This window comes from Schistocerca cancellata, chromosome 1, assembly GCF_023864275.1.
Source record: "Schistocerca cancellata isolate TAMUIC-IGC-003103 chromosome 1, iqSchCanc2.1, whole genome shotgun sequence".
Taxonomy (NCBI): Eukaryota; Metazoa; Arthropoda; class Insecta; order Orthoptera; family Acrididae; genus Schistocerca; species Schistocerca cancellata.
This window is the reverse complement of record NC_064626.1, coordinates 531,873,332-532,106,898: the sequence shown is the minus strand read 5'-3', so window position 1 is coordinate 532,106,898 and position 233,567 is coordinate 531,873,332. Positions and strand designations below refer to the sequence as shown.

Here is a 233,567-nt window from a genome sequence, read left to right as displayed (position 1 = left end):
CTCTACCATCTGAGCTACCGAAGCACGACTCACGCCCGGTACTCACAGCTTTACTTCTGCCAGTACCTCGTCTCCTACCTTCCAAACTTTACAGAAGCTCTCCTGCGAACCTTGCAGAACTAGCACTCCTGAAAGAAAGGATATTGCGGAGACATGGCTTAGCCACAGCCTGGGTGATGTTTCCAGAATGAGATTTTCACTCTGCAGCGGAGTGTGCGCTGATATGAAACTTCCTGGCAGATTAAAACTGTGTGCCTGACCGAGACTCGAACTCGGGACCTTTGCCTTTCGCGGGCAAGTGCTCTACCATCTGAGCTACCGAAGCACAACTCACGCCCGGTACTCACAGCTTTACTTCTGCCAGTACCTCGTCTCCTACCTTCCAAACTTTACAGAAGCTCTCCTGCGAACTTTGCAGAACTAGCACTACTGAAAGAAAGGATATTGCGGAGACATGGCTTAGCCACAGCCTGGGGGATGTTTCCAGAATGAGATTTTCACTCTGCAGCGGAGTGTGCGCTGATATGAAACTTCCTGGCAGATTAAAACTGTGTGCCCGACCGAGACTCGAACTCGGGACCTTTGCCTTTCGCGGGCAAGTGCTCTACCATCTGAGCTACCGAAGCACGACTCACGCCCGGTACTCACAGCTTTACTTCTGCCAGTACCTCGTCTCCTACCTTCCAAACTTTACAGAAGCTCTCCTGCGAACCTTGCAGAACTAGCACTCCTGAAAGAAAGGATATTGCAGAGACATGGCTTAGCCACAGCCTGGGGGATGTTTCCAGAATGAGATTTTCACTCTGCAGCGGAGTGTGCGCTGATATGAAACTTCCTGGCAGATTAAAACTGTGTGCCCGACCGAGACTCGAACTCGGGACCTTTGCCTTTCGCGGGCAAGTGCTCTACCATCTGAGCTACCGAAGCACGACTCACACCCGGTACTCACAGCTTTACTTCTGCCACACTCTGCTGCAGAATAAAAATCTCATTCTGGAAACATCCCCCAGGCTGTGGCTAAGCCATGTCTCTGCAATATCCTTTCTTTCAGGAGTGCTAGTTCTGCAAGGTTCGCAGGAGAGCTTCTGTAAAGTTTGGAAGGTAGGAGACGAGGTACTGGCAGAAGTAAAGCTGTGAGTACCGGGCGTGAGTCGTGCTTCGGTAGCTCAGATGGTAGAGCACTTGCCCGCGAAAGGCAAAGGTCCCGAGTTCGAGTCTCGGTCGGGCACACAGTTTTAATCTGCCAGGAAGTTTCATAATACAAACTAGTTGAGATTTAGTAAACTTTCAGGAACTTATGCATGTGAAACTACGAACAGTGAACAGAACTGCATATTTCACACAACAGTAGGATATAGTGACTTTAGAAAATAAACGTTTCATTTTGTTGATTGTTAACTATTTTGAACTCACTAGGGTGAGCAGGTTATGTTCTTTTTTTTCTTTCAGACTGTGTACAGGATACACTTACAACATGTAAAGTTTACGCGAGTTATGTATAGGTTTAACAAATTTTCCACCGTAAGTTAGTGCTCGGACTTGCATGAGCTATAAACCAGGTCGAACAAGATGTTGTCCATGACTGAACAGATCATTACACAGACAAACATATACAGACTTGTGTTTATCACTGCACAATTCTTTGTAAGTCCAGGAGCACCTTTTCGAGAAAATATATGACTTAGGATTTGCTTTTATATTGTAAATGACTACAATTATGTACTTCATTGATATGTACACTCATTCAGTTATTTATCATTATATAACTAGACTGTGTAAAGACATTGTTATGGGTAGCACAAGGACTTTACCTTGTCAGATTTGATAACTGTGATCAAGTGTCTACGTGGTGGAGTGAACATGTCACAGATGACCTACGAACAAAAACTTCCTGTGAACATTATCCTCTACGCGTACGAACTTTATTTCACTGGCGAAAGAGTGGAATTTAACACAAAAGTGGACGCTCAATGAGTGGGTTGTGTTACCATGATTTTTTTTTTCAAATTTTGTGCTACGAGTGTTTAGTAATGCCGAGTATTCAGAGTGTTATCGGGACCTCATGCGTGTACGTAACATTCCAGGCAAACTAAAACTCAAGAGCAAGTGTTTTTATCGATCAGTCAGCAACAGTGGTGAGTCGTAACAGTGTTGGGAACTGCTACTGACTATATCATTAAACCCGTTGCAGAACTGTGTCAATGTTGGAACGTAATTACATGAACCTTTAATTGCAGATAGTCAGTTAAGTCAGAAGGACGAATGGACTTGCATCATGATAAAGAAACTCACAAACAGTCAAAAACCTAAAAAAAAACAATTCTTCTTGTTGAGTGAAAGAGTGTGTGAAATACGATGTAATTTAGATGTTAATTTAAGGAACTGATACTGCTGTTTGAATTTCATGTGACTGTATGTTGGGATGCTGAGCACACGTGTCGGTGAGGGCAGCGTACTGCAGCGACATCATCCGTCATCCCTTGCCGCACCCTGCCACGTCATCGCAGTCCATCGCAGACTTACCTGATGGGGCGAGACATCAGTGTTGCAGTACACCAAGTTGCCAGCCGTCGTCACCAGCAGCACTGTCACGAAATTGTACCATTATTAAATGTCATACGAAGTGAATATTCGAATGTTGAAAAATTAAAAAAGGGGGTATGGAAGATGTGCTCGCTCCGCCGTGGTTTCTTTGCCGGGGTTTTTCCCATTGGCCTTTGCCCGAATGGGGGAGCGTAACTCAAAATCCATGGGACTTAAAAGTAAACAAAGCACATGCTTCCAAGTGAAAGAACACAGTGAACAGACAAGGAAAATAAGCCTGCTTGGATGTCCAGTCAAGCAAGTGTGACTGTACATCCAAAGGGGGCAATGTAGTGCTACAACGATGAAAATTAATATTACGACGATGTCAAACCTTATTTTCATGATTTAAAGAAGTATTCATGATATCAAAAATGTAATTATAATTTTATTATTTTCATTTTTGTGCTCAATGCATCAAAGACTTTCTAGTGCACGGAATAAATTAGCATTGTTTGTACTACGAAACTATATATGATTGTTAAGGGTTAAGCATGTAATAATTCGATGTAAGACATTTTGTGGAGTCTGAATTTTGTTCTCGTACTGGTCGGTAGAGAAGGAAAAGTTCTTTAATCGATGTGAAGGTATAAAGGCTGTTAAAAGGAGAGAGAGAGAAGGTAAATACAATTCATTCAAAACAAATATCTCCAAAGTGTAATGTCTTGTCATTTCCTATAACTAAAAATTGCAAGGTCTAATCTGAGCCTGTCCTGAATAACAGCGAAGAACATTTATGTTATATATTTTCTTCGTTTGATCACGGTTGTGATTCGCATGTTTCTTTTTGTTACGCGACGTGTTATGAATATTTTCATTATACGTGCAAAAATGCACACAGCTTTAATCGAACCTGAGTCTTTCGGAAACGATAACTTTTAATCAGTACAATTACGCGAATACCGTCTAAATCGCAACCGTGATCGCAAAAGTGTTTCCTGGACCAAATAATTCTTATAAAATGTGTATTCTCCAAAGCGAGCAGCATTGCACTATCGCTGACTCGCAACAATCGAAAGAGTAAAATCATTGCCATCTTTTAATAATTATTATTATCCCATTAAATAAATAAATAGCAATTCAGTGGCTATCCAATCAATAAACAGAGGGGGCAATTCATCTACCAGCACGATTGAAAACTGCTGCATGGTAGTTGGTGCATGTAGAAATGCTTCAATAAGTCTCCCCAGTGTGACCCACACATGCTGGATGGGATTTAAGTTGGGGCCAGGTAGGCCAGTCCACTTGCCGAATATCCTCTCATTCCAAGAGCTCCTCTGCCAGTGCTGTTTGATGCAGTCATGTATTGTTATCCACAAAAATGGCCAAATGCACCACTGAAAAGATGCATGTGGGGGAGGAGTACAGTGTCACAATAATGTTGACCCAAGAGATTACCGTATTCAAAGATCTGGGAGTCAGTATATCCATGAAAGATTATGCATCCCTACACCATAACACTCAGACCACCAAAATGATCATGTTCAACAATGTTCCTGGGGCCATTGTGTATTTGGTACACTCCTCATATATGTAAAACAATGCTGTGGATAATACCAAACTCCTGGGCTACACACATCACAGCTGGTCCTCCTTCCAGTTTCCCGATTAATCTTCCCCAAGGCCATGTTATAATGAAATCCACCACCATAGTACCCCGTAACTGCTCACTGATTAACACACACTGTCTTTTTTCCCCATTCCTTCAACTGACATGTGAAGCCCAACTGTGTGCATACATTACTTTATCTACCTGTCCTTAAGTTTTGTAGGGCAGTGTGATTGTAATAAAGTTGTGCAGTGCAATGTAATAACCAGCATATTAAATTAAAAAAAAAAAAGATTTGTGATTTTAAATTGAAGATCTACTGCAAAGTAGTCACTGTTGTCATTCACAAAGCAATCAAAAGCAAAATGATAAGATGAAGTACATGAGTAATTACAAGCACCATAAATGAAGAAGTTTAAGAAGAAATAATTTGGTGATAAGTAATAAAACTGAACAACAATTACTTCACAAAAGAATTTAGTGAGTGCACATGGTGTATGGTCATAGACTACAGCTTCAAAGGCTACTACTGTTTCATCTGGCCCATAAATATGATGTAACAACTAGCGGGATCAAGGTTAACGTCTCATCTACCAACAGACCACGTATAGGGGTGCGGAGGAAATGCCAAGCCCATATGCCGAACATCTGGCAAATTGTCAGTGCTTGGGCGATAAGGTGGCAGCCCCACCAAGCCAATTGGAAGCGGTGGGCCAATCACCCGCCCTTCTTAAATAACCCGATTACTGAAACCGAGATGAGAATAAAGTGGTAACCCTTTTAACTGCATGCTAATAGTAATCATAAACATGCATGAAGGCAATTACCAAGTAACTTTGCAAGAGGTTGTGGTGTGGTGTGGTGTGGAGGTTGTTCCATAGTGCTTCATATTTTCATAAATATGTACCTACCTTTTATCGGTACCATGATAACGTCTTTAAGTGGTATTTTCGTACACTAACCTAACTAAAATGCTCAAATAATGAAACTTATAAGAACAACTGAAATTCCTGGATGGAATAATACGTAAAATAAAGGAAAGACAACCACTCACACATAACTGACTGGCGTGTGGCACATAGAAACATGCAACAGAACAACTATTTATACAAGCTTTTGCAAAAGTTCAAAAGTTATTCAAAATAAAAATCCAGTACTGTGGGATGTGGATTTTTGCAATGTCACATAGATGAGGGGAAGAAGAGTAGGGATAAGAAGTACTAACAGAGACGAAGTTGCATGCTGTGCTAACAGAGCCCTAAAAAGATCATTAAGATCTATAGTGGCATGAATTGGTCACTTCAATGGATTTCTTAAACGAGAGAGAAAAAGAAACTAAGGCAATTGGGTATGGATTCATAATAAATTAGGAGTAAGTTTACCTTAAATTACCGGAGTAGAGGGGATGGAAGTGAAGTATGTGACTATAAACAGGACGAGCTATGGTTTGAGCAAGGAAAAAGAGAAAATATGTAAGAACAACAACATTGTGTGAAAGGTTATGTTACGTGTAAAATGTCCTGAGTAAGGACGTGAGATTGGTAGTTTCTACAGAGGTAGAATACTAAAATTTTGAGGGTTACTGCAAAGTTGAAAATTACAGAAACCTACCTGATCTGCAGTGGTTTGCTTGGTATATTGAAGTAGAAATTAATTTATAATGAGACAAGTGTCTTTTAGTATCCTGTCCCAAGGAAGGTTATAATTAAAAAGTAATATAGTAGGTTATAAGTTGCTTTAAAGATGTAACTACTCCTGTCTGATAACAGTAGTAGAAAGGTCATTAAAGTACCATAAAATATGTTGTGTTATAAAGAATGGATGATGATTGTGAAATATAGCCAGAGATAATAATGATTGCTTCCATCCAGAGATTTACTTCAGGAATGTGCACTGTCCAAACATGTCTTAGTATATTCGTAAGAAATTTGTATATCTAATTTACGAAATGGTAAAAATCTGATAAGGGTTTGTACAATTTTCTCATGAGGGGCAATAACAAAAATTTCTATGAGTTTTGTAAAAAGGTGTTTTATACTAGAGCGCGCATGTAATCAGTCAGACTGCGTATAATGCTTACCAATACAATGATAAACCTGTAAACAGTGATAATTTTATATGGGCCTGGCTGATTTGCTATATGCATTATGTTAATCACCCCTCATTACAACGACAAAGTAAATTTAGCAACACCCTTTTATAAAAAGACAAAATTTCGCAGAATTAACTATTTCCTACTTTCTAAGAAACTCACTATAGCGGTAGGTATTAGACTTTTGGTGCTTTATTTCCAGAGGATTTGTTACATACTACAGAACTGTATTTATTCTAGCGGTAAAGTGAATAGCATACAGCCACGGGCGAGCTGTGCTGAGAGGCAAACGTCAAAGAGCTCCTATGTTTGAACGAGTGTTTAGTTTGTTCATTGTTGAGCATGAGTTGCAGACAAGTGTTTTGTTGGGCTCATATGCAGTTTATCTCCATGATTTTTGCAATCTGTGAATGTTTTTAGTTGATGTAAATACTTTGGACTTCGCTAAAATTTGGACAATGTCCTGAACCTGGAAATAAATAAGGTTGTAGACAAAAATGGAGGTTTTCAAAGACAATGATAATGGAATGAAACAAGTAGACATGGCGAGGAAGTGTGGACTTGCACAATCAGCGTTAGTTATATTCCTTAAAAAACGAAAATAAATTGAAGAAAGTTTTGAAGGTGGCAAATTTAACCTTTCAAGAAAAAGAATGAAGATGGCTGCTGCTGCTAATATGGACAATGCTACACTGCAGTGGTTTAATGAGATGTGTGTGCAGAATGTACCAATTAATGGTCCATTGATATGACACAAACCCTTATAGATTTCCGTAAGTTGCTTGCAATTCTAATTTTAAGGCAAATAACGGTTGGTTGCAAAGTCTTAAGGACAGGCATGGGATCATTTTTAAATTGATTCCAGGAGAAGAAAAATCAGAACCTTTAGGTGATGCAGAATTTTTGAGGAAAAACACCAAGTGTAAACTGTTAGAAATATACAGTCCTGAAAACTTGTACAACACAGATGAGACGGGATTGTTTTATCAACTGATGCCAAAGAAGACGATGGCCTTTACAGGAGAAAAGTATAAGGAGGGAAGCAGTATAAAGTATGCCTGACTGTTCTCTGCAGCAATATGTCAGGGACACACAAATTGACACCACCAGTGATCAATCAGCAAACCCACAGGGCTTTAAAAATGTATGAAGCTTACCAGGCAACAGGGTACATACATTTCATTTTACCTTTCTTTAATTTATAAATTAATTCAGTACAGTATAGCTTCAGCTGTAATGTTTTGCTACAGTCATATTGTAAATGTGATTTCTTTTACTGCAGTTAATTACAAGGCAAATCGAAAAGCATGAATGATGTCTACTCTTTTTAGTGAGTAGGTGCTTTCGCTTGATAAAGAGATGTCAATGAAGAACAAGAAAATCGCATTGCTAGTGGATAATTGTAGTGCACATAATAACTTGCTAGCATTATAGAACATTGAACACTGCTGCTTCCCCCTGAACTATACTTCGATTCTTCAGCCACTAGATGTGGGGATAATTAAGAACTTTAAGACAAAATAAATAATGTTCACATTTAATTAAACACGTGATCGCAAACATTGAAAGAAAGGTGTACAATCCTTGTAGTTTCAGTGTGAAGAAGGCTAGTTCCTGGAACAGTGTACAGCCAAATGTGATTATGAATTGCTGGAAAAATGCAAGAATTTCTGAAAGTGAAGAATGTTGTGGTGGATGAAATAACGCAGGATGGTATTCAAAGTGAGCTAGAGATTTATTCAGCAGTTACTGGTAAAACCATAGATGCTTCAGTAGTTGCATACCTGTTAGTGGATGATGAGTCGTTGGTGTTTGAAGCATGTACCGTCGAATCTATCATCGAGGAGTTAAAGGGTAATTCACCTGTTGAAGATTCTGATGATGACAGTGATGCGATAAGTGTGAATCCCTTCTTGTGATGGAGCTAATAGGTTAGTTGGAAACCATGTGTGAGGTGCCGGGATGGAGAAGAGTTTGTACCTCTTTAATTCTGGCAAATTTTACATGAGAACTGGACACGCACTCGACCGCCTCCTTACCTACCACCCAATTGATTATGTGTGTAATGGTAACCAAAGGAATTGATGGTGGACCAAGCTAGTTGGTAAAATAAGGAGTGCACACTCACAATAATTTAATAAAAGTCATTATCTACTCAGTAAAGGAAAAGCTAATTTTGTCATAATAAATGACAGAAAACAGGATTCTGCATCTATCTATGAAATGATATGCGGATAAAATATTACAATGTGATTTATTATAAATTAGAACACAAAGGTATTTGATTGTCAATATGAACAGTAGGCTATAGGGTAGGTTATACAGAACTGTTATGAGAATAAGAGTTCACTTGAGAACAACAGGCTCCTACTCTCTGTGATGCAATAGATTGACGATAATGACCGGAGGTTCTAATAAATCAAATACTACTCCCCAGACTATAATGCAGTATTGCGATTAGTAGTGAGACCTCAAATGGGATCACATGGAGAAACAAGCAAGGTGGACGTGTAGCAAAGCGAGTGCGGGTGCTGCTGAGGGATGCAGTATAAAAATGATAAATCCTACAACAATGCCAAAGCCACAAAATACTGTACCAGTCCTGAAATCTGCAGCGTATCATCAGTAGGCAGCGTTCTGATGATGTAAGCGCCGACTTCTGCTGTGCAGCAACTCTGTTTCAACCCCTGGTTTTGAAGGCTGTTTGAGAATTATAAGTTCTGCCAAAAAAGTGTTACTAAGTCGCAAGACCATCCGATGAAGATCAGATCCCTAATCCACTGCGCCCGTGCAATGTAAGAGCAAAGCCAACATTGCTCAACTCCCTACCATCCTTGAAAACCGCGAATGAATATTCAGTGCTGATTCCAAAATTCCTCCACACTGTCTCAGAACATCATTCGCACTAATAGCGACCATTCCCTCCTATTTCAAGCGGGGATTTATGACCTCTACTAGCCTCAGTTTAAGTTGACCAATCATGCCTCTACTATTCAGCTGAGGGCACTGAACTTGCCGTTTGGACGGCTACGAAAACAACATGCCTAGACCACTGGCCATCTGGTGCCAGACAGTCACGCCCAGCAGGGCACGGTCCACAAGCATTCTCAGAATCATGCACACAGTGCAGTCAGTCGTCACCAGCAGTCTTTATTCCAGATGCACCAGAATGGTAAACATATACAATAGGCGAAACTCGACCAACGTCAGTTGTTCCACCAGGCGCTGAAGCCCATTGATGTATGACCCTCTCGGTATTCGCAGAAGTGCAGCCCCCCAACCGGAAACGCAGTGGCAACACAAGCCACCCAGGGAAGTAACCCAACATGCATAAGAATCAAGTGAAAAGTATTTTGAGCTCTCAGTACAAATACTCTCAATACAATAACCTTATTCGGCCTGTTACCACTGTGCAGTGACATAAAACATTAATCAAATTGATGAAAATGAGAGGCAACATGCACAAGAGGGCATGGAACCTCTCACATTCAGCAAGAAGCATCTTCAATCCCCAGTGCTTCAGTGCAGCAATTGATTGTGTTAGAGGAGATAAAGACAATGTTCACTAGAGAATCTTGAAAAAACAAAAGGAACAAAGGAAAATAAGTGAGCTTTCCTGTACACGAAAGTAAGATATTCTACAGGTACAGTATTAATATATGAAGTGAACAAAATTTGTTTCATTAGTTGTCTTTTAATGTTATTTTTTATAGAAAAGTACTACAGTAATGTACTTCTCAGCCATGAAAACATGACTCCTTGCTCCGAGCATGATAACTAAACCAGACTATAACAGTAACCCTTGTACAACTATTTAATTTTCATGATCCCACAAAATTTGTTATATCGAGGTTTGATCAGTAGTACTATACCATGCCTGTCCTTAAATCTTTGCAACCATCCATTTCTTGCCTTAAAATTAGAATCACCAAGCAACTTAGCAAAATCTATGGCTTTTTGACATATTCATGGACCATTAATTGGTACACTATGCACACACATCGCATTAAACCATCGCAGTGTAGCACTGTCTACATCGTGAGCAGCAGCCGTCTTAATTCTTTTTCTTGAAAGGTTAAATTTGCCGCCTAAAAAACTTTCTACAATTTCTTTTCGTTTTTTAAGGAATGTAGCTAACGTTGATTGTGCAAGTCCATACTTCCTGGCTGTGTATGAGCCCAACAAAACACTTCTGTCTTCTACTGAGGCTCAACAATGGACAAACTAAACACTCATTCAAACAAGGGAGTTCTTTGACGTTTGCCGCTCAGCACAGATCTCCTGTGATGTACGCTATTCTCTTTACCGCTAGAATCAATACAGCACTGTAATATGTAGCAAAGCTACTGGAAATTAAGTGCCAAAAGTCTAACAGCTAAATAAACAATACCTACCACTATAGTGATCTTCTTAGAAATAGGAAACACTAAATTCTTTGAAATTTTGTCTTTGTTATAACAGGCTGTTGCTAAATTTACTTCATCATTGTAACGAGGAGTAATTAACATAGTGCATCTAGGACATCAGCCGAGTCCATATAAAATTATCTCTGTACTTGTGTTTATTGTTGTAATGGTAATCGTTTTACAGAGGTTTGCCTGAATTTGCAATCTACCTAATGACTGAGCCATGGTGCACCTTTTCTGGCACACCAGCTCTACGGCACGGCACTATCAATTACCCAGCTGTACTAGGCTCTTTGCCCCTTGTGAGCTCGTGGGTGTTTCGCACTTGTGGCAGTTGGTGATGGACTTGCTAGGGGGTGCAAGGACGTGCTTGCGTGGACAAAAGAGGAAAACACACATGCTTGGCCACAGTGGCACAACGGGTCTACCTTGTAAGACAGTTGTGAGTGTCTGGTGGACCTGCCTGATGTCAACTCCAGGCACTGTTCATCACATTGCCTTGGTGCCTGTTTTCTCAGAGAGACCCATCCATGAAACTTCCTGGCAGATTAAAACTGTGTGCTGGACCGAGACTCAAACTCAGGACCTTTGCCTTTTGTGGGCAAGTGCTCTACCAACTGAGCTACCCAAGCATGACTCACACCCCTTACTCACAGCTTTACTTCTGCCAGTACCTCGTCTCCTACCTTCCAAACTTTACAGAAGCTCTTCTGGAAGTTTGGAAGGTAGGAGACGAGGTACTGGCAGAAGTAAAGCTATGAGTACGGGGCATGAGTCGTGCTTGGGTAGCTCAGTTGGTAGAGCACTTGCCCGCGAAAAGCAAAAGTCCCGAGTTCGAGTCTCGGTCCGGCACACAGTTTTAAGCTGCCAGGAAGTTTCATATCAGCGCACACTCCGCTACAGAGTGAAAATCTCATTCATCTCGAACAGTGCTCTCCATCAAAGGTGTAAGTGATTTTGGTGCCTTCTTTTTGTTGAACTATTTGCGTTGCGGTGAGTGTATGTGTTGCTTTGTTGCCCTAATGTATGCTTTGTGGAAGTAAGAGCAGCCAACAAAGTGTGTGACCGCATGGAGACCAGCAATTACTACTTCCTTTTAAAAATCAGCTGGTTGGATTATTATTAGGAAGCTGATTAGCATGAAGGTGTGTGTGATATATTTTGGGTTTTTGGGACAGTATTCAGAAGTTTATGTATTGTCTGTATGAGATTTTCAGCGTATTTTTATTGCCATCAAATCGACGTCCCTTGCATATTGCTGTAAAATTTGGGTCGCTTATAAACATCCATTTATTTGAAAACACTCACTCATTCTCGAACAGTCCATGGGTGTACTGTTGGTCCATAGTGTCCAACGGGCACAATATTTTGGCGATCAGACATGTCTCTATCATCAGGTGCACTGACGAACAGTTTGTCAGCTCACCTGACGATGGCGACATGTCTGATCACGGAAATATTGTGCCCATTGGATCCTATGGACCGGCAGTACACCTGTGGACTGTTCGAGCAAGAAATACGCTGGGAGAAACTGAAGAATCACACTCACTCTCTCATTTGTAAAGACTCGTGTTCTGTAAAGCTAGTCATTTATATGTAGTTCCTTTATATACACACATTTATTTAAATGCACTCACTCAGTATTAGTAAAAGAGCAACTGCTCCTTCATTTATATTGTTATTTATTGATCTCTTAACTTATATTAATTGATGTTTGGTTGGTGTTTGCTGTGTCTTCTGTGGTCTGTTTGTGTTCCAGTTTTCTGCAAGTTGGGATGTTTGGGAGTGGCGCCACGTTTCATTTCAATGCATAGGAGCCGTGTCGTGACGTCTAATGCGAAGTGACTCCCAGTTGGGCCCCGGCGTTTAGATGTTGTTTTGGACGGCTGTTCTGCTGCTTCCGGCATTTTAAATTAAGTCATCTTTTGCCCAGGGTAGCCTGGTGTCACTGCCCATTTGGTAAACATTTAATGAGTTTCTTATATATTTAAAATAAAAAAAGGTTTTTTTAGATTTGTTTGGGAATGAATTGTATTAATTTGTAACTCATTCCGCTGCTTGTGTTAGTTGGGTTCTTATGAACTGGTGTCCATTCCATTAATCACTTTCATATTGCAAATTATTGCTCTTTAAAAAAAAAGAAATTATCTGTGTCACATTTCTTTAAATCACCTCCAGATTGTAATTTATTGTTCCTTAAGTATTGAAATCTTTGTGGCTCATCTCTTTAAGCAAGTTTTGGTATTTTGGTATTGTCTTAAAGATGGCCACGTGTTGATTGTCTCTTAGCTGTTTTATAAATATTGTCTTGAATAAATTGTTAATTTATTGACTTGGTAGTTGTTGTGTTTGAGGAGTGACATTACAGGGCATTGACCTTCCATGCTAAGTGTACCCCTCATCCCGACTTCCTTTGTCACAATGATATGGTTGAATTCATACCTTTTAATAAAGGAGATTAGTACTAAAGTATTTTAACTCATATTTCAACATGATAGATGCCTGAAAAAGTTACTACTAAATAAAATGACAATAATTTCTCTTTTTATTGTAGGTAACATTAAATTCATACTATGAAATATCCAAGAACGGCATCAGGAGTATTCCACAAAATTCCTGGTCCATATCATTAATGTCGATATGCAGCAGGATTTTGAAACATTTATTGTGTTCGAACATTATGAATTACCTCAAAGAGAACGGTCTATTGACACACAGTCAACAAGGATTTAGAAACTATTGTTCTTGTGAAACATGACTAACTCTTTACTCACATAAAGTATTGAGTGTTATTGACAAGTGATTTTCAATTGATTCCATATTTCTGGACTTTCAGAAGGCCTTTGACACTGAACCTCAGAAGTGTTGTTGTTGTTGTGGTCTTCAGTCCTGAGACTGGTTTGATGCAGCTCTCCATGCTACTCTATCCTGTGCAAGCTTCTTCATCTCCCCTACATCCTTCTGAATCTGCTTAGTGTATTCATCTCTTGGTCTCCCTCTATTATTTTTACCCTCCACGCTGCCCTCCAATGCTAAATTTGTGATCCCTTGATGCTTCAGAACATGTCCTACCAACTGGTCCCTTCTTCTTGTCAAGTTGTGCCACAAACTCCTCTTCTCCCCTATTCTATTCAGTACCTCCTCATTAGTTATGTGATCTACCCATCTAATCTTCAGCATTCTTCTGTAGCACCACATTTCGAAAGCTTCTATTCTCTTCTTGTCCAAACCATTTATCATCCACGTTTCACTTCTCCAGAGACGAAACGCTTTCCTTGCGATTGCCAGTCTACATTTTATATCCTCTCTATTTCGACCATCATCAGTTATTTTGCTCCCCAAATAGCAAAACTCCTTTACTCATTTCCTAATCTAATTCCCTCAGCATCACCCGACTTAATTCGACTACATTCCATTATCCTCATTTTGCTTTTGTTGATGTTCACCTTATATACTCCTTTCAAGACACTGTCCAGTCCGTTCAACTGCTCTTCCAAGTCCTTTGCTGTCTCTGACAGAATTACAATGTCATCGGGGAACCTCAAAGTTTTTATTTATTCTCCATGGATTTTAATACCTACTCTGAATTTTTCTTTTGTTTCCTTTACTGCTTGCTCAATATACAGATTGAATAACATTGGGGAGAGGCTACAACCCTGTCTCACTCCCTTTCCAACCACTGCTTCCCTTTCATGCCCCTCGACTCTTATAACTGCCATCTGGTTTGTGTACAAATTGTAAATAGCCTTTCGCTCCCTGTATTTTACCCCTGCCACCTTCAGAATTTGAAAAAGAGTATTCCAGTCAACATTGTCAAAAGCTTTCTCTAAGTCTACAAATGCTAGAAACGTAGGTTTGCCTTTCCTTAATCTTTCTTCTAAGATAAGTCGTAAGGTCAGTATTGCCTCACGAGTTCCAGTATTTCTACGGAATCCAAACTGATCTTCCCCGAGGTCAGCTTCTACCAGTTTTTCCATTCATCTGTAAAGAATTCACGTTAGTATTTTGCAGCTGTGACTTATTAAACTGATAGTTCAGTAATTTTCACATCTGTCAACACCTGCTTTCTTTGGGATTGGAATTATTATATTCTTCTTAAAGTCTGAGGGTATTTCCTCTGTCTCATACATCTTGCTCACCAGATGGTAGAGTTTTCTCAGGACTGGCTCTCCCAAGGCCGTCAGTAGTTCTAATGGAATGTTGTCTACTCCCGGGGCCTTGTTTCGACTTAGGTCTTTCAGTGTTCTGTCAATCTCTTCACACAGTATCATATTTCCCATTTCATCTTCATCTTCATCCTCTTCCATTTCCATAATATAGTCCTCAAGCAGATCACCCTTGTATAGACCCTCTATATACTCCTTCCACCTTTCTGCTTTCCCTTCTTTGCTCAGAACTGGCTTTCCATCTGAGCTCTTGACATTCATACAAGTGGTTCTCTTTTCTCCAAATTTCTCTATAATTTTCCTAAAGGCAGTATCTATCTTACCCCTAGTGAGATAAGCCTCTACATCCTTACATTTGTCGTCTAGCCATCCCTGCTTAGCCATTTTGCATTACCTGTCGATCTCATTTTTGAGACGTTTGTATTCCTTTTTGCCTGCTTCATTTAATGCATTTTTATATTTTCTCCTTTCATCAATTAAATTCAATATTTCTTCTGTTACCCAAGGATTTCTACTAGCCCTCGTCTTTTTACCTACTTGATCCTCTGCTGCCTTCACTACTTCATCCCTCAAAGCTACCCATTCTTCTTCTGCTGTATTTCTTTCCCCCATTCCTGTCAATTGTTCCCTTATGCTCTCCCTGAAACTCTGTACAACCTCTGGTTTAGTCAATTTATCCAGGTCCCATCTCCTTAAATTCCCACCTTTTTGCAGTTTATTCAGTTTTAATCTACAGTTCATAACCAATAGATTGTGGTCAGAGTCCACATCTGCCCCAGGAAATGTCTTACAATTTAAAACCTGGTTCCTAAAACTCTGTCTTACCATTATATAATCTATCTGATGCCTTCTAGTATCTCCAGGATTCTTCCATGTATACAATCTTCTTTTATGGTTCTTGAACCAAGTGTTAGCTATGATTAAGTTATGACTTACTTTGACTTAATTCCTTTGGCCCCTATGGGGGCATAGGGCATCCAGGAGAACGCGCCATCCATCTCTGTCTTTGGCCATTTGCCTCACTTCTGCCCAGGTCTTGCCAACTCTTTTTGCTTCCCCTTCCACTGTCCTCTTCCATCTATTTATGAAGCTTTGTAACTGGGTTGTTATCTTTTTATCCATTTTCCAGCTTTCACTGGCGTACAGAAGGACAGCCTTCACATTTGTATTAAAAATACGGATTTTTGTTTTGTATGTGATATTTCTATTTTTCCATATTGGATACAATTGTATGAAGGCAGCATTTGCCTTTTTAATGCGGTTTTTCACGTCATCTCCAGCTCCACCATCTTCCGCCACTATACTACCCAGATACAGGAATGAGTTGACAGTCTCCACTCGCTGCTCACCTATTAACAGGGGCATCTCCATGTTACCTGAATTTACTCTCATTTCCTTTGTTTTGCCTGTATTTATCTTGAGGCCAGCAGTCTCTGCTTCTTCTTTCAGCAAGCTTAATTTAGCTTGCATATCAGTCAGCCTTGGAGCTAATAAAACTATGTCGTCTGCAAAATCCAAATCCTCCAGACGTTCGTGGATCCCCCACTGGATTCTTCGTCTCCTGTCTGCTGTGACTCTTCTCATAACAGAGTCTAGAATGAGTAGAAAAAGTGTTGGTGACAAAATGCAACCCTGCCGGACTCCAGTTGTTACTTTTATGGGCTCTGTCATATTTCCCTTGTGGAGTATGCAGCATTCGTAACCATCATATAGATCTTTTATGATGTTTAAGATCTTCTGTGGTATGCCATACTTCCGCAACACCTCCCAGAGCACTTTATGTTTCACGGAATTGAAGGCCTTTTGAAAATCAATGAATGCCAGGTACATGGTTGCTTGGAATTCTTTGCTTTGCTCTAAGATGATCCTAAGAGTGTTAATAAGATCAACACAGCTGTGTTGTGTCCTAAAACCGGCCTGTTCTTTACGCAGTCGCTTTTCAAGGGATTCTTTAATCCTGTTTAAAATAATTCTGGTGAGGACCTTACTGGGCACTGACAACAATGTAATACCACGCCATTTGTTACAGTCTGACAAATTTCCCTTTTTTGGGAGCTTTACCACCAAGCCATTTTTCCACTCCTTTGGAGATTTCTCTTCAAGCCAAATATGCTTCAGCAAAGGATGGAGCATTTTAACAGTACTTTCAGTATCGGCTTTTAAGAGCTCCGGTGCTATGTTGTCTAGGCCTGGGGCCTTTGTATTTTTTAGTGTTTTCAAGGCAATCCTAATTTCGTCCATTGTGGGGCACTGCAAATTTATATTTTGGTCTTCTTCGACTTCCTCTGGAACATCTCGTACTTGTTTCTCTTGGTTGTCTTCACAATTTAACAGTCCCCTGAAGTGCTCCTCCCATCTCTGTAACTGTGCCTGTTGAGTTGTAAGCATCACACCATTCTTGTTCTTAACTGGTCCTTCATGTCTGAAGTTCTTCATTGACAACCGTTTGGTAATGTTGTAGAGGTCTTTCATATTTCTTTGTCTTGCTGCCTCTTCTGCTAATTTTGCTTGCTCATCTATCCATTTCCTTTTATCTCGACGTAGCAATGTTTTCACTTTTTTGTTTGCCTCCATGTATTCTTTATGCACTTCACTCTTCTGCGCTCTTGTCTTACAAAAATTTAACTTAAGTTTTCGTTCTTTCCTGTGGCTGATTTCATTCCACGTGGCATCGGAGATCCATTCCTTCCTTTGATGTGCCTTAAATCCTAGGATTTTTTTCTCCCACATCTAAATAACAGTTCTTGATTTTTTTGCCAGCACGTTTCAATTCCCTCTTCCATAAAGTTTTCTTCAGAGAGGACCTGGAATCTGTTTTGTAGTTCAAGTGCAAATGTTTCTTTGATCTGTTGGTCTTTTAATCTTGCCACCTCTATTTTCTTGCACCTATGATTGAGCTTGGTTCTATTTGCCACTATCTTCAGTCTGAATTCCGCCAAAACTAGGTGGTGGTCACTTCCAACGTCTGCCCCTCTTCTATTTCTGACATCTAACAGAGAGTGTCGGAACTTGCGGCTTATGACTATGTGGTCTATTTGATTTTCGGTAACGTAGTCTGGAGAAACCCATGTTATCTTATGGCAGTTACGATGTGGAAACAATGTGCCTCCAATGACTAGGTCATGTTGAGCGCATGTATCTATCAACAGTTCACCATTTACATTCCTGATTCCCATGCCATGCACGCCCATGATATGTTCAAGCCCTTCATTTTCTGAACCAACTTTAGCGTTCAAGTCACCCATTAAAATTTTTATGTCCCTCGAATTTATCTGTCTAAGAACTCCGTTAAGCTCTGTATAAAATGCATCTTTTAATTCCCCTTTAGCTATTTCAGTAGGTGCATAGCATTGAATTACAGTGACATATCGCACATTTGTTTTAAAGCGTGCGGTGATTATCCATTCTGAGACTGGTTTCCACTCCAGTAAGCTCTTCTTGCTGTTTTAGATAGTAAGAGCCCTACACCATTCTTGTGCATCGCGTCCTCACCGGTCTGACCCGCATACAGCAACACTCCACCATTTTGTGTTTGGAATTCCCCAGATTCTGGCCACCTTACTTCACTTAGCCCCAATATATCTAGTCGATAGTTCTCCATCTCTTTTTCAACTTGTCTTAGCCTTCCTGCCTCTCTCAACGTCCTTACATTCCAAAAACCAATACGGGTTTTCCTTTTCAGGCCAAAGGTCATATCCTTAAGATCCATCCGGCTGTTTCTCCTTTTAGTTTCTGTGATATGTGTTTTTTGGTGGTGCGGGTTATCAGCCCACAGCCCCCGAGTGTCCTGGTGGGGCTGCCACCTCATGGCCTGGACACTTGCCAAGGTTTTATTTCAGGGCCTTACCCCTTAGATAGCTTGTCTTCACCACGACTACAGAACGCTATCCATCACTTCACAGTAAGGCCTATGTGCATCAACATTGTTCTGGTTTCCAAGGATCTTCCGCTGTATAAACTTGTACTACTGTAGTAAGCATTGGCTTCGTGTCTATCTTGGCCACAGTAATGCGTTTACTATGTTGTTTGTAGTAGCTTACCCACACTCCTATTTTTTTTATTCATTATTAAACCTACTCCTGCATTACCCCTATTTGGTTTTGTATTTATAACCCTGTATTCACCTGACCAAAAGTCGTGTTCCTCCTGCCACCGAATTTCACTAATTCCCACTATATCTAACTTTAACCTATCCATTTCCCTTTTAAAATTTTCTAACCTACCTGCTTGATTAAGGGATCTGACTTTCCATGCTCCGATCCATAGAACACCAGTTTTCTTTCTCCTGATAACGACGTCCTCCCCGCCCGGAGATCCAAATGGGGGACTATTTTACCTCCGGAATATTTTACTCAAGAGGACACTATCGTCGTTTAACCATACAGTGATGCTGCATGCCCTTGGAAAAAATTACGGCTATAGTTTCCCCTTGCTTTCAGCCATTCGCAGTACCAGCACAGCAAGGCCGTTTTGGTTAGTGTTACAAGGCCAGATCAGTCAATCATCCAGACTGTTGTACCTGCAACTACTGAAAAGGCTGCTGCCCCTCTTCATGAACCATATGTTTGTCTGGCCTCTCGACGGATACCCCTCCATTGTGGTTGCCCCTACGGCACGGCCAATTGTATTGCTGAGGCACACAAGCCTCCACACCAACGACAAGGTCCATGGTTCATGGTGGGGAGGACCTCAGAAGTAGCTTGTAATAAAATTGTGTGCTTATGGAATATCAACTCAGTCATGTGACTGGATTCACAGTTTTTAGTAATTGATGGAAAGTCATCGAGTCATAAGTGATTTCTGGAGATTCCCAAGGTCCTCTGCTGCTTCTTACTGTATAAATTATTTAGGAAACAATCTGAACAGCCATCTTAGGTTGGTTGCAGATAATGCTGTCATTTATTGGATAGTAGAGTCATCAGGAGATCAAAACAAATTGCAAAATGATTTAGAAGAGATATCTGTATGGGATGAAAATTAATGATTGATCATAAATAATGAAAAATGTGAGGACATCCACATGAGTGCTAAAAGGAATCTGTGAAACTCTGCTTACACAGTAGATCAATCAAATGTAAAGACTGTAAATTCAACTAAATACCTAGGAATTACAATTACAAACAACTCAAATTGGAAAGAATACATAGGAAATGTTGTGGGGAAGGCGAACCAAAGACTGAGGTTAATTGGCAGCATGCTTAGAAGATTTAACAGATCTACTAAAGAGACTGCCTATACTATGTTTGTCTGTCCTCTATTGGAGTACTTTTACTTGTCATGGGGGCCTTACCAGATGGGATTAATGGAGTACATCAAGAAAGGTCAAAGAAGAGCAGCACATTTTGTATAATTGAGAAATAGGGGAGAGAATGTCACAGATGTTGTACAGGATTTGGGATGGACATCATTAAAACAGACATTTCTCGTTGTGGTGGGATCTTCTCATGAAATTTCAATCACCAGCTTTCTCCTCCAAGTTCGAAAATATTTTGTTGATGCCAACCTACATAGGGCTAAACAATCAACATAATAAAACAAGAGAAATCAGAGCTTGCACAGAAAGATATAGGTGTTTTTTTTCTGTGTGCTGTTTAAGAGTGGGATAACAGAGAATTACTGTGAAAGCAGTTCAGTGAACCCTCTCCCAGGCACTTAAGTGTGATTTGCATAATATCCATGTAGATGTATATGTAGGTGCAGATTTGAAGTCATAATACTTGCCGAGCGGTTCTATGTGCTACAGTCTGGAACCACACGACCGCTACGGTCGCGGGTTCAAATCCTGCCTGGGGCATGGATGCGTGTGATGTCCTTAGTCCCATAGTGCTCAGAGCCATAATACTTAATTGACTCCTATTTGGAAGAAATGAACAATGTTTCCTTGTCCTGATTTAACTGAACAATGTAAAAATAAGCTCCCTTGTTCTGGTTTGTCCCAAGATTTTGACGAAGTAAAATATAAAATTTTGGGATAAGTTATGCACAGGTGTCGCCCCCAGTAATTCCATCTCATCAATGTTTTATGTGCATTACATTTATAAAGTTTTAGTGTGTATGTATATCCAGTTTATGATATCTCATTTTTTTTCCTGTATTAGGCTTCAGTACTAGCACACGACGCTGTGGCACATTATGCTTACTATCTGAGCCCCCATCTTACTCTGTTACTCGCTCCTGTGAACAGGAACGCGTTATGCAGATCTTGGTTCCTCTCTCATCCATCTAGAAAAGGTAATGATTTTACTATTTTATATTTCTAGTTTTTACCAAGTGTAACGAAGACGGTGTTGGCCTGATATATTTGACGATGCCCTTTGGCTACACTGACTAAAGGATTCTTCTAAGAAATACCAAATTAAGGTATTTGCTCTTTCAATAGGTGATCTGTTTATACATGCTTATAGATTATCCAAGTCTGCACAACGCAATCACGATTCTTAAATAGATGTATTTGTTCTCTGTTTTCTATGTAGATAACCTCAAGATGCCTAAATAAGGCAAAACGCATCATTGAAAAATAAAAAAACTAAAATTGCAACTAAGACTGTTATTAACCAATAATGTTAAGCACTAGTTTGCCGTATGCCACATATGGATTGGAAGAATTTCTCTTCTCTATCAATCCTGATGAGCTACTGAACAAATTCCAAGTTGATATATTGAGCCGACAAACACTATACTGCATTTATCTGTTAGTCACTAATATTAATCAACTAACGTTATTCGTATTGTTATTTCTTTATTCAACATTTTTGGAGTGACACCTTGAAAACTGATCAGTACATCTGACTTTCCAAGAATTTCATACATATTAACAAAACAAAATGCAACAGGACTGAATGAGTGAGGAGTTCCACTTTCTACATCTTACTCTCACATCCAAAGCATCAAGACTGTACAGGGTTAGTAGAAGCCTTTATTTTTTAAAAGAAAAATTGCAGTGCACATGATTTTGTATAAATGAAAATAAAAAATGTTTGTTTCTCAAATTCCAAAATGGTAACAAGATAGATTACTTGCCAGTGGTAGATGAAAGACTAACAAATGTCTACATGTGTATTAATTATTGCCTCCTATGATATGCTGTGGTGTTGGCATTAGTTTTGGTTTTAACATACAGGGTGATTATAATTAAAGTTAAGCTTTCAAAACACTGTATAAAAAACACCACTGGTCAGAATGACATCAAATTGCAATGGAATATTATCAGAGAGGGGGGAAAACGTATGGCAAAAGAAAAAAAATAGAGTGAACATTGAACAATAGATATGTCAGAATACGGAAATGAAAACACCCATCATGTGCACAATCCACTGAAGTTGGTAAAAACGCACCGGGTACACGGCTTTTCCGCCTTTTGCATCTGTGACATTTGCCAGTACGGTCTCAATGCAGGATTGTGCTCTGCTTACAGCTGTATTACAAGAATGATGACTGTGAAAAAGTCACTCTGCAGGAGTTCTGGACACTGAAGGGTTTGAAAAAAAAAAAAATGGTCCGATGACTGCCGTGGACCTGGAGAAAATTATTTGTAAAATCGAAAAAACAGGTTCTTTTGGTGTGCAATCTGGTAGAGGGAGGAAATGAATTGATTCGACGTCAGTGGAAGCATTGGCCACAGCATTGCAGGAGGAGACGAGTGGTGGTGTGCACACATGTAGTGCACGGAGAATTGCCTGAACATTGGACATACCCGTAAGAAAGGTGCATAAAATCCTACAAAACATCCTTCGTTGCTATCCATTCAAAATTACACATGTGCATGAGTTGCTTCCTGTTGACCTGACAGCAAGAGAGACATTTGCTTTAGAATTCTTTGCTCGTACGGAAGTGGACAATGATTGGCTGTGGACAGACAAAGCCCACTTCCATCTGACAGGATGTGTCAATACACAGAATTGTCAAAAATGGGCAATGGAAAATCCACACACAAATCAATCAGTACCACTTCATCCTAAAAAGGTCACTGTTTGGTGCAGATTTCCTGTTACCTATAACGTTACTGGTAAGCGCTGTGAGTGTCTTTTGTGCAACCACATCATTTCAGCTCTCCAACAACGTGGATGTGTGGATGGAATCATTTTTATGCAAGTTGGCACACCTCTGCACATTGCAAATCCAGTTAAGCAGCTGCAAAGTGCCATTTCGGAAATGCTAGAATTACCAGCCAACATTTTCCTACAGCCTGACCATCCAGGTCATCTGATCTTCATCCGTGTGACTTCCGGCTGTGGGGCTATCTGAAAGATGTTGTGTTTGGTGTTCTGATTGCAAACTTAGATGCATTGAATGCACGCATTGTGCAACATTCTGAATGTGACCCTGGAAACATTTCGATCAGTTGTGGAACATGCTGTATCTCGATTTCAACTTGTTGCAGAAAATGATGGACAGCATATTGAACATGTTTTGTGACAGTCAGATGGAAATTAATAATCTAATTTGATTTTGATTGATGCTTTTTATGCAGTTTTTGGCCTCAGGAGAATTAAAAACTGATGTGACTGAGACTTTTTTATGCAGTTTTTGGCCTCAGGACAATTAAAAACCAATGTGATTGATGCTTTAATGTGGGTTTTTCCCATCCAATGTGATATGACCTTGCTGTGGCGGTTGGGCTTACATAACTAACAGTATCGCACCTGTACACCCATGCACAATGAGTAGTACAGTATGTTTAGTGTCAAATTTACACCTTAGTCATTGTTGTATGATTCATTTGTCATTTGTAGCGCCAGAGCGCTTGAGAGCGTAGTGAGACAAAATGGTGACAGGAGCCGAGAAAGCGTATGTTGTGCTTGAAATGCACTCACATCAGTCAGTCATAACAGTGCAATGACACTTCAGGACGAAGTTCAACAAAGATCCACCAACTGCTAACTCCATTTGGCGATGGTATGCACAATTTAAAGCTTCTGGATGCCTCTGTAAGGGGAAATCAACAGGTCGGCCTGCAGTGAGCGAAGAAACGGTTGAACGCGTGCGGGCAATTTTCACGCGTAGCCCGCGGAAGTCGACGAATAAAGCAAGCAGGGAGCTAAACGTACCACAGCCGACGGTTTGGAAAATCTTAAGGAAAAGGCTAAAGCAGAAGCCTTACCGTTTACAATTGCTACAAGCCCTGACACCCAATGACAAAGTCAAATGCTTTGAATTTTCGGCGCGGTTGCAACAGCTCATGGAAGAGGATGCGTTCAGTGCAAAACTTGTTTTCAGTGATGAAGCAACATTTTTTCTTAATGGTGAAGTGAACAGACACAATGTGCGAATCTGGGCAGTAGAGAATCCTCACGCATTCGTGCAGCAAATTTGCAATTCACCAAAAGTTAACGTGTTTTGTGCAATCTCACGGTTTAAAGTTTACGGCCCCTTTTTCTTTTGCGAAAAAAACGTTACAGGACACGTGTATCTGGACATGCTGGAAAATTGGCTAATGCCACAACTGGAGACCGACAGCGCCGACTTCATCTTTCAACAGGATGGTGCTCCACCGCACTTCCAGCATGATGTTCGGCATTTCTTAAACAGGAGATTGGAAAACCGATGGATTGGTCATGGTGGAGATCATGATCAGCAATACATGTCATGGACTCCACGCTCTCCCGACTTAACCCCATGCGATTTCTTTCTGTGGGGTTATGTGAAAGATTCAGTGTTTAAACCTCCTCTACCAAGAAACGTGCCAGAACTGCGAGCTCGCATCAACGATGCTTTCGAACTCATTGATGGGGACATGCTGCGCCAAGTGTGGGAGGAACTCGATTATTGGCTTGATGTCTGCCGAATCACTAAAGGGCCACATATCGAACATTTGTGAATGCCTAAAAAAACTTTTTGAGTTTTTGTATGTGTGTGCAAAGCATTGTGAAAATATCTCAAATAATAAAGTTATTGTAGAGCTGTGAAATCGCTTCAATCATTTGTAATAACCCTGTACTTATTCATCAGTTACCGGGTCTACCTGTCTAATCTTCAGCATTCTTCTATAGCAGCTCATTTCAAAAGCATCTACTTTCTTCTGGTCTGAACTGTCTACACAAAACATGTAAAGACATTATCGTGTAAATGTAATAGTGGGCACAAATCAAAACTAAATGACGGAGGTCATCATATGCTAACACAAATTGTGTCAAAAAAACACAAAATTGCGGTGGCTGAAGTGATTGCAGAGCTCAATAGCCATCTTCGAGACCCCGTATATATCGACACTGTCCGCTGAGAAATCTATAAAGCAAATATTCATGGACGAGCTGCTATACCGAAACCATTAGTGAGGACAATCAATGCAAAGAAGCACAAAACATGGTGTCAGGAGCATAAATCCTGGATGGCTGATCAGTGGAAACATGTCATATGATCCTTCGAGTCAATATTTTCATTATTTCCAACATTGGGCCAGATTAACATCTGGAGAACGCCAAAAGAAACCTACAATCCTGATTGCTTGGTTCCAACAGTTACGCATGGAGGTGGAAATGTGATGGTGTGGGCAGGCATATTATGGTATTCTGCTGGTACCATCATTACTCTCAAAGACCATGTTACAACCAATGATTATGTGAACATTTTAGGTGATCAGGTTCAAATGTTGTTCTCCAACAATGATGCTATATTTCTGGACAATAATGCACTTATTCACACCCAGGACAGTACAATCTTGTTCTGAGGAGCAGGCAGCTGAACTGCAGCATCTTCCCCGGCCTTCATGTTTCCCAGACTTGATCATTATCAAACCCTTGTGGGCAGTAGTGGAGTGCAGACTCTGAAGCAGATTTCCCTCCCTTATCACTAGAGGATTTAGAAGAGGTTCTGATGGAAGAGTGGCACAACATTCCACTGGAGACTATTCAATCATTATATGCCAGTATTCCAAGAAGAATGGCAGCTATATTATGGGCAAAAGGGGGCCCAACCCTCATTAATAAACCATTCTCCAGTAAGTACAGGTGTTCACATTGTTTTGCCTATCTACTGTATATATGTGTGCATGTTAACAGAAAGTGAAAAGGAACCACTTGTCAAAGAAGTAAAATTTTCATTAGAAACAAAAATGTTCGATAACATCAAAATATCTACTTTTTTCTTTTTGTATATTGCAGTAATATACTTCATTCTGTACATGCTCATACTGATTTGAAAGTTGTTTCAACCAAACTGGAGTTAACAATATCATTAAAAGCAATTGATATCTGTCTTCTGGAAGAGGACTTCTTGTTGTTATGGGGAACTAACATCTGCCCAACAAGAGGCCCCTTTTCTAAATCTTGCAGTTATGTATGCAGTGCTTCTCAAACTAGTATCTCCTAAATTTTAAGGGCATTTTATGGGTTTCAGACTAGCTTTGTATAAGAATATTTTCTGAATACAATAATGCCAAACAAGTGGTCCCGTCTTATGTGAAAGTTATAAATGCCTACAAATGTTACCAATTTGGAGTTGATAGCTCTAAAATGCCAGCAACAAAACCCTACACCTACAACATGTTTACCCCACTGCTGCTGCCAGAAATCAAAAAGGTGAAGCGCTGTAAATACATATGACTAGCTAAATTTATTGAAGCACAGTAATGCTGACAAAGTGCCTCATGTAACTAAATATTGTTAGCTACAAATGGAGTGAACGCTGATGAAAATGAATTTGTGTACCGCATCTTTCCCTATTACAAAGAGGGATAAAAAAACATTCTCAGGGTTGCCACAAGTTTCCCCAGGTGATATTCCCTGATATTTCCTTGTTTCCAGACATTTAACATTTTTCCCTAACAAATTTTGAGATCTCAATTGTAAGTTAAGATTTAAACTGACAATGTGCTTCATTAAGATCCCTGATATTTTTTTATTTCAATAAAATGAAACACATTTGGTGACAAAAATATGCACTTCCTTGGAGTCACAAGACAGATTTAAAATACCTACACTCATTTCAGAAATAACCTCTGAAAATATAAGCCTCTTGAAAGAAGTGTATCAGGCGGGCAAGAATTGTGTAAACAAAAAGTGTAGGTGACTGTCAATAACATGTTGGTTCTACTATGTTCGTTATTGTTGGTTATTACCCACTGTGTTATATATATTATTTTACAGGTATTGTGTGATTTTTCTTTCAAGAAATATATGAGTACATAGCGCACAAACCGCCAATGAATGACACATTTTATTCTTCTTATTGTCCATACTTTCTAACATATAAACAATTTTTGAAGTGCCAAAATGTAAGAGAAAAAATAGAATGTCTATGAAACGCCACACTGTACGACATGCTTGCGGTGAGACAGTTGCAATTCCTGAAATTCATCGTCTATGGTCCCTGCTTTGCTGGAGGAGCACCACAGTCCTGGATCCATGGATAAACCTTGAAAAACCGCTGCATTATGCCACACACTAACAGACCCGGCCTGCGGGCAGATCGGTGAGACTAGTTCTGACAGGCAGGGCCTGCACATTAGTGGGAATTGAATGGATTCAAATTGGCAGGCCCGATCCATTATAGAGATTTGCAGAAACAGCCTGTGGTTTTGGCTCATCGTGGAAATCCACTCGTGTGGCCAGCTATTCACAAGCCACAGACAGCATGTAGATGAAATAAGACCACGGGGATCAATCCGTGCAACAGATAACTTGTACAAATACTCTGAGAATCAATAATAATGAGGATAGGTAGCAATGCACTGTAAATATGATTTACGAACTGCAGACAGTCACATAGAAAAGACAATCATACTCTCACACCTAAATTTCCAGCCATAGCTTCTGTCAGAAAACGAGAGCGCACACACATTCACACAATCACTCAGACACAACTCGTGCACACATGATTGCCATCTCTGGCTGCTGCATCTACAGTCTCTCCGAATCAGATCCAAACAAAACACTCATGCCTCACTGCTTCTCGGTTGCAAACTGAGGGGAGTGGTTGGAAGTTGTAATGAGGGAGTAGGGAAGCAATGAACGTAGTCAGCTGCACCCAGTCAACAACGATGCATGACACCTCAGTAAACAAACCATTTCATCTACTGAGATAAAAACAAGATTTTTCCAGTATTTTTTCATATTTCCCTGATTTCCCTGACATGTTTGAAATTCCCTGTTTTCCAGAACCTGTGGAAATCCCGATTCTGTGTTCTGAAGCAGAACCAAAGCCTCAAGTCAGTGACAATGAGGATTCTGAGGCAGAATCTCACCAGCCAGATATTCCAGAACCAAAGAAGAAGAAGAAGAAGAAGAAGAAGAAGAAGAGGAAGTGAAAATGCTGTTTGTGAATGACCTTGAGCCTCTTCTGAAAAGTACTTTAGAAGCAGAAAACCAAATCCTTTGTCCACTATAAAACATGGGATCTACGTAATCTATTTTTGGTTGTTTCATGATTTGAAAATTGTAGGTAGTTTTGGACCCATTAATGACTTCAAAACCAAAATTTGCTCTAAAAATAACATAGCACAGAGTAAGAAATGCATATTTTTAGAAGAAAGCAGTGCAGGGTATGCTAATTTTTCTCAATTCGGGACCAATTTATTTGGTTTTAAATTTTTGTGCATTATAAAATGCTATAGGCCTGAAGGAGTTAACCACTTAATGTGTAATGTTAACTTAGTAAAGTCTGTACCATTTGACAAAGAGCATTTTAAAGGTAATATATATGCACAATTTGTTTCTTAAATATGACAAAATACACAATGGTAGTGAAGTGAAACTTTAAAGCACATTATCCAAAAACATCTATTTTCCATCACCAATATTCAACCTGTCATAACTCACTGAAATTTAGAGATATAAATCTGCTGAACATAAAAATTACAATGGAACAAAATCCAAAATTTTCAACAAGAGGTCCCTTTTTGCATTCCATCTCACACCTATGCTTTTAATTCAACAAACTTTAAAGGTGGAAGCAGAACCAGTCTACAGTATTAACTCATTGTGGTGTCATTGTCTGAAAAGCTAATTTCAGAACTGGCTATATACTACAGATCCTCCATTAAATTTTGGCCATGAAGCAGTGCAAATACCATTTCTTCAGCTGATATTTTGGTTGCCGCAATGAAGTATATAAAGCTATGCTTGGCGCCTTGTTGTCAGTCTCAACTCACTCTGTGGATGGCTTGATAATAGTGCCAAAATATCAGTTGAAGTAATAGTATTTGCATGGCTGCATGCCCAAAATTTAATGGATTATTCATTATACTGCAAGTTAAAAATGCACATTATAGATCATGATTGTTCATCCATCTGTTCTATGAATGTGTGTATGTTAGGTCCAACCTGCCACTGCAGTTGTAGACAAGTCTTCTAGTATAATCTACATATCAGAATAAGAATTCCATTTGTTGATACAAAATACTAATGGCAACACACAATATTTTGATCTGACTTCCTGTGTAGGAAGGGCAAATTATGATTTTCATTAAAAGCTGTTTCCAGCCGTGGAGACAGTTGTAATTTATAAATAAGGGTAGTCCAAAGTTGCAACTCAAAATTTTAATTGGTTATGAGACACAAAACACTGATGTTATTGTCAATTCAAGTGAATTACTAATACTTGTGAGTAACTGATGAACAGTTAATGACTGTCTCTGAGCACTGTACAACACATATATGTAACATTAAAGTTACATTACTTTATTTGTGTTTTATTTGGTTTATCTAGTTAAATGCCATGAGACAAACATCTGTGTTTTATTTGGTATGGTTAACTTAAGAACAAGGGACCATTTAATGCCCAAGTTTACAATGCACAAAAACAATGCAGTGCAGGAGTGACTTGTAAGTGGTACTCAGCATAAGTAAATAATGGATGGCATACATGACTGAACATGTGTCTGTTAATTTGATTTATACTGTAAGCTGCAATAACAACATAAGTTACATTAAATTGCACAACTTTAAAGAAGGAAGAAAACACATTTAAAATACTGTTATATTTTATAATACATATAAATTCCTGTGTGTTACAATAACTCATGATCTAAATGAGTATTTTCTAATCAATTAAGAGAAAGAGGTATTTTATACAAAAAATAATCTGAGACACCTAACTGCGAATCTCAAGATTTCTGTCAATGTATTTATCAAGATGAATTAAAAAATATTTCTCAGAAGCAATCAAATGCTTCATAACAGTATTCACCTTCTCCAAATTTAAGGAACATTCATCTCAAATTATCATTTATTTATTAAATATTTTTATAACAAAACAACAATATATAGTTACAGGGTACAATAATACTTCTGAAGTCATGGTGTAAATTTTGTCACATCCATTTACTGGAATACAGCAATGTCGTGGATGACATGAAATCAAATAAAGTTTCAGTGTGGATCTCTTTATGTATAACATAAAGAAACTAGACTTCACAGAAATTCCTCTCCTACTAATACTTTAAAAGTGAAAATAATGACATTTCCATTTACATATCTCATTTCTAAATCATCAAGCATTTATTTCTTGCATCTAGAGTAAATATTCCAATAGTATTCTACACAAATAATTTGTGGAAGTTCTAATAAGTCTGCAGCATGGCTGATTTGTGCTAGTAATAGCTAAAAATGACTAGTTAAACTTCCTCGTAAGAATGTAATCTGCAGCCTGTTCAGCTTATCAATTGTATTTGGTCAATTCGTATCTTTCTGACATCGTATGGCACTTAAGAATTTGACAAAAAGCTAAAATTACAAAAATATAAATATATAAAAATTCACTTAAAGGTAATACCTAAAAAAAATACAAAAATGAATCATTTGTCCTTTCCCAAAACATGATGAACTGTTCAGGACAATATCGTAACAACAGTAATGCACTAAATACATATCTGTGCTTAATTTCCTCTTATCATTCAAAGTATTCATCATACAACAGCTGCAAATCTTCAATGAAATAAATGTATTTGTAATGAAGTTGCCTGTGTTCATATATTACGAAACAAGGAACAGTAAAAATCACAAATTAACCACATGAGAGATTAACTACCTGTCATGCAATTCTCATTCATATTCAGTTGAAAAATTAAGAGCTTTCCTATAAGACTGATGCCTTACACATCACTTTTTGCTTAGTTTAATCATGTTCTTCACAGAATCTTTGTTGTATTCATTCAAATACATCTTAGTAGAAAGAAAGTTCTGTTTAAAAAAATGTACTTATTTCACATATAAAGAGACAGACAGTAGTCAAAATGTCAAATATGACATTAAAATTTTATTAGTAAATATATTTATTTTAACAGCTGGAGTGACAGTCTTTGGGTCCATTAACTACTTGAATCAATAAAAATCCATAAACAAAATGATAACAAAATGTATGAATTAAATTCAGCAACTGGCTATTGGATTACTATTTTTCAAAGATAATTTTCCTACTGCTCTTAAACTTTTTCAATAAGTTCAACAAACATTACTGTTTCTAGAGAGATGCCAGTTAAAAGAATAACAACATTACTGACAATTTCAACAGTGACATACAAATATATAAAAATCTATAGCAATAAACTCCACCTTATTTTATTAATAACAATAAATTTTCTAAATGGACTGGATTTCAAGTAATGTTAAAAATGAAAGTGAGTGCATATAATATAATATGAGCAAAAAAGTGAAAAGATAATACAAACTGTATGAACATAAGCAATTCTTGGTTATTTTGAAAGTTGTAAAGCCCAAAAAGTTCACACAAGAAAACCCATTTAAACACAAATCACAATATTTTTGACTCTAAGATTCATTTGCCAGGAACTGAAGCCAAGTTAGCAGGAAAGGAAGGCCAAGGTAATGGTAAAAAATACATTTTATGATTTTTTTAATGGGAAAATTAGAGTTTAATTGTTTGTTGACATCAGGGATGGAGTACAGTCGGACACGATGTAGAGATAAAATGGCTTTGGTATTATCCCCTTCTGACTTATTTTATCATATGCAGTGCTCTTTCTTGGTCCCTATCTCATGCTTTCTTCTGCTTTGCTCTTTATCTTTGTGCCTATCTACTCTTCTCTGTTGACAGGATCCATATTTGTGTGTCTTGATGTTTTCGCAGTGCAATAACTGATCCATTAAATTTTGGGAGTGCAGCTGCATAAACTCTGTTTCTTCTTCTAATATTTTGGCCAGAAACCTCTTGGCCATTTTCAGAGTGAGCTGACTCATTGAGATTACAATAACTCATTTCATTGTTGTAAACCACAAACACGTAAGCACCAGAGACACTGATGAGCAGCAAAGAGAACACATAAACTGAATCTGTGCCTAAATGTTTGCACCATTCTGGGTTATCAATGCTGCACTGTAAGAACATCTTTGTGTGAAGAATTTAATTAAAAGATATGGGAGTTACAACCTGGAAAAATCATGAATCAGGTCATTTCTTTAATAAACTCACAAAGATGTTTTTGCTTAAAAGAACAGAATCAATCATGCAGCTTCAGTCCATTGGCTTACTCCGAAAATGGCTGGAAGCTATATAGCTTAAATATTAGAAGAAGAAGAAGAAGAAGAAGAAGAAGAAGAAGAAGAAATAAGAGTTTATGAAGCTGCACTCCTGAAATTTAATGAATTATAATTCCATTTTGTTTCATTTTTTCCCTGTATTCATTCCTCCATTTATTTAACTATCTTTTCCAGTTTAATTTGTGTCACTTCAGTTCTACCTGTTTTCTCGTTTTAGTGAATCATCATTTTTTTAAATTTGTTTTCATTTCTGCCTCAATTTTGCTTCTCAATTGTGACTTCTGTTTGGTCAATAGACTGCTATTAGCATCAATCATAACTCTGTATTCTGTTTGTTTTCTATTTTCTCCTAGTTTGTTTTAAGCTCCCATAGGAGAGTTAAGTTTAGGAAAAAATAAGCGCCATGTTCTTTGGAGTTTTGACAGGTTACGGTAAATGTCTTCCATCCATCAGGATCTAGTTTTAATTGTCATAATGACAAACAAATTATGGTTAATATCTGACCTGTATGTCTAATGAGCATGGTTTTATTCACAGTCTGCACTTTTTCCCTGTGCCACTGAGTGCAATTTTCTATATCCCTTACACTTATGGAATACATTCACATAACTGGTGACTACTTCTTTGACAGGATAGGCGAAACTTTACAAATACATTCTGTATATACCAACAGTAATTGTTTCATTTAATCTGCAATGCAAGCAATTTTTCCACAACTGATAATACAAGAAGTCTCATGATCATCTTTTCAATACTGTCACAAGCTTGATGAACTTTTTTTAAATTAAAGTTGCAAAGTAAATTCAAAAGATATAAAACTATAATGCAAAAGTGTCAAAATTTAAAAAGTACATAAGCTAATTCAATACTGGTACCATTAGAACTACCTAATTAAAAACTAGTCTGCTAGGAACAAGAGAAATATTTGTGTCCTGCAAACAGTTTCATTTAACAGCTCCAACATTCCTTTGAAGATGAAAAAAAAAGAAGTCTTGTCAGAATGCCTGCTCATAAAAGTAAGAGCTATAACATACTGATAAAAAATAAAGCCAGTGATTTATCAGAACTTTCTCCAAATTCCAAACATGAAATACATCACACAAAGGAGAGTTACTTAATTCTTTGTGATGTGCTAATTATATTTCATTTTTAATTATTGTCAATCACATATATCTTCCTCCAAAATTACATCTTTACACACTCTACAATTAAAGCAATTCATTACTTTTGTCAATATCTTACAGCTGCTTGCAAATAAAAGTAAAATACTTTTTCTCTCAAACAAAATATGAGGTATATTCATGAGGCATAACACCTCTACGTGGATAGAAGGTGTGCTTCACAGAATAATTGAGCAAGTTTGTAATGTTGGAAGTATATATGTCTGCAAAGCGAAACAATCGCCTTGAGAAATATGTAGGGTTGTGGTAAGTTCGAAAAACACTGCCAAATTGTTCGTTGAACACATTCTTGATCCTGTGCCTGCAAGTAGAAAGGAAAAATGTCAGCCTTTAAATGCAGCCAATAAATACAGCTGTTAAATTATATACAGCAAAACAAATTTCTTTTTCTTCAAACATAATACAAGCATAAACAACACTAAACAAGGTACAAATAATGATCACACAGTTTAGAAATTATTGATCCAAACACCAGTGGATTCATATTATTTCTTGTTGCTCAGTCTCTTAGCACTGTTGCATGTACTCTCTTCCCTTGTACAATAAACTATAAATTTTGGAGTGAAATATTGTATTGGACAGTATTACAATTTGTATAAAAAGTTAAGTAAACTTGTATAAATATCCTTGATAAATGTATGATATTTATACAAAAAAAGGAAAAAAATGCTTGGCCACAAAATGTGAAAGAAGAAATGGAAGAACTCTTTTTCTTTGTTCAAAATTGCATCTTGGAGAAACAACAGTGTTACCCATTTCATGGTCACTTTTCCTTCATTTTTTTAAAATTTCATCTATGGCAGAATCATGTATATGTCAGTAACTTTCCAAAGAAGATCAAGGACTATCTAGTGAAAATGAAATATTATTTATTGATAATCTAATAAATTAAATCACTGAATAACATTCTGTATTTTCATCAGCATTAGAAAGCCTATTCAAAATTGTTGCTGTTCAATAAATTTACAATACTGAATGTTTTGAATTCTTGCTCTGTTGTTTATAACAAGTACTATATAATACTACAAGATCAAGTAAAACACAACTGACACTGTCAGTTGTCAGTTTATTTATTATGGCAAACATATCTTCCTCTCAGCTGTGCCATTTTTTTCTATTTAAAATTACATTGCAATTTATTTTGGAATTATCAGATTTCGCCCTAAGGCAAAACTCAGATACCCGTGTGTGTTAAAGTACCACTTCTGGGACAGACAGCTGCACTGACTCCAGATTGAATCTGCCCAGTGGATTAATAATAAGGGTCAGTGTGCCTGTCAACCTGAGAATGATTTTTACTAACAAAGAGATAGAGGGGCTGGCCAGTGCTTACCTCAGTACAGCTGATAGATAACACAAAACAGAACAGAAAATTTACATTCCTAGCTTTTGGGACTTTGTCCCTTCATCAGGGAGGGGAGAGGGGAAAAAAGGGAAGAAGGGAAAGTGGATTCAGTTACTCTCAACCCAGGTTATGAAGCAACAGGGAAAGGTAAACAGGGAGGGTAGCAAGGATGGAGGCATGGTTGTCAGAGGGAAGCCAAAGATATTCTACTGTTAAGTACTGTGCCAGCTTCAAACCAAAGAGGATGCATACAGAAGTAAAGAGGTATACAGTATAAAGATAAACACAACTACGTAGGATGAAAACATGCATGATTGGCAAAAGAGGAGAGGGAAAAAGAAGAAGACTGAAGAGTAAATGGGAGTTCAGTCCAGGAGGATGGCGGGATGAAAGGATGTGTTGGAGTGCAAGTTCCCATCTCCGCAGTTCTGAGGGACTGGTGTTGGGTGGGAGAAGCCAAATGGCACGCACGTTGTAGCAGGTTCCTAGGTCCCTAGAATTATGCTATATGGAATGCTCTGCTACTGGGTATTGGACATCTCCTAGGCAGACAGTTTGTCTGTGCCTGTTCATGCACTCAGCCAGTTTAGTTGTCGTCATACCGATGTAAAAGGATGTGCAGTGCATGCATGTCAGCCGATAAATGACATGTGTTGTTTCACACGTGGCACTGCCTTGAATTGTGTATGTTTTACCAGTAGTGGGGCTGGAGTAGATGGTTGTGGGGGGATGCATGGGGCAGGTTTTGCAGCGGGGTCGGTTACAGGGGTAGGAACTGCTGGGTAGAGAAGGTGGTCTGGGAATATTGTAGGGTTTGACAAGGAATGTAAATTTTCTGTTCTGTTTCGTGTTATCTATCGGCTGTACTGAAATGAGGTAAGTACTGGCCAGCCCCTCTATCTCTTTGTTAGTATTTGTTTCACATCTTTATATAAGATTTTCCATTAATCATTGAGAGTGATTTTTAGGCAGATTTAAAAAGCTTTTGCTCACTTTCAAATGAATAACGCTACACACAGACAGTTGGGGTGCACATACTTCATCCTGGGTGATAACAGTGTGGCAAGGGCATCCACCCACCCCTTAAATTAACCTTGCCAAATCTGTTAATAACCATGCCAACCATGCACCCAAATGGGACAAAGGCACAAGAAATTAGAAGATCCTAAGGCAACTGCTAGAGATGCTCCGAGTAATTCAAATTCTGCCAGTTGAAGTTCTCGTTTGCATTTTCAATCAATAATGTAAGACAATATTTGTGGTCAAAGTTGCATGAAGGAGGTCACTTGAGAGGCCGGCATGAAAGTAGAGTCTTCAACGTCACGGCCGCTGCCTGCCGCCAGCAGGGGCTGCGGGCTGTGATTCGCCCCGCCTCTCGGCTTTGTTGCCATGTAGGTACCATTAGTGGTGCGGTAAGTCAGATCAGCTGAAAGCTCAGTGTTACCACAGTTTATGTTAGACTGTGGTGTTACCCTGCCATATCGAGTGTTCACGTCTGATCTCAGTGTCTTACTGTCTTTGGAAAGGTTCTACGTGTGTTCGGTGTATGCAGGAGCAGCGGCCTACTTGTAGTACTCCTCTGGTCGTTGTGCATAAAGGGCAAAAAGACATTCATAAACAATCTAAAATTATCATATTGAATGTACTCAAGTTTTTTACTGATCTGGCTGACAATGAAGAAGCCAGGAATAACTTAAATTTTGTGCAAATTCATAAATTTACTGCTAAAGCATGTGGTGTCTCCAAGTCAACTGTAGGCCATATTAGCAAATCCGTGTCATTGGCAGAATCTCTAGACATGAATTAGTGTTTCGATTCTTCAATAAAGGGATATGAACATGAATGGAAATCAACCAACTTTGACGATTTTTACAAAGAGCTCGTGTGTAGAACTGTACTTGAATATTACGACAGAGGCGAGTATCCAACAGCTAAAAAAATACATGCTGACCTCCGTGAAAAAATTAATTACTCGGGCTCAGAGACCTCCGTTCTTCATGTTCTCCACTCCCTTGGTTTCCGATTCAAGAAGTGTAATGACGAACAGAAATTCTTAATGGAACGCAGAGACATTGCAGCAGCAAGAGCGAAGTTTTGGCGTACAATCCACTTCCTGCATGTACTTGGATGAAACTTGGATTTCACAGAACCACACCCATAAATATATATGGCATGGCTCCCAAGGAAACGGTACCTTGAAAGTGCCTACTGCCTGCCGATTAATCACTGCTCATGCTGGTTCATTAACCACAAGCTTCATACCAGAGGCCAAACTTGATTTTCATGGTGGAAAAAGTACTTGCCAATCCGATTACCATTCAGAAATCAATGGAGAAGTTTTTAAGAATTGGTTTATTCTACTGTTGTCTGCACTGGAAGAAGGGTCAATTATTGTGATGGAAAACACCATCTACCACTCCATTCAGACAGAAAAGCTGCCACATTCAAATTGGCGCAAGGCAGATATTATGGAGTGTTGAACAACGATTGAGCAAGAGAACGAATGTTTCATTTTCAGTATGAAATGAAGGCTGCGAATTAGATCAACTGGCATATGAAATGGGACACCAAGTGGTACGTCTACCACCATATCACTGCCAGTATAATCCCATTGGATTGATATGGGCCCAAGTAAAGTGAGAAGTAGCGAAAAGAAATACTACTTTCAGACTTGCTGCTGTCGAGAAGCTAACACACGAAGCTCATGACATTGTTACTCAGCAGGACTGGGAGAGGTGCATAAAACACACAGAAGCATTGCAAGAAACTGATTTTTTGAACCAGGGTTTAAGAGACACCATAATGGAATCTGTGATGATACACGTGGCTGAAACAAACGACAGTGAATCTGAAGACACGGAGTCAGAAAATCCTTCAGTTTAGGTAAGTGCCGTCTATGTCAAAACCTGACTTGATTTAAATGTTTGGCTATACATTTCAGTTATAGAGGACATACTGCAATTTTTTTCCCTTACAGTAGATGTCTGATAAATTTATCACTAGTAGTGGTGATAAGTTTACTCGACAGTAACTGTCAGTTAAAATAAGATTGTCAACTCTACATTAATTAACAACAGTTTTTTGTAAAAACCTGTATTGAATGTCTTTACATTCAGATATAATCTTGCTGCATTTGGTTTACTTGTTCATTCGAAATTTAACTCCTGCTTTTCATAGGATTTACTGGCTGTTTTGTATTAAGGATAATGCAGTTTCCAGAATGAGATTTTCACTCTGCAGCGGAGTGTGCGCTGATATGAAACTTCCTGGTAGATTAAAACTGTGTGCCCGACCGAGACTCGAATGCAGTTAATAAAATGACAAAACATTGTGGCCCTTCTGTATAGACTGTACGTATAAAAAGTGCAGTAACATCAGAACAGTCCCAGCATCTATTCTGATTCTCCGAGAAATGCATAGAAATCTATAATATTTGATGACTTTTACAAAAAGCTAGAACCTAGAATTGTATTACTTTAGTAAGACAGAGGATAGTATCCGATGGCTAGAGAAATAGAGAGTAATGTCCGAGATAAAATTGATTATTCTGGCCAGTCACTTCAATGTACTGTCTTCTCTGCCCACTTGGTTTTTATTTCAGAAACTGTAATGATGGACAAAATTTGTAACACAAGACAGGAACATTGCAGTAGTAAGAATGAGGTTTTTGTGTACTAAGAACATATTGTGTGCTGAGAGTAATAGGCTTACAGCAAATTTAAATAAAATTTGCGTTTCACAAAACCTTTCAAAAAAATATTTTGCTCAACTTCAGTGAAAATATTGGCTTCAAAATAACTACAGTTACTTTTGTATAGTATATATTGTCGTTTTGATTGATGGATGCTTGTATTAGCTGCCAGTGAAATATTTTTGGGAAGTAGGGAATATTCTCGGTCATATTAAAGTGAGCCGTCCGAACAAAACTCTTGGCAACGGCCAACAACGACTCGCACGCTGCTACGCATGGAATATCGCGGAAGTAATTTGCCTCTGTATGTGATACGACACATAATGATGTCTGATATCTTACCAAAAATAGTTTTGTAATTTTCTGAACAACTTTCTCACGGGAAGTTTCTTCACAGTCCTAAAGAATGAAAATTCTTCAATGACTACATTTTTTGCTACTCAGTTGGCACAGTTTCACACCTCTTATAATAATTTTATTTTTTATCTCAATACTTTTATGTTCCCAAAATAAAAGATGCAGCATATGCATCTGTAAACTTTGAGGATGTTCATTTTTTTTCAGTCCTATTACATTAGTGATTTTTCTACTACCAATGGTAAAAAATTATTTTCCTCCCAAATTTCTCATAACATTAGTTTTCATTTTTTTTCCTAGCAGCTAGTAATAATTTTCTTTTGGAAAATACTCCATCATATTCTAGACTAAAAATAGAGTTGCCCAATATTTTTTTAAATTTTATGAACATTAAAAAATATAAAAAAAAAAACTGGCCATGCTATAAGACAGCAAGATTACCTTGAAGCCCTATTTTCATGCTGGCCACTATCGCTACAAAACGTAATGGTGATTCCTGCAGAGGCCAAACATTTTGAAGCTTTCATATTTTTAGCTTCTTATGAGAGTTTTAACTTATGCATTCTCAGTTGCTGAAAGCACCTCTCAAAAATTCCTGAGCATGAAATCTTATTATTTTAAAATCAAAGTAAATACCACAGCTGTGAGGAAAACCTATTTGCTGCAATAGACTTTACATTTAGGGAATTTGTTCAGAAGTTGCTGTTAAAGATATAAAAAGTGTAATTGAAAAAGTACAACACTTTCAAATTGCATTCATAAAAAAATTTCAGTTCACGTACAAATACTGCTACTATGTTCACAGTTGAAGTAGAATTGTGATCAGCAGACTTGAAAGCAAGCTGTAAACAACAAAAGTCAGTTTTTTGCAATCATGAATTACTAAATTGCCCCCTAGTCTGGGGGCATTTTTGCCTATCTTGTGTATCATGCATACCATCTGAAATGGTTTTACCATGGCACACTTTTCCCAAGATCTCAATAATTCTAAAGGAATTTCATCTGCTGCAGGGGCCTTGTTCCCAAGTCTTTCAGTGCTCTGTCAAATTCTTCTCACCGTTTCATGTCCCCCATGTCATCTTCATTTAATTCCTTTCTCCTTTCTATAATTTTAGTTTCAAGTTCAATTAATCTTGCATTCTCATTATACATATTCTTTCCACTTTTCAGCTTTGCCCTTCTTTGCCATCTGAGCTCCTGATATTCATACAGCTTATTCTTTTTCCTTCTAGTTTTTCTACAGGCAAAGTCTATCTTCCCCCTAGTCGTATATGCTTCTGGAGACTTGCATTTGTAATCTAGCCATAGTTGCTTTGCCATTTTGCAGTTTCTGTCAATTTAATTTATTAGATGCATTGTCTACATTTATATATTTTTCATCTATTAATTCAATATCCCAAGTGCTATTCAAGGATTTCTATTGGGTCTTGTCTTTTTACCTATTTTATCCTCTACTACTTTCACTATTTCATCTCTCAAAGGTACCCATTCTCTTCTGTTTTATGCCTGTTTTTGTTAAACATTGCCTAATGTTCCTTTTGAAACTATTAGCTTCTTCTGGTTCTTTCGATTTATCCAGGTCTCATCTCTTTAATTTAACCTTTCTGTAATTTATTCATTGGAAATCTACAGTTCAGAATGAATAAATTATTGTCAGCATTCACATCTGCCCCTGGAAACGTTTTTCAGTTTAAAATACAGTTTTTAAATCTATGTCTCACTATTATATAAACTACCTGAAAACTTTTGCTGGTGTCTCCAGGTCTCTTCCATAGATACAACACTATTTTATGATTCTTAAACTAAGTATCAACAATGGTTAAATTTCTCCAAATGGCATCACATTTGATTTCTTCCCTCCTATTATTTTTTCTGCTTTTCCTTGTACTACTACTGAACGCCAGTCACCTGTCACAATTAAAATTTCGTCTCTCTCCCTCCTTCCACAATAACTGCCACCTTTTCAGATTACACCAGTCCTTAGCCCTCATTAACAGAGTCCTGCAAAAGCATATCAACCAAGGCCAAAGCTCCCAGCAGTACCTTCTCTCCATCTGCAAAATTCTCCTGCTATGCAATCCCTAATTCCTGGAACCCATATCACACATTTGCTTCTGTACCAGGCCGGGAGGGTAGTTGCGGGATGCGAAAGCTGTTTTCAGATTATTGGTGTAATGGTTCAGGGATTCTGGACTGCAGCAGATTCGTTTGCCACGAAGACCTAGGCTGTAGGGAAGGGACCGTTTGATGTGGCATGAGTGGCAGCTGTCATAATGGAGGTACTGTTGCTTGTTGGTGGGTTTGATGTGGACGGACGTGTGAAGCTGGCCATTGGACAGATGGAGATCAACGTCAAGGAAAGTGGCATGGGATTTGGAGTAGGACCAGGTGAATTTGATGGAACCAAAGGAGAGGAAATTCTGGAGTTCTTCTTCACTGTGAGTCCAGATCATGAAGATGTCATCAATAAATCTGTACCAAACTTCGGGTTGGCAGGCCTGGGTAACCAAGAAGGCTTCCTCTAAGCGGCCCATCAATAGGTTGGCATACGAGGGTGCCATCCTGGTACCCATGGCTGTTCCCTTTAATTGTTGGTATGTCTGGCCTTCAGAAGTGAAGAAGTTGTGGGTCAGGATGAAGCTGGCTAAGGTAATGAGGAAAGAGATTTTAGGTAGGGTTGCAGGTGGTCGGCGTGAAAGGAAGTGCTCCATTGCAGCGAGGCCCTGGACGTGCGGAATATATGTGTATAAGAAAGTGGCATCAATGGTTACAAGGATGGTTTCTGGGGGTATCAGATTGGGTAAGGATTCCAGGCATTCGAGAAAGTGGTTGGTGTCTTTGATGAAGGATGGGAGACTGCATGTAATGGGTTGAAGGTGTTGATCTACGTAGGCAGAGATACGTTCTGTGGGGGCTTGGTAACCAGCTACAATGGGGTGACCGGGATGATTGGGTTTGTGAATTTTAGGAAGAAGGTAGAAGGTAGGGTTGTGGGCTGTCGGTGGGGTCAGGAGGTTGATGGAGTCAGGTGAAAGGTTTTGTAGGGGGCCTAAGGTTCTGAGGATTCCTTGAAGCTCTGCCTGGACATCAGGAATGGGATTACCTTTGAAAACTTTGTATGTGGTGTTGTCTGAAAGCTGACGCAGTCGCTCAGCCACATACTCCTGACGATCAAGTACCACAGTCGTGGAACTCTTGTCCGCCGGAAGAATGACGATATCAGAAAAAAGGACAGGTATACACTCGCACACACACCCATATCCAACAATGTCTGCTTGTGTCTGTGTATGTGCGGTTGGATAAGGGTGTGTGTGCGAGTGTATACCTGTCCTTTTTTCCCCCTAAGGTAAGTCTTTCCGCTCCCGGTATTGGAATGACTCCTTACCCTCTCCCTTAAAACCCACATCCTTTCGTCTTTCCCTCTCCTTCCCTCTTTCCTGACGAAGCAGCCGTTGGTTGCGAAAGCTAGAATTTTGTGTGTATGTTTGTGTTTGTTTGTGTGTCTATCGACCTGCCAGCGCTTTTGTTTGGTAAGTCTCATCATCTTTGGTTTTAGATATATTTTTCCTACGTGGAATGTTTCCCTCTATTATATTCATATCATTAATTTGAACCCAACAATTACGTTTGTTATTGTCACTGTTGCATTTTGTAATCTTTTCTGTCGTCTTATTTTCTCCTTCTGTTTTTGCCAGTAGTTTCACATTGTATTCACCTTCTCCTTTTTTCCGTAATCTACTATACAATTTTATATATACTCAATAATACGTAATACATAGTAATATGTAACCCACTTCCAAACCATAACCAAAAAAAAAAAAAATTTTTTTTTTCCGCTTTCAACACTACCGCTGCTATAAAATCCACAGTTTCTAGTTCACAAACAGTTCCTTTCACCTATTAAACAACCATTTCAGCTAGTTCTAATAACTTTTGCTTTATTTCCATTTCCATTTTTCTCACATCACCGATCATTTTTAGCCGCTTCCCACAGGTTTTAACGTCCTCATTTCTTCGTCAGACAATTGTTAGCCTCATTTTCATAATCTGTCACCACAAACCACTCCTTTTAATACATTTACACGTAGTTTTTTCGAAATTTTCCCGAATTTCTCCACCCTTTAACGTGTTTTGGCGGCAACACAACCACCTAACCTTTATGCACATCATCATCTACCTACACAAGTTCACCACAGGATCAACATAGCCCAGATCTAACCAACACTTTTTCGCCTTTTTTCACACCAGATCTCCAGTTGCTTTCTAGTTCACCTTTATCTCTCCCCATATATTTTTATTTTTATTTTCATTTTCATTTCAGCCTCATGTTACACTTTCCACCGTCTAATACCATGTCACCCTCACAACACCTCCACAATGATCCCATTAAGTTTTATTTACATACCCTCCGCAAACATGCCTTCGCCCTAGCCAGATTATGCTCCCATATTTTATTTTCTCAGGCTTGTCTGACATTTGGCATTACCCCCAAAGGCCTCACACTTAAAGTTCCCATCTCTGGCTGCAACCCTTCTTTCCATCAGTCCCTATACCAGTTCCAAACTGAACAATCCATTGCCCTCACCCACCTAATCCTTCACCTACACATCAACTCAGCCAATGAACACACCCGTCAACTCCTATCCTTAATAAAAGTCCTCAATCTTTCCTCTCCCACATCCACACCGGCTGTTCAGAGCATCCTCCTACAGGCCAACCACAAATTAGAACAGCATGCCACCCTCCACCTCAAAAAACTATCCAATCTCCTGGTTTCCCACCTTCGGAAAGGCAACTCACTCACCCTTCACAACCTTTCCAGCAAACCTCAACCTCCTCTCATTGCACACAAACCCAGTCTCTCCCATCTACTCAATCTCCCACTTCCAGCTCCACTCCCTCCAAAACCTCAAAATTCCAATAAACACAATCTGGAACCACAACACCCTAATTCAGTAGTTAACCCTTCCTCAAAACCTCTCTCCCAATCCGAAACCTCAGTCCTATCCAAAGGCCTCACCTTCAGCCCCACTCCCAGATTCAACCAAACAGCCCTCGTCAAAGATTTACTGTCCTACACTCGTACTCTCTGCTGGAAATATCACTTTGCCACGAAGAAAAATGATCCTAATCCTACTCCTAATGATCCAACTTCCCAAGGCACTATCCAAATTGAACCCTGCCTGGAACAGTTCTGTCCTCCGTCACAGCGGGACCCACCTCCTCTTCCTCAAAATCACCCTCTCCAAACCTTCCAGGAATTTCTGACTTCCAGCCTTGCCTCGCAATCCTTCTTAAAAAACCTAAATCCTACTCCCAACATCACCACTGCTGAAGCCCAGGCTATCCGTGATCTAAAGGCTGACCGATCCATCGTCATTCTTCCGGCGGACAAGGGTTCCACAACCGTGGTACTTGATCATCGGGAGTATGTGGCTGAGCGACTGCGTCAGCTTGCAGACAACACCACATACAAAGTTTGCGAAGGTAATCCCATTCCTGATGTCCAGGCAGAGCTTCAAGGAATCCTCAGAACCTTAGGCCCCCTACAAAACCTTTCACCTGACTCCATCAACCTCCTGACCCCACCGACACCCCACACCCCTACCTTCTACCTTCTTCCTAAAATTCACAAACCCAATCATCCCGGCCACCCAATTGTAGCTGGTTACCAAGCCCCCACAGAACGTATCTCTGCCTACGTAGAGCAACACCTTCAACCCATTACATGCAGTCTCCCATCCTTCATCAAAGACACCAACCACTTTCTCGAATGCCTGGAATCCTTACCCAATCTGTTACCCCCGGAAACCATCCTTGTAACCATTGATGCCACTTCCTTATACACATATATTCCGCACATCCAGGGCCTCGCTGCGATGGAGCACTTCCTTTCACGCCGACCACCTGCCACCCTACCAACCTGACCCACAACTTCTTCACTTTTGAAGGCCAGACATACCAACAATTAAAGGGAACAGCCATGGGTACCAGGCTGGCCCCCTCGTACGCCAACCTATTCATGGGTCGCTTAGAGGAAGCCTTCTTGGTTACCCAGGCCTGCCAACCCAAAGTTTGGTACAGATTTATTGATGACATCTTCATGATCTGGACTCACAGTGAAGAAGAACTCCAGAATTTCCTCTCCAACCTCAACTCCTTTGGTTCCATCAGATTCACCTGGTCCTACTCCAAATCCCATGCCACTTTCCTTGACATTGACCTCCATCTGTCCAATGGCCAGCTTCACACGTCCGTCCACATCAAACCCACCAACAAGCAACAGTACCTCCATTATGATAGCTGCCACCCATTCCACATCAAACGGTCCCTTCCCTACAGCCTAGGTCTTCATGGCAAACGAATCTGCTCCAGTCCGGAATCCCTGAACCATTACACCAACAACCTGATAACAGCTTTCGCATCCCGCAACTACCCTCCCGACCTGGTACAGAAGCAAATAACCAGAGCCACTTCCTCACGCCCTCAAACCCAGAACCTCACACAGAAGACCCACAAAAGTGCCCCACTTGTGACAGGATACTTTCTGGGACTGGATCAGACTCTGAATGTGGCTCTCCAGCAGGGATACGACTTCCTCAAATCCTGCCCTGAAATGAGATCCATCCTTCATGAAATCCTCCCCACTCCACCAAGAGTGTCTTTCCGCCATCCACCTAACCTTCGTAACCTCTTAGTTCATCCCTATGAAATCCCCAAACCACCTTCCCTACCCTCTGGCTCCTACCCTTGTAACCGCCCCGGTGTAAAACCTGTCCCGTGCACCCTCCCACCATCACCTACTCCAGTCCTGTAACCCGGAAGGTGTACACGATCAAAGGCAGAGCCACGTGTGAAAGCACCCACATGATTTACCAACTGACTCGCCTACACTGTGAAGCTTTCTATGTGGGAATGACCAGCAACAAACTGTTCATTCGCATAAATGGACACAGGCAGACAGTGTTTGTTGGTAATGAGGATCACCCTGTGGCTAAACATGCCTTGGTGCATGGCCAGCACATCTTGGCACAGTGTTACACCATCCGGGTTATCTGGATACTTCCCACTAACACCAACCTGTCAGAACTCTGGAGATGGGAACTTGCCCTTCAGTGTATCCTCTCTTCTCGTTATCCGCCAGGCCTCAACCTCCGCTAATTTCAAGTTGCCGCTGCTCATACCTCACCTGTCTTTCAACAACATCTTCGCATCTGTACTTCTGCCTCGACTGACATCTCTGCCGAAACTCTTTGCCTTTACAAATGTCTGCTTGTGTCTGCGTTTGTGCGGATGGATATGTGTGTGTGTGCGAGTGTATACCTGTCGTTTTTTCCCCCTAAGTTAAGTCTTTCCGCTCCCGGGATTGGAATGACTCCTTACCCTCAGGCATTTAAAATGGAATGCAGCACAACTGGACATGCCAAGGGTAGATGATTTCAAGTCTTTTATTGATTCTTAAAGAGAATTCACAGCTAAACAGTGATGTGAGGGAGCACAAAAGAAACTTAACTTGAAATTATTAGGATCAAAACCATATAGCAGCAGTAAATGGGTAGGATATGGAGATTTTGTTGAATCTCAACTAAATATAGCCAAATACTTTGATGATATGATTCATGAGTGGCACTTATTGGAAGTTATTATCAGCACTTACTTTGGAGAGTACGAGATAAGTTATTAGGGAAAGACTGGGGAAAAGTTAACAGCCTTTTAGAATATTTGGAACAGCTGGATACAATAGAAAGCCAGTCAGAACATTGGAACAATAATCATACAAAGACGATTAGGGGTGGTAGACAAGTCCAAACTAACAGTCAGTTTATGGGAAAAAGAGAACAAAGAAATGAATATAATAACCAACATAACGGTAGATCGATATGTAGGTGGAGAGATGGTAATCAAACTACTCCTGCAGAAGTCAGAACACTCATGAATTTCATAACAACACTCAGAGGGAAAACTGATAAGCTTTGGAAGAGAGGCTCGATTTTCTGAAGATGTTCCAACCAAGCCAGTATCACTGGAATCTTTTATGATTAGGTATGATAAAGGTAATATGATGATGATTGGTTTATTAGATGAAACTCAATGTATGACTGAAAATTACATCCAACGAAAGTTACGTGACACGTGGTGAGGTAGCAGTAGATATAATTATGGATTCGGACTGTGAAATTTGTGTTGTGGCCCAGAATTTTGTAATGACCTACAATTTGATGCATGTATTTCCAATGCTGCTGGTCATTGTAGTGAAGCTGATGGGAACTACAGGAAAAAACTGTAAATTGGTGCAGGCAGAAATATTAATTCATTTTTCTATTGGCACATATAAGTTTAGTTACCTGTTGCCCTTGTGTCTGATGTGAACTTCCCTGTCCTTCTGGGAATGAACTGTCTATTAGATTCGGAGTTATTTTATATTGTTGCATGGGATATGTAACTTTTCCATATTGTGACAATCAGCAACTAGTATGATTGCCATTCAATCTCACAAATGAAATACTCACAATATAAACTGAAATACATCAAATGGAGATACAAATGGCCAATAAATATATGGAAACAGTATCAGTGGAAGATATTGTAGCTAATATTGATAAATCATTAGGACATAATACAAATGAGAAAATAGACATTATTCAGTTGTTTACCAGTCATAAAGAGGTACTTTCACTGAAACCAGGAATGATTAAAGACTTCCCATGCACACTAAAGATAAAACCTCCTGACCTGTTTTATGTGAAGCCATACAAGGTTATAGTAGCATTAAAGGACATGGTAAGGCATGAAATTAGTAGGCTGATAGATTGGGATGTAATAGGAATATACAGCATGTATCAAAAAGAGCCATCCAATTTAACCATTATGTTATGTGAGATATGTGCATGAACAATGTACTATTGGAAAGAGCAAACTCTCAGTTTTTAAATGGTTCCCACTAGGCAGCAGCAATGTGCCACCAGGCCACTTCAGTTCTATTAAAAATAGTGTTGGGAAAACAGGAAGCATTTTGTGTTCTACGTTTTGTGCAGTGCGGGTCAGTTATGCGTGACTTTCACACTAGGTATGATGTGGATCCCCCTACAGCACAGAGCATTAGACAATGGCATAAACAATTCCTAGAAACAGATTGTTTGTGTAAAGGCAAATTGCTGGGCCATCCCCCCAAGTGTCTGATACAGACACCAGATGCATATGCCATAGTTTCACAAGAAGTCCACAGAAATCCATTCACCATGCAGCTCAACAGCTCAACTTGCCCCTGAGATCTGTCTGGCAAATGTTATGTCCACGTTTGTACATGAAACCAAACAAAATTCAGCTACTGCAAGCTCTTCATGAAGGTGAGAAACAACAATGTGTGGAGTTCTGTAATTTGGTTCTTGGCAAGATGGAGGATGACAGTTTTCTTCCATATCGAGAGACGTTAAGAGAAGGGGTAACATACTATTTAAATGGAATGGTGAATCATCATAATGTGAGAGTATGGGGTATGAAACAACCACATGAAGTTGTACAACATGAGAGGGACTCTCCAAAATTTAATGTTTTTTGTGCTGTTTCATGGGAAAAGGTGCATGGCCCATTTTTCTTTACTGAGAACACTGTTACAGGAATCCAATATCTTGATATGCTTGAGAACTTTCTTTTCCTACATTCAAAGACTGATTCAAATGACTTCATTTACCACCAGGATGGAGCACCGCCACACTGGCATCTGAAAGTGTGGGAATTTTTAAATCAAAATACTGAATGATGAATCGGTTGCACTGGACCAAATGATTCAGCCCTACCTTATTGGCTTCCGAGGTCATCGGACCTGACTTATGTGATTATTTCTTGTGGGGGTTTATAAAAGACTCTGTTTATGTGCCTCCATTACCAAAAACACTGAATGAACTGAGACACCGTATAACAGCAGCTGTGGAATCTGTAACTCGTGACATGCTCACTGCAGTGTAGGAACAATTTGAATACAGCATTGACATATGCTGTGCATCTCAATGGGGGCATATTGAACACTTATGGCAAATCACTATATAAGTTTATCAGTTTCAGAAATATAGATGTGCCAAATCAAATGATTCTTTTTGATACCCTGTATAATAGTTGTTATAATAACCCACTAGCCGTTGTTAAGAAACCAGATGGAGCAGTCAGGCCATTGCTTGATGCAAGAAGGCTAAATAGGATAATGGAAGCAGAGAGAGACAGAACGCTCATAATGGATGAGTTGTTGACAAGATTTTTCAGGGGTAAAATACATTTGTACTATGGATTTAACATATGGATATTTGCAAATTAATCTACATAAGACATCACATTGTAATGGTACTTTGACTTCCGCAAAGTTATAATTTATGATCACGCACGTAGAAGAGCGCTGCGCCAGCGACCGATTTTATAAATAATTTTGTTCTTTTTTTTTTACTTTTGCGTAGTTTTTTGTTTTTAAGAACTAAAGGAGGACTCTCTCTCTCTTGTCTTGATACGAAAGACGTGTATTTTTCGGCGACGTTGAATGTGCTTTTGGTGAAAATTAAAATTTACAGTACAAAGCGATGTTGTTTTAATAGTTAATGAGAAGATAATAAAATAAAAGGTAACACTACAACGTGAATATACAGCATTTCTGTTTGAGGGTGAAGCTTATCAATTCAGGTACTAATCATTTGTATTGAATGTCTCAGTGTCAATCTTCATAACAGCTATTGATAAGGCAACTGCAGATGATCTGAAACCAAGATTTTGGTATACGAAGACAACATAGTAATTATATCAAAAACTTGGGAGGATCACATATACACATTGGACTAATTAATATCTCAACTATATTTGCAGGGATATACCCTGAAACCATCTAAATCTCAATTTGATAGGACTGAAGTTAAATTTTTAGGACATGTGATAAATACGGAAGGAATAAGGCCAGAGCCACATAAGTTAGACACAATTAGTAAATGTCTGCAACAATCAAACAAAAAACAACTATGATCATATTTAGGGATTAGGATTTAATGATATTCAGTATGGTGAGTGACACAAGAATGCACAGCCAAGTTCTTAGCTATCATGCACAGTTTCATGTGAGCACTTTGATTGGTGCATCTTGATTTCAGCCACCAATTTCATCTCACAGCAGATGCCTTGGATTATGGCCTCGGAGACCATCTGTACCAAGAAACACGATTGTGTTTAATAGTTGAACACAAACCTACAGCATTTGCAATGCCTTATGCTCACACATACTGAAATAAAAATCATGGCATAACAGAAAAAGAGGCATTAGCATGTGGCAGTGCAAGGGGTACCAAATTTGTTATAAAAGTCAGTATATTACTCAATGGAAAATATTTTTCAGTACATGTATTTCGTTCATTCCAAGCAAGTGTTGATTCATGACGTCATTGTCCAGACACGAGTTGACTGTAATCTGAATCTGTTTTAGCAAACTAATAATTTCCCTCAGGTGATAAAATTTTATTGATTATGAAATACAAGTTCTTGAAGTTTATTCAAAATCAGAAATGTTTAATTAGTAATTACATGCCATAATATATTTGTTTAATATAAAGGTGTTTTGAATTTTGTGTGCATAAAAAAAAGTGGAATTTATGTGCAGTTTTTACTCTGAGACGAGTTATCACTTAGAGTGCTAAGAGTGTGCGTGTACAGTTTGCAGACCTATGTGGAGAATTTTATTTTGTGATCTCGACCCGAATGGAGAGTAAATCCAGTTTCATTTAAACTTTATGAGAGATAGAAACATCACGTTATTACAAAAGAGTCATTTAGCCCATTACGGAAAACTGAAACCTGCACGCTCGATTTGAAATATGTTACATGGCAGTGCATGATCGGACTGTCCAGTAAATTACATACAATAGTTACAAATGTGTTTGGACCTAATGCACGAAGTTGGAAATTAATTTTGAGACAAGTGCTGATTTTGGAAAAAAAAAAAGAACCAAAAGTTTATTCAAAATATAGAGGACCCGTTTTAATTGAGACACATATCACCTTGTTGATTACATTGCCTGGCAACACTCTAAAGCAGCTTAATTAATTCATTAGAATGATTTGCAACCTAGTAAGGCCCATTACACACACCAAATGTTACACGAAGTTTGCTGACCACAAGAGAGTGTTTTTCTTTCCATAAATCACAATAAACCAGCAGTTTCAAAAGTTCAATTATTTTTCTTATTTTTGTATTTTTCCATATCCCAACTGATTGGGCTAGGAGGTTTTGTTGGGTTGTTTGGGGGAAGAGACCAAACACTGAGGTCACTGGTCTCTCTGGATTAGGCAAGAATGGGGAATGAAGTCGGCCGTGCTCTTTCAAAGGAACTTACATATAATACAAAGAAAAAGTGATTAAACAAGCAAGAATAAAACTTTTAAGAACAAAAAATAAGAAATTTTAAAATTAGTCAAATTAAGAAAAAATGAAAGATTCAAATATTTAAAGAAAAAAAAGGAAAAAATCACAAACATTAACAAAAAAAGAAACACACCCCCGTATGACCACAATAACTTCTCTATTATATATAAACAAAGATTAATATGGAACATCTATACCAATAAATGTATTATATTCTTTCTTATTTAATCTTTCTTTTTACTAATAATAATGAAAGATTAAATAATATAATAAATACAAGGTGTGGCTAGAAAAACAACCGGACTAGTACTGGTGAAACAATAAAACGAATGCAATAAGGCTGAAAGTCGCGTGGCCTGTCACGTGACTCTCGCTCTGCCTACTGCTCGAGTTTCATCTGCCTCCTGCACTCAATCTGCCCGTGGCATCTGTTTTAAGTAGTTGACGTTTTGTCTGTGCGTCGGAAAATGTTGAGTGTACAGAAAGAACAGCGTGTTAACATCAAATTTTGTTTCAAACTAGGAAAATCTGCAAGTGAAACGTTTGTAATGTTACAACAAGTGTACGGCGATGATTGTTTATCGCGAACACAAGTGTTTGAGTGGTTTAAACGATTTAAAGATGGCCACGAAGACACCAGTGATGACACTCGCACTGGCAGACCATTGTCAGCAAAAGTGATGCAAACATTGAAAAAATCGGTAAACTTGTTCGACAAGATCACCGTTTAACAATCAGAGCAGTGTCTGAGTTAACAGGAGTTGACAAGGAAAGTGTTAGGCAGATTCTTCATGAAAGTTTCAACATGAACAAAGTGTGTTCAAAAATGGTTCCAAAGTGTCTCACAATTGAACAGAAGGAACGCCGAAGAATGATTTGTTCTGACATCCTGGAAAACATTGAAAGTGATCCCACCTTCTTACAAAATGTTATTACTTGCGATGAATCGTGGTTTTTTACTTACGATCCCGAAACTAAACGCCAATCGATGCATTGGAAAACTCCTGGTTCTCCACGACAAAAAAAAGCATGAATGTCAAAATCGAAATTCAAGGCAATGATGATTGTTTTTTTTGACATCAAAGGGATTGTGCACATTGATTGGGTACCAGAGGGACAAACAGTGAATCAGCATTACTACATTAGCGTTGTCAGTGAAGATGTTTTTGGCAAAACACAACATTCCCATCTTAGATCATCCACCCTACTCACCTGCTTTGGCCCCCTGTGACTTTTTTCTTTTCCCTAAAGTCAAGTCAGCTTTGAAAGGAACTAGATTTGAGACTGTTGGAGCAGTAAAAGAAAAAGTGACGGAAGTAATGTATGGACTTACCGAAAATGATCTGCAGCATTGCTATGAACACTGGAAAATTCGTATGGAGCGGTGTAGAGACCGAGGAGGAGAGTACATTGAAGGAGATAACATGAAATTGTAAATAATTGTAAATAAATGTTTTTTCCAGCATCAGTCCGGTTTTTTTCTAGCCGCACCTCGTATATTTTATACAATTATGTAAATTAATGTAATATGTTATTAATATAAAATTAACTTTATATTAAGTTAACTTAAATATATAATAGTTAAATAATCTAATTATAGATAATTGTGATTTGATAGTGATATAATTATTATTTTAATCATTTCAGGGATTAGTTTATTTAAAATATCGATTTTGGGGACTGATGATGGAAGCTTTTCCACCTCTGAAGTTTTAAAAATGGGGCTAGACTTATTTCTGGTTTACAAGACTGGTGTTTTTTTTTAAACTATTAAAACTAATGTTTATATTCTCTGTTTTTACTTCTTTGTTGGTTTATTTTGCTGGTGTTTATGTTTTTTCTTCTAAACGTAAACATTTATTGATGGTTCTTCTGAGATTAGAGTATATTGTTCTTTCTTGGTTTATATTAATTATTGTTTTTCTCATTGAGTTTGATTATGATTATATTTGCCTGGAGCAATTTACGGAAATCATGGAAAACCTACATCCGGATGGCCGGACGCGGGATTGAACCGTCATCCTCCCGAATGCCAGTCCAGTGTGCTAACCACTGCGCCACCTTACTCGGTAAATTATTAACTGTTGTGTAACTTCATCAATTTTCCTACACCACTACGGAACATGTGACATCATGTCTCTTCACAAGAGATCTCAAGAAGCCGGGATAAATAAGAAGAAAGGCAAGAATTTCAACCCACTGGAACGGATAAGTACTCACAGCTAACACGAGATACTTGCAGGTATGAGTAGGATAGACATAGTATAAGAGAACAGTTCTACAGTTGGTGAAAATATATTTTGAGTTGATATTGATATTTTAACTGTGCATAAAGATATTAGGAAAAATTTACACCTGAACAAGGAGAGCATGAGATATTGCAAGTGAAAGTGGATATAATCCTCATGAGGAGGTAACTAGGGAACCAATTATGGACCAGCAATCGCATAATTTGAGTGAGGAAAATCTTGGTGAAAGAGTCCCAAATGTAATAAATTTAGGACAGCAATCACATAATTTAAGTGATAGTAATATCATTGATGTGGAGGTGACAGTAGAAGCAGACCCAAGTAAAAGTAGAAATAGTAATATACAGGAGTCTATAAATACAAAAGTTACACAGGAAAGTGTTAATCTTACATCAAATGTTACAGAGCTTAAAGATGACGTTGTTATTAAAATCATGGCGAGCATGCAATGGGTTTACTCAATGAAAAATTTGACAACAAGTTTGAGTCACTTAAAGATGATAATAGGCAATTAAATGAGAAATTCAATAACTTAAAAGTAGAGTGGGAAGAACGATTAAATACTAAATTTAGTGAGTTGGAAATAAAAGTTTCCATGGATATAACTAACCTACACACCAAATTTATGGGTAAAATTAATGAGGTGGAGAATAAATGTGAAACCATTTCAAAGGGGCATAGTGATTTGTCAGATAAAATCTGTAACTGTGAAATTAGTTACTTGAAGGCTAATGTGCAAATTGAAGATCTGTCTAAAAAGCTGTCATAATTTGAAATAAACACTTGCAAGGGCATAGATAAATATTTAAAGGACCAAACTAAAAAATTAGACGATGATCGTTCTTGAGTGGATAGAAGTTAATAATAAGGAAATCGAAGACAAAGTCAATACCACTCTCAAGTTGAAACAAGCTGAGGTAGTTAAGGGAAAACATATGGCAAATGATGAACTTATCAAGTTATTTAGCAGTAAGTTTCAGGCTATTAAAGATAAAGTAACTGAAGAATTACCTAAGTGGCAAAGTGAAACAAATTGTAAATTGTCAGAATTAGAACAATACTCTTCACGAAATGTATTGACTAAAGACAACTATTCCGAAGACAGGTTTAGGAGTAATAAACCCTGTAGTAAAGTAAAATGTAACTGTTGTGGGAATATACTCGATAAATTTTGTGACTGTTATGGAAATGAAAATGACACTTTTGTCCAAAGGGGATACTTGTCGTTTTTAAAGCCTGAGACAAGCATATTCAAGAGGAGACAGTTTCCTACCTTTTTGACTGAAGAAGATGGCATCTATCCAAAAATTTTCATCAACAATTTTTCCTCACAGTTGGTCTGAACATGATAGAATTCAATTTATTGTGTCCAAGATCACAGATGAAGCAGCACTGTGGGCTGCAGAAGGGAGTGAGAATTGTAATACACGCGCAAAGTTTGAACAACTTTTCTTAGTGAAATACTGGTAGAGTAGCAAACAAGAGAAGCTACAAAAGGAGGTGTATCAATAAGAATTTTATAATAGTAAATGAGGTTCATTAGGACAGTATTTTGTGAAATACATTAATAAAACGAGGTACTGGAGTGATCCTATTTCCCTTAGGGAAGTGATACTTATTTTGAAAGGAAGATTACCTATTCATATACGTGAGAAACTTATAAATGTCCCTGACTATGATGTGGAACCATTCCTGTCTGCGGTTGATTCGATCGACATGATACTAGAAGATGCCCGAGTAAGGAATAATAATAAAACGTCTACCTCACAACGTAATAATAATAATAATAATAATAATAATAATAATAATTTCACAAATTACAACAGCAACAAAACACAAGAAACACAGGACAACTTCTATGAAATTCGAAGACAAACATCGAAAACAATAAGACAAGAGAAACGCAAATACATAAACGATCAGCTAAACTCCATCGAAGAAGACTTCAGAAATTTCAACACACGGGATTTCTACAGGACGTTCGCCAACCAAGTCAAAGGATACTCACCACAGAACCTCTGCTTCAGAAAAGAAGACGGAAAACTGGCACTTACCAACAAAGAAAACTGTGAAGAGCTCGCGAAGTACTTTTCAAAATTACTAAATTGCCCGGAACCTAACTCAACCTTCGAACCCTGAGAACCGGCCAACGCACTGGAAAACTCACCATCACCAACAAAAGAAGAAATCCTCCACTGCATAAAGAAACTGAAAAACAACAAAGCAGCCGGTGAAGACGGAATAACGGCAGAACTGCTGAAGAACCTAGGACCAAACTCGCTAAACGAAATCACACAAATCGTACAGAACACCTGGACAACCGAAATCATACCTGACGACTGGAAGACTGCACTCATTCACCCGCTACACAAGAAAGGTGACAGGACAGAGACAAACAATTATAGAGGAATTTCCCTGCTACCGGTCATCTACAAAATTCTATCAACCTGCCTTCTCACCAGAACGCAAGGACAACTGGAACCCGCCATCTCGGAATACCAAGCGGGTTTCAGACCCAACAGAGCCTGCCCCGAACAAATCTTCAACCTGAAATCAATCATAAAATCCCACATGACAAGCCCCAAAAAAATCATCTGCACTTTCGTTGACTTCAAAAAGGCTTACGACTCGATCGACAGAAAGTCCCTCATCCAAATCCTCAGAGAAAAAGGCCTAGACCAGAAGACCCGAAGACTAATCGAACAGACACTAACCAATACAAAATCCAAAGTCAAATTCATGGGCGAAATCTCGGACCCCTTTGAAATCCACACTGGCCTAAGACAAGGAGATGGACTCTCCCCGCTATTGTTTAACATCGTCCTGGATAAAGTAATGAGCGAATGGGAAGCTGAAGTCAGGAGACAAAACACCTGGAGACCAGTCACATTAGGAAGGAAAAGAATGGAAATCCCTTACCTAGCATTCGCAGACGACCTAGCGATACTGACCTATGACCCAACATCAGCAAAAACACAGATCGAAATCCTGAAAGAATGCGCCGAGAAAGTCGGCCTACAAATCTCTTTTGAAAGTCCTAACAAGAGAAGGCGACGACATCACAACCAAGTATGGCAAAATTAAAGGGGTCACACACTTCAGATACCTAGGCGAAATCATCGAACCGACCGGAACAGAGAAACTGGCTTACGAAGACAGACAACAGAAGACACGGAAATCACTAGGCATGGTACGAAACGTCTACAACAAACAATGCATTTCCAGAAACACCAAGATCAGACACTATAACACAGTGATCAAACCCACCGTACTGTATGCCAGCGAAACACTAGCACTCAACAGGAAAATCAAAATTGAAGAAATCAAAAAAGAAGAACGCAAAATCATGAGGAAAATTTTAGGAGGAAGACCCACACCAGATGGCTACAGACTACAGAAGAACTCAACAGTAGAAGCATATTCGAACATCGAGAACAATATGAGAAAAAGGCGCCTTAAATTCTACGGACATTTAGATAGACTCCCTGAAACAAGACTCACCAAGAAAATTCTAGAACACATCAAGACACTTAAAGTCTCGACACTCTGCATGGAAGGAGTCTGAAAAGACCTACAAGCAATTGGCACCACAAACACCACAGACAGAAGCACCTTCCGAAAACACATAGACAATTGGGAAGTAAAGTCAGAAGCGCTAAAACAGTGGACCAAACAAGAATGGTCTGAGGAGAGAAAAGAGGCCCTCTCCAAGAGAATGAAGGACTACTGGAAGGACAAGAAGAACAAGCCTTCAAAGTCATAAGCTTAACGATTTCCTTTTAGGGAAAATCCGCCAATAATAATAATAATAATAATAATAATAATAATAGTAATAACAAACCCCATGGAGGCCCAGGAAAAGAATAGGCCTCCGGTATGTTCTGCCAGTCATAAAAGGCAATGAAAAGAACAAACCACTAATAGGGCTAACCCCCCTTTTAGCGTGATTGGTTGGTTCAGGACAGAACTAATGAAGTCTCGGACAAGCGCTGTCATAGTCGGGGATGAAGCTTGAACCCTATGCCCGTCCACAATGGTAACGACACTGCTGGCCACACAGAAAATGATTTAAATCCAGATAGAGGTGTTTTGCAGGATATGCTTCCTGCAACCACTCTAGAAGGAAAACAAAGACAGAGGATGAGATGGTCAGATGAAGTTAACAAACACTTCATGTTCTGTTATTACCAAGCAACAAACTTAGGAACCAACACAACTGGATACAGATCACAAGTATACACAACATTTATTACCAGATACCCAGAATTAAAATTTTTAACTAGCTGATCAGATCTGTGTAATAGTCAAAAATAACAGGATACCCCAGTCAGAATTAGAAAACATCAAACAACAAGTACAACAAATACTGGAACTAAATAATGTGCAGTCAGAAGAAGAAGAAAATACAGTAATGGACTCAAACATCCCAGAGCAAACAAACAAAGAACAACACACATCAATTAAACAATCAGAGGAAAACAAAATCTTAAGACAGCCACCAGAACAAGCACAAATAGAACACGAAGTGACACACATGTTAGATATAGAAGAAAAATTATAGCTGACATATATAGAATACAAAGACACAAATACAGACATTAGACCATTCTTGCATAGACCCCCAAATAACCCACAAGTCGAAACAACAATAACAACTATCAACACAATCATACACAACAAAATAAATGAAAATACAACTATGGAAGAGTTATAACTACTGGTTTATATAGGAGCACTCACTACACCAAATATACACACTAGGCAGAGATCAGAACCAACCAATACACAGAAGAAACCCACAAAACCAGCATGGCAACACAGGCTACAGATCAGAATAGAAAAACTGAGAAAAGACATCGGGCAGCTAACACAATTTATAAGAAATGAAATATCAGACAAAAAATGAAAAAGGTTAGGTAAAATCTCACAACAATAAGCAATAGAGCAATTAGATGAAAAGAAGCAGAAATTACAAGCATTGGCCAAATCACTTAGAAGATACAAAAAAGTGAAAATAGAAGGAAACAAAACCAAACATTCAACACAAACAAAAAGAAATTTTATCAGACAATAGATAGCACACACATTAAAATAGACAATCCACCAAACATAACAGACATGGAACACTTCTGGAGCAACATATGGTCAAACCCGGTACAACATAACAGACATGCACGGTGGATACAAGCAGAAACAGACACATACAAGATGATACCACAAATGCCTGAAGTGATAATTTTGCAACATGAAGTCACCCGAGCAATTAATTCTACACACAATTGGAAAGCCCCTGGAAAAGATAGAATAGCAAATTTCTGGCTAAAGAAGTTCACCTCAACACATTCACATCTAACTAAATTATTTAACAGTTACATTGCAGACCCATACACATTCCCTGATACACTTGCACAAGGAATAACTTATCCGAAACCTAAAGATCAAGCAGACACAGCAAACCCAGCAAAATATTGCCCCATAACATGCCTACCAACAATATACAAAATATTAACTTCAGTCATTACACAGAAATTAATGACACATACAACACAGAACAAAATTATAAATGAAGAACAAAAAGGCTGCTGCAAAGGAGCACGAGGATGTAAAGAGCAACTGATAATAGATGCAGAGGTGACGTGTCAAGCTAAAACTAAACAAAGGTCGCTGCACTACGCATACATTGATTACCAAAAAGCTTTTGATAGTCTACCCCACTCATGGTTACTACAGATATTGGAAATATACAAAGTAGATCCTAAATTGATACAGTTCCTAAACATAGTAATGAAAACTTGGAAAACCACACTTAATATCCACACAAATTCAAATAATATCACATCACAGCCAATACAGATTAAGCAAGGAATATACCAAGGAGACTCATTAAGTCCTTTCTAGTTCTGCCTTGCTCTGAACCCACTATCCAACATGCTAAATAATACAAATTATGGATATAATATTACTGGAACATACCAACACAAAATCACACATTTGCTATACATGGATGATCTAAAACTACTGGCAGCAACAAATCAACAACTCAACCAATTACTAAAGATAAAAGAAGTATTCAGCAATGATATAAATATGGCTTTCGGAACAGACAAATGTAAGAAAAATAGCATAGTCAAGGGAAAACACACTAAACAAGAAGATTACTTATTGGATAACCACAGCGACTGCATAGAAGCAATGGAAAAAACAGATGCCTATAAATATCTAGGATACAGGCAAAAAATAGGAATAGATAATACAAATATTAAAGAAGAACTAAAAGAAAAATATAGACAAAGACTAACAAAAATACTGAAAAGTGAATTGACAGCAAGAAATAAGACAAAAGCTATAAATACTTATGCTATATCAATATTGACCTATTTATTTGGAGTAGTGAAATGGAGTAACACAGACCTAGAAGCACTCAATACACTTACACGATCACAATGCCACAAATATAGAATACATCACATACATTCAGCAACAGAAAGATTCACATTAAGCAGAAAGGAAGGAGGAAGGGGATATATCGACATAAAAAAACCTACATTATGGACAGGTAGACAATTTAAGAAAATTCTTTATAGAAAGAGCAGAAACTAGCAAAACACACAAAGCAACCACTCATATAAATACATTGGCTACACCATTGCAATTTCATAACCACCTCTACAACCCTTTAGATCACATAACATCAACAGATACAAAGAAAGTAAATTGGAAAAAGAAAACACTATATGGCAAGCACCTGTATCATCTAACACAGCCACACATCGATCAAGACGCTTCCAACACATGGCTAAGAAAAGGCAATATATACAGTGAGATGGAAGGATTCATGAATGCAACACAGAATCAAATAATAAACACCAGATATTACAGCAAGCATATTATTAAAGATCCCAATACCACAACAGATAAATGCAGACTTTGCAAACAACATATAGAAACAATAGATCACATCACAAACAGATGTACAACACTAGCAAATACAGAAAACACCAGAAGACATGACAATGTAGCAAAAATAATACATCAACAACTTGCCATACATCATAAACTAATAAAACACCACGTTCCCACATACAAGTAGGCACCACAAAATGTACTGGAGAATGATGAATACAAATTATACTGGAACAGAACCATTATAACAGATAAAACAACACCACATAACAAACCTGACATCATACTCACCAATAAAAGGAAGAAATTAACACAACTAATTGAAATATCCATACCCAATACAACAAATATACAGAAGAAAACAGGAGAAAAAATTGAAAAATACATCCAACTGGCTGAGGAAGTCAAGGACATGTGGCATCAGGATAAAGTTGACATTATACCAATTATACTATCAACTACAGGAGTCATACCACACAATATCCACCAGTACATCAACGCAATACAGCTACATCCAAATGTATATATACAACTACAGAAATCTGTAATTATTGAAACATGTTCAATTACCCCAAAGTTCCTAAATGCAATGTAACATATACTGCACAGTTAAAAGGAAGTCACACTTGATCAAGGTCCGCGTCACTTTCCATTTTAACGAGACATAATGTCTGAGAAAGGAAAGAAATAATAACAATAATGACAACCGAGATATAAATATTAAACTTATACTACATGTAGGAGAACAAGCAACATCTTATGGCTATAGTAAATCCAATAATAATAATCAATATAAACGTAACACGTATTATACTAAAGAAACATATGGAAATAATAATAATCAGCTGAATCAGATTAGTACAGGAAAACCAAATGGCGAACACAGACAGAATGATTCCAATAATCAATATGGTAATTCACACAGGTGTGATATATACCCAGAAGACAATCCTGGTAGTATACAACCTTGGGAAGACCCTTCGACACCTTAAGTTTGATGGGTAGATGCAAATGTAAGTCAACAAGCACAACAATGACAAGGACCGATACCACTTGGTAATGGAGCAATAAAAAAGTGGCAAAGGGAACAACTACCAAATTCCAACCATACGGTACATATTGTTGAAGTACATGAACAACTGAATATGACATCTATCGAAATATTAAATTAGAACTGGTCACTGAAAGCCTTCCTAGGATGACTGGAGGGGATGAGGAGGGTAGGCACCATTTTAAAGTGAATGTACAGAGGTATGATGATGATTTGGGTCTAAGGGAGGAACTGACTGAAGAAACACCTTACATTTCCAATAAGTGTGGATGAATTTTGCAAGCAGCAGTTCAAGCAGTAATAAATGGTATTGATGTTGAAATTTTGACTGATACTGGAGCAAATATAAGCATAATGATGCAAGATTGTTTTAAACAAACTAGTTGAGGAGCATAAGTGCTTACCTTTCCTGTTATTGGATGTACTGTATCTGGAGCATTCAGTGCAAAAGTGCAAAAGGTCTCAAAGCAGGCACGAGTCAACTTTATAATGTGGGGGGCTTCAATAGAAAGTACCTTCTTGATTGTTCCAAGAATGACCATACCATGTGTTTGGGGTGTAGATTTTTTTGTGTAATGCTGAAGCAGTCATCAATTTAAAAGAAGGAACATATAACTTGGACTTTGAAGGCGACATTTTGACAGTCTGTATGATAAAGGGCAAAATAGTCCTGGATCAGTATTGCATTAAGTTAATGGTTAGCTATATTGGTACTGACTGTAATTTAGTTGGTGATATTTTCTATATTGAATATATTGGATAAGAAATAAGTCAAGTTACACTTCAGGAGAAAATCTCCGAATCCGAATACCTATCTGCAAGTCAACGAGAAGATTTGTGTTGCTTGTTAAGTAATTATCTGTCCATATTTAGCAAACGTCCTGGAATAATCAAAGGTTTTGAATACGACATTCCCCACCCCCCCCTCCCACCCCCACCCCCGGTAGCTGAATGGTGAGCGTGACGGATTGTCAATCCTCTGGGCCCGGGTTCAATTCCTGGCCGAGGTGCTATGCTGTCCTCATCATCATCCTCATTGACTGCGGGTCGCCGAAATGGCATCAAATTGAAAGACTGGCACCCAGCGAATGGTTTGCCCGACAAGGGGCCCTAGTCATATGATTACATAAATAAAAAATACGACATTAAGATCTATCCACATGAATCTTTTTGTCGCACTTCCTATTCTGTTCCTTGGTCAAAGAGAAAGGCAGTCAAGAAAGAAATTAACAAAACGATAAGAGCGGGGAATTATAGAGGTCTCTCATTCTAAATATTGTAGCCCTCTTTTGGCGGTCCTCAAAGCGAATGGTGACATCAGATTAGTTCTATATGCCAGGGAGATAAACAAGCTAATCATACCGGTACAGACAAGACCTGAGAATTTGGATGAGTTAATTCAGAAATTCTGTGGTGCCCGCTTCTTGACATCCCTTGATATGAGAAGTTCATACTGGTAAACTAAAATCTCTATTGAATCTTGAAAGCATACTGCTGTTATTTTTATGGGCAGAAGTTACCAATTCACTGTTATGCCATTTGGACTAAATATTAGTGGAGGTGTATTTATATTGGTGCTAGACACTGTACTTGAATGAGATTTGCTCGATAGAGTTAGCTTGTATGTGGATGACTTAATTGATCGCTACTGAAACACGGGAGGAGCATCTCGATCTGCTTGAAAAAGTATTGCAAAAATTCTTAGAGTATGGAGTAACAGTAAATTTAATGAAATCTAGATTGTCCTGAAGTTCCTAGGACATATAATTATGCTGAACGGTATTATGCCGAATCCTAAGAAAATTAGTGCTATCAAAGAGTGTCCCTATCCTAAAAATAAAAAGGAATTAAAATCTTTCATGGGATTAGCCTAATTTTTCTGCCAATTTTCGCCTAATCAATTAAGAAGCCAAGAATGTTTATTACAGTTATTGCGAAAGAACATCATGTGGAAATGGACTCCTGAGTGTAGTCAAGCGTTTGACAGAATCCGAGATGCTTTAGTTAATGCCCTGTTTTTACATCATCCAGAACTTGAACAGAATTTTTGCATTGCCACTGATGCTTCTGAAACAGGCCTAGGCACCACACTTTTGCAAATGGATGATCCAAAAGATATGAATATCATTAAGATTATAGGATTTGCAAGTAGAACACTCTCTAAATGTGAAAGGGCATACTGTACCACAGAGTTAGAGGTACTAGTTGTGGTATGGGCATTTAAAAAGTTTTGATATTTTGTCTAGGAGGAACGAATAACCATTTTTGTGACCGTAAAGCTTTGTCTTATATTTTAACAGGAAGAATGTTTCACTTGAGGTTAACCAGATGGGCCTTGTTACTTCAAGATTATAGCATTTCAGTGCAATATATAAAAGTGAAGGACAACACTGCAGCAGATGCTCTATCTCATTTGCCTAGAAGACAGAGTAATGAAGAATTTGAGGAATGCACTTTAGATTTCAAAGTAGCGAATCTGTCTACTGCATTCTGTGAGAAACAAATTTCAAAGTTGTGTCACAATATGCCACAGTTGCAAGAACAAGATCCTTATTGGATATCTGTTCAAGATGTATTCAGCCAAGGAGCTACAAATTATTCTGGTAGTCTACATACTTTACAATCTAATATATTATTTAGAAGAAAAACTCATGATGAACCATGGAAAGTATGCGTTCCAAAGGAACATCTGGAATCTGTGGTATACACATCTGAAGTGGGGACACTTTGGATATTTAAAATGCAAAGCCAAGTTAGCCCAATATTGCTACCACCCAAACTTAGAATGCTTGGTTAGTGATATTATAAAGAAATGTAAGATTTGCCAGAAAACTAAACCCATCAACTGTTCCCAAAAAACTGAATTACATCCAACCATACCACACCAACCTTTGATACTGATATCTTGTGATGCGTGTGGACCATGTCCTATGTTAAAGAAATTTGTCAATGATTTCAGAACAGAGATTGGAAAACCGAAGATGATATTGACAGACAATGCTGCCTATTACACCAGCAGAATATGGAGAGAGACTACGATATATATATCATCAGGAAAGAGGGAAAGACAAAAGGATGTGAGTTTTAAGGGAGAGGGTAAGGACTCATTCCAACCCCGGGAGCAGAAAGACTTACCTTAGGGGGAAAAAGGGACAGGTATACACTCGCGCGCACACACACATATCCATCCACACATATACAGACACAAGCAGACATATGTAAAGGCAAAGCATTTGGGCAGAGATGTCAGTCTGTACTTCCGCCTCGACTGACATCTCTGCCCAAACTCTTTGCCTTTACATATGTCTGCTTGTGTCTGTATATGTGCGGATGGATATGTGTGTGTGTGCGCGAGTGTATACCTGACCCTTTTTCCCCCTAAGGTAAGTCTTTCCGCTCCCGGGATTGGAATGACTCCTTACCCTCTGCCTTAAAACCCACATCCTTTTGTCTTTTCCTCTCCTTCCCTCTTTCCTGAGGAAGCAACTGTGGGTTGTGAAAGCTAGAAATTTGTGTGTGTGTTTGTGTTTGTTATTGTCTCTATCAACGTACCAATGCTATATATCATGTTTTTATCCCTGTGGAAATCTAATCGAAAGATTGTTCCACAAATTATATCAACTTCTATGTACCTATACCACACACCAACATTACAAATGGATCGAGTGGTTATCAGAATTTGAAAGGATTTATAATGACTTGCCTCATACTTCTACAGTATTTTTGCCCAACCAAGTGATGTATGGCAAGGATGATTCTCAAGACTGGCTAAAGGGATGGCCACAAATTGAAGGAGATAATCTCACTAAGGAGGACATCTCAAATAAAGTTTACTTAAAGAAAGTTTACTTAAATCTACAACATCAAGCTCAATTACGAAAAGCAAAATTTGATAAAAATGTGAAGAAGGTAATAACCTATGCTGTTGGAGAAAAAATATTGATGAGAAACCATCCAAAGACCTCGATAAAGAAAAATTTAAATAAGAAATGGCAATATTTATATACTGGATCATAAAGAATAATGCAAATTCCCCGTGAAGGAAGTTATACACTTGCTGACTGTAATTCTGATGTGATAAAAGGTTAATTCCGCCACACAGAGAAAATGAAATATTATCAATGAGAAGGTATGTACCATTTACGAAGAGAAAATGAAGGAAAAGAAAATGAGAAGAGTATTTACTTACAGGACACCGAATTAGACTTGAACAGGATGAGCTACAAGATGTATAATTTTGTTCATTATTTTATATATAGTTAAGAGGATTATTTTATTCAGTTATTATTAAATACAATGTATGTGTTATGGTAAACATACCACAATAATATAATTTAAGAAGATTAAAATGAAAAAGTTTGCAGAAAAGATAATTTCTGAAAAGAGAAAGAATCAGTTAATAGATCGAAGAACAAGAGAAAGCAAGATTAACTGACTCCAAGATTGTTAGTTAAGTTTAAAAGAATGCTACCATAGAGGCATAAGTATTTTATGTTTATGAATTGTTGAAGGAATTTTATATGTATTAATGGTAGAAAGTATATTTCATGTATGTGTAACGGGCACGATCAAAGCTAAAGGAAATAAGAGAAAGGAATGAAAAAGAAGCTGATGTGTAACTGTCTTAACGACATTATAATCTGGAAAACATAATAAGAAGAAAACCATGTGTTGAAGACAATGAAAGTATGATACAAAACATATGGAAATAATTATTTGAATTTCGTGATGAACTGATAACCATTGTGGTAAGGAAAATGAATACAATCTCAAGAAGGTACGATGGTAGGAAGATGGAAGGACTATTGTGTAATATAAACTGAGGACAATTATGTGACAGAAAAAAACTTCAATATTGGATGACAATGTATATGAAAAAAAAAAAATGCACCAAAAGAAGCACAGGTGAACAATACTCACAGTATTTATGATGAAAATGCAAATCTGCATAATAAGGGAGAAACACATAAGGAAATCTGTAGCACGCTTTTATAACAATAAACCAGCACCTGACGGTTAATGAATGAAACCTTTTAAACACAGAAGTATATCACGATACACACATCGACAAGAATATTCCCAACCTGCAGTAAGCAACTTCAAGCCATGAAACAGACAAAAAATGCTGTATCCAAATTTCAAGGAAATAATCTTTATTAAACAAATTATGAAACACATTCACCAAATAACTGGAAGAATTGCACATTCACTTAATTTTTCTGTTAACAAAGCAATATCAGGCAAAGACACGACACTTTCTCCAGAGAGAATAGCAAAACAAACAGTGGAGAAGCAGAGATGATGTTACCAGCTGATATGTCATTTGACCTGACACTGTACACAACTCATTTGAAAAGCCTTAAAGCAAGAAAGAAGAAGATGACTGAGCTGACTATAGCTGCATACGGCTCGGTGGACGTCGCAGTTCTATCCATTTTCTATGGAACTGGCTGCAATCCCTGCCTTATGCAGCCAGTTGAAAGGGCCTGTCACCAAATAGTGAAGTGTTGTGTGTGTGTTGTGTAGTGAGTGTGAAGTGCATCATATCAGAAAATGAAATTTGAACAAATTCATTGACTTTTGGAGATTCATTTAAACGGGCAATTTCTGTTAGGCCCCCATTTGCAATTATTCACATAAAATTTGATGTAAAGGGTATGAATCTTGGGATGGCTGAACTAAGGTAGCACAGTACACAACCCTAGCACACTCCAGTGAATCCTATAACATCTTCAATCTTATCGTGACATTACAAATTGGGGGAGGGGGTGGGGGCAGTGTAGTGATGCAGGGCGTACTAAATTTGTTATAAAAGTCAGTAAATTACTCAACGGACAGTATTTTTCAGTACAGGTATTTCATTCATTCCAAGAAAATGTTGATTCATGACGTCATCGTCCAGACATGAGTTGACTGTAATCTGAATCCATTTTAGCAAACTTATTATTTCTCTCAAGCAATAAAATTTTATTGATTATGAAATACAAGTTCTTGAAGTTTATTCAGAATCGGAAATGTTTAATTAGTAATTACATGCCATAATTTATTTGTTTAATATAAAGGTGTTTTGAATTTTGTATGCATAAAAAAAAGTGAATTTATGTGCAGCTTTTACTCTGAGACGTGTTATCACTCAGAGCGCTAAAAGTGTGCATGTACAGTTCGCAGACCTATGTGGTGAGTTTTATTTTGTGATCTTGACCCCAATGGAGAATAAATCCAGTTTCATTTAAACTTTACATGAGATAGACACATCACAAAATGAGGACAAAATAAATATAATGGTAAAAAAAACCATGATCCCAAAACACAAAATGAACAAAAAGAAAAAAAATTACAACATTGCACTACACCAACAAAATCTGCAGGAATTGGACACTTCCCTTGACCTATATAGGTCAACCACAGGTGACTATACCAAAACACCAACACCTACAAAAATGGGAATCAGTCATTTCTGGTGACCTATATATGTCAACCACAACTTTTGATACAAAAAAACCAACACCCACAACTACGAAAAATAAAACCAAAGCCACAACCTCAAAAATCCACAAATCAAATGTCCCTACATAAATTAAAACACATTTAATACTCCCTAAATACATAAAACATCACAACTCGAAGAGGAGGGGGGGGGGGGGGGGGGGGGGGACAATTACTTACTACCAGCAAATTCTGACACTGAAAACTAGATCAGCCAGCTCAACCCCCCACCCAACCTCTTCCACACACACACACACACACACACACACACACACACACACACACACACACACATTAAACATCTTACCACACTGCAAACAACAAACCAAAAACACCTAACAAAAACGCCAAACACATAAACAAAAAAATTGATAACCCACTGAAAAAACTTCCAAACCTTAGGTTTGGAATAACAAACGCTGCTGCCAACAATTTCACACATCCAACACCAAGTCTCAAATAAACCCAATACAACACATTACAATCACCATATACACACACACCTCACCAGAGGGCACCATGAAACAAGACATCTACAAACACAACCAAAACAAACACCGTGCCATTATGATGTCACACATCACAACTCCCTTATGTCACAGTACAAAGCAGACGGGTGAAATCGGACGTATCCATTGACCTGATGGCGTCATGCGTCAAAGCAGACGGGTGGACTTGGACACTTCTGTAATCCCACATCACGTTATTGCAAAAGAGTCATTTAGCCCATTAGGGAAAACTGAAACCTGTGCGTTCAATTTGAAATACATTACATGCCAGTGCATTATCGAGCTATCCAGTAAATCGCATTCAATAGTTACAAATGGGTTGGACTTAATGCACAAAGTTGGAAATTAATTGAGGCATGTATCACCTAGTTGGTTACATTGCCTAGCAACACTGTAAAGCAGCTTAAAGTTTGCTGACCACATGAGAGTGTTTTTCTTTCCATAAAGGCCAATAAATTGGCAGTTTCAAAACTGTTTTGTAACTTCATTGGTTGTCTTAAACCTCTACGGAACTTGTTATATTGTGTCTCTTCACAAGAGATCTCAAGAAGCCAGGATAAATAAAAAGAAGAAAAAGACTAAAGGAGAGGCATCGGTATAAGCAGTAGTATGGACTTTTAAAAAGTGTTAACACCTATTAGTAGGACGTGAGACCATCATCCACAGGGATCACACATCATTAATACTACTCTCAAAAAATAGTTGCTACACAGTAGTCTCACTAAGTACATGTTGTTCTTGCAGGAATTCAGTTTTTCTTTAAGTTATGTCAAAGGCAATGAAGATAAGTACTGGGTGCATTTTCCAGCTTCCAGTAGATTTATGGCCACAATAAGACATCAGAGAACATGGCACTTTTGCAGTATATTTTTTAAAAACAAACAGTTTAGATAGGGGTCTTATAAATTTCTGCAATGCAGAGGTCAAACATTACTTAAACATTTTAAATGGATAGAAAGTGCGAGTGATGAGTTAAAATACCACATTGAAGCTTTACAGAGGGATACTGTATTATAAAATTCACATGTCAAGTGACTGGTTGATCTGTATTACCTACAACCATATAGAATTCATAACATGGTACATAGATCTTGGGTATGGTCACTTTGGCACTAAGAAATATACCATCACATTAGAGAGTATTATTACTTTGAAAATAAGCACCGAAGGGATAAAAAAATTTTGCAACAGTGTGAGACACGTCAGAAGGTGAAAAAACAGATGACAAAACTGCACACCTTATTTCATCCCATAATACCCAATGAGTTTGAGATTTAGTAGCAGTGGACTTCTATGATCCACTGCCTCTGCGATGGTATGGTATGGAGTCCATTTTTGTCATTTTGGAATGCTGGTCAAAATTAATTGAATTGTAGCCCTTGAGAAAAGCTATGACTCGTAATGTCATACCATAGCTGAGAGATCATTATATAAAACAAGTAGGGAGATGAAAACATTTATTGTCAGATAGTGGTACACAAATTATGGCACGAGTTCCTAACATGGGAAAAAATCAATCATGTCCTCATACCGCAGTACCACACACAAGCTAACCCCACCAAATGTGTGATGCAGGAATTAGGACGCTTATGCTGAAAATATTGTGCTGGTAAACATTTCAAGTGGATTAAGGTGGTGAGTGATTTTGAAGGAATTATGAACTAACTCACCCATTTGTTTACCGTGGTAGCACCCAAAGAGATTTTAGGCAAGCAAAGTGAAGGTGAACCTTTTTTTAAAATATATCAACTGGCCTGAAGCAGTATCACAATCAAATATCAAAGAGACAGTACTGTAATTAAAACAGGTAACAAAGAGAAAAATATGGGAAGAGAGCGCCCCAATAGTGTACAAATTAGGGGACATGACATTAGTAAAGAAGCATAGTAGAAGTTCATAGACTGAAGGACTAACATCCAAGTTTCAATGTCTCTACAAAGGACCATAAGCAGTAACATGTATACCTCATCTGAAAGCAACTGTGCTAACGGCCTGATTACAAGGAAAGAAAAAGGGATGTTTAACAGGCAAGATTTTAATCCTTTGTAGTCAGTCAGGAATAAATTCTTCACTGTATTATGTTCAAATTTAAGGCAAAGTGGGATTCAGTGAAACCTCACAACCATTTTTCAGGTTAGTGAGTATGATAGCAAAGGCAAGGGAGCACTCAACACTAGTCTGTATGTAAAGCAGTGAAGAAATAAATTACGAAAATTAAATAGCAATCAATTGATGAACAGAATATGCGTTGAATGGAAATGTAACTATGAAAGTGACAGTTAATATCAACTTGTGAGGAACTTGTTAAAGAAGAATTAAGTATTAACATTACAGTTACTATTAAAAATAGTTATTAAGTGTCCAGTATGGTGTTCTTTTAAGATTTGAAATGTCTACATTTCTTTTTTTTTTCACCTTTTGCATGGACAGGATATATTACTTAAGATTGCATTGTCTATTCAATCAGTTTAGATTAAAGATACATGGTACAGTTGTTAAATACAACACATGAAGGAATCTTTAGTAGATAAGGATATGTAATCCAAATCAGCCCATCAGAAATGATACCTCATCATTTCTACCTGAAGTCTGGCACAGTTCAAACTTGATGGACATAACATTTTTAATTAGAATAATAATGGTGACAGATGTGGTTAACATAAGGGATCCATCAGATGCGTGATATAGGTATGACAGTACGTGGATGTGTACTACAACAGAGAGAATGCTATGAAGTAACTGTGTATCTAAGAACCAGGATTTTAATACATGAACAGTTGAGGACTTGAAAAGCAATAAGATTATAGTGGCTATGCTATATGAGCAGTGGTTTTATGAACAGATAGTTTCTCTCAGTAGTACTGTAAGATTTTATTGGTGTAATAAGATATAGGGGAATAAGCATATGTTGTGAATAAATGAGTAGTAATTAAGCAAGTTACAGGACATCCTCTGTTATCATCACCATGTATGCAAGCAGATACGATCATGCATCCTTGAGTGGCAGCAGATGTAAGGGTACAAATGCAGTGGTCCATGGCAGTTGGTGATATTCACTCTTACCGCTGATTTGAAATTGCGAGATTGTGAGAATTAGTGTTCATAAAAATATATACAAAGCTGAGAACTGAATTGCAAAAGACTAGTTTGAAGGTCTAATAGTTACAAGTAAAAGGAAATTAGGTTCTGTTTGGATTGGTGTGGTGATTTATGTCAGAGATATTCCAGGGGCACCAAGCAGAAGCTTGTGATGTCAGAGCAGGCAGGGACTCAAAGTTTGCAAAGCAATGCAGTGGGCCACGGAGCTCCATCTACGGCAAAGTTCTGTCATTATGGGACTTGGTAACTAGGGAGATCTATATATAACACAGAACTAAATTTGACTCGAAACATAATGAAAGTGTGTTCACCTGTAAGAAATTATTGTCAATCTGAAATTAAAATGATTTGTAATTGGGATACTAAACTCTGTTTGTTAACTTACGAACACCTGTTACTACGTACTGGTAGTCATTTCACAGGAAAAATCTAATGGAAGGTAGAGCCCTCTGAAATGAGTGAGAACATCACTTCATGATGGAGAGAACCATTGCAGAACGATAAACTGAACAAGAAAATAACTACATGTGTGGAAAGTAAACACCAAACATTGCTGTTATGGAAGCATTAGCTCCTTTCTGAGGAGTAGGAATCTGGAAGTTACTGAAATATGGTGAGCATCTAAACACATAGGTACAAAGTAGATCAAGAAGTAATGCCTCCTTTGCCATAAGAAATGTAATAATGAACACAGAACAGTGGAATTACTATACATCATAACCTGAGCTGTCCTCTGCACAACAGTACCATTAAACATAGTTACCATGCATTTGTTTACATTTGTACCATCACTGAACCCAGGTATCAAAAGCAGTTAATTTTAAAGCTATTTTAGAGTCTTCCATAAAGAAAGTCTACAGGGAGGTTTTAATGGACATCAGCAATGTGCAGCACTGGGTGAAGAAGTTTCGTAACGGGAAAAAGACATTGCAGATTAACTGTACAGCAGCCAGCTGATAACATATGTCACAGGTGCCAATTGAGGACATGCTGATGAAGTCATTCAAGAAGACAATTAGCATTCACAATCAACAGCAAAATCTTTGTAACCACACTTAAGAATCTTAAGGGGGCAATACGAAAGAAGAGATTACCAAACAACTTTCATGCCAGCAAGCTCCATCTTGATAATGCAGCCCCCCCCCCCCCCCCCCCCCCCCCCCACACACGCACACAAGCACACATCCTTTTTCACAACCAAGTGATTGCAAAAATGGTCTGGTCAGTGGTGCCTCATGCACCCTACAGCCCTGATTTGGCCCAACTAACTTCTACCTGTTTGGACCTATGAAAGACAACCTGTGTGGTTACAGGCTGAATGCTTTGGTCAAGAATAAAACATCTTTAAAATCATGGGTCAAGGAGCAAAACCCTGAATTTCTGCCAAACTGGTTTTGATACCTGGTTTAAATGATATAAATGTGTACAAATGCATGGTGACTATGTTCAATCATAGTGCTGTGCAGTGGGCAGTTCAGGCTATGTATGATATGTACTAATTGTGCTATTGTATGTGAACTATTAAGTTTTTCATGACATGGGGCATTACTTTTTGATCCATCCTCATATTAAAACAATTAATTACAATAACTCTCCTAATATGCTGTGACTTACCAAACGAGAAAGCGCTGGTAGATAGACACAATAAAAAACACACAAACACACACACAAATTTCAAGCTTTCGCAACCCAAGGTTGCTTCATCAGGAAAGAGGGAAGGAGAGGGAAAGACGAAAGGATGTGGGTTTTAAGGGAGAGAGTAACACACACACACACACACACACACACACATCCATCCGCACATACACAGACACAGGCAGACATATGTAAAGGCAAAGAGGTTGGGCAGAGATGTCAGTCGAGGCGGAAGTACAGAGGCAAAGATGTTGTTGAATGACAAGTGATGTACGAGGGGCGGCAACTAGAAATTAGCGGAGGTTGAGGCCTGGTGGGTAACGGGAAGTTGCCGCCCCTCATACATCACTTGTCATTCAACAACATCTAGAAATTAGCGGAGGTTGAGGCCTGGTGGGTAACGGGAAGTTGCCGCCCCTCATACATCACTTGTCATTCAACAACATCTTTGCCTCTGTACTTCTGCCTCGACTGACATCTCTGCCCAACCACTTTACCTTTACATATATCTGCCTGTGTCTGTACATGTGTGGATGGATCTGTGTGTGTGTGCGAGTGTATACCTGTCCTTTCTTCCCCCTAAGGTAAGTCTTGGGATTGGAATGACTTCTTACCATATCCCTTAAAACCCACATCCTTTCCTCTTTCGCTCTCCTTCCCACTTACCTGATGAAGCAACATTGGGTTGCAAAAGCTTGAAATTTGTGTGTGTGTTTGTGTGTTTTTTATTGTGACTATCTACCAGCACTTTCTCGTCTGGTAAGTCACAGCATCTTTGTTGTTTACATATATTTTCCCCATGTGGAATGTTTCTTTTTTTTAAAATGTGAATCAAAAAGAATGAGCCAAATGACAAAGGTGCTGCTTATTTGCATCCTGTGATTGTAAGGACACCAATAATCAGAAGGCAGCAATGTATAGAGATTTATCTTTATCCATTCAAGGCATTTCAATCTACTGTTCTGACTAAAATATGAACCCTACAGTATAAATGTATGTGTTATTTCACTACGTGAATTTACCACTCACCAAATATGCACTAATTTCTTGTTACTCATAAGGCCACAACTGCAGAATACACTGTTAGGTTAAGTCTGCTTGAATCCAAGGTAAAACATTAACACTAGTCAGCAGAATCAAATATGTTTGGTAGGGCTGTTTTCTACAATTCTACTTCTGATTAAATCAGTGAGAGAGTACAACAGTACAATGAGCTGCATAATTTTAAAAAGGTTTAAAGTCAATGAATATATTCAAGATATCTTTCCTAACTGAGCATGATTACAAAATGCTATCAAATTTAGAAGAGGTCAAATATTTTAACTAACTGTTTCTTCACATTTGTTTAGCCCTGTTATATAGGGGTGTGGACAGTAGAAGGTTTTAGCTTTCCTCATGTAAGATACTGTAGCTGCACACGAACATGGACAGAGAAGCCTGCACCTAGCATACAGACTAAGAAGGTGAGGGTTGGGTAATAAGTGCCACCAAACCCCTGCAATGCTGGAAACCTACCTGAAAAATGATGGCTATTGATTTACATTTGTTCTACAGTGGTGAAGAAAGTGGTTAAATATTTTTGTATCAAGGAAACCTAAGAATAATCTAACACAATACAGTGAAATGACAGTCACATTCAGTAATAAAAATAGCTACTGCACTGTCTTTTTGTACACAAGTTGTCAATTCCAAAGCATGTACATTATTTGCCCAATGACTTCTGGTGATTCTGAATTAGAGAGCCCAGAACTAAAGATACTGTTAACAAATAGTAAGCCTTGCTCTGGCTGGCAGTACTTTGTAATGACGACAGAGAACACAGGTGATGCAATAAAAATAGTGACAGAAATTCACAATAGTGATCATCTTTGTAAGGAAAGGAGTGTTTCTGTGCCTCAGTGGTAGTGGTACAAACAGTAATTAATGACTGTTTCTTATAAAAGCGATTTTTCATTGGACACTGATTTTGCTTGCAGAGTGAAACTGAAGCAAGAGTGAAAATGGCACTACATCATACTGCAAAAGCTCAACCAATGTGCACTTCACAATATTTATAATACTGTCAATAAAGCAAATAAATTCCACAATTCTGTGAACATGTTTGGATTCTGTGTTCCAATTTCCATCTAATTGCACCTTTAATTTATTTAATTCCAGTTACGTATCATGATTTTGTACACACTCATCATCAGAAACAAATTGAAGACAGTGTCCAATACCTAGTCTCAACTCACTTGTTTCTGACACACCATACTTATTTTGACTTGAGACTGTTTGTAAAACTGCCACAGGTGCTGAGAAGTGCTGTTAACAAAACAGTCTTCCCAGTGATGTGCTTTGAATATTATGAGCCTGTGAAAATGAAGGGAGAGGTTACAGTTCCATAAAGATGACGGTCAAATGCTCATTCCTTGTCACAGATGACATGGTGTGCCAATTACACCACTGCAAAATAAATATTGGATGGTACAAGCAAGTTTATTTTGCCAGTTTTTGCCAGTGTTTTCAAATAATGAAAAGATCACTGTTCTAAAACAAAACCAGGTCAAGGTGTTGTGTTTCCCATGCTCTGGGTTAGGATTTTTTGCACTGAGAATGAGTTTGAGTGTTCAACAAAATTCAGTGAGGCTGCATTCAATGTCGATGTTCTTATTTGTTTAAAATTACAAATAATGCAGTTTCCATAAACATAAATGTGTGTAAGTATATGCAGATGCTCATGGACATTACAATGAGAAAATGAAGAATGATTTAAAAACAAACTGTTATAAATTTTTGATATGCTCTGCATTCTTGATTTTGATATCCAATATTTTCAGCAAATGCTACTGGAAATAACAGATCTGCTAGGATGTAGCAGCAAAGAAATACTTTCGGCATATTTCTTGAACTAAGATGAAGAATATATTACCATTTAACATATCATGTTACAATACACTTCACTTCATAAATTTAAAGTATCTTTTTTACGTATGTAAAAGCCTTCAAATGAAGATGTGAGCTAAAACTTTAATGGTATGTATAATGCCAATACTGGGAACTTACTGTAAAAGCAGATTACCTTCTGAAAACAACAGTTTACAATATCTAAACGTAGACATTCCCAGGCAAAGAAGCTTTGATAAGTCCTGTTGTTTTTGTGTGTCACATCCTGTCATCTTCTGACAAAATGATTGCCCATAAAATCTCATCACTCATAAATACAGCTGTTATTCACCAAATTTTTATGATTTTTATAAAACAAGGGGCATAGATGGTACACATACATCCCACTGACTAACCGTATTGTTTTCCAAGTTTGCCATTTTCAACATAATGCCACATTTTCTACTTCACCACATACAGATGTGCAAACATAGCATTTAACTGATTTATTTTTTCTTATTACGTATTCTCGAAATCATGATGCATGCGTAGTAGGTGCATATCAACAGAAATATTTTACAAAAAAAGGAAAATTGTGAAACTCTATGCCACAGTTAGTTACAACAGTTATCTTGTGCAACAGAGCTGGATTGTTTCTCCACTTATCACAGCATATAATAATTCAGAATTTTACATAATGTTTCTATATATCCAGCAAAACCAATACAAATATACATGCACCAGCTGTTGCAGAACTCTTAAAGATACAAGAACCTTTCTACAAGTCAACTGTCTTTTTAAAAAAAGGATACATCACTTCTACAGTGAAACTAAATTTTGTGTCCAAACATTTTTTTTATAATTTTCCATGCATTTAAAAAGAAATGACTTACCAATTGAAAGAAATATCCATAGAAATTGTACAAAAGAGGGGAAAAAGAGCCATTTAACATTACAAGTACACACCAAATGTTTCATAATTAGCTCAGCTAACAATAACTTTAGGGTAGCTTTCAATAAGAGAAAAGGTACTGTTTGTTATAATGTATTTTCATTAGTGCTAAAAAAATGTATATTTGCAAAGAAATGGATTGAACAAATTTTGTTGCGAAACAATGCTACTGAGTTAGTCTATAACAATGTAGCAGTATCAGAAACTGGAACATATAAACAGTGTTAATGATCTGTACAAAATGCTTAATTTACTCTAAACTACAAATATAATATAATTAGCTTGCAAATTATAGTCGGCAGTATTTGTTTGGCTGCAGCAGGAATTATTTCAAAATGATCTATAAGTGAGACAGTGTGACTTCATTTGAATAAAAGTTTAGATGAAACATCGAAAACAGAATATTCTGAAATGACTGTTATGTAATTGTTTCAAAATAAACATAAAAAAATACAGAGGTCACACTTCTATGATTTATTTCCTGCACTTTATTAATCTGATCTAAGATTCTTCAGAAACTCAAATGCTACATGTAGTATGTCTTACAAGGAACTACATCACAATGTATCTACAACAATTGACAATACTGACTGAAAAGTGTATATCCATTCAGCCACTCCCCAATCAATTGGGAAAAAGTAAGAAAGACTGTAATACTGTCAAACACTTGACTGTTTTATTTCTGAGACCTATGCTATAAAAATATATTGTAAATAAAATGCAACCTGAACAACCACCAGTCGACTACAGATAAAACTGTCATGAATGAAAACAATACTTTAAAAGTGCTAGTGGCTTACATACTTTAACTTTCAATTAACTAAATGTTTGAGGAATGCTCCAAGGCTGCATATTAACATATGAAGAAATGGAAATGAAGATGAGTGTGAATAATTTGAAGATGATGCAGGGATGAAGGAGAATGATCAAATGAAAAATAGAAGTAAGCTAATTAAGGTGACATCAGTTACTTGTATTAAATCAAAAAACACTATCTGGATCACTTTTTTCTTTTACTTATGGTGCATGGTTTAATTCTGTCCTGCAGATTCCCTTCAGTATCATTCATACCACTGTTGACAAACAGCACATTGTGGTGCCAGATCTAAATATGATCTGCAGGGCAGATCCAAACCAGTAGGGAAGGCACTGGTCTAGGGTAGTCCGTGCAACTGTGGTAGCCACAATGCTATGGTGGTGTAGTGGTTAGCACCACTGCCTATCAAGAAGGAGACACCAATTGCCTGACTGCAATTCAGAATTTTTGGGCAATGCTGTGTCACAAGTCATTGTTAATGGTAGATCAAAGGAGAAAAGTCACATCAACAGATTGGTCAGACAAGGTTGTCTGTTACTACACTGTTCTACACAATAGCTTGAGATCCTCTCCTCCACATCATATGTTGTGAGTGCCAAGGACTTTCAATAGGAAATAAAAGGCTCACATCCAGAGCTTATGGTGATGACTTGGGAGTTTTCAATAAAAGTTCACGAGATGTTGACATCTTACATAACATCCTCTGATGGTATAAAAAAGCTACTGGTGCTATTGTTAACACTAAAAAGAATGTGATGTTGCAAACTGCAAATAATAAATGGAATATACAGCAGAATTGATTTACTGCCAAAAATTAACACCAAATGTTAGGTGTCATTACAGCAAATACCCACAAAGAATGGAGGCTCTCAATTGGTGCACAACACTACATAAAATAAGAGTGATAGTAAAAATCCATGCAGGTAGAAATTTAACAATGACAGAAAAGATCAAGCTGAACAACTCACAAATACTCACAAAATACAAAATACAAGAGAACAGTGAGAGAGAAACTGAAAAGCACCAAGGATGCACCGTTCTCATATAAAATATGCTTTTTTGCAAGGAATGCTTTGTGTCTAAACACAGAATTGTTCTAAAACATTACTCAGTATGACATTTGGAGATAGAAGCATGCAAAGTCAGCAACTGATTATGGACTCAGGTCCTCTCAACACCCGAAAAGGTAGAGAGAGCTATACAGCAAGCAATATACTGGTTTATATTGAGGGGGTGGACTGGGACTAACAGACAGGCACACAAAATGTGCAGCACTACTTGTCACCAGAACTAAGTGTGTGATAGAAAAGGGATCACACTTGCCAATTGCTGTACTGTCTCACAATATTGTCAATATCCCATGTTCATGAAACTTTGTCCAAAATTGTCCTGTCACTGGATGCTACATACCAACAAGTGTCCTGAGAAAAGGAAAAGTTTGTAACATGGCCATAGCTCTCAAAGGAAAACCAATTCCTAATAAATGAAAGCTGCGACTACTGCAGCAGAACTGGAAAATCTTGTGGGAAAATTTAGTGCTCAAATAATACCAGAAGCTGCCAGATCAACTTGGTATAAAGTGATAAACTAGACAATAGTGACCAACTCCAAGCTTTACTCCAACAGGGATGTGAGTCAGAGACAGATTGAATCTGTGCAGTTATTTAACAACCATGGGCTGGTACACCAACCAGCCTGAGTGTGGTTTTCTGGCAGATTTTCATGCCTGTTTAGAAAAATGCTTGGCTGGTCCACAAATTCCAACCCAGAGGATATGATACACAAACTGTTAAAATATGATACCATGTGAAACAACGTTTATGTGATTCACTGACATGACACACATGATTTCCCTCCCTTAAGTTACCCTGATGATTGTGGCATCAAGAATAGTGTATTGCTGGAAAATTACATATAAACAATACAATGAAGTCTGCTATATCCTGAAAAAGGAAACTATTCTAGACACAAGAAGATTGAGAGTCATAAAAGTGTGAAGCAGTCCATCTCTGAAGTCATGAAGGCACTGGGCATTCCAAGAAGATGTTACTGATGTACAATACCACATATACCAATATTGAAGTGTAAATTAGCATCAAACACCGGTGGCTTCTGGGGCTTCAAAATTTAAGAAATGGACCTTGTATCTGTCACATGTTATTTGGCATCTGTTGCCATAATGGAACGTACTTCTTTTCACTTCCTGTAGTATTAGTGATATGTTGAACTTCAAACTGCCCAGGACAAGACTTTCTCCCTAGTTCTATCAGGGTATCTTGAATGATGCAATAATTGTGTTTATGAGTGGTGCAGTCATAATACTGGAACCTGAGGACCAAAGATTCAAAAACAATAAACCAATTCTTGAAGTACCAACTGTTAAAGTTTTTGTGGCTTTGCTATGTGAGACATCTATAAATGACCTTTGTGGGGCTGTTCATTGCATTACAATTTTCATAATTGGAAAATGGTCAGTAGGCAATGGTGATGAGATGTGTAAGCCGATTTCACAAGTCTAATTCCACACCTACACATAATGGGTTTTTGGCTGATGGCATAAGATTCTGTTTATGGTGAACTGTCCATCACAAAAGAATATTAAACATGGTGGTTCCACTGAGGCTTTTCATGAAAAGGCAATATTTTAGATAATGGCATTATTTGTCTTCTCCTCCCAATTTTATCATCAACTATGCAAATGAAACACTGCAGTTTACAAAACAAAATCATCTGCACTAAACAATAACAAGATACAGCACTTGTATGTAGCACAGAAGATCCCAATATGCAAGAGTTAAGAAAATGTTCAGATTCAGATGACTGAACAACTTCTATGAATACGTCGGTCAACAATTTCGAATCAGTAGCTGCTATACTTTCCTTCTACATTTAATGCAAATGTCCAACAAAATTATTACTGAACTATACAAGCATGTTATGCATGTATGACATTTATGTTATTCCTAATAGTAATTTGATGTTTTGCTTTACCATTTTTAATGTGATTGTGCATGTGTTGTCACTATCAAAAGAAAATGATCTTTTCGACAACAGCTGATGAAGCATCAGTTAATAAACTATGCTACAACTTGCCTGAGCTCATCTCTTTCAGCCATCCATTTTTGGAGTTCCTGTAAAGATTCAGGTTCATCTCTATCTTGATGATCTTCTATCAGTTGTGTCAACATTTGCAGCCAATTACATTGTTGCTTGAACTCAGGGTTATTAAGAGTTTCAATTTCATGCTGGAAATACAAGAGAACAGTGAGAGAGAAACTGAAAACCACCCAGGATGCACAGTTCTTACATAAAATACACTCCTGGAAATTGAAATAAGAGCACCGTGAATTCATTGTCCCAGGAAGGGGAAACTTTATTGACACATTCCTGGGGTCAGATACATCACATGATCACACTGACAGAACCACAGGCACATAGACACAGGCAACAGAGCATGCACAATGTCGGCACTAGTACAGTGTATATCCACCTTTCGCAGCAATGCAGGCTGCTATTCTCCCATGGAGACGATCGTAGAGATGCTGGATGTAGTCCTGTGGAACGGCTTGCCATGCCATTTCCACCTGGCGCCTCAGTTGGACCAGCGTTCGTGCTGGACGTGCAGACCGCGTGAGACGACGCTTCATCCAGTCCCAAACATGCTCAATGGGGGACAGATCCGGAGATCTTGCTGGCCAGGGTAGTTGACTTACACCTTCTAGAGCACGTTGGGTGGCACGGGATACATGCGGACGTGCATTGTCCTGTTGGAACAGCAAGTTCCCTTGCCGGTCTAGGAATGGTAGAACGATGGGTTCGATGACGGTTTGGATGTACCGTGCACTATTCAGTGTCCCCTCGACGATCACCAGTGGTGTACGGCCAGTGTAGGAGATCGCTCCCCACACCATGAAGCCGGGTGTTGGCCCTGTGTGCCTCGGTCGTATGCAGTCCTGATTGTGGCGCTCACCTGCACGGCGCCAAACACGCATACGACCATCATTGGCACCAAGGCAGAAGCGACTCTCATCGCTGAAGACGACACGTCTCCATTCGTCCCTCCATTCACGCCTGTCACGACACCACTGGAGGCGGGCTGCACGATGTTGGGGCGTGAGCGGAAGACGGCCTAACGGTGTGCGGGACCGTAGCCCAGCTTCATGGAGACGGTTGCGAATGGTCCTCGCCGATACCCCAGGAGCAACAGTGTCCCTAATTTGCTGGGAAGTGGCGGTGCGGTCCCCTACGGCACTGCATAGGATCCTACGGTCTTGGCGTGCATCCGTGCGTCGCTGCGGTCCGGTCCCAGGTCGACGGGCACGTGCACCTTCCGCCGACCACTGGCGACAACATCGATGTACTGTGGAGACCTCACGCCCCATGTGTTGAGCAATTCGGCGGTACGTCCACCCGGCCTCCCGCTTGCCCACTATACGCCCTCGCTCAAAGTCCGTCAACTGCACATACGGTTCACGTCCATGCTGTCGCGGCATGCTACCAGTGTTAAAGACTGCGATGGAGCTCCGTATGCCACGGCAAACTGGCTGACACTGACGGCGGCGGTGCACAAATGCTGCGCAGCTAGCGCCATTCGACGGCCAACACCGCGGTTCCTGGTGTGTCCGCTGTGCCGTGCGTGTGATCATTGCTTGTACAGCCCTCTCGCAGTGTCCGGAGCAAGTATGGTGGGTCTGACACACCGGTGTCAATGTGTTCTTTTTTCCATTTCCAGGAGTGTATAAGGAATGCTTTGTGTCTGAACACAGAATTGCTCTGAAATATTACTCTATGACAGTTGGAGATAGAAGTATGCAAAGGCAGCAACTGATTATGAACTCAGTAAGGGCAAATATGAAATATGGAGAGTCACATAGTTTCTTATAGGAATTCCTGATATTGGTCCACATAAATGAGCTTCCAGAGGCTTTATAAAGAACTGTTGCAAAACTGTAATATAAGTTAATGCATCAAACATATCAGTCGAGTGTGAATCATCTGTAGACAAACAATGTATGGCTCGAAACAATTAAAATAACTTCATCAATAGACATGATAGCTCATGCAATCAATGAAATACTGTGAGTAAAACTTCTTGGTATCAGCCAGATAATACGTTAAAATGAAGACAACATCTAGATAAACTAACAAGATGCTCAGTTTGATACATCTTCTGCTTGTATGTAATCCTCTTTGTCAGTGAAGGAAATGCATTGCAGATATAATTCTGTGGCTATGTCAGCTTACAGTGCACCTTAATTATTTCACATCATTTATGGAATGTGTTTTGGCATACAACAATCATCAGATATGGTAAGAAATCAATAAACAACAAAATAAAAAGGAAGAAAATAACTGTTACTGTTAACATACAGGGCTATTACAAATGATTGAAGCGATTTCATAAATTCACTGTAGCTCCATTCATTGACATATGGTCACGACACACTACAGATACGTAGAAAAACTCATAAAGTTTTGTTCGGCTGAAGCCGCACTTCAGGTTTCTGCCGCCAGAGCGCTCGAGAGCGCAGTGAGACAAAATGGTGACAGGAGCCGAGAAAGCGTATGTCGTGCTTGAAATGCACTCACATCAGTCAGTCATAACAGTGCAACGACACTTCAGGACAAAGTTCAACAAAGATCCACCAACTGCTAACTCCATTCGGCGATGGTATGTGCAGTTTAAAGCTTCTGGATGCCTCTGTAAGGGGAAATCAACGGGTCGGCCTGCAGTGAGCGAAGAAACGGTTGAACGCGTGCGGGCAAGTTTCACGCATAGCCCGCGGAAGTCGACGAATAAAGCAAGCAGGGAGCTAAACGTACCACAGCCGACAGTTTGGAAAATCTTACGGAAAAGGCTAAAGCAGAAGCCTTACTGTTTACAATTGCTACAAGCCCTGACATCTGATGACAAAGTCAAACACTTTGAATTTTCGGCGCGGTTGCAACAGCTCATGGAAGAGGATGCGTTCAGTGCAAAACTTGTTTTCAGTGATGAAGCAACATTTTTTCTTAATGGTGAAGTGAACAGACACAATGTGCGAATCTGGGCAGTAGAGAATCCTCACGCATTCGTGCAGCAAATTCGCAATTCACCAAAAGTTAACATGTTTTGTGCAATCTCATGGTTTAAAGTTTACGCCCCTTTTTCTTCTGCAAAAAAAATGTTACAGGACTTGTGTATCTGAACATGCTGGAAAATTGGCTCATGCCACAACTGGAGACCAACAGCGCCGACTTTATCTTTCAACAGGATGGTGCTCCACCGCACTTCCATCATGATGTTCGGCATTTCTTAAACAGGAGATTGGAAAACCGATGGATCGGTTGTGGTGGAGATCATGATCAGCAATTCATGTCATGGCCTCCACGCTCTCCCGACTTAACCCCATGCGATTTCTTTCTGTGGGGTTATGTGAAAGATTCAGTGTTTAAACCTCCTCTACCAAGAAATGTGCCAGAACTGCGGGCTCGCATCAACGATGCTTTCGAACTCATTGATGGGGACATGCTGCGCCGAGTGTGGGAGGAACTTGATTATCGGCTTGATGTCTGCCGAATCACTAAAGGGGCACATATCAAACATTTGTGAATGCCTAAAAAAACTTTTTGAGTTTTTGTATGTTTGTGCAAAGCATTGTGAAAATATCTCAAATAATAAAGTTATTGTAGAGCTGTGAAATCGCTTCAATCATTTGTAATAACCCTGAATAAATGGAGTGGCTCATAGCAAACTGAAGAGAACTCTCAATATGTAGTTTCAAGTAAAAGCAGTGCCATCTGGGTCACAAATTAGAGATAACAAGTATAAAGAACCCACAGTAAGAAAGTAAACAAGATGGCCATTATGTGGCATCAGTCTAGTGGCTACATATCCACTCTACAATCTTCACTTTATCAGTGGTGTGGTACAAAATAACAACATGAAATACAATACTTTGAAATTAATTCACAATGGCGAATTCCTTGAGTTAGTTGGTTAGTTATGTGTTCCATTGGTCGATAGCACAAAAAACCGTTATGATGTGGAACGTGTCAAATGCACAAGAAATGTACACAGGAAACAAGTTTTGCTTTCTTTCCTTTCTTTTCTTTTTGTTTACATTATAGTGTTATACCTAAATATTTCTATTATCTATCCCATTCCCTTAAATGGCACAAAATGCATATATTATATCTCCAGATTTATTTACTCATATTCAAGAATTCACCTACGGTATAGAAGGAGTTGTCAAGGAGGTATGATTTCAGTTTGTTTTTTAAACTATTACTGCTGTCTATCAGACATTTTATTTCATCTGGTAATTTATCAAAATTTTTATAGCAGCATATTTTACCCCTTTCTGTGCCAAACATAGGTTAAGTAAAGGATAGTGTAGGTCTTTCTTTTTTCTGGTATTGTAATCATAAATGTCGCTGTTGATTTTAAACTGGTCCATGTTGTTGGGAAAAAATTTCATTACTGAGTAAATGTACTGTGAAGCAGTTGTAAGACATCCTAACCTTTTAAACAGATGCCTACAAGATGTGTGACTATGAACCCAACACATTATTCTAACTACTTTCTTTTGAGCAGTGAATACCTTTTGCCTAAGTGTTGAGTTGCCCCAGAATATTATTCCATATGACATCAGAGAGTGGAAGTATGCAAAGTATGTTAGCTTACTAATTTCTACATCCTCAAAATTGACAATTATTCTGATTGCAAAAGTTGCTGAACCTAGTCGCTTTAGGAGATCCAAAATATGAAATTTCCAATTAAGATTCTCAAAAACTTAGTATGTTCTACCCTGGCTACTGACTTCTTTTGATGTCTTATGTTTATTGAAGGAATTATACTTTTTGCAGCAGACAATTGGATGTACTGTGTTTTTTCAAAGTTCAGAGCAAGCCCATTTGCTGAAAACCAATTAATAACTTTTCCAAAGACCTTATTTGTATCATTTTCTATCGGACTTTCTTTCACTGGATTAATAATTATGCTTGTATCATCAGCAAACAGTGTCAATTCAGTATCTTGCTTCACATAAGAAGGGAGGTCATTCACACATATCAAGAACAGGAGGGGACCCATGATTGAACCTTGTGGTACACCTAATGTAATTTCGCCCCAGTTAGATAAAGTGGCAAACTCATTTGAACCACTTGAAGCATATAAAGAGACTTTTTACTTCCTGTTCTGTAGATATGACTTAAACCACTCATATGCTGTTCCATTTATACCACAGAATTGTAATTTCTCTAACATAATGTCATGGTTCACACAGTCAAATGCTTTGGATAAGTTACAGAATATTCCTACTGGTGACATTTTACTATTTAAAGACTCTATTATGTGGACAGTGAAATTGTATATTGCTGTCTCATTGGAACAGCATTTCTGAAATCCGAACTGTGATTTACTAAGTATTCCATTACTGTTGAGGTGGCTAACCACTCTTGAGTACATTACTTTCTCAAAGATTTTTGAAAATGCTGTAAGCAAGGGTACTGGCCAGTAATTATTGACATCTGTGGTTTCCTCCTTTTTGTAGAGAGGCCTCAGAGCCATTTAAACCATTTTTACTAATGTCCTGAGCTATACGTGTAGGGAAACTGATCACTGATTCTAAGTGATATGTTGTTGACAACACTTCTAGTTCATTTTTCCTATCAGAATTGCTTAGAAAGTTAACATTGAAATCACCACTGATTAATAACTTCTTTTTGTCTGACAGACAGCATAATAGGGAGTCAAACTTTTTTATGAATAGCTCCCAATCTCCTAGTGGAGACCTGTACACTGTTGCTAGTATCAACACAACATTATCTAGCTGTAGTTCACATGCACAAACCTCAAAGTGCTGATCAACACAGAATTTGCTTAATTCTAAATGATTAATGGAAAATCTCATATAAAGATGTGAAACAAATACTAATAAAGAGATAGAGGGGCTGGCCAGTACTTACCTCAGCTCAGTACAGCTGATAGATACACAAAAAACAGAACCAAAAATTTACGTTCCTAGCTTTCGGAGCAAATGTTCCTTCATCAGGGAGGAGAGAGGGAAACAAAGGGAAGAAGGGAAAGTGGATTCAGTTACTCACAACCCAGGTTATGAAGCAACAGGGAAAGGAATACAGGGAGGGTAGCAAGGATGGAGGCATAGTTGTCAGAGGGAAGCCAAAGATATTCTACTGTAAGTACTGTTCCAGCTTCAAACCAAAGAGGATGCATACAGAAGTAAAGAGGTATATAGTATAAAGATAAACACAACTATGTAGGATGAAAATATGTGTGAATGGCTAAGAGGAAAGGGAAAGAGGAGAAGACTGAAGAGTAAATGGGAGTGAGGTTGGTTAACGTAGGTTCAGTCCAGGGGGATGGCGGGATAAAAGGATGTGTTGGAGTGCAAGTTCAACATCTCCGCAGTTCAGAGGGACTGGTGTTGGGTGGGAGAAGCCAAATGGCACATACAGTGTAGCAGGTTCCTAGGTCCCTAGAATTATGCTGGAGGGCATGCTCCGCTACTGGGTATTGGACATCTCCTAGGCGGACAGTTCGACTGTGTCTGTTCATGCGCTCAGCCAGTTTAGTTGTTGTCATACCGATGTAAAAGGCTATGCAGTGCAGGCATGTCAGCTGATAAATGACATGTGTAGTTTCACACGTGGCCCTGCCTTGAATTGTGTATGTTTTACCAGTAGCGGGCTGGAGTAGGTGGTTGTGGGGGGATGCATTGGGCAGGTTTTGCAGCGGGGTTGGTTACAGGGGTAAGAACCGCTGGGTAGTGAAGGTAGTCTGGGAACATTGTAGGGTTTAACAAGGACGTTACGGAGGTTAGGGGGGGTGACGAAAGGCAACTCTGGGTGGTGTGGGGAGAATTTTGTCAAGGGATGATCTCATTTCAGGGCTTGACTTGAGAAAGTCATATCGCTGACGGAGTAATTTGTTGATGTATTCGAGGCCAGGATAATATTGGGTGACAAGGGGGATGCTTCTGTGTGGTCTGGGGGTAGGAACATTGTTGTTGGACGGGGAGGACTGTATTGCTCGGGAGATCTGTTTGGGGACAAGGTCTGCAGGATAGTTGCAGGAGAGGAAAGCACTGGTCAAGTTATTGGCGTAATTGTGGAGGGATTTGTCACTGGAGCAGATATGTTTGCCATGAATACCTAGGCTGTATTGATGATGGAATGGATGGCAGCTATCAACGTGAGGGTACTGTTGTTTGTTTGTGGGTTTGATATGGACAGAGGTGTGGATGTGAGCTTCAACAAGATGAAGGTCAACATCCAGGAAGGTGGCTTGGATTTTGGAGAAGGACCAGGTGAAATTCAGATTCGAAAAGGAGTTGAGGTTATGGAGGAAACTAAGAAGTGTTTCTTCACCATGAGTCCATACCACAAAGATGTCATCTATAAACCTATACCAGGCCAGGGGAAGCAGCTGTTGGATCTTTAGGAAAGCCTCCTCCATGCGGCCCATGAAGAGGTTGGCACAGGACGGAGCCATCCTGGTTCCCATGGCCGTTCCCCTGATTTGTTTGTAGGCCTGGACTTCAAAAGTGAAGTAATTATGGGTGAGGATGAAGTTGGTAAGTGTAATAAGGAACGAGGTTTTTGGAAGATCTATGGGTGGGCGTTCAGAGAGGTAGTGCTCAAGGGCAGAGAGACCATGGGTATGTGGGATGTTTGTGTAAAGGGATGTAGCATCTATGGTGACAAGAAAGGTTTCAGGTGGGAGAGGAGTGGGAATGGATTTGAGGCGTTCTAGGAAGTGGTTTGTGTCTTTGATGTAGGATGGGAGTCTGCAGGTGATATGTTGGAGGTGTTGGTCTACCAGAGCTGAGATACGTTCTTTTGGGGCTTTGAAGCCTGCTACAATGGGACGGCCAGGATGATTCTCTTTGTGGATTTTGGGTAATAGGTAGAAGGTAGGGGTAAGTGGCTCAGGTGGAGTGAGTAAGTCTATGGAAGCCGTTGTGAGGCCTTGTGAGGGACCTTGGATTTTTAGGGTTTTCTGCAGCTCAGTCTGGATGGAGAGAATGGGATCCTGGGTAACAGCTTTGTAGGTTGAGGTGTCAGAGAGTTGACGCAGTCCTTCTGCCACACACTCCACACGGTCAAGTACCACAGTTGTGGAGCCTTTATCTGCCGGGAGGATGACAATAGAGCAGTCTGTTTTCAGCTCCTTAATGGCACGGGATTCAGCTGGGGTGATGTTGGGGGTTGTCGGGATGTTCTTCAAGAAGGACTGGGAGGCAACACTGGATGTGAGGAATTCCTGAAATGTCTGCAAGGGATGGTTTTGAGGGAGGGGAGGAGGATCCCTTTGAGAAGGCAGTGAGAACTGTTCTAGACAGGGTTCAACACTGGGTCTAGTATTTGGGGGCTGTGTTTGGGTAGTGAAGTGATATTTCCAATTGAGGTCCGGGTGAATGAAAGGAGATCTTTAACCAGGGCAGTGCAGTTGAATTTAGGCGTGGGGCTAAAGGTTAAGCCTTTTGATAGAACAGATGTCTCTGGAGGAGAGAGGGATCTGGATGAGAGGTTTAGAACTGAATTGGGACTGGTGATATGTGGCATTTGACTGTGGTTATAGTTGAGATTTGGTCTGTGTGGGGTATGTGCTGGGATGGGGAGATTGAGTAGGGAGGCTAGGCTAGGTTTGTTGGCTATGAGGGGGGTTTGTTGAAGGTTCTGTTGTGGTTCACGCATCTTTTCATCGTACATAGTTGTGTTTATCTTTATACTGTATACCTCTTTACTTCTGTATGCATCCTCTTTGGTTTGAAGCTGGCACAGTACTTACAGTAGAATATCTTTGGCTTCCCTCTGACAACCATGCCTCCATCCTTGCTACCCTCCCTGTTTTCCTTTCCCTGTTGCTTCATAACCTGGGTTGAGAGTAACTGAATCCACTTTCCCTTCTTCTCTTTCTCTCCCCTCTCTCCTACCTGATGAAGGAACATTTGTTCCGAAAGCTAGGAACGTAAATTTTCGGTTCTGCTTTTTGTGTATCTATTGGCTGTACTGAGCTGAGTTAATTTGCTTAATTCAACAGTTCTGTATATATACCCTTGTTTTATGAAAATGGCAACTCCTTTATCCATACTAGATCTACAAGTGTAAGATGCTAAATCAGCTGTATTAGGTACAGATCTACTACGCAATCTATACCTAACACAGCTGACATCAAGGAAAAGTATTTCGTACGTCTGTAGATCTCAACAGTGTCTTTTCTTTCAGATATGATTGTATGAAATACAATTTAAAAGAAAAAAAAACGTTGAAATAAGTCTGTCTATATCTTTACACAACCTAAAATAACACATTATTGACTACTGTATTGTATACTAATGAATAAAAGAAATGAAAACATGAAACTTAGACTTATTCACTTATAACACTTTTTGTGTTATAATCAAGATTAGGCCTAGTTCTTTGCTGATCTCATGTTCAACAAGTGGAACTTTTAGGCTCCCAAGGACTGTATATATGAAACACTCCTAATAATGTTTTCTTGAAGAACATGAATCAGTGTTTATAATTACATCTGTATTAGAAGGCATTCTGGAAACACTTATTATACCATTCCCATTTCTTTGTCTGCCAACTACATATTGGTAAGGTTCACAACTCCATCTGAGAAATAATGCACTAGTCTAGTGACTCCATGTGCATTCTATGCAAGTATTTTCTTTATTAATAATAACAACTGTTTACTTGATGACAAGGGCAATATTCACTTTCACTCCCTGTTGTCTTTTGGATTCATGTTCTGGAGCAAACAACTAAAGTAAATAAAATATTTATTCAAAGCAAGAAATACGAAAATCACATGAAGTCTATAAACACAAATCTAAAGAAGTCTTTTCAAATAATTTGGAATTCAGTAGACTTGTTTGCCATGGACACAGCACAGCCCCATGTCTGATGCCTTGTGTCCCCTGAAGGCCACAAACTATACTCTGTTTAGTACAGTATATCTTCAGATGGTGCGGTGATCTTGGATTGGAGAGGTATTATCAGTTTAGTCTTGGTTGCCATTGTGGCTTTTTACAGCTGCTACAGTTTTCTTGGACTCCAGTGCCAGTACCAATACAATGGTTGTGATCATCATTGATATTGTTATTAATTGTGTCCAAAAATTCATATTCTTTGGTAGCAAACTCTCATAATGCTGAATCACTGACATCAAAATCACATTCTTCCAATATTCTCAGTGATTCTTTCTCAGTGAAACCAGTCATTTATTGACATTTACAGTGTTGTGCCATCCAATCCCACAGGATGACAGCAGGAAATCCATTTTACCTATAACCATTTATGCTTGTTTTATATGATAAAGCAAAACTCAATGTTCATACCAAAATTAGCTGTCATCTTTACAGTGGAAATAGAGTGACAATGAAATTTTGTAAGAATTAGCATAGAAAATTCTGTTCATAGTATAGTTGGAAAAAAACAAAGTTCAAAACATTCAACAAGATGATGTACCTAATTTCCTGAACACCACCACCAATCAATCAAGGACTACAAATTAATGCATGCATCATATAGAGGACTACACCCAGTGGAGCCTGTGGCTACTGTGGGCAGACAGCGTCAGGTGTGGCGCTTTGCCGTCTCTGCCAGTGGCCTTGTGGCAGTTGACATGTTAATGACCACTGCGATTAATAGTTAGAATCAGCTGCAAGTGAACTGCTATTTCTGCAACTGTAGATACTATCACAACATTCAACTACAATTTTTGAATTTTATTATGATAAATTGTCATAATTTTTACCTACTTGAATGTAAACATTCTGTGCTTGTTGTTTAGATGTTTTGTGAAAAGAACATAAATTTACAATTAAAATGAAGCCAGCAGAATTTATGTACTGCAGAAGGAAAATCACTTACAATTATTATCACTCAGGGACATGTCAGACTACATTCATGCTTAGTTAGTCTGTAACATGAGACAATCCTCATGTCTATAGTGGAAATGGAGCCAATATTTCAGCTCACAGACTTCTATTGAACAAAAAAAATAGTATTGGAGTGAAGAATAGAATTTTTGAGGTGCCTGCATCTATGTCCAGGCAGAGTATGGCTGCCTGGTACACAATGCTTGCATAATGAGTATAAACACCTAGGGGCACTAAGCAAGCTAGGAGAAGGTGCCACAGACTGTGCAATAGAGTCTGTCAGGAACACCTGATTCAGCACCATGATTTCAGTGCAAAGGAGGCATAACAATATTCTGTTAACTGGGCAATATGGAATAACTACTGCTAAAGACTACTCAGGAATGTCTTTCAGTCTTGCATAAAAGAAAACTCTGAAGCTCTGAAACTAAACATTAATCTAGCAGAGAACACTGACAGGTTCAAAAAACTGGAGCATATTCAGTCACCTATATGGAGGAATCATGTCATTGACCACTTTTTAACCATCCCCTTCTTTCCACTCACTGCTCAGAGTCTGGTCTTTCCATCTACATCACTGATATCAACAGAAGGCCAGCTCTTTTAGATGCAGGAAGACCTGTTCACAAACAATTAACTGTTGTCGACTGATGCCTTTTTAGAGTCTATTTCTACAAGTCTGCAGCCATCTCTCTCTCTCTCTCTCTCTCTCTCTCTCTCTCTCTCTCTCTCTCTCTCTCTCTGTGTGTGTGTGTGTATGTGTGTGTGTGTGTGTGTGTGTGTGTGTGTGTGTGAGAGAGAGAGAGAGAGAGAGAGAGAGAGAGAGAGCAGGGGGACGGGGGGGGGGGGGGGGGGGGGGGGGCAGGAACTTCTATTCTGGGCGCTGCCATCCTGCCAATCACAGCCATGACTGACTGAAGATGAAGACCAAGCAGATCTTCCACATATAAAGAACTAATCTGTACAATTGCAAGCTGTTCACCTTGGGAGCAGGATGCCTGGTGCCATCACTCCTTGGCAGTGTGTGTATCATCTTATCAGCTAATGCTGGGACCACCCCTTGGGCTGACGTCTGTGTAGCTGGTAGGACTTCTTCCTTCTCGCCATCATGACAATTACCATCAGGGGTTTCTCGCCATTATGACACCTACCATAAGGGGCCTGCAGATCCTAAGTGCAACTATGCTCAATGAGAGCACTAAGGCTTCATTGGCTGTCCACAGTCATGCTAAGCTGTGAAGACACGCCAGCCACTGCTCCGCCCAGCATTAGGCCAAGGAACTAACTGCAGACAGCACCAGGGACTATGACTGCAGATTCCATCATGTGCTCTGACACGACACCTAGAGCATTCTTGCTGCAAGGGTTCTACCAGGCCAAGCTGAGGAGACTGAATCACTGTAAAAATCTCAGCAATAAATGGATATTAATTTAATGCTGTCTCTTTGACACCTTGGAAGTATCACAGGCCCTCACCAATGCCTCTCCACTTGACCATCCTGAACCCTCGTCAGGGGTCACAACCAGTCAACCCCTACGCTACAATTGGTTATGCCAGTTAAGCGCATAAAATGAATGAAATTTTATCCAAGATTGTTCTTTCATTTTGAGGTATGATTACTTTGTTGTATATAGGAGATATGTCCAGTAATTGGCAACGCATATAGGTTTCAGGCATAGCATGAGATCTCTTGGTTTACAAATCTCATTACCTATGTGGATTCATATCAGAAGCAGGGTGATAGTACAGTGGTGGAGAAAGAGAAGCACAAGATTTGTTTGATACTGGTTTCTTCAAAAGTGGCATCAACAGCTTCAAGTTGGAAAGACCGCTGAAACAAGGCTCAATAGTCTCCAGGTACTATTATAAATCACTATGAACTGCTCAGTAGCCATTTTTGTGACTAATATAGGAATATGTCCTTTCTGTCGCAGCATCATTGTATTCAGTGAATAGACAACAAATCTGAACCTGACTTCTTGGATGCAACTGGAATTGTCCCTTAAATTTAAGTGTAGTAAAATTAAATGGCAACAGCTTCATACCCAAGACAATTACAGCAGAGTGTTTCCTTATAGTTTTAACTCTTTATCACACACAAAGACCACATGACAAACAATCTGAAACAAAAGGAGTGCAACAAGTCATTCTGAGATATACTGTTTACTGACAACAGAAACTTTAACTGAAATTATACAAACAGGCATTAGCATAACTGACTCCAAATTTAGACTGTGAAAATTTTGTTCATAAAAAATTTGAAATACTTAGAAAAAACACATTCAGGGTGAACTGGAACTCCAACAATAATTTTTCATGGGTGATAGTATGGGCCAAAACAAGAAAAAACGTTAAGTAAACACGGACTCTAAAATGCATATCTTAAGAGCTATGAGCACTTATTCACCTTCACTACTTTGAAAAACATCCATTCTACTGAACAAGTGGTCATAGATCTTAAGGTATAAATTCAGAGCCATGTTTACCAGACCTCTTTTTCTTGTTTTAGTTCATACTATCATGTCTGAAAGTTTATCGGTGGGGTTTTGGTTCACTCTGTACATACAAACTTCACTGAGTTAGAAGTTATTTGCTCTTTCACAAAATTCTGTCATTAGTCAGTAAATACTGAATAATAAGCAGCTTTAATGTATTTTGGAGCTAATACTCCATATTCAGATTCCAGAATTTTTAATTGGTGAACTCAAAATCATTACAGGAAATTAGTCAACCCTGTACAGCAGGAATAGGCAACTGTTTTGGCTCAGGGGCCCTTTGTGGAAGTGAAGCTTAGTGGAGGGCCACAACTTTTAAAATGATTGCATTCAGTAGTTAACCTGGCATTTCAACAAAGGTATAAAGTGTACCACAAAAATCAATAAAAGTAAATAAAATAAAATAGTGGCAGTCTTATTCAGTTTATTTTTGTGCTAATTTCATACAACCTACAGCTGCATGTACATTGACTTTTATAATCAGTTTAATGAGACAAATGTACTGTAATGCCCCATTCTAAAAAAAAATTTGAAATTGTGAGTGATATTGCTTGTTGGATTCTCATCACAGCCTGTAAGTTAATGTCTCTCAAAGAACATCTATATATACTCTTGTTGGTCTCCAAGTAAGAAAAACTTTGCTCACAAATACACACATCAGAAAAAGTTTTGCATCGCCACGGTTCCCAGAACTCCTGAAGACAGACGTTGACTGTGGGTATTGTATCACAGATACAGTCCCTTTGACTGTTCAGAGATGTCACTGAACCTGCCCAAAGATATAAACAACTATGCATGAGCTGCACCTATTAGACAGAGGGGTTCCGACAGCCAATCAGTTCCAGTCATTCCATTAGGTACGAGGTACACGGCTCATGTTGTCTGTAGTTCAGCCATGCCTAGATGGTCAATACTGTGGTTTGATTGTGTGTGCATTGTTGCTTTGTGCCAGGAAGGGCTCTCAACAAGGGAAGTGTCCAGGCATCACAGAGTGAAACAAAGTGAGACATGAACCCTTTCAAACATGCCTGGGATAGACTGAAAACAGCTGTTTATGGATGACGTGACCCACCAATCACTCTGAGGAATCTATGCCAAATCGCCATTGAGGAGTAGGACAGTCTGGGCCAGCAGTGCCGTGAACTTGTGGATAGTATGCCATGACAAATAAAGGCATGCATCAATGCAAGAGGACGTGCTACAGGGTTTTAGAGGTAGTGGTGCATACAGCAATCTGGACCACTACCTCTGAAGGTCTCGCTGTGTAATGGTACAACATGCAATGTTTGGTTTTCAAGAGCAATAAAAATAGTGGAAATGATGTTTATGTTGATCTCTATTCCAGTTTTCTGAGCAGGTTCCAAACTCTTGGAACCAACGTGATACAAAACTTTTTTGATGTGTGTATAAGTAGACCCGAATAGAAGGAACATTTTCCAAGTAATTTCTATCATATATGGAATTTTTTCACCAAACAAAGTTTTTGAAAAGGCTCAGAATTAAACACTTCTTTCACAATGTGACCTGATTGCACGTCAGTAGTTTCAAATTGCACCTCTTTAGGTGCTCTGCCAGTATAGCAGTGATGGAATAAGAGAGAGAACTGGCCTGAGGCTAGGTTTTCTTAAAGTCGTGAAGCCTCAAAACTCTGCAAATGATCCCTCATCTTAGCAGAAGTACTTTCAGGCCCTTCATTTTTTCTTAACACAGGAAAATGTCAATAATTATCTTTACTGCTTTGCCTTACAAACTGATCAAGTTTTGCTTTGAAAGATTTTACACATTTCATGGGCAAACAACTTCTTTCTATGCAATGTCACACTCATTTCATTCAGTTTCTCAAACAAATCAGGTGCAGACACAAATTCAGATCTCCATTCTCACATCCTATTTTTGTAACACAATCGTGAGATATCTCCTTCATGCCCAGAAATAAAGAGGATTTTATTCTGCAATGCCCATTCTTTTTAACAGTTTTCCCAGGCTCAGCTACCTCACACTGTTGTGGCAAATTACATTTTCTTGCTATGTCTCCACATTCTCAAGAAAAGTATTCCTAGAAGCTGCACAGACTATAATTTGACTATTAGAACCTGCATGTACTTGATATGACAGAACCGGGCTACACAAAATCTCCCTCAAACAATTAACAGTAGTTTTATTGATCGCAGCTACAGGAGGCAGCAAAAAACACATGTCATGTTCAATCATTCTGAGCTTGCGATTCAAAATCATAACATGCGGGGAACAGATTTTCAATTATCTAACAACTATACACAAACTAATTACCTGCATGGAAGATACAAAATATACAAAAAGCATAATCAAAGTATAACAAAACAAAAACACACACCCAGAACACAGTGCCTCTGGTGTCTGGTGCGAAATATTTGATGGTGTGTTATTTGTAAACAAACACACACACACACACACACACACACACACACACGGTCACATGGTATTTGTAAATAAACGCACACACACACACACACACACACACACACACACACACACACACACACACACACGGCCACGTGGTATGTGCGACACAATACTATGTAACTTCACTATGTTGGCACATCAGCCCCCATGGTGAAAGCCAAGTGTCATTCAAATGAGTGGTCTGGAAAGTGGACGCAACCAGATCTTGAGATACATGTTAGCAAGTTAATATGATGTGTGAACAGGCATTCAAGTCTTGATGCACAAAGGTGGAAGTTGTACTGTGTCTGTGAAGCTGGTGTGGACACATTCAGGCCACGTGTTCTTGCTGGTGTGGACACATTCAGGCCACGTTTTCTTGCAGAATGTAAGAATTCCTTTTGATCCTCCCTTGGTTATGATGGAGCATTTGTTTCCATGAATTCTCCTGGAAGCCTCAACATCTTGCCATACACCAGTTATGCCAAAGAAGTGTCTATATCTTGTTTGAAAGTGTTTCTGAGGCTGAGTAATACCATGGGAAGGGCCTTGGTCCACTCGGAATTGTGGTACATCAGTGCTGTCTGATGTGAGTGGTGCCATTTCTCAATCATCCTATTACTTACCCCATTGTAGCATGTTGTTTTATGATGAGCTGTGCTACAAAACTTCATGATTTCATCAAACAGGTTGGATTGAACTTGTCATCCTCTGTCTGTTATGATGTGTACTGGACGGCCCAAGCACAACAACCAAATATGGCCTGAAAATGAAAGCCAAGGTTTCTGCTGTAACATTGTCCCCCAGTGCAACTTCCAGCCAGCAGGTGTGACAATCTAATTGTGTGTAGGACTTGCTGTCAGATAATGGCAATGGACTGATGACATCAATGTGTAGCATATTGAAGATATCCCCACTGTAAGCAATAGGTAGGAACAGCCACAGTTTTGATGTGGTTACATCACGATGTAGCTTGACATAATTGCCTGGAATTTGGAAAAGTTGGACATTCAGACAATCAATCGACCATCACATTGTCAATGCCAGAGATGTGCCAGACATCGTGCTGAACTGTGAGATGAACATTAGCTGATTGTGTTGCCTAGGTGGAAGATTTGTATTGTTCTGGCAAAAAGCATAAGATACACAGATATACAGGTTACCCAAACTCTTATGGGAATCGCCAAAGCGTGCGCGAGTAGTGAGTGGATGGGCAAATGTCTAGTAAGGTACAATACATGCGTAGAATTGTGGACAGTCGGGATTGTGAGTCTCACGGGAAGCGTGCAAGGGATAAGTCCCTGCAGTCGTGCTATTCATCTGTGTCCTTTGGTGGCTCAGATGGATAGAGCGTCTGCCATGTAAGCAGGAGATCCCGGGTTCGAGTCCCGGTCAGGGCACACATTTTCAGCTGTCCACATCGACATATAACAATAACACCTGTCGGCAGCTGAGGTTGTCTGTTAGTCATCATTTATTCCATAAGATACCAGTTTGTGGTCAGTGTAGATAATGAAGCCTCTAGCTTCAAGGTGATGCCTGAGTATTTGACAAACTCATAAATAGCCAGAAGTTCTCTGTCATATGTGCTCCACAGCTTTCGTGAGGGTAATAATTTGTGCAAGAAGAACGCAAATGGTTGTCATGTGTCACTATGCCATCAGTGGAACACTGCGTGAGGCGCCATCTGGCTAGTGTCAACTACTGGTGCCAAGGTGCAGTAGGCTCAGGATGAGGCAGTAGTTTGGTGTCTGTGAACCTTTTTTGGTTACTTCAAGCACCACACATACACTATTAGTCCATGGTATAGTCAAGTTACTCTTGTTCTTCTGGCCAGTGAGCACTGCCATTAACAGCTCCTGTAATTCAGCAGGGTGTGGCAAGTGACAGCAAAAAAATTTAACATGCTGATAAATCAATGCAATTCCTTGCCCGTATTTGGTTGTGAAATCCTCTCTTGCAATGGTAGTAATCCTGCCAATGACCTTGGAAATTCACTTGGGGCTGGTGAAAGACACATTTAGCAGTGTTTAGGATGACACCACAGTGTTCCAGCAACTTAAATACTTCTGTTAAATGATGCTGATGTTGCTCTGCCAATGATGAAAACACGAAAGAAAAAGTTAGGCCCTGTAGCACTGAGTCCATGAAGCGATGCCATGTTTGAGCAGTGTTCTTGTGTCCAAAAGTCATAAATTTGCTCTCAAATGCACCAAATGGAGTGATGATCGCTGTCTTGGGAATATATTGTTCAGCTACAGGATCTGTTTACACAATTTAAAACAGTCTAGGATGCTAAAAATAACTGCAATTCTCAATGTATAATTACAGTCTTGTGACAATGGCACTGGCTATCCATTTGGTACTGTTCTGGCATTCAGGTCTCTGTAGCCACCACAAGGCCACCATGCACTACCCTTCTTTAGGAACAAACACAGCAGTGAGGACCAGGGACTGTTGGAAGTGCGCTTTACACCTTCACGAATCATACTGTTAACTCTGCCATCACAATTTTAAGATGATATGGAACCAAACGTCATGGTTTGCAAGATGTGGAGGGATCACCTGTCTTCTCGATGTCATGGACAGTGGCATGCCTTCCTCCTAAGGTGCTCCTGGGGGTCATGTCAGAACTGAAATCCCATGCAGCAGCTATGTGCCACATGACTTACTTAGGCAATATGAGCAGATGCCTCAGGCCAAAATCCAGATGCTGTCAAGCCTTTGGTGGTTTCAACTAAGCATGAGTCCTTCATCTCCATCAGCAGATTGTAATGAACGAGGAAGTCTGCTCTGATGATAGGTTCATGCGAAGGCTCATCGTAAACCTAGAACTAGTTCCAAGCGCAAGGTGCTGTACATAGTTATGATCATCTTGTTTGCAGCAGTCAGAATAATGTGGATGGTCACTTCCTGTGCATCATATTCCATGAATAGAAGGACAAACTGGCTCCAGAGTCTATTAAATATTTCCAGCGCACAGCCAGAACACATACAATAGCATTTCTTACAGCTTTATATTTTGTGATTCATTTCTGTAACCCTGATTTCCATGTCTTTTGTACTGCACTATACAGGGTGTTACAAAAAGGTATGGCCAAACTTTCAGGAAACATTCCTCACACACAAAGAAAGAAAATATGTTATGTGGCCATGTGTCCGGAAACGCTTACTTTCCATGTTAGAGCTCATTTTATTACTTCTCTTCAAATCACATTAATCATGGAATGAAAACACACAGCAACAGAACGTACCAGCATGACTTGAAACACTTTGTTACAGGAAATGTTCAAAATGTCCTCCATTAGCGAGGATATGTGCATCCACCCTCCGTCGCATGGAATCCCTGATGCGCTGATGCAGCCCTGGAGAATGGCGTATTGTATCACAGCCATCCACAATACGAGCACTAAGAGTCTCTACATTTGGTACCAGGGTTGCGTAGACAAGAGCTTTCAAATGCCCCCATAAATGAAAATCAAGAGGGTTGAGGTCAGGAGAGCATGGAGGCCATGGAATTGGTCCGCCTCTACCAATCCATCGGTCACCGAATCTGTTGTTGAGAAGCGAACGAACACTTCGACTGAAATGTGCAGGAGCTCCATCGTGCATGAACCACATGTTGTGTCGTACTTGTAAAGGCACATGTTCTAGCAGCACAGGCAGAGTATCCCATATGAAATCATGGCGGTGAATCGAGGAAGTACAGTACATACTGACGAAACTAAAATGAGCTCTAACATGGAAATTAAGCATTTCCGGACACATGTCCACATAACATCTTTTCTTTATTTGTGTGTGGGGAATGTTTCCTGAAAGTTTGGCCGTACCTTTTTGTAACACCCTGTATACATACTCTACAAGGGCACTGGGTGAAGTCTCTTAAAACTCAACAAGGGAAACTATCTAAGGTCGTCTTTCTGTATTTTAACTGTGATTTCCCACATACTCAACACTATTTTATATCAAGGCACCAGACAGTTTTCTTAAAATACTGACAACGGTTTTCACCTGCTACGATGTTTGCATGGCTGTCAGGCTATGTATTTAACACCTGTTGTACCAGACAATCTGAAGCTGTCTTAAACAAGACGAAATGCATTATTGGCAAAATACAAGATAATAAAGCCTGTTATGCAGCCAAGACCGTTTATCTCTACAAAAGTTACAAAATCTAGACATTCAAGCCAATTTAACTCTCTTCTTACCAGAAAATCTGTACAGCACTGCCTACCAGTTGGGCCTCTGAGGCCCACGTTGTTTAAATTGACACTATTTTCACTACTTACAATGTGGTTGACTTTTGAGGTATAAATACTTTTAAAATAATGTTATTTATTTAAAGTTTATATTAAAAAAAACACAATTTTTGTTCTTTTACTGGTGCCTTTTATTCTTGTTGCAAATTTGCGTAGGGTCTACAGACGTCAGCAGAATGGTCTGAGCATACAGGTTTAGTGCACTTATAACATGTAATTTGACTTTTTCTATCTTTCTTCTCTATGCAATATGCACATCTTCTCCTTTTCTTGGCTGGTGGTTTCACTGCCCTTCCGGACCCAGTGCTACTAATGAATTCATTGTCTTGCTTACCCCTGTTAATTGTTTCCCAAATTGATGATGAAAGTCCAACATTTCATTTTTTAATTGGTAGCCAGCATCATCTAAATCATGTATGCTTTCATTACCCTTACATCGATTATCTTGAAGGAAACCACCAATGGCCAGCACCTTGTTTCTCTCTTCACATTGTAGCATTGGATCTTCTGGTCCATGGTGTTAATGCCATCCTCTGTGGCACTGTAAGTCATTATAACATCAACCTTCTTTACTTGTGATGAAGATACTGTTGGTTGGTCAGAAAGAAAGCTAAGGATGGTAACAACTTTGTTTTTCTTAGGAACGTAAGAGGCTATTATCGCATCTGGTTGAAAACCAACTAATGTAGATTAAACCCCATGTCCTTCAGGTGGACATGTGTCATAAAATCAGCAGGTAGTTCACCTTTTTTTTTTTTTTTTAAATATATAGTACTGATTAGTGTCAGATATTCTGACAACAAATAATGAGCTAAATTGAGAGATATAAGAAAATTATCACCACAATATTATGTTCAGTCTTTTCATGTTCAGTCACCAGGGTTTTCACAACATTGCACGGCTCTGGTTTCTTCCACAAATACACTTCCATCTTCCAGCAGTAGCTTGTTGCACTGTCACAAATTGCCCAGAATTTTATTCCATATCCACCAGATTTTGATGGAATGTATTGTTGAAATGGACAGTAACCATGACCAACTGTTCATCCAAAGTCATGCACCATCCTGGAATGTAGACATCACTACGGGTAATTTCCCATCTCTAAAACTTCTCTGATTTGTTTCAGTTTGTCACTTGACCTGTGTTCACATCAGACTGCTGCATTGTCAAAGTGCATCATTCTCAGAATAGCAAGGAAGCAGTTATGAGACAATTTCATTGAACAGTGGTCGGCCATTCTCAACACTCCAAAGCTGATGATATCTTCATTTTCAGACTTGCAAACTCCTGTCAGCATCAGAATACCAAGAATTTATTTCATTCCATGCATATCTATATCCAACGAGTGCTTGTAAAAGATTCAACATTCCTTGTTGGTCCCCATACACTTTTTGTTAATGATGGGTACATGAAAGAACATCTTAAGACAAGATTCTACATTATCAGAGTTCCTAATTGAATAACTTGTAGGTCCCTGGTCTTCTTTTAACACATCCTTTTTGCCCCGTCTAACAGAAATTCCAGCCTGTGAAGCTGTAACCAAAATTTCACTCCCATTACTAGTTAACAATAAGTCGCACTCAACAGAATTTGTGCTAAATTGTTCTTTTCTATCTTCACTAAATTGTTCTTTTCTATCTTCATAAGGGGATTCTTCATAATCATCATCTTCATATAGTTTTGAGTTTTCATCATCACTGGAAGATTGACATTCACTAGGTGGGTTTTCAGAATCAGAAGGCTGCTCTAATAATTCCCTCATGTCCTCATCTGATAGTCCTCTTCTCCATTATTTTCAGTTTGTAGAACCCACAACTGCCTAATCGCATGGGCCTGCTACGCCCTTATGGGAGGAAACATGCACCAACACTTTAGCGTAATTCCATAGGTAAGTTTTATAAATTTATTTTTAAAATTATGGTTAACTTGACAAATTAGGAAAAGTCATAAAAATTAATTCAAATATAATGTATAGTTACTAATAGAGAAGTTATTAAACATCACAGACAGGCCTCCGAGGACTGATGGTATGTAAAGAGTTAGGTGTGTCTGTCCATCCTTCTCCATTCACTTATGTATTATGGTACCTGGTAAGTACAGGCTCTTATTCTTTCTCAAATGTTTTTTGAGTTCTGATTCTGACATACAATTTTCCAGATTTTCTCAACCTATACACTGAACTAAAGATTATATCAGGTAAAGAAATTACTATATGACAAATAAATGTATGAAAAAGTATAATTTATGTAACATGGTACTAGTTGTAATTCAGAAAAATTGAGAAAGCCATTAAAACTAAAAAAAATACATAAAAGAAAGACAGGATAAACCCGTATTTGATGTGCAGCAGCAAACACAGGAATGAAAAGTTATGGTAACTCTAATGTATGTAATCAGAGTGTTTTGCATTCAGTGAAAAACATGACAGGATTTGGTGGAATAGGATTATTTGATAGAAGAGCCACCCATATCCCATGCTGAGGGGGAGAAAGTAAGACAAGCTGAAAGAAATTTCAGCAGTGAAATACTGGTAGGCAACTGACTAAATCAGCAAATCTGCACTTTTATCAGGTAGAAATAAGATAAGAGGACACTTGAACTACAAGTCTAAATGAGATACTGGGCAGTGAAAAAAAAACAACAACAACAATAATCAAAAGAGTTTTGAAGTTGAAATAACCGGGATGCTGGCTAATGAAATATTTCCCACAGAACGGCAATTATTTCAGCAAAAGCTTAAACACCTTGTTTGCTGCATTTATAAAAAATTTAGAACTTCATGTCATGTGGTACTGTGTGTGATATTCTCTGGCACTGAATACTAGATGGTAAAATCCATGTTGTTATGTAATTAGACTTCGGCAAACACTGTAGAGAATCTGATTAATATTCCATATTGAAAATGAGGTGGTCATTTTTCCACATGAGAACTCTTTAAAGCACAAAACACTAGACAGGGATTGCGATTGTTGTATGCGGATGTGAGCAGAGTTGGTGACACTTCGCTCTCAACTTCGGGCTGTGATGGCTTTGATTACACAGCTTGAGGCTGCAGTGGATGGGCACCACTGCTGTGGGCCGGCCGTGGAATCTCACAGACGTCCACCGCATCAGAGTCCTCCAATTGGTCCACACCGGTGGCCAGCCCAGTTACTGCTCGCACTGAGGTTGACCCCTCACCTGTGGAAGAGTAGGAGGTCGCCCCAAGGCGAAGCATGAGGCGAAAGACTTCCCAAGCAGCTGCACGTAAAGCCTCCCCGGTTTGTCTGAATAACAGGTTCCAGGTGCTGTCTGTGGCTGACACTGTCGCTGAGCCAGATGCTGTCACCTGTCCTGTTTCGGAGGAAACCACTCAGCCTGCAAAATCCGGGCAATCACAGAGGGTGGGATTATTGGCAGTTGGGAGCTCCAATGTTAGGCGCGTTATCGGGTCCCTTAGGGGCTTGGCTGACAAGAAGGGTAAGAAAACCAATGTTCACTCCGTATGCATACCGGGTGGAATCATTCCAGATGAGAAACCTATGTCGGTACCAATGATGTGTGTCACTCTGGATCAGAAAATATTCTCTCTGGTTTCGAGCGGCAAACAGAAGTGGTAAAGGCTACCAGTCTTGCTTGCAAGATGAAAGAAGAGCTGACCATTTGCAGCATAGTCAACAGTACGATTGTGGACCTCTGGTACAGGTTAGAGGGTCTCGGGAAAACACAGTAAGGGCTTCAGTCACAAAGGGAGCAGGCTGAACACAGGAAGAACGTAGATAAAGGAAGCATTGGTATAACAGTTGTAAATTGCCGTAGCTGTGTTGGGAAAGTACCAGAGCTCCAAGCACTAATAGAAAGCACTGATGCTCAAATTGTTATAGGCACTGAAAGCTGGCTAAAGCCGGACATAAGCTCAGCTGAAATTTTTGCGAAGAACCTAACGGTGTTCCGAACGGATAGGCTAAACACGGTTGGCAGTGACGTGTTTGTTGCTGTCAGAAGTAGTTTAACTTGTCATGAAATTGAAGTAGATACTTCCTGTGAGTTAGTATGGGCAGAAGTCATTGTTGGCAACCAGAATAAAATAATAATTGGATCCTTTTACTGACCTCCCAATCCACATGATACAGTTGCTGAAAGCTTCAAAGAAAACTTGAGTTTGATTTCAAACACGTACCTAACTCATACGATAATAGTTGGTGGTGACTTTAATTTACCCTCGATATGTTGGCAGAAACACATGTTTAATTCTGGAGGTACCCACAAAATATCATCCGAAATTGTGCTAAACGCATTCTGTGAAAATTGTTTTGAGCAGTTAATTCATGAGCTTGTGTGAATAGTAAACGGTTGTGAAAACACACTTGACCTCTAAGCAACAAATAATCCTGAGTTAATAACGAGCATCAAAACTGATTCAGGGATTAGTGAACACAGGGTTGTCGTAGCGAGATTGAATATTGTAATCCCCAAATCCTCGAAAAATAAGCGAAAAATATACCCATTCAAAAAAGCAAATAAAAATTCACTTGATGCTTTCCTGAGGGACAATCTCCACTCATTCCAAACTAATAATGTAACTGTAGACGAAATGTGGCTTAAATTCAAAGAAATAGTATCAGCAGCAACTGAGAGATTTATACCAAATAAATTAACAAACGACGGAGCTGATCCTCCTTGGTACGCAAAACGGGTTAGAACACTGTTGCAGAAACAATGAAAAAAACATGCCAAATTTAAACAAATGCAAAATCCCCAAGATTGGCGATCTTTTACAGAAGCTCAAAATTTAGCATGGACTTCAATGCGAGATGATTATGACAGTTTCCACAGTGAAACTTTGTCACAAAACTCGGCAGAAAATCCAAAGAGATTCTGGTTGTATGTGAAGTATGTTAGCAGCAAGAAACAATCAATGCCTTCTCTGCATGATAGTAATGGAGATACTATCAAAGACAATGCTGCCAAAACAGAGTTACTAAACAGTCTTCCAAAATGCCTTCACAAAAGAAGACGAAGTAAATATTCCAGAATTCGAATCAAGAACAGTTGCGAACATGAGTAACATAGAAGTAAATATCCTCGAAGTAGTGAAGCAACTTAAATCACTTAATATAATCAAGTCTTCTGGTCCAGACTGTATACCAATTAGGTTCCTTTCGGAGTATGCTGATGCATTAAACAATCATATACAACCGTTTGCTCGACAAAAGATCCATACCCAAAGACTGGAAAATTGCACAGGTCACACCAATATTCAAGAAAGATAGTATGAGTAATCCACTAAATTACAGGCCCATATCATTAACATCAATACGTAGCAGGACTTTAGAACATATATTGTGTTCGAACATTATGAATTACCTCGAAGAAAACTGTCTATTGACACACATGGGTTTAGAAAACATAATTCCTGTGAAACACAACTAGCTCTTTATTCACATGAAGTGTTGAGTGCTATTGACAAGGGATTTCAGATCAGTTCCATATTTCAGGATTTCTGGAAGGCTTTTGACACTGTACCACCCAAGCCGCCCATATTTAAATTGCGTGCTTATGGAATATTGTCTCAGTTATGTGACTGGATTTGTGATTTCCTGTCAGAGAGGTCACAGTTCATAGTAACTGATGTAAAGTCATAGAGTAAAACAGAAGTGATTTCTGGCGTTCCCCAGTATAGGTGTTCATTCTTTCTGCGCACTATACGAGATTGGGATAATAGAGAATTGTGAAGGTGGTTCAATGAACCCTCTTCCAGGCACTTAAATGTGATTTGCAGAGTATCAATGTAGATGTAGATGTAGAAGCCCCTATGTGCTCACCAGCAGTATGGCCCACAGAATGCTAAAGCAAGACTCTATCCACCTTTTTTCCCTGAGTGAGCATATTGTTCAGAAGTGTGTACGCAACTTAATATTCCTATTTGAACATTACTTCTTGTCATCGACATATTTTGTGACAAAATATTAGAAACAAATACTTTTCATTTCTCCTCTTTCACTAGAGAAATTTTTCATTAAGTGTATTACACTCTTTGATTTACTTTTCTGCAGTCCATTTTATAAGGTCTGTATCACCGGCACAGAAGCTGATTGAAGACTCAATTATTTGTGGGTACAGCCTCATATTTTTTGTGTAATCATGTGCTATAGGACAATGAAAATTGTAAATATTAATTCTTACAAAATAATTACCGTGAGCTCACTGATGATAGCCCCAGTACGCCATCCATGTTCAAGAGTAACATCAGCCAGGTCACTGTATGGGTGATCACCAAAATATAAAACCTGTTGTCCAAACCATCCAGTCATCTCCTGTAACTGTTTAACAGTTCCCTGAAAACAAGAGATGGACAATTAATGACAAGTGCAATGGAATATGAGAAGTCAATAACAAACAGCACCAATCTTCAGTAAGTTCTAAGTGTTTGAAACAAATAACAACTAAGCCTTTCTTAGGTGATTTTCATAGAAGACTGTCAAAAACATTCACTCATAAATTATTTTATATGATCACACTATATAGTGTTTCTACTGAATTTAATTAACATTGGATTTATTAATGACTAAATTTATTGGAATATATACTTTTCTACATAGTTCAGGCTTTTGTGACCTGTTGTTGACATGTTACATGTTCCCTTCTATCTCATGTTCTTTGTCTGATGTTTGTTTGATGATTTTTCAGATGTATCACCAACACAAGTGGCTGGTATTATCAAAGCTTCATCCTACACTGCTAGTGGTGGATTGGAGTCGAGCTCACAGCCAGAGATTATATGTGCCTGTCATGTCAATGTCTGTCAGCTTTCCCATGATCATCACCACTGTGGTTCTATTCTTGCCACCACCAACAGTCATTTGCTGCAATATGGCAATTCCATTCGTCTTGAGGCTTTCCAAGCTTCAACAAGAAAGAAGAAAGCATTATGGTGAACAGATCCTACATTCCCATATTTCAGTAAATGACCATTCTAGGTGGCAAGAAGAGAAGCACAGTGGTAACAATCAGGGAAACCCCTCAGATGTTGGTGCAACAGATACATGTAATCTCCGGCTATGAGCTCAACTCAACTCCACCAGCAGCAATGGAGGGTGAAGCTCTGAAAATGCCAGCCACTTGTGTTGGTGATACATCAGAAAAATCGGCAAACAAACATCGGCCATAGAAACCAAGAAAGAATCCAACAGGCAAGACATCCACATACTTTTCTGTTTGTAAGTCATGCCAGAAGTGCGTTAATTTACAGTAACATGAAGAAAGGTCCACAGTTTTCAATAAGATCAGGCACAGATTATCTATATAGTTTATGTCATTAAAAATCACTAAAAAGCTTCAGCCTACCTCACAATAGATTTTTCCTTTCTCAAGTTTCAAAACACGGTCCCATACATGAATTTCATTATCTATATCATACAGTCTCAGGGGTCGCGATTCATCTGTGAAAAAGCGTGGTTTTCGTGCTTGAACGATTATAACATCAAAGAAGTCTCTCCAGTCTTGTCCAACCAACAGTTCCATTCCCTTGTTACTGAAAACAAGCATATCTTATCTGTACTATTATACTGTTGCTTTGAGAACTGAACTTGGAATTTTTTTACATGAAAATGTTGCAAAAAATAAATTATCCTAGGAAGAAGCATTACTTTTTGCATTCAATGAAAAAGACAAGTCTACCGTAAACAATATTGAAATCAAATTATTGCTTGTGCTGCAGAATAAGATAAATGCTGGCAACTTGCCTAAAAAAATCAGACTAGTTATTACAATATCTTCTTAGAGTAAGAATCAAATGTTGCAGTGAGGTCTCCTGACTATATAAGAAAATTCCAACTGCGACTATCAAACAAGAGGACGAATGCAAATGATTACTATTTTCTGAATGTAAAGGTGACAAATATTATATGATTACTACTTTCCAACTGTAAAGGCCTACTTTCTGTGTTATCTGCAATGTATAAGATGTTGACAGTTCATTCTGCAGTAGCCATTTAGCTCCTCTTATACCTGTATTTTCATTATAGGAGCCACTACTTACTTATTTCTACACACATCAAAAAATGATTTGCATCACCTCAGTTCCGAGAGTTCCGGAACCTGTACGCGAAAGTGTAATAGAGATCAACATAAACATCATTTCTGCTCTTTTTACTGCTCATGAAAACCTCACATTGCATGTTGTACCACCATACAGCGAGACCTTCAGAGGTGGTGGTACAGATTGCTGTACACACTGGTAACTCTAATACCCAGTAGCACATCCACTTGCATTGATGCATGCCTGTATTCATAGTGACATACTATCCACAAATTCATCAAGGCACCGTTGGTCCAGACTGTCCCATTCATCAATGGCGATTCGGCATAGATAGCTCAGAGTTGTTGATGAGTCATGTCATCCATAAACAGCCCTTTACAATCTATCCCAGGCATGTTCGATAGGGTTCATGTCGGGAGAACATGCCAGCCACTCTAGTCGAGCAATGTCGTTATCCTGAAGGAATTCATTCACAAAATGTGCACGGTGGGGGCATGAATTGTCATCCATGAAGACAAATGCCTCATTAATATGCTGCCGATATGGTTGACCTACTGGTCGGAGGATGGCATTTATGTATCGTACAGCCATTAAGGTGCCTTCCATGACAGCCAGCTGCATATGTCGGCCCCACATAATGCCACCTCAAAACAGCAGGGAACCTCCACCTTGCTGCACTCACTGTACAATGTGTCTAAGGGGTTCAGCCTGACCGGGTTGCTTCCAAACACATCTCTGACGACTGTCTGGGTGAAGGCATATGTGACACTCACCAGTGAAGAGAACTTGATGCCAATCCTGAGTGGTCCATTTGGCATGTTTTTGGGCCAATCTGTACCGTGCTGCATGGTATTGTGGTTACAAAGATGGACCTCGCAATGGACATCAGGAGTGAAGCTGTGCATCTTGCAGCCTATTGCGCATAGTTTGTGTCGTAACAGAATGTCCTGTGGCTGCATGAAAAGCATTATTCAACATGGTGGCGTTGCTGTCAGGGTTCCTCTGAGGCATAATCTGTAGGTAGCAGTCATCCACTGCAGTAGTAGCCCTTGGGCAGCCTGAGCGAGGCATGTCATTGACAGTTCCTGTCTTTCTGTGTCTCCTCCGTGTCTGAACAACATCGCTTTGTTTCACTCTGTGATGCCTGGACACTTCCCTTGTTGAGAGCCCTTCCTGGCACAAAGCAACAATGCACACACGATCAAACCACAGTATTGACCATATAGGCATGGCTGAACTACAGACAACATGAGCCGTGTACCTCGTACCTAATGGAATGACTGGAACTGATTGGCTGTTGGAACCCCTCTGTCTAATAGGTGCAGCTCATGCATAGTTGTTTATATCTTTGGGCAGGTTCAGCGACGTCTCTGAACAGTCAAAGGGTCTGTGTCTGTGATACAATATCTACAGTCAACGCCTATCTTCAGGAGTTCTGGGAACCAGCTTTAAGCAAAACTTTTTTTATGCATGTATTTAAATAGTGCAGGAATAATTTTATGACGGGTAAGAAAGCCCTTTGTGCCTCAGTTATATTGCTTACAAAATTTAATTTTAACAACTCAATCACAAACTGATACATAAATCATTTTCTTGCCAAGTCACTTAATGATGTGAGCAAGGTATATTAAAAACTTACATAAAACCTGCTAAGTAAATTCACAGAAGAGTTACTTGTGGGAGACAAGAGTTTACTGCATTGACCATTATCACTATTACTGGAGAGTTCCTCTGTCTATTAATGTTTAGTGTTACCAGTGAAAGATGTCCCTGCCAACATTTTTATGGGCCATCTAGAGACCTTCTTAGCTTCTCAAAACACCAAACCCCTAGTCTGGTTCAGATTCATTGATGATGTTTCCATGATCTGGACTCGGGGCCAAGACACCCAACTTTAGTTGCTTCACAACATTAACACCTTCACTCCCACCCACTTCACATGGTCCTCCTCAACCCAGCATCCCACCTTCCTAGATGTTGACCTTCTCCTCTTTGAAGGCACCATCTTAACCTTTGTCCACATTAAAGCCACGAACTACCAACAGTACCTGCATTTTAACAGCTGTCACCCCTTTCACACCAAAAAATCCCTCACATACAGCATGGCCAACCTGGGGAGTGTCTGCAGTACCAAGAACTCCCTTGCTCAGTATGCTGAGGGTCTCACCAAAGCCTCCACAGACAAGCACCATCCCCCAGACCCAGTCCACAAGCAGATCTCCCATGCCATTTCCCCTCACACTCCCAATCCTCCTACCACCCCAAGAACCAGCCACAAAGGAATGTCCTCTTCATCACTCAGCACCACCCCAGACTGGAAGAACTGAACTTCACCATTCAGCTGTGGTCTAGCAGCTAGTGTTGCTACCTCTGGATTACGTGGTCCTGGGTTCAATTCCTGGTTGCGTTCGGGATTTTATCTGCCCAGGAACTGGGTGTTGTCCTCATCCTCCTCATCCTCATGCTCCTCCTCCTCCTTATCATCATCATTATCATTTGTGACAGTGGCTGGATTTGACTGTGTAAAAATTGGCCTGTGCAAATATTGGGACTTTGTGTGGCTGCTGATGACCATGCAGTTGAGTGCCACACAAACCAAACATCATCATCCTTCCCAATGCAACTCCCAATCACAACCGGTAGCCACAAGGATCATACTCCTGTGGAAAACCCAGGTGCAAGACCTGCCCAATCCACCCATACAGCATTTTCTATTCCAGTCCTATCACAGTTGATACACTGCTCCCAACTCAATTTCCACTTCTGGAGCAGTCTTGGAATGCCTCTTGCTAGATCGCGCAAAGTGCCATCTGTGGATTTTATTTTATCTCATATATCACTGCAGAACTTTGTCCTTTCAATGGGTTTTTTAATCTTGGAAATTAAAAAAAGAAATGAACAAGTCTGGAGAGTACAAAGGATGAGGTAGCACAGTGATTTCATTTCTTGTGCAATAGTCACGCACCAACAGGGATGAATGTGTGGGTGCATTATCATGATGCAAGAGCCATGAATTGTCTCACAACATTTCAGGCCATTTCCTTCTCACATTTTCTCACAGGCATCACAGCACACCCTGATAGTACCATCGATTAACAGTTTGTCCCTGCATCAGAAATGCATGAGGAACTAATCCTTCAAAGTCAAAGAAAACTATCACTATGGATTTGACATTTGAGCTGACTTGATGAGCTTTTTTTGTTCTTGGATAACATTTCCTAACCCACTGTGAAGATTGAATCTTGGTCTCAATACTATAACCAACGACCCACGTCTCATCACCATGTATGATTCTCTTAAGAAATATCTCATTCTCATTCGTGCAATCCAAAAGCTCTTCGCAGACTGCAAAGTGAAGGTTTTTCTGGTCTTGACTCATGAGCTGTGGTATGAATGTGGCAGACACATGATGCATTCCAAGATCCTGTGTCAAGATTTCACAACATGACCCAACTGAAATGTTACATTCTTCTGCAATCTCTCTGACAGTCAGTCTTTGATTGGCATGCACAGTTTTGTTGACATTCCTGACATGAGCACTGTCGGTAGGTCATACTGAATGAGGGTCATCTTTCAACTTTCATCCCACCATTTTTAAACCATGTGAACCATTTGTAACACTGAGTACAGCTTAAGCACTCATCACTGTAGGTTCCTGCATCATTTCCTGTACCTCTGTAACGGTTTCCTTGAGTTTCATGCAAAATTCAATGCAGATGCATTGCTCCTCTAACTCTGCCATCTCGAAATTTGGAAACCGTGTGACACAATGTTCTACTCAGTGTAGCACTGAACAGTAACTACCAGACATAAAACAATGAAACTTCCGGCAGTTACATATTAAACATAGGCAAGTGCAGGTATGCCAACCGCATGGGAGAGAATTACGAATGATCACGAATTTTCTGAACAGACCTCGTACTTAAGCAACATTCTAGAATGTGTTGCACGAGTGTTTTGTAAGCAATCTCTTTTGTAGACTGAAAGCGTTTTCCCAGTATCCTATGAATGAACCAAAAGGTCACAGGTAAATTGTTACTGACTGTATGCGATCATTCCTTTTCATATCTCAACAAACTGTTCACTCGAAAAAGTGTAGTGATGAGGCATTTGACTACCTAAAGAGAACAGATAAATGGTGATGCATTTGGCTACCATAAGAGACCATGCAAATGACAAGTCATTTGGTTACCTACCTTATGGGTAAGGGGAAATAATGAGTCATTTGACTACTTTAAGAGATAAGCCCATACATTTGGATAAGTGCACTGAGAGATCTCAGGCATTTGGCTACCTGAAGAGAAAAGAATATTAGAGAAGGAAAGTTGCTACTCACCATATAGCGGAGATAGAGAACAGCTGACAACCAAGAATTTGGCTGCCTTTAGAGAACAGAAAAATGACATGGCATTTGGACTGATCTAAACTAGAATTATTTATCACCTGCATGGCACATTTTGGTAATGATTTTGTTTCTTGAGTGACTTTTTCATTTTATTGGTGGCATTTTTCATTGTGTCAGGTGCTTGCAATATTACGTTAATTTCTAGATGTATTTAGGAAAGCAGCCATTTTTGAGTGCTGCTCAAATGTTTGGGCAAAAACTGATTACCCTTGTTATGTAAAAATACAACTGGTATTATCAGAAAGTAAGTGCACTCAAAGTGATTGGTAAATAATGGCAAGCAATGGAGCTGTAAGCTTACCACTACTTACAAAGATGTATAAGCAGTTGGGAACCACCTTTGCCCAACTTAACAAGAACTGTCCATAATGAAAGAGTTACACAACAGTCCACCCTAATCAAATGCATAGGAAATGTAAGATGGAAAAGTGATGCTTGAAATCACAGTATTATTGAAGCACTGTAAAAATTTTGTTATTTATTTCATTTTCTTCTTCAGAGAGGACTATCATAGGTAATAAGATTTGGCAATATCTTGTAGGAACCAACATGAGGACATGTCTCGCACAATTACAAGTGATATACAATCACTGGTATTGTCACTGTACAACTCATTAGATACAGTGATCACAGTTTACCACTTTACACATAACCAAAACACAAATTTAATGATTCCATCACAGTTGTTAGAGGTTCTTCACTATCATACAGAAATCATAGGAACCCACCAATTTCAATATTAACGGAAAATAATGAAGGAATAGTAAGCTGTTGGACAGCTGCCCACTTGCAATGTAATGATTTTAATAATCACTCATTACTGGAAATATCCTCAGAAACTAGAGATACATGTAATAAAAAGTATTACAGTTCTATATTAGATTCCAAATGTGATTCATTGAGATTGTAATGCCCTGGTGGGCCCACTGCTACCAACTGGCCACCAGGTCACCTTCTGCCAATATCTTTTTTGAATGTTATATGGAAGTATGTGCGGTCAGGACACTGCTCTCTTGGCCATTATCAGCTTTAATGACCTCGAGCCCTATTACTCAGTCAAGTAGCTCCTCAATCAGCATTTCAAGACTGAGTACACCACACCCCAGTCTTTCCACCAACTAAAAATCCCTGATAGTACCGGGAATTGAACCTCAGTTCTCCGCATGGCAGTCAGCCACATTTGACCACTCAGCTATGGAGATCAATGAATTGAGATCCTAGTTATATGATACTATGCTTCTGCATTTTGTGAAGTGTACAGTTTTACATCGCTGAACATTTAAAACAAGTAGGCATTTTTGGTATTGAGATCTTACTCAATATTTGAGTGAGCAGTTTTTTGAGACTTTTTTCATAACAGATAACTGCATTATCTGCAAAACATCTTGGATTACTATTAATAATTAGCTATTTTACAAGTAAATGACACTGGTAGTGCCTTTGCTTGTTATCAGAGCTTGTAAAAAACATGATGGTAATGTAGAATCAGAGTGTTCGATGTATAAGAGCAAATGGTGACACACTTTTATCTCTGAGTATTCATAATTGTGACTAGAAAAACATTCAACACAGTGATACATTTACCAATACAATATTTTTTGCTACATGAAAAACTGCAAGCCTTCAAAACAACTAGGTTACAATCACTGAAACCAAGGAATTCAAAGCATTGACAGTTGATTAACAGTTCATTCTTTAAACACAATGTAGCCATCTGATAATGACTAAAATGTTTGAACTGGTAATGGCAAGAAATAATAAAAAGTGATAAAGATAAATGTTATCACGTTGGTTGTTCGTAGCTATTTTTAAAACTCATCCAATACTATTAACACTGCTTGCCAGAGCTAAAGACATGTACAGCATGGGTCTCAGCAGACTTCCCTTGGGCACACCTGTCAATGATTCTACATCCAAGATAACATGCCACTTTCTTCCTATCACAAAATTCTAAATACAGTCATAAATTTTGTTAATAAGTTTTGGTGTAGTACTGAGCCAAATGCTTTCTGCAAACCAAGAAATACTGACTCTGTCTGATTATCTTGATCTGTGGTTTTTAAGATGCAAATTGAGAAAAGCATGAGCTGGGTTTTGCATGACTGATGTTTTCAGAATCCATACTGGTTGGCATGGAGATTATTCTGCTCAAAACAACTCATTATGTTTGAGTTCAGAATATGTTCTAGGACTGCACTTGGAAGATGGAATGGCAAGTTATGGTCTTCAGCAATGAAAGCAAGTTCTGCCTGCATGTAACTAATTGTCATTTGTGCATATGATATAAACCTGGTGAGCGTTGTCTCATAGGTGCATTTGTCCAAGACACAAGACACACTGGCCCCAGCTCAGGCCTCGTAGTCTGTGGTGCGATAATCTACAACTCTCATTTGCCTTTAATGTTTTTGGAAGGGACACTAATCACACTTGGTATACGCAGAATGTTGTTAGACCTGTTCTTTTGCTGTTCTTGTAGTAGGAAGTTGATGTGTTGTTCCAACAAAATACTCATCCACATACTGCCAGTGAAACTCAACATGGTCTACAAGACATGTAGCAACTTTCCTGGCCAGCATGATCTCCCAACTTGACTCCAATTGAGCACATTTAGGATAAGATGGGATGAGAAGTGAGTGTGTGACTCATTAACCAACTACTCTTACAGAATTACATGAACAGGTTAAACAGGCATGGCATAACATGTCCCAGGACAGTACTCACCATCTGTATGATCGACCATCTGTACGATTGACCATCTGTACGATCGACTGGATGCCAGAATCAGTGCCTGCATTGCTACATGTAAAGGCTACACCACATACTAACATGGGTGTTGCAGCATAGGTCAATACCTGGTACCTAAGAATTGCTTGCGCTATTGATCAGTAAATGTAATCATTTCATATTCAATGTTGCAACAATAAATCTTGACTGAATTGGAAACATCTGTATGGGTATACTAATTTTTTTGGTGTTATGTAGCTAACAGCAATTAGTTCTTCACATTTAATTCTTCATTTTAACTTCTGTCCTTTACATAACTTTTCTTCTCCCCACCTTGGAGTGAATATCAGTTCACAAATCTGGAGATTATTCTGATATTCAAGTATGTCTACAAGTACTACTTCACATTTATTTCGGTGAACAGATACATTTTGTCTGCTCTGTATAGTTTGCAACTACTTATTCTCCCTACAGGTTTCTGTTCCTATTTCTTCATGTATGTTCACCACGAACAAAATTATTGAGAATACTTATACCCATAAAGGACAAAATAGGACATATATTTCCACTGTTTTACAAACAAGATATAGCAAATTCTTGCACGGAAAAGCCTTCATAATTTATACAATTTACAGAATCTGCTAAGTAACCATATAAGAATAATTATATGATACATGAGACTTTCTGTTATAAATAAAGAATGTAACAACTTTGGTTAAAAAGAGAATGTGAACAGCATCTCTTTTGAAGCAAAAAAATTGTTGATACACAGCTGAGCAACAAAAAACTCAGACAACAAACGTGCATCCATAGTGATCTGTTTTCAGGCATCAATACCACATTGCCCAACAGAATTTAAATCAACAACAGAAGAGTGACTAAAGTTGTCTCTCATAAGGTGACTACTAAACAGTTTCACAATAGAGAATAAATACTTACACAAAGCGATAAGGACTGTTTGTTACAAGGAATAGATTTTTGTTTGCAGCAGCCAGTCTTTCAAAAAATTGTCTTATACAATTGTTTTCTTCTATGTATTCAGACACATTTTTTTCAACAATTCCATGCATGATAGGGTGGCAGCTTCTTATAGAATTCTGTAAGTAGACATGAATTAAATGGATAATTTTTGATGGCATTATTTAACTATCAATATAAGTATTTAATCAGAGAATATTTTCTTAAAATCTGGAATTACAAGATTATGCAAATGTGTATCATGCATTAGTGGACATGCAGATGCATGCTCACTGGTTCTTTCTTTCCTATTAGAGAGAAGAGAATAGCTAGTGTTAACCATGTAAATCAACCCTGAGCTGAGTGGAGCCTACTATGAGTACTGACAAGTCCTTAATAGTCATTCAGTGTCACATTTTTATATAAATGAATTGTAATCTTTATAACCATCGATAAAATAAAATGCCTTTATTATTCAAAACCTGAAGCTCTTTAACTTTTTAAAAACAAAAGTTCAGTTTTAGAAATTTTAAAATAACTTGTTTCATATGCTTTTGTACACTCAGTATCTTGTGATGAAGCATTACCCTGCTTTTTCTTCTGACGCTGTTTAAGAAAAATGCTCTCATTTCTTCATTATACTTAACTTTTGCAAAATAGTGTACATCACACATACTACAACCGATAGTATCCAATTACAAGATACAAGTGGTAAAATTTAATGGATTCTGTCACATCATTTAAACACTGTGTGTATAACAGTGAAACATTGTAAACTGGAAATCTATAGTGAACAAAGGGATTGAAAGCATTCTTGGAAACTTTGATATATCAGTAAAGGAAACCACTTACAACACATTAGTGTGAACTGTTCTAGAGCACTGCTCCAGTGTTTGGATTCCTTGTCGAGTAGCTTTGACAGGAGGTGTTGAAGGAATTCAGAGATATACTGCTAAAATGCTAATGGTCTGTATACCCATATGAAATTTTAACAGAGATGTTCAGGTATCTTAAATTCAAAACTGTTGGAAAAAAATTGAGAGAAGTAGTATTTAAGGAGGACTGTGAAACAAATTTGCTGCCTCGATCAAAGATGTATGTAGGGAAAATGAGAATAAGATAAGAGAGTTTTAGATACTTGCAAGGGCATAAAGATAGTAATTCTTCATCATTCTATGCACAAAATGATTAGGTCCTGGTAACAGGGCAAAACTGGACAATCAATGGCATGAAGTATTTTCTGCCTTGCACTATGCTGTAATTTGCAAGTACACATCTACATGTAGAAATGTGGATGTCAATATGAACATTATTTATGTAGTACTTTTACTCAACCAAACATATAAGGATGGTTCAGAAAGTAAGTTCCATTTCAATTTTTCTCTGTGGCACTGCTACGATCACAGTTCCACTAATGCACAGTAGTATCTCTGGTTCAAGAAGAACAAAATGACCATTTTGAGCTTGCGCTGTGTCGTGTGTCATTCACAATGATTGTACGAAATGGCAATGTTGATCAAAAACCCTGCTGCATGTGAACTGAGATCTGTGATCCATTACTGAATGATAAGAACATTAAACCAATAACATTCATCTACAACTCTGCGAAGTTTATTGGGAAAATGTAATGAATACTTCAATGGTGAGAAGATGAGTCTGACAATTTAAGGAAGGGTGTGATCAAGCACATGGCAAAGAATGAAGTGGTCATCTATCTGTGGTTTCTGATGAACTTATGCAGTTTTTGGCCAGCCTCCATCCAGTCCCAGCCTCGTGCCCAGTGATTTTCATCTCTTTCAGCACCTCAAATCATTCCTTGGCAATATGTGCTTCAACAAAATGAAGAGGTGAAATAACATGTTATTACATGGTTGGCAACACAGGCAGCAACATTCCATGATGAAGGAATACATAGACTTATGCCACACTCTGAGAAATGCCTGGAAAATTACGGGGGCTATGTTGAAAAGCAGTGTAAATGTTATAGATTTTTGTGAAATAAATTGCTTTCTTTACTGTACTTGATCCTTTTTTATTACCAAACAGAACTTACTTTCTGAACTATTCTTGTTTATGGCTCTCCCTTTTCTCTTTACCTATTCTAATTTACAACATTCATTCCATCAGTGATTACCTTGATTAAACGCTGACTGCTGAAGAACACATTATTTTTGGATATTTCTGAAGATATTCAATCCTGCAGCTGTGGATTGCTGTATTTTTCAGTGTCTCATGATGTGCACAATGGCTCTGTCGATGTATGCATGTTCTGGTACAATGAATCTCCAGTGATGTAAACTGCTTAATATGAACTTTTACTGCTTAAAAAAATGAACCCTTCTTTATTGTTCCTTTCAGTTCTTAAATTATTCCAACTACATGTTCAACTTCAAATTTTGACCTTGATGCCTTTATTTGCCTGTTGTTGAAAATTGTGCTTACAAATATTCTAGAACATTCTAGAAGCTTTATTACAGTCCACACTGAAGCATTTGTAAATTTATATACACAAGTATTACATGCTGGTCAGACAGAGTTTCAAATACTAGATTGTAAAGCATACCCAGAGGCACGTATAGATCATACCACAATTTAGTAATTATGAAGAGTATGCTAAAGTTTAATAGAATCATCCAGAAGATTCAATGTAGAAAGAAATGGACTACTGAAGTACTGAGGAATGATGGGGTGCATTTGATGTTCTCTAAGGCTTTAGATACTATGATACAGAATTCCACAACTGGCAGTTCACTTGAAATGAAATGGCATCTCTAAAAAGGGCAGTCACAGATGTTGTAGTTACAAACATAGGTTTGAGGAAGGTAACTGGGAAGAAGCTTTGGGTAACAGAAGAAATACTTTGACTGATCGACGAACAGAGGAAGTACGAAAATTTCAAGAAAAAGACAGGGATACAGTGATGTAAGTACTCAGGAATAAAATAAATAGCAAGAGCACTTAAGCCAAGGTGAAATCGCTGCAGGAAAAATATGAGGAAATCAAAAAAGAAACCATCACCAGGAGGATACATGCAGTATACAGAAAAGTCAAAACAACCTTTCGGGAAATAAAAAGCAATGGTATCATCATTAAAAGAGTAGGTGTAATTCCATTGCTAAACACAACGTAAAGAGCAGACAGGTGGAAATAATATGCTGAAGGGCTCTGCAAGAGGAAGTAACTGTCTGCTGATGTGACACAAACAGAAATGGAAGTAAATTTGGAAGAGTTAGGGAATTCAGTATTACTGTCAAGAGCTTAACAGAGCTTTGGAAGACTTACAATCAAATAAGGCAGATAGCATAGTTAATATTCCTTTGGAATTTCTAAAATAATTAGGGGAAATGGCAACCAAAGAGTTATTCAAGTTCTTGTATAGAATCTATAAGACTGGAGACATAACATCAGACTTTCAGAAAAAAATATCATTTACACAATTTTGAAGATAGCAAGGGCAGATGAGTATGTGAGAGAATTATCACACAGTCATCATAACAGCTCATGCATCCAAGCTGCTGACAAAAAAAAAATGTATGTATATACATAATGGGAAAGAAAACTGAGTATCTGTTAGATGATGACTAGTTTAGCTTTTGGAAAGACGCTGTGCTTGATGTGATGATGGAAGCAAGATGACAGAAAAATCAAGATATATTCTTAGCCTTTGTCAACAAAGCAAAAACATTTGATGATGTAAAAGAGTGCAAGATGTTCAAAACTCTCAGGAAACCAGACTTAAGTTATAGGGAAAGACTGGTAATACACAGTATGTGTTGGAACTGAGAAAAAATGATAAGAATGGAAGACCAGAATGAAATGCTTGGATTAAAAAGCATGTAAGGAAAAAATGCAATTTCAGAAATAAAAGAAAGGTTCATGGATGAAATTGAAATTCAGGGTGAAGAATATCAGTGATAATATTTTCTGATGACACTGTTATCCTCAGTGAAAGCAAAGCAGGATTACAGTATACACTGAATGAGATGGACAGTCTACTGAGCACAGAATACGAATTGAGAGTATACCAAAGAAAGATGAAAGTAATGAAAAGTATCAGAAATGAGATTAATGGGAAATGTAACATCAAAATTGGGGACCACACAATGGATGAAGTGAAAAATTCTGCTACATTGGAAGCAAAATATTGTATGACAGATGAAGCAAGAATGACATTAAAAGCACACTAGCACAGGCAAAGAGCGCATTCTTGGCCAAAAGAAGTCTATTAGTATTAAGCATTGGCCTTTCTGGGAATGTACATCTGGAGTTCAGCATTGTATGGAAGCGAACTGTGGACTGTGGGAAAAGCGGAATAGGAGGGGCCTGAAGCATTTGAGAGGTGGAGTTATACAAGAATGTTAAAAATTGCATAGACTGATAAGAGATGTGGGGGTTCTCTACACATTACAATTTTTGCTGTTTTATTTCCTGTAAGTAGTGTTAGTTTGTTTCAAACAATGCCAGAGTTAGCTCCTCTCTTAATACCGATGGTCTGTCATATGTACAGCTCATAATTGAAGGCTCTGAGGAGGAGCAACCCAAAAATATATATTTAAATATATTTATCAATAATGGATTCCAGAATTCAAATTATCAGGGCATATTTAGAATATTTCACATGTGGATTTAAATAATGATAGTGAATGATTTGGAACTGTTCATACCGAGTGACATTTTTCAAACAGGTAGTAACTTGTTAAGACTGCACCTTGAAATGCCAGTTAGCTCCAAGTAGCAGAGGTTTGGGCACATGGCTTCTATGAAGTACAGCTCCTATGGGCCTTCCAAAGGCTCAGTTCATTCAGCCTATGGGAGTTCAACAAATCTCCACAGGATTTTCACATTCTATTGTTTATAATGAAAGGGAATCAACAGAGTGGCTGAACCTTCATTATTGAATTCCTGTCTCTGTATGTCATTACTATGCTTTGATGCATCATTAATCAATGATTAATATTAATATTTTGATAGAATTGAGTTTTTTTTAACTGGCACTGATAGTTCAATCCACAGTAAGAAAGGCACGCTAAGTTTTTAATGTCTCACTAAAGTGCACTAAAATATGGTACTGTAAGTGGCACCTCCCAGTGAGAGTTTCACACATGATTAAAGGAAATAATTTAATTGCTAAGCATTTTCTTACATGCTGACAACTTTTGCAGGCTAAAGTGTGTTATTATTAAGTTTTTTTAAGTGAATTGTGCTCGAGTTCTTGTGAATTTTACTTTCTTCTGAAACTGTAGCTTAATATGAGTTGGAAAACAGCACCATATCAATTCAGTGTAATTTATTAGGCAAGACCTTGGAACATGTGATTAAGGTGAAAGTGAGTGATTTGGTGTGCTCAGATGCTGTATAAACATCAATCGTGAACACAAACAATGCAAATCCAAGCATGGGTATATACATAATTTCGATGGAGGAAATTAAGGACTGTCTCTGCACCTAAATGGTTTGTGTTGCAGCATTCAGTGTGGATGGAACTGGGTTCAGTTACCAGTACTGCATCAGATATTTCAGACCTAGGGACATACTGATGTCCCACAATCACAGATTGGTCCTCATATTGCCATGTAGGCAACAGTCAGCCAGTCGAAACAGGCCTACGACCTAATCCTTGAGTGTTGTTTACATTTACATTATGTTTAAGCACTGTAAGGTGTCATGAATGATATTAGTAAGCTGATATTTGCAGTCTTCCAAGCACTTTATTTGCCAACCACAGAACAAATATAACAAAAAGTTTAGAAGAAGTCATATCTTAGGCATAAGCATTAACAGTCATAGTCATAAGTGTCTTTGACTATATAATTTCCAATGTCCTACCCATCTCGGTCAACCTCCAGGGGTGTGACCAGCTGAACCAGACATGCTATCTGCTGCCTGTCTTATGTATGCAGTATTATCATCCTTATTTTATTCCCTCTTCCTTGTACACATCTTTCTGTTCTCCATTTCCTCCAGACAAGTTGTGGCCACCAGTCCTCTTTAATGAAAGGCAGGTCACCAGGTTGTAAGTCAATACATCTTGCAGATGTGCATTCAACTTTGTGAAGTCCTCAGCTCTATAATATATTCAATGGTCTATCTTTTCCAGAAGTCATCTGCTAGTTTCTGCCATAGTTTAAATTCTATGGCCAAATTCTGTGTGATGGTAGGTTCTGGTCTAGTGGGCACTTTTAAGAGCCTTTCACCAGCCAGAAGTGCCAGCATCAGTTGTTCTGTGTTATCTCCTGGAGAGAGAGCCCTTGCATTTACTGCAGCTTCAATACAGACTAAGTTGATGTACAGTTGTTCTGCATTTAGTCTTGATGATCCCAACACACTCTGTAAGCACTGCTTGATGGTGCCCACCAACTTCCCTACCAAACACCATATTGCAATGCAGTTCCTAATGATTCCCTTTTTAATGAGGGAGTGATGGGTCTCTGATGAAGTCAGTAAGTTCTACAGTCCCAACAATTCTTTATTGATGGCTTGAAAGGTCTTCACATTTTTGTTGTAGAAGGTGTGAAGCAATCTGTATCTACTAGCAAATCTCTGTAAAACCATCAAGAATGTGTTGGTATTCATACTGGAGTTGTATATGTACTGAACATGTTGTTGCACAGGTGAATACTGTTATATTGAACTTGTCCACACTCATGCCTATCTTGAGGTAGAGAGAACCTACCAAATCTGCACCTGATCTTGCATGGTAAACATATATCAGAACCTTTTTAATGGTTTGAAGACCTTTAAAGCATCCAAAGTTTTTTTTCAAAGTTCAGATAATACAATTTGAACACCACAAAGATGAAGATTAATAAGTGTTTGAAAGATGAGGAGTCTCATGAAGCAATGAGATTAATCAAGCAGTATTGGGCATCATTGGTCATTGGCAAGGGCTGCAAACAGTAATCTGCCTCCCAGAAAAGAAGCCCATCTTCAATGAATGGACGAAAGCATCAAATTTTGGAGTCATGCGGCACCCGTTTACCATTCTGGAGTGCATGGATTTCCTACATGAAACACTGGGATTGAACTATTTTGATCGATTAAGTGCATACATTTGGAAGCTCAACTGCTGCCAACTCTCCAGCAAAGTTTATCTTTGTGATGAATCTTGTGTGTGAAGTGCAGGATCCAGCTTGTTGTACAAATCAATCAACTGCTGCCAACTCTCCAGCAAAGTTTATCTTTGTGATGAATCTTGTGTGTGAAGTGCAGGATCCAGCTTGTTGTACAAATCAATCAACTGCTGCCAACTCTCCCGAAAAGTTTATCACAATGCACATCTGGAGTACAAGCTGGCCAAATTCTTCTGGGTGTGCAAGCCCTGGTGGTCCTACACACCAATATGCTGAGATTTCATTTGATTGCCAAGAAGTCCCCATGTCAAGCGACCTGCTGGGTTACCACGTTCAGGACAGTGTCTCCACTGACTAGGTGTTGTATATGTATGAATTTCTGTCTCTATTACAGAAGAAAGTATTCCATCAATTAGCATCTCTGTGCATCCAGCCAAAGGTCACTGTAGTGCCAGTTCACAAGATGGCATAGATAATGTTGTACTCTGTGGCTGTGCAGAAATATTTTAGTAATCATGCTCCTACAAGTGCAGGTAGAAGTTCTAGCTAGACATGACGTTGTTATCTTTTCGATGGGTGCAAGTCTATTCTTGCTACAGGTTAAGTGAATCATTGTGTTGCTATGTAAACCCTGTGGACATATAGAGCTGCCCCATATGCTCATTCTGGAGCACCACAAAATATTTATTTATTGTTCCGTGGGACCAAATTAAGAAGTCTCCATGGCCATGGAACGAGTCAATACATGAAATTATAACACAATAGTAAAAACAGATAAAATGAAATACAAGAAACATATTCAGGCGACAAGTTGTAAGTTAAAATAAAGAAAATCAACAATGTAACACTGGAATTTGCTTAATTTTTCAGCTCTTCCAGGAGCTCCTCGACAGAATAGAAGGAATGAGCCATGAGGAAACTCTTCAGTTTAGACTTAAAAGTGTTTGGGCTACTGCTAAGATTTTTGAGTTCTTGTGGTAGCTTATTGAAAATGGATGCAGCAGAATTCTGCACTCCTTTCTGCACAAGAGTCAAGGAAGTGCATTCCACATGCAGATTTGATTTCTGCCTAGTATTAACTGAGTGAAAGCTGCTAACTCTTGGGAATAAGCTAATAATGCTAACAACAAATGATATTAAAGAAAATATATACTGTGAGGGCAATGTCAGAATTCCCAGACTATTGAATAGGGGTTGATAAGAGGTTCTCCAACTTACACCACATATAGCTCGAACAGCCCGTTTTTGAGCCAAAAATACCCTTTTTGAATCAGAAGAATTACCCCAAAAAATAATACCATACGACATAAGCTATTGGTTCTTGTTGAATTGTGAGTTAGAAACTGTAAAAACTGAGTCTTACTGTGACTTAGCATCAAATTATTTTCCACAAACCATGAACTTATTTCATGAACTACATTATTTGATATTGTTTCAATATTACACACAAGATCCTTCACTACCAAGGTGGTGTCATCAGCAAACAGAAATATTTTTGAATCATCTGTAATACTAGAAGGCATATCATTTATATAAATAAGAAACAGCAGTGGCCCCAGCACCTACCCTTGGGGAATGCCCCACTTAACAGTGCCCCATTGGGACTGAACATCACTACCACTCTCAATATTGCGGAGAATTACCTTCTACTTTCCGTTCTTAAGTAAGATGCGTACCAATTGTAAGCTACTCCTCTTACTCCGTAATGGTCCAACTTCTGCAGTAATATTTTGTGGTCAACACAGTCAAAAGCCTTCGTTAAATCTAAGAAAACACCTAGTGTTCGCAACCTTTTATTTAATCCATCCAAAACCTCACAGAGAAAAGAGAATATAGTATTTTCAGTTGTTAAACCATTTCTAAGACCAAACTGTACATTTGACAGCAAATTATGTGAATTTAAATGCTCCAGTAACCTTGTATAGACAACCTTCTCTATAACTTTAGCAAACACCGATGGCATAGAAATAGGTCTAAAATTGTCAACATTATCCCTGTCTCCCTTTTTATAAAGTGGCTTCACTACCGAGTATTTTAATCGGTCAGGAAACCGACTACTCCTAAAGGAAAAGTTACAGATATGGCTAAGTACTGGGCTAACATACATAGAACAATACTTCAGTATTCTGCTAGATACCCTGTCATATCTATGAGAGTTCTTGGTCTTTAGTGATTTAATTATTAACTCAATCTCCCTCATGTCAGTATCATGAAGGAGCATTTAAGGTAACAGTCTCGGAACACTTTTTTCTAAGAGCACTATATGATTCCCTGTTGGGACCAGGTTTCTATTTAGTTCACCTGCTATATTCATAAAGTTATTATTAAATACTGTACATATATGTGACTTATCACTAACATGGACATTCCCACTACTCACTGATTCTATATCCTCGACCTCTCTCTGCAGACCAGCCACTTCCTTTACGACTGACCATATGATTTTAATTTTATCCTGAGATTTAGCTATTCTGCCTGCATACCACATACTTTTTGCCTTCCTAATAACATTTTTAAGCACCTTACAATACTGTTTGTAATGGGCTGCTGCATTTAGATTTTGACTGTTTCTATCGTTTGCCACCCAGGCTGCCTGTTTGTGCTAGAACCTTGTTTTGAATATTCTAATGGAAAGCAACTTTCAAAGAGCACGAGGAAAGTCTTGAGAAAAGCATTATATTTATTGTCTACTGCATCAGCACTATAAACATCTTGCCACTCTTGTTCCTTGATAAGGTTTACAAAGGTCTCTACAGCAACTGGATCAGCTTTTGTAAAAAGTTGATAACTATATTTAACATGTGTTGCAGCACAAAAATCTTTTAGAGTTAAAATTTGTGCTCGTGATCTGAAAGACCATTCACCTTTTTGCTAACAGAATGCCCTTCTAGTAATGAGGAATGTACAAAAATGTTGTCTATGGTTGTTCTACTGTTCCCTTGCACTCTCGTTGGAAAGAATACGGTTTGCATAAGATTATATGAATTAAGGAGGTCTACCAGCATCCTTCTCCTTGCACAATCACTTATACAATTAATACTGAAGTCACCACATATAACCAACTTTTTGTATTTCCTATAAAGTGAACCTAGCTTTAGCAAAAATGTTGTGAAATCAGAGTCTGGGGATCTATAAATAACAACAGTTAGAAGTTTAGCTCCACTAAATTTAACCACACCTGCACAACATTCAAACACCTTTTCAGTGCAGTACTTTGAAACATCAATTGACTCAAATGGGATGACATTTTTCACATACATGGCTACTCCCCCACACCGCAAAGAGCTCCTAGAAAAGCTGCCAGCCAACCTGTATCCTGGTAAAGGAAGCCTCTGAATTATCTCCTTATTTAAGAAGTGTTCAGATATACCAATAATTTCAGAGTCAACATCTATAAGCAGTTGACTAACTTTATCTCTAATATCTTGTATATTTTGATGAAATATACTAATTCCCTCATTACTCAGATACCTAAGCTTTGTCGAAAGTGGTTCCTTTGTTAGAGAGACTTCCCTTAAGCAGGAATACCTATCAGCTGACTTCAATCTAAAAAAGGTGCAGCTCTAACACCCAGGAATTTTCCCATGAGTGATCCCACCACCCCCACCTATGCTGTCACCTATAAGCTTTGCCAACCTCCCCTTCCCATACCTGTTGAGGTGCAGGCCATGTCTAGTGAAACCCGTCCTGCTGATAGACTCCACCAACACCACTGAAATGTGACCCATGCCTTCTGTCATCAGCGCACCCCCAAGTCTCATGTTATTACGCCTGACGACTGTATTAAGATGAGGCCGATTGTGACGCTGAAACAGTCCCACGAAATGCACATTTGTGTTGCCAGTCTGAATGGCTATCTTTTCCAGGTCACCATCCATGTCATACTCCCCATCCCTATCAATACTATTACCAGCCCCACCCACAATCACTACCTGATCCTCTTTAGTAAAATCCCTACATACCCCCCCCCCCCCCCTATGTTAACAGTCACCTGAGCCAATCCTGCATTAGGCTTCACAATGCTGGTGACCTGGTGCTCACTCCCCAACACTTCCTGCAACTGCTGGCCTACACCTCTGCCATGAGAACTACCTAACAGCACAACCTTCTTCTTTCTCTTCAATTTGCAACTGTCCTAGCCACCGAAACTGCTGAGGCCTGCTGTATACTTCCTACATCTACAGCTACTAGAGATTCCTCTCCACTAGACTCTGACAGTTGGTCATATCTATTGCAAACACCAATAGTAAAACTGTCTGAAAATCTCCTTCTCCTAGCAGATCTCTTGCCAACAGCCAGATCCCATTCCCCAACCCCCTTCTCCCTCCTCATCCTATCTAGCTCCTCCTGTGCGTTTTTCAACTGCACCTGAAGGCCACAGATCTTATGCTTCTGCTCCTCTGTCAACTTCCTCTTGCTACATAACCTGCAGTTCATGTGAATCTGAACATTCCACTGTGGGATATGAATGCAAGACAGTAAAGATCAAGTGGACACCCAAATATTCCCTATTTTGCCAGATCATCGGGGAGCAATTCATTCCAGTCAATTTCTCTACACCACATTTCTTGGAATAATAGTTTTGCATTGATTAACACAGGAAAGGATAGTCCTAGTGGGTCATAAAATTAGGCTACAGTTTGTAATAGTTTCTTTAGATAGTATGTCCATCAGATAACTTTTCTGTGACATTATCCACATTAATGTAGAAGCTGTTGATTGCCACCTTCCAGTATATGTCTAAACTGTAGTATCTGTACTAAATTCTCATACTGTGGTTCTCCAAATGTCTTGTAAATGGTTTTAAGTAGTGGCCAATTTTGTTAATTAGTTCATAATAAATAGCGATAGGTTCCTTGTCGTCACCTGCACCAAACACGAAGTCATCCATAAAAATGTTGTTGGCATGTATGTATGGGGGAATGGGAAATGCAATTTCATGTCTAGAAGTGGGTTCTCTCAGCATTGCCAAAAGCTAGAATGGACTGCTGAATGGAAGTCTAATTAAAAGATTAGTTGTTACTTTGTTCCTGGTGTTGTGGTTTCTGTAACTGTCTTGAAAACTGCTGCGCCATAGAAATCTTGTCACATCCTTGTCATCTTCATGCAAGACAAGTTGCAGGAATGCTTGCATGATATCACTAATAATATCCGCTTGATGTATTCAAACCATAAGAGAACACCAAGTATTTCTTGCAGAACATTTGATCCTGCCTCTGATGTACTGTTGAGAGAGGGCGCATTGATCTTGTGAGAAGGTGATCAAAAACAATCCTCCACTTTACTTTACCAACTTTCTCCTTAATTGCCTGATCAGAAGGTAAAACATTGTGTTACTTTGTATATCAGGAGAAGTGAGTTCTACATGTTTCTTTGTAATGCAGTCCAACATATGACAATGGTAAGTGTTCCTTAAGGAAACTTTGCTAAGAAGACTTTCATGCAAACTGTGAAATCTACTTCCTGTGTTCAGTCAGTTAGTAAAATGTAGAAAAATATTTTGTTTCTTAGGTACATGAACAACTCTTCAGTGGTCATGTACAAGATAAGATGCCTTGAAGGAGGAGAGAATCTTTATAGCCTAGAGAACTATTAAATAACAAATGGGATGGTTACATATGTTGATGTATGATGAGATAGAATTAATGCAGTTTCCAGATAAAGTGGTGGAAAATTGAAGTGACTGTTTTTGATGAAGAAACTCTACATGTGTTGCGGTGTGAAAGAACTCTGTTCTTCAGCAAAGAAACTTTGGATACAAATGAAATTAAACATTCATCAAAATTTAATGGAATCAAAATCATCACCACCATCATCATCATCATCATCATCATCATCATCATTTAAGACTGATTATGCCTTTCAGTGTTCAGTCTGGAGCATAATCCCCCTTATAAAATTCCTCCATGATCCCCTTTTCAGTGCTAACATTGATGCCTCTTCCGATGTTAAGCCTATTACTTCAAAATCATTCTTAACCGAATCCAGGTACCTTTTCCTTGGTCTGCCCCGACTCCTCCTACCCTCTACTGCTGAACCCATGAGTCTCTTGGGTAACCTTGCTTCTCCCATGCATGTAACATACCCCCACCATCTAAGCCTGTTCGCCCTGACTGCTACATCTATAGAGTTCATTCCCAGTTTTTCTTTGATTTCCTCATTGTGGACACCCTCCTGCCATTGTTCCCATCTACTAGTACCTGCAATCATCCTAGCTACTTTCATATCCGTAACCTCAACCTTATTGATAAAGTAACCTGAATCCACCCAGCTTTCACTCCCATACAACAAAGTTGGTTGAAAGATTGAACGGTGCACAGATAACTTAGTCTTGGTACTGACTTCCTTCTTGCAGAAGAGAGTAGATCGTAGCTGAGTGCTCACTGCATTAGCTTTGCTACACCTCGCTTCCAGTTCTTTCACTATGTTGCCATCCTGTGAGAATATGCATCCTAAGTACTTGAAACTGTCCACCTGTTCTAACTTTGTTCCTCCTATTTGGCCGTCAATCCGTTTATATCTCTTTCCCACTGCCGTTACTTTTGTTTTGGAGATGTTAATCTTCATACCATAGTCCTTACATTTCTGATCTAGCTCTGAAATATTACTTTGCAAACTTTCAATCGAATTTGCCATCACAACTAAGTCATCCGCATATGCGAGACTGCTTATTTTGTGTTCACATATCTTAATCTCACCCAGCCAGTTTATTGTTTTCAACATATGATCCATAAATAATATGAACAACAGTGGAGACAGGATGCAGCCTTGTCTTACCCCTGAAACTACTCTGAACCATGAACTCAATTTACCATCAACTCTAACTGCTGCCTGACTATCTATGTAAAGACCTTTAATTGCTTGCAAAAGTTTGCCTCCTATTCCATAATCTCATAGAACAGACAATAACTTTCTTCTAGGAACCCGGTCATATGCCTTTTCTAGATCTATAAAGCATAGATACAATTCCCTGTTCCACTCGTAACACTTCTCCACTATTTGCCGTAAGCTAAAGATCTGGTCCTGACAACCTCTAAGAGGCCTAAACCCACACTGATTTGCATCCAATTTGTCCTCAACTAATACTCGCACTTTCCTTTCAACAATACCTGAGAAGACGCTGATTAAAGATATACCTCTGTAGTTGTTACAATCTTTTCTGTTTCCATGTTTAAAGATTGGTGTGATTACTGCTTTCGTCCAGTCTGATGGAACCTGTCCCGACTCCTACGCCATTTCAATTATCCTGTGTAGCCATTTAAGACCTGACATTCCACTGGATTTGATGAGTTCCGACTTAATTTCATCGACCCCAGCCGCTTTATTGCACTGCAATATATTGACCATTTTCTCCACTTCCTCAAATGTGATCCTATTTCCATCATCATTCCTATCCCATTAGACATCAAAATCTGAAACATTACTGATCATATTTTCACCTACATTGAGCAACTCTTCAAAATATTTTCCTCCATCTGCACAAGGCATCAACAGGATTGGCCAGCAGTTTTCCTGACCTGTCCATAATACTTGTCATTTCCTTCTTACCGCCCTTTCGAAGCCTGCTAATTACATTCCAGAATGGTTTTCCAGCAGCTTGACCCAAAGTCTCCAACCTGTTTCCAAAGTCTTCCCAAGATTTCTTCTTGGCTGCTGCAATTATCTGTTTGGCTTTGTTTCTTTCTTCAACATAACTTTCTCTGTCTACCTGAGTTCTAGTATGTAGCCATTTTTGATACGCCATCTTTTTCCTTTTACAGGCTGCCTTGACAGTGTCATTCCACCAAGCTATTTGCTTCGTCCTACCTTTACACACTACTGTTCCAAGACATTTTTTAGCCACTTCTAGTACTGTGTCCCTGTACCTTGTCTATTCCTTTTCCAATGACTGTAATTGACTACATTCAACTAACTGGTACCTTTCTGAGATCACTGTTATGTACTTGTGCTGACTTCCTTATCCTGAAGTTTCTCCACTCTTATCCTCCTACATATGGACCTGACCTGCTGCACTTTCGGCCTCACAATACCAATTTCACTGCAGATTAAATAGTGATCAGTGTCATCAAAGAATCCCCTGAATACACGTGTGTCCCTCACAGCCTTCCTGAATTCCTGATCTGTTATTATATAGTCAATGACAGATCTGGTTCCCCTGCCTTCCCAAGTATACCGGTGAATGTTCTTATGTTTAAAAAAGGAGTTTGTGATTACTAAGCCCACACTGGCACAGAAATCCAAGAGTTGTTTCCCGTTCCTGTTGGCCTCCATGTCTTCTCCAAATTTACCCATAACTTTTTCATACCCTTCTGTTCGATTTCCATTCCTGGCATTAAAATCACCCATGAGCAGAACACTGTCCTTGTCCTTTACTCTAACAACTACGTCACTGAGTGTGTCATAAAAACTATCCATCTTATCTTGATCTGTCACTTCACAATGCTAATATACTGACACAATCCTAATTTTCTTGTTAGACACTGTCAAATCTATCCACATCAGTCGTTTGTTTACGTACCTTATTGCAACTACGCTGGATTCCATTTCTTTCCTGATGTAAAGCCCTACACCCCATTGTGCTATTCCTGCTTTGACTCCTGACAGGTAAACTTTGTATTCTCCCACTTCCTCTACTTTCTCACCCCTTACCCGAATGTCACTAACAGCTAAAATGTCCAACCCCATCTTACTTGCAGCCTCTACCAACTCTACCTTCTTCCCAGAGTAGCCCCCATTGATTTTAATAGCTCCCCATCTTGTTACCATTCATTTGCAGAGTTGTATCTTAGGAGTCCCTGGTTTGTCAATTAGAGGTGGGACTCCGTCACCTCCAAAGGTCTGAGGCATTTTGCCCTGATTGTTGCCAGCATCATATTTAAAGTACCAAGGAAGCAGGTTGCTAGCCTTACTTGCCCCGGGTCCCATTGGGTTTTGCCCCTAACAGTTGAGGGACTAACCGGTGGATTTGGTTAGTCTTTGCCGTCTGAGCACAAAGGTGACCACGACTCAGAATATGTCCGAGATGCACAGCCTTATTCCAAAGTAACTGGTATCCTGACTGTCAGGATCACTTACTTGGCCACTCATACGTTGCCTGTGGTTCATGAACTAGGACATGACAACAGGAACCCACACCATGAGTGCCACATTTTACACACGAAAATAATAGTGGATATTTAATAGAGACAGTATGAGAGATTTCAGAACAATAAATAGAAACAGTAATTGGGCATACGTGGGAAGTGTTTTTATCGCAGCTGGATTATGCATGAAAGAAGAGTGTAGAATGATTGCATTATGACACATTGCTTCTGCAGTACTTCACTACAATGGCCAGATCATCACCACAGACAGACAAAAGTAAGTGTCATGTATAACTGAGGAAAGGGCATAGTATTGCATGGCACTGCATTACTGTTTGGCATTATTAACTATATAAATAGTGTGCTGCAAACAATAAAAGTATTTGTGTAGGATAATTTATTATGCTGTGTGTGGATCCACTTTATGTTGCATAGCAATACATTCAAGAGCGATGACAAAGACAAGATGGCTGACAAATTCATGTTCTGGAGAGCATAGTAGAACTGAAGATAGTACTGATACAAGCAGAAAACTCTAAAGTCTACGCATAAAAATACCTCCACCCCGCTGGCAAAGACTAACCAACAGGAAGTAGATGTCAACAATCCAGAGATTGAAGATCTTTCTAATATGAAGCAATTACTTTTGTAGAATATGAAACTCTTATGGAAAAAAGGTCTAAAAACCCTTGAGAAAAATCAAGCTAATCTTGCTAATGCACATGAAAAATGTGCGGCTAATCTTGCTAAAGATTTTGCTGTTAGAATTGGAGAAATCTAGAGTGTACAAATATACAATTGAAAGAAATGCAGAGTAATATAGCTAAGCAGTTCAAAGAAGAGAGACAAATTTTTGTTCACTATCACAAAGAGGTAATTAATAAATTGCAGCAAGAGATGCTACACATTGCAAAACTTGCTGTTGATTAAGTTACGCAAGATCTTGCACATTTTAGAGAAAGATGAGGTAACAAACACACTGAGTTATCTACAGAACTAAACAAAACAAGACAGGAGCTTGAGAGTAGTATCAATAATGTTGAAAGTATTTAGGAAGAACAGGGCACTAAGATCATGAATTTTGATTTGAAGATGCAGGAAGTGGCTACGGACAGCTAACAAACAGGTGACTCAAATTACAGATCCAGTAAACAAAAGCAATCACAGTGTGATCTTGGAAGGAAGCTGCATGCCAGTCCCAAATATCTGGATTCGAATGCAACTCGAAATGGGCCAAAACATTGCTCTGGAACCAACTGATGTTTTCATTTTTATGTGTGTGCAGCAGTGATGCAAGCGATGCTGAGAGATGACAGACATGTTTTCTACAGAGTATACAGTTAAACAGATTCAGATCTAAAGGAGATGTACATTCTGTCACTTCTATAAGGAGTTTTAGGAGTATACTGCCATCAGTATGGACAGACGCTGAAAATAGCTCATTTGTTTCCAGTTGTTTGGATGGATATGGCTATAACTGCAGAATGCAACAAGATAAAGGAAGAATGACTTACACAGAATTTGAGGTGGCATTTTTGTCAGTGTACTGGTCAAAATACATGCAGGATTGCATTGTACGTGTATGTATAATAAAAGAGTATACAAGAAAGATTAAAGGAACACCGACTGAATTTTTTGAATGATAAATTTTTGGACAGATAGAGAATGAAGAAAGAAGAGATAACTGCAGGAAATTTATGGATTTGCCACAGCAAAATAATAATAGTAATAGGTCAGAACCAAATGGGCACTGAGGTGATAGCAGACCTCTGAATGGGCAGAACTGCAGACTGCGATGGAATAATCAACCACAGTTTCACGAAAGAAGAATCACCAATCACAGAGATGGTGAATTTCAGCATAGATCTTAGAGAAAAAATAACAATAAAAATCAGTCACATTTGGAACACACCCAATCTGATGATAGAAGACCACCTAACAGACCAAAACAAGAGATGAATGAGTGACATGCTGGAAAATGAGCAAAAGCTCTGAACAGCACCCAGTTCAGAACTTTGCACATAGGGTCACTGTTTTCTACATCTACATCTACATCTACATCTCCATACATACTCTGCAAGCCACCTGACGGTGTTTGGTTGGGGTACCTTGAGTACAACAAAAATTATGGAAGCAGTGAGGTGGGACCAGAGCAGAGCCAAGTAATTGTAATTAATGCAGAAGGTATGAGTGATGAACAGAAAGAATTACTCTATGATGGAGGAAGAACAGTTGAGAAGGAAGCTATTACTATATTATTTAAGGAAAAGTGTGTGGAAGAGAAATGTTTATATTTTTGGAGTTTGGAAGTCAAGTGACAGCAGTTTCGAAGAAATTTCACAACAAACTTTTGAAGAAAGTTGCATATATATTCCTGAATTACCTGTTAATGGATTTAAGATTGTAGGAACAGTGGGAGAACAACTTATTCCTATTTAGAAGTATATATTATGGGAAGCAGAAGTGGGAGAGTCAAAATATAATGTTGATGCAATAGTAATTCTGCAACTTTCTTAGTCCATGATCATCAGTGCTGTTTGCTTGTCTGAGTTTCAGTTTCGCTAATACAACAAAGGAAATAAATAAAGATGAGACTATGGAGATTATTCATTTTAGCGGGAAGATGATTATTATGAAACACACTAACTTTTCCAGAATCTGTGATGCAAGGGTAGAAGATCTGCAGATTACTGAAGAATATGTTTGTGAGAATGTCGCAGTACTACCAAGTCCAAAAGAAGTTGTGGTGAATGAGGAAGAAGAAATTGTCAACAGAATCAAATAAGTAGGGGCTAATGTGAAAGATGCATTGTGGAGTACGCTCTTAAAGTATGAAGAACTGTTCTCAAAATTACCAAGCAGGATTAAAGGACTCCTGAATATGATACAGGTCAGGCCACATAAACCATTCTATTGTCACCCATATGCAGTGCTGCAAGTAAAGAAGACAGCTGTGGAAAAGTAATTTCAAGAGATGTTATTGGCAGGTATAAAAGGAAACTGTGACAATCAAAGCAGCAACAGTGATAAAAAACTATGACAGCTATTAATGTGTTCATTTATAGTGATCTGGACTATGAACGTTCCCAGCAGTGACACTGAACTCAAAATTTTGTGTGTTTAACTTTAAGCAGCAATGCCTAGGCTAAGCGTCTAAGAAACTGCAGAGCACTTGAAAGGGGATGTATAACAATGTATAGACTATAGGGATGTATAGACTTTCATCTGTTTGAGTATCATTGGTATGTGCTGAGCAATATGTTTGATGAGAAACGTTGCTGAAACCATGCAGTTTTGTTACATGTGTGTTGATGATGGGCAAGATGATGGACGCAAACGATGTGATTTGGGCAGTCAACTCAAGGTTGACATATGATGCATTCACAGAGGCAGTACAGGGCTGGAAGCAATGGAGATCAGGATCAACGTACCTGATCAGATGATGAAGGCTGTCAACTGAACACTCAGCTGGAGGAGCGTCCTCACAACAATGTGACAGCGTGTGAGAATGTTTGTGATGTTTTTTGTTAATTGAAGTGGTTAAGAGCCCATTTAAGATGCTCAGAGAGGCCAATATCACATTAACTGAGAGTCAATAGTGCTGTTTATTTGCCACTGTGAGTTTTGTTTCAGCAAACTTTGAAATTTGATACCACATCCCACTCTTTTCTCAATATTTTGTGATGCCATGTTTAGGGTTAATATTTGCCACTGAATGATTTAAGGGGAGTTGGAACGCCCTATCCCGACTGTCTAATTTAGTGACTTGGCTTCCCTGTATTTCAGGAACCACTGTAGCCATTGACATGAAACTTTTACAAGACATTAAACTGTATGTTCTGAGTCTACTGAACTACAATAATTGCATTTCAGCCACTGCTTTCAGAAATACAATTTTCTAATTAAACGGTTAAAATTTTGTGTACATTTTTTCTATGTTATCCTAAATAATTGTAATTTTATATAACATTATGTTGTTCTTTTAGCTCAGTAGACTCAGCATATGTATGTTATTACTCCTTGATAATTTGAATACTCTACTGGAAGTGGTTTCTGAGATTTAGGGAAAAATGCAACAGAAAATGTAAATTTTCAGGAGCGGCTTCTAAAGTTTCAAAAGACTGTAACTCACTTAATATGCGCTTAATTTTTTTATTTTTAGTCCCCCAGAAGCTCCCTGCACCAGGCTGTATATCACCCTCTTGATCTTTTTCCAAGTTTTTTCTTATTGTTTTCTTTCTGGACTCCTTAGTGGCCAAATGTGCTGCATACTCTGCTTTATCAATGCGAACCTTTTCCATCTGTTCAAGTTCTCTGAAGCAGTTTGCCCCAGGATTAATTCCCATATGCTATAGCACTTTCACCCTATCAGTGTCGTCATCATTAAAAGTAATAACAGCATCACTGACCCCCACACCCCCCCACTCACACACACACACACACACACACACACACACACACATTAGTGTCTTCATTCCAACAAAAAAATTTTTGGTAAGTGAGTCCATATAAGATTATTGAACGACTCATTGGGATTTTGAGTCTGACCATGCAGACACTTCTTCAGTAATTCATGATTTGCCAGGTCTCTGTGAATAGCTTTTATGATATCCATGACTGCTGCTGGAATGGAATGTTTATGGCTGTAAGAACTGTTTGAGTACTGGGAATTGCGGTAATTGCATCATGAATCAGGTACAGAAGGGCAAAGGTGGTGTACTGGCTTTTCATCAGTTGATACTCTGTGGAAGAAGGTAGTCCATACTACCTGCTTCATTTTCAACAAATCCTCAGTATTATTTCTATTGCCCATCACATAATACTGCTGTAGTTCATCAATCATTTTTGTCTGTCAGCCAGCCTCTTATGGTTTTACCATCAGAAAGTTTCTTGTCTCTCAAACTTTGTTTCAACTTCCTCAGCCTGGTGCCCATCCTCTTCTGGACATGACCAACACATTCCAGTTTTGTGATAATCTTCTCACCATAAGGCTGAGCAGCTACTACACTGTTATATGCTTTTGAGTTTCCATCACCTAAGAACTTAGTGTAACACACTCCCCTTTTGTTCATAGATCAAATAAAAATTTCAATAGCTGAAGAGGCCTCCGTACCATCACTTGTTCCTTCATAATTTCTATCACAGATATGCCCTTCTTCATTCCCTGATTTACACTTATAACAATGTCTGGTTAAAATCTGGAAATCTATTACCTTTCCAGTATCCACACTGGTCACCATAGCAACAGAATTCTTAGAACTGTAGCTGCACTTCTGCCAAGTGCCATCAAAAGCTACTGGTATGTCAGTCATACCATCATTTATTTCAGCAGCTACGTTTGCACCACCCTTGATTGACTCACGTGCAGCAGATTCCACAGAAGCTCCAACAAATCTTGCATACTCATCGATTTTACAAGGTGGGCATGGTATATTCATCACGGCACACATTGTTTCTGTTGCAGTGTGTTCTTTGCCAGTCGCTCTCAATCCATAAAACCACCTAATATTTACTTAAAAATAATTATCTTTACACTTATCAGAATTCCAAAATGAATGAGTATATTTACAACTGGCACAATTAATGATAAGTTTCCTGGCTAGTCCATTTGATACCTCACTGTCTTCGTGTAAACTAACTGGCCCGTCACATATTTTACAACACACACATTCACCTAATACCATTGTTAGCATGTGTAAATCTATCAGAATATAACCTATCCTACCACTTACATCACTTTTGTTTTGAGAAAACTGTAGATCACAATGTCCGATTTTAATCTTTGAAGCACTAATAGGTATTTCTCTAGATACTGATGAGTTTGCCTGTATTTCATTGTCTTGAACTTCACATGCCACATATTGAACACAATGTTTTTCTTTTTTCTGAATTTTGTGTGTATGTTTGTGTTCGTTTGTGTGTCTGTCGACCTGCCAGCACTTTCATTTGGTAAGTCACATCATCTTTGTTTTTAGGTATATATATATATATATATATATATATATATATATATATATATATATAAACAAAGATGATGTGACTTACCAAATGAAAGTGCTGGCAGGTCGACAGACACACAAATGAACACAAACATACACACAAAATTCTAGCTTTCGCAACCAACAGTTGCCTCGTCAGGAAAGTGGGAAGGAGAGGGAAAGACGAAAGGATTTGGGTTTTAAGGGAGAGGGTAAGGAGTCATTCCAGTCCCGGGAGCGGAAAGACTTACCTTAGGGGGAAAAAAGGACGGGTATACACTTGCACACACACACATATCCATCCACACATATACAGACACAAGCAGACATATTTTAAGACCAATATTTTTCCTACGTGGAATGTTTCCTTCTATTATATATATATATATATATATATATATATATATATATATATATATATATATATATACACCACACACACACACACACACACACACACACACACACCAGAACCCACAAAGGTGTCTTTGAATCAGATCATCATCTTCTCCAAATAAAAACAAAATTCCAACCCAACAGAATGCTAAAAAGGCCACCCAAAAGTACCAAACCAGATCCAGAATGTCTGCAACTCAACAAAGAAAAAATCATCAAGCAAATTAATCAGGAAAAATCAACAGACTGGAAGAAACTAACAGAGAAAATTCAGGAAGCCCTCAAATTAGGACAACCCCCTCGCAACAGGAAACATTGCTGGTGGAATGCAACCTGTGATGAGGCAGTCGACAACTGAATAACTGCATGGAAAAAATTAAGCAGTCACAAAACTGAAGAAAACTGGGAGAACTTTCTTAAAACCCAGAAACAGACCTAAAAAATAATTAGAAAAGAAAAATGGGGATATGACAACAACATACTCTCTGAAATCCAGCAGGATTTCATCAAAAATAATACAATAAATTTTTATAAGACTTTCAGAGAAAACTTACAGGGATACCAAGTGCCTAGCTTGTGCTTCAAGAAACCCGATGGCTCTTTGGAAACCATCATGAAAAATAACTGCAAAATCTTAGCCCAATATTTCAGTTCCCTCCTCAACTGCGAACCACCCAAGAAAAACTTGTCTTCTCTTCTCCAGTATTCACACACCCAGACTCACATGCCCCGGATCTTGAAGAAATTATGGAGATAGTCAAGCAGTTGAAAAATAACAAAGCACCAGGAGAAGATGGGATCACTGCTGAGTTCTGGAAACTAAACAATTCTATACTTATTCAGAAATTACACCATATAATGTCAGACATATGGATAATGGAGCAGATACCAGAGGACTGCAAATGCGCTCTAATTCACCCACTACACAAAAAGGGCGACAATACAGACATGAACAATTACAGAGGAATTTCCCTGCTCCCAGTCGCCTACAAAATCCTTTCCAAAGCGCTTTTAAACAGGATAGAATCCCAAGCAGACACACTAATTGATGAATACCAGGCCGGATTCAGAAAAGGACACTCATGTGCAGAGCAGATCTGCTGCTTAAAGACAATATTACAAATGAGGAAACGCAGAAACACAGTAGTTACATTCATCGACTTCAGGAAAGCATATGATTCAGTGGACCGTGGAACCCTGTTTAAAATCATGGAAGAATTTGGGATCGACCGAAAGACACGAAAAATCACAGAACAGATACTTACAGGAACAACGGCCTAAGTGAAATTCATGGGCGAAGTATCAGAACCCTTCGAAATCAAATCTGGTGTCCGACAGGGGGACGGACTATCCCCAATACTTTTCAATATTGTTCTAGAAAAGATAATCAGGGAATGGGAACCTCACGTAAAGGGTATCCAAATTGGTATCAAGAAAGAGAACCGAATTAAAGTCAAGTGCCTTGCTTTCACTGACGATATTGCAATTATCACCAATAACAGAACAGAAGCGATTCACGCAGTGGAAAAACTACATGAAATTTCACAAAAAAACTGACTACAGATATCTTATGAAAAAACCCAATATATGGAAAGGCAGCCAGAAAATAAATCCCCTTTAATAACAAAATATGGTAAAATTGCACAAGTCTGCCATTTTAAATACCTCGGTGAAACTATACAGTCCTCAGGATTAAACCAAATTGCCAATGAACAAATAATCACCAAGCTCCAGAAGGCCTACATGCTAACATGGACGCATTACAACAAGAAGTGCATTTCAACAGACGCAAAATTAAGGCACTATACAACAGTGATTCTTCCAGAAGCAATCTATGCAGCTGAAACAACGGTGATTAATGGTCATTCAAAAATTAAGAAAATAGAAAAGCAGGAAAGAAAAATTCTCAGGAAGCTTTATGGTCCAATCAACAAAAATGGCATTTGGATGAAGAGACCACAAAATGAACTCTATAGAAAGATCAACATAGTAACAGATGAAATCAGAAAGCGCCGAGCCAAATTTTATACACACATCTACAGGATCGAAGACTCCAGAACAGCAAAGAAATTATTCAATATTATAATAAGGAGTAAATGTGGCACAGAATGGCTGAAAGAAGTCCAGAGGGATCTACAGCAGATCAACATAAAAAGTCTTGAAGATCGCACCGAGTGCTGGCATAAAATCACAAGTGTGAAGTTTGGGGAAAGAACATCGCATCAGCCTGGTAAAAAATGGACAGAGGAACGGAAGAAGGAGCATTCTGAGAGGATGAGGTGGTTTTGGGAAGCAAAAAAGAAAAACATCTGAAGATGAAATGATGAATTCAAGTTCAATCACTCTCCTAAAGGGGAACAATCATTATAATAATAATAATATATATAAGCACAATAAAAAACACAAACACACACACAAAATTTTGAGCTTTCGCAACCCCCGGTTGCTTCGTCAGGAAAGAGGGAAGGAGAGGGAAAGATGAAAGGATGTGGGTTTTAAGGGAGAGGGGGTAAGGAGTCATTCCAATCCTGAGAGCGGAAAGACTTACCTTAGGGGGAAAAAAGGACAGGTATACACTCGCACACACACACATATCCATCCACACTTATGCAGACACAAGCAGACATATTTAAAGGGTGTATACCTGTCCTTTTTTCCCCCTAAGGTAACTCTTTCCACTCCCAGGATTGGAATGACTCCTTACCCTCTCCCTTAAAACCCACATCCTTTCATCTTTCCCTCTCCTTCCCTCTTTCCTACGAAGCAACCAGGGGTTGCGAAAGCTCGAAATTTTGTGTGTGTGTTTGTGTTTTTTATTGTGCCTATCTACCAGCGCTTTCCCATTTGGTAAGTCATGGAATCTTTGTTTTTAATATATTTTTCCCATGTGGAATGTTTCTTTCTATTTTATTTATATCATTAATAATATACATATATATATATAAAAACAAAGATGATGTGACTTACCAAATGAAAGTGCTGGCAGGTCGACAGACACACAAACAAACACAAACATACACACAAACAAACTGTTGCCTCATCAGGAAAGAGGGAAGGAGAGGGAAAGACGAAAGGGTGTGGGTTTTAAGGGAGAGGGTAAGGAGTCATTCCAGTCCCAGGAGCGGAAAGACTTACCTTAGGGGGAAAAAAGGACGGGTATACACTCGCACACACACACATATCCATCCACACATATACAGACACAAGCAGACATATTTAAAGACAAGAGTTTGGGCAGAGATGTCCAGCTTGTGTCTGTATATGTGTGGATGGATATGTGTGTGTGTGCGAGTGTATACCCATCCTTTTTTCCCCCTAAGGTAAGTCTTTCCGCTCCCGGGACTGGAATGACTCCTTACTCTCTCCCTTAAAACCCACATCCTTTCGTCTTTCCCTCTCCTTCCCTCTTTCCTGATGAGGCAACAGTTTGTTGCGAAAGCTTGAATTTTGTGTGTATGTTTGTGTTCGTTTGTGTGTCTGTCGACCTGCCAGCCCTTTCATTTGGTAAGTCACATCATCTTTGTTTTTAGGTGTGTATATATATATCATTTTATTCGAAAAATTGCAAATTTTATAATGAGATAAAAATCCGAAAATAAGAAAAAAATTTTTTTTCCTGTTCTAACTCCCCTTAATGACTATCAAACAACAGAAATGAGTAGATCTACAGAACAAATTTAGAGTGTGACTCAATTAGCGTGGCTGCAGTTCTTCGAGAATTGTAGAGGTGTAAAGCCACAAACAAGGGTCTAGCCACAAATAATACTCAAGAACATTTGATTTTTGGAGGCTGGAGTTCTGTAATTTTTAAGGAAAAAACTACAATTTTCCAAAACAAAGAAGGGTGGGAATGTAAGGGTACCATCATCAATGTCTGCACTAAATAACCGATTATATACACCTACTTCTGGTGGATATCATATTGCTGGCCTTCTGGAAGGTTCCAGATTTAACAGTTTATGCCAACAAGTAGGGAGTTCCCCATCAGATCACGCACATTTGGACAGACACAGAAGACGCAGTCTGGAATGAGCAGATAATGATGACAGTTGAGGTTTTGCCCCAATGACAGAACGGCTATGCTAATTTGAAGAAATATCCACAATATTAAGAGTTTGAAGATTTCTGTGAACAGAGGAAGTAATTCTATAATTGTGGAAGAAATTTTGTCAGTATGTTTGCTAGTAATCAGAAGTTACAAGTGGAAGTGTTCTCATCAAAATTAGAAAAGTGACATTATCAGATCTTGGAAGAGGTTATATTGTGTGGCAGTAAGCCTGTTTAAGCCTTCAAAATGTACCTTCCAAGTTAAATTTTATGTTGTGGCTAAACAGAATGAGCCAGTTTTAATTTGACTCCTCCTGCATGAAAGTTGCTCAAGTCCTTGTGTATTTAAATTCAGTAAAGCTTTCACAATTTACTCGCTGTTAAGATTACTTCGTAATTAGTGGCTGGAAAAGCAACAGAGAAAATAGCTTTTAGATAAAGTAAAATATTAGAATGCCTGATAAATAAATACAAAATGCCATTTACAGTTGTAGAAGAAAGTGATAGAGATAGACACAGGAAGGATAAATATAGGAGAATGCTGTCTAAACAAACCCTTAAAAAAAACATACACAAGGTTATTCATAAGTACACCTAGGGATTCAGAAGATGACTACAAGACATACACGGAGAACACAGATCAATGGACAGAGCATCTCTCCAAGTTTTGATTCAGTACCTACTCATTTTTTATTTGATCTATCCATCTAATCCTCAGCAATCTTCTATAGCATTACATTTCAGAAGTTTCCATCATCTTATTGTTTGAATTGCCTTTCATACCCATTTCACTTCAAATAGAAGGCTGCTGTTGCAACACAACTCACAACTCTACTGGCTGACATGAACCGCTCTTGTGATGCTCATCAAAATGACGTTGTACAGGGGGAAGTGAGTGTCAATCTGAAGCCCTGTCTCAGTTTCACATGTCTTCAGAATGCAAGAGAGCTTATTCAGCAAGTTGACAAAGTGTAAGAAGCTAGGCAGCACTTCTGAAGGATGAAGATGGGCAATACTGCAGTTTCTATGGCTAGGCTCCTTCAGGAGCTGACTAAACTAGAAGAGCAGAATAAATGAAATCATCAGTGCCCAGTGGCAATTCCCAGCAGCTATGGCCTGTTGTCTCTTCTGGAGTGGGGGTGTTGCTGTTGAAGAACTATGAATTATGCCAGCAGACTCTCATAAATACCTTCCCCCCCCCCCCTCCCAAAATCACGCCCTTATTCTCAGATGTACCCGGATATTCTCTGATGCTCGCCATCATTCTCTGTTCATGACCATGTTAAGATGTTTGTGTGTTGTGAAACACACCATCTCCATCAGTCACTGATTTTGAGGAGGACGACTACTGTAGAGGCAGATGAAGTATCAGGTCATTTACCAAAGACTTCATCTCCAGTAGCAGCAGGCAATCGCCCAAGCTGGGGGCCTGTATCCTGACGACTTGGTGGCTTCACACTCCTGGGTCTCCCTCTGGGTGACTGTCTCCTGCTGGCAGCCACCTCTCTAGTGGGAGGCATGTTCAGTCTGAGGTCGTGGTGGCCCAGTGATTCTACCAATGTACAGCAGTCCGTGAAGGCTTGCCCATCACTGATTACTGCCCAGAGATGCCTTCGACTTTAGCTATATAAGGTCTACATTCTGAACACTGTGTATTCTGGTGTGGTACACAGCAACTTCATCTTAGACGGGTTGCTATGAGTGGCATCTGACATGCTTAGGGGGCAGCTCTGACGATGCCAATACCTATTGCCACTGGTGTGTGCTGCGCTTGCTCCCATGCTGGCAGTTGCTGATCCCAGCACTTGGTGTGCCAGCCACTACTGATGTCAGTGGGGGCTAACAACCTCTCGCCTGTTATAATCCTGTTTGTGTACTAAAATGAATAAAGCACTGCTGTAAACACAGATGTTTCATTAACAGTTTTCCAAGCAGCTCCTACCACCACCAACTCCACAACCATGTCCTGGAGAGAGAGAGAGAGAGAGAGAGAGAGAGAGAGAGAGAGAGAGAGAGAGAAGAGAGAGAAGAGAGAGAGAGAGAGGTATCTTCTCCAGACCTCCAAATAACCCAGTCCTCCACCACCCTAGGATCAACTCCTGACCCCAACAGTCTTGCGTCAAATGTGTGTCAACACCATCACTATCTGGGCGTGATGAATTGGTTTCTGATACCTCAACAGGCTGGTGTCAGAAGTCTCTGTTGTTTCAAATGTGGACAATCTATTTTTGTGGCCTCTTCCATTCTTGAGCGTAGCAATGGTAGAGACACTTGACATGTGTGAAAACCTACAAATGTGATTTGTGACTCCAGAAGGACCTGCAGATGTGTCTCAGTTTAAGGGAAATTAGAGAGAGCACTATTTACAACCACTGAGATGCAGCAATGTAATGTGGAGGGCCATGAATTGCTCTATATGCAGTCAATGCCATCAACATGTAGTACTTGCAGATATTATGGGCAAGAAGTATATTAGTGTATGGAATCAAGGTGATTAGCTATTCACTTTTAACAATCAAAGCTTTTTCTTCTTGCTGTATCTTAATGCTTGTAGTGGTTACCTTTGAATTTTGTGCACATTAAGTGTGTTGTTCCCTTGGTAGATATTTTTCCACAAAATCCAGGGTCACAAAACAACTCAGGAAGTGATGGAATCCTTGGTGAAACAGGAAGCTAATCTTGAGGAAAGTAATGCTGTTTTGTGAAGGCAAGTGAATGCTTTGAGGGCAGGCAATGCAGGTAACAGTGTGAACTCACGGGGGTTGTTAAAACAAAAGTTTCATTCAACATACCCAACCTTTCTTCGAATTCAGTTGTAGCTTATCTAGTGACTCCTTTTTCATGTAAAACAAATGAAGATGTGGCGGCATTTATTGACAACTTGCAAGGTGCCACAGGGCTGTGTGACTGGTCAAATAAAGTATGTTTGCATATGGGCAAATTATGGTTCATCGGCAAGGAAAATACATATGTAATACACCATGGAGTGTTGAAAAAAGTGTAAACATTTCAGTAACTCATAATGGAGTTCATACAGTTGCTACTGTAAAAAGAACAGTAGCAGATTCTTTAGGGAGCAGCTCAATGGAATAGCCCAGAAACAGGCAGGGCACAGAGCATTAAATGTTCTTATGAGGTGGGCTTCCACTTGATGTGTTGACGAGAAAGCAGATGGAAAATCTGAAGGATCTCAATATAGAAACATGTTTTTTTTTTTTCTTTCTTTATAATTAAAATGTCATAGGTGTGAATGTGAGGGCTACATTCAGAAGCAATGCTGTCAGCTAACGTACTATGTGTGTGGAGTGGCAGGATATTGGGTACAGGATTGTATGAATAAGAAAAAGGATGGTAGGTCATTAAACACCAATTAGAATTCCACAACTGCCAAATGGCATCCACGTGAAATCTGATATTGCAAAGATGTATGCAGAAGTGAAATGTTGCTTGTTTGGCATGGAAAATTGTACAAAACGCAGGTTTTTAATGGACACAGGGGCTCAGGTGTTGGTAGGGAGTCTGGATCTCTTGGGTAGGAAGAGACTAAATTTCCCATGTTATAGATTACTTGGAGTAGCAGTAATGAAGTAGCATCATTGAAGTCAATGTTGCTCAATTTCTGTAATGGAGCAACAAATTTTCTAGAACATATGAAGTGTTGGCACATGTCTGTAAGCAGTACCACATGATCCTGGAATTGGGTTTCTTGAATAAGCATCAAACAAAAGTTGATGTTTTGCAGCACACTGCCGAATTGAGTGGAACACTGTTACAACTGGGAGAGACTGCTGCAAGTGATACGTTGGTGCAAGGTTCTCCTAGTAAAAAGTGGAACTGTTTACAATAGGTATGCACAACCATTATGGCTCAGTTTGTATGACAAAATGGCAAGAAGTACAGATAAGCTACTCTGGTTATATGTAGGTACTGACCTACCGGAGTGATATTTTTTGTGTTATAGAGCCATGGACACATAATGACGACCTTGATGTGTCACTTGTTTTATACACAGAAGCTAGGCACGCATGCAGAAAGTGAATGGAGAACACATGGTTGGATAATTTGACACCGACAAAGGGGTTGTTGGTAACCAATTTGGACAACTCGATGAAGATGATTTAGACGGGTCAAGGGGGGTCCTTTGCCATTAGCCAATCACCATTGCATCTTCATTACATGAAAAAGTACAGCATCTGAAAGGAAATGGTAGAGTAGTCATGTAAACATTACTTAAACAATTCTGGTATTTGTTCAATCCCGGTGGACTGTTACCAGTGACACCCATGATATGATGCAACACAGGATCCCAAGTGGGGATAATCCTCGTGTCCGTGAGAAGTCATACAGAATACCTTGGCACCTGCAACCATAATACAGGCATTAATCAATCAACAGATGAAGGGTGGCATTAACAAAGAAAGTGATACCCACTTAGGAGCCCCCACTGTCACTATGCCCAAACAAATCAGACAGGACAAGGAAATACATGCTCTGTTGTGACTAGCGTTACTTAAATGCCAGAACTGCAACAGAGGCACGTTGTTGTTGTGGTCTTCAGTCCTGAGATTGGTTTGATGCAGCTCTCCATGCTACTGTATTCTGTGCAAGCTTCTTCATCTCCCAGTACCTACTGCAACCTACATCCTTCTGAATCTGTTTAGTGTATTCACATCTTGGTCTCCCTCTACAATTTTTACCCTCCACTCTGCCCTCCAATACTAAATTGGTGATGGCTTGATGCCTCAGAACATGCCCTACCAACCGATCCCTTCTTCTAGTCAAGTTGTGCCACAAACTTCTCTTCTCCCCAATCCTATTCAATACCTCCTCATTAGTTACGTGATCTACCCACCTAATCTTCAACATTCTTCTGTAGCACCACATTTCAAAAGCTTCTGTTCTCTTCTTGTCCAAACTATTTATTGCCCATGTTTCACTTCATACATGGCTACACTCCATACAAATACTTTCAGAAACGACTTCCTGACACTTAAATCTATACTCGATGTTAACAAATTTCTCTTCTTCAGAAACGTTTTCCTTGCCATTGTCAGTCTACATTTTATATCCTCTCTACTTCGACCACCATCAGTTATTTTGCTCCCCAAATAGCCAAACTCCTTTACTACTTTAAGTGTCTCATTTCCTAATCTAATTCCCTCAGCATCACCTGTTTTAATTCGACTACATTCCATTACCCTCATTTTGCTTTTGTTGATGTTCATCTTATATCCTCCTTTCAAGACACCGTCCATTCCGTTCAACTACTCTTCCAAGTCCTTTGCTGTCTCTGACAGAATTACAATGTCATCGGCGAACCTCAAAGTTTTTATTTCTTCTCCATGGATTATAATACGTACTCCGAATTTTTCTTTTGTTTCCTTTACTACTTGCTCAATATACAGATTGAATATCATCGGGGAGAGGCTACAACCCTGTCTCACTCCCTTCCCAACCACTGCTTCCCTTTCACGCTCCTCGACTCTTATAACAGCCATCTTGTTTCTGTACAAATTGTAAATAGCCTTTCGTTTCCTGTATTTTACCCCTGCCACCTTCAGAATTTGAAAGAGAGTATTCCAGTCAACATTGTCAAAAATTTCTCTAAGTCTACAAATGCTAGAATGTAGGTTTGCCTTTCCTTAGTATATTTTCTAAGATAAGTCATAGGGTCAGTATTGCCTCACGTGTTCCAACATTTCTACGGAATCTAAACTGATCTTCCCCAAAGTCGGCTTCTACCAGTCTTTCCATTTGTCTGTAAAGAATTCACATTAGTATTTTGCAGCTGTGACTTATTAAACTGATAGTTCGGTAATTTTCACATCTATCAATGCCCGCTTTCTTTGGCATTTGAATTATTATATTCTTCTTTAAGTCTGAAGGTATTTCGCCTGTCTCATACATCTTGCTCACCAGATGGTAGAGTTTTGTCAGGGCTGGCTCTCCCAAGGCTATCAGTAGTTCTAATGAAATGTTGTCTACTCCCGGGGTCTTGTTTCGACTCAGGTCTTTCAGCGCTCTGTCAAACTCTTCACGCAGTATCATATCTTCCATTTCATCTTGATCTAAATCCTCTTCCATTTCCATAATATTGTCCTCAAGTATATCGCCCTTGTATAGACCCACTATATACTTCTTCCACCTTTCTGCTTTCCCTTCTTTGCTTAGAACTGGGTTTCCATCTGAGCTCTTGATATTCATACAAGTGGTTCTCTTTTCTCCAAAGGTCTCTTTAATTTACCTGTAGGCAGTATCTACCTTACCCCCCGTGAGATAAGCCTCTACATCCTTACATTTGTCCTCTTGCCATCCCTGCTTAGCCATTTTGCACTTCCTGTTGATCTCATTTTTGACAAGTTTGTATTCCTTTTTGCCTGCTTCATTTACTGCATTTTTATATTTTCTCCTTTCATCAATTAAATTCAATATTTCTTCTGTTACCCAAGGACTTCTACTAGCCCTCGTCTTTTTACCTACTTGATCCTCTGCTGACTTCACTACTTCATCCCTGAAAATCTTCTACCGTATTTCTTTCCCCCATTCCTGTCAATTGTTTCCTTATGCTCTCCCTGAAACTCTGTACAACCTCTGGTTTAGTCAGTTTATCCAGGCCCCATCTCCTTAAATTCCCACCTTTTTGCAGTTTCTTCAGTTTTACTCTACAGTTCATAACCAATTGATTGTGGTTAGAGTCCACATCTGCTCCTGGAAATGTCTAACAATTTAAAACCTGGTTCCTAAATCTCTGTCTTACCATTATATAATCTATCTGATACCTTCTAGTATCTCTAGGCTTCTTCCATCTATACAACCTTCTTTCATGATTCTTGAACCAAGTGTTAGCTATGATTAAGTTATTCTCTGTGCCAAATTCTACCATGTGGCTTCCTCTTTCATTTCTTATCTGCAATCCATATTCACCTACTACGTTTCCTTCTCTCCCTTTTCCTACTATCGAATTCCAGTCACCCATGACTATTAAATTTTCATCTCCCTTCACTATCTGAATAATTTCTTTTATCTCGTCATACATTTCATCAATTTCTTCATCATCTGTAGAGCTAGTTGCCACATAAACTTGTACTACTGTAGTAGGAGTGGGCTTCGTGTCTATCTTGGCCACAATAATGTGTTCACTATGCTGGTGTAGTAGCTTACCCGCACTCCTAATTTTTTATTCTTTATTAAACCTACTCCTGCATTACCCCTATTTGATTTTGTATTTATAACCCTGTAGTCACCTGACCAGAAGTCTTGTTCATCCTGCCACCGAACTTCACTAATTCCCACTATATCTAACTTTAACCTATCCATTTCCCTTTTCAAATTTTCTAACCTATCTGCCCGATTAAGGGATCTGACATTCCACGCTCCAATCCGTAGAATGCCAGTTTTCTTTCTCCTGATAACGATGTCCTCTTGAGTAGTCCCCACCCTGAGATCCGAATGGGAGACTATTGTACCTCCAGAATATTTTACCCAAGAGGACGCCATCATCATTTAACCATACAGTAAAGCTGCATGCCGTCAGGAAAAATTACGGCTGTGGTTTCTCCTTGCTTTCAGCCGTTCGCAGTACCAGCACAGCAAGGCCCTTTTGGGTAGTGTTACAAGGCCAGATCAGTCAATCATCCAGACTGCTGCCCCTGCAACTACTGGAAAGGCTGCTGCTCCTCTTCAGGAACCACACGTTTGTCTGGCCTCTCAACAGATACCCCTCTGTTGTGGTTGCACCTATGGTACAGCTATCTGTATCGCTGATGCACGCAAGCCTCCCCACCAATGGCAAGGTACATGGTACATGGGGGGGGGGGGGGGGCAGAGGCATATCTGATACTAAATATTATGGAAAAGCTGCACACCTAGATCAATATAAGTATTTTTCAACAATGGGTCTGAAAAGTAGTAACCACCAATTAGCAGTAGTGCTGGAGTACCAATTGAAGACTTATTTATCATTATAGGAGGGCTTTACTAAAATTACACAGATGCTTTTTGGATTTGAGAATGCACCAGACACTTTCAGTGATTATTGGTCAGAGCATTGAGGGGATCAAAAAAACACTTGTGCATTCTCTACTTATATGATATTGTCATTATTTTCTACAGACTTGAAGGAGTACAAGAAGTGGCTGGAAGAAGTGTTTAAGAGATTGTATTCAACATACTTAATATTAGGTATTGAAAAGTGTCACTTTGCATAGGCAAAAGTGATATATTTAGGCCATGTAATTTGCCATGATGGCATGGAGACTGACATGAAAAGCCCATAATTTCTCATCACCACAAACTGTGGAGCACCTGCAGTCATTTTTAGGGTTATGTAATTATTATATGAAATTCATCAAAGGGTTTGATGACATTGCTAGTCCATTTTGAAGAAGGGTGAGAAATTTCAGTGGACAGCTGACTGAATCTGCATTTGAGGGACTGAAAAATACACTAACAACTAGTCCTGTGTTAGTATTTCCAAATTATGAAAAATAATTTATCTTGTCCCATGACATAAGCAACCAGGTAATGATATAAGTTCTGAGTAGATAGTAATGAGCACCTGGTAGTATATGGATCAAGGCAATCAAATAAAACAGAATGGAATTATTCATCTAAGGAGAAGATGTTGAGCTTAATCTACAGTGTCACTTACTTTCATTGTTACCTATATGGCAGGAAATTCAAACTTATAACAGTCCAAACATCATTAAAATGGCTATTAGGACTAAAAGATCCATCAAGCAGACAGACTCAATGGGCATTAAAATTAAATGAATTTGATATTGAAGTAGTGCAAAAATCCAGCAGGAAGCATCACAAGACAAATGAGTTGAGTAGGAAAATCAGTGTCATAAATGTGTCTGGTCAAAGCCTTGCTGAGAGGTATAAGGTGCAGACCACTGACATGGACTGTCAGGTGTTCAAAATGCAACCACAGTTCATTATGCATGATGAGCTACTGTGTGAGATTATGATGTTCAGGTCAAGCTTTATGGTACCTGCAGCACTGAGGGAAGGAGTATTAAAAGAGGCTGACAACCAAATGTTAGAAGGGCATGGACAGCAAAGGACAATGAGCTGAATGGTTTTGGTGCAGAATGCGAAGATAGAACATTGACCAGTATGTCAAGAACTATGTTCCATGTGCACAATGTGGTGATTTGAGCCATCAATGACTACTGCTTCAGAGATTACCGGAGGTTTCTGAACCATTAGGAATGATGAGCACATACATTTTGTGTCCATGTAATTGGACACTGGCAGATAACCGCTTTTCACAAAACACTGCGACTGCTGTCTCGAATCTACAAGTAAGTACAGTAGCACAAGCAATGATGAACAATTGATTATTGAACTTTGGTGTACCTGCACAATAATTACAGATCAGGGCACCAACTTCATGTCCAAACTAATTATGAAGTTATGTCATCTACTGCAAACTCAAAAGCTTAGCACTTGTCCCACCCTCAGGCAAACGGGAGAACTGAACATGTTCAACATACACCATAAAATGTTAATTTATTATGTGAATAGGCAACACAATGACTGGGACATTTATCTATCACATTTCATAGCCAGCCACATAAATTCAAAAGTTCACAACAGTGTTGAGCTTTTGCCATTTGAAGTTGCAAACAGTGGAAAAATGTTTTGTGCGTTTCAAAGTTATTAAACCTACAATTGGGAAAACGGAGAATCAATATAAAATTTTGCAAAAATGCTAAAGGAAGTTTGGAAGTGGGTGAAGAAGGAAAATGCTAAAGCCATTAAGCAGCAGGAGAGAATTTAACAATGTAATGTTAAGTAACCTGAGAATAAGATTGGCCAACGGCTCATGCTAACAAGTCCTTATACACCAAACAGCAAAAAGAAGAAATTTTTTATACACTACAAGGGGCCATACCAAGTCATACAGATATCATCACTATGAATATGAAGTTCCAATTACTGACGCAAACTTCCATTGTCCACTTAGGATGCATTAAACTTTCTAAAAGTACCCTGGACATGTTACCTCAACTGTCAGTGCTATTACCCATGAGGAAAGTGTAAGGTAAGAAGAGAAGGAAGGAAACAAAAGTTAGTGTGCAGGATGTACACGAAGTGCTGTATGCTCTCCTGTTGTGCCAGTGAGTATTGAGTTTTATGGTGTATACAGAGCAGGTTTGTTGTGAAATGTATTGTCCTAGATTAATGGAATCATTATAATTTGTTAGTATAGAGTGGTTTATTTTACATTTGTTCTTACTATTTCTCATAATGAGATTGGCAGACAGCAAAGTGAGTAATTTGAATAGTGGTATGCTATGGTAACAGGGTCCACTGCGTGATTATGAACCATGTACATCAAATCCTTGAGGAAAGGGGAGGGAGACTGAAACAGTTACCTCTCCTGCCCAGGTACCTCCAAGGACGACAATGACATTCACAGTAATTCTGATGGGACTAAAACATCTTCAGGTGAGAATTAATGGAGACCCCCATGGAATCAAAGCTCAAAGGAGGAGTGCTGTTGTCCAGGCAGCAGAATGTCATGTTAACCAGCTGCTGATGGACACCGAGGCTAACTTACAAACATAGGAAGTAAGGAATGAGGTATGGATGCTGTGGGATACATTCACTAGATTGTATCTTGAAGCCACAGACAGAAAGGAATATCCCAGGACATCTAAGGGGAACCCCGAGGATTACAGGTTTCATATGAGCGTTTACAGGAACAGTTACACCAAGTGATGACCTTAGTACTACACACGTAGTTGCATCAGAAGGTGTGATGGCTAAATTCAGGTGGGAGTACACTGAAGACACAATTCAAAACAGTTGATACTGATGATATCAGGGAACTAAACAACACAATGGGACAAGTACAAGAGATAGCCAACATCAAATAGGCGACTATGGAGTGGCATACCGCACAACTGGCAAATCTAGAGCAAGATGTACTGAACAATACTCTGACATTACAGGAATTAACTACTTAGTTACGAGGATATATTACATCACAAACAGGAAAAGTCGACCAAGATTTAGATACAATAGAAACCTGACCAATGTGAGAACTGCCATGGTAGGATTTCTCCAATCACTAGGAGATAGCATAGGGCATGCCCATCCGCACATATAGCCCTGCAAAGTATGTCAATACAGCAGGCCGATACTACTGCCACAACATACTTATTGTGCCAGACAGCCTGCACATCAGGGGCTAAAAAACATTTTTGCCCCTAACGTGTAGGCTGCCCTGCAAAGCATAATGATTCCCACATAACACACCTGTCCTGCAAGACAGCCTAAATGCCAGGAGCTGAAACACGTGTTTGTCGCATCTCCACTCCTATTGGAAATAGGAGGTTACACATTCCACAGCGCTGATACCTGTGAAATTTTTGCTGTTTGTGTGCCAAATTTGGATGCAATCAATACGTACACACTTACAGTCTGCTTTAAATATTATTTACAAACTTCCAGCATGCTGGAGCAGCTGCAGTTCAGTAACTTCTGTTAATCAGTACAATGAAAAACCACTCAAAAGTTGAAAATTTTACTTTTTTTTATTCAATCAATGACTAATTTTCAAGCCGAGACACATTCTGAAATCATCATCTCATGGTAAAAAATGGTATTTCCAATGGTGTGAAAACCATGTCAAACACACCCAGTGAACAGTTACAGTGCATACAGATGTATGTGTTTCATTGTACTTATATGTTATTGTTGGTACAGTGTTACTAATATGGAAAATCTGTCCATCTCTGCAGAGTATTTACATGGCACCAAAATTATGTATGGCAACATTAAGAGCAACTCATCTAGAAAATTCAGAAATCATGATGAAACAATAGTAGAAGGAGAAGACAGCAAGCAATCCTCCAGTAAATGTAAGGGCAAGATGATGGGATTAAGGAGAAACTCAATGTAATTTGTCAATGCCATAGCTAATGATTTGAATCTTTTCCTGTAATTTTCATGTGTTACATGCTTCCTACTCCCTGTGAGAGAAAAGAAAACCTTTAAAAAAGCCTCTGCAGTTAAGAGACAGAGAAAGAAAAGTAAATACCTTGACATCCCTGAAGAGAATTTCAGGGTGATAATCAATATGATGTTTCTCAAAATATTCTGCAACATCACATAGTAGTCCCATTTCTGGCACAGAAAATAAGTCAGCTAACTGAACCATTTTTGTTTTAATATCAGCCTGAAAAATACAAAATGTATTAATTACTTACATTTTTTTGTTAATTTGAAATTTATCTAGCATGACCTGTTGATGACATTTAAAAGTGTAAATAAAAATCTTATAACAAATAATGTCAAAAAGTAGCTCTAACAATAAGTTATAAGCCAAGGATTTAAAAATAAGATTAAAGTACCTGATAGTTCCTTGGTTCTACATAGGCTAAAGGAATAATTCGATTCTTATATAATTTCAGAACTTCATCATCTGACACAGGAGATAAGCCACGATACACACTGCCTAGTTGTATCTGGAGGAATGAGTCAATCTTCAGCAGTAGACCTTTTTCTATATCATAATGAAGCCCCCGTACTGCAAATCCTGGCTTATATTCAAGTAACTTTACACTGTTTGGATACTGAAAAGAATAATATGCAAAATTACAAACAAATACAAGTAATGAAAATATTCCAAATAGTTCTTCATCTTTCTCCTGTTTGATTGTTGCTGACAGTGTACTGGTGTCTCACAGGAATCAGTTTTAGTCATGTTCTCCATAATGATTAATTGTATATAGTCTATGAAGTGAAGCTCAGACATTCCTTTAACATGTCTTCAGGGGGGAAAAATGGAAATAGCTGCACTGCTGCTTGATAAATAAAAGGTCATAAGAATAAATCTATATGGAATAGTGTTACGCCTGATAATTACATGAGCAAGACCTTTTTCTCCCACAAGCAACAAAATGTGTTTAGTGATGAATGAATGAATAAATTGCAGTTTTATTTGTTTGGTTACTTGGAGATATATCTCTGATTTATTCATGGCTTTCTCAAACTTCATTTTCAAGAGAATGAATTATGTTATTCTGTTTTGACTATAAAACATGTTCCTGTATGTGAAAGGTATAAACTAGTTCAGTTCTCAGCTCAGCTGCCAAATTAGTTTATGTTGAACAAATAAGACAAAAGTAATGGGAATGGAATTAATTTTGGTTATGTCTCAGCACTTTCTTGATGATGTATCTGGTAATATTGTATTAACACTGATGAAAGTTTTTAAATTTTTAGATTGTAAGACATGGGAAAAGACCATCCACCAGAATGTTCAAATTGATAATGTTATGTTCTAAGGATTTTCAATGAAATTTCAGGAGAAAAACATACTTTATAACTATTTCACTAATATTTATTATCTTTGTCAGCTAGGTTTCAGGTATGTTATTGTGTGTACTGGTACAAACAAAGGAAACAAGAGAAAAACTTGTGACTAACATCATTTTGTAGCAAATCTCAGACAGGACACCCTCTCATTAATCACACAATGAAATGTAGGCCAGACACCAAAAAATTTAACTATTTCTCTGGAAATAAAATACAGCCAGTAATCATGAAAGCTCTTGAATGTTTGACCTCATGTTGTTGTTGTCTTCAGTCCTGAGACTGGTTTGATGCAGCTCTCCATGCTACTCTATCCTGTGCAAGCTTCTTCATCTCCCAGTACTTACTGCAGCCTACATCCTTCTGAATCTGCTTAGTGTATTCATCTCTTGGTCTCCCTCTACGATTTTTACCCTCCACGCTGCCCTCCAATGCTAAATTTGTGATCCCTTGATGCCTCAGAACACATCCTACCAACCGGTCCCTTCTTGGACCTCATATGAAAATGAAATACAGAAGTACAATGTCTTACCACAATTTCTAACCCCATTCAGCTTCTGAGAAGAAAATACACTATGCTTTAATAACATGTACAGTACAAGGATTCTCCAAATTTGAAGAATGAAATCAACATTTCACTCAATACTATTTTCCTGAATTCTATAAAGACTTATAAAGATGGATACAAGACCATCGACAGTGACACGATTTGCAATACACAACCGTGCACAAAATTATCAAGCCCTGTATTCTCTAGCTAAGAGACAACAATCTATTATTTGGAAGCCATCGCAGATTGAGAAGCAGTAAAATTCGGCAGATCTTGCAGACAAAGCAGTATGGTAATATTAGATTCCCTAAGTGTAATAAAGAGCTTTTAAAAAACCAGAATGAAACTTAGGTGTGTTGCCTATAATTATAGACACTATTAAAGAATTTGTTACAAATAAGCAAGCAGGAACAGTAACAAATTTCTTGTGAATTCCAAGGAACAGTGGCATATTTCATAATAAAATAGTAGACAGCTTAGAAAAGCAAGCAATAAACTTAAGTGAAATCCAAAAGATAGACTTCCTTACCACGATGATCCATAAAATTTTGGGCGTGCAGCCGCATAAATTTGAATTCTTCTTATAATATTTTGGCTGGACGGTGTTCAGCCGAAATATTAGAAGAAGAAGTCAAATTTATGCAGCTGCACGTCTGAAATTTTATGGATCAGTATTTGTGCCATGAAAATATGAAGATGCATTTCCTTACCATGATGTTTGTCATTGTGGTCTACAGCGCAAAGTCTGATTTGATGCAGCTCTCCATGCTACTCTACCCTGTGCGAGCCTCTTCATCTCCAACATCCTTCTGAATCTGCTTACAGTATTTATTTCTTGGTCTCCCTCTACCATTTGTACCCCTCTCCCCCTCCTCCTCCTCCTCCTCCTCTCCCCACACTTCCCTCCAAGGGTAAATTGGTGATCTCTTGACGTTTCAGAATGTGTCCTATCAATCAACCCCTCTTGTGCCACAAATTTCTTGTCTCATCCTCATTAGTTATGAGAGTTTACCTATCTAATCTTCAACATTCTTAGCACCATATTTTGAAACCTTCTATGCTCTTTTCATATAAGCTGTTTGTTGTCCACGTTTCACTGCCGTACATGGCTACACTCCACACAAATACCTTCATAAAAGATGTCCTAACACTTAAATCTATATTCAAAGTTAACTAATCTCTCTTCATCAGAAATGTTTTTCTTGCCATTGCCAGTCTGCATTTTATATCTTCTATAATTCAACAATCATCAGTTATTTTGCTGCACAAATAGCAAAACTTATCTACTACTAGAAGTGTCTTGTTTCTTAATCTAATTCACTTAGAATCACCTGATTTAATTTGACTACATTCCATTATCCTTGTTTTGCTTTTGTTGATGTTCATCATATATCTTCCCTTTCAAGACAATATCCATTCTGTTCAACTACTCTTTCAAGTCCTTGGCTGCCTCTGTCAGAATTACAATATCATTGGCAGATATCAGTTTTTATTTCTTTTCTCTGAACTTTAATTCCTACTCCAAATTTTTCTTTGATTTCCTTTAATGCTTGTTGAGTGTACAAACTGAACAACATCTGGGATAGGCTACAACCCTGTCTCACTCCTTTCTCAACCACTGCTTCCCTTTCATGCCCCTCAACTCTTATAATTGCTGTCTGGTTTCTGTAGAAGTCGTAAATAGCCTTTCGCCCCCTGTTTTTTACCCCCACTACCTTTAGAATTTTGAAGAGAGTATTCCAGTCAACATTGTCAAAAGCTTTCTCTAAGTCTACAAATACTACAAACATTGGTTTGCCTTTCCTTCACCTGTCTTGTAAGGTAAGTTGTAGGGTCAGTACTGCATCACGTGTTCCTACATTTCTCCACAGTCCAAACTAATCTCCTCCGAAGTTGGCTTCTACCACATTTTCCGTTCTTCTGCAAAGAACTGGTGTCAATATTTTGCAGTCATGACCTATTAAACTGATAGTTGGATAATTTTCACACCTATTGGCAACTGCTTTCTTTGGAATTGGAATTATCAAGATATTCTGAGCTTAATCAATGAAAAAATTAGAGATGGGCAAAACTGTTCTTTTCAGAGATTGGATCAGAACTGTTCACTCCCTGAAATGAATTAGCTCTTTTACATGACTCACCACTCATTCACAATAGAAAATAAATGGAAGGCACATTGCCCTTTAAACTTGGTTTGTTCCAGTACTATACCTGTATTTTGATCTTATTTGATCCTATTTTGAAGTAACACAGATAATAAGTAAGAATTTTGTATTGTTTATTGAAATTTCCACGATATGACAAAGTTTTTGATTATTGATTTATTTTGCACTATCGTGGTTTTCTGGGTGATCGGAAAATGTTGTAAGTTGAGATTTACATTAACAATATATTTGGCTATAATGTATTAAAATTTCATTAACCTCATACAAATACATCGCAAGCCATATATTTTTAAAGTGAACGTTTCCTTCCGAAGACGCCTAAAATCGCAAAATCCGTACCAGAATAAGAAAAAAAAATATAAATTTGACTGTAAAACGAAAGTGCTGCATATAGCCTTATGCAGAATAAAACAAGGAAAATATTGGTGTATCACATTTTGCGAAACGTTTATCAGTTCGCTCATAATTAAAGCGTAAATTCGAGTGTCCATAATAAAAATCGTATAGTAAGAGGAGTCATCAGGAACCTAATCTAATCAGTTTAAACAAATAAAAATAAAATAAAAACAATTGATGTATACATAACATAATAATGTAATATACATAGCAGTATTACTACGAAGAACAATATCCAGTAGGGACGAACTCCGATGCAGAGGCGCTGAGTCGAGCAGGTCGAGCCGCGAGCTGTATTACTGCGTGAGCTGAGACCGCAGAGACCAGAGTGACACCTGAGTCGCTTTGCTCAACGCTCTGGCTAGAGTCGAGACGGTGGGGTGAGCGTTGAGCGGGCGAGTTCCGAGGGTGGGGGGAGCGGTGAACTCACCCGCTCCGAGACAAATCGTCCGTTCCCTTGCGAGCAGGTTGTTGCAAGTAGTTCCTATGTTATCCGCTAGGTGGCTCTCTGTCCTGTTGCTCGCATCAACTGCCCAGAGGGCAGGACGTGCGACTGAAACGGTCGCCGACAGAGTGCGATGCTAAGTTAAGCTGCGCCAGACACTGCAAGCGGCAGACGACGCTCAGAGATGGCACGGCATATGTGAAACACAAAATCCAATGGGGCACTGCACAATGCAGGCAGCCAAGGTAGAAGCAGGGCAGAGGCCGGCGCTGGCTGTGTTGTGTGGTGTGCACTGTGCTCTGACCAGCAGAGGCGCTGCTGATATGCTCCATCTCTCTCTCTCTCTCTCTCTCTCTCTCTCTCTCTCTCTCTCTCTCTCTCTCTCTCTCTCTCTGCCGTGGGAAACGTTTGGAGCTACCGTTCCTTTTTTCTGAATCACTGATTGTTCACTCCTTTGAAAGATTCAACTCTATGAATTAGTTCAAGAGCGGATCCCCCATCTCTAGAAAAAATGAGAAGCAGCTGGCAAACACAATGGGATTTGACCAAGATGTCAAAATGAATACAATGTGGCTATCTGAGCTTAAAATAGCACTATCCCCTGGGTTTACTAATTGGAATATGGGTAGACAATTCATAACAACTATTACACACACATGCTGAAATCTTGACAAATCCCCAACCCATCTGTTAGTTGTTCCAAATAGGATTGAAGGACTCTCCCTTATTTGATTTATTAAATGAGGAAGGAGAAGTGAGTCATCTACTGTTCTCATGTACCAGATACAGACACAACTGAAATCCTCTGTTATTGCACTGGTTTAGACAAAGATATAATTCTATTTCTTGAACCAATACTGAAAGTAACTAGGGAGATTTCTGCTTCCCAGGTTCATCATTGGTTTGCTGGGCATTCCTAGATCATCATTCTTTCAGCTACAGAGTGGGACATCACAATAACTGTTCCGCTTATAATTTTCTATCTTGGTCTGAGACACACAGTTAAAATCAACTCTATCCAAAAATGTGAAATTTGTTCTGATAATCAGAAATAAGAATTTACTTTATCTCATATAAAAATGTGAAACAAATACTAAAAAAGAGATAGAGGGGCTGGCCAGTACTTACCTCAGCTCAGTACAGCCGATAGATACACAAAACAGGGCAGAAAATTAACATATCCTAGCTTTCAGAACTTTGTTCCTTCGTCAGGGAGGAGAGAGGGGAAAAAGGGGAAGAAGGGAAAGTGGATTCAGTTACTCACAAACTAGGTTATGACGCAACAGGAGAAAGGTAAACAGGGACGGTAGGAAAGATGGGGGCATCGGTGTCAGAGGGAAGCCAAAGATATTCTACTGTAAGTGCTGTGCCAGCTTCAAACCAAAGAGGATGCATACAGAAGTAAAGAGGTATACAGTATAAATATAAACACAACTATGTAGGATGAAAAGATGCGTGAATGGCTAAAGAGGAAAGGGAAAGAGGAGAAACTGAAGAATAAATGGGAGTGAGGATGGTTAACATAGGTTCAGTCCAGGGGGATGGTGGGATGAAAGGATGTGCTGGAGTGCAAGTTCCCATCTCCGCAGATCTGAGGGACTGGTGTTGGGTGGGAGAAGCCAAATGGTATGTACGGTGTAGCAGGTTCCTAGGTCCCTCGAATTATGCTGGAGGGCATGCTCCACTACTGGGTATTGGACATCTCATAGGCGGACAGTACGTCTGTGCCCATTCATGCGCTCAGCAAGTTTAGTTGTCGTCATACCAATGTAAAAGGCTGTGCAGTGCAGGCATGTCAGCTGATAAATGACATGTGTTGTTTCACATTTGGCTCTGCCTTGGATTGTGTATGTTTTACCAGTAGCGGGGCTGGAGTAGGTGGTTGTGGGGGGATGCATGGGGCAGGTTTTGCAGCGGGGTCAGTTACAGGGGTAGGAACTGCTGGAAACAGAAGGTGGCCTGGGAATATTGTAGGGTTTGACAAGGATGTTACAGAGGTTAGGGGGCAACGAAAGGCAACTCTGGGTGGTGTGGGGAGAATATTGTCAAGGGATGATCTCATTTCAGGGCTTGACTTGAGAAAGTCATATCCCTGGCAGAGTAATTTGTTGATGTATTCGAGACCAGGATGAAATGAAATGAAATGATCATACGGCATTGTTGGCCGGGAGGCCCCATGCGGGGAAGTTCGGCCGCCGTATTGCAAGTCCTTTTTAGTTGATGCCACGTTGGCAACTTGCGAGTCAATGATGATGAAGAACACGCAACAGCCAGTCATCACAACGCAGAGAAAAACCCTGACCCTGCCGGGAATCGAACCCGGGACCCCGTGTGCCGAAAGCGAGAACGCTACCGCAAGACCACGAGCTGCGGACAGGATAATATTGGGTGACAAGGGGGCTGCATCTGTGTGGTCTGGGGGTAGGAACATTGTTGTTGGATGGGGAGGAATGTATTGCTTAGGAGATCTGTTTTTGGACAAGGTCTGCAGGATAGTTGCGGGAGAGGAAAGCACTGGTCAAGTTATTGGTGTAATTGTTGAGGGATTTGTCACTGGAGCAGCTATGTTTGCCATGAATACCTAGGCTGTAGGGAAGGAAGCATTTGATGTGGAATGGATGGCAGCTATCAACGTGAGGGCACTGTTGTTTGTTTATGGGTTTGATGTGGACAGAGGTGTGGATGTGAGCTTCAACAAGATGAAGGTCAACATCCAGGAAGGTGGCTTGGGTTTTGGAGAAGGACCAGGTGAAATTCAGATTCGAAAAGAAGTTGAGGTTATGGAGGAAATTAAGGAGTGTTTCTTCACCATGAGTCCAGACCACAAAGATGTCATCTATAAACCTATACCAGGCCAGGGGAAGCAGCTGTTGGGTCTTCAGGAAAGCCTCTTCCATGTGGTCCATGAAGAGGTTGGTGTAGGACAGAGCCATCCTGGTTCCCATGGCCGTTCTCCTGATTTGTTTGTAGGTCTGGCCTTCAAAAGTGAAGTACGAGGTGCAGTCAAGTTCTAAGGCCTCCGATTTTTTTTCTAATTAACTACTCACCCGAAATCGATGAAACTGGCGTTACTTCTCGACGTAATCGCCCTGAAGACGTACACATTTTTCACAACGCTGACGCCATGATTCCATGGCAGCGGCGAAGGCTTCTTTAGGAGTCTGTTTTGACCACTGGAAAATCGCTGAGGCAATAGCAGCACGGCTGGTGAATGTGCGGCCACAGAAAGTGTCTTTCATTGTTGGAAAAAGCCAAAAGTCACTAGAAGCCAGGTCAGGTGAGTAGGGAGCAGGAGGAATCACTTAAAAGTTGTTATCACGAAGAAACTGTTGTGTAACATTAGCTCGATGAGCGGGTGCGTTGTCTTGGTGAAACAGCACACGCGCAGCCCTTCCCGGACGTTTTTGTTGCAGTGCAGGAAGGAATTTGTTCTTCAAAACATTTTCGTAGGATGCACCTGTTACCATAGTGCCCTTTGGAACGCAATGGGTAAGGATTACGCCCTCGCTGTCCCAGAAGATGGACACCATCAATTATTTCAGCACTGGCGGTTACCCGAAATTTTTTTGGTGGCGGTGAATCTGTGTGCTTCCATTGAGCTGACTGGCGCTTTGTTTCTGGATTGAAAAATGGCATCCATGTCTCATCTATTGTCACAACCGACACCAAAAGAAAGTCCCATTCATGCTGTCGTTGCGCGTCAACATTGCTTGGCAACATGCCACACGGGCAGCCATGTGGTCATCCATCAGCATTCGTGGCACCCACCTGGATGACACTTTTTGCATTTTCAGGTTGTCATGCAGGATTGTGTGCACAGAACCCACAGAAATGCCAACTCTGGAGGCGATCTGTTCTACAGTCATTCGGCGATCCCCCAAAACAATTCTCTCCACTTTCTCGATCATGTCGTCAGACCGGCTTGTGCGAGCCCGAAGTTGTTTCAGTTTGTTGTCACATGATGTTCTGCCTTTATTAAATTGTCGCACCCACGAACGCACTTTCGACACATCCATAACTCCATCACCACATGTCTCCTTCAACAGTCGAATTTCAATTGGTTTTACACCACGCAAATTCAGAAAATGAATGATTGTACACTGTTCGAGTAAGGAAAACGTCACCATTTTAAGTATTTAAAACAGTTCTCATTCTCGCCGCTGGCGGTAAAATTCCATCTGCCATACGGTGCTGCCATCTCTGGGACGTATTGACAATGAACGCGGCCTCATTTTAAAACAATGCGCATGTTTCTATCTCTTTCCAGTCCGGAGAAAAAAAATCGGAGGCCTTAGAGCTTGAATGCACCTCATAATTATGGGTGAGGATGAAGTTGGTACGTGTGATAAGGAATGAGGTTTTTGGAAGATCTTCGGATGGGTGTTGGGAGAGGTAGTGTTCAAGGGCAGAGAGACCATGGGTATGTGGGACGTTTGTGTCTTGTCACCATAGATGCTACATCCCTTTACACAAGTTGTGGCCATCATTGTCTGCGTGTTATTGAGGTTAGAACACATTGGTGACATGTAGGGTCATATTTGCATGTGTTTTCCATTGTGCAGTTGCTTATCATATTTATCATGATATGGAGTCTCTGCTTCAAACATTGGTGCAACAAAAGAAAGGTCTCACCACAGTCATGCAACAGGCTTTGCCAGCATTGATCTCACAACCTGTATCTGTGGGTCTATTTCCTCCTCTGTTCCTGCTGTTTGCTGAGGCAGTGGAAGATTGGGAAGCAACGTTTCCACACCTTCCACATTACAGATGCAGATGCATGTTTGGCATGGTTATCCTTATGGATTTCTGTCAACTTGTATTAAGTGTTGCAGCAGTTGCCTCAGTTGCAGGAACCTTCCTCATTGTCATTTGACAATGCATGTTCATTGTGTCTTCCTATTATCACCACTGCATGCACATCATGGTACCTAGAGTCAAATCCTACCGATGCAAGAAGCATCCGTATCAGTCTTATCAAGCGTAAAAAAAAACCAACACCTATATCTATCTGTGCGAGCTCTGATTTCCTTTATTTTATTATGATGATCGTTTCTCCCTATATGGGTCAGTGTCAACAAAATATTTTCACATTTGGAGGAGAAAGTCGGTGAATGAAATTTTGTGAGAATAAACTACCGAAAAGAAAAACATCTTAATTTTAATGATGTCCACCCCAAATCCTGTATCATTTCAGTGACACTTGCTCCCCTATTTCCCAATATTACAAAACGTGCTGCCCTTCTTTTGACTTTGTCGATGCACTCCGTCAATCCTATCTGGTAAGGATCCCGCACTGCTCAGCAGTATTCTAAAAGAGGACAGACAAGCATAGAGTTGGCAGTCTCTTTTGTAGATCTGTTACATTTTCTAGGTGTCCTGCCAATAAAACACAGTCTTTGATTAGCCTTTCCCACATTTCAAATCTGTTCTTTCCACTTTAAGTTATTCATAATGCTAGGTATTTAGTTGAATTTACGGACTTTATATTTGGCTGATTTATTGTGTAACCAAAGTTTGACAGATTCCTTTTAGCACTCATGTGGGTGCCCTCACACATTACATTACTTATGGTCAATCGCCAATTTTTGCACCATACAGATATCTTTTCTAAATTGTTATGCAATTTGTTTTGACCTTCTGATGATTTTACTAATCAGTAAATGACAGCATCATCTGCAAACAACCTAGGATTGCTGCTCAGACTGTCTCCTAAATTGTTTACATACCTAAGGAACAGCAAAGGGCCTATAGCACTACCTTGGTGAACGTCAGAAATCACTTATGTTTTACTCAATGATTTTCCATCAGTTACTATGAACTGTGACCTCTCTGACAGGAAATCATGAATACAATCACATAACTGAGAAGATATTCCATATGCACACAATTTCACTAAAAGCCACTTGTGTGGTACAGTGTCAAAAGCCTTCTGGAAATCTAGAAATATGGAATCAATTTGAAATCCCTTGTGAATAGCACTAAACACTTCGTGTGAGTAGAGAGCTAGATAATTTGTAATGTTCGAATACAATAAGTGTTCCAAAACCCTACTGCACAATGACATTAATGATCTGGGCCTATAATTTAGTGGATTCCTCCAACTACCTTTCTTGAATATTGGTGTGATCTGTGCAACTTTCCAGTCTAAGTATGGAGCTATTGTATCAGCATACTCTGAAAGGAACCTAACCAGTATACAGGCTGGACCAGAAGACTTGTTTTGTTAAGTGATTTAAGTTGTTTCACTACTCTGAGAATATCTACTGCTATGTTACTCATGTTGGCAGCTGTTCTTGATTTGAATTCTGGAATATTTACTTCATCTTCTTTGGTGAAGCAATTTCTGAAGGCTGTGTTTAGTAACTCTGCTTTGACAGCATTGTCGTCGATAGTATTTCCATTGTTATCACTCAGAGAAGGCACTTCCCACTAGCATACTTTACATACGAACAGAATCAGTCTGGATTTTCTGGCAGGTTCAAGACAAAGTTTCATTGTGGAAACAGTTATAAGCATGTCATAATGGAGTCTGCCCTAAATTTCGAGCTTCTGTAAAAGAGTGCCAATCTTAGAAGTTTTGCACCCACTTAAATTTGGCATGCTTTTTTCATTGTTTCTGCAACAGTGTTCTGGCCAGTTTTGTGTACCATGGAGGATCAGTTTCGTCATTTGTTGATTTATTTGAAGTAAATCCCTGAACTGCTGCCAATGCTATTTCTTTGAATTCAAGCCATATCTGGTCTACACTTACATTGTTAATTTCGAGAAATGGAGATTGTCTTCAGGAAGGCATGAAGTGAATTTTTATCTGCTTTTTTGAGTAGGTATATTTTTCCTTTATTCTTCCAGGTTTTGGGGGTTACAATATTGAATCTCACTTTGACAACCAAGTGTTCACTAATCCCTGTATCCGTTTTGATGCTTGTTATTAGCTCAGGATTATTTATTGCTAAGGGGTCAAGTGTGTTTTCACAACTGCTATTTGCATGGCCTCAAGAACTAATTGCTCAAAATAATTTTCAGAGAATACATTTAGCACAATTTTGGATGATACACTCCTGGAAATGGAAAAAAGAACACATTGACACCGGTGTGTCAGACCCACCATACTTGCTCCGGACACTGCGAGAGGGCTGTACAAGCAATGATCACACGCACGACACAGAGGACACACCAGGAACCGCGGTGTTGGCCGTCGAATGGCGCTAGCTGCGCAGCATTTGTGCACCGCCGCCGTCAGTGTCAGCCAGTTTGCCGTGGCATACGGAGCTCCGTCGCAGTCTTTAACACTGGTAGCATGCCGCGACAGCGTGGACGTGAACCGTATGTGCAGTTGACGGACTTTGAGCGAGGGCGTATAGTGGGCATGCGGGAGGCCGGGTGGACGTACCGCCGAATTGCTCAACACGTGGGGCGTGAAGTCTCCACAGTACATCGATGTTGTCGCCAGTGGTCGGCGGAAGGTGCACGTGCCCGTCGACCTGGGACCGGACCGCAGCGACGCACGGATGCACGCCAAGACCGTAGGATCCTACGCAGTGCCATAGGGGACCGCACCGCCACTTCCCAGCAAATTAGGGACACTGTTGCTCCTGGGGTATCGGCGAGGACCATTCGCAACCGTCACCATGAAGCTGGGCTACGGTCCCGCACACCGTTAGGCCGTCTTCTGCTCACGCCCCAACATCGTGCAGCCCGCCTCCAGTGGTGTCGCGACAGGCGTGAATGGAGGGACGAATGGAGACGTGTCGTCTTCAGCGATGAGAGTCGCTTCTGCCTTGGTGCCAATGATGGTCGTATGCGTGTTTGGCGCCGTGCAGGTGAGCGCCACAATCAGGACTGCATATGACCGAGGCACACAGGGCCAACACCCGGCATCATGGTGTGGGGAGCGATCTCCTACACTGGCCGTACACCACTGGTGATCGTCGAGGGGACACTGAATAGTGCACGGTACATCCAAACCGTCATCGAACCCATCGTTCTACCATTCCTAGACCGGCAAGGGAACTTGCTGTTCCAACAGGACAATGCACGTCCGCATGTATCCCGTGCCACCCAATGTGCTCTAGAAGGTGTAAGTCAACTACCCTGGCTAGCAAGATCTCCGGATCTGTCCTCCATTGAGCATATTTGGGACTGGATGAAGCGTCGTCTCACGCGGTCTGCACGTCCAGCACGAACGCTGGTCCAACTGAGGCGCCAGGTGGAAATGGCATGGCAAGCCGTTCCACAGGACTACATCCAGCATCTCTACGATCGTCTCCATGGGAGAATAGCAGGCTGCATTGCTGCGAAAGGTGGATATACACTGTACTAGTGCCGACATTGTGCATGCTCTGTTGCCTGTGTCTATGTGCCTGTGGTTCTGTCAGTGTGATCATGTGATGTATCTGACCCCAGGAATGTGTCAATAAAGTTTACCCTTCCTGGGACAATGAATTCACGGTGTTCTTATTTCAATTTCCAGGAGTGTATTTTATGCGAATCTCTGGATTTAAAGATGTATTTTCACCAACATATCAAGGGTAAATTAAAGTCACCACAAACTATAATTGTATGAGTCGGGTACGTGTTTGAAATTAAACTCAAGTTCTCTTTGAATCTTTCAGCAACTGTAACATCTGAATTGGGAGTTTGGTAAAAGTGTCCAGTTATTATTTTATGCCAGTTGCCAAGAATGAGCTCTGTCCATATCAACCCAGAGGAACTACCTACTTCAGTTTTGCAACAAGATAAACTACTCCCAACAGCAACGAACACACCACCACCAACTGTGTTTAGCCTATCCTTTCGGAATACTGTTATGTTCTTCACAAAAATTTCGGCTGAACTTATCTCCGGCTTTAGCCAGCATTCATGCCTATAATGCTTTGAACATCAGTGCTCTCTATTAGCGCTTGGAGGTTTGGTGCTTCCCAACACAACTACGACAATTTACAGCTGGTATACCGAAGGTTCCTGTATCTACATTTCTCCTGTGTTCAGTCTGTATCCTCTGAGACTGGAACCCTTTTTGTGTTTTCCCCCAAGACTCTCTAACCTAAAAAACTGCCCAGTCTATGACACAGAGCCCTTGCTACCTGTGTAGCCACCTCCTATGTGTAGTGGACTCCTGACATATTCAGCAGAACCTGAAACCCAACCATCCTATGGTGCAAGTTAAGGAAACTGCAGCCTAGATTGTCTGAGTCTCTGGTTCAGGCCTTCCACTCAGCTCTGTACCAGATGTCCACAATCAGTCCTGTCGACTATGCTGCATTTTGTTGTGAGCTCTGCTTTCATCTCACAAGCAAGACTGGCAGATTTTACCACTTCTGTGAGCTGCCTGAAACCATAGAGAATCTCTTCCAATCCAAAGCGACACAAATCATTAGTACTGACATGAGCCAGCACCTGCAGCTGGTTGCACCCAAGGCTCTTCATGGCATCTGGAAGGACTCTTTCCATGTCTGGAATGGCTCCACCCAGTATGCACATGGATTGCACACTGGCTTTCTCCCCCTTCTTGGCAGCCATGTCCGCAAGGGGCCCCATAATGCACCTAACATTGGAGCTCCCAATTACCAATAATCCCAACCTCTGTGACTGCATGGATCTTGCAGGCTGAGAGGTTTCCACAGAAACTGGACAGACATCTGCATCTGACTGATGTTTGCAATGTTATCATCTGCTACGCCCTGGATAAGGAATTCCATTCCAGCAATGGGTTCTCCAATCAGAGAACCTCCCCGTTGAAGAGGTTTTTCCAACTGACCAATCATATGACAACTCACACACCACTGGTCGGCAACTGGAAGCCTGGTGTGATATCACAGCGGTACAGTGTGGCCCAGCTGCATCCACTGCATCTGGGGAGGATGACGTAGCAAAGATGCAGCCAGCTGACCTGATGGCTGCCACACGGCACATAAATGCTGTTCAAGTTGCCGCTCCCTGCTGCTGTAGTTGTACCACCTCTCATCAGTGATAAAAAAAAAAAGGGCCACATTGTGGTGGTCTGCCACTCAACTGCACAGAACACAGCAACAGAGAACATGGATATGGATATCCAGGAAGTATCATCATCAGGGCCTGTTCCTGATAAGGATTCCAACAAGCATTATATCAAGGTTTTGATTCTTTTGCAACAAATGCACCTGCAGGTAGAAACCGGCATGGCAGTTTCCTTGCTTAGTGCCCAAACAGATTCAGACCTTGACTCTCCACCACTGTCACCAATAAACAGGCACCTCCAGGGTTACTGTAAACAGCAAATCCCTTTGCTCGGCCAATTCATGGCTGAAGTTACCTATAAATCAGTAACTTGGCCTACTATCTTTACTGTCTTCCATGAAGCTAGACCAGCAAAACTTTTTATGGAAAGATGCCTTTCAGACCTTTGACTTTTCAGTCATGTAATCCATGCAGTTGCTACCAGCCAAAGTCCTCTGTCAATAATAGGAATCTCTGTGCTCAGAATTTCAGGATATCTTTGTGGAATGACCACTGACTTTCAAGCCCACATGGTATTGAAGCATTCGGCTCATTCTAGATTTTCTCACGCTAGGCAGATTCGTATAACACTACACTCCCAGGGTTGCTGTTGCCATATCTTCTGGTGAATGGGCCACTCTCGTCCTCATGAAGAAATCCTCTGGTAAATTCCGACTTCGCAGCTATTTTAAGGTCACCACAAATTCACGGTCTGTGATCAACATGTACCCGTTGCCAAATCTGAATGAACTGTTCACACATCTCGCAGGGGGTCAATTCTTCTCCAAACTTGATCATTCTGAAGCATATCACTAATTACCCCTGGATGATGAGTTTAAGTGTATCATAGTTCCTAGTACACCTTTTGGCCTGTATCAATAGCAATGGTTGATGTTTGGGGTGGCAAGTGCCCCTTAAATTTTCAACACTATCTGGAACAGGTCACATCCACTATTCCACCCTGTTTCAACTGCAAGGATTATACTGTCATTACTGGATGTATTATGAGCGACCACCTGCACAATCTCTGAGCCCTTTTTCAAAAACTCCAGGCTGCAAGTCTGCATTGCAATCTGCAAAAGTCTAAATTTTTCCAACCATCTCTGAAGTACGTGGGCCACTCCATCTTGTGGCAGGGTGTCAGGCCCATAGGAAGTCTTGTCAGGGCCATTATAGACCTGCCGCATCCCTCATAGCTGCAAGAACTGCAGATCTTCCTAGTTAAAATTGCCTACTACCACCAATTCATTTCCAGGGTGTCCATCATTATGCACCCTCTCTACCTCCTCCTCCACTAGTGTGCTTCTTCGATCTAGCTTCCTGCATGCAACCATGCTTTCACCACGCTCAAGGAACACCTTTAGCTAATTTTGATCCTGGCAAACCAATTTTTTTATTTTGTTTTTTATATAGACACCTTGGAATACAGTACAGCGGCAATTCTCACCCATGGGAATGCCGATGGCTCCGAGCAGCCACAAGTGTTTGCAACCAAAACACTCAGCCCAGCACAGGTCCACTATTGTATGTGGCCATCAAATTTCACGTTTTATTGTATGACACCAAATTCTAACTAATTAGGGGCCACAAGCAATTAATTTGGTTATTTAGTATGTCTCTCCTGGTCCCCGATAAGGCTGCCCACAGATTGCAGTGGTGAGCCTTGTTCCCCTTCAAAAACAACTACAATCTTCATTTCCACCTCACTGGGTGCTCGATGACCCAGACCCTGACTTTGATTTAGAGTAGCTTGTGTGTTTTCACTTTGGTATCTCCTCCCACCAAGAGGTGGTAGATGGGTTTCCAATCACTAGCACCCGAGCTATCAAGGCAACAGGGTCTGACCTTGTCCTCATGCAGGTCGTCTACATCATCCAGAAGGGATGGTCTTCTTGTCCGCTGGGCTGTGCTTCCAATCCACTTCATAACTACTTTGTCTTGTGCCATCGTCTCTCAGTTTTAAGCTGGGTTTACACTAGCAAGTCGCTTGCAGAAGTTATTGCTGCAAGTTATTGCGAGTCGCTTGCAGCTTTGTTTACACAGCAGCACAAGAATTAAGCAAGATTCTTCTGCAAGTTCCTTGGCAAGGAACTTGCATCACCAACTTGCTGATACTGTTTACATATGCTTTCAGTACCACTTTGAGTGTCAGATGAATTATAAAATGAAAAGTATGCGGGTGGGATAAGCTGCAGTTCTTGTAATTGTAATGAAAAACATGAAAAAGGAAAACAGAAGTATTTGGGTTAGATAGTGGATAATGAGAAGATCGTAGAACGGTGCCTATAATAACCTTTTGCAAGAACTTAGTATCAGGAGCATGGAATTTCTGCAGAATGTTCTCAAATTATCTGGAGTGTTTGTTGACGTTAATAGTGCCCGTCATATCAAAACGAGACACAAACTTCTGTACTGCTGTTTCAGCAAAGGAACGTTTGCTACTCACTCCACAATTTATAGCAGGTGAACTACGAATAAAATAGGCCTTTTCATTTATTTATGTGAAACATAGGAGACTCGTACAAGTCCCTAATGTACTTGTTTCATATTCCCGTCAGCACGATTTCTCTGATCGTACCCGATGTATGTAGAGCCATTTTTGACGTCTCGAAAAGGGAAAATTATTTGAAGGTATGTGAAAATACAATGAAATTAAATTTTTATTGAAATGAACTGCCTTTTACAGAACAATATGCTTATAAAAATGTTTTTTTTTCTTTTGATGCTCATAAAATGGAAAGTGACAAGCTAATTAAATAGAACATGTAATAATTACACATCATCTTTTTCTAGACTCCTAAAACTACAAGCGAGTGGATGCAGGTGGCAAAGGGGTTGTGTCTTCAAGTTATGCTACTTTTTCTGTGTACTTCTTTCACCGGTGTGTCGAATATCGACGAGATTTCATTTAATGCACTCATCTTCTTCACTCCATCCTTAAGTCCCAGTTATGCATGTCCCATATTTCGGGGTAGCTCTCCATGGCTTTAATAAAATGTTCTGTATCCTGATTCATCCACTCCCGTTTCTACTCCATTTCTGAAATTTGTATTCATATAATGCGTAAGATGGTTGTATAAAATTAAGTCACCACATTAAGTAAAATGTTAAACATGAGTGTTATGCAGACGACATGCTTACTATAACTTGCGCTTCCTACTTGCAGGAAATAGAAATAAATCCTAAAAGCTGCAAGTTACTTGCAGATACTTCTTGCGTGGTGTTCACACTAGAAGTGGAAAACGTGCAGCAAGTCAATTCTGCAATAAATTGCTACGGCCGCAAGTCGACTTGGTGATATATTTACACTCGCAAATCACGCAGCAAGTTCCTCCGCGCAAGTTAATTGCTGCGATAACTTGCTAGTGTAAACCGAGCATTAGATGAGTCGTCCTCATCCCCTCGGAAGATGCAGTTTCCAAAGTGGTTATTCCTGGGGTATGTGATGGGAAGCTTTACAGCTTTTACACAAGGGTCACAGATGTGTACTGGCCTGCACTGGCCAAGATCTGGAGTATTTGGTTGCTGTGTGTTCCAGCTTGCTAGTCTCAGGTGGCTCCACAAGCTCGTTCTCCCCATGGCCTCCAGCACCATTGCCCTGAGAAGCTATCCACATCAATTTTGCAGTTCCATTTCTCAATATGTTTTTAGTAATTGTCATCCTTGTTTTCTATATGCCAGCCACTACCGAAGTCTCTATTCAGCTTCTCTTTAAAAAATTTTCTATGGACGGTCTCCCAGTTACTTTTGACCCTGTCTCAAGCATTTCACGATTTCTATGTGCAGTCAGCCATCCACCATGTTTGCTTACCTCCCTTTCACCGATAGTTTAATGGGGAAACTGAGCACATTGTTCACACTTTTAAGACCCAAATGAAAAAAATATCTGCAGGACTTCCCCACTGAGGACGAGTTAAAGCTTTTTCTGATGGCCTATCGGATATGTCCTATTGGTTCCTGCAGCCCTACAAAGCTTCTCCATGGGTGGCAGCAGAGAATGCTACTCCCCCTTCTCCGTACGGGATCTCATCCACCATCATATTACACTGTACTGGGTTTTCAGACGCAGACAGCAGTCTTGGTGCATGGTTTTGGTCTGTGGCCCTATTGGTTACCAGTAGTCACTGTGCGTCAGAACATCTCCTGTGTCTACATCCTCTGGTTAGGGGACTGGGAGGTCCCATGCCATGGAAATCCACTCTGCATCCAGTAGGCATCTGTGCCCCCGTCACTGGGTGCTGCCTATCTGCTGGAGTTCCAGCTTCCTCTTCCATCTGCATCAGCATCTCCACCTGATGAGCCTAGGACTTTGCAGCCTCCAGCAGCAGCTCCAGTTGCCCTCCAGCTGGTGCACGTGCCCCTCCCCAGTACAATGATTCTTGTGTGGCCTCAACCTATATAGCAGAGTTGCCTCCATCTTCCACACCATCTCCAGACATCCCCAGGGACCTGTCTTGGATTGGCCATCATCGATCCAGACATCTCGTGCTCCGACACGACGGGAGGGAGGGGGGGGCACATCACAGCCGACCACATCTTGCCTCAGGAATCAGCGACACTCTGCACTCAGCAGGAAAGGGGTGTAGTGATCTGCATAGATTCCACACCTGAGGGCCCTGGGCATGCAGTAGTAAGGCACACCAAAGAAGTTGACAGATGCTAGAAGTATCAGTAGCCACCAGTATTGCATGCGCACACAGTCATTCCTTCGTATACTCCACCATTCGGTCAACAGCTTATACATTTAGACCCAGCCAGCCTCACCCTCAATTACATGTTGAATTCTGACTACGATTACTGGACTAGTAGTTCAGCCACTCTGTGTCAAGTGTCTGCTTGTAACAACTTATTTCTAGATGTAATAGTGTTGCACCTGTCATTGTCTACATTTTCTTGTGCTTAGAACAAATATCAATAGTGAAGATGAATGTGTTATATTTCCAGTTCGTCTCAGTACAAAGGTGCATGTGCTGTGAGAGAGAGAGAAAGAGAGACTGAGACAGAAACAGAGAGAGAGAGAGAGAGAGAGAGAGAGAGAGAAGCCTTCCTTAGGAAGACAGATGGAGTACACTATTACTACTAAGGCTCCATTCAACTACATAGTGAAATAAATACCTAAGGTGCAACATTTGCCACTTCTGACTGTGACTACTACTCATGGAGGTTGAAGCCCCTCCAAAGAAATGTTTGTTACAAGATTTTGAAAGCACCTTTTCTTAAGGCACACTAATAGGATATAGAATTATAACACATGGGGCATAAAACTAATCTCATTATTCTCCAAAACGGGATCCATCTTATAAGAGAGAGCTACTTTTTTCTCCCACTTTGCCTCCCACTGAATGAGGGAAGGATTTCAAGATGTTTTGGTTGTTCTTGCACAATCAACATCTGTTCCAGCACCCTTAACTCATATGCTGTCTGAGAATACCAATATGCTTCTGTCATATAGTTTACTATCTATTTCTTTGGCATATTTTGTATAGCTTTTATGTTCTAGAGTATGTTTATGATAATGGTGTCATATCATTTATCAAGTTGGTCAGCTGATGAATCATCAGAAAAAGTATGCTATTTTTATCTGATACCAGGATTTTTTCTTTAATAGAAGAAAATATGAATGGTTGTAAGGTCTTAATGGTTTCATTTGTTTCTTAATATGTTCTCTGCTTCAAGACTTTAACCTCCTTTGTGCAACTCAAAATTGGCAGTTTCTATTGCACACTGGATGGTTTCACAGGAATTGATGCAAACTTGTGTTCCACCTTCATGTGAAATTCTATTACATCTACAGCACATGGATGTTACAGACGAATGTACAGGGCAACTATACTGGCATTTACAGTGTCACACAGGATGCTTAGTGCAGGAGAATAGTTTTACAATGGAGAAATCCTGCCTTATTATTCATTCATTCATTTGTTCCCACGTAACATTTTAACAGATATGGCACTCTGATTGTTGGTGTAAGATCAGTTGTTCTTTCCTTGTCCTTGTTTACTAGCCTTGTTCTTTTCTTTATTTTCAAAATCCCAAACCTTTTTCAATCATTAACATGTATCTATCAATTTACTAATACACTCCTGGAAATGGAAAAAAGAACACATTGACACCGGTGTGTCAGACCCACCATACTTGCTCCGGACACTGTGAGAGGGCTGTACAAGCAATGATCACACGCACGGCACAGCGGACACACCAGGAACCACGGTGTTGGCCGTTGAATGGCGCTAGCTGCGCAGCATTTGTGCACCGCCGCCGTCAGTGTCAGCCAGTTTGCCGTGGCATACGGAGCTCCATCGCAGTCTTTAACACTGGTAGCATGCCGCGACAGCGTGGACGTGAACCGTATGTGCAGTTGACGGACTTTGAGCGAGGGCGTATAGTGGGCATGCGGGAGGCCGGGTGGACGTACCGCCGAATTGCTCAACACATGGGGCGTGAGGTCTCCACAGTACATCGATGTTGTCGCCAGTGGTCGGCGGAAGGTGCACGTGCCCGTCGACCTGGGACCGGACCGCAGCGACACACGGATGCACGCCAAGACCGTAGGATCCTACGCAGTGCCGTAGGGGACCGCACCGCCACTTCCCAGCAAATTAGGGACACTGTTGCTCCTGGGGTATCGGCGAGGACCATTCGCAACCGTCTCCATGAAGCTGGGCTACGGTCCCGCACTCCGTTAGGCCGTCTTCCGCTCACGCCCCAACATCGTGCAGCCTGCCTCCAGTGGTGTCGCGACAGGCGTGAATGGAGGGACGAATGGAGACGTGTCGTCTTCAGCGATGAGAGTCGCTTCTGCCTTGGTGCCAATGATGGTCGTATGCGTGTTTGGCGCCGTGCAGGTGAGCGCCACAATCAGGACTGCATACGACCGAGGCACACAGGGCCAACACCCGGCATCATGGTCTGGGGAGCGATCTCCTACACTGGCCGTACACCACTGGTGATCGTCGAGGGGACACTGAATAGTGCACGGCACATCCAAACCGTCATCGAACCCATCGTTCTACCATTCCTAGACCGGCAAGGGAACTTGCTGTTCCAACAGGACAATGCACGTCCGCGTGTATCCCGTGCCACCCAACGTGCTCTAGAAGGTGTAAGTCAACTACCCTGGCCAGCAAGATCTCCGGATCTGTCCCCCATTGAGCATATTTGGGACTGGATGAAGCGTCGTCTCACGCGGTCTGCACGTCCAGCACGAACGCTGGTCCAACTGAGGTGCCAGGTGGAAATGGCATGGCAAGCCGTTCCACAGGACTACATCCAGCATCTCTACGATCGTCTCCATGGGAGAATAGCAGGCTGCATTGCTGCGAAAGGTGGATATACACTGTACTAGTGCCGACATTGTGCATGCTCTGTTGCCTGTGTCTATGTGCCTGTGGTTCTGTCAGTGTGATCATGTGATGTATCTGGCCCCAGGAATGTGTCAATAATGTTTCCCCTTCCTGGGACAATGAATTCACGGTGTTCTTATTTCAATTTCCAGGAGTGTATAAATCATCATCATGTTTCATCAAACAAAAGTCTTGCTGAAACTAAGGACACTAAGTACCTCCGATGTTATGGGTATTCCAAGTAACCTTTCACTGAGATTTGTGGCCTGAGGAACAGTCACTGCTTCAATATATAAGAGAGCTTTTCTGTCATTTTTTCACTGTTTCCAATGTTACTACTATTTCCTTATATCCCATCTGAATATACCACATGTGAAATTCTTCTATCTTAGGGAAAGTGAACTCACTGCCCTGTTCGGACAGACAGCTAGTTAGCTGTGGAAGTCCTATGTCTCAATTTCAAGAGTTATTTCTATTTAGTGGTGGGGATTGAGGTCCACAGTGTCTTCCATGTTCCAAAGTATTTAACTCTGATAAACAACAACGTTCAGTGCCATTATATATGCCTTCATGCAGAGCATAATCACCACCACTTCAGTTGGAAATTGTAGATTTGCAGAATTCCACATTATTGACAAAGAAGTATACAACATGCTGACTTTTTTGTCTTAATGATATCATTCATTAGAGCAAAAAACATTCCCCAAGCTGCGCAAAAATGCCACACAGATCATGTGCATGTCTGGACTTACATGCTGCTGTAAGCAGCTTTTCAGCCATGAAAAGAATAAAAGCTAAAGAGTTGTTGACTACTTATAAATTCTGGTCTAAGTGCCAAAAATAAAATAAAATATTTTATCGTTAAAATATGGGCTATGTGCCTAACCTTCATTAGTAAAAACAGGGCTATCTAGCAGTCAGTGTGGAAGTGGTTTAAAACATGACCACAAGAATGCTCCAGGTGCTAACTGCCACCTGTTTTGAAACAAGATCCAGGCTATGTGCTCATGCTGTTGTTTTTAGTCTGAGGTTCATTAGTGTTCAAGTTGCAGTGATTAGTCCTATCTGTTGCGTTTGCTATTGTGGTTTATGTGATGGATGAAACAAGAAAACATCGAAAAAGGAGTAGTGTCTCCCAAATAAATAAGAAGCTAAGAGCCAAGGGAAAACCATGTGATAACAATAAGAAGGTTACTGTACCTCAAAAACAACCTCCACCTGATGAGGTAAGTGTATATGATAACTTTAACGCCTTAGGACTAAAGCTTTTTTGAAGAACTTTGCTTGATTATGATTTTTCTGTGGCATTTTAAGCTAGTCTATGTTTACATTATGCAGACCACGTTACGTTATGTTTGGCTTGATTCCTGGGCTACAGTAGACCTACTAACTGTGCAGAGTAGCAAACAAACAGGTTATTTGTGGCAGTCACAAGTTATTTAATGCCTCTAATTCCCGTATTTGTTTGTTGCAGGTTTCATGCTGGTGCAGTTATCAATGTAGATACATTGCATTGGAACACAAATTAAACATATTCAATCAGTTCTAAGAAATAGGTGATAATGTAAAGCAAAACTCTTATTTGATGGGAAACATAAGTGTATGCAATGTTAGAAGAAGGAATCGTGGTTCTTAAGAAGGACCCAAGGAGAGTCACAGACACGCTAGTGTTTTTTATACAGTTCCTGATGACGAAGGTGGACATTTTCAAATTGGTTAAAAAACCTTTCTGAAGATACACAAAATTACCAGGTGAAGAGTGGAAACCTTGGTAAAAGCAAAAGAAAAAAGAGTGGTGATGTTACCTACACTCCTGGAAATGGAAAAAAGAACACATTGACACCGGTGTGTCAGACCCACCATACTTGCTCCGGACACTGCGAGAGGGCTGTACAAGCAATGATCACACGCACGGCACAGCGGACACACCAGGAACTGCGGTGTTGGCCGTCGAATGGCGCTAGCTGCGCAGCATTTGTGTACCGCCGCCGTCAGTGTCAGCCAGTTTGCCGTGGCATACGGAGCTCCATTGCAGTCTTTAACACTGGTAGCATGCCGCGACAGCGTGGACGTGAACCGTATGTGCAGTTGACGGACTTTGAGCGAGGGCGTATAGTGGGCATGTGGGAGGCCGGGTGGACGTACCGCCGAATTGCTCAACACGTGGGGCGTGAGGTCTCCACAGTACATCGATGTTGTCGCCAGTGGTCGGCGGAAGGTGCACGTGCCCGTCGACCTGGGACCGGACCGCAGCGACGCACGGATGCACGTCAAGACCGTAGGATCCTACGCAGTGCCGTAGAGGACCGCACCGCCACTTCCCAGCAAATTAGGGACACTGTTGCTCCTGGGGTATCGGCGAGGACCATTCGCAACCGTCTCCATGAAGCTGGGCTACGGTCCCGCACACTGTTAGGCCGTCTTCCGCTCACGCCCCAACATCGTGCAGCCCGCCTCCAGTGGTGTCCCGACAGGCGTGAATGGAGGGACGAATGGAGACGTGTCGTCTTCAGCGATGAGAGTCGCTTCTGCCTTGATGCCAATGATGGTCGTATGCGTGTTTGGCGCCGTGCAGGTGAGCGCCACAATCAGGACTGCATACGACCGAGGCACACAGGGCCAACACCCGACATCATGGTGTGGGGAGCGATCTCCTACACTGGCCGTACACCACTGGTGATCGTCGAGGGGACACTGAATAGTGCACGGTACATCCAAACCGTCATCGAACCCATCGTTCTACCATTCCTAGACCGGCAAGGGAACTTGCTGTTCCAACAGGACAATGCACGTCCGTATGTGTCCCGTGCCACCCAACGTGCTCTAGAAGGTGTAAGTCAACTACCCTGGCCAGCAAGATCTCCGGATCTGTCCCCCATTGAGCATGTTTGGGACTGGATGAAGCGTCGTCTCACGCGGTCTGCACGTCCAGCACGAACGCTGGTCCAACTGAGGCGCCAGGTGGAAATGGCATGGCAAGCCGTTCCACAGGACTACATCCAGCATCTCTACGATCGTCTCCATGGGAGAATAGCAGGCTGCATTGCTGCGAACGGTGGATATACACTGTACTAGTGCCGACAATGTGCATGCTCTGTTGCCTGTGTCTATGTGCCTTTGGTTCTGTCAGTGTGATCATGTGATGTATCTGACCCCAGGAATGTGTCAATAAAGTTTCCCCTTCCTGGGACAATGAATTCACGGTGTTCTTATTTCAATTTCCAGGAGTGTACATTGAACATAGGGGAAATAAAAGAGAAGAGAGGAAAGATACAGCTGTTGACGTAAAACGCATTGTTGAACACATCAAAAGTTTCCAATCGGGCGAAAGACATTACACAAGTCAAGCATTGTTGAACACATCAAAAGTTTCCCAAATGACGAAAGCCTTTACATAAGCCAAGATTTAAATTACAGCGAATGTATGAGGCTTTTGTTAAACGCTTTATGCAAACACAAACATTAGATATTTGTACTACAAAAAAGTATTGAAAGAACACTTTCCCAAACTGAGATTTCACCATCCAAGGAAATATACCTGTAACACATGTGATCTGCTTAAAAGTAAAATGTTGAATGACTCAACTAATAGAGCTGTACATTGCACTTCTCTAGAATTTCATCATAGATGTGCTGAAAAAGCTAGAGAAGTGATGAAGCATAATCATGTATATTCTACCACTCCTACAAGTGATACATGCACAGTATCCATAGGTTTACAACAGGTTTTCTCTTTGCCAACATTGTGACACTGCCAAATGTCTTATTTTCATCAACTTTCTTGCTACAATTTGTGATTGCATATGGCAGGTAATAATAAAGGTTTTATGTTTCTTTGTCACAAGGGCATGAGTGACAAGGGAGGCAATGAAATAGTGCACTGTATGTTAAGGGGGATTAAAAGTAAAATTACCCAGAAAAAAAAGTTAATAGTGTGGTCTGACAACAGCTGTGGCCAAAACAAAAATCAAATGGTATTCTTCCTATGGATATACTTGGTCTGTAATGATTTCTTTGACGACGTTCACCACAAGTATGTCGTCTCTAGACACTCATACTTAACCTGTGACCAAGACTTTGTTCTAATCGAAAAAAGAGAAAGAGTAGAAAATGTGAAGTTTCTTTGATCTTGTGAGAGTTTTGTGTAATGCCAATAGCAAAACTCCTTTTCTAACCACTATGATGAATGATGATGATTTTTATGACTTCTCCAAAGTAGCTAAAGAAATGTGGACACAAACAAATATATTCAAAAAGGTGTGAAGATGGAAACCATAAAAGGCTTAGGTCTATCCCAGCTTGAACTAACAGCCAGATTGAAAACTGAGGAGGAGGACTTAAAAAAAGATGATATTTTATCTCAAACAAGAAAACAAACTCTTTTCCCAAAATCTGACTGAGTAAACACAGCAGCAGTTTACAGACTGTAACATTGTAATATTTTGCTTATAAAATAGTGGTAAATTAATACAAAATGTAATGAAAACTTTGAAAAAGGCATTTATTTTGATATAAAACTTGCAAGAACACAGTACCATGCTTGATTTTGTCTTTGTTCTTTAACTAGTTTGTTTGCTAACACAGCACTTTCTATAGGCCTACCTGACTTTTCATAATAATATAGTTATTATATAAAAACTGTAAACAGTAGTTTCCAGATTTTTATAATAGTAGAATTATTATTATCATCCTTCCCACACCCCTTTATTTACTAATATAAGTGGTAGACTTAGTCCGGTTTTTATGTTAAGAGAGGTTGGCACATAGCCCTGTTCTTGTTTTGTTCCATCAACAATTTTTTGTTGTTGTTGTTAAATGTTTTACAGTAACTTAACTCTAAAAAACGTTTGTAGATTAACTGCCTTCATTTGTTTAGGCCATAAAAAAGGGTATCAAAAAGGAACGCTTTCTGGAAGTTTTTTGCGATTTCCTCAAAACAGCAGTTGTGGCAGTTACCATGGATTTTATGATTAGTCGGCAATTGTCTTTTCTTTAGGAAGCGACAATGAAGAGCTTCCTCCACACTACTGCTGTGAACACACAGATTCTTGATGTTGTTGCTCTGGTTCTGAAATGAAAATGTCAAATTTTGGGAGTCAGAATAAACAAACTCAATACTTTTTAACAGTTCTTATTTATTTCCTTGATTACTTATTTCTTCATCATAGCATGTCACTAAAATGAGGTCAGTGATCATGTAAGGCATGGCTGGCAGTTCACAAGGCTATTCCACGACAGCCCGTTTGATTGTTCACAATGAGCAAGAATGCTCAACAGCATAGGGAGCACTCTGCAGCAGAGCAGGAGCACACGAGCTGGAAGAACCTGATCTAGATGTACACCACTTTGCAAACCATTGGTAAGAACATGGCAGATAGTACTTCCTGTTATACCACACATTATGATCTTTTGCATTCCAATGGCACAGAGAGTGCAGGAAGAATGAGTGCTTGAATACCTCAGTGCTTGCTGTAATTAGTACAATCTTGTGTTTCCTGCCCCCTACAGAAACTATACATAGTGGCTTGCAATACACTGCTAGACATTTCACTTACTTCTGGTACTTGAAACTTCATAAATAGGTTTTTGTTGGATACTTAGCAACTATCTTCAGCCATCTGTAAGTTCACATTTTTCAGAATTTCTGACCTTCCATGGTGCACTTTTTTGTATGTGTTCAAATCCTCTTGAGCAATATTGTAGGATTGGTCACCCAAGTTTTTGCAAGCTGTTTCCTTTCCTTTGTATAGTGATTGCATTTCCCCAGAATCCTGCCAGTGAACCAAAGTTGGCCACCTACTTTACCTACAACAGAGTCTATGTGATCACATCATTCATATCCATACAAATTGTTACAATCAGGTATTTGTGTGAGTTACAGATTACAATTGTGTTCACAGTAAACCTTCTGCATTTTGTGAAATGCACAATTTTTTATTCCTTAACATTTAAAGCAAGTTGACAGTTTTGCACCACTTTGAAATCTCATGAAGATATGCCTGAATGTTCACATATATTTCTTTCTGGTAATGCTTCATTACAGATAACTGCCTGTTCTGCAAAATGTTTGAGGTTCCTATTAATATTGCCCAACAAGTCATTACCAAACACATCTGATGTTGCTTCTATATCTGTTGATAATGTCCCATCTAAGATAATATGCTGCATCATTCCCACAGAAAAATCTTCAATCCAGTTACAAATTCCATTTGATACCTTATATGGTCATACTTTTGTTAGTAACAATTGGTGTGATAGTCAAGAAATATTTAGCCACCTGATTGCCTTGATCCATAACTTTTAGGACGTCAACTCAAAAAAAAGCTTGAGTTGGGTTTGCAATGGTTAAGTGCTGTTGGGCTTGTCTAACACTTGGATGAGTCACCGTTCAGATCTGCAGAGTGCTGTTGGCAAGCAGAGAGTACTCAGCCCTTGTGAGGCCAATTGAGGCAGTAGCTACTTGACTGAGAAGTAGTGACACTAAGTCACAAAAACTGACAACGGCTGGGAGAGTGATGTGCTGACCACATGCCACTCCGTATCTGGATCTGGTGATGCCTTTGGGCTGAGGATGATACAGCGGCTGGTCAGTACCATTGGGCCTTCAAGGCCTGTTCGGACAATGTTTGCTTATTTGCAAAGACTGATGTTTTCAGAATCCATCATGGTTAGCATGAAGGAGGTTATTCTGTTTGCAGTACCTCATTATATTTGAGCTCAGAATATGCTATAGAATTTTACACAAGATATGTGTCAATAATACTAGATGGTACATTTGTGGACCACTTTGCTACCCTTCTTGTAGATTGGTGTGATCTGTGTTTTCTTTCAACCAGTGGATACAGTTTGAGAGATCCACAGTATATTACGATTAAGAGTGGGGGCTAGCTATGTTGCGAATTCTGTACATAATCTGACAGGGATTCCAATGGGCCATGGGGCCTTGTTCAACTTTAGTAATTTCAGTTGTTTCTCAACACAACTATGTCATTAATCTCTGTAGCAGGCAAGAATTCAACTTGGGCAGCACTTCTGTATCTCCCATTGTAAAGGTACATTTGAAAATGAACTTCAGTGTATCTGTTTTCAATTTAGTGCCCTTCATTTTGCTTCTTGCTACTAACTGCTTTAACACATGAGCACAATTTCCTCGCATTTCAGTTAGCTTCTCCCTTTCTATGGCTCTATGATTGGTTCTGCACCGATTGTGCAATAGTCACTTCTACTTTATAAGTTGCTTTACAAAGACCATGTAGTAAGGAATCTTCCTCTCATCATGAACTATTCTACAAAGTACATATCTACCCATTCCTTAGTCGATTATTCTTCTAAACTTGAGATACTGTTTCCCTAAATGCTTCTACGCAGAGCTAAATGTACAATTAATTGCCTCATGATCACAAACATGAGTTTCAATATACATATCCTAATTTGTCAACACTAGATGTTATACATTTCCATCAGGAGGGGGCTTCAAAACTGTGTGTTTTAAGCAGTTTTCAGAAAAAAGCATTTAGCATTATTTCACCTGATGTTTGATAGTTGTCAACACTTATGAAACTGTAATTAACCCAGTCAATTCTTGGATGATTGAAGTATCCTCCAGTGATGACAGCATGACTGGTTAACTCTATAATCACCTCTGATACTCATCTTTACCCAAAAAAATCTAACACCAGTTTCAATTTCTATCACAGTGGATTTGAGTTTTTTGTCCATTGCAATAATTACATCATTTCCAATTCCCATTAATCCATCCTTGTAATGTACATGTAGATTTCCCCAAAAAATTTTAACATTGCATGTGAGAGCTTCACATACTCTGAGATTCTGTTGTGAATGGATGTAGCTATCATTATAAGACTGAATACAGTGCTGACTAATATAAAAATTTGTGTGCACCCTACACAGTCATCTGCCTGAGAAGCAGGCTCTGATGCCCCCCCCCCTTTTTTGGGGGAGGGGGGGAGGCAGTGCTGTGCAACAAAACAACTGAAATTCCGTGAGCAAGGTCGGCCTTGTTGGCCTTCTCTTCCAGTTACTGAAATGATTCAAGTGTGGCTTTTGAGTCAAATGACAAGTACTGTTTGTTCCAATGTGTGGTAGCTGCTTTTAATTTAGAAGTTAATTTACAGAGACTGTATATCATGGATGGTCCCACCCATCATGAACTATTCTACATGGTATGTATCTACCCTTCTATATGGTGAGTGGCCAAGGTGCTCCTTCCTATCCCTTCCTTAAAGCGCACCATTATTCACTGAACATTCAAACTGCCAATGAGTAACGGACCCCTAGCCTTTGGGCATCTTCATGTTTTTGCAGTGTAAAGACTGTTCCATAGAATTTCAGGCATGTGACACACCCAAAATTTTATGGATCACCATAGCCTTTTGCCCATAATTTATCTAATGTAGGACACAGCAACAGGTTAAGTCTGTTGCATCAATAATCAATAGGAGATAGCAACTCCTGTTTGAGAGATGGGAAATGTGTGTACTATGTTGAATGTTCTTCGGGCCTGCTTCCCCTGTACAGAGCCCCCAGACCTGCCAACAACTCATCATTAACAATCATCACAACTCATGTCAATGAGTAGTAATAACTTCTGAGAGAGAGTTTTTTTGGTACATGTGTCTCAGTAGAATGCCCAATAACTATTCGCAGCAGATTCTAACTGCTTGACAGCAGTCATGCAATTTCCTGCTGCTTATTAACAGCAACTGACTTATCTTGTGTCCATGAACAGCATTCACAATTGGCTTGCACTGTAGTTGATGCAATGTTTTTTTGAACAGTAAACAAATAACTTTCTGTTTACCTTACTGAGATATGTTCGTGTCACAGTTACAAACTGTTCAACACTGACTTGGAACAAACTGTTCAAAGAGTATAAAATTGAAATATCACACTAATAACATAAGTATTTACACTGTAATTTAGGGGAATGATTTCCCAAAAAAGATATAGGTGGCAAATATTTGTAGGAAACATAAGAATAAACAACTGCAGCTCATATGCAAGAAAGTAACAGCAGGAAGAGAAGTTGTGCATTAAAGGAAGGAAGTATCATATGATGTCACACACTAGTAAGGACTGGACAATATGGCGAAGGAAATCTGCCCCGAGCTATTCAAGGGCATAATCTGCATAGGGGTAGAAAGAAGTAGCAGGGGAAGGAGGTGGAGCTGGGGTGGGGTGGGGGAAGGGAGAGAGACTGAGGTAGAGGGAGGGAGGGAGAATATACATCTGGAGGACCTGATTAGGATTTCAGCCCCATTGGCTGCTCCAATTTTTTTTTTGCACAGCTCATTCTGTTGCTTTTCTTGGCACTATTTCTTCCATTGTCTACGCAATTTCTCTTCCTTCTCTTTCAGTTTTACCTTGTTTGCTCTTATGCTTTCCCATGACCGATTTTTCCATACCAACTACTTCTTCCACAAGTTTCTGTTTCCCTTTCTATCCCCTAAAAACTCACATTTTTACTATATTTCATACATTTCTGTGGTACAACTATAATGTAATTAATATAACTTGTTAGTTGACATATGTTCCACTTCAGTGTTTTCATTGTGTCTGTAACTTAGCCCTCAATTTAGGCTTGATCAAACATTGTACAGGCTTCTGGTACATGAGAAAGCTGTGTTCCAGGTATTAAATGATACCTATCTATGGACATCACTCATTGACCAGGTGTGCAATGTCAACTAACAAGTAATTTTAATCCAATTTTATTGCCTGGTAACAAAGTAAATAGAACCTTTGATGTACATGTACATTCACATTCAGTTTATTAAAAAGTGTCATCTTTTCTGAGTTTTTAGTCCACCACTTAGCTGATACAGCAAATTTATTTCAGAGAATTTTTTATATGTAATAATAAGTTTTAGAATGTTGTCCAAAATTTAGTCATTTCCAATAGTAGACGAATTACAACCACCAACCTTGTATCTGTTGACGAGTGTTTCTTTCCCAAGATTATATAATAAGTAATCCATGGAAGGCTTGTAACATGCAATTGTGTAGTCATAATCAAAGCCGTAAACTTTCACTTCCTTCAGATCAAGTTCATTACATGCAAAAACCCCTTTTGGGTTTACATCAGGGGGCAGCTTCTTAGCTGAAAAGTAATATGTACTATTTACATATTTCATAACAGTATAGGTCTTAATTTGCTTGTAACAAATTCCAATATCTTCTCTTGTGTATTTTCTTATAGTTATGGGTGAAATAATAACTATATACACATACAAATTAAAATTTTAATGAACAAATAAATATGAAAAGGTCCAAAAGGTATTATTGGCTGGCCATTCAAAGTAACATAATAATTGGATGGTGAGTTGTGCAAAAAATTGAGTCTAATGTTTAAGTGTGCAGGATACAGAATAAAACAGAAAATTATAGAACAGAATATATTTTATTTGACTTTGAACATAACATGCAATTGACATTGAAAAGCTAAGTTTATTTTACATCTTTCATTTTACCACTTATGTAATTAATTGTCAGAAGTTATTTACAAAGCTAAATTATTTCTGCAATGCACATTTTGTCATTTGTAATACACAAGAAGAAAATGCATCACACAGTTTTACATGCTTTTCACAATGTACTGACATGATACAGTGCTCTGTCTTGTAGTACTTAGATGCAAATATTGGGCAAATTATAACTGAATTTCATGCACATTTCAATACCAAAATTTTATTTCATTTAGCTTTTAATGGTGTATGGAGTACATAACAATGCCTGTATTAACTTATTCATGCTGAAACACAATTTAGAGCTTTTATTGGAATTCCATGCCATTATAGGACTACAATTCTGAAATTTTTGTGCTATGTCATGAACTATGTTATACTTATTTGTTTACAATTATTTTGAATGTATCCACAAACACTGTCTAGGCACTTTTAAAGAGTTTGCACAAGTAGCCCAGTTCAAATACTTATAGCCATAACTGGATCTTTGTTGGTATAGTGTACAGTATATCACTTGCATATCCATTCCCTGTGTAGAGCTCATTTCAGATATCCTCTGATAATTATTAATTATGTTTTCTTTAATATAAGATAGGTAGTTAAGCACTAGCCACATTATATACAGATTGTCATAACATTATTCTCTCTGAAGAACAGTGTACACTATTCTTGTGAAGTGTGTTCTGTGATGCTTCTAATCCCCACAACTTCAATTTCAAACTACTTTTCTTAAAATTCATCTAATGGAGTTACCTCACAGAAGAGAGCTTTAAGTAGCAAATTTCCCTACTTACGTGACACGTTAATCACACCAAAGAGTCTGGCACATAATTTATAAAAAAAAAAAAAAAGGTCAGGGTTGTCTTGGGCAACATTGGTCAGACTCCAACTGAGGTAGACTTCCAGACAAAGCTGTGAAAGCATTCAATACAATAGAATGAGTGTGCACAAAATTCTAAGAACATCATAGTCATCAGAAGACAGAACATGTACAATGATGTGAGAGCTGTTTTGAGATATTTTCTTTTGGTTACTAACAGAAAATGTGGATATGATAAACATTTTCATATTGGTTTTGAACTGAGTGGAAGATCAAAAGGACAGACTTCTGTGACATCATGGGTTATAACATTTGAGCTCAACTCACGGTACTGAGGGCAGCAAAGCTCTTTTATAACTGGCTCACAGAGTGCACTGCACACAAGAGGTAGCTACTAGCAACAGAATATGAGTAGATTGCCCACAAAGCATGTTTAGATTACATTCGCTGCCTATATGTCCTCCAAATGGGCAAAAAAGTAGCCACTGACATGTTTAGAAGTGATTCTGCAATTTCTTTGTAGTACTGAGTGCCAAATGTGGAATTCCAGAGCATCATATGTAAAAAACATATATACAAGCAGATGACACCAGAAGTTCTGGTGGCATCTCATGATCATTATTTTGCAATTGATAAACATAGTAAGGCACATCATTCCTGAAAACAATTACTACCTCCAAAGGTAATATCAACCAGGTAAATTCAGAAATTAAAAGTTCCAATTGCATCCAGAGATGACATGATTAGTTGGACACAAATGTGCATACACAGGAATAGGGAGGAGGTATGTGGGAATACTGCAGTGCAGTTTCAGTCTTGTGATGGCAGGGGTGACTGCACAGGCTAAGATAAAATGGCTGCATTGATTTTGCACCTTCAAAAGCAATATCCACCAGAGATCCACTGCCAATTGATACATGTATGGACAGAACATTACATGTGACAGTATGGTCAGATGATGAGCAGGCACTTTGCTAAACAATGAACCAAAATTCATGACATTGACCATAGTATCCAACCATCTCTGGTGACACCAGAAGTGATGGAAAGTGTGCAGCAAGCATTTTGCAGAATCAGCACTTCACAATTTCAGAACTCTCTCGTCAGTTCCCCCAGATGTGTTACTCGGTGTTGTGTAAAACAGTCTCCAGTGGCTTGGTTTTCATAAAGTGTGTGCAAGATGGGTTCCAAGGCAACTGACAGATGGACACAAAAGTGAATGTCTGGCTGCAGCACTGACATTCCTACAGCTATAAGCAGAGAAATGCGATGAGTTTCGCAACCATGTCATCACTGGGGATGAAACATGAGTGTTGCATTCCACACCGTAAACAAAGCAACAATTGATGCATTGGCAGTGTAGTGGTTCACCTGTGAAGACAATAAAGTCAATCAGACAACCTCTGTAAAAAAAAAATCATGTGCACTGTCATCTGGGATGGACATGGTGTTCTCCTGTGTGAGTTTTTACCACAAAGGGAGACAGTAAATGTTGATTGGTATTGCCAGTCATCAAGAAATCTGAAGAGGCTGATTATGAATACGAGACATGGGATGTTGACAAGAGGCTTTATGCTTGTGCCTGACAATTCAAGACCCCATACAACCAACACCACACGAACTGAGTTGAATCAGTTTTGTAGGGTAGATCTTTGACCATCCACCCTACAGCTCCAATCTCAAACTGAGTGACCCGTCTCTTCTGTATCACGAAGCATTTTCTGACAGGAAACTGATGCACAGTTATGATAAATTCCTCAACAGTGGAGGTGATTATGCTGAGGAGTAGCCAGTGAATCTATGTAAATATTCCAATAAATATTTATTTTTAATTCATGTTTTTTGTTTTCTTTATCAGTCATAGGAACTTACTTTCTGGATGTACCTCATACATTGAAAATATTGGTCTCTTAGTCCTCTCACTTCCACTTCCTCTCTCAATGCTTTTAAACCACTGAACATGTAGAATCACCTTTATTATATTAAATTGTGTGTTTAACATTAAATAAATCTCAAACTATCAAATGGAAAGAGTTATAAATTGTTTAATGTTTAACGGCTGAAGAACATAGCCTTAAAAGAAAGTTTTTCACAAATTGCTACTAAATCGCTGAGGATACAGGAAAATGGACACAAAGATTTTCAAGCAAATAAAATCAGAAATACACAACAACAAGAGAATAGTGAAACTGGATGAAATGGCAGTACACTTGGGTTTTATTGAGACATACTAACCATGAACATGAAAAATTTCAATTCATTCAGCTCAGTACGTACTTTACATACAAAATCTGTGGCCAGATAGCTGTACATACCTTCATTTTCATATAGTAGTAGAAATGACTATGCTCAACAGGAAGATAATGTTCTATGTTACTTATACCTCTTGTCATAACTGATCAGAGCAGTTACCAGTATTTCAGGTCAAATCATTCTTACATGTACTCATCAGGGCCTGATCTAGTGATCATGTTGGCCATGCAACTGAACAACATTATGGAGAGCACAATAGATGTGCACAGTCTACTGGAAAACAGCATCTTCCCACTTTTGTAGGAATGACAACAGAACAGACTGGATGTTATTCTGGAGGTACACTACACTGCACTATGCAGTATTTGTTCAACAAATACTAGAGGAGTTCAGTCATTGTAGGCCATAGCTTTCCACACCATGGTGCCTGGGGCAGTCCCCACAAATCAAGTTCAGTATCAACTCAAGTAGCAACTGCCTACTGACCATCACTGAGATGCAGATAGAATCCTCCCATTACTAAACACAAGTTTTCACCACTAATATAAAAACGGAAAGCTCTGAGCAGTGCATTTAAAAGTGTACTTAACTCAAAAATTACTAAGCATTGGAATGAGAACTGAAAATGGCATACATACAACTAAACAATTCAGTGAGTTATATGTGCACCTCAAAGCTGCTGGAGGATGAAATGATGTCAGTAAAATAGATCTATATGGTTTTTTTCTATGAACTGAAATAAACATAAGTTGTGGCATTTTCTACTAAATTAGGTGTGAAGATAGGCTGCCATATTTACAGACTATAAAATTGTAAAATACTTCTAAGAAATTATTTATGATATTGCATAAAAAATTTGTGTTTATTCATTTGTCAGTAGCCTCCACAATTAAACACAAACTTTGGGATCTGAACGACCCTTAATCTCAATGAGAATAAGCTACTAACAGAAGAAACACGAAAACACAATAAGAGAATGACGAGGAACCAGAAACGTAGTAGTATTATAATATTACAAGCAATCTCCATGAACTATTTGGTAAAAAGTTACATAGTAAATCATCCTAGAATTTTTTGTAGTTTATGTAAAATATATGTTCGTAACATGCATCAAAGTACTCGACAGAGACTTGTCCATTATCTAATATCATAATAATGATGAGACTGCTTACTCTATATGCTTCAATGTACACACGAAAATAAAACAAAGAAATGTCGTCAGCAGACATAATGAGTATCATAACTGTAATAGAATATATAAAAGATTTTGACCTATGAAACTGTGACTGATTCCTGTACCTGAAGTAGAACTGCTTATACAGTACAGTCCGATGTGAACATTTCTTTTTCAGCTTCAACAGTTATTTTTCATTTGTGCTGTTGTGCAACTAAATTTTGTGGTGAAGTACCAAGTAATGTGAAAAGAGTGAGGGGGCAAGGCATGAAACAAAGCTTTGGAAGTACATTGCTACTATTTGTCACATGCAGGCAGCTACACATGACAGTTGGGACTAAATTAATTTGGGTGCTCATAATCTTTTTCCATCACCTTATTTTGTATCTAGGCCTAAGCAGAATGATAATTAATGAACGAAATGGGAATGACAAAGAAGAATTTGTTTTTCATATTCCACTAAGTTTTGAAAGTATTTGGAGTTTCATTTAAGTTATCAGTATGTAAGAACCCATGGGAAACAAATTAATATGCCCAGTTTGCTGTCCAAATTATGTGCATGTAACTGGTATAATACCATTTAATTCAATGAGACGTAACTTCAGTCTCTTTCAAATCCAAAATGTTAATAAAAATATCGGTTTAATGAAAGACAGTATGTTAAATAAAAGCTAAACAATACGATATCCTCAAGTTGGTCGGGAAATGGTCTTCATTAATCATTCCCTGCTTCACTCACTGTACGATGCCTCAGCTGTAAGTTTACTAGTAATATGAAATGCATGGTAATCATTATGCAAAACTGAAATATTTAGGGAAATGAGAAGGGCTGCTCAACTTCATGAAGGTGCCAAAGTACAACGGTAAACTTCACTAAATCACTTCGTACTTTCAATTACTTGGAACACAACAGAAACCTTAATATTATTTCACTTAAAACAAATCAAAATATAAAATATCCTTAATGTAGCAGGGTATCATCTCAGCTTCACGACTCCTAACCTACATTATCATCGAAAACGACCGCGGGCAAGATCGTAGGGGCTTGATGACAAACATTTACAGTGCAATATTTGGTTGGTGGCATCATAAGGTTTAAGACACTTTCCGGGTATCAAACAATATTTTTCGAAGGGTTTCGCTATTCGAGACATAACACTGCCAGTTTAGCAAAACAAGCACATGAATCCCTGCGCAGCATTGATCTTTATCTGCAAGTGACAAGTGGTAGGGGAACAAGTAGACCAATATGGGTTTTAATTGGCTCGGGTTGGGTTACGACCTTGGGTACTTACATTCACATAACTGCTTTGTTTTTATGTAAGCATCGCGTAGTGGTATCCGACTGCTTCTGTACCGTTTCTGCGGAATTCCCAACACTCGCCGAAATAAAATGATAGTAGCATCATTTGCTGTTAACGTCCTACCGGTACATAATACTCTACCATGCAACATCACGTTTGCCGGCAATCACTCGCCCCTCAGGCTTCGCTATTAGTGTACACTTGCATGTGGGCTGCGCGCAGAAGCCCGCTTATTTTAAATCACATGCGGCACGCGTACATCCCGCTGCGTAATGTGACTAGCGCAACTAGTCTAATTACGTTTTCACATATCTTTCACTTAAGCTGAGTACGATCTCACCAGCAATAAAAGAGTGACTTTAGAAAATTATTTAAACTATTACAGACAATTTTAAATTTGAAGTTGGAAGCGCAACTAGCGTCTCGGTGATCACCGCTGTTCTAGGTAATCAACAGTCTTCCGTTTCGCATTAGAAGATGGTAACCATTTGTTGCTGTTGTTGTTGTGGTCTTCAATCCGAAGCAGCTTTCCACGCTACTCTATCCTGTGCGAGCCTCTTCATCTCTGAATACTACTGCAACCTACATCCTTCTGAATCTGCTCACTGTATTCATCTCTTGTTCTCCCCTCTACAATCCCCCCCCCCCTCCCTCACACACACACACACGACTGTCTATATGCCTCCGTAGCTCTAATTTCTCGTATCTTATCTTCGTGATCTTTACGCACAATGTATGTTGGCGGTAGTAGAATCGTTCGGCAGTCTGCTTCAAATGCCGGGTCTCCAAATTTTCTCAATAGTGTTTCTCGAAAAGAACGCCGCCTTCCCTCTTGGGATTCCCATTTGAGTTCCCGAAGCATCTCCGTAACACTTAAGTGTTGTTTGAACTCAGCCCGTATTCACCTACGTTTTTTCGCGTCTTCCTTTTCCTGCTACCAAACTTTTACTATGCTATGGCTACCATGTAAACTTTTACTACTGTGGTAGGCGTGGGCTTCGTGTCCATCCTTGCTGCAATAATGCATTCACTATAGTAGCTTACCCACATTACTATTTTCTTATTCGTTATTAAACCTACTACTGCATTACTTGTATTTGGTTTTGTATTTATAACCCCGTACTCACCTGACCAGAAGTTCTGTTCTTCCAGCACCGAAATTCACTAATTCTTACTATAAATAATTTTAACCTATCCATTTTCCTTTTTAAATTTTCTAACCTACCTGCCCGATTACGGGATATAACACTGCACGCCCCGATTCATAGAACGCCAGTTTTGTTTTTCCTGATGACGACATCCGCCGGAGTAGTTGCCTCCGCAATATTTTGGCAAAGAAGATGCCATCAGCATTTAATCTTACAGCAGAGCTGTATGCCCTCGGAAATAATTACGGCCGCAGTTTCCACTTGCTTTCAGCCGTTCGCAGTCCCAGCACAGCAAGAATGATTTGGTTGATGTTACATGGCCAGACTGCTGCCCCTGCAACTTACTGAAAAGGCTACAGCCCCTCTTCAGGAACCACACTCAACAGATACACATCCGTTGTGGTTGCACCTACGGCACAGCTATCTGTATTGCTGAGACACGCTAGCCACCCCACCGACAGCAAGTCCATGGGCGGTGGTGTGGGTAGGGGGGGGGGGTGCAGGGGGGGGGGGTAACCGTTTACACTCGAAATAAATTCCTATAAAACTCACTATGGGGTTGGTAAGTTAAGCAGTGAATATAAAAAAAAAAAAAAAGATCCAGTGAGATGGGTCTCATCCCTGCTAGTCGTCCTTCCATCATTAGGCCTACCTTTGTAATTTATCAGTAAACGCCCGATACAGTAAAGAATTGATCTCTCATGCGTAAAACAGCTTCAGTCTTCCGATCACTAATTGCAACTGAGTTAATATGTTAACCATGAAAGCGAGAAAAAGTTTAGAAAAAAGTTTTGAAATTACGTTTAAGGTTCGTTTGAAGAAGCTAGTATGGGTAATTTGTGCTTGTTTTTAGTAAAGAAGTACTCAATTAAAACGACGTACCCGATGCGGCAGTTTTACTGCATGATCAGCGAAAATGTAGTAAGAGCAAGAGTTTTTCCTTTCCTCATTTTGTGAAGGGTTTTAGCAAGAAAAAGTTTCGCAAAGGTTTGAAATTATGTCGAACGTCTGTTGATAAATCAATAATTGCTCTCATTCTCAAACATTGGATGAATAAAAGCTGGGTATTTGCGCGCGATGAATTACGCTATCTCAAGGCATATACAGTTTCTAACTGGAATACTTGTTTTATTGTGTTAAATCTTTCAAATGGTTCAAATGGCTCGGAGCACTATGGGACTCAACATCTGAGGTCATCAGTCCCCTAGAACTTAGAACTACTTAAACCTAACTAACCTAAGGACATCACACACATCCATGCCCGAGGCAAGATTCGAACCTGCGACCGTAGCGGTCGCGCGGTTTCAGACTGAAGCACCTAGAACCGCTCGGCCACACACGCCGGCTGTTAAATCTTTAACATAAGATAATACCGTATAATGAGTATATTATGACCATTTTAAATTTTTAAATTCAGTCAATTACTTTACTTTGCGCCATTGGGCCCAGAGGTCCTCGCGCAGTTACAAGGCTCCTCTTGCACTGGATTCTGTTTGTGCCTTCTGTGGGCAGTCATTCCCTATGCCAATGTGCAGCAAGTCCTCGTGGATTCCATCTTTTCAGCTATCCTTTGATCTTCCCAGTGGTATTTTTCCACAGGGAGTAAAATCCATGGATTTCAAAGGCCATCGGTGTTCATCCAACCGAGCTACATGCCGTGTCCGTATACGCCGGTTGCTTCTCATCAGGCCTACAATTTTTGGTCTGTTGTAGATCACATCCGCCTCACAATTACGCCGGAACCTCGATTCTCCAGTCATTTCTTATTGCACCGGTACATAGATCTTCCTTAACATTTTCGCTCAAAAAAGAGTAAGATTATTTAAGTCTGTTTTCCGGACACTCCAAGTTTCGCAACTATACAGCCCAACGGGTTGGGTCAGTGTCTTGGAAAGCTAGAGTTTGTAATTCTTCGAGAAATTATGTGATTTAAAAAGCTGGCTCCGACTGAAGTAGGGTCGGTTTGCAGCTTGGATCATCGCTTTGATATCTGCCTCACATGATGCGTCCTTTGTACATATTATCCCTATATAATTAAAATTATGGACCCCACTGTGTGATCGGGTTCCGATTACCAGAGGCTAGAGTGGGTCTCTTGAATAGGCATCTGTCCTGCTCATCACCAGAGACTCGGTCTTCGATTCATTCCCAAGGAGAACGATTCTGCTCGCTGCCGCCTCCACGCCGTCGCTCATCTGCATCAGTTCACCCTTAAATTTGGACAAAAGGGCCACATCGTCAGCAAATGCGAGATGTGTGATTTTCTCAACCTCTAACTCGATCCCCTCGACGTCCTTAAGGAAAGCTTCTGGCACTATCTTTTCAAGCGCCAAGTTGAACAATATCGGCGATACACCATCTACTTGTCTCAACACTGTGTTTATGTAGAAGCTCTCCAAGGCTTGGTTCTCGAGCTTCACTTTGGCATTTGAAAAGGTGAGACAAATTCAATCGGTCTGACGTGTTTCTTTGAGTATTTCAAACTCGATTAGGCAGTTCATCAAGGTCTACCAGTGCAGTTAGAAGTCTTCTTAAAAACTATCATCGCCATATGCCCATATCTCCTAAGTGACCTATAGCAGCACACAGATGCTGTCAATAGTTGAACGGCCCTTTCTGAAAGCCACCGATCTCTTCTGCAAACGGTTGGGTTCCATCCAGCATACAGTTGGACAAGATCTTACAGCAGACGTTCAGGAGAGCGATTCCTCTGTAGTTTTTGCAGTCCGTTTTGTCACTATTGTTGTGTGTACGGCAGATGGCTGCTGCCTTCCAGTCTTCTGGAATCTCCTTCAAAATCCAGATCCCCTGATTAGTTGCTGAAATTTTTTTGTGGAGTCTCTCTCCTCCAGCTTGAATGACTTCTGCCTGGATTCAATCTTCTCCTGGCCTTTTGTTCTTCTTCAGCATCATTATCTGGTTATTTATTTCCTGTAGAATAGGAGGCGGATAATATAAATCTACAATGTCATTATACTGAAATTCGAACAGAGTTTTGGTTCATCACAGTTGAAGAACTGTCTGCAATATTGTTCCATCTCTCAGTAATGTTGAACACATTGGTGAGTGTGATCCTATTATCGTCCTTGACGAATATTTGGCGGTTCTGATCCTCCTTCTTAAAGAAGTTAACTTTACAGTACCGGTATATCTTTTGCGACTCTTTTCCCAAGAAATCTTATTGAGCCTCCTCTATCATTCCTTTGACGTACATTCTATTTGCTCTCCTAACGGTTGGTTGGAGAGTTTTCTGTACTTCTTAGAACTGTGCTTTGCTTTGTGCAAAATCTGCGTCTTATAGCTATCTCTCCTTGACTTTCTTCTATTGGCTAAAACCAAACCATCTTGCCCATGATCCGCTCCTTCATGACGGGACTGAGTGCATTTGCAACCTCATTTACTGCATCCTTATCTTCTTTCCTCACTTCTGGGTTCTTTTGTGAATCCTCTTCCTGCGGAATTTCAAAGTGGTTGCTACTGGAGGTGAAATTCTTCTTTCTTTGTAATATCTTTGAGCGCATCGACATGGTAGCCTACTACTTTCATAAGATTGTTTCAAACTCTGACTATGGGATGTACTTTTAGCCAGCTTTTTACTAGCAAGTCCTCGCTCCGACACCCAGCATTTTGTGCTGCCTTTACATCCATTACCCAGTTCTTTGCTTCGATGTCAATTGCAATATATCTATTTGATTAGCCGTTTTAGCATCTGGTGAAACCCAACTTCCTTTACGTATATCCTTTCATTTGGAAATTAGTGCTGTTGATTAACATCGTTCTCGATGTTGCAACGGTTATGAGCCTGATGCCATTGTCGTTGTTGAGTTAATGTAAACAGTCTCTTCCACTTGAATTACTTACGTCGTCTCTTCCAATTTTAGCATTCGTATCCCCCAACAGGACTTTACAATAGAATACGTCCTTCATTTGGGATGTGCTTTCTTCTGTCAATAATTACAAAGTTTTGTTGCCCCTGGAAGCCGTTAGGTTGGTAATCTGTAACTGGGATTGAGCACCATGCCCCAGGTTAACCGTTTAGTAATACAGATAGCGTAGGCCTTGTAATCTCCCCACGGAAAATTACCCTCTACCACGCAATAATTAATAATGGTCAATCAAATCATCCACATTTATTTACGTATGAAAAGTATCTGAGCAGATTTTCTAGTAATATATGCGCCGACAGTTCGTCGACGCCAAGGTATTTTTCGAGTACGTTTATTCTTTGGAACAACAGAGGTACACAGGTGTATGCTCCATGGTCAATATAGCTATAGAAAGAGAGATAGAAAAAGGAGAGAAAGGAACAGCTTCGGAAAGTATCGGTTGGAAGATTTTCGTATTGCAAAAGGAGATTTATTTACTCTTCTTCGCGATAAAGCGAGGCAGGAAAGTTTGTGCCGCTAGCGGGGTAGACAAAGAGAAAGAAGGACTTGTAAAAGTAAATTTCATGGGACTAAAAATCCACGGAAACGGAACATGTACGGAAATGGATTCAATATACAACTTTCCTCAGAAATAAGGTTTGTGACCATTTCATTTTAGAGTGAATGACGAATGCGTTCTCTGTCTGAATTGTTGATGATTGTCTGGGGCCTGTAATTAATTGGGAAGTTTCAGCTGTGACGAAGAGAGCCTGCAATCTCTGAGTTTTATTGAAATCGTCCAAAAAGGCTTCGTCCACATCTGAAATTTTAGATCTGTCGTAAACTGAACGAAGTGTTCAAAACGATCGATTTTTTCCCAACTGAATGCAGCGCTTAATAATAACGAATGTGAAGATCTTTTCTAGCAAGCCAGCCGCTGAATATTAAGAAGAAGGGCTCCACCAGAGATTTTAATAGGCTGATTTCATGTAACTTAAGACTTTCAGCAAAATCGATTTAAGTAGTAAGGGCATTCATTAGAATGGCCAATCCGTGACAGGACACGTTTTTGGACGTTGTTAAAATAATTTTGTTCTTTGTTTCATGTGAACTACGACGAGACAACTTAACGTGCAAAAGAGAAGAAATACTCGCAGGCGCATTATTTCATCGACAAATAAAAGCAACACGCTGGACGCAGATCTATAATTTTTTTGTAAACTTGATAGTATTGAGGAAGTAGTCGTAGATTTGAACATTTTCTAATTGTGTTCATAACAGAAGTAGTTTGATTCACTTGCCCTAGTTGCATTTACCTGTATAAGTACCATAACAAAGTAGCCACAGAAGTATTCGTGTGAAGGGAGATATATATATATCTTGACGGTAGAACATTTATATGGTTTTAACGAGGGCAATGTTTAAGATGAGTCAAGCAGAGCAGAGCAATACGCAACAGCCTTCAGCTGTGAGCACTGATGATAATGATGTAGTAAGGAGTGTTGTAGAACCGATCGCTACAAATAGCGCAATAGAACGCCCGGTAGACACGGCGGGAGATGTATCAGCCAGTACGCAACATGGATTAGACCCATTGGTCATTATCATGAGGCAGATGCAGATGTTAACGGAGACCGTGAATAATATGAATACAAAATTAGCCTCAGTTACTGAAGGGCAGGAAAATATGAAAACTGATATTAACGCGAAATTAGCCTCAGTTACTGAAGGGCAGGAAAATATGAAAACTGACATTAACGCGAAATTAGCCTCAGTTACTGAAGGGCAGAACCATTTGAATACAAAATTAGCCTCAGTTACTGAAGGGCAAGAAAATTTGAAAACCGACATTAACGCGAAGTTCGCCGCAGTGAATGAAGGGCAAAATGATCTGAATGCGAAGTTAGCCTCAGTTACTGAGGGGCAAAATGATTTGAATACGAAGTTAGCATCAGTTTCGGAAGGGCAGGAAAAGCTGAAAGCTGAGATTAAGCAGCAATTACACGACAGTTTTTCCGAATTAGAACAACGGATAGAGGCGAAGACAAAGGAACTTAAAGATCAGGCCGAAGAGACGGAACGAAAATTAACTGCACAAATCGAATTGGTTAAAGCTCAATGTGAGGAATCTACTCACCGCGTACGTGTAGAAATGAAGGAGTACGTGGCTATTAAGATAGATACCGTACGCGAACAGGTGGAAATGGTTCCGCAATTAGTACAAAAGCAAGATGCCATGTCGTGTGCAATTGCGCAACTTCCTGAATTGGCACGTACGCAGACGAACATAAAGGAAAGTGTGGAACATCTGACAGAACGTCAAGACGTTATAGACCACCAGATTAATGTATTAACGGGTAAATTATCCGAAATCACATTAGAAAACAAAAGGCTAATGTGTGAAAACGTTGAGCATAATGTTAAAGAAGCATTCCAGAGTCTGTGCGGCAAACAGGAAGAGAATTTGTTTGCGAAAGGACTAGAGGAAGTGCGACAGCAGTTAGGTGCTGATCTCGAGCATTGGAAACAAACGATAGCAGAGTCGATACGCGTTTCACAACAAGGCTCAGAACAAATGAATACCGGCCAGCAGCAGAAGTTGCCAGCGACTATAGAGCCAGTTACTGCACATTCGCACACAATACCGACTTGTGTGAGTAACTCAAATATTAAATTGCCACGAGCTAGTTGTTCGCGTGAAGTTTTATCTGACGGAGATTACGAAAGCCTTTGCCATGCCGAAGAAAAAATGATAAAGCATCGGCAATTTCAGATTTTTAATACTGACAAAAGGGGGGTCCATCCGATTGTTTTTATTCGAAGTTTTAGAGGAGTTCTACCCAGAAATTGGTCGGAGTGGCAGAAGATCAGTTTCGTTACTGGGTATATACAAGGTTCGGGGGTGATATGGGCCTCGGATATGACTTCTGTTTGCTCGACCTATGACGATTTTGAGAAAGCGTTTTTAGCAAAGTTCTGGTCAGAAGGAGTACAGGAACGCCTAAGGCAGGAGGTGCTCTACCCAGAGCCTTTCTCCTTTTCGAAAGGAAGCCTTAGGAAGTATTTTGAAAAATATATAAATAAAACTAGATTTTGGGACAGACCTATGCCTTTGCCAGACATAATAAACATACTTAAAGCAAGATTACCAACGAGCATCCGGAATCAATTAATTTACGGCAACGATAAAGACCTGGAGTCGTTCCTCACGACGTTAGATCATATAGATATTATAGAAGAGAACAACCAGAAAGCCCGTAACAACAGATTCCAATATCGGGAGATAGAACCTCCGCCAAATGGTAGGCAAGGGAACGCACAGAGATCGATAAATAGTGGAGAAACCCCTCAAAATCTCAATAATAATACCGGCAATAGTCTTGCGAGGGGCTATCCAAGGAACAACAGGAATGGGAAACGATATAATCCCGTATGGGGGAACGAAAGGAATTTCAGACCACAAGCTTGGAACAATAACAGTAATAGAAAGTGGAACCAACCGGGGGGAACAAACTCAAATAACCAACATCAGTGGGGACGGACATCCGCGAATCAACTGGTAATTACCGAAGTGACGGATGAGGTCAACCACTAGGTGAATCAAAATCCAACAAACTTGTAAGGACCCACTCGTGCCCCGGAGGAGCGGTCAACAATAGGTTGAGGGGCAACAGGATATGTATACCCATGCTAACGTATAATGATGGACGATTACTGGCAGATGAATTGACCGAGGACTTAGAACCCCAAGATGAGAATAGGGAACAGGTGGCAGTAGCCGAAGTGCAAGTCATTTTGGAAACTGTACCTATAGTGGCAGTTTTAGACACAGCTGCAACCACAAATGTCATTTCGGAGGCTCTATTCAACAAGATCAGAAATATAAGACGAGTACCAATTTTTCCAGTTCAAAATTGCAAAATAATAGGCGCCGTTGGGGCTCGATCGGCGAATGTAAAAGTGCAGTCACTACTTAGTGTAGAAGTAGGAAATGTAGCAATATTAAGCACATTCCTTGTGGTGAAAAATTTGGTGGTAGGCTGCATTATCGGAGTCGACAGCCTGCGTCAGTACGGATGCAGAATAGATTTTAAAACAGGAAAAATTTGGTTAGATGTAAATAAACAAGAAATTGAATTGGACTTGTTGAAAAAAGAAAGCCTTACCAGAAAATATAATAGTGGGATCAGTGTGCAAGTAATCAGGACTGCACAAAATTCTAAACAGCACGTGAATAATGAGTTCAAAGTCAAAGGAGATTTCGGTCAATTAGTGTATGAGAAGTTAAATGAATCCGACTGCATCACTGAAGATCAGAAGAAGACGCAGCTCAAAGAATTATTATCAGCGTATGAAAACGTGTTTGATGAAAGGCCAGGAGTGATTAAAGGATACATATGCCATCTCTACGTTAAGCCGCACGAACCGTATTGTAGAACTTTCTATCCTGTTCCCTGGAGGTTAAAGGCTCAAGTTCAAAAGGAAATAGATCGCTACCCGGAATCGAACAAAATAAAAGGGTTATTTCCTCATAACGACTTAAAAAGATATAATGAAGATTAGAAGATAGGGAGGAATGGTGTTCCGACTGACAGAGATGAACGCTCGTAAAAAATATAACAATAAACTGTGTGTGTGTAATGTTAAAAGCCTTTAAATTGAAATAGTTAGTTAGTGACATAGAGTATAGAAATAATGACTAATTAGTACTATTGAGGGTTGTAAAAAAGGATAGTGGAGATAGGCTTCACCTGTGGTTTGGGTGAACATAGAACTTTAGCATTGCTAATGTTATCAAGATGTATAAAAGATCTGACTGACCTTCAAGAAGAATAAAATGTTTCCCTGCAAATGACGCTGAATAATCTAAAGAGGTTCGAGTGAAGATTCGTATATAATCTCATGTGAACGCTTAAATGTGTAAATATGTGAATTGTGGTAGTGAATCGTGAGTGACGGTTAACGCCGCAACGATTATTTCCCGCGCAAAACAGTTGACGTCAGCGCGAGAATTAAAATCGATATAGACGATACAGATATTCTTTGTAAGAGACTCGCACCAAACGCGAGGATAAATTGATTCATGTTGAACTTTAAAAGGAATAGGTGGTATAATTAGAAGCTAAGAGTTTTAATTTTTTATTGAATGATTAAAGAAAGTAGTATTCATAGATTCACTAGTAATTTAATGGTTCGTGTTCATTTGGGAATTTTGTGTGAAAAATCCATTTCCATATATGAGCATGGATGAACGCCGTATGAATCAGAGAGTAAATGAAAGAAGTGAATCCGCATTCTTCAATGCTAATAACTTCTACATTTCAGCACTCAAGTGTAGAAATATATGTATTTAGAATAAAAAGCTTTTTTTTGAGTATAGCTAAATTATATGACTTATCAAAGAAATATGGATGATGTCTTGAAATAAAATGAACTACACTTTCCATTATTCGATAATTTGAATCCAAAATCTATAGTCAGTCACATGAATCCTTTAAATTACGAAGAACAAATCAGTCACAGAAAATCTGTTAAAACTTTTGGACTTATAAGCACAAGTGGGGAGGCAAAGTCAAAAGGAGTATTCAAACGAGAGTAAATCGGATGATGCTTTTAGCAACATCATTAATTAAGAGTTGAATTCCTTGAAGTACGTCGTAACAAAAAGGATCCATGAAGCCACAAGGATTTTGCTTTCAAAAAGGAGAATCTTGGACGGTGCTACCTAATCAGTTCTCTTACAGGAAGAGTTTCCCTTTTGGTCATTGCTAATCCTTTTGGAATGAATGTTGCATGTGAATTCGAGTATCCCTGTCCCTTCTACTCTTCCCATTGTGGGCCGCGTAGAAGATCAACGACAGAGGGGGCCGCATAGAAGACCGACTACAACTGTGGACGTCGGGGACATGCAAGACCCGGGGGAGTTTAGCACCGCAAGATATATTGTCCTAGAAGCAAGATTGTAAAACGCAAATTCAACTTTTAATTGTAAAACGTTTTTTTTTTTTGCTAGAGGCACAAACTACTCTTCTCCAAATCGTGGTACTAATTAGGCCCTATCTTTCCTTTAGAGATAAATTTCAAAATTATTTTTGTTCTTCTATAGGCTTTCCTATCTTCTATGTACCGTAGGCTGGGGGTCTAAGCTTAAGAGGTTTTCCAAGGTTTCCCTGCTTAAGAAAGTTCTCGAATGGGTAGACCATGACATACGTTCATGAAAGATCATCTTCCTTGGTTGTGCACAGCAAACATAACACCTAGATGCACGTAAAAGTAATACAGCCGCGGTACCTGTCTCTTCATTTCTTCTGTCTTCAACATTTCTTTTCTTCGTCTAGTTCAAACACAATATTCTTTTTCAGTCGGAGGACTGACAATCATCACTTCCGGGTTATCCACGCTAATAGATAGCTCGCGAAGTGTGTTCGGTGAATAAAAATTGACCTCACAAACTTCGCTCGCTGCGAGGGGCATTGTAATCTCCCCACGGAAAATTACCCTCTACCACGCAATAATTAATAATGGTCAATCAAATCATCCACATTTATTTACGTATGAAAAGTATCTGAGCAGATTTTCTAGTAATATATGCGCCGACAGTTCGTCGACGCCAAGGTATTTTTCGAGTACGTTTATTCTTTGGAACAACAGAGGTACACAGGTGTATGCTCCATGGTCAATATAGCTATAGAAAGAGAGATAGAAAAAGGAGAGAAAGGAACAGCTTCGGAAAGTATCGGTTGGAAGATTTTCGTATTGCAAAAGGAGATTTATTTACTCTTCTTCGCGATAAAGCGAGGCAGGAAAGTTTGTGCCGCTAGCGGGGTAGACAAAGAGAAAGAAGGACTTGTAAAAGTAAATTTCATGGGACTAAAAATCCACGGAAACGGAACATGTACGGAAATGGATTCAATATACAATTTTCCTCAGAAATAAGGTTTGTGACCATTTCATTTTAGAGTGAATGACGAATGCGTTCTCTGTCTGAATTGTTGATGATTGTCTGGGGCCTGTAATTAATTGGGAAGTTTCAGCTGTGACGAAGAGAGCCTGCAATCTCTGAGTTTTATTGAAATCGTCCAAAAAGGCTTCGTCCACATCTGAAATTTTAGATCTGTCGTAAACTGAACGAAGTGTTCAAAACGATCGATTTTTTCCCAACTGAATGCAGCGCTTAATAATAATAACGTATGTGAAGATCTTTTCTAGCAAGCCAGCCGCTGAATATTAAGAAGAAGGGCTCCACCAGAGATTTTAATAGGCTGATTTCATGTAACTTAAGACTTTCAGCAAAATCGATTTAAGTAGTAAGGGCATTCATTAGAGCCTGTCAGAAGTGCTGAAGTGAGAATGAAATAAGTGAAAGTGAGATGTTTTCAGGACTAGTGGAATAGCAAATATTACGAGTAAGTGGAGTGACACACCGTACGTCACCGACAAACAGATAAGGCAGCATTTATACATCTTCAAGAAAATGTATCAGCTTATCACGAGAGGGGAATAGGGACAAACCATATGCCCCTTCGTTTAATCTCTAAAAGTGAAGTACTAACATTGTTTTTGTAAAGGCGGAGGGCGGGGAATATGGTTGGGGGGCCCTTTAGTAACGTAGCCGAGAATATATGGCAAGATGACGACAAAAGGAAATCCATTACGAATATTATTCTTGACGAACGTTCGTAAAAAGTTCGTGGATCGATGGTAGTGACATTTAGCCTGTTACATGTTTTGTGTTTCAAAGTCAGTCGACAGTGTTGTACAAACTATGATAACTATGATTACGTCCGGAAGCGCATATTTGACTCTCTTCCCCCCCCCCCTCTCTCACTCTCTCTCTCTCTCTCTCTCTCTCTCTCTCTCTCTCTCTCTCTCTCTCTCTCTCACACACACACACACACGCCCGCGCGCGCTTGCACTCATGAGAAATGAGAACCTCTGTCGTAACTCTTCTCAGTTACTCAGTCTTACTCCGCACGTCCTTATGATCAAAGCGGTCGGTTAGCGAACCAATTATTCAATTGACGTAGCATTACAACGGGCCCAGATTGGCTGGGCGAACAAGAATGTCCGACACGGCGTTTCAGAAGCACATGTTAAGTAGTCAAACATGTTAGTGCACGCTTGACAACCACGCATTCCAGTCAGTTTCCACAATCGTGCACAAACCATCCTCGCTATGCCGTATGTCCCACACAGTTCAAGCATTCTTGCAACAATTAGTGTAATCAATACGTCGAACTCTGACTACAACGCCATGGCCTTGGCTGCATTTCCACTTGTGGGGGAAACATGGTGTGACAACTGGAGCGATAAATTTCTCACATACATTTAGTCAATGAACTGATGATGTATCTATAAAATTATCTTCATCAACAAGAATGAAAAGGGCTATATTTGACAGCCGGCCGCTGTGGCCGAGCGGTTCTAGGCGCTTCAGTCGGGAACGGCGCTGCTGCTACGGTCGCAGGTTCGAATCCTGCCTCGGGCATGGATGTGTGTGATGTCCTTAGGTTAGCTAGGTTTAAGTAGTTCTAAGCCTAGGGGACTGATGACCTCAGATGTTAAGCCCATAGTGCTTAGAGCCATTTGAACCATTATTGAATCTTTTCTGACTAGTAACTCCCTTCACTGAAAAAAAAAGAAAGCTATAACACGGCACTAAAGACTGATGGCGGCACTGTGATTTCTCGCGACAGCAAGGACCTACGAATACCTCAAATCACGTATAATTTCAGCACAAGTAATGGTTCACGTAATTCCTGAAACCTGCCATATCATCTAAGAGGTCCTGAAAAATTAATATTTGAAGCGGACATCATTGCACAAAACCAACCGACATAAAACAATATACCAGTACAGCTAGGAGGAACTGCGGAGAGGGCTGGGACCATTCACTCAGAGGTTGCACTTACATGGCTCATTTATTTTCAGGGAATTTCACAGTGCCCCAATCTGTACGTTTCACATTCAGATTGCAGTGAGAATTCTCTGGCAAAGCCAAAATTTGTTTCGGCCACATTAATCGTAAGAAGACAATAATTTAATCAAATGCTAAAAGTAACTTTATTGCAAATTTCTGCTTTACAAAAAATTAAAAATTTTCTTAAAAGACAAATTTACTAAATGTTAAAGGTTTCAAAGTCTTTTAGAACAAGAAGAGATCTCGACATGAATCTGCATCTCAAACGTGGGCTCGACGTTAACCAAATTAAACAGTTTCAAACTACTGCCTGGGTTGTGGCTCAGCCAAGTGCACCAAGTTGAGCCACGCCCCAGGCAATGCTTTGAATCTGTTTAATTTGGTTAATTCAGTGCTGTTGAACACATGACGTTCCCCACATGTCTTAAATAGCCGCCACAGACCGTACTCTCCCTCCTGTACTCTCCCGCGTACAATTCGTCACATCGACAGACGGCTTCCAGTCGCAAGTTCCCTCTGCAACGGCTAGTGACTGCCACGGCAGCTGTCTCTCTTTCACAAGCCATAACCCTCTCCTTGCGCACAACTGCCGAGGCCCACTCGGCTCTGCTAGCTTGCGCGCGCCGCCGCAAAGCATACAGCTCAGAGTACCGAAAGATTACCAGCAGATGACGTGTTACCAAATTCCTACAAAAGATTCAAAATGACCAGACAACCCCAACACAAAGCTAGCAAAGTGGACCTCTGCTTCCAAATTTTACCACGTACGACGGATTTCATTTTCACAGATATGACACTGGACAATTACAATAAAGACACTAATAAGGAAACACTGTAGTCGAAGTGAAAAACACTCGAAGTGATTGTCTCTTTCGCTGGCTGTACCCTCTGTAAGTACATATTGACAACATACTGCCTCGGATGAATGCAAATTATGGAGGTCGTCAGTTCTCCTGGTGGGACTACAGGTAGATAGCGCGCGAAAATCGTAATTTGTGTGCGGGATAACCAAGGCGTATGAAGAGCTGGAAAGAAGACAGGACGGCAGGCAACTTCTACGGATTGCTAAAGCAAGAGATAAGGCGACCAAGGACATAACATCAATGAGGCAGATAAAGGAATCAGGTGCATTATTACACGAACTTGAGAAAATCCTGAGTAGGTTGTGGGAGTACTTTGAAAGGCTATTGAATGAGGAAAATGTACGAGAGAAGTATGAGGATGGAGATATAAATGAAGGAATGACAAAAAGTAATAAAAGGATGGAAGAAGTCGAACACGCAATGAAGAAAATGAAAAAAATGGGAAGGCTCTAGGAGCAGATCAAATTCCAATAGCAGCATGAAAAAGTCTGGGAGAACAGGGAACTGATGTTCTCTGGGCTCTAATGCAGAAGATCTGGAAAGGAGAAAGAATGCCGCATGCGTGGAGGAGCAGTATACTGGTTCCCATATATAAGGGGAAAGGGGACATCCAAAACTGTGGCAATTATAGAGGGATAAAACTGATGTCCCCTACAATGAAGATCTGGGGAAGGATAACTGAAAAGAGGTTGCGTCTAGAAACTGAAGTATGTGAAGAACAGTCTGGGTTTATGCCGGTAATGAGGAACAACCGACGCAATATTTCCACTAAGGCAGCTGATGGTGAGGCACAGAGAAGTACAAGCCGAGCTGCATATGGCCTTTATCTATCTTGAGAAGGCATATGACAGAGTGCCGAGGCAAGAGATATGGAGATGTCTGAGAAGTTAATGCCGGCCAGAAAAATATATCAGGGTGGTAGAAGACATGTATGAAGGTGCAATGACACAAGTCAGGAGCAGTGCAGGTGCAACAAAGGCATTTCCAGGGATCTGCTCTCAGCCCATATCTCATTGACCTTGTCATGGATGTACTAGTCAAAAATGTGAAAAAAGAGACTCCTTGGAGCATGATGTTTGGCGATGATGTTGTAATCTGTGAACCTACCCAGGAGGCACTTCAAGACAAACTTGAACAGTGGAGGAAAGCTCTGAGGAAGGGGGAATGAGAATTAGCAGGGTGGAAACAGAGTATATGTGTACAAAGGATGCCACAGACCTATATATTAACCTGCAAGGAGAACAACTGACGCTGGTCAAGAAATTTAAATACCTAGGCTCTTACATGCAAAGTGATGGAGGACTGCAGGCCGAAATACAGCACAGGATAAATAGTGGATGGATGAACTGGAGGAAACTGAGTGGCGTACTGTGTGATAAGAAGGTTAGCTGCAAAATGAAAGGAAAGCTTTACAAATCTATGATGAGGCCTGCGCAGAAAGTTGGACAATTACAAAATCCCAAGAGAAAAAGATGGAAGTGGCAGAAATGAGAATATTAAGGTGGATGAGTGGGGTGACACGAAAGGATTGACTAAGGAATGAGTACATCAGGAGAACAGCGAAAGTGGGGCTCGTAGGAAAGAAGATCCAAGAAAGTAGGCTAAGATGGTATGGACATGTGCAGAGAAGAGGGGAGTACCACATGGGGGGAAGAATTGAAGATCTAGAAATCGAAGGACCAAGGAGAAGAGGAAGACCGAAATTGAGATGGAAGGACAAGGTAGCAGGGGACCTACGGAAGAAACGATGGCTCAGAGAAGCACTGGGTAGGCATTTATGGAAGAGAAGGATCCAGCAAAGCAACGCCGACCCCACATGACGTGGGAAAAGGCTGAGATGATGATGATGATGATGATGTATGATACTCAACTGGTCGATTTCGCTATTTCTCTGTACTTGGTGCCAGAACAGCAGCTCACTTTCTACCACAAATGGCGTTTGTACTGATGGAAAAAAAGCAACACCAAGAAAGGATTGTGTGACATAAACGAAAGCTGATGGGCGTGTTTCTACATCTGAAAGATGACCTCTATTCAAATTTCGCGCCAGCCACATAAGACTGGCGCTAGTAACGCCACTGTGAAGACGCAAATCACGTTTGCTTTAAATACATCCTGTAACGGTCGTGAGCGTTAGGAACCGCTGAGATTGCACTTGATGAGTTCATGTCAGTTAAGAATGCCTTCAAGGCGACAAACACACCACTATCAACACTCGACTGAGTTTGAACGAGGTCGCATAATAGAGCTACGTGAAGCTCGATATTGCGGCATGAGGGTGAGCGTTATATTGTCGGAAAATGTCCCCTGGAATGCTGTTCATGAATGGCAGCACAGTATCTCGAATCACCAGAGTGGCGTGCAAATTTGCTGTCAGGATGCGTGGAATAACCACGAGAATGCACCTGCTGTCTGGCGATATTGCAGAAAGACTTAGTAGGAAAGTAGCCAGTGTATATGACTGCTGGTAGCGGTGGTCATGAGAGTATATGGTCGTAAGAAGAACGAGCTCCGGATGGCCACGTCGCACTACCAAGAGGAAAGACCACTGTGTTCGGCGTTTGACTCTGACGCATCGTACTGCAACTACAGTAACAATTCACGCAGCAGTTGGCACATCGGAGATATATCGAACTGTAACAAAACGGTTACTTCAAGGACAGCTCCGAGTCGGACGCCCTGTAGCGTGCGTTTCACTGACCCCAAACCATCGCCATTTGCGACTTCAGTGGTGCAAAGCGACAGGTCATTGGAGGGCAGGATGAAGGTCTGCTGTGTTTTCTGGTGAAAGCTGATTCTGCCTCGGTGTCAGTGATGGCCGTGTGTTAGGAGAGGTCAGTTGAGAAGCTGCTCACACACACACACACACACACACACACACACACACACACTGGACCTACACCTGGAGTTATGGTGTGGGATGCGATTCCACGTAACAGCAGGCCCATTCTCGTGGTTATTCCACGCACCCTGACAGCAAATTTGTACGCCAATCTGGTGATTCGAGCTGCTGTGCTGCCATTCATAAACAGCATTCCAAGGGGCGTTTTCCAACAATATAACGCTCACCACATGCCGCTGTTGTAAGCCAGTATGCTCTACAGGGGGTCGACATGTTGCTTTGGTCTGCTCGATCACCAGAGCTATCTCTAATCGAGCATATTTGGGACATTATCGGACGGCAACTGCACTGCAAGTATTAACCGTCCTTGTTTTGGACGACCAAGTGCAACATGCATGAAACTCCATCCTACAAACTAACGTCTGGCACCTGCTCAACACAAAACATGAATATTTGTGTGCTTGCATTCAAAATTCTGGCCGTTGTATCGATTATTAACGTACCATCAGTTCAATTTGGAATAGTTTATCTCGCGCTTACATTAATCTGCGATCCTGCAATGTTAATCACTTAAATATGTTACGTTGACAAATGTATTCCATAAATTTCATTATTCTACATTGATTATTTTTTGATGTTGTAACTGTTTTCCGTCAGTGTATAAACGTTAAATTCCTCTGCATCTTTTAGAACGTATTCGAATTAGTCATATTCTTCTCCAGCTTCGTACTGAAAATGATAGCCAGCCGGTGTGGCCGTGCGGTTCTAGGCGCTTCAGTCTGGAGCCGCGTGACCGCTACGGTCGCAGGTTCGAATCCTGCCTCGGGCATGGATGTGTGTGATGTCCTTAGGTTAGTTAGGTTTAAGTAGTTCTAAGTTCTACGCGACTGATGACCACAGATGTTAAGTCCCATAGTGCTCAGAGCCATTTGAAACATTTTTTTACTGAAAATGATAATATCCTGAAATATCTTTGTTAATGCTTTTAATGCTGCTTTATGTAAAATTTACTTTTATTATGTTTACTATGCTGTGAATGTTCTCAGAAGCAATGAAAATGTGAATATTAAAATTATTATTTCAAGTTATTTATTAAATGTAATCTTTCTAGCACGGTATTCATTTATTTAGGTTTAGGTTCCATAATCTGAAGAGGAATGGACCACAATGTCGAATGAGTTCGAAAATATCTAGAACTCCCCTGACTGTCTCGGGAGTGTTGATGAGAAACACATCGAGATGATACCTCCAGCTGTAAATGGCTTATTTTATCATAAACTCTGCAGAACTTCAGGACCTGCTAGATAGAGTAAAATAAATATTAACAACTAAGCGGAAATGAATGAAACTGTGGAAGCACGTTGCCACGTCACATTGCGTGAGTTGAGCGTAATTATATCGCCAAATGGGGCTGGCTCTACAACACGAGGCAGGAACGGAAAAGGCAGTGTGTGTCAATCAGCGAGCAGTTACTATGCACTAATGGTGGTGGTGTTCTTCTTTACAACATGGCCTGGAGATATATGATTGGCCTCACACTGCGAAAAATCATCGGGAAACAGGATGGTGGACAAAGTGTTCCGAGTGTAGCCCAAGAGTTTGGTACTGCTCGCAGAATCGTTTCACATGCATGGAGAGCTTTACGAACGACAGACACTGTTGACTGTCCGTCCACGGTCAACTACAGCAGAAAATTACCGCTACAATGTGCAAGAGGCAAGAAGGGGTCAACGACATACAGCGAGTGCAACTGCAAAAACATTTAACAGGTCTGAAAGGCACACAATTTCACTTTCCACAGTGGCACTGTGGTGGTCTCTTTGCCCGGCGACCGGTACGTTGTGTTCTGTTAATACTTATACATCGACGGCACCATTTGGATGGGGCCAGGAGCGTACGCCCTGGAACAACTAGGAGTGGGATCAAATGCTCTTCTCGGTTGAGAGAAGACTCAGTCTGAGTAGTGACTCTGCACGTATCCTCATACGGCGAGATGTTACAACACGCAGTGCACCCAGGAACATGATCGATTTTGTGGTCCAGACGGTGTGGGGAGGCATAATGTTACATGGGTGTAATGATCAAATCTTTGAACATGGTACAACCACCGGTCTACGTTATTGTGACTCTGCACTCCCTCACCATGTGCGTCTTTTCAGGGGTGTTCTCGGTCCTTATTTTTATGGATGACACTTGCGACCGTATCGAATAGCGTTGATGGAGGGTCTCTTGGAACGAGAGGACATTCTGTGAAAGGACTGGCCTGCCCGGCCCCCCCACCATAAATCCCCTCGGGAACACGTGTGGGATGCGTTGGGGAGACTTATTGAAGCAAGTCTACGTGCACCAACGATCATCAAGCAGATTCAACCCCGCTGATGGAGGAACGGAACGCCATACCACAAGAACACCTTACCAACCTTGTGACCAACTTAGGAGCGTGATGCTGAGCCTGCGTTGCCACACACCATATTAGGAACAATGTCACGTCGTTAATGTCCTGGTGGCCACCATGAGTCGCAGTGACATCAGTGTAATTATTGTCCCTGAATAGCAAGCTTATTTTTGTCTGCCTCACTGCGTAGCTCTGTGTTACATTATAGCAGTTCTTTTTATGTATGGACCAAGTTTTATTGGACTACGTTACGTGGCTGTGAGATATCGTACGAAAGTTACTTTCGTCCTTACGTTCTACACACCAGTGTACAAACATTTATGTCGTATGAAGTAAGATTAGGATCTAATATCACGTAAGCGACGTGTTCGTTAGAGATGGAGGGGAAGGTAATCGACAGTGCCCTTTCAAACGAATCACCGAAAAACCTAATCCTGGATAGGCTGAAGGGAGTCTGAACCGCCATTCATGTAGTTAGAGTTCTCGTCACTGCAACGTGAATTACAGATTTATCGTTTGCTTTCGGTACCAATGGCAGAGTGTCGGATGGAGATGTTCTGCGGAGTACGAAGCTCTCACAGAGACAAAAGGCGCAAATAGGTCTCGAAAACCGTCCTATGTTTTTGTAGGGCAACCCTAATGAAGCCTTCCTGAGAGACACTCTACACTCATTCCAAATTAATAATATAAGTGTAGGCAAGATGTGGCTTAAATTCAAAGAAATAGTATCGGCAGCAGCTGAGAGATTCATACCAAATAAATCAACAAACAACGGAGCTGATCCTCCTTGGTACACAAAACGGGTTAGAACACTGTTGCCGAAACAACGAAACAAACATGCCAAATTTAAACAGACGCAAAATCCCCAAGATTGGCTACCTTTTACAGATGCTCCAAATTTAGTGCGGGCTTCAATGTGAGATGCCTATAACAGTTTCCACAACGAAGCTTTGCCTCGAAAACTGGCAGAAAATCCAAAGAGATTCTGGTCTATGTGAAGTGTGTTAGCAGCAAGAAACAATCCATGCCTTCTAAAACAACGCTGCCAAAGCAGTTACTAAACACAGCCTCGAAATGCCTTCACAAAACAAGACGAAGTAAATATTCCAGAATTCGAATCGAGAACAGCTGCCAACATGAGTAACGTAGAAGTAAATATCCTCGGAGTAGTGAAGCAACTTAAATCACTTAATAAAAGCTAGTCTTCTGGTCCAGACTGTCTGTGTATCAATTAGGTTCCTTTCGGAGTATGCTGATGCATTAGCTCCATATTAAACATTCATATACAACCCTTCGCTCGACGAAAGATCATATTGAAATTGCGTGCTTATGGAATATCGTCTCAGTTATGTGACTGGATTTCTGATTTCCTGTCAGAGAGATCACAGTTCGTAGTAACAGACGGAAAGTCATCGAGTAAAGAGTAAAACAGAAGTGATTTCTGGCGTTCCCCAAGGTAGTGTTGTAGGCCGTTTGCTGTTCCTTATGTATATAAACGATTCTGGAGACAATCTGAGCAGCCGTCTTGGGTTGTTTGCAGATGACGCTGTCGTTTATCGACTAATAAAGTCATCAGAAGATCAAAATAAAATACAAAACGATTTCGAAAATATATCTGAATGGTGTGAAAAGTGGCAGTTGACCCTAAATAACTAAAAGTGTGAAGTCATTCACTTGAGTGCTGAAAGGAACTCGTTAAACTTCGGTTACACGATAAATCAGTCTAATCTAAAAGCCGTAAAGTCAACTAAATACCTAGGTATTACAATTAAGAACAACTTAAATTGGAAGGAACACATAGAAAATGTTGTGAGGAAGGCTGACCAAATACGGCGTTTTTTTGGCAGGACACAGAAAATGTAACATACCTACTAAGGAGACTGCCTACACTACGCTTGGCCGTCCTCTTTTAGAATACTGCTGCGCGGTGTGGGATCCTTACCAGACAGGACTGACGGAGTACACCGAAAAAATTCAAAGAAAGGCAGTACGTTTTGTTTTATCGCGAAATATGGGAGCGAGTGTCACTGAAATGATACAGGATTTAGGTTGGAAATCATTAAAAGAAAGGCGTTTTTCGTTGCGACGGAATCTTCTCACGAAATTCCAGTCATCAACTTTCTCCTCCGAACGCGCAAATATTTTGTTGACATCGACCTACATAGGGAGGAACGATCACCACGATAAAATAAGGGAAATCAGAGCTCGTATGGAAAGGTATAGGTGTTCATTCTTTCCGCGCGCTATACGGGTTTGGAATGGTAGAGAATTGTGAAGGTGGTTCAATGAACCCTCTGCCAGGCACTTGAATGTGATTTACAGAGTATCCGTGTAGATGTAGATGTAGACGTGTTTGTGCATTGGAAAGGAACACGCAGGTACGTTACACTTAAATAAAATTCTTTTCTTCAAAACGATTGATAAATACTTTTCTATTGTAATAGTCATATTTTCTGTGCGCATTTTGTTTCTCGATTAGAAACCGAGACAGTTGTGTGGCTGGAATGATTTTCTCGGAAGACCTGGATAAGTAAGTGAAAACTGGGACTGTCACGACAAAACCGGACGTCTGGTGAGCCAAACTTTATGAATGAAGGATTGGTTGTTTGGGAACAAGAATTTATTAATCAGAAAAAGTAAAACCCAATTAAATAAAATATTTTGTAATGAACTTTCGTTTCAACAGATGGAGGTAGTTAATTTTCAAACCTATGTCATTTGAGAGTACATTCTATTTAGCTTACATCTCTTTCTTCCATACTGGGAGAAGGGTTTCCGGCTGTGTCATGTACATGGAGTAAACTAACTACCGTATTTACACGAATCTAACGCGCCAAGAAGGTAATGCGCACCCCAGTTTTAAAAATTAAAATCATACAAAAGGAGTTTGTTGGCACATCATTGGTAGGCTACATTTTACACAAAAATAGATTTATACATGAACTATCAAAACGACAACAGTTTTAAGTGACCCATTGTTAAGTGATGCAGTCATTCTTAAAAAAAGAACTCCTGATTACCTACGCGACATGTAAACAAACATACTGTAAATTACAGGCGCTACTCATCATTATTCACCAATGTCATCACTACTGTTGTCCTCGGAGAAGTCTACATCAGAAACGGATCCATTTCCTCTTTCCCCATCATCCTCGGTGTCGTTCCAGAGCAAATCATCTTCACTGTCTTCCAGAGTATTTGAAACATAGCATTTCTTGAATGAGTTTACGATCATTGGTGCTTTTCCAGGTAGCCGAAACCCAATAATGTGGGGTGCAGCATGCTTAATTTTACCTGAGGATTCAGTCCTCGATATAGTCCGCAAAACTATTTTCCGTACTGTCCCTGAACGTAACCTTTGAAAGATTTATTTTTAGAACGTCCACGGTTTGTAACACAACAGTAATTACTTCAGGAATAATAGCAAGGTACTTGGCTAGGCCATGGATGTTCTTTTTTAACTCATCAGTGAAATGACCACGAAATGCTTCGAGTTTGGAAAGCGCACCACGACGGAATCTTCATACGTTTCGGAGCCAGTTAAGCATTAAAGTTTCTCATCCATCCCTTCTCTTGATCTCAAACAATGACGTAATCAATGAACAGCTTTTCGTTCTTAGGGGTCTTTTGATTGCCAGCATTGCAGTTATGCGATGTTTTTCGCACTCTGATGTTTCTGATGGTAACTTTTGTCCCTTCCTCGTCAACCGTGTAATTACGTGGCGTATCAAACCAAACTGGCGTCTCATTTGTGTTGCCTATTTGTTCCATCGAAAAATTCTTCTCTTTCCGAAGTGTGGTGACACGTTTGCTTTCTTTCTTATTGTATCACTAGCCACAGGTTGCCCATTCTTCCTCTTTTCATGGACGTATTCCAAAACTTTTACTTCAACGTCTGGCTGTCTTCATTTGCGAGTGCCAGTGAATTTTTTGCTAGTAGCGGTAGTTGAAAATAATGCCAATTTCTGTTAGTTACATAAGTGAAAGATATTCTCAGCTACATCGAACTCTCGTCCTGCCCTTCTGTTAGCATATTTTCAGCGTAAAGAACTACTTTATGCTTGAAAGTAGGACCATACGATGTTCTTCTCAGCTTGCTTTTCATTTCGCGACTACGCAGTAATAGGCCAAATACTGTAACGAAGTTGAGAATTACATAATGCACTTTGATGCAAGACCATCTATACCATACGCTTTTCAACGCACTGGAGCAGAGATTGTAACACAAAAAACAGGAACTCTCCTGGCTATGATGATATTTTCTCTTATCCCCAGATTTTGTGTGACATCGTTCTCATCCCATTGCTTCCAAATCGGTCTGTGAAGCTGTGATGAAGGCAAATCGTATTTCGATTGAGTCTTAACTACGTTGCCCTAGAAACGAGTCTCCCAAAACATAATCGACGTCTACTTGTAATGAAATGTGTATTCTTCTTTTAAACTGTTCGTAGTCAGTGCACTTTTGTTTTTCCTTGCCAGTGTTACATTGATCATTTCAGTGCAACAAGATACAACGTTGTGACCATCCGATGTATGATTTCGCACTAGTATTTGTGGTGTACTGTAGAATAATACTTGTATATCATTTGTGTTCATCTGTGTCCATATAGTGTGCCTCAATTCAGGCATTGCCTTTTTTTTATATAGGATGATCCTAACTTCCCCGCCAAAATTCTGGATGTTATTTAGGGATATTCTGTGAATATTTTCGTGTAAGGGGTCCATGACCACCGTTGATTCGTTGCAGTATAATAATGTTACCACAGTTAACTTTTTTCTGTGAACGTTCTTGTTCAGCAACATTAATCATTTGCGTGCTTATATTAATTTGGATGAACTGATTTCACATACGTGAGTCCAGTCATTTTATGTATAATGTTAAAGATCAGGAAATGTCCAAAATGGAAGACAAAATGCAACATGAGACAGATTCTGGTGCTGATGAGATCGAATTCGCTGACGTGGGTACAGATGGTGTAGGCGCTTCGGCTCGCGACGCTGAATTGCGAGTTGAAACCGAAATAATTAATCCTATGTTTAGTCTCACCATCAGCCAGATGCAAGATCCAAATAGGCCTACTGTAATGCTTAGCACTTTGGTGGAGATGACGATATCTGAACTGTGATCATTCTATAATGAAATTTCTTCTCAAATAACAGGTTAACCACCACTGCATCTATTTAACATTACAGCAAAATGCTATGAAGACTGACATGACAAATTTGTCATTACAATGCGACACATTAATTACTGAAATAGCTGCATTGAAAGATGCATACCAGGGCCTGTCCGAAACAATGAAACAGACTGTCTGACGAACAATTGTAAATCAAAGAGTCTGTTCCCACGCTAGATTCAAAAGTAGAGAATTTCACTGCAGAGCATATGGCTAAGATTAAAATTAAATTTGACATACGAAGTGAGTTTCGAGAAAGATTATTCTGAGTTGATTTCAAACAGAGAAATCAATATTAACGAAAGATTGGATTCAGAATTGCCGCATTTTATTCAACAAATGGAATACGATGTATTATCACAGGGAGAACTTTGGAAAAACTATTGACATGGAGTGGAAGCAAATTAAAACAGCATTAAACAAAGATTTACCGAAGTGGCGCAAATACATCATTTCGCACATCAGAAATTAATATTGGTTAGACAGAGTGTAACTAACTCAACACCCCCTGTTAGAGTAAGAGATGATCACATATGTCGTAAAATATATGAGGAAAGGTATGACAATGATTTAAATAACACAGAGATGTCACCTGGCCCTGCATTGTATGGGAGGGGCAGCACCTCAATTGTCATCTGTTCTGTTCGACGAAAGTGTTCACGCTAGTTAAATAAAGTTCATCCCTTTGTTTTCATTAAGTCATTGAAGGGTGTACTACCTAGGTCCTGGTCTGGCCAAAAACAATTCACGTAATCATAGGTTTATACAAGGAGTGACCACGCCTTGAACCATTGAGACTGCGGAAAATTGTCAAGATTACGCACAATTTAAGCAAGCATTCCTAGCTAAGTACTGGTCAAGATATGTCCAGGAAAGACTCTGAAAAGAGGTCTTTGATCTGGAAACTTTCAATAGCAGACAGGGTAGATACCGCAAATACTTTGGTAAGTACCTAAATAAAACAAGATATTGGGATGAACCCGTATCTAATCGTGACATTCTTCGGATATTAAAGGCTAAACTGCCACTGGATCTCAGGGATGAATTGGTCCAAGTATCTGGAAACGACCTTAAATACTTCATGTCTGTGCTGGACTCACCTGACCTCATACAATAGGATGCAAAGTTGAGGAATCATAACATTTAACAGTACAGCGCACAATCCTCTCCACTGCGCTCCCAGGAGAGAATTGCACAAGTTGCGTGACGCAATCGGGACAGCCTCCACACGGAGTAGATTGCGGCCCACTGAACTCATGTAAAAAGAGACAGAATGACAACCACTATCATCCAGGTTCTTACGATAATGCTAATGGGCAATGGCTGAGTCACAATAACAACCACAAGAACAGTATGTCGAATAACAACGAAACATCCTTGCATAACAATAACATGTGTGATGTTCCAGTTAGAAAGCAAACAGAAGCCAACTATATACATCGTTAAAGTGGCAGAAGAGCCACAACCCACTAAAGACGGTGTCAAGAAAGTAAGTTCGACCACACTGTGCCCTCGAATGTTGGCCGTGACGTGGTTCGGGGCCAACGAAGATAATACAGTAAATTTATTGTGTTACAATGATGACGCGTATATCAGTGAGGAACTAACTTCCAACCATTTTAAATGGCATGTTCAGAACGAAGTGATTATCCAAAACATGACACCTGCAGAAGTGAGAAAGATACCGACTACAGTTGTAATAGACAAGAGTACTATGATGAACGTTATATTGTCCAATTTGTTCAATAAAATTCATGATGTCACTAAAGTACCCACATATCCTGTAAAAACTACAAAATCATTGAGGCTATTGGCGTTAAATCAAGCTATGTCTAGATGAAAACTCAGTGGAGGTTCAAACAGAAAATAGAGAGACAAAATGCCCATTCTGAATTACAAATGGATTGGTAGTAGAATGCATTCTTGGCACTGATTTCCTACAAGAGAATGACACAGCAGTTGACTTCTCTATAGGTAAATATTCTTTAAACACTGATGGCAAGAAGGTTGCAGTAGGTCTAATAAAAACAAATGGTACATACTGCCACGACCCAAGAGTAAAATTACTTAAGACAAGGAAAACACACACCAGTAGCACACTCTCATACTGTAGTTAGATTGCAAATCTGGTTAAAGGTAAGTTCATAGAGTCTATAACTATTGACTCACTGCAACAAAAAAGACTTAAAACAATTACTATTGAAGTATGCCCATGTATTCGTAAGCAAGCCCGGTATTATCAACAGATACCAGTATCCCCAGGAGATCTATTGCCACAACATGTATACCATTCCATGGACCAAAAGGGCAGCCAACACAAATTAGCTAAAACAATTGCTCGAATGAAGACTAATTGAGCCTTCTGTGCCATGTTGCTGTAGTCCACTATTAGCTATGGCACAACGTGATGGGAGTGTTCGTATAGTTTTGGGTGCGAGGGCCGTTAATAAGATCACTATTCCTGTAAGAACTCAAACTTAAAACTTTGATAAACAGCTACTAAAGTTCCATGGAGTTAAATATCTTACTATCACAGATCTGAGAAATTCATACTGGCAGTGTGTCTTATTAAGGAATCTAGAAAATATGTTGCCTGTATCTTTAGAGGAAGAAGTTACCAGTTATATGTAGGCCTATTACAATTTGGTCTAAATGTCTGTTCAGGCATGTTCATTACTATCTTAGATACTGTACAAGGGCCTGAACTACCAGACAGAGCTACATTATACGTTGATGATTTATTATTAGTGACCCACACCTGGGAAGAACATGTAGATCTGTTAGAAAAGACATCTTACAAATTTTCTGTTGCAAGGGTTACCGCAAACGTGAAAAAGTCGAAATTTGTAAGAAAAAAAATTACGTTTCTTGGGCACATAGTTTCATCTATAAAATCACACAGACCCAAACAAAATCAGAGCAATAAAGCATTTCCCTTATTCCAGTATGAAAAAAAAGCACAAAGCATTTTTTTGTCTTGTGTTCATTTTTAGCGTTCCGTGTCTCAATCTTTAAAAACGGAACTTTTACAGGATTATTTCGTTCTCCATCTGGCGGTCCCCCTGTCTCTCCACCTGTTAAGAACATTTTTTCGGAAATAAGTAGACGTATCAAGTTCAAATTTATGTCACATATTAACGTCTTTGGTCCCTTGGCGATGTAAAAATTTTAAATTTCTAAGTCAGATACGGCCATTTATGTCACATATATTTATAATCGAAAACTCACTATACAAACCTATAGGATACTTTCCATTACCTAGAATCACGAAATTTGACAAGAAGCAAGGTTTCACAGTGCAAGTAAAAGAAAAAATCTCAAATTGAAATCTGTAATTACATTACACAAAAAATTTCTTTTGTAATTATTATCCAACTTCAAACTTGAAATTAAAATATTCTCGAAAGTCTTGGAATCAGTGGGTCTAATATCTTGCCAGTATCAATGTTGATAACAGGTAAAAATCTTCCACATCCTCAATTCCTGGAATGGATAAACTGTCTTTGTATGAAACACTCAGTGTGTGAGTCCTACCCGCTCCTGGCCAACTGTTTCGAATGTTCATGCCAAATCAGCTTTTAAATACTTCTGTTCTATTAAATTACTGAAAAAAATTCCATGGATATGGACAAGCGACTGCAAAAGAGATTTTGATGCAATAAAAGATGCCTCATTTAACTAGCGATGCAACGAAGTGTGGTAACAAAAGCAGAAGCGGAAACAGATGTCAAAGTCAATTTTAGCGGAAGGGGAAGTAGAAGGAAAAATGTAACAATTCTTTATCAGACACTTTTTTTTATTATATTAATACTCAGAATTTATCAATGGCAGATTATATTTAACAAAAAGTAATTTTGCCGCTTTTTCACGCTGAAATCTATTTCAACGTTCTTCGCATATGGGGCCAGCTCCATTGAATGATTGTTCAGTGGCTACGTTACTGGGAAGAGCTAAGAAATACTTGCGAGTTAGTGGCAATATATAGTGGTACTTGTGCCCATTTGATTTCCACCACATTAGCTCCTCATCCTTTACAGGAAGTCTTTTCTCCTTTTTGTACTCCAATATGTTTGATTATAGCATCAAAAGCAGATTGTCGTTTTCGTTAGTCATAGTGGGGTCTTGCTGATCTTCGTTCATATTTATCTAAATTCTAATGTTTTTGGCGTTGTTTCTAACAGAGATTATGTAATTAAGCCAAAACTTGTTGAAGGCTGATTTTCAAATCGGCAGCTTTTAGAGGTAGCAGGTGTACAGTAATCCTGTGATGAATTTGTATCTTTGGCTTTCATCATCATCAAATGACGTATTTCGTAGTCAACTTGCTCAGTGACGATGCCACTGAAAAAATTTAACTTTTATCATGGATCTAAATACGTCGCAATTGGGTACTTATCGTTTATGGTCAGTTCTCCAAACCTCGTACTTGAATTAAATTCGTCACGTAACTATCTTGTAAAATTTTGAAATTGTTCTTAAGTATCAGTTTTTGTTTTTTGTTCCTGTAAAGTGGTCACAAGGCCTTTAATTGGCTGTATGGCTGACGAAATGCTCGTTTGAGAACTGCTTAAGTTTCTAGTTATTTCTTAGAACGGTTACATTATTCTAGAAATTTTTGAACATTTATTCAGTCTTCAGTGGAGATCATCGTGATTGGATTTGAACATGAGTACAAAATTAGCGAATCTTTGAGCTCTGAAAATCGTTCCTTCCGATCATATAGAACGCGTTATTCCAGCTGGAAACAGAAAAAATTAAATTAACAGACAGGATTTTCGTAAAAACAAAACACACAATACTTACACTAAAGATGTGCCATAAAATTAAAATCCATTTATGTACACTCCTGGAAATGGAAAAAAGAACACATTGACAACGGTGTGTCAGACCCACCATACTTGCTCCGGACACTGCGAGAGGGCTGTACAAGCAATGATCACACGCACGGCACAGCGGACACACCAGGAACCGCGGTGTTGGCCGTCGAATGGCGCTAGCTGCGCAGCATTTGTGCACCGCCGCCGTCAGTGTCAGTCAGTTTGCCGTGGCATACGGAGCTCCATCGCAGTCTTTAACACTGGTAGCATGCCGCGACAGCGTGGACGTGAACCGTATGTGCAGTTGACGGACTTCGAGCGAGGGCGTATAGTGGGCATGCGGGAGGCCGGGTGGACGTACCGCCGAATTGCTCAACACGTGGGGCGTGAGGTCTCCACAGTACATCGATGTTGTCGCCAGTGGTCGGCGGAAGGTGCACGTGCCCGTCGACCTGGGACCGGCCCGCAGCGACGCACGGATGCACGCCAAGACCGTAGGATCCTACGCAGTGCCGTAGGGGACTGCACCGCCACTTCCCAGCAAATTAGGGACACTGTTGCTCCTGGGGTATCGGCGAGGACCATTCGCAACCGTCTCCATGAAGCTGGGCTACGGTCCCGCACACCGTTAGGCCGTCTTCCGCTCACGCCCCAACATCGTGCAGCCCGCCTCCAGTGGTGTCGCGACAGGCGTGAATGGAGGGACGAATGGAGACGTGTCGTCTTCAGCGATGAGAGTCGCTTCTGCCTTGGTGCCAATGATGGTCGTATGCGTGTTTGGCGCCGTACAGGTGAGCGCCACAATCAGGACTGCATACAACCGAGGCACACAGGGCCAACACCCGGCATCATGGTGTGGGGAGCGATCTCCTACACTGGCCGTACACCACTGGTGATCGTCGAGGGGACACTGAATAGTGCACGGTACATCCAAACCGTCATCGAACCCATCGTTCTACCATTCCTAGACCGGCAAGGGAACTTGCTGTTCCAACAGGACAATGCACGTCCGCATGTATCCCGTGCCACCCAACGTGCTCTAGAAGGTGTAAGTCAACTACCCTGGCCAGCAAGATCTCCGGATCTGTCCCCCATTGAGCATGTTTGGGACTGGATGAAGCGTCGTCTCACGCGGTCTGCACGTCCAGCACGAACGCTGGTCCAACTGAGGCGCCAGGTGGAAATGGCATGGCAAGCCGTTCCACAGGACTACATCCAGCATCTCTACGATCGTCTCCATGGGAGAATAGCAGCCTGCATTGCTGCGAAAGGTGGATATACACTGTACTAGTGCCGGCATTGTGCATGCTCTGTTGCCTGTGTCTATGTGCCTGTGGTTCTGTCATGTGATGTATCTGACCCCAGGAATGTGTCAATAAAGTTTCCCCTTCCTGGGACAATGAATTCACGGTGTTCTTATTTCAATTTCCAGGAGTGTATATTTAACAATATTTAACGCGTCGGGCAATCGCGAAAGACAAATAAAGCAGGTTGATTAAGGCATTCCCACTGAATTTTTGCCAGCTCGGCTTGTGCGACCAAGGAGTGACTGAAATGGGTCGCAATTTTTTTCAATTTAACAGTAAGTTGTACAAGCCAATACTGTGATACTACAGCAGCATACAAATATACATACATACATTAATCCTTGTTTCATGGATCATGAATACGACAATGATGTGGAATGTGTCACTTTCATATAAGTTTCCTTTACACAAAAAAATTTTTTTTTACAGTTACTATTTCATATCTAAGAATTCATCTACTGAGTAGAAGGAGTTGTCATTCAGAAATTCTTTTAATTTGCTTTTAAATGTTGGATGGCTATCTGTCAGACTTTTAATACTATTTAGCAAATGACCAAAGATTTTTGTGGCAGCATAATTCACCCCTTTCTGATCCAAAGTGAGATTTAATCCAGAATAGTGAAGCTCATCCTTTCTTCTCGTGTTGTAGCTATGCACTTCACTGTTATTTTTGAATTGGGATGAGTTATTAATGACAAATTTCAAAAGTGAATACATATATGTATTGCAGAGGTACTGTAAATATCCCGAGTTCCTTAAATAAATGTCTGCAAGGTGTTCTTGGGTGGGCTCCAACTATTAATCGGATTACATGCTTTTGTGCAATGAATACTTTCTCTCGTAATGACGAATAGCCCCAAAATATGATGCCATATGAAAGCAGTGAATGAAAATAGGCGTAGTAGGCTAATTTACTGATATGTTTATCACCAAAATTTGCAATAACCCTAATAGCATAAGTAGCTAAACCTAACCGTTCCAGCAGATCATCGATGTGTTTCTTCCAATTCAATTTCTCATCCACACCCAGACATTTTGAGTGTTCTGCCTTAGCAACAGACTTCTGTTCATAGTCTATATTTATCAATGGTGTTGAGCCATTTACTGTGCACAATTATATTAACTATGTTTTCTCAAAATTTAGTGAGAGTCCATTTGCAGAGAACCGCTTAATAATTTTCTGAAAGACATAATTTACAATTTCCTCAACTGATTCTTGCTTGTTGGGTGTGATAACTATACTTATATCATCAGCAAAAAGAATTAGCTTTGCATCTTCATGAATGTAGAATGGCAAGTCGTTAATATATATTAAGAAAAAGAAGGGACCCAAGACAGAACACTGTGGGACACCATTCTTGACACTTCCCCAGTTAGAGGACTCTGCTGGATTTTGCAGACTATCTGTACTGTTAATTTCAACCTTCTGCATTCTTCTAGTTAAGTATGAATTAACCCATTTGTGCACTGTCCCACTCTTGCCACAATACTTACAAGCTTATCTAGAAGAATTTCATGATGCATACAATCAAAAGCCTTTGAGAGATCACAAAATATTCCAAGGGGTGATGTTCAGTTATTCAATACATTTAATATTTGATCAGTGAAAGTGTATATAGCATTTTCTGTTGAAAAGCCTTCCTGAAAACCAAACTGACATTTTGTTAATACTTCATTTTTACAAATATGTGATGCTACTCTTGAGTAAATTACTTTTTCAAGAATTTTAAATAAAACTGTCAGAAGTGAGATTGAGCAGCAGTTGTTAGCAACAGACCTATCCCCTTTTTTATGCAATGGTTTAACTATAGCGTATTTCAATCTATCTGAAAAATGCCATTTCAGTGAGCTACTACATATATGGCTGAGAATCCTACTTATTTGTTGGGAACAAGCTTTTAGTACATTGTTGGAAATGCCATAAATTCCATGTGAGCTTTTACTTTTGACTGAATTTATTATTTTCGTAATTTCAGTAGGAGAGGGTGGCTGAATTTAAATTATATCAAACTGTATAGATACTGCCTCTTACATATGCTACCTTGCATTTTCTAATGAATAGCTGGATCCTATTTTCTCTACAACACTTAAAAATGATTATTAAAAATGTTTTCTACTTCTGACTTCTTGTTAACAAACTTTTCATTGAGTTTGATAGAAATACAGTCTTCCTGTACTCTCAGCTGCCCTGTTTCCCTTTTAACAATACTCCAAATTGTTTAATTTTATTATCAGATGTGCTAATTCAGACATAATGCACATACTTCTGGACTTTTTTATAACTTCTCTTAATACAGTGCAGTAGTTTTCATAATGTTTCACTGTTTCGGGATCATTACTCCTCCTAGCCATGAGATACATTTCCCTTTCCTGTTTACAAGATATTTTTACCCCTTTAGTAAGCCATGGCTTTTTACATGGTTTCTTACAATTGTATTTTACTGTTTTCTTAGGGAAACTGTTTTCAAATATGCTCACAAAGGTATCATGAAATAGGATAAATTTTAAATTAGCATCATGTTCACTGTACATCTCACGTCAGTCTAACTGTTGCAAGCTTTCCCTAAAATTTTGAATAGTTAAATCATTAATTGATCAGACTATTTTGGAAGACTGTTTTGCTTATTATATGGAGCTATGTCATATTCTGTAAGTAGCTGTGCATCATGATCAGACAGGCCATAGCTGTGCATCATGATCAGACAGATCATTCTTGACAGGGAAAGTTTTTATATGATTAAATTTATCTTGGTCTACAAAAACATTATCTTAAATTTATCTTGGTCTACAAAAACATTATCTATCAGTCTGCTGCTTTCCTGTACCACCCGAGTAGGAAAATCAATAACTGATGTCAAATTGAAAGAACCAAGTAATACGTCAAGGTGAAGCTTCTGACTCTTTCAGAAAATCTACATTGAAATCCTCACAAACAATAATTTGCTTTACTCTGTTTGACGGACAGCATGACAAAGAATCCAAGTTTTTAAAAAATTGTTGAAAATTTCCTAATGTGGACCTATACAAAGCTACAATTAAAAAAGTGCCATTATTTAGTTTAAGCTCACATGCACATGCTTCTAAATGTTGCTCTACACAAAAGTTTTTAGTTTTCAACTTTTTCACAATACGACAGATTTTAACATATGTGGCAACTTCTTCTCTCTCCATAGTGTCTATATGTGCATGTACTGAAAGCTTATATCCACTTACAGTTACCATTTCCATACCTGTGACTAATGATGTTCAGACAGGCATAGTACATCTATTCCACCCACAGTTACTAAATCTTCTAAACAAGCAAGAAGCTAATTTACGTTGTTTTTTAATCCCCTTATATTCTGATACGATATATTAACACTATTTTTACTGTACTTTTATCTGAATCTTGTGAAATACTAACATTATTTCACACTGTACTGTTATGAGATTCTTGTGATATTTTAACATCTCTAGTCTGAACTAGTCTGAACTTCTCATCAAGTTAAATTTCAATCAATGTTGGATGGCTGGACACTGATCTTATCCTAAAAAAAACTTGCTTGAGTTTCAATGCCACCCTTAAAAGATTTTGCTGTCATCCCAGCCAGTTTACCCTTCCCTTTCCTACTGAGATACAGGCCATGTCTTGTGAAGTCCCACCTACCAATACCATCAACAGGAGCCAAACCTATGTCTGACAAAGTAGCAACCCAAAGCACCTTATCAGCTGATCTTGCTCCATACTGAGCCTCCTGACAGATCTGTTCAATTGGGGCCAATCATACTGCATGAAAACGGGAACCAAGCCAACATTTGTATGGTTCGTTGCAGATGTTATTTTTACCAGGTCACACTCACTGTTGTAGCCCTGATCCCTATCAATACTGTTTCCTGCTATACCCACTACCACAACATGATCCTGATTTGTAAAACCCTTGCACAATGATCCTATGTCCTCTATCACTTGGATAAGACATGCACTGGGCTTGAAAATACTTGTGACCTGGTACCTGTCGCCTAATTTTTCCTGAAACATCTGACAACAAAACTTTATTCCTACTTCCAACTTTTTTTGAAACAGTAGGTTTCCAAATGAAAATCTGTTGAGTGCTGACTACACTTATATCTACTTGTGCCTCTTCCTTAGTTGACTGAGGTTACAAGGCAAATCTGTATCCTTCCCTCCCTTTTCCTACTCTCAAATTCCAGTCACCCATGACTATTAAATTTTCGTCTCCCTTCACTACCTGAATAATTTCTTTTATTTCATCATACATTTCATCAATTTCTTCATCATCTGCAGAGCTAGCTGGCATATAAACTTGTACTATTGTAGTAGGTGTGGGCTTTGTGTCTATCTTGGCCACAATAATGGGTTCACTATGCTGTTTGAAGTAGCTTATCCGCACTCCTATTTTTTTATTCATTATTAAACCTACTCCTGCATTACCCCTGTTTGATTTTGTATTTATATCCCTGTATTCACCTGACCAAAAGTCTTGTTCCTCCTGCCACCTAACTTCACTAATTCCCACTATATCTAACTTTAACCTATCCATTTCCCTTTTTAAGTTTTCTAACCTACCTGCCCGATTAAGGGATCTGACACTCCACGCACCGATCCGTAGAACGCCAGTTTTCTTTCTCTTGATAATGATGTCCTCTTAAGTAGTCCCCGCCTGGAGATCCGAATGGGGGACTGTTTTACCTCCGGAATATTTTACCCAAGAGGACGCCATCATCATTTAACCATACAGTAAAGCTGCATTCGAGAATAGGAAAAGGGAGAGAAGGATACATAGTAGGTGAATATGGATTGGGGGATAGTAGGTGAATATGGATTGAGGGTAAGAAAGGAAAAAGGAAGCCGTCTGGTAGAATTTTGCACAGAGCATAACTTATTCATAGCTAACACTTGGTTCAAGAATAATAAAAGAAGGTTGTATACATGGAAGAATCCTGGAGATACTAAAAGGTATCAGATAGATTATATAATGGTAAGACAGAGCTTTAGGAACCAGGTTTTAAATTGTAAGACTTTTCCAGGGGCAGATGTGGACTCTGACCACAATCTATTGGTTATGAACTGTAGATTAAAACTGATGAAATTGCAAAAAGGTGGGAATTTAAGGAGATGGGACCTGGATAAACTGACTAAACCAGAGGTTGTACAGAGTTTCAGGGAGAGCATAAGGGAACAATTGACAGGAATGGGGGAAAGAAATACAGTAGAAGAAGAATGGGTGGCTCTGAGGGATGAAGTAGTGAAGGAAGCAGAGGATCAAGTAAGTAAAACAACGAGGGCTAGTAGAAATCCTTGGGTAACATAAGAAATATTGAATTTAATTGATGAAAGGAGAAAATATAAAAATGCAGTAAGTGAAGCAGGCAAAAAGGAATACAAACGTCTCAAAAATGAAATCGACAGGAAGTGCAAAATGGCTAAGCAGGGATGGCTAGAGGACAAATGTAAGGATGTAGAGGCTTATCTCACTAGGGGTAAGATAGATACTGCCTACAGGAAAATTAAAGAGACCTTTGGACAGAATAGAGCAACTTGTATGAATATCAAGAGCTCAGATGGAAACCCAGTTCTAAGCAAAGAAGGGAAAGCAGAAAGGTGGAAGGAGTATATGTTGTTGTTGTTGTTGTGGTCTTCAGTCCCGAGACTGGTTTGATGCAGATCTCCATGCTACTCTATCCTGTGCAAGCCTCTTCATCTCCCAGTACCTACCGCAACCTACATCCTTCTGAATCTGCTTAGTGTATTGATCTCTTGGTCTCCCTCTACGATTTTTACCCTCCACGCTGCCCTCCATTGCTAAATTTGTGATCCCTTGATGCCTCAAAACATGTCCTACCAACCGATCCCTTCTTCTAGTCAAGTTGTGCCACAAACTTCTCTTCTCCCCAATCCTATTCAATACCTCCTGATTAGTTACGTGATCTACCCACCTTATCTTCAGCATTCTTCTGTAGCACCACATTTCGAAAGCTTCAATTCTCTTCTTGTCCAAACTGGTTATCGTCCATGTTTCACTTCTGTACATGGCTACACTCCATACAAATACTTTCAGAAACGACTTCCTGACACTTAAATCTATACTCGATGTTAACAAATTTCTCTTCTTCAGAAACGCTTTCCTTGCCATTGCCAGTCTACATTTTATATCCTCTCTACTTCGACCATCATCAGTTATTTTACTCCCTAAATAGCAAAACTCCTTTACTACTTTAAGTGTCTCATTTCCTAATCTAATCCCCTCAGCATCACCCGATTTAATTTGACTACATTCCATTATCCTCGTTTTGCTTTTGTTGATGTTCATCTTATATCCTCCTTTCAAGACCCTGTCCATTCCGTTCAACTGCTCTTCCAAGTCCTTTGCTGTCTCTGACAGAATTACAATGTCATCGGCGAACCTCAAAGTTTTTACTTCTTCTCCATGAATTTTAATACCTACTCCGAATTTTTCTTTTGTTTCCTTTACTGCTTGCTCAATATACAGATTGAATAACATCGGGGAGAGGCTACAACCCTGTCTCACTCCTTTCCCAACCACTGCTTCCCTTTCATGCCCCTCGACTCTTATAACTGCCATCTGGTTTCTGTACAAATTGTAAATAGCCTTTCGCTCCCTGTATTTTACCCCTGCCACCTTCAGAATTTGAAAGAGAGTATTCCAGTTAACGTTGTCAAAAGCTTTCTCTAAGTCTACAAATGCTAGAAACGTAGGTTTGCCTTTTCTTAATCTTTCTTCTAATATAAGTCTTAAGGTTAGTATTGCCTCACGTGTTCCAATATTTCTACGGAATCCAAACTGATCTTCCCCGAGGTCCGCTTCTACCAGTTTTTCCATTCGTCTGTAAAGAATTCGCGTTAGTATTTTGCAGCTGTGACTTATTAAACTGATAGTTCGGTAATTTTCACATCTGTCAACACCTGCTTTCTTTGGGATTGGAATTATTATATTCTTCTTGAAGTCTGTGGGTATTTCGCCTGTCTCATACATCTTCCTCACCAGATGGTAGAGTTTTGTCATGACTGGCTCTCCCAAGGCCATCAGTAGTTCTAATGGAATGTTGTCTACTCCCGGGGCCTTGTTTCGACTCAGGTCTTTCAGTGCTCTGTCAAACTCTTCACGCAGTATCTTATCTCCCATTTCATCTTCATCTACATCCTCTTCCATTTCCATAATATTGTCCTCAAGTACATCGCCCTTGTATAAACCCTCTATATACTCCTTCCACCTTTCTGCCTTCCCTTCTTTGCTTAGAACTGGGTTGCCATCTGAGCTCTTGATGTTCATACAAGTGGTTCTCTTCTCTCCAAAGGTCTCTTTAATTTTCCTGTAGGCAGTATCTATCTTACCCCTAGTGAGACAAGCCTCTACATCCTTACATTTGTCCTCTAGCCATCCCTGCTTAGCCATTTTGCACTTCCTGTCGATCTCATTTTTGAGACGTTTGTATTCCTTTTTGCCTGCTTCATTTACCGCATTTTTATATTTTCTCCTTTCATCAATTAAATTCAATATTTCTTCTGTTACCCAAGGACTTCTATTAGCCCTCGTCTTTTTACCTACTTGACCTTCTGCTGCCTTCACTACTTCATCCCTCAGAGCTACCCATTCTTCTTCTACTGTATTTCTTTCCCCCATTTCTGTCAATTGTTCCCTTATGCTCTCCCTGAAACTCTCTACAACCTCTGGTTCTTTCAGTTTATCCAGGTCCCATCTCCTTAAATTCCCACCTTTTTGCAGTTTCTTCAGTTTCAATCTGCAGTTCATAACCAATAGATTGTGGTCAGAATCCACATCTGCCCCTGGAAATATCTTACAATTTAAAACCTGGTTCCTAAAGCTCTGTCTTACCATTATATAATCTATCTGATACCTTTTAGTATCTCCAGGATTCTTCCAGGTATACAACCTTCTTTTATGATTCTTGAACCAAGTGTTAGCTATGATTAAGTTATGCTCTGTGCAAAATTCTACAAGGCGGCTTCCTCTTTCATTTCTGTCCCCCAATCCATATTCACCTACTATGTTTCCTTCTCTCCCTTTTCCTACTGACGAATTCCAGTCACCCATGACTATTAAATTTTCGTCTCCCTTCACTACCTGAATAATTTCTTTTATCTCGTCATACATTTCATCAATTTCTTCATCATCTGCAGAGCTAGTTGGCATATAAACTTGTACTACTGTAGTAGGTGTGGGCTTTGTGTCTATCTTGGCCACAATAATGCGTTCACTATGCTGTTTGTAGTAGCTAACCCGCACTCCTATTTTTTTATTCATTATTAAACCTACTCCTGCATTACCCCTATTTGATTTTGTATTTATAACCCTGTATTCACCTGACCAAAAGTCTTGTTCCTCCTGCCACCGAACTTCACTAATTCCCACTATATCTAACTTTAACCTATCCATTTCCCTTTTTAAATTTTCTAACCTACCTGCCTGATTAAGGGATCTGACATTCCACGCTCCGATCCGT

General features: G+C 39.7%; 1 protein-coding gene and 1 non-coding gene across 2 annotated transcripts; one reads left to right on the top strand and one right to left on the bottom strand.

Moving 5' to 3' along the window:
• Positions 1-29,946: 29,946 nt before the first annotated feature.
• LOC126179375 (5'-nucleotidase domain-containing protein 3) lies at positions 29,947-193,954 on the bottom strand. The gene is made up of 9 exons (XM_049924603.1): positions 193,740-193,954; positions 187,658-187,833; positions 155,876-156,097; positions 155,563-155,700; positions 116,916-117,073; positions 108,154-108,340; positions 107,004-107,144; positions 80,850-81,001; positions 29,947-33,710 (listed from the first exon to the last, which is right to left on the bottom strand). The coding sequence occupies exons 1-9, from the start codon at positions 193,897-193,899 to the stop codon at positions 33,506-33,508; spliced, it is 1,539 nt and encodes a 512-aa protein (XP_049780560.1). The 5' UTR covers positions 193,900-193,954; the 3' UTR covers positions 29,947-33,505.
• Positions 97,893-97,968, top strand: Trnat-ugu (transfer RNA threonine (anticodon UGU)). The gene has a single exon. It is a non-coding gene; the product is annotated as a tRNA-Thr (tRNA).
• Positions 193,955-233,567: the final 39,613 nt, after the last annotated feature.

Coding starts and splice junctions, on each gene's coding strand:
- LOC126179375 (XM_049924603.1), bottom strand. CDS start 193,899: ATGTTGCATGGTAGAGTATTATGTACCGGTAGGACGTTAACAGCAAAT. Junction 81,002..107,003: donor CTATCATCAGTGAGCTCACG/GTAATTATTTTG, acceptor TTGTATTTCCAG/CATGAAATTGAAACTCTTAA. Junction 33,711..80,849: donor GCTGAAAGAGATGAGCTCAG/GCAAGTTGTAGC, acceptor TTCTACTTGCAG/GCACAGGATCAAGAATGTGT.